The 288358-nt window shown below is 38.9% G+C and overlaps 3 protein-coding genes and 1 long non-coding RNA gene across 6 annotated transcripts in view; 3 read left to right on the top strand and 1 right to left on the bottom strand.

Annotated features, from left to right (window-relative positions):
- The first annotated feature begins 79948 nt into the window (after nt 1–79948).
- Nucleotides 79949–204030, top strand: LOC120725939 (EGF-like repeat and discoidin I-like domain-containing protein 3). Of its 2 annotated transcripts, none has more exons than XM_040019055.1 (10): nt 79949–80349; nt 111712–111738; nt 121920–122048; nt 147770–147883; nt 157927–158108; nt 168008–168163; nt 168974–169118; nt 169338–169522; nt 188839–188994; nt 201072–204030. In XM_040019055.1, the coding sequence occupies exons 1-10, from the start codon at nt 80286–80288 to the stop codon at nt 201219–201221; spliced, it is 1308 nt and encodes a 435-aa protein (XP_039874989.1). In that variant the 5' UTR covers nt 79949–80285; the 3' UTR covers nt 201222–204030. The 2 variants fall into 2 exon arrangements, with proteins under 2 accessions (XP_039874989.1, XP_039874987.1); XM_040019053.1 differs by having other exon boundaries at nt 79950–80349; nt 111709–111738.
- A 14575-nt stretch (nt 204031–218605) lies between these two features.
- LOC120726278 lies at nt 218606–223623 on the top strand. The gene is made up of 2 exons (XR_005694304.1): nt 218606–218744; nt 218824–223623. It is a non-coding gene; the product is annotated as an uncharacterized LOC120726278 (long non-coding RNA).
- Nucleotides 223624–268423: 44800 nt separating this feature from the next.
- LOC120725952 (hyaluronan and proteoglycan link protein 1-like) lies at nt 268424–275780 on the top strand. Its single transcript, XM_040019076.1, has 4 exons — nt 268424–268712; nt 273099–273443; nt 273780–274079; nt 274196–275780. The coding sequence occupies exons 1-4, from the start codon at nt 268634–268636 to the stop codon at nt 274483–274485; spliced, it is 1014 nt and encodes a 337-aa protein (XP_039875010.1). The 5' UTR covers nt 268424–268633; the 3' UTR covers nt 274486–275780.
- A 3923-nt stretch (nt 275781–279703) lies between these two features.
- Nucleotides 279704–288358, bottom strand: part of LOC120725950 (versican core protein-like) — a 26736-nt gene continuing 18081 nt past the window's right edge. Inside the window, exons 1-8 of one of the 2 annotated variants that reach the window (XM_040019074.1) lie at nt 285246–288358; nt 285035–285148; nt 284806–284919; nt 283408–283566; nt 283046–283128; nt 280888–281032; nt 280589–280771; nt 279716–279960 (exon numbers count right to left, since the gene is read on the bottom strand). The exon at nt 285246–288358 is cut by the window's right edge and continues 6073 nt beyond it. In XM_040019074.1, coding sequence (XP_039875008.1) covers nt 279809–279960; nt 280589–280771; nt 280888–281032; nt 283046–283128; nt 283408–283566; nt 284806–284919; nt 285035–285148; nt 285246–288358 — 4063 coding nt within the window. In that variant the 3' untranslated portion in view covers nt 279716–279808. Of the gene's footprint in view, nt 279961–280588; nt 280772–280887; nt 281033–283045; nt 283129–283407; nt 283567–284805; nt 284920–285034; nt 285149–285245 lie in introns of both variants that reach the window. The other variant, XM_040019075.1, reaches the window with a different exon arrangement.

Genomic DNA, 288358 nt, shown 5'->3' with positions numbered 1-288358 from the left:
CAGTAATCCAGGTCATTGTAATCTAAGTTGCTTGGAAAGAAAAATGACTGGTGTTCTTAAAGTTGCTTGAAGACTTTAAGAGACTGCGGAGACTAGTGGGAGAACTTGAAAAGGATAAAGCCATTGACCACCCTGCATACCACTGTCTGTGGCCAGGGGATGCTATACACTGTTTATATGAACTTCCAAAGATCCACAAAGAAGGAGACCTATTGTTAGCAGCCACCTACAACATTTCCAAGAACACAGCCCATCACATCAAAAACTCCACGGACTTCACCAACACGGTCCAGAAACTTTTCTCGGATCCAGATGAAACCATAGTGTCCTTTGATGTTGTCTCACTTTCACTTGCATACCTACAACTGAGACAGTGGAGATGGTCAGAAAACAACTACAGCAAGAAAGCTCCTAAGAAACAGAACCAACTTTGCCCTGATCAGGGACAGCAGCTAGCCACAGGTACAGATACGTGGATGACATGTGTCAAATGTCCAAATTATGACCTAATATATGTGACATGCTCTACAAAATGATACATTTTCTAAATCCTATTGCAATTTTGTGCTATCTTGCTTACAGGGACTATTTTAACAGAACTGTTACACTGTCACCTAATGTACTTTCAATGTCTTTAAGCAAAAAGAAAAGTGCCAGTATCTTAAATAGGTCTCCTGAAACAAGAAAAGAGCCCAAAGTTTTTCCATTACCCTTTGCAAAGAAAAATCACTATTTAGAGGTGATAAGAAAAGGGCAATTGCAGTAATTACAATGAGTGTAGCAGTGATGCACAGTGTTTTTCTTTGTACTTCCCCTTTGGCAGTTTAGGTTGTTAAGAAGAGAGACTTCTTAACAAACTGAATAAACCAGTCCAAAGTCTTTGTATTTTACTCACAGTAAAAAAGCACAAGCTATAGTTTTCAGTTAGCTTTGATAAAGCTGAACTGAATTTCTAAACAGTTGAATGAGTGTAGTTTTCAGCTTTTGTAAAGTCCATAGGTTTTCTAATCACTTTTCTTAGAAAAGGCGCAATGCGGGCAATCACAATCTCAATTTCAGTGCAGTTTTTATTTGTTTTTTTTTTACTGATTAAACAATGCAGTGAGAGTTTTCCACACATACTACAATTAACAAAAAACTAATTTTAACTCTAGACTGGCACAAGGCTTTTTAAAAGCATTATTTGTACACAGGGGAAATAAAAGGAGACACATTGTGTTTCTTGATCACTCTGAGCCCACACAGTCAGGGCATAGTGACAGCATGATGAGTGTTAGTGGTCAGTGTGTAGGATGACGTTCCTGAGCAATGGCTGTTGTCAGGAGTTGTTGGCTGTTGTAGGGAAAAAATAAAAAATGGGTAGTTACTGTAAACAAACAGAAGGTGACTCATGTGGGGGGCTAAATGAGACTGTTTTAAATTGAGGAGGAAATTAACAGTGTGGCACTGTTAAAACAGAAAGTAAATCGTTTTAGGAATGATGTTGCAGTGAATGTTGTCTTTGACTGATTTAAACTTCTTGCCTCCTTGCAAACTGCCTCTCCAAGGAAAATGGGAAGGCAGAGATGAGCCAGAACTTCAAATAAAGGAACATGAGTCAATTATTTACTGTCTTGCAGCACCCTAACAGCATTTGTGATTTTTCCTGTTCCACTGACAAAACCTAGAGCTACAGATGGAGGATATTAATGACTAACTCTCCTGTTTTCCTTGTATAGTCATATTTTTTAAAATGCCACCATAGTTGGTCTGGTCATAGTATGTTTTTTATTGGACCTAGAAAATACAAATATTGTACCTTGTTATATTATGCACGGAGCGTGAAAATGTCCTACAGTAATTGGCTTGTTAATTTTGCTCAACTACAGCTAAACCTGCAAGCCAGCAAAGAGCCCATTTAAATGAGAAAAATGTGTCCACTATTTCCAGGCATCTGACATTGTGGAACGTATGCAATAAATAAAAGGAAGGGTGCTCCCCTTCTTAATGCTTTAGAACTGGAGTGGTGAACCACACGTTAAAGAAAAGTAACAAAACAGAGGTGGCAAAGTTGATTTAAAGCCCTGATACTTAAGCAAGATTGGGGAATCAATACCAACTGTCACGAACTGGCTCAAAGTAGGTGACTAGTTTTCAGACAAGTGGGAGGTGGGTATTTATGCACCAATTCCACTGGGCCAAAAAGCAACCATAAACTGCCTGGAAGTCAGGGGAAATGCTCCCAAGACATTGTCTTCAGCCACACTGACTGCCAAATTAAAAAGACTTTGGCCTATTAAACCACCTAATGTGGCTATACTCACTCAAAAAGACAAGTCAAATCTTGAATACATGGATTTGAGAGCAAAAGAGAGCATGGATTCGAGAGCTGTTGCTGCTGTCTTCCAACGTCAACCACAGAGTTAATTAATGTTACCAATCCAAATTAATGCCATTTTGTGTGGAACTCCATTGAATATTGGTCACAATGTTAGCATTATGTAGCACTATCACAATAGCTCAAACTTTAATCTTACCAATGGATTAAAAGATCCCGGATAAGCCCCCATTTATCATGAACTAGACCAAAACTGGTGACAAGCAGGGAGGCCACAGAAGATGGCTACTTAAATTAAAGATTATTTATTAAACATAAACTAAACAAAAGACAAACCGCTCAGCTGTTTGATGCCAGGTGTAGCGAGAGAGACTGAACAGTTCATCTGGCCAGTTTTTATAGCCTGCAAGACACAGGTGACCTGCATTCACTGATGATCCTCCCATTATCAGTAACAACAGACCAGGGCTTTTTCGACAGTGGGAGTGTGGTCTCATTGCATTGAATCTGTTATTAGTGCTGTACATCAAGGCAAAAATAAGTGTGGAAATATGCCCCATTCAACTGAAATATCGACACCTTAGTGCAGGGGTGTCCAAACTTTTTTCACTGAGGGCCACATACATAAAAATATAGGAGGGGCTGGGCCACTTACTAGAAATTAGGTATATAACCTTAACTTTAGTGTATTAAAGTTAGAAAAATCACTTAAAAGTGGTCGAATATGTTATATTGTTGAATATAATTAAAGACAAAACTGCCTTCATCACAGCTTTCCATAAATGGATCTTTATTGATTTATTCAGAAAAAGCTTTGGTAGCTCATTCTCAGAACAGCAGCCTCAGATTTCTTCTTAGACAGAAGATTTACAGTACAGAGGAAAAAAACAATAAAGGGGAAAATGGGACGAGTACATTTCAAGTTTGTTATTCGAGTTATTAGGCTTAGCAACACAACTATTAACATTCGTTTGAAACCGTTATCAACATTAACAGACTGAACTGGACTTAATAACAGGAGTGCATATAATTTTAGTAAATTATTGTGGTGAGTATCAGCTGCGCTGGGTATGTAAATCGGGCCATCCAGCTGCGGTGCTGATCATATGCGACTCGTGCCAAAAATCCGGACAAACGTCACTTGATCAAGGAGCAAATCTGCATCAGATAAGATCAGCTGACTTTGCGTGTGCAGTGTGTGCGCTGTGCACAGCGGTGTGTACTCTGTGTGTTAACAAGAAAAACGCATATAAGAAAGTGGTGTGCAAAAGCAGGTTAGTGACAGAAATGATGAGAATTATTGATATTTGAAGCATGTGTACCTGCACATTAACACACGGGTACGGTGGAATATATTTTTTACTCACCTAAAGTGCTCATGCTCTCGTCCACTCCCCACAAAAAAATAGCAGCTGCGCGGTGTCTGTGGCATCGGTGCTCTCATCGCATGCGATGGAGTAAAAATCAAAAGCGCAGCTTTATCAGACAGTTGCAGTTTAATGTTGGCTGACAAGTCTTCAATGCGTCGCACAACTGTATTTCTGGACATGCTGACGTTGTTGAAGTCCTGCACTTTTTCCGGGCACATTATTTCGGTGACTTTAACGAGGCCGTGTTTTATGAGGTCTCCATCTGAAAAAGGCTTGCTATGTCTTGCGATGAGTTGGGCGACCTCATAGCTGGCTATTGGAGCCTTTTCCTGGACCTTTTGAGCACGGAAAAAATACTGTTGCTGACCCTGCAGGAGAGTTACCCTTTGCTTTAATTTCTGCTCTCGCTCAGCACCAGTGTAGGATGCATAGGCCTCATGTTTGGTTTCATAATGACGTCGTACATTATACTCTTTCATAACTGCCACAGTTTCAGTGCAGATCAAACAGACACATCTCCCCTTGAATTCTTTGAAGAAATATTCACTCTCCCACCATGTCTGAAATTTTCTGCATTCACTTTCTACCTTTCGCTTCTTTGGTTCTGCCATGTTTAGTAACTTGGGGTAAATTTCTTCTGTGATTGTCCTTTTTGGTGGAGCAACTGCCTTGATCAACAGTAGCTCCCCCTGGTGTTAAAACTAAGAAGTGCAATACACTCAAGCAAAAGTTGAAGTGCAGGCCATATTCTATTCTATTTATAAAATTACTTGCGAGCAGAGATGGGCAGTAACGCGTTACTTGTAACGCGTTACTGTAATCCGATTACTTTTTTCAAGTAACGAGTAAAGTAAGGGATTACTATTGCAAAAACGGTAATTAGATAACCTTTACTTTCCCGTAGTAACACTGCGTTACTGCGTTACTAAAACCGTGATTTTTTTGCGAGAATGTCTCATGACAGTGACGTAAGCGAGTGCGACGTTCGTGACAACAGCTGTGTGCAGATCAACAATGGATCATATATCGAGTGCGGGAGAGAGTATGAGCATGCAGCGTTTAAAGCGTGGAAGTACTGACCTTACTTTGAGTTTGATTCCATAAAAAGTGACAAAAACATTAGTGTCCGCTGTGCGTGGGAAGAAAACTTCTTTTTACAGCGAAAAAAACCCCTAAACTTCCAAGCAAGCACCGAGTGCGCTACGACGTAATGGGAAATTCACAGAGAAACTGCCGTATCCTTCCACTGACCGCTGCCGCACACCTGCACCAGAGTAAACCTCCGCCTACCCAACTCCTGCTTTACAGGTGAAAATAGAGCAACAGGACCGCTAGTCTTTGACTTTATTTATTTTCTGCTGTGTTTTACTTGCATCTATTTGAAAGACTGAGTGTAAACACACACACACAAAAAAAATTATGTGCTGGAATGTGCAGAAAATAGGTTTAAATGTTAAACTAATTTCCAGTCAGAGAATGTTGGATATAATATAATTTTTGCTTGATGCATAAAGTTAAAAGATTAAAATTAATAAAACTATAAAAGTTTTAAAAAGAGACTTTTCCATTTGATTACATTTTGTATGATGGATTATGCAGAAAAAGTAGAATTGGGCTGAAAGATCTATCGCTTTATCACCTATTCAGGTTGTAAATCGTGTTTTTAAAAAGTAACTAAGTAACTAAGTAATTAATTACTTTTGAAAATAAGTAATCAGTAAAGTAAAGGGATTACTTTTTGGGGGAAGTAATCAGTAATTAATTACTGATTACTTTCTTCAAGTAACTTGACCAACACTGCTTGCGAGCCAATTAAAAATGGATCGCGGGCCGCAGTTGGCCCGCGGGCCGGATTTTGGACACCCCTGCCTTAGTGGAAGATGCTGAAGGTTTGCTTGCTAGCTTGTTTTCGAGCCCGCACTTAGTATTAACATTGCATTTGTCAGTGCTTAGAAAGATAAACTAGCTTTTCACACCAAAGTGAAAAATTCTGATAAACCGTGCATATGGTACATGTTTCATTATTCATTTTTAGCTTTCACTGTAATGTGCTGCTTGCATGATAAAGTACCAGGTCCTCTGTTTGTGTTTTGCAGCTAAAAAGCATCCACTATGACCACATCATGTAGCTCTAATTTGACACATCCCTGAAAATGTTTTATGCCATGCTATTTACTATTTGTGAAAGTTTGCATTTTTTCACACTCTTGTTATTTTATTATGTGTAATTCTTACTTTTGGTTTTATCTGCCACTGCGACCCGATGATTTATTTCGTCGCCCCATGCAGCTGCAGCAAAGCTTTATTATTTATCTGAAAGAAATTCTTGTGTGGCTTGTAATACAAAAAAGTCATTTTTATGAGGAAAAATCTATTTTTCTCAAACTGCTGTTGATCTTTTTGTTACCCTGGGGAGAAGTGATGAAAAGTCTCACAGTGATAGCTGTGTGTATTTTTCCATCATTTCTCTAAGTGACTAAGAGTTTAGGAGTTCCCCAGTAACCATTTAGGATGCCAAAACAATACTGAACATCCCCAAAAGCAGATATTGTAGATGCATTTTTCATGAGTCGTTGAACATCAAAGAATGGATCAAGATAAAACATGTATATTTTGCAACAGTGCAGATCACCACTGGTGACAAGTGAACCACTCCCTTTTTCCTCTTCATCACAAATCAGAAATAATGTAACCCTCTCAGAAACTGGACATCTTTCATTAATCTGACATTTCACATCCACCACAAATAAAATGTTATTGATTTTCCATGGGTGTGCTGATGCTGCTTTATACTGTTCTGTGCCAGCCTAATGAGATTGACATGAGCTTTATGTGGCCAAACAGCCAACTAGGGGGCAAAATAAATCTGACAATAGGATATTAGTAATTTTATTGCCCTAAAAAGAGGGCAGAAGTGGAGGAAATTAAAGTATAAGATCTAAGTACAGGATTGTAAACCACAAACCTTGTTACTTTTCTGGCAGCTCACCTGGTGGATGCCAGAGGTCCAAATCCATTCGATGAGATGAACAGGAACACTTTCAGTTGTTTGTCTTTCACAGAGAATCCATTAAAAAGTTCTCACTCCCTTGGTTTACAGTGCGTTTTACTTGTACCCCATAAATCACACCTCTGTCTAGGGCGTCTCCCTACTGTGTTCTTCCATATTGTACCACACTGGTTTAACAATGTGTCAGACACAAACCCATCATGTACTGCACAGGGTGATGACAGTAACAAAAAAGCTATTTAAAAATCAGCAACTAATTAGTGCTTTTAAACATTTTGTGGCAAGTGTGAAGGAAACGTTCAGCATCAATTCATCCAGGGGAAGAAAAATGTAACAAATGGAAAATAAAAGGAAACAGTCAATGGAAAGGAAGATGAAAAGAAATGGCAATAGATCAATATGCTGGATGTCTTTTTAGGGGATATATTCTCTCTCTCAATCTGTCTGTTTATCCATCTGTCAGACAGAAACACATGGAAAAATATAAATTTACTAATACATATTTTGATGTGTTATTGTAGATAAAATCATCTTTTGCTGAAAAATTACAGTGATATAAGCAGTATGGAATCCATAATTACATTCCAGTTTTTTAATGTTTCCAGTATTACGACTTTACCCACATAAAAGGCCTAAATGCTTTTTATTTTTATTTTTCAATAGAGAACAATTTTCAGGGTCTGGTTGTAGTATCACTTTTCACATAACACATCTATATTAGAGCTCCAGGAAGGAACCTGTTGTCACCTTCTAAGAAAAACTACTACCTATGTTAATAATAAAAAACTTCTACTTAATAAATATTTTCACATTTCTATATAACTTCTGCAGAGACCGTATGTACTTTTAAAATGTTAAAAAGACCACTGGAATCGTAATGCTTCTTTCACTGTTCAGTGTCACTAGGTATTCAAGTTCAAAGGGGGGTCCCAAAGCAACATTGCTTTTAATTGGTGCATTCTGGTTAATCATAATGTCACCTATAATTTTGCCCATTCTTTGAGGATACCAATTCATAGTTGAAGGAAAGCAGCAGGGGGTTGTGAATTTTGCTGCATGGATGAGGACGGGCCAACATTATTTGTGATTTGCTCAAATCACCTGTCGTACCAGCCTCACTCTCTCTCACAGACAGATACAAACATTCAGCCAAACTTAAAGCTATTTTTCAAGATACTATCAACACAGAGTTCTCATTATCAAACGCAGAAGAACATTTTGAGGGAACTGTGTCAAATACTGCTGTCCAAGGTGCAAAGTTTCCTCTGCCTTGTTTAACTTTCACAAAACGGTGTGCAGAAAGGAAAACGGCTCCTCAGCCCAACTTTCTCCTGACATTCTAATGAGGACAGTGAATTCGGATGAGTAAGAATCTAATTTCAGAATCACCGGCAATCCACCATCTCACTGACTACAATTTGCTGCCTCGCATACTTTGCACCTGCAGGGTGGAGATTAAATGCGAAATTATTGGACATCTGTCATATTAACGAAAGTTGAAATGTCCCTGGGTCTTTTGAGACTGAGGGAAACGATATTACAATGACATGACAAAATGAAGGCAGGTGAGGCACTCTTTGATTCTGTCAGAGCTCAGATATCAGAAGTATTAAATCTGATATTTTACAGAAAATCCTTGCTTTCTCTCCTTTTGTTTCTGCATTGACATCTTTCAGTCTCGCTCAGTCTCGCTCCAGTACATGATATTCTTCTTCTGTCCGTCCTTTGTTTCTCTTTTTCAGTCTTGTTAATTCTGTCATAAATCATCCTGTGGCAGTGACAGAATTTGATTGTGATCTTGCAGTTTCCTTGTTTGATAGTGTCTCTTGCTTGATTTAGTCCTTTTCACTGAACATACATCAAGCCTTCCTTCTCAGCAAGTGCTGACTGTGAGCTTTTTAATAGACCCTGGTAAAAAGTTCTCTTTGAATGGAGAAGGAGCTGCATGGGTTTTAACAAATATCCACTTCCTTCACAGTCTTTCTTTTGATTTCCTTCCTCATTTACTCAGGGCTGTTGATCATGCTTTACTCTGATGTTCAGGGCCTGCACGGAGGATCTGCAAGCTGATTAATTACATCTCTTACAGGCTCTGCCTCAGGGGGTACTGGAATAGTCAGTTCAGGATGAGCTTGATTTAAGCTCTAACAGCATTTTACCCATGATGCCAGGAGGAAGGTCAGAGCAAGTCCACAGAGGCGGCGAGTAGGAGGACAAGGGACTTAACACCAGATGATGGATGCCAGTGGTAATTCAACATTCCCTCAAGGACAAGAAACCTGGCTGTAAAGTAAAAGAAAATAAGTAAATACACATTACCTAATGAGATAGACACATCAAGTCTTCAACTTTGAACTTTGCTGGCATTAAAGCTCTAAAGGAGTGAAAAGTATTAAGTTTAATTGCAGACAGGTATTGCCCAGAGTGCTGTTCAAAGAACTGGCTGTGCCAAATAAAAGGACTGCGAACAGTCAGGTTAATCTTAGTTTCTTTTAAATTCTTTGTTACCAAAACCCCCCAAAAAAACTTTACATGGGAGTATGAAGGGCAATTGAAAAGAACTGCGGGACCAAAGTGGGGCCCACAGGGCATCAGTCAAATGATCATATATTATACATTCACACTGCAGGTTATATTAAACCCAGGAGATGTTATGACCACTGATCTTATTCTGTGGTAGCCTAAAAATATTATAATTAAATGAATTACTTTATCAACAAGGACATTTTCATTGTGACTCTCATTTTTAATGAAATATTTTCCTGCCATTTATTCTATATATTTTTCATTATCTATTGACAAAAATCTTATCCCGTACAAAGAGTGACACTAAAACACATCTGCAGTGGTTCCACTATGAGATCCTTTGGTCTGAAAGGAGCCTTTGTCTGCATTTGTAAAGGAAGGGAGTCTGCATTTTTAATCTGTTTCTTTTCTTTTACATTCAGCAGGGAGGTGAAACCTCCTTTAAACTAAGTTCGTGAGGGTTCATTGTGTAATTCACCTTGATAAGAAATGATTTATTTGGATGCATACATACTACAAGTTTCAAATAGCTCTTGAAGAAATAAGATAGCTGAGTTTATACCTACTAAAGGGAAGGAGTGCACAGACAATTCATCATTATTGTGACACACAAAGAAGAAAATGTGAAGGGGCGCAGAACCACACTGATGAAACTGATGGAAAAGCCTAAATATAATCAAGAATTGTTTGCCTTTCTACTGGTTGTTGTTTTACATTTTATTAAGAAGCATAAGTCAAATGTGCATTTTATTTTGTATTACATTTTTTTCTGTATTTGATGCTCTGTGAATTAGACCATGGTGTTATATTGCTGCCAGTAAGTTGCGAAATAAACCTGCATTTAGCAACATTATTTTGTTTCTAAATAGCAAAGAGAGCATTTTAATTGCTAGGTTCAGACGTCTTCCTAGGAGCTTAAAAACCAATCAGTATCCTACTTCAGCTGCCCTGGAAAGCTGCTCCATCACCCACCCTCAGTTTTTCCTCTCGCTTCTCAGTATGTTTGACAGCAACCAAACAACATTAGTTCTTGGGAATAATTCTGACTTCATAATGAAAGCACATCCATTGTATCAAAGTGGACCCATTTCCAAGATTTTCAGGGGTTTTGTAATACAGCTACATTACCGATGTTGATCTTACTGCCTCACCTAACAAAAGCTCCAGAAAAAAACTCATATAGAGAAGTGTGCAAAAGTCTTGAGCCAACTCTCTTTTCTTTGCTTTCTACATTTTGCTCTGAGAATGACAGATGGTAGCTACTGAAACATATAAACAGACATTGAAACACAGTGTCAAAGGCAAAAGCAAAGTTTCTACAATTATTACAAGTTTGAAAGTCAATATTGGTGTGACCAGCTTTTTTGTTTACTGTTTTTGTTTGAACTCTCATAGGCAAGCATTTTTGTAATTTCTTTAAGTAGTCTTCGGGAATAGTTCTCATGGACATTTCAAAGCTCTTCTTTGGATGTTGGCTGCCTTTTGGTCTTTCTTCTGCAAAGATGAGCCAACACTGCTTCAAAGTAAGTGAGGTCCGGGCTCTGGAAAGGACAATCAGTGAGTGACGGTGTACCATTGTATGTTTCTTTCTGTCCAGGTATGCTTTTGCTGCTTTGAATCATTGTCATTGTGTACTACTCACGCTTTCCAGATGGTATTGTGTGGTGAATGAAAATTAGACTTGCACTTGTATGTATTCATAATTTAATCAGTTTTTGACTGACTGAAATTTAACCCCAAACCATGACACGGCCTCCACTGTGTTTTATAGACCCCTCTCTTGACCTTTTGCTTACATATTGATGACAAGTTCCTCGCTTTTCTTCATTACAAAAAACAGAATAGAAACAGGTCTCCATTTAGTCCATATCTAATGAAGATTCATTACAGAAGAAGCATCAATTGAAGGGCGCCTGATGCATCTCTCAGGCCTTTGCTAGATTTTTGCCCATTTCTTAAGAACGCGACTTTCAAATACCATTCATCTGCTGTAGATGGCTTTTTAGGCCCGCCACTTATTGTGCTCCCTTTGTCTGTTTTCCAGAGGAAGCACACACAGACACAAACACACACACACACACACACACACACACACACACACACACACACACACACACACACACACACCATGCCGAGGTATGCCAGGTAATAGCTTTTTGGGAATCACATTCTTGGTGCAAAACTTTGCTATCTTAGATATTTTCATAGATTCAGCTAAAGACATGGACAATGTTGTTTTATGACAGGCTAGTAGTAACAAAGGGCCTAAAGATACAATCTACAATTGTTTTTTTTGTTAAGTTGTCTGTTATGTGTGGGCTGAACTCTATTTCATCCCTAGAGTTAGGAGTCTTTTGTCAGTGTGAAGTCACTTAACAGAAAAACTAAAAAAAAAAAAAAAACAGAAACAAACAGAAATGCTGATTCCTCTAAAACTATTCAGGTGGATAGAAAATAAGTGAAAAAGCAGCCAATGTCCGAAGAAAAATATTTGAAAAACCTTCAGAAAATCTCGAGAACTATTACTTAAAAACATTATTAGGAAATCTGGCAACTTGGAAGCAAAATATGTAGAGAAAATTCAACTTTAGCCTTTTGCAGAGGACTGTGCATGCCTAATAATTAGCTAAAACTAAAGCAAAGAAGGTGTTTACCCTTTGATATGTATTTTACATTTCACTGCACATTTAATTGTTAATTTGCAAATCGATAGGGGAAATCAAATGGATAGTTTGAGGGTTTTTCAATTAATAATAATCATCAAGGAAATTTTCGAGTCTGCAGACATGAACAAACGGGTAAATTTCTCAAGCATGGAATCACATCCATCCATTTTCTGATTCAGAGGGGACGCACACTGGGCCAAGTTATTCAGTGTTAGACGTGTGCCAGTGGAAACCCATGAATATTCTCTGCATGTGAGCCTAGCTAATAGGCCCTTCCTGGAATTCAGATGTCTACTGTAAATTACTCTCTGATCAAATTCATCATCGCAACTGTGCCCCAGAATCAACGTAATGGCACATGTGACACTGTATTTAATCACTGCGGTTTATTTTTTGTTTATTTATGAAACAATAAAAGCCATGAGTCGTTAATTCCACAGAATAAAGATCATTTGTTTGATGATTAGTACTTGTGTATACTGGGGTCATGAGAGACAAAGAATCTCGGCAGCACAATGTCATTAAGATTTTATCGAGGATTAAGCCTCCGCCTCCTTTTTACTATCAGTTCATTCTCTCACTCGCTGCTCTCATTGCTTATTTCCTGAAAGACAGAGACAGAGAAAGATAGAGCTTTACAATGCCTTCATTGTCCAATTAAAAAGGTATTTAGGCTTTTTATTTCAGCCCCACTGACACCTTTACCACCACCCACGAAGGGAAGACCCTAAAATAAACATAAATAATTTGCAAATTTAAAACTCCTCAAAGACTTCCACATCCCTCACTGTCAAATCATTTTCAGAGCCAACTGTACTCTAAACAGTCTTTCAAAATGTATTCCACCACAGAGGAATTGTTGGCGGCGGTGGCCACAAACGTGGGCATGTATTTACATTAGAGTGCATATTTCCTCCAGCCTCAGGTCAGACGTCAGGCACTTCAGGCTTACTTCATTTACTAGTGTCTTCCCTATCAGACCTTTAGCTAACACTATGGAAAACAGTCAGGGTGGAGTAGCCAGCCTGCTGCTTCACCAACAAAGGCAGTTAAGCTTCCCTGCTGGCTCTGTGCAACTCCAGCTGTTGGGCGGGGGGAGGGGGGGGGAGTTGAACAAGACAAGGCTCTTTTAAGCCTGCCATCTGGGGTGAGCTGGGTAGAGGTGCAGGGTGAGTCAGGTGTGTGACTGGAATTCTAGGGAGCTGTAGTGTTTGAGTAAAAACTAATAAATAAAAAAGTTATGAATCACAGATTTGCAGAGGGAGGGATGTAAATGGTGGGGAGCCACAAATATACACTGTTCAAAAAACAAAATTAATGTATAACTTGCAGGATATCTATGGTGATGTGAACTGTGTAATGCATTAAGAATGAAAGGATGCCACATCAATTGATGGAAATTAAAATGATCAACCTATAGACGACTAAATTCAAAGACATCCTGAAAATCAAAGTGAAGAAATGATGCGGCAGGCTAGTGCATTTTGCTGAAAATTCATTGCAGAAACTAAACACAGTACTTTGTGGTTTGTATGGCCCCCAAGTGCTTGTTTGTGGGAGATCCCCCTAATGAGATGATAGATAGTGTCCTCTGGGATCTCCTCCCAGATCTAGACCAGGGCATGACTGCGCTCCTCGACAGTCTAAGCTTAAACACAATGTCCCAAAGGTGTTCTTTTGGATTTAGGTCAGGTGAGTATCTGGGCCAGTCAATGGTAACAATTCCTTCATCCTCCAGAAACTGCCTGCACACTGTCGCTACACGAGGCCAGGACGTACTCCACCAGAGTATGGCCTGACGTCTGACAATGGATCCAAGGATTTTATCTCAATCCCTAATGCCAGGCGGGGTGTTATCACCTAGCCTGTAGAGAGCTGTGTTTTCTGCATGGGTATGCCTCTCCAGACCATCCCTGACCTACCAACAAACAGCTGAACAATGTTACAGGCAGCATATGGTTCTCCGTGGCTTCTCCATACCCTTCACATCTGTCACATGTGCTCAGGCTGAACCTGCTCTCAACCAGTGGTGGACCTGCTAATCCTGGTATTCTATGGCAAATGCCAATCAGTCTCCTTGGTGCTTGGCAGTGAGCATAGAGCCCATTAGAGGATGCTGGGCCCTCAGACCTCCCTTACAAAGTCTCTTTCTGATTATTTGGTTAGAGACACTCACATCATTGGCCTGCTGGAGGTCATATTGTAGGGCTCTGACAGTACTCATCCTTGTTCTCCTTGCACAAGAGCAAGTACTGGTTCTGCTGATGGGTTAAAGGCCTTCCACAGCCCTGTCCAGCTCTTCTAGAGTAACTATCTGTTTTTTGAATCTCCTCCATGCTTTTGAGACTGTGCTGAGAGGCAGATAACCTTCAGGCAATGGCAATGGCATATTGATGAGCCGTCTCGAAGAAGTTGGACTACCTGTGTAACCTCTGTAGCGTCCAGGTGTCATCTCATGCTATAAGTACACACTGACCCTTGCCGAATGCAACACTAGTGAAAAAAACAGGCCAAAAAATGAGGAGGGAAGAATGTGTGTGGCCTTCACCTTTAAAAGCATTCCTGTTTTGGGAGTTTTCTCATTGTTGTTAACTCATTCTTGATTTCATTCCTCGGCTACTAAGCTCACAAAGTTAATAGTTTAACTGACTTGCTGCTATAATCAATACAGAGCATACACATATTTATTGCAAGATGCAAACACAATCCATTTGAGGTTTACAGAAAACTGAAATGTAAGCAGGAAAATGTCTTTGGGATGTTTACGAGTCTTGAGTTTTTTAGTTTGTTCCTCAAGTTCAGCTTTCCTCTAGCTTACAGCCAATTAGCCAGCTTCATTCAGACAAGTCATTCTGTTTCAGTCTCCAGTCAGTTTCATTTCCAAAGTGCTCTTGAATTTAAAAAAAAAAAAAAAAAGAAGTTGTCCAGTATGAACAATGTGAACTCAGGTAAAATGAAAGAAAAGGATCTCCTCCTCCAGCAAAAGAAAAAACTCAGAGCAGCTCCCTGGAGTAATGAGGTGTTCAGGGCAGGGTCATCATCTTCTTCATCAAGGAGAGTCCCAGTCGATGGGCATTTCCTTGAAATCACAAAAACTCAGTGTATATAAAACAGGTATATTAATGCATTAAATCAAGAAATATGATTTCTTAATGGCCAGTCATTAAAGATATTATATATGAACTCAACACCAAAGCATTAACAATTACATTTATAAATTACACGCTAATGTGTACTAATTTAGGAGTACATTTTATAAATGATGAATTAAGCATTTACTAACACATTTCTAATGCTTAAATAGTGTGTAGTGTCATACTGCTTTTGACAAATCTAGTTTATTTTGAAAGGTGGGAGTATAGAGCAGTAGTTCTGTGTCAGTTTCTGAAAACGTTATTGCTAAAAAGTCAAAATTAATTAATTAGTGTGGCACTTTATTACAGGGACGGCACAAAGGACAAATGCAGTCCTCTTTAGTTTCTCTTAGTGAGAACACAGCCACAAACACAGAGCACACAGAAAAATGGATGGGAAACGAGAAAAAAACAAAAAACACTTGACCACAAGCCAAAACAATCACACCTGTGCCTCAGAGGCCCCCAGATCCAACAAACATATTCCAACCACATGCAGTGAGAAAATCTAATGTGCTGGGTAAATGAAAAGCCACAAGACAATTATTATGACCCCCTGCTGCACTTTAACAGTTAGGCTGTGAACTAGTGAGCTTCGGTACTTCCACACCTAACCTTTTTGGGTTTGACGAAATGAGCTCTGCTGAGATTAGCCATTAGTTCAGTTCATCACCATCTCGGGAGGTTCCAAGCAAACTCCTGCGGGGTTTGATCTGTGATGTGAAACCACATCGTTTTGTGTAGTGATTTCATACTCATTACAGGTTCTGACCAAGGATTTTTAATATCATAACTACTGTTAAACCTTTCCGTTAAGAAAAATACTCCCTGATCTGTAAGTTTGAAACCGTGCAAGGTCAGTTGGTAACCATGGTAACATGTATTACATACAGGCAAAGACCATACAGTATGGTGTTGCTTAAGATCAGACCTTTCGCTTGGGTTGTTTAGTATTTCAAATATTATATGGTGTCATTAGCACTTACAGCTCTTTATGAGAAAAGAAACAGTGTGGCGGCTAAAAACAAGTCGTGCATCATTACCTCTACCGAGGAATTTATGTTTTTGGTCGCGTCTGCGTGCATGCATGCCATTCTGTCTGTCTGTAAATTTGATAGCTCGAAAAGTTTTGATTGAATTCTGATAAAACTTTGTAGGGGATAGCCTGGGGTCATGGTAACAATCCATTAAAATCTGGCTTATATCCACCAAGGTCTTCAAGGTCATCTCAATGATTTATTGGTTGAAAATGGACAAAAAGTGTGGTGTGCATTGTTAACATAAGGAAAGTACTGTATGGAGATTTAAAATATCATGTCAAATTTGACCTTTGACCTCTCCTTCAAGGTCAATAGACTGATCTGAAGGTCATCATGATAATAATGCTGTATAGAGATATTTAAAACCATGTTTCTTGCTGCCATTGTTGATCTGGCAACATGTAGGCATATGGGGAATGATATATGGGGATTCTGACTATTTCAGATTTGACCTCCAATCTTAATTTTAATTTTACATTTCATGTCTGCCCTTTTTTTTTCAAGTTGACCCAGATGACCAGATGACCATTTAATATTTTTACTTGACTACAAACCTTTTAAACTGCACTGAATGAGAACAAAAAGACCAAAATGTATATATACAAAACACAACACTACAAGTGGATTTAGCATTAGCTATAGCAAAGTGACCAGTTTGACATCTATCAGTTAAGTAGCTCAATGGACTATCAAAGAGGAGGGGATGTAACCTTTGTTTTGTTCATTTTAACAGTTCTGAGAGTTAAAAGCTTACCACTACAAACATATACAGCACATATGTAACACACTGTAAACTGTGAAGCTACATTAACCCAAGTTAGCTTTGACGTTTCTGTCCTCCTTCACTCCTTTAATATCCACTTTAAGTTTGACTTTTTGCTAGGATTTGAAATTTAGCATTGCAGCTGCAAATAAGCACAAAAATAGGAGCAGAAGAAAATAAAGATATGTTAACCTATGCTAAGGTGTTATTTGCCCTTTTGATTTCAGTTGTTTTTAAACCTGATTGTTTTGTATGATATATTTAAAATGAAAAAGAAAAGAAATGGTCAGATTTCGAAGAGTCACTGTAAAGTGTAAGTAAAGTAAGTAAAGTAAAGTGTAGTTGCTTTAGTCTGCAGGTGCTTTTCTTGGATTAGTCTGAATAATTCACAACCTTTGCCAAGTGAATTGTTTTGTAAAGGTTATGCTTGTAGAGAACAGATTGTACACAAATGCCACAGGGGAGCAGAATTTACATGACTGCAAGAGGAATGACATTAACTGGACTTAAACTTGCTCAGTGTGGTCCGCAGAGTCCTCATTTCGTTCAGTGTTACAAAGTCACAGTTTCATTCACATCCGTGAATCTGATTAAGGATTTATCTCTAATACCTAACTGCAGATGCAAATTCCCGAATAATAAACTCAAGATCTATGACAATAACATTATCACTGATGGTAACTTCTTTGCACATTCTCCTAACAATCCTTGAAAAACTTTAATTTAGTGCGTCTCTTCTGTTCTTTCACCTGACCAATCTGCTACAAGTAACAGTGCAATTGAAAAACAACAAGACAAAGGAAGGACAAAAATAGAAGCATCTATCTGTCGCTTCTGCAAGCAGACCCATATTTCCAGAGATCTCCTCACAGTATGTCTCATCCCTCTCACCCCCTCGGGGTGACCCAGGAACAATTTGTCAAGCTATTTTTCCACGTCATAGACTCCAAGAGCTATAATTTGCCCCGACAGCAGAGCAGTGCACTGACAGGCTAGTATATCCATGTGTTGAGATTTGCAGTTGGGCCAGGTCAGAGCTGAAATGCTTGTTCACGCGGTATACAGGGTATTTGGCCTGGAGAAATTGGCTGGTAAATTCAACCCAAAGCTCCAGAAACAGACTAGCGGGGCTCATTCAGTGCAAGAACAGCTGTGACAAAAGCTCACAGCTGCTATGTTCAGGAATCTCACTAAGTACGTGTGAGTCTGTTGTCATAGGCTAATACTACAGAAGACACTAAAGGACAAGCAGTCAGTATTGGACTTTTTTCACTTTACCTCTACTGTCAGATGAATTTCTAAAAATATGTGATTGTAAGTTTGTACAGGTCCCTTTTTCCCTACTTTCTGCTATCATCATAATCACAGAAACACCTGTGTGAATAAGATGATAGGTGGTAGTAAAATCGGCCAGTAATCATCATTCATTTGAATCATTATGATGAATTACTAAATTTTAAGATAAATTATCTCTACAAAAGGCCCCATTAGACCATCATAGGTTATGCAAGATATGCATAGCGGCTTAAAAGATTCAAAGTCAGTATTTCAAGAAATCTTTATTGTATCATTATTATGAATACAGAGGTTTTTCATATATAGAGAAGGTGATCCCCCTAACTCTGAAAATATATCAAAATATTTAACACAGATGGAAGACTGTTTGGGGCCACTGGGGAACATACGAATACATTAGTGTAACAAAGAAAATACAAAATAAACAACAATAATAATAGCAAAGCTTATTTCTTTTTAGAGCATTATTAGTTATGTAGTTAGTGTATCTTACTGTTGTATAGTTATAAAATGAAAACGTTATGCTTTTCTTTAACATAATTTCCAGCTTTTATCCAAAGTTTAATCCACGTACAAGCTTATTTAGGAGGATCCTTTAATTATTGCATCAGGTAATTTTCAGTAATTTCAAGTAAACAATATTTTTTTAGAGGGATTTATCTGATGAAAGCAATCATGGTCATTTTGACCACAATATAGAACAATTGAAATCAAGACACAAAAAACAACTGGGCAGCCCAGAGACAGAATCTCTCCAGCATGTCCTGGGTCTGCCCCGGGTCTTCTTCCCTAAAGGTCATGCACCAAACACCTCACCTAGGAGGCTTGCTGGAAGCATCCTGGGCAGACACCTGTTCCACCTCAGCTGGCTCCTTGTAGTGGGAAGGAGTAGTGGCTGTATTGTGAGCCCCTTTCAAGGGACCACTCTTCTTCTAGGATAGAGCCCAGACATCCTTTGGAGGAAACTCATTTCTGCTGCTTGTGGTTTAACTTTTTTTGGTCATTACCCACAGCTCATAACCTTAGGTTTGGGTAACAACATAGATTCATTTCTATAAATTGACAGCTTTACTTTCATACCCAGCTGTCTATCAGTCTAGCACTCTACTTTCTCCTCACTTGTGAACAAGAACCTGAGATACTGGAAGTGCTTCACTTGGGGAGCACTCATCCCTGACCCGGAGTGGACACTTCACTCTTTTCCAGCCTGAGAACCGTGGCCTCAGAATTGGAAGTGCTAATTCTCATTCCAGCTGCTTCATGCTCAGCTGCAAACCACCCCACTGCAAGCTGGAGGTCATGGCTCATTGAAGTCAAGAGAACCACATCATTTGCAAAAAGCAGGAGACGAGATGCTGAGTCCGACATCCTCCATCCCTTGGCTACAGCTAGAAATTCTGTCCATAAAAGTTGTGAAAAGAATCTTAATATAAGGGATAATGGACAGCCCTGACAGAGACCAGGAGAGGTCAAGGTTTTCACTGAACCAACTAAAATCAGCTAAAGCTGAACACACACAACAATCACTTATAGCATAGGCATTTGCCTTATGCTATGCTTAGGGCATGCTGGCTGTGCTACCTTCTTGTCTGCGTTTTGGGAGGAAGAATAACACCTCTTTTCGAGTAGATTGTCTAGCCGAGTGTTGGACAGTCACATCAGCTGGTGCAGTTTTCTTCACTTTCAGGAGAGTCATTGCTTCTTGGACTGGGCCCCGAAATGTAGCCGTATCAGCTCTCCTTTTCATCTGTGACCTGACCAGATACAGTGATGTCTCCAATTTTCCAGTCTAGGAAGTTTCCCATCCAGATGATGAATGCCATAATTTTGTTCTTTAATGTGACAGAAACTTTAATTTGGGGTCCACTGCAAAAGTCAACTGAATAAAGAGCTTCACTTGTTAAAATTGCATTTCTATTATTTCTATTTTTTTTTAATCACTAATCAAAGCAGAAACAGAAAACCACAATATGACATCATTAGGAATAAACTGACAATTTCATAAAAAAAAAAAAAACACCTGTGCAATCTGACTAAAATATACCTCTGGGATCTCTGCGAACCCTAGGCAGTAGGATGAGGGTTAATTAATTTCGTAGGAGAGCCATTACTTTGTTGTGCAGATTCAGCTATATAAGGAAATGAGCAATGAACATAGCATAACCACAAGTCTCATTCCCAGGGCTTCAAATCCTGTCATTTTGTCAAAGCTGCTAGCATCTAAAAAATATGCATAAGATGTCCTTTGGTGTCTGTGCTGTGATGCACCTGGTTTATGCAATAGTGAGATGGGTGTGCCTCTCAGCTCATCTCTTATGGATGCTTGTAGAGGACCCCTCGAGTAGCATGGTGAAAATTGATTTTCAACTTGCAAGTGTTACAACGGGACAATTTTTATCCAAACCATAATATTTTACCTTATCCAAGTAGTTTTTAGTGCCTAAACCTAACCATTAAAGTAAGAGCAAAACAGGCTAGTAATCATCATTCATGTAAGCAAGAAGCAAGAGAAAATGAAACAAATCAGCCAGTAAAAACCAAGGACACAAAGTTTAAAAAAAACAAATAAACTCCCAAACCACAGTTTGCTGGCTGATAAAGCTCTAACTGTGTTGTTCTTTAAAAGAGATTATCTTTTGGTGTCTAGTAATGCCAAGGCTGGTGCATGAAGACACACTGGTTAATCTCTGAGATGTGGCATTTGACAACAATTGGAGTATTCGATGCCCTGGGATTGGAACATGTTGTGGTAACACGTGAATCCATGTAAATGCCACCCTCACCTTGCCTGGTTCAAAAATAAACCTACAAACAGTCCAGCATGTAATCTGCATATGGTTACTTTTCAGACTTAAAATCAGCTGCTGACATCAAAAATGTGAAACACAATTTTAGTAAAGGCCTGCTATTTTGATATAATTCCTATTTCTGACACTTTCTGACATATATTGTCTTATCCATATACTTAATAATTTAGTTTGATGCCCGTATTCTCTAATAGGAAGAGGAGTGGAGGATGAGATGAAGCTTTACTGAAATATCCCAATTGGTAAATTTGATTTTAAGATTTTCAGAATTAAAGCTGAATCCTTATAATCACACACTTCACAGTCAACTGCAGAGCACTTGAGCAGTCGCAGGAATAATAGCAAAACCGTAGAGAATTGTAAGTGATTTGAAAGACAATCACGAGCATTGGAATTTTGAATAAAATAAGCCTGCAATAGATGGAGAATGCCTAATGACTCTTTAAGTGTCAAGCGCTTGAGAATCGACGGTAATGATGCAAAGCAATTGTCAGCACTCTATTTTTTACCTCCTCAGACTGCAATCCTTTGTTCACTGCACATCACTCTTGTTATTCTGTTTTCTCTCTCTTCTATATAAATAAAGTGCTGCCTTGTTTTTTGTTTCTTTTGTTGTTTTTTTGTGTTAATTTGGTTAGGAAATGTGGTTTTGTTGTCTCCCAGAAACTTAATAAACGGCTCATCAAAAATAGTGCAAACTGAATTTAAACTGGGGTTGAAAAAAATTGGGGAGTTTTTATAATGTCCTGTATTTGCTTTTTGGCTTTTTGAAGGTGTTCTCAGTTTGCATATTTGAAACTGAAATGAGTTTTTCTTTCTTTGCAGATTGCAGTATTTCTGACATCTCATCTCTCCTTTTTGTATTTGGAACAGAACAACAAGCTTCATCTTCTGGCTGTTGTTGGAGCTGTAGTCCCTTGAGGTTCTTCTGTAATTCAGCATCATGCTTCTCCAGCTACTGCTTCAACACAATGATTTCTTTCCTTTGCAGTCTTTACACACAAAAGAAGTTGTGCTGGTGGAGAAAAAGTGAGTGCAGATATGACCGTCTTAGGCATTGTATCAACACAGTTTGTTGTTCCACATGTAACAACCCACCATGGGTGTTGTACATTATACAATTAAATGACCTATATACTTTAAGTAGCGATCATAGGGACAGATACTATTTATAAATCAGGGGACGTTCAATAGTTTTGTTATATAAATACACATGCAGTAAATACTGCATACAGAAAGAAGCGAAAGGTCTAATTTACCAGAGGCTGATGGTAAACAAGACTATAGCCCTCCAAGCTCCTCTATGGATTATGAGCTTTGCTCTGTCAGTAGACCGGAGCACACTGAGTGTCAGAATTATGCAGCTGAGAGTATGTTGGTAGCGAACACATCATGGTTTAAACTAAACAGATCTGTCAGGTTTATCATGAATATATGCATGCACACAGACCACACAATCACACACCTGTGTAAAAGAAAATGCACACAGAAGAATACACATTGATGAGTTTTGATGGAGTTTCTAATTATTGGCTTTTACCTTGGTTGACAAAAATAAATAAATAAATGGCACAGATGTGAAATAAAACAGTGATGCTAAATTTAGGGATATTTTGAGGTTCTTTGATGCTGTTGCAGGTTACAGTTTGGGCAAAAATGATGATTTACTGGCCTTAAATTGTCAAGAGGGTTCTCCAGTCAGACCATTAGATGTCAGATGAGTGGCACAGGTCCATAACACTCAGTGCGTGTGAGGTGCATAAAGGTGAAACCCTGACTCTGCTCTTTCCGAGCTCCTGCTTAATATTTCAAATACTGCAACCAGCACAGGACACTGGGTTGGCCTGACAGCTGAGTGCAGGACCCTGAGCTCTGACTTGAGCAATGACTGACGCCCCTGAGCTGCCTGCTGTAGCATGCCCAAGCAGCCCTGGGCAGATCGATCACTGCTTTAGGTACAGCGCTGCCACGGAACTTTTAACAAATACAGATGGGAGGAGATGGATACTTCCCAATGCTTACTATTTACATGATAAATTGTTTTTCTGGCAGCATTTTTCTTCATTTTCTTTTTTTATATATACATTATTGTGATATTCTGTACTCCTGGACACCAGTGTATTCACCGAGAATGGCAATGGACAGCATTTATAGGTCTTTGTAAAATTTCCTGTGAGAAGTTCCACCACTAAATGTTAAATATTAGGAAGAGGAGCACTATCAGGTTGTGCTCACAAACAGAGTCTTAAAAGATTAGAAGGTTTTATGTTGTAACAAACTAACAAGCCAGAAAAGTATCTACAATAGAGAAGACTAATGTTAGACACAAAAGACTCACTGAGATTGAAGCAACAGCCTTATTTACTGAGTTGTATGTTATGTGACACAATCAAGCAACAATTGTTGCTACATTTAATTTTAATTTTTTTAAAAATCAAACTGTTCAGGTCTTGGCACTGAGTTATCCTCCGGGTGGATATCGAGTATTTCAGTGGGTATTTCAAGCTAATTTTTGTCTTTTGGCACTAAAACAAATGACTTACTAGGTATTGATTGATTGATTGGTTGATTGGTAATTTATTTCAACATGTGAACAATATACAAGTGCATTTAGAAAAGAAAATAAGAGAGAAAAAAAATACTATACAAATTACATACAAAAAAACGTTCTGATTAATTTACACGTTGAAAGGGAGTGGGAAGAAGTATACACTTATTTAATCCCACCCCTTTGCCAGAAATTATCAGTTAATATTTAGTCAGCTTCCTTACTGATATAATTTGTAATAAAAATAGTGAACAGATTTCTGATATACTATATACTATAATGTCACATCATGAGTTTTTTGTTTGTTTGTTTTTAAATAGAGACATTCACTTAATTTAAATATTTTCCTTTTCTTTATAGTTCGAGAAGATCATATTTTTATAACTCTTTTTGAACAGTTTTATGTTTGGACATTGCTTTAATTCCATATTCAGACTGTTCCATAGTTTCACTCCATGAACAGAAACACAAAAGCCTTTTCTTGTAGTACCTACCTTCATTGTTTTGAAGTTACAAAAACCCCTTAAATTATAACTTCCTTCTTTCAAAAAAAAAACATACTCTGAATATTACTTGGCAGTTCTTTATTTTTTGCTTTGAATAGAATTTGTGCTGTTTGGAATTTCACTATATCATCAATTTTCAATATTTCAGACTGCAAAAATAGTGAGTTTGTATGTTCCCTATAACCTGCATTGTGGATGATTCGAATTGCTTTTTTTTGAAGAGTAAAAAGTGAATTTAATGTGGTTTTATAGTTATTGCCCCAGACCTCTGCACAATAGCTTAAGTATGGTGAAACCAGTGAACAGTATAGAATATGAAGTGATGTTCTGTTGAATACCTGTTTTGCCTGGTTTAGTATTGCAACGCTTCGTGATACTTTGGAATGAATATATCTTACGTGAGCTCTCCAGTTAAGTTTTTCATCTATTATTACCCCCAGAAATTTATTTTCACTGACTCTTTCAATATCAACACCATTTATTTGAATCTTTGCATTTGTATTTAAACTACTATTTCCAAATAACATAAGTTTAAATTTATTCAAATTTAATGATAATTTATTTTTATCAAGCCAGAACTTCACTTTACTTATTTCATTAGTCATATCCTCCAATAAATTCTGCAGATCATCACCAGAGCAAAAAATGTTTGTATCATCAGCAAAGAGAACCATTTTTAATACTTTGGACACTTTACAGATGTCATTAATGTACAAGTTGAAGAATTTTGGACCCAAAACTGACCCTTGGGGTACACCACAAGCAATGTCCATACATAAGGAGCAACCACCATTTATTTTCACAAACTGCTTTCTGTCACTTAAATAACTCCGGACCCAATCTAAAACTACCCCTCTGACACCATAACGTTCCAGTTTTCTTATTAATATATCATGATCTATAGTGTCAAATGCCTTTGTCAAGTCTATGAATAACCCAGCCACATATTGCTTTTTGTCTATGGAATTTGTGATGTATTCTATTGAATCTAATAGTGCCGATGATGTTGATCTGCTTGATCTGAATCCGTACTGACTCTCAGTGAGTAGTTTATGTTTATCTATAAATTTTTCCAGTCTGTTTTTAAACAGTTTTTCAAGAACTTTTGAGAATTGAGGTAGTAAAGAGACAGGCCTGTAGTTTGTGAAATGGTGTTTGTTTCCAGATTTGTATAGAGGTATAACTTTTGCTATTTTCATTCTGTCTGGAAATCGACCAGACAGAATGTGTGTTATGTTATAGGAGTGCACACCATGATTTTGTTTTTCAGGATTTGACTGTCAACTGAAATCCTGCTATAATGTCCTGAGACATTAAGATCATTCAGTGGAAGCAACCTCAATTGTAGCATGTGCTGGCTGATTAAATGTGACCTCAAATATCGAAAGGGGGTTTTACTCAAAAAATATTAGCCGTGATAGTAGCCACAGCTCTGCAAATGAAGACGAGATTGAAAAAAATCACATATAGTTTGGGGGGCTTTGTTTTTACCCATATGGAAAAGATATATATAAATCTTATAAAGTTTGTATCTGTCTTGTGTGAAACTTGTATGAAAAGCATATAAGTGTGAAAACAGATATAAGATCCCTTGAAAAATTATATAATGAAACTTGTATGTTTCTGATACTTACTAAAACAATGTATGAAAGCAATGCGAAAGTGGCCACTTTCATGAGTAATCACATATAAGTTTTTACTATTTCTTTTCCATATGGGTATTGTCACGGTCCTTGGTCTTTGAGCCAGGTTTTTGCGTTTGTGTAGACTTGTTGTTTATTTACATGTTCAGTCTCTTAGTCTTTCTTTGTCCAAGTCTCAGTGTGCTTGCCACTTCCTGTTTTATTTTGACAGTCCCTCGTCCCCCTGTTTCATGAGTCAGATTTGTTCCAGCTGTGTTTCCTCCTCTCCTTATGCTGTGTATGTAAGTGCATGGTTTTCCTCTGTTTCTTGTAACGTTGCCGTCATCGTCTCATGGTGTGCTCACGTCTGTTAGTCAGGCTTTGTGGTTTCAGTTGGTTTACTCCAGTTCAGCTCTGCTTGTTATATTGTTCAATCAGCCATTTGCCTGCAAACAGAGCTGTGTCTTAAGTTAAGCCTCCACCAAGTCTTGCATCTTGGATCCTCTCTCTGCCTGCCACACAACCAGCCCATGACACTGATATAATTTTTATCAGTAATGATTTTAAAGTAAGGAAACATGTTTTTAGAGTTTTAAAAAAACTAAAAAGCATTAGCTTTAAAATATGCTTAAATTCACTAAACCTTTCACTAACCCTATTTAACAATCATACACCATACATTTATTAAATTATGGGATCATAATTATTTATTTGCCACCCTGTGCTGTGCTCCAGGTTTCAGTCCAAACATTTCATGTCAGTTGACGAAATTACTCAAAATAGCACTAAGGAGTAAATGAGCTATGTGTATGACACACTATATAACACACTGTATTTTTTTCTGCATTTCACACAGTTCATGCTGATTCATGGTCCATCACCCCTCAAGTCAACAGGAATAAGCAGAGAAGAAAGATGGATGGGTGGTTGGAGAGATGGCTGGAAAGATATAATCTGTTTAAAAAAAAAAATGAAAAGCTAAGCAAGTAAAAACGCTTAGATTAAGTTTTTTTTTTTTTAATTTAAATATATTTTTATGTGCACATTATTGATCCAAACTTTCAATGCCTATTCAGCATGTCTCTTATATTTTAAACTCTATAATTTAATAAGCTGGATCAGTTCACATTGTTGCTGTTTAAATGCACTCCCTTTTCATATTCGCTGTCTATGCAGCTTACATTTGCACGTCTCCATCTTCATAATCATATAGAGGCAAAGACAAATGTGATAACTATATTTATTCAGTGCTACATTAGTACATCTTGTTCTTGAATTGAGCTTCCTCGAGGATTAAAAGTTGTTGAATTTCCTTTAGATTAGACATCAGAGTGCTGATGCATCATTTCACTATTCTCCTTAGGAACAACAAGTTGTGACCGGTTCTTCAGTAAATTGATGTTGATTATGTTTGACTATCTGCTTCATCTATTTTGGCTTAAAGAAATAGGTATATGAAGTCCAGAGTCTCAGGATTCATTTGCTGTGGAATTACATATGTCCTCAACAGAACATAGATATCTCAGTGTGCCATTTCTAATACAAAAAAACTGGTTTATAGTATGCTATCTAAACAAAGGCCAAATGGTTTCAGCAGGGACGAGTGCTGCAGTGCGCTACGCTATGACATAATGACATTTGATGCTAAATTTCAGGGCTGAAGACAACTCCCTGCTGTTCAAGCTCATTCTGGTTTGATTTATTGACAGACCTGTGTTAAATTGTAAGTTAGATCATACACAGCAATGTATCACCCCCTACAACTTTCAAGGTCAAAAGTCAGAAAAGTCCAGTGCTATCAGATCAATACAGTATCTGATTTCCCACGAGGGGATGAGCTTACACTTTCACAATTAATTTAGTTGGCTCAGACCACGTGGAGAGTTATGACCCCACTGTTCAGCATTGGAAAAAAAGGAAGTTAAGTAAATACTCTTAAATGAATCCTGTGAACAAAAACTATAACAATATGACAAACTGAAAAAACAAGTTGTCAGTTAGAGTGAACATTTCTAACCTACTGTATATATGTTACTAATTTTCATATTCAGAGCAGAAGGAAAAGAGACCAAGACTTCCAGAAGAGTAATAATTTATTCTCCAGCTTGCAAGGGCAGATTCCTGACTGGAAGCAGTGGCACTGAGCATTTTACAACAGAAACCTTCAAGCTATGTTTTGTCTCAGTCCTCAAGGGAAAACAATGTAAACCCTAAGGCAACAAGTCATGCATAAACAAGTGATAATAAATGATGTACTATTCATGAATGATTAAACAATAAACAGAACTGAAGGTGAAAGCAAATCGAACAGTATTTTAAAAAAAGGAAAAATAGAGCCAGCTGTGCTGCTGGTCCTGTGCCTGACCTAAATGAACACATTTGTTTTCTAAATATAAGAAAAAAACACTTATGCTGTAAGTATTTTTTTAATGTATAGTTACCTTTGTAGCAGTTAAAAAGGGGGTGGCAAAAAAAAAAACAAGTATTTTTTTTAAATTAAATGTATACATTCATTTGTTTGTAGGTGTAATACTGTCTAAGTGCAGTATGATTTTTATATAGACATTTCTAATTAGAATATGACTTGGGAGTAAAGTGTCAAATTAGCGTATTGACTGCTTACTGTTTAATAAGGAACATACTGCTTCTACTTTTCTCTTGATACAATTTATAGCTTGAAGCATCTTATTAGTGTACTGACCAATAATGTGTGATTGTCAGTTGACCCGTAAATCCACTTCTGACCATTATATTTAAAAACACCTAATTAAGGTTTTACTTTCAGTTAGTCAGTGAATGGAAAATGCATTTAACTGAGGAAATGTAATCGGATAGAAACAGTAGGTTGTGTAAAAACTTCAATGGGTCTTAAATGACAATCACTGGTTGGGGTTGGGAGGGTTACTTGTCTGTATTGAAATGTCTCCCCTCTCTATCTCTCTCCTGCTGATTTGACAGAGTCCATTTGGATTAGATGTAGTGGTGCAGAAAGAATTAATCTTTGGTGAAAATACTTAGATTGATAATTACAGGTTGTCACTGCTCACCCTGTTCATTCAAGTGACTGGTGTAATCGGTTGGAGGGAAACCAACTGTGCGACATCCAGACGTTATAAAATACAAAGGTGTACCATCAGAAGGAGATCTAATCTTTCATTAGAGCTGAAAGACGTCAGTTAAATATCTTTTGACTAAATCCCTCATATTTTCAGCAAAATTGTTCAGGCCTGATGCGTACACATCATTGAAATAATATTGCAACTTTGCTACTGTAGACATAGTAAAACTAGATGTTTTTTCACATCCATACCCAAGCCAAGACAAAGACTAATACTACAACATAAATCTATAGGTACCCATGCCGATACCACATACCTGCTACACCTAAAGTAGCCTAGTGAATGAATTCAAGTATTTTAACAAAAACGTATTGCACTAACTGTATCAAAATTATAGCCATTTCATATATATTGTCTCCTATGTTTAGAAGCTCATATATAGTTGGATAAACTAACATAATTTCACATTTAAGGCTTGTTTTTTTATTACTAGGATGAACTCATTTGTATTCAATCACTGCCTGAAGTCCAAAACCCATGGATCTCACCAAATGCTCTTCCCTCCCTTCAGATGCTCTGCAAGTCGTTTACTGCAGACACCTTTCATTGCTGTTTGTTCGTGGGTGTCTCTGCATTCAGTTTTACCTTCAGTGACTGAAAAGCATGTTTTTTTTTTTTTTTACTGAAATCAGGTCACTCACTTGGCCATTGAATAATACTGCATATTTTTGCCTTGAGGAACTCTTACTTTGCATGGTGTTTTGCATCATTAACCATTTGGATTTTTAGGTTATGTTCAATCAATTTTTATAGCATTAAGCTGAACTGGTACAGAGAATATCACCCTGCACACTTTAGAATTATTTTCTTGCTACTTCTGTCAGCAGGTCATATCACCCAGTTTCACTGGCAGCCATATATGCCCATATGTAACTTGCCTCCACCATGTTTAAAAGATGTTATGATTTAGTGCTTCTTCATAATTTTCTCATTCCATCATTCTGATACGAGTACCAAGTTACTCTTGGTTTCATCTGTCAAAACTTTTCTGTTCTGGTCTTCTTGCTCTTCATTGTGACCAATGGTTTGTAGTATTTACATTTAAGCATATGTATCTTTACTTGCCTCTTGGACACTTGGACATTGATGCCTACCTCCTCATGAGTTTTCTTAACATGGGTAGATGTTCTTAAAGGGTAATTTAATAAAGGAAATAATTCTGTGATTATCCACTTTAGCTGTCTTCTATTTTCTATTTTTCAGGAGTCGCTCAACTGCCCAGTTCATTCTGTGAATAAACCAGACTGTTGATTTGTTAATCCTGAAGTTCCTGCCATCTCTTTGATAGGTTTATTTTTATTTTTTATTTTTTTCTGGTTGATGGTAGCCTACTTTGCTTTACTTCACTGCCTCTTGGGATCTGAGAGTCCCAGTCAAAAGCTTCCAAACACAAGTGTAACATATGGTGCAAACTCTGGAATTTTCATCATGAAATAATGAAGAAAAAAGCCTGACTAGGCCTCTGAGTTGCTTGTTAGTCATTTGTCAGATTAGTTTGTAGACAGTCTGTGACCATGTTCAATCAATTTTCAATTTCAACCAATCGATAAAAAAAAGTTTGTGTAATACTTACCAAATCATGAATAAAAGCTGACAGTGGATATACTTCAGTCACAGCTTTCTTTTTTATTGTTTGATTGGAAATCCACAGAAGTGGTGTCCAACAGCAAAAACATAAAAATTGTTTCATTGTCCAAATAATTTTGATCCAAACTGGAGATAGCTGAAAAGCTGTCATGTTGGGGAGAGACAGGTTATCATTCAGTAGTTCTAAGGTGTTGTACTTGTGTGGGTGTCCTATCCTGTGTTAACCACTCTAGGTAAGTACCCATGATTTGCACTTCACACATTCGTGCTGTTAGCTACTTCCACTACATGGGTGGCATGGATTGTGTCAAGCCTGGTTGATGGACGTTTGCCTTTGTAATATTAACTGGTTTTTGATCTGTTGTATGTTGTGATTTCTCTTTCTCCCAGATTTCAAGTATTGTTTATCGTCAGCACTGGATGGGACTGGTCCATCCAGGGTATATTCCTTTACCGACCCGGATGGGTCTTCGGAGAACAAGACATTTGTTCTCTTGGGTATTGTTTCTCGTAGCCGCTTAGCTGTCAGAGCTGGAAGTCTTTGCTTGCTTAGCTTATTAACCTCCTTCTGGGGTTCTTGGACCTTGACTTTCAACCTTCTCGTTGCACTGGCTACATGTTGCGTTATTAACCTAATACCAAGGGTCTTCAGGATTACTGTTGCAGTGGCTTCTATGATACTGGCAGTGGGAATAGTGAGTAGATCAGTGTTAACATCTGCCACATCTCTCTTAATGAGGGATTCACATTCAGGTGTGTATGGCAGTGGTCAGTGCCATGCCCTTTTCAAACTTAATAGCAGTTTCCATCTATTCATGTTAGAGCCCTGATCTACCATGTCAGTGTGGATGTTGGTCTTCTGCTCATCCTACATCTGTTGTATCTAACCTTTGTATTTGGAAACAGCTTTAAGCTGCTGAGGCGTGAGGGAGTGTGTGTCAGTGCTCATCAACAGAGTAAAAACTTTTCCCATTACAAGTTTAAGGTGTTACAAGACTTGTTAAGGCACCATTTTAACTGAGTGAATGTCATTAAGACTACATTTGTGGAACTAAATAATTTATCTGTACGTGAGTAAGAAACTGTTGCCAAGGTTAACTCCATACATACCTTGACAACAGCATAAGAAAAACAACTTTCAGCGAGGACAATGCTGGGAGCAATTGTATTTAAAAAAAATGTTCAACAGCACTTTTGCTCAATGTCAAGACGTCCTCCTGTCCACCGTGTCTCTGTCTAAATGATCTGGTAAAGTACATGCTTTATTTTATATTAGTTTATGAAAGGGTACTCAGCATTTGTTCTTTGACTGACAGATGTTTTTATTTGTCTGTGTCCTTTGTCGCTCAGGCCAGTAGGTTCCCTTATGAAAATGGACTGTGTCTGTGTGTGTGTGTGTGTGTGTGTCTGTGTGTGTGTGTGTGTGTGTGTGAGAGAGAGAGAGACAAAGAATTTGTAGTCACCGTAGTGACAGATAAGTCGATCTCTCTACTTGTCATAAGCTGCAATATCTTTTGTTGTGAGGTTTCAAAACGCCAGTCTGAGCTGTGAGTTTTAGTTAGTAGAAAGCTTGATTATACTGTGTAATAAAGGTTATCAAGGAATTATAAGTGTTCATAAATAATAGTCTTCCATGTGACCTACACCCATCTGAGAGTTGGGGGGTTGAGAAGGAGCCAATAAAACTATATTTTTTCACATTTACATGTGTCTTATCTTCAAATAACACATATTTCTACTGCATATAATAACAGTAAAAAAGTGTAATTGATATGCTTCAGATATAGACCGTCTATATAGACCTATTGATTCCAGGCTACCACATTCATCATCAATACCATAGGCTTCATGCCCATGGTATTGATGAGGCTTTCCTTCTTCTCTGGAGGTGATTTGCATTTAAAATCTCATTTTTATGAAGGTCAGGATAATTTATTTTTAGAGGGATAGACACTCTTTACATATTTGTTTAATGGAATATGAATCACTTCACACCTGAGAAATGAATAGATGCAGCGGTGACATTTCCAAGATCTGTTTTTGTTTTAGTATCATAATTTGGATTTGATAAATGACCCAGACATTTAATGGAGTAAAAATAAGGTCAAAAACAACTTGAGCATCATTAACTATTTTCGCTGTTTGTCACATATGGTTTTCTTGATGATTAATGCCACTCAGTAATGAAGCTCAGGCTGAGTAATTTACATAGGCACTCTCCACAATGTAGCAACACTAAGTACCAGAACAACAACTTCACTTACTTGCTTTGTATTATACATTATCACGACACATCAGAGTAAATATATTTAACTTGTTATTGTAAGATTTATTTGCTCATGCTGTTAAGAATCATGCATAAGTATCCAGGTTGCTGATGTTTCATGCAAACACAATATGAACATTATACAGCTGATAATATTAGAGACAAGATTATTATAGTTAACTCACAGATGTTTTTGAATTATCTTCATTTTTCTCTCCTTTGTTACATCATTCTCAATTTCTGAGTGTTGCACATTTGCTTTATTGTTTTTCCTCTCTCCCTACCTGGGAAATACAGCAACTTTACCTTTAGCTGGCTAACACATTTTGGGACAAATTGCACAGCTGTGTCTTCAGTGATATTTGTTGAGCTGTTTGAAAAGTTTCTTTTGAAATCACCCGCCTCTTCAGAAAAGTTTCTCCCTTTATTTCACTCGTCTTCTTTGGTGCTACCTAGATACTGACCAGGCTATATCACGAATGCACTTTCAATTTACATTGTTACCATGGAGGCATGGGACAAGGGTGAAAAGTAAAAAGGGATGTATTGAGAGTGTACACAGGCTTTGGGATGTCCTTATTTTTTTATTGAATTACTGTGCAAACGTCTCCTCTGGAAGCAACACCAGGCTGCAGCACATGACAAACTCATTAACTGACCTATAATATTTAATCACTTATAAACTGAACATGCTGGAATCCCATTCCAGAACATTCTGGTTCACTTTAATCCCCGGTGATATTTATTCTGATCTTCTGAAATCCTGCCCCTGACAAATACGCTTCATATTCTAACAATTACAAAAAACTAAAACTAACAATGAAACTAATAAAACCAAACTATCTACTGAATATATTCAAACAGTGAAAAGCAAACAGAAATGATTAAAACTGCTCTGGAAACTAACTGAAACAAAAAATAATACAAAAATAAATAAAAATTAAACTTATGACAAAATGCATTGAAATCAGGATCTCGCAGTGATGCTGCAAGGTAGCACATCCAGACATTTTGATATTGGTGCTCTTTTAGCTATGACTTCAGGTTTTTCCTCTACAGTGAGTAAAGAATACCTATACCTATACCTATATAAACTGGGTTCATCAGGAGGTGGAGAAGAGGAAATAACGCAATAATACTGCCATTTTTGCAGGGCAGTGGGCTGGATACCATCAAAACCCGATGAAGTGATGAGGAAAACAAGTCTTCAGCGTACAGCATCGAGAGTAAATCAAAGCTTTGCAATGGTTAATGATCTCATCTCACTGAATGCCTCATGAAATTAATTTATACGGTTTAATCAGTCCACATTCTGCACTTCTCTCTGATTATAGTAGATTTACAAAGTTATTTCTTTCTTTGCAAAGTAAGACGAATAGCTCTGGGCTCTGCAATATTTTCTTCTTTCACCTTAATATTTATTGAAATTTTTAGCATGCCAACATGCACACACGTAACATTAATGCGAGATGAAATGCAGATGTACAGTCATCTTTCTTTTGCTTTGTTCCTTCATATAATAATACATGTAATGTATTCTCAGCATTAGAGCCAGACAATTACATTTCTAAAGACAGAATAATCTGTAAGCCAATGAAATTAAATGGGATTGTAGTGGATTATGCAGGGAATAAAGAAGAGAGTAAAATGCATTATGTGCAGATTACAGTAAACCCCATAATCTGTTTGTCCTAAATGGGCTTTGTTCATTCGAAGCCACAATCCATCTGTCCCTCTGGGACACTGTTTCACTGATGCCATCTCCAGCTGTAATTATTTAGACAAATCTCACATTATGGTTTTTCTTTGCACCTTCTAAATATGCTATGCAGTAAAAACTCCAGGTGGAGTCATCCACAGGCATCCATTAAAAGCCTCAAAGGCTTGAAATGATTCTCTATGTATATCTGAGAGAAGAAGAAAAAACATTTTCTGCTGTAGATTGAAAATAAAAGTCTGTAACTTTACTGAGGATGTACAAACTTGATGAGGTAAAAAATAAATTTCTTCTGTAAGGTAAACATATATTGGCAGGCAGGGATTGTTCAGGATATACAGTGTGTGTGTGTGTGTGTGTGTGTGTGTGTGTGTGTGTGTTTTTTTTAATATGTGTATGTTGTGTTTTAATATCTCCTGACTAACCACAAATTGGGTGTACAATGTTTACAAGATGATTCTGTCATGACCTATATGGTGCATAAAACATTAATAATGTCTGGATTATGAAAATACAGCTGGAACAAGGTACATTTTTCTCGAGCACACACAGTGCTTGATATCAGAGTTAGGAGACACAGAAATATACTACATACAGTCAATCATGCGTAGTGAAGTGGGAGGACCCAAATGTAGGACACATGGGACAGACTTGAACAAACGGCAAGCCTTTATTTTGTCTGATCAAAGTCCAACAGCGAAAATAAACAGGAATCCAAATCAGGGTGGGCAAACCAGTGGGGTGTATAACGAAGCCAGATTAATGGGTTTGCGATCTTAAAATCAGACTTTCCCGTGTCATGAAAATGTCTCTTTTTATCTGTCACCATGATACTTTATGCTGCACACATAACCAGGTTGGGAGAGGGTGATATTCTGACTTTTTGTTTAAAACTGGCTAGAGGTGCCAGGTTTTCGCTGATTATTGTATTTACAGCATGTTCTAAGTGCATTTTAGATGCTCTACAGGGGGAATGTGTTTTATATGTGAAATTTCCCCTCACTCCCAACCGACTGCACTGGCTGGCTGCCCCTCCCTGAGCTTAGTTCTGCTGAATGTTTCTTCAGGTTAAAAGGGAGTTTTTCCTTAACAGTGTCGCCAAATGCTTGCTCACAGGGGGCTGTGGGTTTGCTTTCCAATATTGCAGGGCCTTTATCTTACAATATAAAGCGTCTTGAGGTAACTGTTCTGAGTTTATGCTATATAATTTGAAATTAAATCGAATTGAAATGTGTTAAGCTATTCCTTACAAAACTACTAAATAAAGTGCTGTGTTGTCTTGAGAATTTGTATGTATTAATTTGGTGAGGGAGAAAATGTATATGTTGTTATACTTGATTGTAATCTGCTGCTAAGTCTCTTTTATACTGCTATATTTACAGCTATTAGAGCATGTAAAACAAAGAATACCTGTAGGCCAGAAAGGCAAGGACATAGCACGACATGACAAAGTAAAGAGGAAAGACTGAAATTATATGTACAGAAAAATGTCTGTGAAGGTTCTCAGTCATCCAGGTCATCGTAGTCAAAGGAGCTTGCAAAGAAAAGCGTCTGGACTTCTTTAAGTTACTTGAAGACGTTTCACCTCTCATCCGAGAAGCTTCTTCAGTTCTAAGGTCAAATGGTGGAGAGTCCCAGATATAAACCTAGTGGGACGTCTTCAAGTATCTTAAAGAAGTCCAGACGCTTTTCTTTGCAAGCTCCTTTGACTATGTACAGAAAAAGCTTGTGCTTTCACTTTAGGGGAAGTGGAAACACAAGCGCAACGAGATACAGGTGAGGATAATCAAGACAACAGCACAAGAGGCAGGAAGTAAAAACAAACAAAAAACATTTAACTAACAAAATAAAACAGGCAGTGAAAAACAGTAACTAAAAAGGCTAAAGCAGAGACATTGATGAATTAACAGGACAAAGAAACAAAGGAAACATGCAGTGAACTGATAAACTCTGATCACTAACGGAAACTGAAAAGAACAAAAACGTGAAATACTAAGACAGATAGAAAACAAAAGCTACACTAAACAATGTAGAAAACAAAGAAACCATAAGAAACAAACCAGTAGCTAAAAAAAAGAAACTAAACTTCAAAACCTCAAAATCACTGGGACACACCCAGAGGTCACAACACAATCACTCTATTTATTGCTGCATTCCAAATCACATTCCTTATAAATGGCATGGATTTAACTTACCATGACATGCATTCCTTCTGTGGTCTCTATTGTTATATCTCTTCTCTTTCTGTCATACATCAGCTGCCTTTATATTTTTGTTGTCATCCTTCACTTACAGAAGACTGCAGTGAGGAAGCTTAATGGCCCATGTGCACCAGCCCACATGGAGTGCATGATGTGAAATGTTTTAATACATAGACTTTATGCACCTGCATTAGCCTTGTGCGACTATACTTTTGTACAAAAGCAAGAAAAAAAGTTGCTTTGTCATTTATACGGGGAAAAAAAAAAGTTTAAATATAAACTTTAACATAGTCATTGTATAGGCTGTATCAACTAAAGAATATACTCTCATCACAACATGAAGTTTTAAATCATAGAATAAATTACATTATGTAGTTTTACTTTGAAATGGCTATGCTCTGATCAGGAAGTTGTTGTTTTTTAAGATAAGGACTGGTACTTACGTAGCATCTTTCTACTTAATTTGACAACTCAAAGTGCTCCAAATGCATCCCATTTTGAATGGTCTCCAACTGAATAGCTATGGTTAGTATACTGTAAATTCTTGCATAATTAATGCCATCAGATAAACTGACCAGAATCAACACACTGTATCCATTTATTCATTTTCTTTACCAGTTATCCAATGAAGGGTGGCAGCAGGGCCCATGTAGCTTTCATAAGGTGTGAGGCAAGTTACATCTCAGACAGGTCACCAGTCTGTCACAGAAACCTTGTACATGTATTGCATGGATTTTTGAGTGGCAGCTTAATATTTAATATTGTGAATTCCAACTGCAGCAAGGATGTTTGTCTGTATAGTATCTGAGTCGTGGCCTTCAAGCAAGGCACTAAACTTGCTCACGGGCATTGTATAGTGACATCACCAAAACTGATTACATCTTCAGCAAAAAAAGATGGGCAAGAAAGAAGTTGGTAAGAATGATGACATGGTCCATATATCACAATAAAGTAAAATGATAAACAAATGTCAGAATGAGGGCTTCAGTAGCCTGGCGTTTTGAGTGATATGATCACGCTGCACTATATCCAGACAACAGCTCTGTGCTGAAAAATGCCATTAGCAGTTGGCTGCTCTTCAGCAGGGTTGTGGGTTCAAGGAGATGCACAGCAGTGCCAACAGGCTGATGGGTAATCTGACATGACAATATTATCGTGTAGGAGGGCACAGTTGGCACTTTCCCCTGTCATCTCTGCTCCACTCCACTTTGCTCCATTACCACACACAGCACAAAGATTGTTCTCTTTGTGAATGTTCCCATCAAGAAGGCGCAGAATAAGAGAAAAAGCATGAAAGTCAGGGGTAGAGAACAGAAAGAAAGACAATAGGCTTCAGAAGATAATAGAGACATAGCGACATTGTGACAATAAACAAGAAGATAACTTCTTCTAATGGACTTTCACTAAGGTATTTGTTTGTATCGCTCTTAAATGAGTTTACCACAGTACGCAGCTAAGCCCATTTCTGCACTCTAACTCATAAATGACTGCTTTGTGTTAGCTTTAATTTAACTTTTTTGTTTTCACCCAACTTCATTATTGCAGAGAATGTATAATGGGACTTTAGCGGTACATTATACCCTAAGCCATAATGTCTACACATTTTAAAAAGTGCACATTTTCTACAGTTTGCTTTCCATGACATGAGCTGGCTGATTCAAAGTACTTCTGATCACAATAGCACAGACTAAAGATATTATATTAATTCAATTTAGTAGAGACATTTGGATTTTACCATTAACAATTTACAGCTCAAGTCAGATTCCTATGGATGATTTTTAAAGAGCATAGCAAAAAAAGAAAAGTGAAACATACTTGTCTTATGCTAAGATTAATGCAATGATATAAGGAGAGTAAAATCACTCATTTAAATAACCCTGCTTAAAATAGTGGAGAGCTTCATTAATCTTTATGTCATTCCCAAGGATAAATGGGAGAAGTAATTAGAGCTAATAGGAATTTCATTTTCCCCTCTATTTTGTGGAGTTATTATTCACTATCTGTCTGTGATGGGGGAAAACGATTGCACAGAAATAGTTTGTGGGCTATGTGATAGAATGAGGTTATATCATTTCTTTTCAGTTTTTGGATAATAACTGGAAACTTTGGCCTCTTTCAGTGTCAAAAATCACAAATAAATTCCACGTACCTCCAGGATTTATGCCATTTAAGTAGACTCAACAAGACAAGCCTAATAAATGGGGGAGAACTTGATAAGACCACCACAGCATTACCACGATCTTGTGAATTTTAATATGCAAAGTTATTTAAAAAGTATATTTAAAAAGGGGGGTTTTCTTCTTTGATTTTGAAAATGGTCTTCATCCAAATGAAAATGAAAAAACAAACAAAGAAAACCAATTATTGTGAGACCCTGTGAAGAAGATTTCTTTGATGTTCCAAGTCGAATTCTTCATTTCCGTTGTCCACATGTAAAGTTTCTGAAAATCTTCAACATGGAAGGAGTTTCTCAAAAGCTCCATTTTCAGTGACCTAAAACATTGTTTACATACAAAAGCACAGAAAAAGTTATGTTTTCCAAAACATTTGTGTATAAGTGGATAAGGCTTTGATGCATTTAAATAACCCAAACAGAGACATTGCAAGAAAACTTTGGCTTTGAAGTCTGAGGTGTTACATGGTTCATGTAATAAAAATTTAAAAAAAAAAAAACATTTTAGATGACATCTAGGTCAAGTAATGTAATGCACTGAAATACAATGAAAAAAATTAAACAAATAAAAATATAGCTAAATACAGCCACTGCATTCAGGTGATAAATTAATAAATATTAACTCGTACTTGCTTCCAGTCACTGTCCAGCCAGTTGGGTTGTGCAGAAACTGAACAAACCAGCATGATATTACAAAAAAATATATATAGCATCATATTAAAAAAGCCATTTCTAAATACCTCAGTGACACTTCAGAATGACATTAATGCTTGCTGCATTTGAGCTTTTCTCTTTTCAAGAGAAACGACTGGATAAAGTCACTGCACGTAGAGGCTGGTTTTATACCGCTTTCATGAAATTGCCACCGTTTCATGTTTAACATTTAAGATGTCAAGTGCTGTTCTGTGAGTGGCTACATTTCAAAATATAGGACAAGAATTTCTATCACCACCGAATGCTGCAGGATTACTTATAGCAACATTAACAATGATACTCTGCCACTGTACATTATGTCAAACAACACTTTTCTTTTTTGTTAACTTAGTAGCGATAAATCCATGTGGCCAAATGGTTGTTTTTCAATTCATGATCAGCTCTGAAAATCTTATCTTAAAAAAAAAAAATAAGTCAAACACTCCCTTGACTTCCCAATTTATCCCAGAGATGCCCTTGAGCAGCACACTTAACCTCATATTCTGAAGTCAAGCTGCTCAGTGGCCAGCTCAAAAAGACCTGCAGTTATATTGGGCTGTTTCCAGGTGCCATTAACATTACTATAGTAATATTAAATTAATTTCTTCAGTGCTCTTACCTGCTTCAGACACTGACAATTGACTGTGTCTGTGAATATGCAGAGTAACTGTGTGTGGTGACTAAAAAATCTGGGCAACAGAGCAACACATGATTGTATAAATGCAATGGTTGATTACTGGTAAACATCCTGAGACATACTGAGGGATTTGCTGAACCTGCTACAACATAATGGGCATCACCATCAAGCTATCATTTAAGCAAAGATTGCATTGTAAATATGCTAAAATAACATGCTTTCCAATAAATTTTTTAAGTTTTGCTCCATTTATTTTCACTCCAAACAGAATGAACAATCTGTGAGCCCCTGCTACTTTTGATCTGTATGAATTTGAGATGATTTAAATCAGATTTTATCCATTGAAAACATATATTGCAAAAGAGTGGAATTCAGCTTTTACATTTTTATATTAAAAGCTAATCCCACCTGTACACAGTGTGACAAATAATGGGTGTCACCATATCGTAACATATCTTAATTAACTGGGAAAGATTTACACATATTTATTATTTGGGAAAGAAGCAGACTTGAGGGCAAACCATAATCATTTTCAAGTAGTCACACTGGTGTTTTACATGATTGTTCATTTTAGCTTGGAAGTATGGAAACAGACAGTAATGCTGAGAACTAATGACAAGATTTATGCCACAGCTGCCTGAAAATTAACAATACTGGTAATTACCAAATGTTTAACCCACCAGTACAAGCTTTTTAATGAAAAATGATATCTTCAATGTTTTCAGATTTTTTTGCTTGCTACAAAAGAAGCAGTAAAGCATATGACATTTTTTAAATAATATGACCAATTGCAGTTATTTACTTCATAAACAGAAAAAATATGTTTTTTGGTTCATTTTTGAAGTCCAGTGTCCAAATTTGGGTGTAGAAATGTGAATTCAGTTTGTTGTTATTTGCCAAATAAATAATGGCATATTTTTTTAGGTAGGTAGGTAGGTAGGTAGGTAGATAGATAGATAGATAGATAGATAGAGTTGTTGTAGCTGCTTTGTCTCCTGTTTATTTGCAATTGTGAAAAATTTGGTCATGTTATGCTTTTTGGAGAGCAGAAGGTTTAGCAGGTCATTTTTCACTTAAATTGGTAAAAATCACATCTTCTGACACACAACGAGTCCCAGAGTACCACATTTTAACTGTGGGGGCCCTAGTGCCAATCCATCACCTGAATGGAAAATATGATTTACAAGGCATCCATACAACCTCCAGGAGTGATAAATTAACTGGAAAAAACATTCTTTGTTGATCCCATAAGAATATGACAGCAATATATACATGTATATACATATATATGTGTGTGTGTGTGTGTGTGTGTCAACAGCACATTCACAAAATGAAAAACTTCTAAAGTAAAATGTTACAGTACAGTACAACAACTGGTTACGTACTGAAGTTCTGAAAATAAGTCATCCAGTCACATTTTTTTCCTTCTTCTTTTTTTGCTGTGGTGAAAGATTATGAGCAACTTTGGGGGGCCAGGAGGCCTGGCACACACGTTATGCCTGAGCGGATTGAGTAATGGTGTAGTAGCACATGTACGTCATCTAAAAGTGTGTATCAAAAGTGAGTGAGAGCTATAGCAGGTGGGGGGAGCTGGACAGCCCTGATAAAACACATAAACAATAACTCATCCGTAACTAATGCAGTGTCATCGGCTTCATTTTTATCATGCAATCTGCAAATGGAACATGCTTCAGGTTTGATAGCCACTGGTGTACCGGTCACGCAGCTTGCATCGTGCCATGTTTATTGCGTATTTTGTTATAGAAAAAAAATGTTTTGCTTATGGATTACCACTGAGGTACTTATGTTGATATCAACAAATGCTCAGCTCACAGGCATTCTGTCCTGCTGTAAAAGTATTTTTCCATCCTTAAATGCGCATAAGCTTCTTTGAGCTGTCCCTGCATCTGCACAGCTGCGCTGAGGAATCGTTCCCTGTCACCACATCTAAGCCACTTTGCTCACCTCAACAGGGAGGGAGAGAGAAAGGGAGAGGAAGAGAGAGAGGCAGAGAAAGAGAGAGAGAGAACCACTCTGGGATGATAACCAATGTTAAGAATTTCAAGCGAGAAGAGATTAGGCCACATTCAGCTACAATGGAGGGAGGACTAAAGGGAAAGGACTTTTCTCAGAATCCAAAGCAATGCTTTGAGGATTGAACCAAAACAGAATATCCTTTTAAAAAGTGTCAGAAGTATTTGTAAGATAAATCTATCTGGTAATACACGAGTTTTAGCTCCGATTTTTAACAATTCAGCAACTTCTTTTCCATCTCCCTACCTGACAGCGCATGTCTCACACTTTGCTGTATAATAATCATCCCTGATATCCATTTTGACTGCCTTGTTATATAACTGTCTCAAGTAAATATGACCACACTAACCAGAGAAAGAATGAACAATGGCATCGTTTAATGTCTGGAGTATATTTGTGTGTGTGACTTTGTGAATAAAAGATTCACCTGACAGCTTCATAGTTGATGGGATTTCTTTTTTAGCACACTCAGCAATATCTTGCTTTTTTTCCTCCCCTTTTTTCTCCCTACCCTGTCTCCTCAAATAAACACTGAGTCTGTATTCTATAGCTGACTTAGGGGTGTTTGAAATGCATGGTGGTGGTGCAGCAGTATGATAAACACCATCCTCGTTAGACCACTGAGGGAATCTACATCAGGGTTCACTTGAGGGCAAACAGCATTCATCATTGAAGTGCTCTGATGTGAGTTATAAGCTGCTGTAGCCATTATTATGGGTCAAAAGCCTCATGACAGCACTGGAGTACAAAGAAGCTTTGACCACAGCAGACATAAAACAATAGCATCAATATGGCAGTTCTTTGTTGTGTGATAGTGAGCCACCATAGCGACCAAAACTATTGAGGAAGTCTATTAAGAAACTTGAAATTGCTTCTCTCTGGCTGCTTGACTGCCTGACTTCTCTTTCCATTTTCAGAATGGCCCAGACAGTAGAGACAGGGAGGATGGCCTTTATTTTTCTAATGTGGTTACTCTGTATGCCCTCACAATCGTCTTCTCACTGTGGGACCTTAGGGACCAATATAAATAAATTTCATAGCAGTTATCAATATTTTTGAACTAAAAACAGTTATTTCAGTTTCTCAGTAGAATATCTAAAATATAAAATATCTAAAACTACCTTACACACATGAGCATTAAAAAACATTACCTGATCAAATTTGTAAGAATAAGAAGCCAGATACTACTGCAACAGTGATGTTCTGATTTGCACTTTTAGCACAGCTTTACACTGTTTTTAAAATGAGAGGCATATATACACTATATGACCAAAAATACTGGCCCGCCTACTTATTACACCTACACGGGCTGCTCACGGTTGGCCAGGGGAGGTTTGGAGCTCTGCAGTTATTGAGTCAGCAGAGCTTTGGAGACTTTTACGCACTGTGCCCCTCAGCTCTCGGCGACCCCGCACTGTAACTTTACGTTATCTGCTCTTCATGGCTGAGCTGCTGTGGTTCCTAAAGACTTCCGCTTTGCAATAGTACCGCTCGCAGCAGATCGTGGACTATCCAGGAGGAATATCCAAGTCACAAACTGACTTGTTGCAACAGTGGTGTCTTTTTACAGTCTCGAGCTCGAATTCAGTGAACTCTTTAGAACAACACGTTCTTTCACAAAGGTTTATAAAGGCAAACTGCATGGCCAACCACTTTATTTTATACACCTGTGGCAACAGGATTGAAACAAACACCTGGATTCAAAGATTAAGAGATAGTCTGCAATACACTAAACTCAATGGTACTCTGCATTTTTATGTAATTGTAAGTGCCTTCAGTGTTAATTAAAGCCATATTCTAATCCACTGCTCTGATTTGAATTTCAGTAACTCTTTAGCTTGTAAGTTAGTATTTAAGATGTGAATTGTAATTTGTGGATTACAAGATTACATTGAATTAATGTTGATTTTTCATCCGAATTATTATTATGGTCAAGATTGAAATCTCGGTGCTAAATAAATGTTGATGAAACCTACTGTGTCATAGCTATGAGATTATAATAACTATATATAATTGATTGATGAGCTATTTATAGTTGACCAGGCAACAACAAAGAGGTTAAAAATTCACAGATTTATAGTTGACCGGGAAATTAAAGCTATTATCAGTTGGACTGTTCCATTGCACCTCTCTCATAGTAGTACAGCACATCTGTTCAACAGTCATTGATTTATAGTTGACCGAGAGATGATATTTGAAAATTATGAATTTATGGTTCACTGGGAGACAATCTTGTATCAGTTGACATTACTGCACCCCTTGCATCTCCCCTGCGAACACATCAGGGAAGCATTCACTTATTTTCTAATATTTGAGTTGTGCCAAATTTACACAGCCCAGTGTTTAATAGTACAGTTAAAATTTTTTAATCAACATTATTATATCACTTATCATAACAATAGATAATCAAATTACATTATTCTGAAGTATTGTAAAAAAAAAAAATTGTTAACATCAGTTGAAATTCCTCTTATTTCCTGTTGATCTTTAGTGTTAGATCCACATTGTTTCAATATTACCTGAGGGTGCAAGATGATGAAGAATCAGTGTTAGAATTCAATGAATTTGAGGTTGACAGTAAAACATGCAGATTATAAATGAAGGTTGGGTAATGATGTTTGGTCAAGCACGGCAGCATATTATAAACCTGATGAGAGAAAACAAGAAAAACTGTGCTCAATTAAGCGATATCTCCTGGCATGAAACAGAAGCTATTAATGAAGAGATATAGTGGCATCTCCAAGACACGGAGAAAAAGAATCAGGAGCTGGAAGTAAAGCTTGATGAAGCGCTGGGGAAAAAAACAAGGTAATTCTTCAAGAAAAGGAACAACATAAAAAAAAGAGAGAGAGACATGCAATGCAAACTCCAAAACATGGGGAAAAAACAGTGCTGCAAGTAACACTTGATGAATAACTGCACAAAAATGCAGAAATGCTTCACAAGAAAGAGTAACAGCAAGAAATACAGAAAGAAGCATAACCTGTTCTCCACAACTTTGAAAGAAAATAATCTAGAATTGCAAGCATGTTATAATAAAACTAAAAGTAAAAACTGGAAAAATATACGCTCAGGCATGCAGTGTGAGTTCAATGAAATGCAGAGGAGAAATTGGGATTTAGAAGACATATACAACAAATGTACAACATTTGAAGAAAAAAAAAAAGCAAAATTAGTAGAACTGGACAAAAGATACAAGAAATTTGAGGAACAAAATGCAGAAATCAATCACATGAAAAACCTCACCGTACTGAACAAAGAGCTACAGGAACAGTGCCTGAAAAAGAAGAAAAACCACTTTGGCTTTTTCCAGAAGAGACACTTGGCTGCTTCCTCACTCAATCTTGAGGAGGAGTAGCCTCATCTTCCTCCATTTTTTTTCTATTTTAATCTTCACCTCGTCTCCCCTCCTTCCCTTTCTGTCCTACCACCTCTCCATCGCTCTCCCTTTTCTGATCCTCTCCTCCCTTCTTCATCCCTTTTCTCTTCTTTCCCCCCCAACCAGTCACGGCAGATGACTGCCCCTCACTGAGCCCAGTTCTGCTGGAGGTTTCTTCCTGTTTAACAATTCCTGTACGTTGAAGCTCTGATTCAACTTCTTTACTCAAGTAAAAGAAAAAAAGAAAACCATCTTGGGGAAAGACCCCCATCCCCTCTGCAGTGCAGGATGACAAGGGCAAGGAGAGGGATCTTTACAACGATAAAATATTACCTGCTCACCAGGTACCCATCAAGCAGCTCATGCCCACTGTCCCGGCGTTTATGAAGGAGATGAGGCGTTACTGGAATAAACCCTTTTGCCACCGAGTACCATCAAGGGTTACACTGACCTGGAGATTGCAGATAGTGAAATTTTGGAGCTAACCAAACCCCTGGTGGTGGAGGAGCAGTTGGTGGCTTTTCAGCCCCCTTGAACTCATGTCAGTGGGCCCAACCCTTCAGGTAAAATGGAGCATTTTACAGCCATCATGTACCAGAAAGTTTATAAATCAGCAGCTCACTCAATAAACTATCTGAATGTGGTCACCCTGATCTCTGTTTCAGGAGATGGGTCACCTGTGGATAAGGTACCCTGAGTCCTACGGTTTGGGATGAGGTATGTATCATCACGGATCTTATTTTCCGGCTCTCTAGGGGTGCAGTGCAGGGTTGTGGCTGCATCATGGGCCTGGTTGTCGCAGGGGAGAGATCGCGGTGGCTCAGTTTCACCAACCTGCCTGACTAGGATGAGCAGGTTATTATGGATTTTACGTACAAACCGTCACAGGCTACGGGATTGTTTGGGAAGGTAGTAACCACTATGAAGGAGGCTGGTTAAGAGGTGCATGACCTGCTTATGCGGCACAAAGACTGTGTCTCGCGACACAGGATGTGATGTGAAAATTGTCACTAGACACCCGTGACACAAGCAACATGGTGAGCATAAAAACGGCCTAACCGTCTACTTTCAATATGGAAAAGTAGCGGCTCTATTCTGTACTGCTCCTGAATGGCTGAACTACTCACCCTATCGCTAAGCTAATTTCTGCCGCTTGTATCTGCAATCTCATTCTAATAGTGTTAACATAAGCATCAGGTGAGATTAACAGATTTGTGGGCTTTCTCAGCAACGATGCACCATCTGGTGGCACAAGGCTGCATAACATTTAGCACAATAATTTACTGGCATTGAGCATCAATTAACATTTTAACAGTTAGATTAAACGACTAGTAAAAGGGGCATAGTTCAAAGGCTAAAAAAAAAATCTAAAATATATATATTTGCAATAACTCCAGAATCCAGAGAAAAATGCAGTCTTCCTTTGTTTGCCGTTTCCTATTATCACCGTAAGCAGAGACAGCTAATTATATACTGCATCTCCATTTTAATTTTTGTGTATTTTTCTGTCCTTTCTTTCCTCCAGTTACAGAAAAATAATAATAATTTGAGCTTGTTGCATTTTCACAGTTTTTTTCTAGCAATGTAAGATGGCTATTTGCCCAGCCTCAGCTACCCAACTAGGTAAGAGCGGTTTCCCGGGAAAGAATAATGCCAAATTTGGTTGTTAAAGCCCTGGGATTGAACGTGTCCCTACACTAAACATTTTTTGTCCTCTTTCTTTTTAACACCACTGGAGCACCTGCTGAAAATGTTCGTTTAAGATGATCAACATAACTGAACGGTATTAGTGTGAGACTGTCATTATTTTTGAACAGAATGACATTTGCAAGGCCTCATGTATAATGTAGTGTTGTCTCACGAGCTAAGACCTCAAGACAAAAACACTTATATAGTAGCTGTGAGAAAGCATTGTTCCTCTGTTCTAATTAACTGTATCACAGCTATGCCAAAAATACACTCAAGGACTGATTTGTTTTAGGCATATGGAGATGGAGAGAAAAAGATCTTCAGATAGAACACCCAAGTCTGTGGGGAGAGAGACCCTGAAAACCTGCATAAATTACTATGTTGCTCACAAAAATCTCTCATTTCTCTGTATAACGTGACCTAATTTCTCGTACCTGGGGGACAGCATCTCTAACTCCCCCTCCATCGCAACACTCGTGCAGAGGCAAAGCATTGCATCAGAGCACTGAACATGAAGAACTGAGGCTTTGATGACGTGAAATAAAATGCAGTTTACCACCGGGTAAAATCTGGTATCTGAAGTGGCAGTGCAAATGTCATTAGTGAGCACTCGAAATTTATGGTTTGCTATTGTTTTAGAAGCAAATATCAGTGCTGATCCAGATCCAGTGTCAATATAGACATTTGCATGAACGTACGTACGTAGTTCATGCGTGCTTTTCACTTAGGCTAAGATACCTGCTAATATTCAGTTAATTTTTAAAGACACAGACTTCGTAAAAGTGCTAGAAAGAACGATTGGGTAGCAGGGAAACATCCGGATCTTGTTCAACCAATTAGGAAATAAGATGGTGGCAAAAAAGTACCAATTTTTGTATAATTTTTTGCTTCCCAAGACAGTACTTGGGAAGCAAAATGGCAGGGGTTTAGAATAACGTATATACTTAGTTAGTAATGTATTAATAGGTCAAAAACTAATGGATACAAAGAATGAAAATATTTTACATTAGACCATAATATAACATCAAATCATATTTTAGTGTGCATAGCCATATACATATATGAGCCAACAACTTCAACACTCTGATTAGTCCAAAGCTTGCACCAGTTGCTAAGTTTCCAGAAACAGTTAATTTAGGTTTAACTGTGAGCAGCTTTCTTTTTGTGCTTCATTTTATTTTGAAGACATACCCTTTTGCAAAGTAATTGAGCAAAGACAATCAGGGGAAACGTGTGAGACGACCAATATTGTACAAAGGGAAGCTGCGTTTCAACAGAACATTTGTCTCTCTGGGTGCTGAGAAAGTTCTACTTAACATGCAGATCCCAAAACAAAACAGTAGGAGGGCGTATAGACTGAGAGCTTGATATGCAGACAGGCATGGCAGGACAACAGCAAATAATAAACATGCTAATTTACGAAAGTGTAGCAGCCACTTATCTAGAGCCAAAAAAGTCACATCAAAATTGGCTTAAGCATTCTCTTCACCTCTGCAACAAACAGGCAGCAGCAGGCATTATGAGATGAGGTTGAGTGCTGCAGCCGCAGTTTGTTTGCTGCTTTCCACCCACAGCTTATAAAATATTAAAGGGCTATTTTGATTAGAATAACATAATCATCACTTCTGGCATTTACATATATAGTGCATGCTTTCAATGGAATAATGGCTAAGCTCAAGGACAGGATAATATTGGTTATGGAAAATGTCTGAAGCCTTTTATTTCTCTGGAGTATGTGTTTTTGTGGCTCATTAGAATGTAGACATTCCCACTTAATGCAAATGGAAATGAAATGTGGGGAAAATACAATTCAGTCCAGTTCAGCATTGTTTTCTTTTGAAGATATTATACAATGTATTAAGAGAGATATATCTGTTTATCTGCCAGACCTAAATTTATAGTATGTATGCTTATATCTTATACATATTTTTTTTTTCAACTTGCTTTTATTTTTTTCATGTTAATTGGTCCCGTGTGTGCAGGGGACGCAGTGTTCACATGAAAGAATTCTGTCATTTTGATGCATGCCAGGATTATGATTGTCTTTTAAGTGATTTGAAAAACACTGCAAAGATGGAACATTATTTCTTTAAGAAGCCACCATAAAGTGGTCTGAAAATACATCTAAGATTATGAAGTGCTGACAGGATTGCTCAACACATTCTCATCTCTAAACCAGTTGAGGTCTTGAGGATGTGCTGAGCACTATTCAGATAATCAACATAACTTGACACTTAGTCATTCATAAACAGGATCTGGGCTGTCTGTAAGCGCTGGCATAATAAAATAAATGTTTAAATGGCTTTGCTTTTCAGTCTTTCAGCAAAAAAACTGGAATGCACAGGGTTTATTAAAGGTTAAAAATGATTACAGTTTTTCAGTTACCTCAACAAGTATTTATTTCTGTAATTACATTATATTAGCAGTCATATACTCTGTGTGGTAACTTTTTCCTCTCACTCTGTCTCTAGATCATTTTAAACAGCTTGATCCTAACCTACTGAGACTTGCCTCTTAACTTGAAGTCACCGCAGCTGACTGGCACTATTTCTTTTTTCCAACCCTGAGCCACGGGAATCTATGAGGTCATCCCATACAGTACGTAACCATTGTAGCAGCTGCCAGGCACAACATCTACTTGATGAGCAGTTCGATTTCCAGCTAAGATGCTTTCATCAAAAATCTCCAGGGGAGAAAACTCAATTTCCATTTTAAACTATTTCAGGTGTTTTGCAATAAACGGTCCCAGGTGCCAATATAATGTTAGGGCCCTCGCTGCATGTGTCACATCTATGTTGATTGTTTGGTTTATGGTCGTGTCATAAAATATAATGACACTCATTGAACTCCTGTGGCAGAGGTGGGAGAATGAGCATAAAGAAAATATATAGTTCTTCTCATGAAATTCAATTATTCAGGATCACTTGCATCGTGTGAGATTTCTGAGTAGTGTGTATAAATTCATTATGTGTGTTTTCATTGCGATGTTTTCACTTTTGTGGATGCTTCCTTATATAATGTAGACTGTAGCCTGTATCTAGTGTGATTGTGATCATTCAAAAAGCTTAAATATTCGTAGCACTGTTTAATATATACTCATTTGCACCAGTAAATACTTTTTCTGAAGGTGTGACAAATTAAAAAAAATTTAAAAATACTATTTTTTTGTGTTTTGTTTTCTGTGTGGCTCTCTTTGTCTCCCCACCTCTCTCCCTCTTTCTCAATCTTTATTTTTGCTTTTTTTTTTTTCAAATTAAATTACCAGCAATAAAATGTTGTGGCTCTGTAGTTCAAAATCTATCTACTCTCCTCCCTCCAAAAAACATCTACAGTTTTTGTCCCCAGTATATGCAAATATTGAGCAAGATCTATTATTCAGTTTTATGATCACTGTGTGTGCAGCGGTGTATCACCTAATTTATACACTTCATTACGGCTGAGTCAGTCTCAGGCTGAGGAGCTGTACTCTATTGTGCTAAAGTCTTCGTCTGTTATGCAATGTAAGTCGCCGTGGTGAAACAAAGAAATGTTGGTTTGGTACACTAATGTTGTATTAGGTAATGAAGAACTGAAAATCTGTTTAGACACGATAAGAGGTTTTCCTCACTCTGTTGCTGCCTGAGCCAATCATCATTCAATCATGTAGTGTCTGGCTACTTCCCTGCCACTGGCAACGAACCAAGCCATTGCTGACTTTATTTCCACATATAGACTACACTATTTTCTGCACTAGAATACTTTCAAGACTCATAGTTGGCAGACAATCAAGCCACAAACAGAGGAGTACATGCATGGTAGGAGTTTGTGTGTCTAATGAGATTTTCCCCACCAAATGGTATTTATTTGAACATGAATACTGGTTGTATTTGTCAAACCTGTTACATGCCTCTTAACACAATTTTGCCCTACACTCTTTAGTATCCAGTCATGCAGGGCTAGTGACCGCCTTGGAACCACAGCTAAATAGAGAAAAATATATCTGAAAAATACAGCTTGTGATTTTCTGTCAGTCGCTATGTGATTTTGGTTGAAAAGAGGTGTATGATGCTGCACTGAAAACCTCCTTGTGAATGCTCTGGTCTCAAACAATTTTATTCCAAGGTTTGCATGGAAGACATCAACTTCTCCACAAACAGTTGCCAACTGCCCAGCAAGTGCAGCAGTAGTGAAACAGGAAAAAGTGTAATGCACTGTTAACCTTCAAAGTAAAAGTTGTGACTTTTTCCTGCAGCTAACATCTTGCAAGATGCGCAACTTTTAATTTGAAGGGTCTTAGACCAGTTGGTCCCTTCCTTGCAAACAATAGATATTTTGTACACCATCTTTATGAACTTTTCAACTAGTGACAGCCAGCAAGAACACAATAGTAGTACAATACTACTACTTAGAGCACTCAAGGAGTACATGTTTCACCAGGAAGTCCCTACCAGTCTGTTGGCCTATGTGACTGCGACTGAGGCCTTTATCGCCCAAAGTTAAGTATGCAATATATGGTCTATATATTTATATGCAGAGGGAGAGAGAGTAGTAGATACTTGGTAAATCATCTGTTTGGTTCTTAAATTTTGCTTCCTGAGTAACACACTTGTCTTGTTCCTGTAGATACTGTCATCAAAGTAAAACATGTATGATATTTTAAGGCATGAAAATTAATAAATCTTAAAGTGGGTCATCTGTTAATCGGAGGGTTAGGAGATGATACCTGCCAAGGTATCCTCGGGCAAGATACTGAACCCCAAGTTGCTCTCCGATGTATCCATCAGAGTGTGAGTGTGTGTGAATGCTTTGGTAGAAAGCACTTAGGTAGAAAAAGCATAGATTGCACGAATGGGTGTGAAGCATGCTGTAGAGCAGAAATGTGCATTTTAAGAACCAGTCCATTAAATAAGTAAACATCTACACTACATATCAGAAATATCTTTGATTTCCAACCAACTGTCAGTCTCTGGTTATATTGCTACAAACTCTACTCGTATTTAAGTGTTGAACACAGAGAACAAATGTAACTTTACATTTATTGGTAGGAGCTTGGATATGACCGCGGCCGTGATAAATCTATTGTGGCTTAACAATATGACAAGAAAACAAGTGCATCACTTCACCAACAAAAGGGGGTGAATTTCAAGGTTTTTGTGATTCATGTTCTCCTCTATTACATGGCTCTTACATAAAAAAAAAAAAAAAGAATTTTTTGAGAAGATGGCCTCCTGGAAATGATGCGTGACTGTGTTCCTAGCAGATAGTACATAGAGAGCTTTCTCTAAAGAAGCCAAAATCACTGTCTGCCAAATTATTATATCAGCACTTTAGAAAACTGCTCTTCACTCTCAGCCATAAGGACTTTTGCTTTTTTCTCTATTCACAAACAGTATTCCTTTCCTCCTTTTTAGAAGTGTAAAGCACATCAGTTGCCACTTCTATGTTCTAAATATTGAAAGGAATACCTGACCTTGCAATGGCTTGAATTTCAATCAAGCAACACAGAGTTTTCGAAACAAAAGCACAAACATTCCCCGCTGCATTTTCATTTGCTCAGATATTCGGTTTTATTTTACATGCATCATGCATAAAATACAGTGCATTAAAAATTTACAAGATTTTTTCACCCAGAGTATCTGTCAGCTTTATGAACTTGGCTTATTTCCTCATTTGGACTCTTTTCATCCTGACTGTATGACACCTTACAGTTGATCAAAGTCGTTATGCAGTTTCAACACTGCCTGCGTCTGATAAATTTACCCTCATAATTTACTCTCATGCCAAGGCATTTGCTTCATCCTTGGTGGGCTGTGAATCCCTGTAAATGTTCTCTTAGAAATCAATAGGGCCATATCTTTTCCCACAGTGCCTGTGGTGACTGTAAACTATCTGTGGGGAGAGAGCTGTGTGATACAGGAAAGATAATTGCTTCCAGGAGTCTGAACACTTTAAGAAGTTACCTCTTTCTTTGATCAGGGTCAGCCCAGTTACGTTATTAATAAAATTTGTGTGCTAGATACTGATACTGGTGGTAACTGAGCAGCTAACGCAGACACATATAGCCTTGCGGGTGTACATTGTATTGACATAGCATGTTCTGGCTATTTTGGTGAAAACGATCATGTGAATGTTCGAACATAATAAAAATTACTTTATCCTTAAGGAGTCTGAAAACTGGGTAAATACAACCCTGGACAAACAACAACATTTGAATTATTACACCATGTGATTATTTATTTACAAAAATACAGAACCATTGAGTGAAAAACCAACCAACCCATGCTGCTTCCATAAGATTTAGGAGGGTATGTAGGAGACAGGTGCTACTAAATGCATTTGATTAACTGATCATTAGCAAGTGTGAGCACCTGTATAAAAGCAAACAAAGTTTGGGCAGTTTGCTGGTCTAAAAGACATCATCACCAGGAGTGGAACCTGAAAAAAGTAATCCAAGAGCTACATCTTAGAGTTTAAATGTTAAAGTTCATGACAGTAAAATTAGAAAAAGCCTGAACAAGTATGGCTTGTTTGGAAGTGTCCCCAGGTGACATTCCATCGTCTCTAAAAGAACATGGAAGAATAGCTTTTTAGCATGACTGTATGTAGTTGTATTTGAGCAGTGCATCCCTTACCAAAGCCGCAGAGAGCGATACTAAGTATATTCTGTGTTCTGTTCTATGTTGTGCTCACAAATTTAAGATATTAATCATACAGTCATATCTGGGTGTCATATATTGCATTTATTTTGCATATCTCCTGATAGAACAGTTGACTACACCATTTGCAGAGCTAAATATGAGTGCACGTTCTCGCATTATGACAAACCTCCAGGTACCTGTTTATGTCAGTGCCCCTTTCTTCTGTATCTAATACACAGAGAATCCTCTCAAGTGATATCTGATTGGAGGCCAAGCACACCAGAGACAAAGTCATTTACATATCCCACATCTTCTGTGTACACGGTTCCCATTTATCATCAAAGTCAAATTTATGGATAGGTATTCCAGCGAGCGATATTAATCAAGCACAAATCCAAAGGGAAACAGAAATCAGGAGCCAGAGGACAGCAACTTCTTGTCTGTGTGCTGAAGGCCCATGTCTTGGGTAAATATTGCATAGCGCTAAAGTGTAGGAGTAAGCAGAAACAGCAAAGAGAGGGAGCACAGTGTGCAGAAAGTGAGTTATTTCAACTCAGCGTTTTGGCTTTGCCTGATGTGCTGGAATATACACACTGATGTTTTTGAGGGACTAAGTGATATGGTCGCAAGAGGCAATGTTATTTCTCATTTCATATTGGGCGTCGATACCAGCTCCACTAAAAAAGACATACTGTATGCATTCAGTAGAAGGACAAGTCTGAACAGTCACTGTTAGAGGGGGAAGATTCACAGTTACAATGCGGTGTTATAGGTGTAGTAGTGGTGATATAATTTAAAACCCTAGCATGGGTCAGTTTCAACAGGAACATTAAGTGGGCTGTCATAAACCCAGCAACAAGGGTCACTTGATGAAAAGATACATCCTTCCTAAGGTCTTAATGTTCATGACAGCAAGTTCACAGAGCACTTAAAGACCAGCTTCTGTAGACAGAAAGCATTTCTGGACTGGGCTGAAAGCTTGGAAGTTACACGCAGCATCACAGTTGGGTGCTATTAACAGTGCTTCATGCTTCAATCCAACATGACTTTTACTGCAAAAAATAGACCTAAGCGCATAAAAAATGACAGTGTGAATATTTGGAAATAGCTGACATTTTGTGCCCATGCTTTATAAGCTATAGAGTATTTTTATCATATCATTTGCTTTGGCACTGATAGAGGTGGGTATTTGGGACGGGGACCCATCGGAATCGATACATAATGATGTTACTTAATTTACTGTGTTTAATGCCCCCATATTTTAAATGTAATGTTTGTTTTTACAGAAATTATCAAACCATCTATCCAGCCATGTTAAATTATTGTGGCTGTGGATATTCTTCACTTGACAACAAACATTACCTTGATTGAAGTCATCATGTTAATATTTTTTAGGGAAATTTATGAAGAAAGAAACTTTCCAGCTAGCATTTTAATCTCTCCACTGTAGACGGACACAGACCGCTAAGAGGCTGCTTCATGACCGAAGTTATTGGAACCATGTGCAATGAATATGCAATGTTGTTAAAGCAGCAATAAGATGGAGAGGGACTGCTATCAGTCTGCGATTGAATGGGATCTAATTGGTAAATTCATGCAATGTGTTTGTTATAATGCGAGCAATTGATAAAAACTGCAATTATGCTTATTGTCTACATCCACAGACATTCACATTAAAGAGAATATCGCATTTACTGCTTACAGAGTCCAGACAGACCAGAACCTCTTAGATCAGAAGCAAATATTCAGAAAGTTCTTCACAAATACGGAAGTGCAGGCAGGCAATTTAACTGCAAAATGACTTATGTGCTCATCAACCTTGCCTTTACACTGTATCTATAGAAATATAACCACAGTAGAACCAGTTCAGTTTAGTCCCCAAGTGCAGAGGGTCATGTTGTGTGGACTACGATTTACTCTGATCTGTTTGCATTTATAGTCATAAAGTCACATGCCCTTCATTTTCATGTAGCACTCAAAGAAAGCCAAAATAACTTACACTCAGAAGAAAAGAAGCACTTGTGTACAGCAGACACAAAGAGAAAGTAACACGTTTTATGTTTTGTCTCACTTTTTTCTCACTCTACATCTGAGTTGAAAACAATAGATGCACGTTCCATCAGTTTGTTGTGTTGTTCACATGCTGTCCCCAGAGTGAGTATACATTGTGAGCAGGGAGTGAGAAAAGAGAACAAAGACAAACTCCTGTGTATGGAAATAGGGAACCTGTCCATGTTTGTGTCTTCAAGGTCATGAAAAGGACAAAAATACAATGGCTTTTTATTTATTTAACGAAACGCATGATTTATCTGTCAACAAGTCATACTGAGGTCAATAAAGGATGACAGAGTTGCAGATGAATTAAGCATGAACTCACTTTGAAGCTGTGAGAAACACCCTATGGACAAAAGTACTGGGACACCCATACATCACAGCTACAGGAGCTGATTAGTCACAATGTAGCTCCTGGTGCTTCAGTTTCTGTGCTGATGTTAATGCCAGAGGAGGTTGGGAACACTGCAGGAACTGAATCAGCAGAGCATTGTTAGTTTTTATACACCATGCCCAGCTCTAAGCTTTACGTGGTCTGACAGTTTATGGCTGAGTTGCTGCGCTACTTTGCAATGATACTACCTGCAGCTGATCACGGCATATCTAGGAAAGAAGACACTTCTCACACTCATGTGTGTTGCAAAACTGGCACCATACTTCTAAACGATTGTTTCACAATGTTCATAAAGGCAGGCTCTGCGGCTGGTTACTTGATTTTATACACATGACAAAAACCTGAAAGATTAACACGTGACACAGAGTTTTGTCCATGAAGTGTATATCAAACTGACCTATGTGTTCATTGTGGCTTTAAGTGCCATTACACTACGACATGCATTGTTACCATGCAACACAGACTCCTAGTTATACGTTTCATGCTATTTTCCTTCACCATGCTGGATTTACTTGTAACACAGTGTGCAGGGTCAGAGTCGTATCTTTCATTAATTTCGTTTAAAGTGACTTTTGCATCTCAAACCACGAAAATGAAGGTGATTAAGATTAACAAAAAATAAGAGTAATCAATGCGCTTCAAAGTTATTTCACTTTAGGAGATACTGAAACAATCCCAGGATGTTGTGCTCTATAGTCTTGTTGAATGTATGAGTTAAATTCCAGAGTAAAAGCTTATTTATTTCTAGTAAGAATGCAATGGCTGTTATCTGTGGTATGAAAGTCTTTTATAATCAAGTATTTTAGAGGAATAGTTTGGCATTTCCCTAAACATCTACGTGCTTTATTTCTTTTTATTTTCTTTTTCACATTAATTAAAAGGTTAGGCCAACTGTTTTTCTCCATTTCCAGCCTTTTTACTGCTCGACAATCTGTTTAGGATATGCATGTAAAGGGTTAAAGTTTCAATAATAATGTTGACGTGGAACAAAGATTGGTCTGCAATAATCTATGGGTGCATTGTAGCAAGGCTCTTTGATATCTCTCTGTCCATAAGTACTCAAAGTGACTCTCCTGTAATCATAGGCAGACTAACCTACACAGAGCATGAGCAAATAATCCCCAAACCCCAAAACAGAGCCAAGTCACATCATGTGTTCAGGCGTCCTGATTGCAGCACAGTCAGGATTACTAATGCTTTCAAAGTAAATTATACTGTGCAGGAATCGTTTAGGATTTCAGCAGAGCAGGAATCAGGTTTCCTTCAGAGTCACGCAGCATTCCTTTTGGTGTCTGTCAACAACTTACAAGAAATGCAAATCAGTATAAATAAATAAATATCAAGGGCCATTGGTGACTTTCAATATCACAAGCTCTAAACAGTTGAGAGTTAACATACTAATAATAAATAAAATTAATGATATATCTGTTTAACATCTTGAGCATGTTTAAATATGTTTTGTTTTTTCAATAACCAGCACTAACATAATTTAATGTAATTTAGTTACATGTTTTTCTGTAAAATGAAACATTATGCTGTTGAACTTATGGCACCTAACTGCAATATTCTACATACAGTTGGTTCAAGTTAGTTTGAATTCATGTATATGGTGTGAATTTATTCTAAGTTGACTTTTTGAGTGCTATGACTATTACATTATTCAGGTGCCAGCTATGGGCTTATCTGGTGTGTACTGCCACGGGGAGTTTAGTGTCCTGAGTTAAGGACTCGTCTGCCACGTGTGAGTTAGGCCTTTAAGGCACAACCTTTCAGGGTTTCTAGCCACTCAAAGAAATCTGCAGTATGAGACCAAGTTTAGTTTTAATTTAGGCCAACAATGTTTCTGTTGTAGCTACAAAGTCCCAAAAGGCATAACTCACACTTGGAGAGATAAAAATGTAATTTAAAAAAAAAAAATAAACAAAAAACTTTTTGCATAGAGTATAAACTATACTGAAGTGAATATTGATAAGAACAAGCTGTATTAAACTAGCCTGGTCCTATCCCCTGAATCACGTGGCCTCTTGAAATTTGTGGGTTTGTTGTAGTCCAAATCAGCAGCATGCTCTCAACCGAACTGTGAGGCACCTATGCAAATGAGACTAGACCTAGTCAATCTGTGACTGAGACAGGAAATGGGGGCTGAATATTCCAGCATGCTTGCTGGTTATGTGATATTATGCATGCAGACCGCTTGGAAATGAGCCACCCATACTGAAGATGGAGTGGGCAGGAAAACACCAGTTTCCAGGTTTTGAAGTGGCACTCTTTCACAAGTACCACTTCATTCCCAAACGAGCCTTCTTGAAGCGGTATTTAGACTTTGCTGCCAGATGGGTTTATGTATCAACCAGATACATGAAGGTATCGCACAATGAATGGGGTGCTCTAACATGACTACTCATTCATTCTAATGAAAAGTGCTCACATAGAGCATATACCAGAAATAAGTAGTACTTTTCCTGGACTAAGTCAGTCTGAGAAAAATATTCTCTAGAAACTTCTTGGAACCGCTGCATCATTTTTAATAGATGTACTGGTCAGAAAAATTTCCATAATATTTGAATTGCTGTTTCTTAAGTAGTAGCTGTATGTTGCAAAACCTATTTCTGGAACTGAAGCCGAATAAACAAACACACAAACCTGATATCCGCTCACTCTGGTACATCTGTTAACCTGCTTGTTAAGGCAAATACCTCATCAGCAAATCACATGACAGGAACTTAACACATTTAGGCATATTACAAAACTTTTAACTTTTGTAATATGATGTTAGTCCATCTGATTGGCATAGAGAGAAGAATGCACACATAAGAGATAAGATAAGATGAGATAACCTTTATTAGTCCCAAACATGGGAAATTAGTTGTACATGTACATATTTATTATTTCATCAAATTATAACACATCTTTCCAGGAATAACAATTTAGCTTCGTACAGTGTATACAAGATCCAGTAATAGTCCACAAATTCTTCTGCTGCATCAAGCCCTGGCTTACCTACCCACACTACACTGTGACTTCTGGCATCTCTGTTCTAGATACGGTGCATTATGCTAGTAGTGACTAATTTACCTTCAAGCCTAGTCAAGCAGAGATTAAAAGCAGGCAAAACATTTCTGCACCTCACCTCTCCATTTTTTTTTAATTTGTGCCATCTCTTGGGGGAGTTTATCAGACTTTATGAAGCACCCCTCGGGACTTGTAAACAGACTTTGATGTGTGAAATCAGTTCCTCTTTAACCTTACTACACTATTTTGGCTGTTGTTCCATTAGCTGTTGTAGTTTTGTTCATTCTGATAAATATTTAACCACAGACATACAGTCAGCTCGCTCTCAAGACAACACTTAACATTCCTTAAGTTATCTTGAAACTGCTTTAAATTATTCTGCCATTTCACACACTTGACCTTTGATGATACAAAGATGTGAGCCTAGATTTATTATTTATGACTGCCTTCATTTTCTTTTTACTGTGAATGACCTGTTTTCACTCGATGCTGTGATTGTGCATTACAATTGAATCTGTTGTCTTCTAAGCTATATGATTACCTTGTAATAGTACCCCAGGACATTTGATAATCCCAGCCTCCCAGTATCTCTGCTTATATTACAAAATGTTAACATTGCAGTGAAGTTCATAATATCTCCTAAAATTAGCAGTAACTGGATTTTTCAACAATACACCCATGAACCACATTACCCAGGTCACAAGTACCTAAAGGTTCATTTTTCAAGTATGGCAGTCCAGGTGGGAATAGCATTAAAAAGGAATACCCGTTCCTTTTAATGCCAAAGGGAAAACATCAAACAGAGAAAAGAGCATGAACTTAAGACATTTTCTTTTAAGGAATATATTCATTTTCACCTCTGATCAACTTTTAACTTTAGCTCCTTAGATCACAGAATACTTGTGTATCCCTGCGGTCTGGTGGAGGGATGATATCTGACACAGTTCAGTCCTTGAGACTAAGGTCTCAAGGACTGAAGCTTCTGTTCAGTCTGACCTGAAACATGTTCAAGATCTCTCCCGGGTCACAAAAACATCTAAAAGGCAGACCATCAAGGGCACAGTGAAAGAAACAAGAGAACAAGAAGGCTCCGTTGTCTTCTGTTTTTGAAGTCCATGTGCATGTGTTTCAGTGTACCGTGTTTGTGGATGAGGCAGAAGAGAGACAAAGAGGTTGAACGAGAACTACAATCAGGAATAGGTTGCACAGAAAAATGGAACTATTTCTTTTGAGTATAACACTAAAGGCTTATTTTTGCCTTGGCTGAGGGACTTAAGAACAATGCATAACTTCACAAGGTTTCACAACCTCACAAAAACAAGGAAAAGTGTTAAGGAATCAATTGTATTTAAATTATTTTACTGTGGTGAAGCGCCATAGTTTTCCCCAACACTTTCTTTTAAACAGACACCTATTATTGCCTTAGCCTTTCTCATCTTACAAAGCTGGCTGATAGACAAGAAAACCAAATTAGTCTGAGAAGGAAAAAGATTTCACTTTTGGAAGAAATAGCAAAAGACAAAAGCAAGAATGTTGCAGAAAATTGTTACCAAAATGAGTTGTAAATGCAATCAGTTACTCATCAGTTTCATGTGACAGCCTATCTCAATTTCGCAGAGCCACCCCTCATTTATTTATTTTGTTATTTTTATATTTTGCTTGCATGCAGCCAGACCTTCTCACAATAGCTCACAGAGCTATTAGCCAAAACTTGGTATATCTCAGCATGGTGTGCTGTGCAGCCCTGCGACAGACTGGCGACCTGTCCAGGGTGTACCCCGCCTCTCACCCTATGACAGCTGGGATTGGCTCCAGCACCCCCCGCGATCCTGAAAAGGATAAGCAGTAGCGAATGGATGGATGGGTGTGCTGTGCGTAACTAAAGAATTTAAAGACACCAAACAAGTATAGAACAACAGAATAGGGAAAAAGCACATGAACAGCAGATGAACTTTATCTGAAAGTCATGCCCTTAAGAGATAGGAAAGACAGGATCTGAATGAAGCATCTGGCCCTTCACTTGATCCATCTACTTTTTTTGAAGTGTCATCAAAAATGGTCTCAGTGGAAGGGTGGCTGCCAAGAAGCCATTCATAAGGAAGAGAAATGGGAGGAAAGGATAAAGGATGCCAAATAAGAAATACACTGAAAATCAGCGTCTGCGGGTCCTATGGAGTTAAATCAAAACTTACAATATTTAGTTGAAATCATTCAAAGACACAACAGTGAGTTTCTATTTCATCTGTAAACCACAATGGAGTTGCAGTCATGCTTTGGGGTTGCATTACTGCATTTCATGCATTGCCATCTGCAAAGTGTCCTGGAATTTTGTAAATAAAGTCTGCAACATGGAAAACTGTGGTCAAACTATTTATTACTGCGCACAGGAGAACACACATACACATCAAAACATAACAGGTTCATAGCAATGAGCGTTCTAACCTCGGGGCGTCGCAGCACCACTTTTATAACATCGCACAAACTCTGTGTATCTTTTAATTACAACAGTCTTTTGTCCAACACGGGCTGTTGCTGAACAAAGAAGACTCCCACTGTCCTTTCCCAGACCAGCACCTGGCGCTGGCCCTGAGCTTCATCCTTCTGAGCAAAACAGCAGATCACATAGTGAAACATTGTTAGGCCCAGCTAAGCAGTTTTCACAAGGTCATGCTGACACATACTTACTTAATCTTAAGCATGCAAAGGTCATATAAAAATCATACAGTGAAATTCTAATCACCTAAATCTAAATGTGAGGGTTAACTAGAATTTTCCACAATTTGCACCACAATGATCCTTGCTATGCTTTTAATGCCAGTGAAGTTAAAACACACACACATGCAATGGAATAATCTCAGTCATGGATTGGCCTCTCCAGAGCTCAGATCTCAACATTTGAGGTTATTGATTGTAGGTTATTGTAGGGTCTTACAATATCCAATATATCTTACAATATAAAGTGCCTTGAGGTGACTGTGATTTGGTGTTTTATGATTTGAACTGAATTGAATGAGGGGTGCATCAAAACCTTTGAACCGTACCGTAAGTTTCCACATGGATTACTACAAATATGAACATACTGTAATTAAGGGAGTCATTATTACCTTATAGTAAGTTTTTCTTCCTCCTTACTTTCTTGTAAAGATTTGCTAAGGTCTTTTGTGATATAGGATTTAGCTACCTTTAATATAAGTGCACACAGGTGAAAACCCTTAAAATGTAAATTAATATAATGAGAACAACTTATAAAGAAACACTAATTCAGACTTTAAGGAATATCTTAAGTTGATGTGTTTTGCTTAACCTATCAGCTCCATAAATATTAAAATAGATTTTATTTTTATTAAAACCCAAAGCATTCAAAGAAGTGGCTCTGAGAAGACAAGGTAAATAGCAGTGACTCAGTAGCTGAGATCACAGCTAAGATGTTACGTGTTGAACAGAATTAATTTTCTCACAAAAAGCTTTGGGGACTGCTGTACGCTCATATCTGAATCTCCAAGTAGTATTGTGCTGTCAGAAAACCGTCAAGACAGGCTTAAATACTCCCATGTCAGCACACGACACCTTGTAAATAGCAGATTGAGTCTTGAATGGGAAACGGCTGATAGTAGGAGAAAAACATGAAGCTCATTAGGGAAGTGGTCTTCCCCAAAGTCTGCCATGGAAGTTCTTTTTTGCAAGTAAAATTTATAAAAGATATCCATGTTGTGATGGTCACTTCTACAAAAAACTTTGTTTTTCTTTTGCTAAATATAATATGTTGTTGACCTTTCACTTTATTTTTGTTGTGCTTCAACAGAATTTATAAGTTTCATCATTTTCAGATGGTTTAGTCCAGTCCTACCTGACCTACTTTACCATTTTCAGAGAATTATTATTATTATTATTTATTTATTTTTTGCATCTTAAGCCACTTAACACTGGCCTTTGAATCATTTCAATGCAATGTCTGCACAAAACAACATCTCTATCCTTAGGCACTTTATTACAGTAGTCTGTTGCAAAAACACATTTTAATCCTGCTGAATCTATGAAAAAGAGTTTGACAGGGATAAAATAGATAAAATATACCAACAAAATGTTCTTCAAAGAGCTATTAGCTAAAAACGTTGTACAGCTCTGCATGCTGTGCAGTGTGTCCTTAACTATTTCTAGGGATGCACCGAGCCACCCGGCATTTCTTCAAGTTTTCTTCAGCAATAGTATTTTTGCAGCAACTATGTAATTTCCATAAAGCTTTTAGCCCAAAACTTGGTATATCTCAGCACAGTATGCAGAAGAAAAAATAAATATGCAGCAGATGAACAGCATCAGAAAGTCATGTCCTTAATAAATGGGAAAGAAATCCCTTACAGAGGTTGGGGAGATGTATTTCAAGACTTCTACATTTTACTGTATATGAAACCATAAAACCAGTTACTTAAAGAATTCAGAAACATAAATCTCTAATAAATATTAATATAAATGAATAATCCAAATAATTATGCCTGATTTTCTTTACACTTCTTCCTAACACGTGCTTTTTCCTAAATCCACTAATCGTATTACATCCATCCATCATCCATCCAGGAGCCCAGGAGGCATCCTTGTCAGATGCCCAAACCACCTCAACTGGCTCCTTTCGATGTGGAGGAGCAGCGGCTCTACTCTGAGCCTCTCTCGAATGGCCAAACTTCTCACCCTATTGCTAAGGGAGAGGCCAGCCACTCTTCGGCGGAAACCCATTTCCGCTGCTTGAATTCACTATCTCGTTCTTTCGGTCACCACAGCTCATGACCACAGGTGAGGGTAGGGGCGTAGATCGACCGGTAAATTGAGAGCTTCACTTTTACACTCAGCTCTCTCTTCACCACAACAGACCGGTACAGCGTCCGCATCGCTGCAGCCCCTGCACCAATCCGTCTGTCAATCTCCCGCTCCCTTCTCCTGTCACTCGTGAACAAGACCCCGAGATACTTAAACTCCTCCACTTGGGGCAGGGTCTCGTCCCTGACCCGGAGTGGGCACTCCACCCTTTTCGTATTACAGTCACTAATAAAATAATTATGCTAAGTATAACTAATTGTTTTATAGTTGCATGCAGAATGAGTGATATAAAAAAACAAAACAAAAAAGAATCATTATGTAAGTACAAAATTTTCCTGAATTCGGTCTACAACTGAAGGGTAAAGCTATGAAAATCATCCATCTATTGATGACAAAGACGTAACCATAAATTTCCAACTGTCCCCAGGTCAGAACAATCCATACACTGCTTCACACATGACATCAAGTCTATTCAAAGAATCTGCAAAGTCAATATGCTAACAAAAAACTATAACTCAAGGATTCCTGGGACAAGAATGGTGCTCGGATGACTGTACGCTAACCTGAACCAGGCAGCCATTAATAAGCAATTAAATCTCCAGCAACAAAGAAGAGATCCACAGGTTTGCTGACTGTCTCGTGAGGTCACAAATTATGGTCTTAATGTACTGTGGACATCCATCCTGAAGCCATGACAGGAAACGGGCTACGTTTGTAACATTGCAGGTATGGACATTCTTGCACTGTTTTGCCTTTGAGAAATTAAGCTTAGAACACTTCTTATTTAAATATATAAAATTCCCTCATTCATAACATTTCTTGGGAACACCAGTTAAATATAAAGAAATCCAATAGAATAAAAAAATAAAATACCCTAGCAAGTTTATTTGTCTACTTTAACGTGCCTTTGCATTGACTATGTAAGTCTCTGAAACTCTGTTAGAGGGATGGAGAACCACTCTCCTGAAAGATTTTCCCTCACTTTTTTGATGTTGGTGGTAGATAAGTATAGACTGGGTCATCATTTATGTACATGTATACTTTTAAAATCATGAGCAGTGTTACAGAGGTTTGCCTCTGGCTAAATCGTAGCTTTAGGCTTTGATGGACAGGAAGACAAAAGAATTCTTAAACCAGCTGAGGCTGCATTGGGGGACTTAGAAGCATCTGCCCGAGGAGAGAACCTGGTATGGAGGTTGAAGAACATGAGTTGGATCAGTGATCATTTTTTGACGCCTGCCTGATTATTGTTTCATCAAAGATACCCTGGACTGTTGACTGTTACCTTGCTTTTATGGCTCTCTATTAATCTAGGCTTTCGTGTATAGTGAGGTTGCCAAGCCAGGCAGGGATACCTCAAGGATGTTTTCACCTGCTGCGTGGTAAAATGAAGAATCACTTTCTGGGAAGGAAGGATAGCCACAGTTATTCCCCAGTAAAGGCATTTTTACCCATGAATACTATGTTAATCTATTTTCAATGGTATCTGTAACTGTCAACCTACACGAAGGCTATATTGTGGTCATGCATAACCACTGGTAAGTGGTTTTCAGGGTGCTTGAACACAAACACTACTTTCTCTGTTGTAGGTATTAACAACGATGGAGTGCTTCTCTGACAAATGGATAAATCAGAGTCTTGTGTTTGTATATGCAGTGGGTCTGACATGAGACCCTTTACCCCTTCAGAAAGAATCTACATAATGCTTCAATGAGTGCGAGTACAGGATGAACAGCACTAGTGTATTAATATTCAGTTTGGGGTGCAGGTTGTCAGTGGTCAAGGTTTCAGACAAGATCCTGTTCAACGCTGACCTTCTGGGAAAACACTTAATAACATGGTAGTTCATTGCATTTGTGGGAGGACATAAGGCAGCAGGGTGTAAAGGCTGATCTGAGATCAACAAATAACATTTAGTATGCACTGATGTTGGAAGTTAGTGACTAAGTACATAACACATCTTTTTCTGTTTTTGTACAAACTGGTAGGCTCACATCTCGACCGCTATCTTCATCAGCAAAACGAGCAATAGATCTAAAATCGTTGTTCTCATGTGGACACGATTCTTAGGGATCAGTGTGATAGTTGCAGTTTTCCATTACACTATTGCCACATGTCTAGAGGAACCTATTAAAAATAGGATACTAAGCTGATGTCAGTTCATCTGCACATGCTTTGAATAGACAACTAGAGATGCTATCTGGGCTTCTGGCCTTGTTAAAATTGATTTGCTTGAACAGCCTATTAACGGGGTCAATCTCTAGTCTGTCAACATCATAAACATCAATACCATCACCACCATCACTGTGTCGTGTTGGCTGAAAAATAATAGGCGCCCAATGCTTGTAGAGAAATACTCACTGAATTTGCTATCGTCAATTTATTTATTTTTTGTGGTTTTCATGCTGGGGACCAGGTCCCATAGTTTTTAAATACGATTTTCTTTCACAGCATGTTTTCCTTCTTTGAATTTCTTGTTTATTTCCTTTTTCCAAGGGGTTTTTTGTTTGTTTGTTGTTGTTTTTTTATTTCAGTGGTCTTAAAAGCCTGTTTCATTTTGTTGATACAATCCTTCATTTTTTTTCCAAATGCATAATTTGTTTCTGGGTGAGACTTTCATTGTCTGTTTTAGGATTAAGTTGTTGACAAAAAAAACTAATTGGAGGTAACCTCTGTGATCTTGTCAGTGATATATTCAGTTCTCAAGGGAAGCTATCCATGTTTGTGCAGAGAAAACAGCTTTTTGGTGGCTTATTTCTGTCATCTGTCTAATCTCTGATGGAATTCAGAATTATGTAAAGTGTCTTTTAAGGCTGTGGTTAATCTATGTCTGCATGTGTGTGCAGACATAGATTTGGGACTTGTCAAAAGTCCTGTTCTTGGTTATATTATATTAAATACACATTGGTCGTGCAACTGATATATCCATAGGCCTATATTATTGGCTGTGTTTTTTAGCTATTTGCTGATATATTGGTATTAGCATTTATCGCAGCTGATTCATAAAAATTAAAACAGGAAAGTAGCGAGAGGAGAAACATCCTTCAGTGTGTTATAAATATTAAGATTGCATAGTGTATCTACTAGCGCTCTGCAACTTCCCCGTTGGCGACACGCGTTTGGAGCAGACACTGCACACGAACAGCAGCGAGTTGAGTAAGAGTGTAAACAAGTAATCCACAAAATTTTGTGACAGTAAAACAAGTTTATTTTTAAACTGCATTGTCAAATTATCTCAGTAAGAACACATAAATTACACATAATAAATGTTAAAGAAATCTGTTTATGTTTGTGTATCTGAAAGAAAAAAATATCGGTTGATATATCTGATTTTTAAATACTGGTTTCTTTATTGGCCTTAAAATCCCAAGATCTTTGGGCTCTACTACAAAATCTCTGAAACAGAACATTGATTTTTATCCTTTTCAATTACTAGACCTCTCCTAGCTGAGTGAATGCTGACTGAATGCTGAGTGAATGCCTATCAGAAGTTCACTGGGGAAGGTTGCTGAGTTTGGCTGGATACTTGGTCCACATTTTTGTCCATGATTTCATGCCGATTTCAGGCCAATAGGGAACCAGTCTAAACTACAATGGTGTCATTACTCTGTATCCATTTAATATTTCATATTTAATATATGCACTGAAAATTGACTTCATAAAGAAAAGCCTCAAGGCAAAAAAACAAAGAAAAAAAAACCTTGCATCCTGCTTTAGTTTGAAAGACACTGTATGTCAGTTAACTAAAATCAAATTGAGATCAAAGCACCATTTCTGTGCTCCTGATCATTTAAAAACAACAACAACCTAGAACTGATATTTGAAATGATTTACTTCTTGGTGCAGTAAATCATTTTTGTGAGTTTTTGCATGAGCAGGTCTCTGTGCTTACGGCTCTCTACCAGACAACGTATTTGAAGATAAAACGAGCAAATATTTACCATAGGGGAAAAACTGCGGAGCTTAACCAACATATTTGCAAACAATCACAGTAAAGATGCAGAACAAAATTATGCCTCTGTTTGTTTATTTCACGCCTCCTAAGGTTCATGGTTTCTATGGAGACCCACAGTATGTGGGTGGTGGCTGTGGGGACTCAGGAGAGACCTTATCCCCTGCTCAAGTTCTGCAACATCGACAGTCCAAACACTTTAGATTCACATTCGTTAATATCCGCAGCTTTTCAAAATGTTTGCTCACATTTACTTTTTAAAGCCTTAAAAGATTTCTTGCACAAAAAGGAAGGGAAGTGCATTTTATATCTGCATCCAGGCTGTGGGTACAGTGTTTCATCATGTGGCCAAAGTGTTGTTTTGTTATTGTTTATTTATTCATTCATTCTTTTACTTTTCTGGTACTCATTTACAAAATATAGAATCATTTGTGGGTTTGGGTTTTTTTTAACAGCTCTATCATATAAGATACTTGTTGCTAGTACATTAAAGCTTAAATAAAATAAATACTATATATTCACTTTTTTGCAGTTTGTTTGTTTACACTACAGTACTGGGCAAAGACACAACATAGCTAAATCAAAATCCATTAGAAACCACAATATTTGAACTGAAAGTTGGCATTTCCAGAAGTCTCATGGAAGGTACTTTTGGCTGCTCCCTTATTTCCCAAGGGGTCACCACAGCAGATGGATCCTCATATTTGACATGACACAGATTTTACACCGGATGCCCTTTTTGAGGCAACCCTCCCATTTATCCGAGCTCGAGACCAGCGCGAGATCGACGCTAGCTCGTGATCCCCCGAGGCTGGGTTGCTTTCCCTCCTAGACTCAAAGCAGGGATCTTTTGTCTGTAAGTTGAGTGTTTTAATGACTATACCGTGAAGACGCTATTTCTGGAAGCCTCATGAAAGAATAAAATCTCCTTATCGATAAGGAGGAGAAAGCCAATTTTGTATTGTCAGCTTTACTTCAGCAGTGTGCCAATTACCCTGCAGCGTCCACAGTTCCCACAGCTGTTTTCCAGATCTGTAAGAGAAAGGGAAACAAATTTAGGAAGGCTTATGCTGCTCAAAGATGGCTCTTGAATTGGAATGGAAAAATGTCAAGTGTACTGCTTTGTAAAGACTGGGATAACAAAATTGAAAATCCTCCATTGCCAAACAGAGAGTTTCTCACAGACACAGGCAATCCTTGCATAACATCTGAATTATTTAAATATGGCAGCGGGGGTGCATAAGCATTACTGATTTAAGTCTAACTGGGTGAGAATGGACACAAACATTCCTTGACAGCTATAAAACCATTTTCAGCTGCAGAATGTGTGACAGAGTCCATAGAGTAAAGGGTGATAGTTTCTGCAAGTAGGATCAATATATTGATCGTAAGTCATGGATCACTGGCGCTGTCATGTCGGTGGTCATCCCAGCTCTGCTTAACTTATTGATCATTTAATAGATTTTGCCAAAGAAGTTAATGGTCATACAGGAATTAATCATTACCGTTTATCAGCCTGGTGTGTCTATGAAGGCATCTGTAAAATACCAGTTATTATTGCAATTTTTTTTTTATCAGTTTCATAAAAAACAAAAAAACAACTTTCAAGGAAAGTATTTGGTACTCATTGGACAGTGCTCTGTTTTCTATTAAATTCATATCAAGACTCTAAAGCTTTGTGATACAAGGGCATTGGATTGTCAGATATTGTCCTTATAAATGTTGCTTTTAGTTTGGGATGAATAACAAAAAAAAGAAATAACATTTTCCCTTTTTTGGATTAAGTCTGTTTTGTTTTACTTCCTATATAAATGAACAAAAATACAGCCACGTAAAAACAATGAAAAAACCTACACATTTGCTTTTTCCATAGGATTTAAGAGGGTAAATAGCAGCCAGGTTTTGCTAATCAGATACTCTTGACTAACTGATCATCTCATGAGGACCTTTATATATTCAGAGGTTTTGGCACTTTCCTGATCTGGAGTATACAGGTGTGTGTTAACACAATGCCACAATCTTCCCAGGAGTGAACATCCCTCAAGGTCAGAAAGTGTAATAGTCAGAACAATTCGAAAACCCAGGAGCTACTCAGACTTTACAGGCCTCAGTTATTATGTCAAATGCTAAAGTTCATGACGGATGTTAACATTTGACAGACAAAAGACTGAACAAGTACAGTTTCTGTGTTTGGAAGGGTTAAGCCAGTCAAGTTTATTAGTTTTTATATATAATACAATGAAAAACAACAGCTGTTAATATAATAAAATCGATTAAAAATATAAAAGAAATCATGTCTAACAAGAACATGGCAGCACAGCTGAGGTTTGAAATATTGTGTCTGGAAAAATACACAAAACATCTGAAACAATGTGCTCTGGACAGATGAGATCAAAGCGGAGATTATTGTCTGTAATGCACAGCACCACATTTGGATAACACCAAAACACAGCAAATCACTACAAACACCTAATACCAACTGTAAAGGACGGTGGCAGATGTGAAGCTATCTGTCCAATAGCTAAAATTTGGCCATTAATGAACAGTGAAGCCAAAGCACAGCAGCAAATTTACACCAGAATGACTGAATAAGAAGGAATCAGTATGCTGCAATGGCCCAGTCAAAGAGCTCAGCCCAACTGAAATACTGTGAAATGTCTGCAAATCTCAATGAACAGAGGCATAAGAGCAACATTCCTGTATGAGTTTACCAGAGACTGATAAACTCATACAGGAAATGGTTACATTAAGTTATTGCTGCTAAAGGTGGTTCTACAAGCTACTGACTCAGGGGTGCATAAGTTTTCACAGGACTGCAAAACATTTTCTGAAAACTATTTTTTCACATGACTAGATTATACCACTTGTATATAATATAACTCAATACTCATTTAACATTATATTTTTACATTAACCTTTATTGCTGAAAGGCTTGAAAAAAACAATAAGATTGTGTTGCTTGATTTCAACTGAACTCCCTGCCACAAGTAATTAAACAGTAAATTACCAGCAGACCTAGCTGCTGGTAATATGTGACTTTCACTGACGTGCAGTTTGTCACTTTCCTTAAGTTATTCAACTCTGAAAAGAAGATTTTCACACATGCAAGTGAGTAAACACTGTGATACTGTTGTTTACTCTCAGTAAGTGGAGGCTTGATGTTAAGTGTCACCTCTTGTTTATCCCTTTCATCTCCTCCGTTTCCACCCACTCAGTTACTGCATCATGGCTGCGATTTTGGAAAACAAGAAACAAAATTGTCAGAGGGCAAAACATTTACTTAATCTTTGAGTCAGGGATTTTAGATATCGCTGGTGGCTCGATGGTGAGGTTACTGTGGTACCATCACAGCAGGACACTTCTGTGTTTAAAGATCAAGGTTAGGTTTAGCCATTGTGGAACTGTCCATCTGTGAACCCAGGTGCTCTGGTTTCATCCAAAAAGCCAAACTTTTTGGGTTAATAGTATAATCTATTGAAATAATGTGTGGAATTCAAACATTGTTAGCATTGGATACAGCTGTTTACCCCTTAATGTTAAGCTAAGTTAACTGTCTGTTTCTGATACCGGTTTCATTTTTATCCAACACAAATGATCATCTAATCTCACTGTTGCAAAGAGAGCACAGAAATATATATATGTATAACAGGCCAAAAAGTCTGTTTTTTAAAATACTTTTAGAGTGAACTGGCCTGTCAGGTTTCATGTATGTTTGTTTGAGCCAATAAGATCATGACATTATGTGTATTATGTAAATGAACTACACAGAGATACAGTAGAGACAGGGTAGCGGCTAATTTTGCTTTAACAGGGTGTTTTGCTGTCTGTGGCTGTTTCATTGCACTTTGAAAACATTGCCAAATATGTAATCCACAAACACTTTTTTCAACAACCAGTAAACACGTTAGCACTGGCTCTTTCAATTTCCAAATGTCTTTTTCCAGCTTCTGGGTGTCTGTAAATACTTTCTATGGTTCCAGTGGAACAGAGGCTGTAAGTAACCTCCGTAAATGGTTTTATAAGCAGTTCACTGAAGCATGATGTCTCCTTACCTGAAAGCCCTTTTCATTATCCCTCACATATTACCACTGATACAATTTATTTTCAGGCATTTGCGGCATAGGCTGCTGATTCTCTCAACTGAGGCTACTTCTCACACTCTTCAGAAAGATCGAGTCATCCATAGGCCTGTGTTCTCAAGATGAACTATAACTTTATATCTATAGGAAATCTCACATTAGCAAACTTTTCTAGACTTTTGGTTTTTCTTTTTTGTTTGGTTTCGTCTGAGAACATTTTGAGTTGCACGTCTAGGTTGAGGCTAGAAGGGCAAACAAAGGCCAGTTTTTACTGCTCGTAAAACAACTTCAAACAGGATTTATGATCAGAGCAGATCCTTTGAAAGGCCGCAGCTTTTAATGAGTTTTGTCAAACAGCAAAGCATACTCATCAAGAATAACTAAATGTATCACCCCGTTTCATAAGGCATTGCAAAAGAGAGAATTCATTTATAATATACACACATTCGTTGATGCTTTTAAAGATTCTTCTCAGCTTTTACCTTTTAGTGTGAGTTCTGCTGTTTCTGGTTGTTACGGGTAAACAGCTAAAGGGCTACAGGAGGGAAGAATGGGTAGGGATTTGGACATGATGGTAGGCAACGTGTGTTTACTTGAGATGATCTGACTGGAGGAGTCGGGTGGGAGGATTTGGTCATAACTCAGACTGTTACATTATAAATCCTGCTGTCTCATGCAGGCAAAGAGGGTATTGATTTTTGCACAAGAAATATAGTCCAGGTTGTTTGCCTTTGTTGATATGCAGCATTGTGGTGTGGAAAATGAGTTGCAGAGGTCTTGTGGGGGGTGTGATCGCACACATTGACGTGAATAACCACCCCTCAGCATAATCATGCATTTGTGTTTTCAATTCTGGTTCTTTGGTACATTTGTTTCAGTTGAGTAAGTCAGGGGTGCACGGTTGGCCCAAAGTGCTCCTATAACTGTGTCTTTGCATATTTCAGCTGCATTTCTCAATTCTTTGCATTATCAGGGGCTTGATCATATTTTTGTGTTCATGAGAAAATCTGAAATTTGTCAATACTGCATTCCTAAACTTTTTGAGACAACCCTCATCTTTTCATATTTTGCTTGGAAAATCAGAGATAGGTGCAGCGGTTTAATGAAATGTGCAAACATACATGGAAAAAGTAAGCGGAGAAAACCAAACCTTTGTAGAATTCTACCAAATCTGAAAGTTTGGCACGACCAACTTTTTTTTTCAACTGAGCCTGAACTCTTAGTCAAGGTTTCTTGTCATTTATTTACGTAGTCTCAAGGAATAGCTCTCCAAGCTTCTTGAAGGACGCTTCAAAAGCTCTTTGAATGTTGTCTCTCTTTTGTTCTTTTCTCTCTCGAGTTGATCCCACACTACTTCAGTAGTGTTGATGTCTGCGCTTTTTTGTAAGCTACTGTGTGATTGTTGTCATACTGAAAAATGAGGGACATTGTCAATCAGATACTTTCCATATAGTATTGTATTGATCAGAATCTGATGCTACTTTTCTGCATTCATAATTCCATCAATTTCTTACAAGATCTCCAACACCAATGGTTGAAATGCAGCCACAAATCGTGACAGAGCCTCCACCGTGTTTCACAGATGACACTCAGTGTCACTTGCGTCAATTTGAACCACAATTTCCAAATAAAACCAGTTGTCACTGATTTTCAGTCCAGTTCTTGTGTGCTTTAGCATACAGCCTTTACTACCTGTTTCCCTAGAGAATGGCTTTTTCACAGCCTCCTTTCTATTGAAATAATTACTCATGAGATTTCAGCAAACAGTAGACTGATCAACTGTTGCACCGATGTAACTTCCTTCTAGGATGCAAAATATGGAGAAATGAAGGGTGGTTCAAGACTTTTGCACAGTACTGTACCTTTAAATAAAACATTTTTGAAACTGAATTCTGAAAATCTGGAAAAAGTCCAACAACTTTTCCCTCCACACTTCGGAAGCCAATTAAGTTTGCTTCTCACACCCTGCAATTTTTATCACCCACTAAAACTTAAAAAACAAAGGATTTTAAGTTTTTCTTAAAGGTCATAATAATAGCACCAGAAAATTCTGTTTTTATAACATCATCAGTGTATTCAATTTAGTTCCCCTCAACTTTTTCACCTTTGTGTGTCCAACATTTTGAGAAAACCACTGTGATAAAGGAACTGTTGTTAACAAGACAAAGAATATTTGATCAGTCGGGGTTTTTAAACCTCTTTTTTTAACATCAAAAAATTGGTGATTATCATCTTGATGATGACAGTGGTTGTGTCTCTGTTTCAGGCAGTGATTGTTGTGAATTAGAGGTTTAAAACTGCTGCTGTTGTGATTTGCCGCTATATAAATAAAATTGATTTGAACAATGACAATAACTTGTGAGAAGGAAAGTCATTAAGTCCCTGGACTCCAGTGTGTTACTACGTCAGCGTAACAAAACCCACCTAAATATTATGATTTTCAGCCATAGTTTAGAAAAGAAATATAGGTTTCTGAATGAGGGGAGTCAGGCCAGTGTTTCAGTCATCCACCAGATTGTTGCCTTGGACATATCCATGGTGGAAATAGATGGGGCAGGGTGCACTGTGGCAAATGTTTGTTTTAGTTGGGGCGAGTAATGGAAAATGTTTCTTGTAAGGCGACGTATTATCGTTCTTTCACTCTGAAACTCAAAAATCACAGGGTAACTGGGCTGCATTGCAAAAGAACAAAATGTATCATATAAATATTGATACGAGTGCAACAACGAGACAAAGGGGTTCTGTTTCCTCATCATTTACAGTTAAAATAGTGGAACTGTCTACTGACATAAAAGTGGCTAATATTGAGCATCACAATCACAGCTTAATTAATCACCTCTCTCACTCATTTGTAGTTTTAGCACTCCATGCATTTGCAGCTGAAAAAGTATAATAATAAGCACAATGACAAAGAGAAGGAAAGTATGCTTGTGCCAGTGGTATCAGGAGCGAGGGACTAGAAGAAGAGAGGAAAGAGAAACAGAGAAGCCTGCTGGGGGAACATAACTCTGCTCTGTCCCAGTGCTGAGAGAGGAAAGAAAAAGAAGACACAATGCAATATTCTCTTTGGAATTAATACACTGTCTCTTCTGCAAGAGCATCTAATTTAGTGTTACTTGCCTTCCTCACAGTCTCAAGCTGCCCCTCGCTCTGTGTCTCTGCCACTTTCTTCATCCATCTCCTTTACTATCTCGCCGTTTCCATACTGCTCCATGCCATAACCATCCTCCCACCCACCCCTCACCCCGCTACATCCACCACCTCTTTCACTTCCCTGCCTCTCATTCTCTTCTTCTCTGCCTTAGGCCTTTGTTAGACTGTCTTTGTGGCGAGTGCAGAAAAAGAGAGAGGGGGGCCTTGAACACAAGTCAAGCAGTTTGAATGGGAAAAGGATGGCAGAAGAAACTGGAGAAATGGGAGATGAGAGAGGGACCGAGTGGATATGAAAAACCGCTCGCCTCCTGTGAGAGACTGAGGGAATGAAAAGGAAAGGGAGCGTGCTAATGGAAAGACGGGCAGGCAAGGACGAAAAAAGTGGTTATCTACAGTTTTAAGAAAGTTAACCTCATTAAAATTGTGCTAAGAGAAATGCTCAGGGCATACCAGATAATAAATTCTCATGCTATTAGTACATGCTTGGTCAAAATTCATAGATTTTTTACCTATTAAGTTCCAATTCAAAAGGATTTCTGCATCCTAAAGGTGCTACAGCTGCCTCTCCAACTGAATAAAAGCAAAAACTCTGTATGCCCCAAATGAAACATTGCTGGAAGAGAAATAGTGAACACCCGTCTTCAGCTCTTAGTTTTTTTTCTAGAAATGAAAACATGGAACTCGTTTTAGTGGCTAAAACAAAAACAGCAGTAAATGAGTCAAATATGAGAAGGTCACTTTGTTTTCCAGCCCGTTGCTCACCCTAAATGGGTCCCCACGGTCTAAATGAGGATGGATGCGAGCTGAAGACGATTCACTGATCTGTGCTCTGTGTTTCGACAAGCCGAGGGAAAGACAAGGGCAAAGGAGGCAAACGGAGTTGAGTTTGAAGAAGGACTGACCATGTCTAGGTTTAGATATGCGAGTGTGAAGGATTTACAGAATACACTTGTGGCTGCTGTGATCTGTTTCTAAGCTGTGAGAGGACACTGGGAGGAGGTCAAGAGGTCGGTACTTAGCGTGGAGATTTAGCAGCGAGCCCTGGTGCCAGTGGACAATCTTCTTTGATCTTCTCTTTGTTACTCAGTTCTTTTACTTTTTCCTACAGGGCATACACAAAATTAATGATGTGTTTAATGATCGCAGATGCATGCTTTTTAGTCAGATGTTAAAGTTTTATATTTTTTAGATGACATATTTTGTTTTTCTGACTACAAATAAAGGCTTTACCTCACACATTTTACCGATACCTTTATTTATAATGATATTATCAGTGCAAAAGCATGAAATCTATAGTCAAAGATTGAGGGGACGGGATGTGATCTTGGAGGGCTGGATGGACAGGTACTATTTTAAAGGGACCAGTGCAATTCTTTGTTGTAGCAATATAAAACAGAAGTGGATCCTGTGTTTTTCATTATTGGAGTTGTGCTTCTCTAGACTTGTGCCATTTCCTAAACCTAATTTATGGTCCTGCAAATATGTCTGTCTGCATACACATTTACGTGTGCACAGTGAGGTGCAGTCCTCCAAAATCCCAAATGCACATTGCTGGACACAGATGACCTATGCCTATTGATTGACCTTAGGCCCACTTGTTAACCAATATATTGGTTAACAAGTGGGCCTGAATAGGAAAGGGCGTAGCAGTGGCGTTTGCCAGGAGTGGGAGAACTTTAAAAAAATCTTCAAAGATCAAATATCACAGCATAACTTTGCTCTTCTCTGCAGCTGGCAGACAGACCACCAACAGCACAGGCAAGAGTAGCCAACAGTCTGGTTGTGCCACATATTTTGTACACTGCTTTCATCGACAACAAACACTGCAGGTACACTGTCAGCCTGCTACTGCCCCCAGACTGCCTTCCTGTTACCTCCGCTTAAGCATAAAATAAGCATTACAACCACATGTTTTACCAGATGTCTGCAATCACAAAATGTTCTTGTCTAGAACAATAAAGACATTGACTTTGGTCATAAAACAACTAAATTTAGTTTGTTTGCCTGCTTGGTTGCAGTCAGAGTTGCTGCTGTGTTGTGTTGTTCTGGAGCCATCTCAGCAGGGTGAAGCAGTTTGCAGGATGTAGGTTGAACTATGGGTCGTTCAGTCTTTACTGTCAACATTGATGGTTGCACAGCAGTATTCTGTAGTGTTGCTCTTGTAAGGCAAACAGAGCTCAAAGGGTAGGCACCTGACTGTGGCCCTTGCTCGCTGTAAGCGAGGTTGAATGGTACCTGGTGATTTTAGTTAATGTTGACTTTCCTGCTTGTTCAGAGTGAAGGAAGAAAACTTAGGCAACATTAGGCAAAAGTGAAGAAAATACAGAAGAAAGTTTGTGAGCTGTTATGGACAAGTCTTGTAGGATTATGTGAAAGAACTCCACACAAAATAATTTAACACAGGGACATGAAAAATAAAGAACAAAGATAACAACCAACGAGGAGAAAAAAGGAACTAGGACTCCAGTATCATACTGAAGTCTGTAACACAGCATGGGGTCTCCTTGTTGCTGGACTTACTGATATATCCTTCTAAAGACAGAGTCAGGTGCTGTTACATGGGCAGGTTTGATATTATCATAGCACAAACCGCACTTTTCCCCTTCAATATAATCAGAACTAAAGAAAAAGGCAAATAGAACAATGAGCAGGACAATTTAACAAATTCACATCTGTTAACCAATGTGCCCTTAACACAATGACTAGACAGCATCAACAGTTGTTCTAATTTAATTTTATGATCACAATTACAGCTAAGGAACATCAGCAGCCACTGGATAATTTTTTTTAGGGATGTGTCGCATCCCTTCTTTGCCTTCTTTGCCCTTGTCAGTGGATTCATGAAAACCGATGCTTTTTTAAATATAATCGTACGCAGATGTTCCAACATGATCATACTTTGAGGGAGAGGGATGTGCTATTCCACCAAGTATCACGTGCAATGGAGACAAGTCTGGAAATCTGACACAGTGGGAGGTGCTCTTTGGAATAGAGGGCAGCTTCTCATTATCATGATAGCAGACTTTACTGTGGCCACTGTGGATGATTTATTAGTCTTGACCAAGTGCATACAGTTATAGGTCTCTATCTACATTAAACCATAAGACACCTGATATCTTTCATGATTCATAATGAGGAGCCTGAAAGCATCTCAAGGTCAGACTGTTGGATAAAGACATCGACTTAAAGTCAGAGTCCTGCTACTTTTCTTTCTTTCGTTCTGGAAACTTCTCTCTCAGATGTGCAGAAATGGCAATGGTCACAAATATGGAATGAAACAGTGCATTTATTCATGGATCAGTTATTCGTGTAAGGAGAACATGTCATTGTAGTGTCTGCAGCCAGTATGCTCTTGCCATTGCAGAAAATGTCTTTAAATACTATTATTATTTTTTAGAAAACAGATCAAAAATGTTATTGAGGAGTAAGATTGCTATGTTGAACAAATATATGGGGGGGGGGGGGGGGGGGGGGGGAGTTGGTCGGGGCCCATAATCACAGTTCTCACCATGAGTTAATCAGTGTCAGTTTATAATTGGCAAAGTGCAATTGTCACATTAATTTAACTCAACCCAGATTCATGAAAATCCAATCAGAGGTGGGCGAAATATCACACGTGGCACAAAGGAACAATCAGTGTGGTGCCACCCTCTTGAGATATAATCTAATTTTGAGAATGTCACACCCCAGTGAGACACCTGTATACGTTCAGTATGCATAAACAGTCTGCACACGCTGTGAAAAAGCATGGATGCGTTATTGTAGGTTACTTATTAAAGTTTATGTTTCAGTAAGATCTTCAGTTGAAGGATGGAAATGGCTTGTAAACTGGAAACTCGCTGTAAGCAGGGAAGTTGTGGTTTGTGTAAATTAATATGCGTTAATTAGATGTTCGTTAAACTCTGTTTCAGAGATGCTGTTCAGTCAGTGCCATCTTTTTCTCTCTCCTAGAAACAACAGGAGAATCTACAAAATGAAAATTGTTCATAGAACATTACGGTCAGTATCTTAATGCGATAAAGAATTTTCCAATTTAATCTTTTTGTTGAGGATACTAAAACTCATCAAGGCTTTCCAGAAAAATACTTTTGAAACTACTAAATTAATTGCTGAGCATCCAACTTCCGGAGGCTTAAAAAACAGAAATCTGAGAGTGACAAAAGGAGTTTGGGAGAGGCTGATTATGCGCAATTTAAATTTCTAGCAAGTTCTGACTTTTGGAAGAATTATTTTAAAGCTCTCTCTCTATTATTTATTTTTTTATCGGGCGGTGGGAGTGGGAGGAGGAAGAGTTTGCTCCACCAATAAAGCCTACCATGAAGCATCCTCCGAGTGACCAAAGGACCAAAGTGACTGTGGTCCAAGCTGCATAACGTTTTGACTGTGTGACTGCACCTTTAAAACAATAAAAAAAAATAGTAAGGAAAACTTATTTATCCTTTAAAAAATAGCTTTATAACTTAATTTTTAATATTTCTAAAAATAACTTTATAAATACAACTAACTGCGTAAACAGGCATTGGCTTACATGACATGATATCAGAAAGAGAGAGAGAATTAAAAATAAGAAATAAAAGTCGGAGAAAAACAAGGTACTATTTGTTTGTTTTTTATTATAATTATTATTTATTTACTTATTTATTTATTTGAATACACGAGACATCAAATGAAGCGCAGTTCAAATTAAAAGACATCACTTCTAGTTTTATTTTGTATGTGTGTAGCGGAAGTGATAATTCTTCTGACTCTGGGAGGTTTGACAGTAGTCGTCCGGCAGCACCGAGTGAGCGCACACGTCGCTCTCTCCACTACATCGCACCACTGCGGTAGGAGCGCGGAGGCAGCAGCAGAGGAGTGCCCGGCAGGCACAGTCCACTTGTTCCTGCAGGACAAAATCCAGGTGGCGAGTCTCTCACTCTGTCTCTCTGTGTCTCCCTCTCTGCCGACTTTATCACAGCGCAAGACTTTACCTGAGAGGACATAGTCATATAGCAACAGCTCTCAGGGTAACCCTCACAGTCCAGCCGGAGCAAAGGAAGGAGAAGTTTGGGCTATTGCCACGCGATTTTACCCACAGCTCCGTAACCTTGGAAGTCGGACCTGATTATTGTGAGAGGATGGGACCGCTACTCCTTTCCGTCGCCCTGTGCTTGAGCGCCGCTGTCCCACAGCGTGTGAAAGGTGAGCGGAACAAGTGACAGGCAAAAATAATCATTGTCACATTTTCTTTTCTTTTCTTTTTCCCCACACAAATAGTTCTTTTGCGTGGGAGCATCACCGAACAGGGGATCGATCAGAATCCTTTGGCATATTTACATATTCTACTGAAAGTGACAAAGTGCTGGTGATTATTCAAAGAGGATAGAGGGGAGTGGGGGTATCCCACATGAACGGTTCAACACTGTATTGTTCGCGGAAAACGGAGCAATCTCGGCACGCTTTTTTTTTGTTTTTTTTTAATCCGTGCACGACTCGTTAGTTAATTGGTTTGTGTTCAAAGGAGACCTGTTTGAGTATACAAGCGGCCGATTGTGTATTTTATCTGTGTGTAATTGCTCTTTGATAAAGGGCCACATGAGACTGCGCACAATTAAGGCAAATGTGCACAGCTCCAGTGTTTCGTGCGCCCTCACAGTGACCATCTTCAGCTGCTTGCTTGGCTTATGTGCGAAGCTTACATGGGGTAAAAGAAGCTGAGGGTCCAGGTTTAGCTCTCGTTAATTAATGCAGGGGGACAAAGGCATCTTTCTCCCCTTATTTTCCCTTTTTTTTACTAACCAATATAAAAAGAAGAAGAAAAAAAACGGAATAGAAAGATTTCTTGCGTGGTGACTAGACAAATCTAGAGGTGATATATATCCTGTAATAGTTGCCTTATCATTATTAACCAGCGCAATATTACAAGTAGGGTAAATGGACATTGAAGTCTAATGTAGAGTCTTACCAAAACATGTCACACTGCTTTATGCAGAGAGAAAACTGCTGAAAGCTTATAGATTAACCTGACTCCCTGAATCACCGTTCCCATCATTTACATCCTCCCCCCTTTTGCCCTTCCTGTTCTCTGGTGATGGGGATGTTTAAGCTTTTGGCCGCTATATATTTTCCACCATCAGTGCAGAGCCGTACCTGTGGGATACAAACATATGTATATATTTTTGATAAAGAAAACAGGGTAGTCCTGATAGAAGTGGGTCATGCCATTGTCCCTGTCTCTGTTCATTTAGCAACACGCTTGCCTCAGGAGTCACACATGTCAGACAGACCTCAGTCTCTACACCGGGAGTGTGCCCCAAGCAGAGTTTCTAAGGCTCCCTAAGCCTCACAGTGTCAACTCACAGTCAGCTGTTACAAGACATAATACTCCCTGGTAGGCTGGCATAATGAATGTACAGGAAGAGCAGAGAGCCGTGGTGCCGCGGGTCGACTTGTTTCAAGGCTCAGTGAGTTAAAAATAAACCCCGGACTAGTCCCTCAATTAATCATATCCCAGTTAAAAATTGTGCTATTGTAAAGGGATTTATTTTTTTTTGTCCATCTGCTTCAAAAATGAGTTAAGCTGTAACCTTAGTCACAAAAGGGAGCTTGTTAGAGGAGGAAATGGAGGTTAATCGACAGTGTTAACGTTTCATCTGTGTTTGAACAACAGCCACAGTCATATTGGTCAGCCTGGCAGCTATATTTGCAACCGAACCCCTTCGTCACCGTTGCTGTCAGTCTGACATGTTTAAAAAAATCCACAGTCAGATTAAAAGGGACACGAAAGCATTCAGCTGTCATGAAGAAAGTGGCAGAAAAAAATGTCTTGTGATTATTAGAAATCTCTTTGTGTTGCCTTGAAGATACGGTTTACTTACCTTATGTCATTGCTCAAAGACAGCAGGTGTCTTCTGAGATAGCGGCTAACAAACACTGCATGGAGGATGTCACAGGGTGCCTCTGTCCACTGAAACAAATTGATGGGGTAGAAAGATTCGCCTTCAGGTAAAACAGACTGCATTGTTCCATGTCAGCGTGCAATACATCACCTCCTCTCTTTGGTTACTGGGGCTGACTCTCACACATTGTTTGGGGTCCTGCCTGTCTGTCTGGACAAAGGACATGACTGCACCCGTGGGTTCTGTGGATGGATATGTAAGACGCTTTTGTGCTTTGTTTGGAGTGTCAGCCTTAATGAGTTTTATGCATCTTAATTTTAGCCCCAGTCTTGTGATAAGGACTTCACAATTAGAGGCTTTTAGTCGAATGGACAGCCATCTGGAGTGGCAGTGTGATTGTTTGCTATTGGTGAGCCATGATTAGTGTTAATATTGTTGACTGCTGTTCATTTTAGCCAAAGATTGCACTTGTGTAACGCAGTTGAAGAAGTCAAACAATACACTAATGTAGAAATATTGCAATTTTGCGAATGTTGGCAGCTTTAAATTGCTCATCATGCTCAATATGATGTAGGTTTGAGAGGTTGGGAGGCTTACTGAAGGGCAGCAGAAGTTTTGTTTAGCTGAGAGAAATTGAGCTTCTGCTTCCAAACAGTTGGATGGATATAAATGAGATATACCGACTTGATAGATAAATCTATCAAGGCTGATTTGATAGATTTATCTGAAAGGTCAACACATTTACTGGCAGCTGAGGTTATGGTTGATGTACCAATGCATTTTAATAAGAATGACATGTGACCTACACTGCTCTGCAAAAGTAAAGAGCCACCCCTCATTTCTGTATATAAAATGGGAAAACGCTACAAATATACATGGAAATACAGTATATAAGGCAAGAGTTTGTGCAATTCTAATGAGGTTAAAAAACCAATATTTGGTACGACCCAATTATTCTTCAACACCGCTGCAACTCTCTTAGGCAAACACCCTGTCATTTCTTTAAGCAGTCTTCAGGAAAAGTTCTCCGGGGTTCTTAAAGAACATTCAGAGCTCTTCTTTGGATGTTGGCTGCTTTTGTTCTTTTCTCTATCAAGATGATCCCACTTGCTTCAATAAGGTCTGGGCTCTGGGGAGGCCGATCCATGACTGATAGTCTTTAACTGTGTTTTTCTATCCAGGTATGCTTTAAATGCATTGACCTCGTACTGGGAACCATTTTCATGCTGGAAAATGAAGTTGTTGCCAATTACATGCTTTCCAGATGGTATTGCATAATGGATCATAATTCCATCAATTTTGAGAAGATGCTCAATAGCACTGACCGCAAAGCATCCCCAAAACTCACCAGAGCCTCCGTTGTGTTTTACAGATGACCGTAGACACTGTTGTACCTCTCTCTTGACCGCTGTGTACATATTTAAACCAAAATTTCATATTTGTTTTCATCACTCCTTTTCAGGAGTGATGAAAATGATGATTTTCAGTACAATTCTTGTGTAATTTGGCATACCTGTAGAAGCCTGGAGAGATCCATCCATCCATCCTCTTCTGCTTATCCTTACCAGGGTCACGGTGGCTAGAGCCTATCCCAGCTACCACAGGGCTAGAGGGCCTGGAGAGCTATTTAGAAAATAAATAAATAAAAAAAGAGTCTAGCTCCTTGGGAGCAAAATATGAAGAAATAAGCCTTTTGCACATTACTGTAGCTCTACAGTGCTGTGCACCAGATGTACAAAGATAGTGTGGTGAAGAAATGAAAGCCTTTTAAAAGAAGATGTATTTGTTTCCTTGCCACAAAAGAGGAAATAAATAACAGCAAAAACAAATTTTTTTACTCTGACTCAGAATTTTGGTTCATCTCTATTATATCTTTAATAAAATGGAGCTTTTGTTTGCAGACATTTAAATGGATATAATGCATATAAATTGTACAGATTTATCCAAACCTCATTACCTTTACTGGCCACTAAAGGTTATGGTTGATGTATGACTGACTTTTAATAACAATAACTGGCGACCTACCTCTACAGTGCTCTTCAATCCGGTTTTAAATGGCACAGTCCTTAATCAGTGGAGAGAGGTCAGACTTCTGTCAAATCAGCAGCCATGATTAGCAACGGATTCCAAGCTACTCATTGGACAACAACCCCTGCACAAGAAAATGCAACATAGAATATCAAAACATAGAACTAAGTGATGTAGTGCCAGCGCTGCTGTTTTTTTGTGGAACTTAATAGGGATATTTGTTGTCAGTGCAGATGTTCACTAATCCTTTTTATATTTGAAGGAGACTTCATTTGTCTGTCATGCTGACAAGGTGATGCATACAATGCTATTTGTCTTTGCCATCTCAGTTCTCCTGCCTACATTTCATGCTTGACTTATATGGAGGGCACTGGAGTGATGGTTATCAAGGTTGCAAGGACACATGAAGAGGAAACGCTTACCAAAGAGCTTTAATGCAGCCTTGAGAATAAAATAGCAGCATGGTGGTAAAAGACGTATTTTAGTCAACGCAAACTTTCAGACAGGAAAAAAATGGATGTTTCATAGTTATTTTATAACATTTTGTGGTTTTGTTTGATTTAGAGTTCTGTGCAAAAGTCTTGAGCTGCCCCTCATTTCTTTATATTTAGCTTCCAGGTTGCCAGACTTTCTTGTCATTAAAGTGGTTTTGAGAAGTCGTCACTCTTGGATGAGTGACGAAACATTTCCCGCGCTGTTCATCTATGTCCAGATGAACAGAATCATCTTTTTGGGAGTTCTTTACCTGGATGATTGAGCATGCATCAAGACATCTCGAGAAATAGTTCTCCAGATTTTTTTGTTTTGTTTTTAAGAGTTTTTCTTTTACACATTGGCTGCCATTTTACCCAGTTCTTGTACTTGACCATTTTCAGAGAAAGGTTTTTTTTTTCCCTTTGATAAGCCACTTAAAACTGAACTATGATTCATTCAAGCATAAAAAGGGCAACACACAAGTTAGTAAAGAACCAATTTTAAATAGTATTTTTAGAGACTTGGGTACTAGCAGTCTGTCGCAGAATCACAGAAATTGTTCTCATTTCTTAAGCTGCGAAAATGCCAAAGATAACACAGCCTTGACAGATATAAAGTTGTATTTTTCCCCCAACAGGGTGATTCGCAAAGAGGGGAGAACTTGCATATATTAGCACTGTGTGCAGTGCATTCTCAAAAGACCTGCTTTTCAGTCAGTGGTGTTGGGGATCTTGTCAAAACTGATGTAATTATGAATGAGGAGAAATACCATCAGGTTTTTATTTGACCATGCAATACTGGAAAACCCCTGATTTTTAATGGTGGGCAATGTCACCTCAAAATTAGATTATGACACTTTGAGAAAATTTATGATATTTCTGACAAAAAAAGACATTTGGAGCATTTTATCGATGCTTCCGGCAGCAGCAAATGAAAGAAGGTAAATGAAAGACATTTTCCATCCTTCTTTTCCAATGAGCTACTGTCATTGAGGACACACTTCCTGATTTGAAGTGTGAATCTATTTTAAAAAATAAGGTGCTACCAGCAGTGTGGTGCCAGAGAGACACAAGATGTGTGGAATATAAGAACAAAAGTAACCCAGGGAGTGTAGTTTAACAATAAATAAAGTACCAAATTATTAATATTATTACATTATAAATATGAGCCATATTTTTTCTGTTGAATCTTGGCTCATGCTTTAAGCCCTGTTTTGCCACCTTGTAAACACATCAATAATTGAATGGGTTGAACATCATTAGCTGCCTGTACTGTATGTCTTCCTTCGTAGCCTGGACAATGTGCGTGTTTTTTTCCTCAAGTCATGAAACACATTTGTTCTTCCCACCTTTGGCAGGAACAATTTTCCTTGCATATTTTGCTGAGTGCTGTGGTTTGTTGGAGGTTGCTGAAGTAGTTTTAGTTTTGGCTGACTTGTGGCTGTTGCTGTCAGTCATGCCTGGGCTTCTCTGCTTGCATGCATTGGGGAACACAAAGGCATGGGGATGCTACAACATCGTCAGTGTAAAAATATCATGTAAAAATTTATACCAAACAGTCAAAGCTAATCCTCACAAATGATATGATATGGCACAGCCCTAGTAATGGTTTCATTTTCCAGCATGACAATGATCCCAGACACACTGCCAATACAGCGAAAGCAAAGCTGGATAGGAAAACAGACAACGGAACACTATCAGTCATAGACTGGCCTCCCCAGAGCACAGACCTCAATATTACTCCAACAATGTGGGATCACCCTGACAGAGAACAGAAGGCAACACCCCAAGAGGATCCAGGCTATGTTGAAAAATAAAGGCGGTCCTACCAAAAATGGACTTTCAGGCTTGTTAGGATTGTCGAAACTCTCTTTCCCCTTATATACTGTGGTTTCCATTTATGTTTGCACATATTTCAGTAAATCATCCAACTATTTCCCATTTCCTTGCACATTAGAAAAAAACTAAAAAACTGAGGTGCCTCAAGACTTTTGCAGTGATGGTACAATAATCATGTGACCGTCACTGAAACACTGAAAATTATCGTGTTTGAAGCCCAGTTCTGTATCCTCAAGGTGACTTTTGCTTAACTCTGCATTTGGCAGTGAGTGAAAAGGAAGAATTCTTCAAGGCATCAAACAGACAAAAGATAAACACAAAGACTGATCACCAGTAAAAATAGCAATTTTCACACAATAGCTTGTCTGTTTTCCCACAGTCCTTAACTCAAAGGTGATGTTTCTCTTCACAAAACTATGGAAATGTTGATTCTGTATTTCCCCAAACAGTGTTAAAGTTCTATCACTGACTAAAGGCAATATATAACATTATGACAGCTGACTTAAGCTGTGGCGTTCTTAGCAAAGTGTTAATGTCAGGAAAAAAAGCAGAAAGAGCCCCGTAGCTTGAGTAAAAAGATTATACAAATTCTTCATTTGTAGTGTGAGTTATCGTTGAGTGTACATTCATTTTTCAGCTAAGAACATGCAGCGGCCCGTCCCTTTCATAGCTTGAGTATTAACAAGACCACATGCTGGGTTTAAGTAATCCCACTGGGTCACAATTAATGTTTCAACTCTTGGAGGCACAAGAAGACTCACTGCATGTGATGCAAAAAAAGTTGCAGGTAATAACTTCAAATATATGCACTTTAACGAGTGGACCTGCATGTTTGAAATCATTAAAGGGTATAGTGGATCACTTCAAAGTGACACATGTGACACAATAACAATTTTAGCTCAATTATGCTGTTTTCATAATGCTTCAAACCAAAATTATAAATGAAAATGACATTTCTTTTTGATTACTTATTTTCCTCCTTACAGCAGACAATTCAGTATCTGCTAGTACTAAACCTTACTGCCAGTGGATGGTTGTTAGTGGTGGAACGGTGGTCGCACAACGTAGTTTGATGATAAAGTATTAAAGCATGCAGAAGTGGAACGCTGAAGGTTCAAAACACTTTTGATCTGTGTAACTCAATGAACAGCATTCTTCCCCCTGCAAATGCGATCTTACTTCACTGTTTTATTCATGTGTGACATTCAGAAGACATCACCTGTATGTAATTTAACACTAAAATTTGTATCCGCAATGCATTTTTGTTTGACTCACCAATAAATACGAAATGATTAATTTGAAAAAGCACCGCAGGCTAGTTTAAGTAAAAAAAGATGGGAAAAAAAATCTTTTTTGTGGCCCTTTTCCTGCAATGCTTCTTTTATTGGCACATAAATTCAGAAAAAAGCACAAATGTCATAATTTTCTGTTCACTAAACTTATATGGAGTAATTTGCAGAAGCGCAGCTCCTCTTATAAATGAGTAAATCTTTGCATTTTGATGGATAAAGGTCTGTCAGCATGAGGCAGAAAGGGGAAATAGGTTTTAAATGCATAAAAGTGCCTTTTAGATTTGTTTATCGACACCACAGATGTGACTATTGTTAATAATATTAAAATATAAATAAAACAAATTTATTTTAGAGATGTATTCTGATACCTCTCAGTCATGGTACAGTATCATAACAAACTTGGATTTTTTTTTAAATTCAAATTCTCAAGGTTCAGCTACCATTTTTTTAGGTTAAAAAATCAGAGGTATACTGCAAAAAGAAAGGCCCTGGGGCCACAAGAAAAATATTTAAACCAAACTTTTCACAGATAAGGAAGCCTAACAAGGTAAACAACAGGTAACAGTCAAGTTGGATGAAAGGATGATAAACCAGGGTATTTTTTGGCTGGAACGTTAAGAGTTTTCTTGTATACTATTAAAATGTTTGTATCTATCTTTCTCTATATTATTTTAAGAATGTTGTTTTTATCAATAACTGCCTGTGCAGATGTGTAGGTGTGCCAAGTGTAGGTGTGTGTGTGTGGGAAGAGGATAGGTATTTAGGAGGTGGGAGAAATGAAAAGCTTACTGACAAGTGTCAATGTGGATTGTAAGTGTATCCTCAGCCAAGCACAATTTCTATGCTCAGTGGGTGTGCCTGCTGAGTGCAAAGGACCCCCTGTATTTGACAGGGAGGTGTCACACCAGTATCAGCATTCATTATTGGTTTTGGCCATGAGTGAAGACTTCACCTTTCCCCAACGGATCAATAGGAAGAATAAAGTATTTTGCATTAAGTGCAGAACTGCAGCAGCCGTTAAGTCTGATGAGATGTAAGCAGTTTCAGCTTGTTTAAGTTTTAGTGGTTGACAAACAAAGAATGTAACTCTTGCTTTTGTATGGGAGTATTTGACTCATTTACATCTCTCAAAAAGAGACAATTTCTGGTTTTATTAATTACAAATATGGTTAAACTGCTTCAGATGGAAGTGAAGCTGCTGTAGTTAAAATGAGATTGAGTACTTTAGTCTTTGGTCTGATAAAGAACCCACCATATTCGGTCAGGCCAGTCTACTTACTTTAGTTCAGATGAGATTAAGTGCTTAAGCCACCTGTCCCAAGGAGATGATGCCTCCTGATTCTGTCCCAAGGACATACTTAAATGAAGAGTCCCAACTCAGTCTATATTAAAAAAAATCCTTGAATTATGTCTCTGTCTTTGATTGACAGTTATGATTCCATAAAACCTACAAGAAATAACAAGTACTCATGCAAATTAATTAAACACTGTAAATGTTTTGCAACATATAATTTCTTTTAAAACTTCTTTGAGGTGTTTTCAGCTTTTTACTCTTAAAGACTTGCCAGCTCTGTATTATACAGTATTTCAACTTACATTTGAGTATATTAGTACATGCACTGAATGTATTGTCTGTTTTTCTTTGTGTGTGTTTGTGTGTGTACAGAAGAGTTGGTTTTTGTGCTTGAAGCTTGGAGAGGTAACCCAGAAATGTCATCACACCAAGTCTAGGCAGCAATTCTGGCTGTTTTTCACAGTGTGGAAGTGCATCCATACTTCACTCATTTGGCAAAACACAAAACAACATGCATTTATTTATCGTGTGAGTCAGCCCGAGTTTACACTAAATTGCGCTGAATAGAAACAGGTGAGTGACTGAGAGGAAGCAGGATACGATCAGTCTGGATATGACAAGTTTCAACTGGAAGCCTTTGCTTTAAACATTTTTTTTTTTCAGAAGAGCAATTTTAGGTAATGACATAATGTATATGTTATCCATTTTGAAGATAAGTGCAGTTTTTTTTTTAAGTGCAACATTTTCCATCCAGATGTTTTAGATTACCCTTGGGGTTTGTAGTACCAGCCACGGGTAGAAAGAGGAAGAAAAAATAGAGCTGAGAGCCAGGATGAAAATTCCCTTTAACATGATGTTCATCGAACAGAAACCACTCCTGCCCGAAAATCAAAGTGAGACATAGTCACAGTCAGTTGCCCTCACAAAAAGGGCAAAGGTTGCAACAATTTACACCAGATTTGTACTTTCAGGTACAAGTTTCTGATAACTTTTTTTGCTAGAGTCTCAATGCTCAACATGTCACACAGCAATAGTTTCAGATGAGCTTCTCTTGTTTTTAGCTCAGTAATAAACCAAGGGCAAGCCAAATGTAGCAGTAACCACTTATTAAGGTCTTAACCCTGTATAGCACATAGTAAGTAGAAAGAAAATTGTGGTTTTATACTAAAATACCAACATTAAAATATTATTTGACACCACTGTGACCAGTTTGCATGCTTTAAATCAAACAGAACTGAATTGAATAAACACTCAATTTGATTTGTGAACAAAAAGTCAGTATTTCTTTCCACTTCCTAACTTTTGCTTAATGTGGAGAATCCAACTGCTCACCTGTTCTCGATCCACTCGTGTTTTTCATTCTCATTGAAGGCTAGAGCCATTCCCAGCATGTACGATATACAGTAGATACATAAATTGTTAAAGATAATCTGAGAATCTGTTTTCAGATATTATTACTAAGATATTATTTTCAAATTTTGTGTCATGCGAGATACTAATAACAGCTCGAGCTGATTCAAGTTTGGTGAAAGGTCAAGGTCAAAATCAGCAAAAACTCCATGAGTATCTAAATTGGCTAAGCATTTGAGCTAAACCTTCATTGTTAGCACCCAAAGTCAAAGTTGACCTTGAAAAAATCTCCAAGTAGTATATCAGACGAAAGGGCACGAAGAGAGCTGTACAACACATTTTTTCTTTTGTTTTTTCAATACAGTGCCCTACAAGGTTACATTAATTTTACAGTTTTTACAGTTTAAAGATTTCAGCCTATTCTGCTTCAATCCAACTATTTTTGTATGTAATACTTAAAGGTCATGGGTCAAAGGTCAGGGTCATGTCAATTGGGAAAAAGGTTTAGTTTCCATATTACCAAAACCAACATCAGCGTAAAACATTAAAGTTTTAGTGCAGCCCTTGCTTTTGAGTTGTGCTCTTTGGGTTTTTGTTAATGGAACAAAGTGTAACAATGTCTGAAACCAAGACCAAATCTGTGGTATAAATGTTGTAACCGAACTGCTGTTGAGATGTCATTTCATTACTAACAGAGACACTGATGGAAACACACCAGAATTTATTTAGTGCTTTTCTGGTCATGGTGGTCACTCAGAGTGCTTTAGGCCAGAAGCTGTGTTTAACCACAGTCTCATACAACAATTTATTCTATAAACTTTAAGCACTTTATCTACTGCTCAGCCAATTCAGCTCTCATAGTCCTGTGGGAGCCCAAGAAGGAATGCTTGCGTTGTGAGGCAACAATGCTAACCATTGCACCACCATGATGCCCAAGTGGGGTAGACACAGAAAAAACAAGGCAATTATGTAACAGACACATCAGGACCATTACTTCACACTTCATAGCAGAGTAACAGTAGTCTGCTTCATTTTCAGATTTAGCTAACTACTGGGACACAATTGGTATGTTGGCAAAGTTGTTACAGTTACATAGTTTAACTGTACCTCTCTGCAGCTGTTTTTCTAAAATTAAAACTGTTTACAGCATGTGTGGAAATACAGGATGATAAGCGGCTGCCAGAATGTGCAGATGTAATGATATGCATTGATATTATCCATATGCTTGTTGCTACACAAGCTGGCCATGTGGTCTTTAAAACGTGCTTGCCTGTTTGAATACAGATGTTTTTTAACCATTTTTCCTTTAACGTTTGTGAATTCAGTCAATTAATCAATCAGTTTTACAGAAACCACAGAATAAATGTTCTCAGTGATAAACAAGACCACTGAGTTATGCAAGAACCATTAAATTGTTTGTTTTCACTTTCTCCATATTTTATAAAGAAGAAAAAGTGTAGCATACAGTGTGTCATTTATAGCATAGTCAAGCGTTACAACACTGGTGTTGTCATGTTTAATTTTATGCCTGTTTTAGGACTTCTCACATTCTAGAGAAAGCAATCAGAGGAAGCAGACAGGAAGAAATGAAACAAATGTCAGCCTATGCTTAATGTATGAACTGTTCAGCTTCCAAGCTGTTACTTCCCTCTTATTTAGTTTAGTTTTCATATTGTATACCCAACCTAATTCTAACTTGCATTATTAACCATGTTTGATATCGTCCTATTTTATCTACTTTGCTTCTGAAACAGACCTTTGTACAACTCACCACTGTTTGAGGCATATGAAATATTTACAACTTTGATCTCTCTAACCTGTTCACTTGTCCTAGGTGGGTGTGCTCTATTGCAGATTCCGCCAGTGTATTGTGACTAAGCTTGAAATCTTGTTCTGCACCGAGTGTTGAACCTGTGAAGAGTGTGACAGATTAAATTAGCAACTGAAAAGTTCAAAGTTTAAATTGCAGTGTGTATTTTTAACTGTGTTCAGTGCACTGAAGGAGAGTCTTTGCGGGATATTGCACTCTCACTCTTGCTGTCTTCCTCTCTTGCATACACAAACTCTAGAAGTTATAATTATACACATAGAAGCATAGTTCTTTAGTTGTTGCTGCATTTCGTTGGAACTGTGGTTGGATAATAGGAATAATGCTATCGACTGGACACTAGCAGCGTCTAGTACATGTGTTTATCTGTCTGTGTCGCATGCTGTTCGGTTACAAAGATGTGTTATCTTTTAAAGATGTGTGCTAAGGCAAAGACAAAATAAAATCACTGAAAAGTGAGTACAGCATTTTACGTCGAAGCTCAGTAATCACCCTTGACTGTACATCATCACTCACACTGAGTCTTTTCTTGCTTGACACTGAATCTCTAAGTAAGTAGTGCCTGCTACATGAAATTCACTGACCAAGGGGTAAGCAGGATGAAAAAAAATTCAATTTGTCAAGGCCTGCCCTTTCCGTTGCACACAATGCACAGCTTAGGCCTTCGGGTGTGAAGTATGAAGGGAACAAGAATCAGAAGATATTTTTCAAGTATTTTTCATGTCCTTCGATGTTTCCTGCGTTGAAGAGGAACATTAAACAGAGCTTACCAGCAATTTTTGACTTTTCAAATAGCCTGTGTAAACTTACCTAACAATAAATTGCGGCAGGTGAAGGACCTGCTATTCAGTGAGACAGAACAAAGTAGCTCATCATTTCATCCATATGTTTTTCATTTAAATAAATGTGCTGTTAATTAATGGGGATGTAATTGTTCTGTTGGCAAGAAAACGAGATCAGTACCATTCTCACATTTATTCATTCAGTATTTAACTGGAGTAAACAGCTTATGTTTAATTTGATTCAACACTGCTTTTAAAGTGCTGGTTAATCTGTAGTAATGTTAATTGTTATATTAGCAGCCTGAATTTTATATAAGTAAATTAAACCCTTCAAATTCTCATTAACTAAAGTGTTAAAATTTACTTCAAACATGGCACTGCATGCAGCAGGTATTGCTGCAAAAAAAGGGAAGCTTTGTTTTGCAAAATATACCAGTGGTGGATAGAAGCAGGTGGAAATCTCACTTTTCTTTGTGTCAAAGGTAAAACAGGTAGTTATACTGGTTAATGTTGTTGTTAACCAGTATAACTATAATGTTTAATATGTGGCATTGACCATAAAATACACCCATTATAACAGTATCATTGTTGTGATCTGTTGCCTCTTTAGCAGTTTTTAACATGGATTTATTTTGGTAGTCGTGTGAAAATACGAACCACAAAAAACCAAACCAAACCAAACTTTATATAAGGATTTCACACACTTAGCATCACAACTAGCTAATCGAATGAAACAACTTCTTCCTATTTCCTGTATTTATGCTAAGCTAACAGGCTTCAGAATCCATTAGACATTTGTGAGCTGCATGGTTTAACCCTCCTGTGTGTTTTTTGACAAGAAAATAAACATGTAGAATTTTACACAAATCTTGATTTCAATTTTTCTTGATAAAATTCTCAAGCAGAAATGTGGAAATATTGAATTAGCCATATTTCCTGCGTTTATCAAAGTTTTGATTGGTTCTCCCTGTCTCACAAAAACACTTGCAAAAGCTGGGAAAACATGACTAAACATTTGCATTTGCCGTACAAGTGCATTCTTTGTGAATTTTCAATCAGCGTTGCTCAGTCAAAAGTGTGGCATAATTTTTCTTTCATCCAAAATGCCAAATGCAAAACATCATGACAACAAGAGGGCTAATGAGGTAACATTTAAGGAACAGGGTCAAAGAAATGCCTAGATGTGTTGTTGAATATGCATTAATCCCGTAAATTTGTGTCACAGTTTCCAGCTAAAATGCATTTTTGCTTCGCCTAGTTTGTCTTTCCTTGCCTGTTAATTTGCAGCGGCACTTTCCGTCACAGACACCTTCCTCTTCAGCGGTTACTGCGAAGATTCAGATGAGATGTGAGCTCTACTCCTTTATACATGTTTGATGAATCTTTTTATGCTACTTCTGGGATACAAGCATGAATGTGGGAGATCTTGTCTGGAAAAAAGGTACAAAAGATGGGAGGTGTCCAAGTTTGTAATGAGGCTAGCGAGGCTCTCCTGGCTCACAAGCAAACTAGGGCATCTGTAATGAGCGTGCAGAGAGAAAAGGGGGAGGTGGGGGCTGAGAGAAAGCAGAGAGGCATGTTGTGAAGTTGCATCAGAGCATCAGCTGTCCAGTGGATGGTGGTGGGAAGCAGATGTCTTTCATAGTTCTCCCTCAACAGGACTTGAAGAACAAATATAGTAAATTACCAGCGTCTTCAAACCTTTAAACATATTCAAAACGAAACTCAATTAGCTTGCTTTTTAAAAGGACATTTTTGTCTTCACAAGAATTTCAGACAGGTAGCAAAGCATGCTAGAGAATGATATAGGTGCCCATTATATGAGTGATAACCATTGAAAATAATATGACTGATGGGATTACAGCAATTAGCAGTATGAAATAGCTGTACCACACTGCTCAATATGTCTGTGCAAATACGTAATCTGATGACTGCAATTATTAAAAAAATTGAAAGGCACCAAGTGGCATTACTCCTTTGTGATATGGCTGTATTGGAAAATGACATATTTACTTAATCCAATTAGCTTTTCTAACTCTTAATGAGCAAGAACCTGAAATAGGATGCTTTTGAATCATAATAATTAGCACAATCCATCAAAAAGCCTTGATGCTATGCATCTCTGCCTGTCTGAGAATTACATCAGAGAAAAGATTTGAGCACTATTTAATTGTTTTGGCTTTTACTTTTGTGACTGAGGGATAGCCATGTTTCTATTTTTTCTGTAATTTGATAGATAGCTAATTGAATAAAAGAAAGTTTTCTATTTTTTATTCTACTTCTCCTTATGGCCTCAGAAAAAAAGTGTAATCCCCTGTAATTAAATGGAATGTCAGTGTACTTTGTTTGAAATTACAGGGTAATTATATTGACATACAAATACTTAGCAAGGTGCACTGAATAAAGGAGGTAGCTAGTGAGGCTTTTAAAGGGAACAGATAAACAGTTGTAATATAGGTAAATGTAAGTAATAACACAAGGAATTTTTGTTGTGAATGACTTAAGGTGTTTTACAGGAAAGGAGACACAAATTTTTGTGTAATTTTAAGTACTGTATAACTAAATTACTGCATAATTGGAATATGTGGAAAAACATATTTGGAAATCTTACATTGTAAGTACATTTTATTTTTCATGGCAAGATTCGCATTATGGAGTGGCGTCAGACAACTTAACACAGTCGAATAATAGAACATCCATCGTGCACATCAACATAATGAGTATTAAATAAAGATGTAAAAATACAGCATTAATTCACTCCATAATACTCGATCATCACCAAAAAATTATGGAGTACTTAAAATCACTTATATTGTACTTAAAATTACTTACAGTATAATTTGTGTTCTATCGTGTAAAAAACCTTTAAATTACTAATGCACAACATAAAATTACTTACACATACACTATTTAAATTTACTTACAGTATAATTATTTCACTTTTTCCTGTAACAACCTGACTATTACCTCTGAAATTGCAGAATATGTACCTCTAAGTATTTGTAAGTAAATATGATAGTCACAGGCCATATTATGAAGTGTTACCTTTTCTGTACTTTTGATTATAGTTTGTTTATTTCTCCTTCATAAACACATGGAAAACTGTCTCACGTGCTTGTTTTGTTAGCCACAAACTCTTCTTAAATTATCAGAAGTTGAGCAACCACACTTGGCATATACATTACATGTTATGACTCTGAAAGTCATTATATGAAATGTTATCATATCAGGTATTATGATGTTATTGTCTTGCCTACCTTGTACCAATTTTTAGCATTTATGCACCTAGAACACCTTACAAAAACATTGTATAATTTTTTATTTCATGACAATAAAATAATATGTATCACTACAAAAGTTTAATTATGCATGGCGTTATGATGCTGGGATGTTGCCTAGCAACCACCTAGCAGATGGCTAAAATGACCCATTTTTCAGCGTTAAAACATCTACCACCCCTATTTTTTTTTTCACATTTCTCAATTTAATTACATACATTAGGTGCCAACAGGAGGCCAAACAATAGCACAGGCATGCACTAGCTTTTATTATTGACCTCATCACCCCAGCTTATTTTCCTTTATAAGAGTCATATTTATGAACTCTGTGTTTCAGATCAAAATTCAGAACTGTGAAAGCATGGTCATCATCTGTAATAGGATATTTAATATCAGCCTAAAGGGATACTAAACCTGAAATAAGTACTGCAGCATTTAACTTTCTCTTGAACACTTTGTATAAGTAACATAAAATAAAACAAAGTATAAAATCAGCTGAGATCGTTCGGAGGTTAGTTAAACAGCAGAATCACTTTGGTGTTGGGAAGTGCTATTTGGGCTGTTTTCCAGCTTTAATGCCTCTGTCTTTAATGGCCTTGTGTAATACATAAACACGTAAGGAACAAGCTTGTGTTCCTCATTACGATGGGTATTTTTGTCAGTGTGTGGAACTGCAGCCTCCGAGTTTTATATTGTTAAATGTTAAGTTTGACAGTGTGTCTCAGGCCATGTTATGGAGTCATTTAAAAGTAATGTAACAATATGTTTGCAAAGAATTGCTTTCTCCAGGGAATAATTAAGTATGCAAGTAGTAATGCAATACTTGTGAAAAAAAAAAGCAGCCACTACTATTTAATAGAATAGATGCTTGAGAAAGGACACTAACATGATAACCCACACTTAAATTTTGATGCTGTGTATTTCAATGCAACTAGTGTGTCAAGGAAAGACTTTATATAAAAGAGGATTGCTTAGGCACAGTGCATTGTTGGGTCTGCTGGTTGAACCACTCAGTCATTATCCCTTGGATAGGGCTGAAAGATGTTAAATCCAAATTGTAAGTACTAAATTAATAAGACATTCATGACAGGTGCATGATATGAGCAGTGAATACTTTTCCCTGTCAGTTAAGGTCGTGCTTCTGCATCTGTGTATCAAAGATTTTTTAAGAACCTCTTAATTGTTTCAAATCTAAAATGTTTTTGTTGTTCTGTAACCGTTGCATACATTTGTTCTGTAGTCATGGTTCATACTGTAGTGGTTCACCTCAGAAAAAGCTAGATCCCAAGTTGCTGGAAAAAAAAAATCCTGTGAACCCTCTAGGCCTTGGGCTGAGTGCATTATCGCTGCCCCTGGCCCATGATGAGGAGAAGTATCGATCTTATCCTCAGACGAAAGCCCTCTGTGCACCTCTGCAGGGCTTAGTGCTGGCTGAGGCAGGATGCACAGTAATGAGAACAGTAGAGGGCAGAATGGGGGACCAGCTTATTCCTAACAAGGATGGAGACCTTTACACAAAAGAAAAGAAATAAGCTAGATGGGCATTTCTTTAAAAACCCCTCCCTCTCTTCAAGCCACTCTACTTTTTCTTTCTCTAAGCACAGTTTAGGTCTTAACCACACCACGGACTCTAGCCTTGATGGTCTTATCTGGAATTTTGAGCTCCTGTGGGAATATATCTCTGTATAGAGTGGCTAAAAAATAAATTTAGCACACTCCCACTATGAAGTCAGAGAAGCAGTAGAGGCAAGAAAAGAGCAAGAAAGTGATTTCAGCATAACCAAACTTATAAAATTCAGAGGATGCTCCTGGCTGGCAAGAGAGATCTCCAATCCTTTGAGCTCCATTTTTGGATGCTTTTGTGGTAACAGAAGTTGCTTTATGACAAGGACTCCAAAGACAGATTTTTGGGTGTGCAGGCCTTTGAGGTGATTATTACATTTGGTGATACCTCAGGCCTCACACTGACTGGAGCTCAACCAAACCATACGAATTATGGGATGTGAATTTTGGATCATAAATGCTTTTAACATATAGTGATCAAAGTTGTAACAGAGTTGAAACAACTGTTTGTTTAATGCCTAACAACAGATTTAAAAGCCCCCCACAAATAAACGAGAAATAATTTGCTTTTCTTATGTATTATGTATGATTCTCTCTGCATTTTAGCCAGTGTTGGAAACACATCTGTGCCTCCTTCCTTACGAGGGTGGGGAATATATTGAACGCATAGTTTGCCACAGCTACACCTCTTGCTGTTGTTTATTGGAACTCTCTTAGAAAATACAGAAAAAGAGAGATTGAGTTGCTTCTAAATTTAGATTTAACAGTTAATAAAGTAAATGTATCCAATTGCCTGGTCCAATTAAATACTGTTCTGTTTTGTTTGGTTTCAATTTCCCCTTTTATTGCATGTTAGTTTAAAATGAGAAACTTATAATGAAACAAAGTAGTGCTTAAATGCAAAGAAATGCTTGCTTTGGTTACTTAGATCAAAACACTGGCGTGACTGTATTCGTCAATGGGTTCACATTTAAGCGTATTAGGAAAAATTATATTTGCAGGCCATATCATAAAGCATGACATCTCCCATGACAGCTCAAAAAATATCAACACACTTTGCAGGTTGTAAATGCCTTAAGAATAAGTAAAAAAGCTGAACTAATATCAAACATCAACAGACTTAAATTTCCTTGTTATAAAGTAAAACCTGACTGAGCCCTTTGTTTGACCCCCTTACTTCCAGTAGATATAGAAATCTGTTTAACTCAGAGGGGGGCGGTGTAAAGGAATGTGCCTACCAACTGTCTGACTTAATAGGAGCACCTAAGGTTTCTTTCATCCTCAAATGTCCCTGCAGCAAAGGCGTAGATATCGTCTCTCTGGACCAGGACCTTCGATAAGCTTTCACAGACTTGGTGGCCAGTGTGAGCTCTGTTATCGTTTACCCATTTCATCTGTGTGATGTGCTGCTTCCTTTAGATCTCTCTCTTCTGTCTCGCTTCTCTGGTGACTTTAATTCCAGTCCACATTCCTGTATGTTAATTTTTTTTCTACTTCTCTTTGTGCCTTTATCTTTATAAGGCAGTTTCTGAACGGTAGTTTGCATACGTGTTCAGCTTACCAGGACCACACTGTCTGTCTTTATAGTTTTCCATGGATGTTTAGCATTTTCAGCCCTCTCAAACATATTCGCTCTCTTCTTACTTTCCCCTCCCTGAGGCCAAACCAAGTTTATTCCCTCTAGCTATTACATCCAATTAAGGAGGAGTGAGAATTTCACCCCTCCTTCCTTTTCTCTACAATAACAATACAGTGGAATGAGTCGGGAGGTTCTCCTCTCTTGTTTGATGTGAACAAATTATTCTTTAGCTACACACTTCAAAAGGAAACCAAGATTTAGTTTATATTTTCCCTGCTTTGTCATTTGGTGAACACAATGAAAAATGAGACCTCTTGACGTGGATTGATTCCTTTTTAATTTCAGATATTCTCCTCCAGCTTGACAAATACTACAGTAGTTTGATACTATAATAGAGTAATTAAATTAAATTAAATGGGTCACAAGTTGTAATCATGTAGCCAAGCTTCCTTGCTTGAAGCAATGAAAATACTGGTTACTCAATGAAATTTGTGATACCAAGGTTTTTTTTCTTTTTAATAAAGAGTAGAGCAAGATGGCACTGGTGTTCAGGTGGTTTAAATAGCATAAAACATACAGTAACAAAAGTGTAGGGCGCTGGTTTATCTCAGTGGGACGAGCAGGCGACCATAGCTGCTGGCCCGGGTTCGAGTCTGGCCCTTTGCTGCACGTCTTCTCCTCTCTCTTTCCTTTCAGTCTTTACTATATCTATTAATGGCAGAAAAAAACAGCGTAAGTGAAAGGTGTATATATTTGACAACACTTTTTATTTTAGATTTTCTGAGGGAGAGTTGGTTTCTGTAGGCTAGTAGATGTTTCTCAGCTTCCCTCTATGACTTTAAGCCAAACACAGCACTTTTTAGACATAAATAATTATGATATTCTGTTAAATGAACACTGTGTATTAACACTGTATTAACTTGTAGCATTGAATTAACATTGCGTTACACATGGGCAGGCCTGCTAACTGTTGTTAATATTAATCATAGCTGCTAGCTATTACCTTAATGATAACTTAACGGATGGCTAATGTGGTAATCATATCACTGCTAATAGTTAGATGGCTAACGTTAATGTGTGCGTTGGCTTCTTTAATATTTATGGTAGCTGTTCAATTGCTTGACATTCCTCTTAAAGTGTTGTTCAGTATTGTGAACGCCAGCTACTTCCGTTACTAGTGAGTGACAGAGCTGCGTGCCTGCCTATCTGCAGTGGAGCTATATGTTGTAACAACAGGAGGAGGCAAACACAGCGCTCATCCTGCTGTGAACGAGTATCTAAGCTGATACTCTAATTGTTAGTATTTGAAAACCCTAATATAAGCTTTGCTCTTATGTATCAGTATCACAATGTGTAACAGTATCAGGTGTGTTGGTAATATACAGGGTGGGCCATTTATATGGATACATGGTAATAAAATGGGAATGGTTGGTGATATTAAAGTCCTGTTTGTGGCACATTAGTATATGTGAGGGGGCAAACTCCTCAAGATGGGTGGTGACCATGGTGGTCATTTAAAAGTCGGCAAACTTGGATACAACTTTTGTTTTTTCAATAGGAAGAGGGCCATGTGACACATCAAACTTATTGGTAATGTCACAAGAAAAACAATGGTGTGCTTGGTTTCAACGTAACTTTATTCCTTCGTGAGTTATTTACAAGTTTCTCTTCGTTCACAGCCATTGACATGTCGAAGAGGTTGACACGTGAGGAGCGGATTGAAATTGTGTTGATATCTAGTGAACGCAGTAACCGGGTCATTGCAGCAGATTTCAATGCAAGACACCCTATGAGACCACCCATCTCCCAAGCTACAGTTAGCAAACTGCTTGCTAAGTTTCGTGAAACTGGTTCAGTGTTGGATTTGCCAAAATGTGAACGCAAGAAAACTGTCACTAATGAAGAAACATCAGTGGCTGTCCTAGCTTCATTCAGCAAGAGCCCACAGCGTAGCACTCGCCGCATGTCACTGGAGAGTGGCATTAGTCGAACATCCCTTCGGCAGATATTAGCTACTCACAAATGGCACCCTTACAAACTCCAGCTACTACAGCATCTCAACGAGGATGACCCAGATCGGCGCACAGAATTTGCAGAATGGAAAGTGGATTGGTCGTCGTGGGCCATTTGAATGGCCCCCAAGGTCTCCTGATCTGACCCCCTTAGACTTTTATCTTTGGGGTCATCTGAAGGCAATTGTCTATGGTGTGAAGATACGAGATGTGCAGCACCTGAAACTACTGATACTGCATCCCTGTGCTGGCATTTCTCCTGCGGTGTTGCTATCAGTGTGTGAAGAGTGGGAGAAGAGGGTTGCATTGACAATCCAACACAATGGGCAGCACATTGAACACATTTTATAAGTAGTCAGAAACTTGTAAATAACTCATGAAAGAATAAAGTTACATTGAAACCAAGCACACCGTTGTTTTTCTTGTGACATTACCAATAAGCGTGATGTGTCACATGGCCCTCTTCCTATTGAAAAAACAAAAGTTGTATCCAAGATGGCCGACTTCTAAATGGCCACCATGGTCACCACCCATCTTGAGGAGTTTGCCCCCTCACATATACTAATGTGCCACAAACAGGACTTTAATATCACCAACCATTCCCATTTTATTACCGTGTATCCATATAAATGGCCCACCCTGTATTTATGAGCCAAATCTCTGGATGAACATTTCTTCTACCTTCAGAGACCCTTCGGTTGAATATAAAGCACCACCGCACACGGGGAAAGCGGTCCTGATGACCTTTAAGCGCCTTTTCCTTCTTCAAAGTCTGTGCCATCAAAACATTCTTTTCCTGCAAAATAAATTTTAGGGACTAAACAACTACTGTGATCCTGGGCGTTGTTTCTCATACTGTCAGTGTCAAGTAGTGAATTTTATATATAACAGATGGTGGCTCTGGTAGGTGTTTGCCTTAAGTACATCCCAAAGCCCATGACAGCAGATTTCTGTGCCACAAATTATACAACTGACACATTTGACAGTTTAGTGTATCATATGAGTGTACAGGCGTTATACAACCTGACTTAAAAAAAGACATAAAAATAAAATAAAACAAATAACCTCACTGTGTCAGTTCAGCTGTTCTAGAGCTTTTATTATTTTTTTGTGAAAGACAATAGCAGTTAACCTTTAGAGTTCCATCTCAGATAATTGAAGTAAACACAGGTTTCTGATACAAAGGGGTGGAAAATTACCATAAAATTTTAGGAAAGAGCTTCTGCTGCATAATGGGGTTGTGCGCTCTACCACTCAGGGACCTCATTTGCTTTTGTTTATTGGTTGTACAACACCCCGGCAGAATATGCCCTGCATACATAAGAGTGAAAACAGCTTTTTTTAAAAAAAACTATTTGACCAATTTATGAGTGGAGATGCAAATCGCATCTACCTGAGAACGATGTATAAAAAATGGCCATAGCTACCACGTTACTCACCAGTTTCTGGGTGACATAATGGTGACAATGTCATAGACTCATTATAAAGCCTTGAGATGAGTTTTTTTTATAGTTTTTCTCAGTCACAATTTCTGAATAATTTCCTCTTCTGACCTGTAAAATTACAAACATTTGCAAAATGGATTTAATATTTTATTCAATATGACCAAAAATGAAATGAATCACTGAACCCAAAAGAATCACTACTCCTCCTGCTGTATTGTTCAAATGACTTTCAACTTTTATAGCTGCCGATCTGTATTAACTACTATCTCACTGATGTTCTGGTTTATGAAAGGTTTACACCAGTTTACAGCAGAAGAAGCAGAATACCCAGAGGTTACCTGGCCATCTGTTCTTTTATCAGTTAGTTTTGTGATATTATATTTACATATTAAAGTCTTTGCCAAGGTATCTCAATAAACAGAGTGTTAGTCAGTTAATGATTGTCTTTTGAAGAGTATCAAAAGTTAAAATGCAAATAAATCGTTTTGTTATGGCACTGAAGGGCACTTGCTTGTTTTAGTTTTCTATCTCTTACCTGTCAATCAATCGCATTTCATTTGTAAAGGGTTTCAGTAACCAGCATGAGAGTTTTCATTTTATTGATAATTGCCCGTTAGGCTGTCAGATTTTTTTCCTGTTACTGTATTCTTGTGGTAGAATTCGATAAATCATACAGACTAAGTTACCTTCAAGAACATGTTATTTTGTTGACACTTTGTTTTGCACACTGACTCTAAGACTAATAAACATATCGATTCCATGTCAAAAAAACAGTATGAATCAAACCTTGGATATGTCTGCGCTCTGTATTGACCACATTACAAAAACACTTCTCTGCAGACAGACTCATCCATGGGGTTTTCATTATCTTATGCTTGGAATAGCAATTTGATGCTCTATTTGACTGAGCACCTCTTCCACATGCATTCACATACAGTTTGTCATATTATTAGTTTCAGGAATTTTACATTTCTTTTTAATTGAATTTTTTGAATCAGTCATACTTAAAAAAATGAGAATCTGTCTTATATTACGGCTCTGTGTTTGCACACATCAATTTCTTAATTCTGAACACAATATGTACCTTGTGCGTTATTGTGAATATGTTGCCATATGGTTTGAATACTTGCTACAGAAAAAGAAAATCCTTATATTTAAGTCTCCTAAACTTGTGTCTTAAGAGAGACACATAATTGCAGCAGATATATGAATAACACAGCTAAATGCCATTATCATACAGACGCACCAGCCACTTTGCAGGTACACCTTAATAGCACCTGGTTGGATCACCTTTTGCTTTCAGGACAAACTTAATTCTTTGTGGCACAGATTTAGAAAAGTGCTGGAAACATTCCTCAAAGATTCTGGACCATATTGATATGATAGCATCATGTAGCTGTTAAAGATTTGTCAGCTGCACATCTGTGATGTGAATCTTCCATCCCAAAGGGGCTCTATTGGATTGAGTTCTGGAGACTTGTGGAGGCCATTTGAGTACAGTGAACTCATTCTCATGTTCCAGAAACCAGTTTGAGATTATTTGAACTCTGTGAATTGGCATGTTATCCTGCTGGAAGCAGCCATTGGAAGATTGGTACACTGTGATAATAAAGGGAAGGACTTTGTCAGCAATTGGCCCAAAGATTGCCAAGAAAATATCCCCCAGGCCATTACACTACCATCACAGGCCTAAACGAGTGATACAAGGCAGGATGAATCCATGCTTTAATGTTATTAATGCCAAATTCTGACCCCCATCATCTGAATGTCGCAGCAGAAATTGAGACTCATCAGAGCAGTCTGTGCAAATTGTAGCCTCGTTTTTTCTTCTTCTTAGCTGGCAGGAGTAGGATCCAGTATGGATTTCTGCTGCTGTAGTACATCTGTTTCAAACTTCAGCATGTAGTGCGTTCATGCTTTTCTCCATACATTGGCTGGGGTTATTCGAGTTACTGTTGTCTTACAATAAGCTCAAAGAAGTCTGGCCATTCTCCTCTGACTTCTGGCATTAACAAAGGCAATTTTGCCTAGAGAACTGCCGCTCATTGGGTATTTTCTCTTTTGGACCATTTTCTGTAAACCCTAGAGAAGGTTCTGTGGGAAATACTCCAACTACCATGCCACATTCAAAGCCACTTAAAAGTGGCTTTCTTTTCCATTCTGCTCAGGTTGAACTTCAGCAGGTCATCCTTTATTTTGATGACTAAAGAAAGCTAAAGTTGCATATTCTTGTCACACTGGCATTAAACATCATTGCATTAATTATGGGTCCACTGTACTGGTCTCAGGCTACAAAGCCACAAAGCCACAGGGCAATTGACAGCGACTTGTCCATTGCCCTTTCCACCGTCACTCCACAATGCACAAGAATTGTTAATCCTCATATAATCTTTATAAAACTTGCACACAAAGATCACCTAACAGATCTTTGCCATTGTCCTGAAGGCCAACTCATACTTATCATTTTATGAGCACTTTTCAGTTTTGACAAGAATCACTACTTCTCCTTGGCTATTGATAACATAGCAAGATTAATTTGTCTTGGATATGACTCTTTGTGAGTTTCTCCGACTTCATTTTTTTGCAACACAGTCAGCAAAACGCAACTTTCTTTGTGCACTTTGCACATAACAGCCACAATTCACATAACCTCTGAATTTTGATGGATTGTTTATTTAAAAAATAATATTAAGCCACATGTCCTGTATATCTGTTTAATAAAACAGTGTAAGTATTTCTGTGCTGTATCAGGAAACACAGCTGAAGTATTTTGCCAGAAACTTTCCAATGAGATTTTTTTTTCATACCTCCTGCCCCATTTTTCACAATATACCTACTCCTGTTTTATTACATAGAGGTTGTAATGGTGCATAAAGCATCCCTAGAAGTCATATGAATTGTTGGGATAAGTGTCTGACATCTTTCTGTAGGGAGGTGCCTTTCTTTTCCTTTCTAAACCACATGTCAAAGAGCCCCACATTAATGGTATACTTTACCCTGCACTCCTGCTCCGCTGACAAAAAAGTAAAATGAGGATGGATGGGTTATTTACTTACAGAGAGATGGTGCTTACCACTCCACTTGATATAAAGGGTTGTGCTACTGCATTCTTCCTTGTCATTAGTTGGAAAACAACTAATGATAAGGAAGTGCCTCAACAATGCCTCCCTAATTATTGTTGGTATTGTGTCTGTGAGTCATTTCACAGTTAGCCACCCACTCCATAGCTGAATGATTTAATGTTAATAAGCACCGTAGTGATGGAACAAACACTTTTAAGGGTGCTCTTATGTGGGAGATAGATGTGCAATGAGCATCTGTTCATGGTTTGTGTGTGTGTGTGTGTTTGCGTGTGTTTGTGGAGCACAGGGAAAGGTGATATCTTTAGTGCAAATGTAGAACATGTATAAAGGCTGCCATATGTGCTGCAGTGCCACTAACTAAATCCTATTTGCAACAAACCACTTTAGACATTTGTTTCTTTTATTCACTGTGAGAAGAAGTAAAATGATATTTTCACACATAAATACTGATGGGCTTCATGGGAAGCTGTGCTGATATCAGTAACTGTCTTATAAGCGAAACAAAGTCTCAAGCGTTTACACTTTCAGAGTCCAGAGGACTTTTCTAAACATCTTAACCATGCAAAGTGTAAATGATTATTGCCTGTATTGTGTCTCATAGAAATGATACCTTTACCCAGAATCACCATTTGAAGCAGTCTGTGATGATTTATGACATTGCTAGTCTGCAGGTGACTAGAAGTGTGACTGCGATAATTACTATTGCTCATTTATGGCTGAAAACACATGGAACCTTTTAAGCTGCAGGTTGAGTCATGCACTAATTAAATGCAGGTCTGTGGCAAATTAAACTGGTTTGTGTGATAATTTTATGGATCTTTTTTTTTTAAAGCTACTGTATGCTAATTAAGGCTGAGCATATCTCCTACTTACCACCAAATGTTGGGAAGAAGCATGGGAACTCTAACAAAACTTTTACTGCTTGAGATAACTACAGTAGAGCTACTTGGCACACAGAAACAGGATTTGTCAGCTCCAGCAAGGAGGTGTCTGGGCTGCCATCATTAGCACTGACAGCCGACTGTCATATTTGATGCTACACTGCTAAATGGGAATACGATCCATTACCCGGATCGTTTTTCGACTTTGCCATGGCTTCACTGGTCATGACAGTGAGAGTGATAAGCTTTACAGAGCCTTTATTTTCGACAGAACTCGGGTTTACCTCTTTCTGGTTAACGTTATTGGGTTTTCAGTTGATCAGCCCTAATTAAGCACTAAAAAAGTTTGCAGTAGGTCACACTAGGTATAGCTGAAAGGCAACCTACTGAATCAGATCAAACTTCTCCATTAGCTTGTTATCTCTTAAAAAAACTGGATAGTAATTTGCCTTACTGATGTAAGGGGCATCCACTCAAACACCCGCTGGATATCCTTGTAAAAAAACTACCATCAAAATGAGGTTCCTACACAACCTTTCCAGGATACAAAGCACCGGCGAGGGTCAGTGTCAACACAACAGCATAAAACAGTTGGTGGCTCCCACGACTGTGTAATGCACTGCTATCATAATAACAGTGCAATCATTGTGTTAACCCCTTACCCTGACAAATGCAGGTACATCAAAACAATAACGCTGTCTTTAGTATTAAAGTGTTGTAGGGTTATAAGGTTAATAGTAATGGTTAGGAAAAAACACTGAAAAATACATTAAATATTTCATGCAACCTAGCCCCACTCAAAGTCCAAATGTATTTATCGATTCACATTAAGCCTAACAGACAAATAATTCTCTGTTTCTTTGCTTTTGTTTTAGACGTTTGCTCAGCAGCAGTTTCTGGAAAATGACTGCTGGTTAACAATGAACCTTAATGGAGAGTGCATCAGTCAGTATGTTACACTTGCTCTGCTGTGTGTTAGAAGACATTCAATTGGGAATTTGGCTGCAGTAAAATTCTCTGTACGCAGAGAATAGAAGAAGAATAGAACAAAAAATAGATGTAAAGGGCTTACTTACTGACAAAAAGAAGAGTGCAAAAATGAAGTCACGAGTTCATGGATTTGCTGCTTTGGACGTGCCAGGACTTTAGAAGGCATTATTTACTTTCCATCTTGTGCAACGTGGTGTTAGAAATGCCTTTCATTTTTGGCACAAGTGTAGAACTTTGGGACATTGCAGATGTGACTTTTACTTACATGTTAACATTAAAAAAAGTAAATAAAAATTCAGAATAACACTTTCACCTTCTGTTATGTGGAACTGGAACAGGGTCAGTTTGTGTTTTAACTTTAAATTTTCTAGTGAACTCAACTAAAGGGGTGAAATTCTTCGTGAATCAGACTGAGTGACTGTGAAGGCCACAGAATATATTTCACATCATTGTTATAATTCTCAGCCTTCAGTGACCCGTGTGCATTATCGCTGAACAGGCAACGTACTGTTGGCATTCTTTTGGTCCACATTGCATAACCCTCAAGGTTTTCATGGATACGTTTATGTGTGTAAAACAAGCTGTAAATACTAAAGGTCACAGCCATTTAACTCTACTAACTAAACTGTACTAACTGATTTCTGTTGGTCAGTCATTGATTTAAATGCTTCTTGCAAACAAAGTTACTAAATCAAAATGGCTTATCATATTAAGGAATGTGAGTGTACTGTGTACATATTTACCCATCGTGGTAAAAAAATTGGTGAACCCTATTGTTTAATATATAAAGGGGTATCTTCACCCTTATATGAATTTGTATGTACAGTATGCATGCTCTGCATAGTTTTTATGCTTGTTCATCTTGTGCACTTGCTCCTCTATCTCCACTGAACACCTTGAGGTCATATCAATTCAGGAAAGCCTGACTGGTTCCTATTTAGATTATGGATGGTTATTACTGCCTCCTGGCTGTCAGTCAGATTAAACCAATATGTCCCGGGATAGAGGCTTATCATCTCATAGAGAGTACCTTCTCCTGGTAAGAAGGAGGGGCCATTTAAATAAGCCATCTCCAGAACCTTCCATGTTCTACAAATTTATTAATGTGGTCTGAAGAAATATCAATGCATCAAGTATTTATTGTACACCAATATGCTTGGTATTGCCCTTGTCTGTCAGTTTACTTTATGGATTTGTCTCAATAATATAGGACTATACCACAAGAATTACACAGTTGTCCATTCCTGTGTTTGCTCCTGCAGTAAACAAATATAATACCAGGTTCAGGGAGGAGAAAGACAAGACAGCGAAAGGAGTGCATGGGAAGGCGAAACACACACTTTCAAAAAGTTAACTGTGTGCATGCAATGTATTTTTGTGTCTTCATATGGGAAGAACTGACAATAAGCCATACTGTAGAATGACCCACGTAGTATTTATAGCTTGCTGGCTAGCAGAACAGCCGTGTTTTTACCACTTTTTGATATAGACGAACCAATAGATTTTTAATAGATCCAGCCAATGGAGGGAGTACTCTGGTAAGGCTCTAATGACAGCTTTTGACAAGATTTGTTGGATTTGCAGGATTTTATGAATAGAAAATATATCAACATTTAGTTTGTCAGTCATTTTTGAATTAGCAGACAGCAATTCTTTGTTTTCTGTTGTAGAGATTTCATCTGATGACTTTGTTTTAACAGTTTAGCATAAAATTAGAGGCACTTTCTCAAGAATGTTAGTAACAGTTTTTAAGTTGTGGAAACAATTGAAACAATGCCTATCTGAGTAGAATTCATGATAAGAACACAACCATTGTGATGCCAATAATTTACTGTTGGCATTAAACACGTCACAATCAGACCTCACATGCATCAAAATGCATACCATCAATTCAGACTCCCTCTCTAAGAGGTTCAGCATTAATGCACATCCTCTCTGCTGCTACTGATTTCAGGAAGTCAGCGAATAATCTGACAACAACAAAAGTGACTCCGCCTCGGTTTCCCAGTCAAAACTTTGCACTTTCACCATTTTAGTCTAGCTGAACGTGAAGGTAATCTTTAATACATATTTTTATTGTTTATTTAAACCGATAGTCTATTTTTTGTCCACAGTTTATCCTGATGCTCACTGCTGTGGGAAATAAGCTATGTGATTCAGCTAACACTGGGTGTTTTGTTATTTTTATGGAGAACACCAACAATTAGAGACATAAATTTTGCTAACCCACTGTACTTTCAATATTTTATGCACTCTTATGATTCACCACTTCAACACTTGGATAAACATAAAACCCATCCTTTTATGCATCTCTGTCTTCTCAGCATGTGTATTTATGTGTGGGTGTGAATAGTTGTCTGCACTCTGAGGCATATGTTGTTTTTTTTGCCTTTATCAAGTGTGCAGTTTTGTGTGTGTGCACATGCGTGTACTTGTGTGTATGTGTCTGAGGGCTTGCAAGTGTGCGTCTTGACCCTTATGGTGAGGCTGAAGAGAAAACGGGAGCAGAAAGAAAACCACACTAAGTGAACCGTGGAATGCGCTCGGTTTGGGGATTACATTGGCCCGTGTGCATGGTAAAACACAAAGGAGAGCTTCTGCTGCCAGGCAGATGAGAGGTTGAGAAAGTGCTTGGCTTTGACTCTGTGTGGCTTCAGTTGAAGCTTTCTCTCACAGTCAAAGCAGCATTAAAGGCTGTGGTTCACTCTTTAATTGTATCTGTTTATCACATTTATGACTAAGTGAATCATTTTCCCCTTCAGTTTACAGATGCTGCTGTCTTGATTCAAATCGTATATTTCTGTCTAAAGAGTACCACATCTAGTGATCCACTAAATAATTTGCTAGACATTTAGGAGATGTGTTGAATAAAATAAATAAAAAGAAAACTTATTTAAAATCCCCCGAGAGCACTTTATTTGATTTCCACATCCAAAAACACCACAGGGAGCAGAACCTGACAGAGCGCTGATGTTTGGTTTATAAAAAGAATAAAATCTGGTCTCCAAATGGTTCTGCGTGTTGTGGATGGAAATGAAACAGATTTCTCAGATGGTTTTGTATATATTTGCACCTGTGTGCAATGCAGGCACTCTATGTCTGCTTTTCTGCTTATGCAGGCTTCACCCTCTCCATATGTTAATGTCTAATTAGTATTCAGTGCTGTGGATGAAAAAAATGCTCATGACATTGAATCATACTTTAATTAAGCAAGAATTGGTAAGCAACATCATTAGCTATTGAGAAATAATAGACACGCATACTTAATATGCTCTGTACAGCAGCAAATCTCAATACATTCAGGCCTCGTTTGTCCATCCATCCATTTCTGGTTACACATTCTGTTCATCCCCAATAATAATGACAATCATATTTATCATCCTTGAATCTGATGCCCTTGGTTGACTGCCTCTGCATCTGTGCCCAACTTTTGGGCACGTCTTTTGGACCAATTTCACAACTAATGATGGAGACAGAGGGTTGTGGTAATGCTAGCAGACAGGCCAAATCTAAGCCACAAAGCTGGACTGGGTCTTGGGAGCCAGGGATGCAGCTAGTAAGTAAGTATGCCACAGGGGCTAATCCTAGATTGGTCCAGAATGATGAACACATATTAGGGAAAGGTAACAGACCAGGACACGTGTATTGATGGGGCATCAGATGTTACACTGTGCCAGGTTACGTTTCATGGCAGCACTGGAGAGCATGTCTGTTGGCAGGATATTGTACCCTACAGGTAGCAGGTGTGTCTGCCTTCACATACTGTGTGCTCAAGGGAATTACACTTAAATGAAACTTTGCATATGATAGCACAAAATGTAATTATCAGTACAGCTGAATCTGTTGCAATACAGCTGCGGCATTAAATACATAGTTGTGATGAAGCTAATAGGAATTTTCTCTCTTCCCTTTCCCCCCCCCCTTTTCTCCTTTGTGTCTCAACAGCAGCAGATGGTGAGGAACCAACTTCAGCAGGTGGGAATTTTTTATGCTTGGTAACGTGATTTCCATTCATTTGTTTTCATGCAAGTGTGTGTGTGTAGAGGGGGAGATAGAGAAATGGAATGAGCCAAGCCTCGTCCTTCCTTCATTACTCCTGAGTCTAATTCCTGCATTGACTCCCTGCTCATGCCGGGCCAGAAACAGTCATGATTACATCATTTAGCATTTCACTTCATAAGGCAGTCCTATTTAAACTTCCTCTAATAGTGTGAATCTGAGAAATGTCTTGTCTTTGTCTAGTACAGAGTTTTGAGATTGAGCTCACAGTCCAATTTGGTCCACTGATTGCTTTTGCATGACTGTTTTTCAGTGGAAAAGAAATATGGTGGATACCTGAGCCTTTATCATATTTCTCAGGGTGTTTTTTTTCCTTGTGTGTGAGTGCTGATTTTACAATCCATTTAGTTAAAAGCAGCATTAATCCATAGCAATTCCAACATGCTTATTCTAGAGTTAATGCAGTGCATCCATAAATACATGCCATTAGCATCAGTCTTGATGTACATTGTATTCACTCCCTATGGAGTGGACTGAGTGTATTCTTTTTTTTGCTGGCTCCAATAGATGCTAAAGTACTTATCTCTGAATTATCATATAGATGTTAAAATCATATTTTTAAGGTAGCATATTTGGTATTCCAAAGTACTGCTTCTGATTATTGAAATAACTAATGTAACAAGAGTTTTATTACAAAAGCAAGACCACAGAGGACAACAGTAAACAAGAACCTGATTTATCTTCATCAGTGATGTAATTAAAATGTCACTTCACATCCTCGGGAAGTACTGCAGCTGAATATATAATTCCTCTTTCGTTGCATCCTCAACATCTACAGTAATTGTCTTTGTCTATGTTTCTTTCATTAATGTTAATCCCTGCTGGTTTGTTGGAGATCAAATAGGTTAAAAAAAGAATGATTTATTTAGATTAGACATAATACCCCGGGAATCAAAGTACTTTGCTGCAGCAATGCAAAGAATGTGACACAACAGACAAACTAGACAGGCGTCTCAAGGGAATATGTAAGTCCAGTGCAGTGACTTCTGTCTACTTTTGCTACTAAAATAGGTTTGCCTGCTGTATAAACTACTTTTTGGCATCAGCATCTTGCTCTTTGCACAAATACCTATCGTAAATCCTTTTTTCCTAAAGCATTTCAAAGCAACTTTTCGTGTATTATACTCACTTCAGATCAGAGCAGCGAGAACACGGCAAGAAAAAATAATTATGGAGTTAGAAAATGAACTGAATTAGGTATGACTTGTGACCACTGACCTGGAACTGGACTGAGACAGAAAATAGGACAGAGTGATGAGGAAGGCCAAATTGCTCATGACAAGTTTGAAGAATTTAGCAAATCAGCTGCTATTTCACAGCATTTCATATCCTTACTCTACACAGCTTTCATACTTTGTCTCCATTCATACAAAGGGGGGTATTGTTTGCTGTGTTTGGTCTGTGTTTATTATGGTTATTTGGCAGTGTATGAATACTGCCAAGTCATCTACACGGCTTCTCTTTAAAGCGGTGAGTTTATTCTATAAAAGTATCGTTTATTAAGCACCTGATGTGTTTTATGAGCAAAACCAGTTTCATCAAAAAAACCACACGGACACGGCTGTTCTTTGATCTGCCTCGGTTGGAGGAATTTAAACTTTTAAGGCCTTTTTACTTCCATTACTAATTGCAGGGGCTGCATAAATTAAACTTTAACAAGAAAACTATATATTTTCTGAATTCTGTTCGCCAAACCTTTATTGCACAATCTCAGCGGTTGCAGTATTTGCAGTCAAAATACCATGGATACTACTGAGACCGAAGAAGCATATTTGAGCATATTTAATTGTAAAACTAACATTTGCCAAGTAGAAAGTTGAATATTAGCTCTCCAGTGAACAAGTTAGAGCCAGCCTTTGTCATATTTTCAGAAATGTTATTGGTAGACTGGGAATTTTATTTAACATATATAATTTAGATTTTGCTAATAAACATCGGAATTTTTTAGAAAGTTTCGTGTTTTTTTTAAGAGACCCCTGCGAGAATAGGTACGGCTCTGACATTTTCATGGCATTTAGTCTCTGACAAGACAGCCTTCATTTCTGCTTTTCTTTGGATCTTTCTAGAAGGATGGTGGTCTTCAATGTGACCTCTTCTTTTGAGTGACATATTCCAAAGTATTTTTGTTGCTGCGCGAGTCTTACTACTTTTACCTTCAAGTGTATTTATCTGACATTGTCAAATCCTGATGGGCGGAAATGGCAGAGTGGGAAGGGCACGGGAGAATAAAAGGCCAAAGACTCACTAAAAGCCCAACCGTCCGGCGGCTCACGCTGAGAGCCTCGATGTAATATTGGTGGTGCAGTGCCAGCTTCCATCAGTTGAAATGCAGGATGGATGCAGTGACCATGAGCCCATGAGCCAGTAAAGTCATCATACAAAAAGGCTAGGTTAAAATAGATTTGACGCAATTAGGGCATATCAGATGTCTCAGCAAAGTAGCAGGGTGCAGCTTCTGAGCTGAAGAGCTTAAATGTAAATTTCATACTCTTGAGGCAGGTAAAATGTGTGCATGTGTGTGTTTTCTTTAAAGGTATTATGAAAGCCTAACTGAAATTCAGAGTTGACAGTCACACAGCCATTTCAGTTTTGTTATTTAAATGTCTACCAAATTTCACTTTTTTAATAGCAGTTGCTGATCTAAGTAGGGTAAGGGCTGCTCGGTGTTGCTGTCAAAAACATCAGGAGTTGCGTACTAATATTTGTGGTGCCAGATTAAAAGCATTTCCTCCCATGTTGCTGCACAGTAACTTTTTCCCTGGGATCAGCAGAAATATGTCACATGGAGACAATACTTTGCCCGACCTGCTCATAACCCTAAACAATGCATGTAACCCAACAAGCAGTAGGAAGATATGGTAAAAGGACTGATTCTTATATATCTACTCTCCTGGAGTACTCAAAGCACTGCATACAACATGCCTCAATCACCCCCCACTCACACAAGCACTTCTAAACTCAAGTGCAACTAATAAACATTCACACACGTTCACACTCCGATGAACGCATCGGAAGGCAATTTGGGGTTAGTATCTTGCCCAAGGATATTTGGCATGCAGACTAGGGGAGCCAGGAATTGAACCACCAACCTTCCAATCAGTAGCTGATCTGCTCTGCCACCTGAGCCACAGTCACCCCTTCCTAGAAGATATCTTTCCTTTATCTTGGATTTAATTTTTCTTTGAAAAAACTTTAATATATTATTCAGATTGTACATGTTGTTCTCTTTGAGTCTAGAAAAAAACATAATGAGCAAGGGGCTGGGTTCATTCATGTCCATATAAATTCAACTGACTATTAATACCTCAAGCTTTGCAGCTCATCTGTGCTTTCTAAAAATTGACTGCTATCGTTATTATTAGCTGTGTCACTTCTTTCAGGCTAAGCAGAGTATGTGCAAAGCATGAAATACTGTCTCCCAAATGCCTGAATTCTTATACATTTGGGGGTGAGCTAATGCTTGTGACAGCAACTGTGACAGAGCACATACGTAGCCTTAAGCCTGAAAATGTCAAATCTCTGTGATTGATCTGCAAGGAAACAAAGGATGCTTTCCTGTGTTTAACCACTGGTCAGGATTTCACAGCTGATTGATTGGCCTCTCTTTGCAGTCAGAAAAGAAATCACAATGCCCATGCTGGACACAACACAGGCTTGCATCAATCACTATGCAAGTCTTGGCTTGTACAGCAGGGCAGCAGCTAACATTTAAATTCCCAAGAAAGCTCCCAGTGTTTCCTCCTTGCATTATCCACAGTGTTAGGATAGTTACTATTAATCTGTAAAGATTTATTATTGTGCTAAAAAATACAGTGAGTAATGCAATTATAACAAATTCATCTTAAGGTGTAATTCCTCCTAAAAAGTATTTGAAAGTCATCACTGCTGCTGAACAAGCTTTACTTTCTACAGCGATGTTATGTCTCAGTCACCCACGCCCAGAGACTGGTTGGTTAAACCTTTGCCAGCCTCTGATTGGCGACTGGAGGTGTCTGCTGCTGTGTGTAGTCAATTGTAGTTTACATGGAAGATGGCACTTTGTCTGAAAACATACCATTTAATCTCTAAGCTGTAGTGAAACTTGAAAAAGTGCCCCACACACTGAAATTTGTGACCGTCATCAATCAGCACATTTCAGACAGCGCAACTTTTACTTTGAAGGTGAGCAATTTTCATTTCCTGTTTTCCGCACTTTTAACAGTTTCACTGCTATTTTACCAAGTAGTTTGTGTTTGCGCACAAGTTGGCAAACAGTAACTCTGATTACAGATACATTCATTTAGTGATTTAACTGAAACTACAGTGGCTTGCAAAAGTATTCGGCCCCCTTGAACTTTCCCACATTTTGTCACATTACAGCCACAAACATGAATCAATTTTATTAGAATTCCACGTGAAAGACCAACACAAAGTGGTGTACACGTGAGAAGTGGAACGAAAATCATACATGATTCCAAACATTTTTTACAAATAAATAACTGAAAAGTGGTGTGTGCGTAATTATTCAGCCCCCTTTGGTCTGAGTGCAGTCAGTTGCCCATAGACATTGCCTGACAAATACAGCTGCTCTGTGACGGCCTCAGAGGTTGTCTAAGAGAATACTGGGAGCAACAACACCATGAAGTCCAAAGAACACACCAGACAGGTCAGGGATAAAGTTATTGAGAAACTGAAAGCAGGCTTAGGCTACAAAAATATTTCCCAAGCCTTGAACATCCCACGGAGCATTGTTCAAGCAATCATTCAGAAATGGAAGGAGTATGGCACAACTGTAAACCTACCAAGACAAGGCCGTCCACCTAAACTCACAGGCCGAACAAGGAGAGCACTGATCAGAAATGCAGCCAAGAGGCCCATGGTGACTCTGGACGAGCTGCAGAGATCTACAGCTCAGGTGGGGGAATCTGTCCATAGGACAACTATTAGTCGTGCACTGCACAAAGATGGCCTTTATGGAAGAGTGGCAAGAAGAAAGCCATTGTTAACAGAAAACCATAAGAAGTCCTGTTTGCAGTTTGCCACAAGCCATGTGGGGGACACAGCAAACATGTGGAAGAAGGTGCTCTGGTCAGATGAGAAAAAATGCAAAACGCTATGTGTGGCAGGAAAACACTGCACATCACTCTGAACACACCATCCCCACTGTCAAATATGGTGGTGGCAGCATCATGCTCTGGGGGTGCTTCTCTTCAGCAGGGACAGGGAAGCTGGTCAGAGTTGATGGGAAAGTGGATGGAGCCAAATACAGGGCAATCTTGGAAGAAAACCTCTTTGAGTCTGCAAAATACTTGAGACTGGGGCGGAGGTTCACCTTCCAGCAGGACAACGACCCTAAACATAAAGTCAGGGCAACAATGGAATGGTTTAAAACAAAACATATCCATGTGTTAGACTGGCCCAGTCAAAGTCCAGATCTAAATCCAATCGAGAATCTGTGGCAAGATCTGAAAACTGCTGTTCACAAACTCTGTTAATGTGACTGAGCTGGAGCTGTTTTCCAAAGAAGAATGGGCAAGGATTTCAGTCCCTAGATGTGCAAAGCTGGTAGAGACATATCCTAAAAGACTGGCAGCTGTAATTGCAGCAAAAGGTGGTTCTACAAAGTATTGACTCAGGGGACTGAATAATTACGCACACCCCACTTTTCAGTTTTTTATTTGTAAAAAATGTTTGGAATCATGTATGATTTTCGTTCCACTTCTCACGTGTACACCACTTTGTATTGGTCTTTCACGTGGAATTCCAATAAAATTGATTCATGTTTGTGGCTGTAATGTGACAAAATGTGGAAAAGTTTAAGGGGGCCGAATACTTTTGCAAGCCACTGTAGTAGAAGCATTAGCATAGCAGCTAATACTTTCCAGCAATCAGCAACACACAACTTACATTGTACATGGTGTGTGTTTGTGTGAAGAAAACACAATTTAATGGAACACCATGTTTACTCCCTCGCCTTTCCTTGGAAAGTTGCTTCTTTTCTCTAAGTAGTGTTTGGTTTTTCCTCTCTGTTGCTTCCATCATGGCTCCCAGTACTTAATCCTTTCTAGAAATGGGCAGCTGTTGGAGTGAATAAGGGATTTCTTTCTTTTTTTTTGTTTATAGCATTAAAAAACACTTCTTTCTTAATGAAAATCATCATCCTCTTAGTTGAAAAGTTTGGAGACTATAAACAAACTTATTTCTTTTTTAAAAAAATGTTTTTGTAACTATTATTTTCCCAAGAAATTAGAAACAGAACGCGGTTTTGTTTTGGTTCATGGTTTTTGTAAGTTTCTGAAAAGTTGTGTCAGTCTCAGCCCACCGAGGGCACGAAAGTAGCTGTTGCAATTTTCATGTGATGTTTTCCACTGGCGAGACAATTTGCTCTCTCTCAGATGAACAGTTTTTGATATTATGTGCTGAGTGGATGTCAGATTTTTGTATGTGTGCTAATGTGATCTGGCATCTGATCCTGACTCATAACAGTTCTGCAGTTCCTCATTTTTTGACTTATTTTGAACTCATACCGTACAAAAGTTTGCTTAATTTCCAGCACACTGGGGCGTTTTTTTTTTCTTCCTGTTTTTCTTTTTTTTCTTTTTGACAGAAATTATGAAATCAAATGTAGATGTCATACTGAACACTCTTTGTCTCTCTCTAACACACTAACTGAGAAACCATTCCCTCCCTCTTTTCTCTCTCACTGCCTCCTTTTGTCCCCACTTTTTCTGTTTTATGCACTTGCCATTAGGGATGCTGTCAGTACAGCATGGTGCGACTACAGATCATTACATCAAAAGAGCCCTGAAACCTGTCAACCCCCTTTCTCACAGTGAGCAGGTCCTCTGTGAAAGCTATTATACAAGCCTCTGTTCAACTGATTATCCACCACTCTGATTATTACTAATACAGGTCCAGGCTTTGAAATAGCATGACTTCGATAGGATTACCTCATTTGAAATTCACACCTAGAGGCCTACTAATTCCAGTGAGAGAACAATAATAGGGTCGGTAGTGATTTTGTATTTATTTGTTTATTTACTTCATTTTTTTCCTATTCTTTTTATGGGTTGGGGCTAGTGTGAAATGGTTGCCCCGTTGATATAGTAAACAATTTAAGGCTGCAGCTTTTTACTTGATGTTGTCAAATGTTGTGCTCATGGCTGCTAATTTGTCAAACTGACTTAAGAGGGCATGAGATTCTCACCCTTGAGACTTCTTCTTGTTTCCCATCGCTTAAAATGAAATAAGAGACCTGTCAAAGCACAGTTTCCCTGTCAACTCTAAGATATGACTGTAAAATGACTGGAATAGAAATTGCATCACAAGATAGGAAACTTACAAGGGCATGCTGATGGAAAGAATTCGGATTTGCTAGTTCTTTTCTCAGCAGGCTTTTTGAAACTTTAGAGTCATGTTAGATATCATTACTAAATGCAGATTGTGCAGTCAGTTCATGCTGTTGGCAATGTGGTAGCTCTTGTTTATAGATTAAAAAGCATGAAAGATAAATAGATTCAAAAAAATAAATACTGTACTAAAATTAGCCCATTTTTGTGGGTCCCTTACAAAGCTCAGTTGCTGCTCCATTATATAAATATCAATTAACTGGTTCACAGGTAACATGGTCGTATTATAATATACTACATTTGAAGTTTTGTGGATATAAATTAAATCAAAATCATGCTTTTATAAGCTGCTTTAGTTGCGTAAATGCTAAACATGGGTCCTTTTAGCCCTTTGGTAGCTGGTTGCTTGGCAACATGACAACGTCATGATATAGAATAAGAACCTTCATTGGCTAAAGATGTCTCCCGTATTTGGTTGCTGTACTTGTGATCCTGTAGGAGGAGTTTGCGGACAGGCAGACGATGGTTTTGTGGTTTATAATAAGATTTAATCTAAACATTACATTTTACAATAAATGATCAATTGACATGTACCTAGCTAGCACCCAGATGCCTGGGTGTAGGCGTGGGTGACGAGGGTTGACATGCAGCAAGGAGTCTGGGGTGGATGCAAGCCTGGGCTACCACAGTAAGAATTCAGCCTAAGTGCACGGTGCGCACACATCACTAGGTGAGCAACGAACACGTCCCATCAATCTGCAAAGTTTTGACAGGCTCAGTGCAGTTGTACAACTCAATGTATAAAAGATTAGACAGATATTGGCAGGTTTTTGAGTTATGAAACCTACAAGCTTGCATCTAGGCGTCATCATTAACATTTTGCCTCATTCTGCAGGCTAGTTCATGAAAGATTTTGAATGTCACAGATTTGTGGGCATTGGCAGTTAATTAATTCATTGCTGTGTCATACACAGCAGGTTTTGTTATAATAATTTTTATTAATAGCCTTAGTTATCATTATGGGTTGCAAAGAGATACCATAACGAGAACAAAAACAAAAAGAAGAAAGAAAAAACAGCAACAAACATGGAAAGAATCATGCTCCAACAGAGTTATTAATCATTACCGGCGTAACTCTGAGGCGTTTTCTTTTTTTTCTTTTTTTTTTGCTTGTTTTATTGAAATTCTTTTTATTGTTTGCTTAAATCCCAAAGCATGAATTCTCTAGTGGCGAAGCTTCCCAGTGTTCTGTGCACCCAAGTATTGATGAGAAAACAATGGTAATGATGAATGGGGTTTTGTTTACACAGCATGAATACATGTGATTTGTGGCTATGAATATGAATTCCCTAGCAAAATAGTGTTTGGCTCATAGGAGCCTTTTGTGTTCTGAGCAGCACTGACCCTCACACAGGGTACAGCATAAGCATTTGATTTTCTGTAGGAATGCTGAATTGTGGTTATCTGTGCACAACATGGGATAACTTCAACCAAATGGACAGATTTTATTGGTGGAGGTCATTTGCACAGCACTGAAAGCAATAAAAACATCCACTGAAGCAAACTATGCAGAAAGCAGTACGTTCCAATACAAATGAAGTGACTAAAAGGATTGCCTCAGTTTATTAGTAGAGTAAATTTGCTACAATTTTCTGAAATTCAAACGATGTTGCTGTCTTTTGGTAATGCTTTTGTGTCACAAAAGCGCTTTGGAACACCAAAGGGCAACAAGTATCTCAATAAAAAAGCCATTGCAGTCATTGGAGTTAACAATTTAATATACATTGGAGCAAAATAAGAACAGCATGTGACCTTTTTAAAATGTTTATTGCACCAATATATTTATAACTATTAAAGACAGTGCGTTTGTGCTGGCCATTCTGCAGCACATTCACAACTTTAGACTACACCTTATATTGTTCAAACCCTCAGAGAATTGCTGGTTGGCTAGCCTGCCCCTAGTATTCAGGACAGCAGCAGTACTTTCACAGTGGCAATCACTTGAGCAATCACTTCTTCAGAGATTATTATTTTGCTCTGTGGAGTACAGAATTCAGAACAGTATTAATAACGATTCTCCATTTTGGGGGACGCATGAACAGAAACTCTTAAAACTGGTGAATTGTTCACAACAATGGCCACTTTTCATTAATTAAAAAAAATAATAATCTTGTTTCAAATTTAAGTAACTGCTTAGTCAAAACTCGACTTATTTGTGTGAGGATCTGTGTGTGTACGTATGTGTGGGTGACGCCGTGGGTACATTTCAGTGCATAGATGGTGGTGCTCCATTTTACCTTGCAGCTAGTCTGTGCTTTTCGCTTAGCACTGTGAGAATGAAGCGTTGCCTTCCTGGAGGGGACACATTCAGTGATTTCTAGACGGTGCCTTGGGCCGCCCTCTAGACAACAGACACCAGCAGCAGTCACTGAAAGACAGACTCTCCCGACACTCCTTTCATCCTCAGTTTCTCCTGTCAAGCAGTTTTACTTAAACACCACCTCACAATGTCTCCCAGAATACCTTATGTATTAAAACTTTGTGTGTTATTGTGTGCTATTAAAAACTGTAGATGTGTTTAATGGGACACCCATTGTTTAGTTTATTAGACTACTGGCTGGATAACGATGTCTAAGTACACTTTTGTATCATATACCAAAATTACTGTGGAATATTATCAGCTGCAATTTGCTCTTGTGTGTACAGTTAAAAATTTTTTTTAAAAAAGCCACCCCCATCATCGGTGTCTGTTTTCTTTTTTCTGTGCAGGTCCTTGCCATCCAAACCCTTGCCACAACAGAGGAACGTGTGAGATCAGTGAGACCTACAGGGGTGATACCTTCATTGGTTATGTGTGCAAGTGTCTACCAGGTTTCAGTGGAGTTCACTGCCAACACAGTAAGGACCAGCCTCTTCCCTGTCCCTTATTTAAAGTGTCTCGAACGATTACGGAACTTAATATAAAGTCAAAAGGTTTGCAAGGCCTCTGTGTCTCTTTTATGGCATTACCAGGAAGAATGATTGGTCTGTTTGATCATAACGATTTTCTAACAGGAGTCAAATAATAACCTTGAGCAGTGAACAGATGTTGAAAAGCTGACAAAAAGTAAATTCCTGGTGAAAGGACGAGTTCAGCAAAATGATAGTGAGTTCAGGAGAGAAAGGAAGCGCTGAGCTTGCTTCCTTTTGTTGAGCATGCTCTTAATAAAGGTTGGTGTCAGAGGGTTTGTGCTGCCTGTGAGATAACTCTCGACAGTATGTTAGACTGGGAACACTGTTCTCATCCCATGCACAATTTATGCTGTCTTAGGAACTGACCTTTTGAACTCTTAAACTAGCACCTGGAATATGGGGACAAGGGTAATGACTGCAATCATGGGGTACAAGCACATTTGGGTGTGACCAACACTATCGATCCTTAAACTATTATTGAGACCGAGCAAGTCAGATATATAATTATTTTTCTTTGAACAGCAACATGCATCAATTCACGTTTCAAAGCTTCATTCAGCTATTGTTTGAATCCAATATCTGTTCTGAAAGAATGAGTCTGTTTCACTTTAAGTATTCTTGGTAGTCTCAGCAGTTTTTGCAGTCAATTTAATAACAAAAATGTTAATAATACTTGTAGCTGCTCTTACAAAAATAGTCTGTTATTAAACAGGACCGCTAAAGCTGAGCAAATTAGACTATTTATTTGAAAATGAAAAGTCATACATAACAGATGTGAGGTAGCATGGTGGTGTGTTGGTTAGCACCGTTGCCTCACAGCAAGAAGGTCCTGAGTTTAAAGCAAATGGCCAGCTAAGGCCCTTCTGTGAAGCGTTAGGACGTTTTGTTTACGTTTATTACTAGTTAACCTTGGAGGACAGAACCCACAAAGAATAAACTAAAAACCTAGAAAAATAAATTTTGTTAAACTAAATAAAAACAGAACTAAAACTAAATACTTTCAAACAATAGAACTAGTGGCCACGGGTGCTACCCCTCAGCCGCCTAGTAGATGTGCCTATTGTATTAGTTAGAAAGGTAATTTTCAGAAACGTTGACCTCCGACCTTGAACTCAGTCACTCTGAGTGAGGATTCACACTTGTCTGAGATTTTTAGGAGCTGCATCAATCGTATCAATTTAAAAAAAATCCCAAGTGACGTCCTTCTTGCGTTATCGCACTCACAAGATTTTCAGAAAACCTTACCTCTTGTCCCTGAGTCTGAGGTCACTGAGATTTTCCCACATTCAAGATGTTTTTGTAGATGCACAGTTGTGTCAATTTGAAACTCTTTCACTCACTTCGTTCTCGAGTTATCCCATTTCAGTGTCCACACTGCGCGCCCACCTGCCCCTCAGGCAGGGTGACAATACCCCATCGGCTTTTTATACCTGAGGGGTACAAACGAATTAGTACAACTAAATGTGCATTAGGCTGATTGATGATTCTAAACTTTCTGTATCTGTGAATGTCTTTCTGTCTCTCTGTTAGCCGTCAGTAGGTTGACAGCCTGTCTACCATGTACCCCAACTATTGTCCTATAGCAGCTGGGATTAGCACCAGCACAATTGTGACCCTAAATTGTATAAGCAAAAGAAAATAAATTGATGGACATAATAATTGTGTCACCAGACAATTAATGCACACCTTTACATTTTCACTTTTCGATTGACTCCCGTGATTTAGACATAGCATATAGCTTTCTCTGTGTGTGCCAAAATCTTGCTAAATCCCGCAGTATGATATATAGGCCAAGTTCTGTGGCTTTCCTGCCTCTGCGTGTGCTTGGCTGAGCATTGTATTAGCCTGCATAACACAGTTGTCCTTCACTGCCGGTGTGCTTGTAAGTAATGGCTTTAATGTATCATGGTGCAAACCGTGTGGCGTGATGGCTCCTTCTTAGTTTGTAAGAGAGAGGATTTGTAGAGAGAGAGAGAGAGCATGGAGAGATGTTAACCAACGCCTAACAAAAAATGTGCGCCAAGGTTAAAAAAGACAGAAATGTGGGGTTTTTTTTAACTCATAAAAGAAATTGTTTTTTATGCTGCACTGGTCAGTGTCAGGCATAAAACAGAAAAGGAAATGGAAGGAGTCAGTAGATCAATGTTATGTCATCGTGTTTGTCTCCAGCCTGAACTGCGAGCAATTGGCTATCATTCATGTCATAATTCAGTTATTGTTTCCTATTATGCCCTGGGGTGGTGGGAAACTGATTCGATACAGTCTGAATACACATTAAAGTCTGCCAATTTTACTCATGGACATCGTCTGAATGGCAGAGAGACAGGAGGGAGACATTAATAAGCAAATCTGTTTCTGGGTAATTCCTGCAATTAAATTATAAAGCGACACGTATAATGACAGTTTAGCTGGCTTAATAATGGTAAGATACTGGCTTTAATGCACGATAAGCTGAAAGGTATATCGTGCACCTTCACAATTTGGAAAATGTATGAAACATTTTCATTACTGGTGGACAGTTTTATCAGAAAGTTTGAGTTATTCACAGTTAATGTAGTGAAGGGGAAAAATGCAGTATTTGATACTGGGTTAGTTCACTGGTTAAAACTGTTGCCTCACAGAAAAAAGGTTATTGGTTCCAAACCTCCTGGTTAACCGGTGACTTATTATGTTGAGTTAGGTTTGCCCTCAGCCAGTTCAAAGACATGCTAGATTAATTGTTAGGTGTGGATATGAGACTAAACGTTTGTCTGTGTCTCTGTGTTGACCCTCTGATCGACCGGTGACCCGTCTAGGTTGTAGCCAGAGTCTTGACTGTAAATTGAACTAGCAGTTAAGGAAAGATGAACAGATGGGAGATCCCCTAGTCACTAGTTTGGTAGATAGCTATAAAGCGATAATAAAATAAATTGATTGTATTACCTTTGCCTAAGCACAGGGGATATTTTAATAGACAGAAGTTTTAATTTAAAGCTACTGTTAAGCTGACATATCGTATTAGTCTGCTGTTCCTGTTGATTACATATTAAAAAAAGAAAATTAATTATGGTAGGCTAAGTCATCCATTATTGTATGAAAATGTAGTTAACCTTTTAGTGCTTTCTTGCCGTTGTAGCTTTTCTCTTTGTGCGGTTATTCTGTTTGTGCCACACGGCTTCATAACGAGGTGATTATGTTACATTATTCAGTGTTATGCCCCCCACGCTTCTTCTCGCAGCCACTGGGCTCAACAGTTTTTGTGGCAGAAACATTGCAGTGCAGGTAGCGTAAAGAGTGGGTGCTCTTTGGAAACTATTTCTACATGCTAAATGTTAGCAGTGACAGCTTTTATCACTTGTGACATTTGGTTTGTCCCATTTTGAAGCCTTGAGAAAAGCATTTTCACAGTCGTTGGCGTTTTGAAACTGGATGCGAGGATGAGGGGTCAATCTGCGCACTCATTGGTTCTAAGTCACAAGTCTGCAGCCAATGAGCATATCCTAGATAAGCCTCCTTTGTGGACTTCTAATGACTAAAATAAAGTAATGTTTTATTTATTATGACCAAAAATGGAAGAGAAATAGTTGCACAGAGGCAACTCCAAGTTTTTCAGACAAATTTGCTTTTTTTTTTTTAATTACATTTCTTATTTTTAGAACTTAGATGTTTTCGACTCTTCCCGAGGTGATGAGATTTTCACATTCAGGTCAGATGTTCAAGTATCACTGCTGAAGGTGATGGCAGCGTGCTGGCACACTAACTGTGCAGTTAACACAACGTTTGACAAGCTTGATTTCACTCAGCCACGTCATATGAAAGTAAAAGATAGAGTATTTTGTCTCTGGCCTGTCAAAGAGGAGGTGAATTTTATTGTGATTGCATTAAGTTGGGTTTTAAAGCAATTCTTAGTCTGTCTCAATCTCGTCTGAAAGCCGTGGCTTTCCTTTGGTTAGTGTCATTGCTTTTATTATTATAGTCATTATCATCACAAAGTCATTCATCTTTCAGATAGTGTGGCGTCATGTCCCTGTGGTGACAGGAGAACAAATGCAGCCTTATTGGGCAAGTAGCCAAGCGCCGTAATGAGCTGTCACAGTGTGAAGATTGGGACTGATTGCCTCAGACGTCATGAGGTTGCAGATCATTTTTAGAGCACACGTTCTCAGTCTGTCAAGGACAAATGTTGTATAAACTGTAGGCATTTTTATTCCTGCTCTAAGAAAGTTGTGAGAAAGTCATGCGTAACATACATGTTTTATCTTTAGTTTACTAAAACAATCATTTGATGTGATGCAGTGATGCCTGCTTTTGAAAAATCCAAAGTTAAAGGCAGTAGATAAAGTGCTTTTCAAGCAGAAATGTACTGAATAAAGACCCTGTTTAAAAAAGAAAGATAAAAGAATTAACAGAGTAATTGGGCTAAACTGTCTCTTAGATGGCAAGTGCTCTCTTTCTCATTCGATCTTCCTCCAATCTTTCATAGCCTGCAGGTCCTTTCAATAGTTGCCACCTCGTGCTCGTGGATCAATATGTTTCTTTGGCTTTCTTTCCTTTCTTTCTATAAGACACCAACAGATCCGGATTGATTGGTGGAAAAAATTGTGAAAAGCTTTAGTTATTTTTATTCAACCCCTTCATTTGTCCATGTATCGTATTCCTATAATCCTAGACCCGCCACCTCGCAAACCTCTTGCCACAAAATAATCAGCCACTGTTTATGGCTGTGGCCTGATGTAAAGCCACAGGGAACCATTACTGTTAGTTAGTTCACCATGGGGCTGAACGAAGACTGACTTTCATCAGCACATGAAGAAAAAAAGAGACTCCATAACTCCCTCTGCATGGTATGTCTTGTAGCCTATTTATTGACCTGATTAGTGTATTTCGGAGCGAATGAGGAGGCATCCGGAGATCATTACTTATTCGTTTGTTGTGTGATTCTTGTGTGTCCGTCCTCAGGCTCTCCACCTTTCCAGTTTGATTTTCCAAAAAGAAAAACGAAGATGTGACTTTTTCACCCTTGTCTGTTTTTTTGTGCTCAATTTACTGCCTAAGATAACAGCACTAAAACCCGAGGCAGCATGAATGAGTAAATGACAGTGGTTATTTGACTACAACAACAGCTTGTGCTTGTCAGCTACAGCACAGCACCCCTTCACCTTAGCAGCACTCCAGTTACCTGCCTTGGCATCGCGGGAGGTGAGCCTGTAAATGCACATCTACAGCATTTTGTGATGGCAGAGAGGGGAAAATAGAAAGCCTCCTGTAGAGAGCACTGAGAGAGTACAGTAAAGTGAGGCAGAGCAGGTCTGGTGGGCTCTCGCCAAGATTGAAGCAGCTGTTATCTCCTTCAAATTGTGAGGCTGCACTATTAAAGTGACTTCAGCAAACATCAGAATGACACACGAAGACTTCCTTAGCCTTTTGTGGCTGTGTTTAAATGATAAACACAACCTGAGCATCACACTCAGGATTAAACAACCAGCATAATGTTTTTTAAGAGATATTGGAATAAAAAGGATCAGCCAGCTGTGGCTCAGGAGGTAGAACAGGCTGTCTAATAATCAGGAGGTTAGCGGTTTGATCCCTGCCTCTTTAACTCTGCATGTCAAAGTTGCTAGATGCTCACACACATGTTTTATTCAAATAAAAGGAAACTTTTATTCAAGTTTCGAGCAAGCATCACATCATTAATAGGCTTTACACCTCATCAATAATGTTAACGCCGTCACTGCTGGGACTCCCGGGAGAGGTACGAGTGTCGAACACGTGGACTGTGCATATGTTTTTTGTCCACAGTGGATTTTATTTTATCAAATAGAAACACTTCTAACCAGCAAATAGGCCCATATTTCCAGCAAATGATGCTCCAAATTGTCTCTGCGTCCACAAAATCAGCTTCACAAAGTACAGTTGCTATTTTGTTTATCGCTCCAGGGGAAAGTCGGTCGCATGCAGAAATCCACTTACTGTCTTAGATCATATAAGCAGTATAGCTGAATTATGTTTAAGGGCAGATTTGCACTTCGAGTCTAAAAAAATAAGTGTTTTCAGGGCAGGCTTAGTTAAATGGATTATGATAGATTTAAGTGCAACTTAAGTCAGTGAAAAAGTTTGTTGAAAAAGTACTTTGTCCATAGAAAGTTCATCTGTTTTCAAAATAAACAGAGGCATGGATTTAGTCACAGTGCCCGAGGTCTGTACTTGTAGCTATAAATTGGTTTCGTCTTAACAGCCTCAGTGTTACAACATGCTTGAAATTTCACTGAAATTATGCTAATCTGCACTGCAGTTATTTTTATATGAATAAATTAGCATGACTAACTTGTAGCACCACTTTGTTTTTCTCACTAAAACTTGTATATGTGTTCAAAGGACGAAGGCAAGACATTTGTGACGCTTTATTCCAGTCTGCTTGTCAATATGCCAATAAAGTTACGTTTTTCTGTCTTCCCAAATTTCATCATTGTATCAAAGATCTCGAAAACAATGTATCCTACTACTATAAAGTGGCTTCAGAACCACTGTGAACACCTCCAGCTTCGAGCTTCTCCCTGTTGTTAGATTGCTGCGATACAGAGCTGTGTGGGAAACGCTGCCATTTCCTGACACCGTCTCAACATTACATTCAGTCTCACAGCCCACCCACTGCTCACAGTCTGTGGCTGGAAAGCTGCGTTTACAGGCCGAGATGAGTGTAGAGGATCCTGGGGGAAGGGTCTGTATGTCCAGCAGACATTCAAAGAAGTGACCACAAGCACAGAGCCAAACCGACAGACGCCGATGATCAGCAAAGAGCGTGCCTGTAGATCAAAATAAAAAGATTGCTCTGCCTGTGGGCCAGCAATCGTTTTGTTTCGGCTTACTGCACATTTGGTCTTTTTTTTTCCTTTAAGCATCAAACAGTAGAATTCCTCTTTACAGACTTCAATAACTGGTGTCAGTAAATCCAACATTGTGATGTCTTCTATGTTCTTTTTCTTCTGTGTGAATAAATACAGATGAACATCTAAAATGGTAGATTGTATGAAATTTGAAAGCAAAAGAGAATGTCTGTATCGTCTTACCTGTGTCCACTATATTGTTCTTGAGGGAGGGAAGCAACCAGTAAAGGAAAAATAAACCAAAGAATAAAATACAGTTTTTATGTTAGCATGCCATACACAAGTAGTGCGTGTGTTTAGCTGTAGGGGCGACCGTGGCTCAGGGGGTTGGGAATCACATCTGTAACCGGAAGGTCGCCGGTTCGATCCCTGGGCTCTCTGTCCTGGTCGTTGTGTCCTTGGGCAAGACACTTTACCCTCCTTGCCTACTGGTGTTGGCCAGAGGGGCCGATGGCGCGATATGGCAGCCTCGCTTCTGTCAGTCTGCCCCAGGGCAGCTGTGGCTACAACTGTAGCTGTCTCCACCAGTGTATGAATGTGAGGGTGAATGAATAGTGGCATTGTAAAGCGCTTTGGGTGCCTTGAAAAGCGCTATATAAATCCAATCCATTATTATTATTTAGCAGTATAAATGTGTTTTACATAATCCCATTGTGGCATCAGCTTTACTTTTAGAGTTTAAAAGGCAAATACCTAGAATCAAACTCATTGCATGGGGTTATTAAGGACTTGGTTTAAGGCTTGGGTAGTTTTATTTTTAGGTTATTGTTAGCATCAGGGAACTGCTTATGGATAGGCTAAGTCTACAGAATATGACTGTAAGTTAGTGTAATGTCCTGAAATGATGGAACCATGAGAGTGTGTGTGTGTGTGTGTGTGTGTGTGTGTGTGTGTGTGTGTGTTGCCTGTAGCAGACTAGCTGTCTTGGACTTGCTGAGTGTGACAGTGGCTTCTTCAGAGTGGCTGATGGGCTCCTGGTGAATAAGCCACTCATGGGGTTTCTGTGTAAATGGCGTACTAGAAGCAGATGTGTGTCATTTTTGTAATATAACCAACAATAGCTTACTTGACAGATGTGTGATTATTTCCACTGTTGAGATAAGGCATTCGTCTCCTGCTTTATAATGAGGTTACACTTGGCATGTGAGGAGGCTTCAGTCAAATCCAGAGTTGGTGGAAACTCTCACCCAGTTTGAGTAGTGTGTGTGTTACTGACAGTTTTTATTTGCTTTCTGGTTCCAAATAACAATTTGGAAAAAAGCTGTAGGAATAATAACTGAGAGGATTCATAGGTTAATAAGAATTTACATGTGTACATTTGTTTCAATGTGTCAGTTTTTCAACCTCTAACTTTACAACAGCATTTGTGAGTTTACATTTTTCTGTCATTTTGCATTGGTGCTATTCCAGCTTTTACAATAAATAAATACACACATTCTCTTCCATTACTGTTTTTGGGCTACAGTGTGAGTATTGTAACTCAACAGTAATATTCCACAATGGTGCACCATGATTGAGCAATTGGTGGTTGTTACGTACGGCAGATTTGCTTCCAAGCCCTACGCACAGGGTTTGGTTGAAAAGATTGAGACATTTAGAAAAGAAAAAGGTCTTTACTCTGTGAAATGAAAATGAAATGAGTAGATGTCTGAGCTAACCGTGGGCTCTCTAAAGGAATCACTCCCTGTATGGGTTTTTGGAGTTAATCTAGTCTATAGATAGTCTGTGGGAGCTGCACAGTTCATTACATGTGTGTGCGCGTGATAAAACCAAAACCCATTTGTGTCTTCATCGCCGTAATAACAGTAACACCAGTGATAGTGACAAAACTACTCCCCTTCATTTGTATTTTGCAGGACATTGAACATGAGTAGGGCATCGTTTTATGTGATGCAACCGTCTTTACATACACATTAATGCTTTTGTAGTAGAAGCTATTTTCACCATTCTTTGGGTAACTCCTGACGTTGCATCTAATTTAAGTCTCAGTTTTATAACGTTACTTTGTTGAAGGTTAATACCATTTGTGTCTCCCTTTGGTTTCCCTCAAGGGTCCTCTGTTTGTAAAGAACATGTAGGTGAGTGGAAAGATAGTTTTGCTACACAAGAGCAGTGATTCTCAGAAACTGGGTGAATTAATTTCTTGTACACCTACCCCCAGAAATCAATATGTATTGACTATGTTTTGACTGCCAAAGCCTTTTGTTTGTATGACTTGATTTTATTTTATTGTCTTTTTCTCTTTATAGTAAAAGTGAGTGATTCTTTGGGGACTTTTCATTGTTAGTGGACTGAATCCTCAATAAGTATTAGACAGACAGGCAGATAGTAGACAAGTCAAGTCATAAAGTGGAACACATATAACACACTTTGCAGTTTTGTAAACTATACTCTAATAAGAGCCAACAAAAAAAGCACAAAAAATGTATATACCTTTCTGGTTGGCTTTTATTGAGTCTATACTCTGTTGTGTGTCTGTGTGTGTTGTGGTTGTGTGTCGGCATGCTTTCACAAAGAGGGAAACCCGGCCAAAGATGAGCCTTGTACTTCAAATGTCTATTTCCTTGGGTATCCTGCTGTCTCCGTCTCTTCATTCCTGGAGGAGCTGACCCTATCTCGCCTCTGTCAGAGGGCAGTTTGGATAACAAGCTGGGGAAACAAGCTAGAATCAAGGTGTTTAGGAGCGCTTTTTCTGTGCCTCTGACACCAGTATTTTACTTAGCCTTTAAGGTGGAGTTGCCTGCGTGGTAGATCAAACTGACAGCTGTTTTTCCTCAGGTTTATTGAATACATAGAATAGCGCTAGACGCCACATATTTTTGGCCCCTGATCCTTGTTATGTTTTATGGACATTTTTATACTATACATATTTAGCACCATGGCCTGAAATCATATAATTGTGATACCTCACCTCGCCCACATGTCTTCAGTGAGCAATCACTTCTGCAGATCCTTTGAAATTAAAATTCCTGTAGAAATATATTTTGAGTAAAATGACCTGTCCTTGTTAGCAAGCTGGTGCTTTGCCAGCAAAATTACAGTACAGCATAACATTGCTGTTAAAACAAAATATAATTGCACAGAATGCCTTGAGGAAGGTGAAGCTTTGTAAAATGGTCAGACTAGTGGCCTGAAGTGCAGTGCTGTAAGAGAAACATAACCTTCTAGTGTTTCCTGTCACTTTGGCAGTTCTTTATGTCACTTTTTACAAGCATTACTCACAAAGTAAAAAAAAAAAAATGGTATTCGAATCAGTACAGACAGTACAAAAACAAACTGTACATTAAATAAAACTGAAGTTACAACTTAACAAAACATAGTAAATACATAAAAAGCTGAAGAATCTACAAAATCTGCCGACCATCAGGGGCATCCACACAAGACGCGATGCACAGTGACATTCTTCAACTTCATGTGACAACAGGGGAAATACCTGCTGGCGATGTGAAGCTGGCAGGTCCCGAGTTAAACGTTTCTCAACGTGCAGATGAATAACTGAAGCGACTACCAATGAGTGGAAAGGATGCTGCTGATTCATATAAGACAAGGTGGTAAATACATCAGAGGGTTACCAGGGTAACTGAAGCCCGGAAGATCTGCTGGTGACCTACAGTTGGTTACATCTCCTTTAACAGTACTGATAGAGCATTTCACTGCTTTGAAAGCTCAGGATGGGTTTGTCAGGGCCTGTATTTTCTTAACTTAGTGGATTGAGATTAAATGAGAAAATGTGAAGAAGGAAACAAAACTACGAAAAAAACCAGCCTTGGAAATGTGATCTGTGGATGTTATGAAAAGAAACAGGTGAAAAATAATGAGATGAGTAAAGCTGCAAAGGTGTTTTGGCATTTCTATTATCTTTGTTTGCAGCGCTGTGCACGCATTCACCTGGTTTATCGTTCCTGTAGAGGAGTTGTTAGTGAACGAGTTGTTACCAGGGCCTAATTGTGTGAGGCCCCCTCAGTCAGTTGAGCTGCGTTGGCGCCTCCTGGCCTCTGCAGTAAAGATGGGCCATGTTGGCGGTTGGCCAAAGCATAAATAGAGATGCAATTCCAAATCCCAGATGGCGAAAATAGTCAGACTCCATTCTACCCAGGGCTTTTGGCTGCCAGTGCCAGCCCAAACAAAACACTGATAAATGTTGTGCTTGACTAGAGCTGCATTATTTCAGGATGGTCAGTGTGGGCCAAATCAGTGTCAGTGTTATTTTCCTGCAGGTGGAGTTCATTCAGTGTGACACATAAAAGATATTACATTCATGGTCATGAGAATGTGGAGCATTTAAACCATAACATGGTGATATCGTGATGTATTTCTTTTTGATGATGTTAAATGAATAAATGACAGTGGTAATGTTTTTTAGTAAAGCAATCATGGTTGTGTTAGAGACATAATTATGTCAGAAAAGGGTCAAAATTCAAATAAGTCAAAAATATTAGTGTCAAATTTCTCTCTGTTGAAAGCTACGGAGGGGACATGGGAGAAAAAGAAATTAAGACGGACTTTTGCGAGATCTCGCAAAACTTTTGCGAGATCCCGAGTTAGTTTTGCGAGATCTCGCAAAACTTTTGCGAGATCCCGAGTTTGTTTTGCGAGATCTCGCAAAACTTTTGCGAGATCCCGAGTTAGTTTTGCGAGATCTCGCAAAAGTCCGTCTTAATTTTTTTTCTCCCATGTCCCCTGCGGGGCTCCGTAGAAAGCACTTATCCACAAAGCTGGAAGTGCCTTTCACTATTTTATAAATGCTTTCATTTCACCCAGGTAGATGTTGGTCATTCACTGGACTTTTTTCTATTTTACAATGTAAAAAACAAACAAAGCATAATTAAGTAAGAAAATAAGTAAGTTAAAAAAAATCACTGTTATAACAGTATTATATCCAAGGTCCAGTGTTCATTAATTCTGCTTCTTCTACCAATTGTTTTCCTTAGAGAGTGGCGCAACATTTAGAACAGGCATGATTCCCAGATGAGTTTGGTAATCATCTAAAATTTTTCTTGGCATGTTTTATTTTTCAAATATCACAATAACTAATAACTGAGACATTTGCCAGAAACAGTCATGTTTCCATTAAAATAATAGTTTGGCATATGATGATGATGATGATGATGATAATAATCCATGATTAATCTTAAAACAAAAAGCAAAGAAAATAAGAAATGTGTATTTGCATTAAAGGAGCCAAGTGGGGTAGTGACAATAGTAATAACACCACCAGCGTATGTTAGGATGCCTGGGTCGTTGACCCATGGTTTTTGAGTTTATTATATTATTTATAATTTCTAGTCTTTGGTTTCTTTGAGTTCTGTCTTATGGTTTATGTCTCTGTCTTTTCTAGTTGCTCTGTCTCCCCTGTCAGCTGTATTCCCTTGTCTAGTTCGCGTCTCTGTGTATCCTTAGTTGCTATATCCCCGTGTCCAGTCAGTGTCTGTGTCTGCCCTAGTCCCACGTCTCTGTTCCCTCTGTTGCAGTGCGTGCGAGTCTGTGTCTTTAGTTCAGTCTGTGTCATGTTTCCTGTTTTATTTTGAAAGTCCATGTCTGATGTTAATGTATCTGGTTTCGCTTCCCCTTGTCTCGTTAGGCCTGATTTGCCCCAGCTGTGTTTCCCTCCTGTTATCCATTACCTGATTGCTCCCTCTGTGTATTTAAGCCCTGTGTTTCTCTGTGTCTGGGTCGTGATCTACCGTTTATTTTGCTGTGTGTTTTGTCAGTCTGCCGGTGGTAGTTTATTTTGATTTTTTCCAGTTATGTTATGTTTGAGTTCAGCATTAAAGCTGTTTCGGTTTAAGTTTGTCTCTGGAGTCTGCACCTTGGGTCCTATTCCTGTCTGCACACAGCCGTCACTTAACAGAAGATCGCGACCAGTACAACACTGAGATGGAGCGGATGGTGAGCCTGCTCGACCGCATCGCCCAGTCCCCGGATTTAAGGACCATGGCAGTTGGGCTGAGTGCGGTGGAGGCTATCATTCGATATAACCCCCGGCTTAGCCAGTTTGCTAAGGACACTGAGTTGGGGAACACCATAACTGCCTGGAGAGAGCAAGTCAGGCCTGGTGAGCTTGCTCTCTCACTCACTACATCTTCCCCACCGCCGCCCCAGGACAACGCACACTCTGCCTCATCGCCACTACAGGCTTCCTCTCCTTCCTCACACCAGCCGGGACCTTGCTCGCCTGTCCATTCGCCTGCCTTTTTCCTGGCGGCTGTGTGGTCGGAGGATGAGGAGGAGGTCTCCATTTCTCCACCGGTTCCTGTTCCCTCGTCTAGAAGGAAGCGACGCCACCGTCACTCCTCTCCTCAGTCATCCGTCCAGCAACCTGCCTCCGCTGGAGGGTCCGAGGGGCCCGTCCAGCAACCTGCCTCCGCTGAAGGGTCCGAGGAACCGCTTCAGCCGGACCCAGCCAGCACATCCCAGTGTCTGCTGATGGTTCTGGCGAGGCCATTCAGCCACCACCGGCTCCACCGCCTGCAACCTCAACATCCACTCCGCCTGCAGCCTCTGCAGCTCCGCCTGGTCCGGCCTCTGAGTGTTCAGCTTCGTCTGTGCCTGAGGTCCCCATGCCGTCTGGTCCTGCTCGTCCTGTCCGGCCTGCTCGTCCTGGACGTTGTTGCCGTCATGGACGGCCCCCTGAACTACGCCGCCGCCGGTGCCTCCCGCCCGGCCGGCCTCCTGACCTGTAAAAAGTAATCCCGTTACTTTACTGATTACTTATTTTCAAAAGTAATTAATTACTTAGTTACTTCATTACTTTTTAAAAACACGATTTGCAACCTGAAGAGGTGATAAAGCGAAAGATCTTTCAGCCCAGTTCTACTTTTTCTACATAATCCATCATACAAAATGTAATCAAATGGAAAAGTCTTTTTTTTTAACTTGTTTTATCAGTTTTAATCTTTTAACTTTATGCATCAAGCAAAAATTTAATTATATGCACCATTCTCTGACTTGAATAAATTAGTTTAACATTTAAACCTATTTTCTGCACATTCCAGCACATAAAATAAAATATTTTTTTGTGTTTACACTCACTCTTTCAAATAGATGCAAGTAAAACACAGGAGAAAATAAAGTCAAAGACTCAGCGGTCCTGTTGCTCTATTTTCACCTGTAAAGCAGGACTGCTGTAGGCGGAGGTTTACCCTGGTGCAGGTGTGCCGCGGTCAGTTGAAGAATCCGCGAGTTTCTCTGTGAATTTCCCATTACGTCGTTGCGCACTCGGTGCTTGCTTGGAAGTTTAGGGGGTTTTTTTTCGCTGTAAAAAGACGTTTTCTTCCCACGCACGATGGACGCTAATGTTTTTGTCACTTTTTATGGAATCAAACTCAAAGTAAGGTCAGTACTTCCACGCTTTAAACGCTACACGCTCATACTCTCTCCCGCACTCGATATGTGATCCATTGTTGATCTGCACACAGCTGTTGTCACTAACGGCGCACTCGCTTACGTCACTGTCGTGAGACATTCTCGCAAAAAATCAGTTTTAGTAACGCAGCGTTCCTACGGGAAAGTAACGGTAATCTAATTACCGTTTTTGCAATAGTAATCCCTTACTTTACTTGTTACTCGAAAAAAGTAATCAGATTACAGTAACGCGTTACAAGTAATGCGTTACTGCTTATCTCTGCATGGGATATAGGATGTTGTGCCACTACCACAAGGAAAATAGGACTTGGACACGCACCAAGAAATTGTTGTCGTGTAGGACAGCAGAATGGACCTGACATTTGAAAAAGAAGGCCGACCAAATTTTAGATAGCGACAGAAATGGTTCAAATATAGTTTTAATGTCTGCAGTGAGATAAAAAGCTGGGTAATACAATGCTGCTGAATTCTTTGAAAGCAGCAAATAAGAGATACATTTTGACCTTGAATCAGCTTATTCAGCAAAGAGGAAGAAATTACTTTTTCATTTCTGAACACTTTTTAGTTAGATATATTTTAAAAATCTGAGATGTGTTAAATGCGACTATGCAAAGCTAAATTTGTCAGTTAATGGGGAATATATATGCTGAAAGCCTCGGGATGTCTAGTATCTCAATGAGCCAAAGAGCCTCAATGCACTAATAATTTTATGGCCATGGCCTTACTCGGTTTGTGCTGTCCATTCTTATATTCTGGGTGAGATGGCTTATACATGTGTGCACTGTAGGAATATGACAATTTGCAATTTTCTATTACAAAAAGAGAAATCCTGTTTTATTGGCTTAACACTTTTTTTTCCCTCACCTTCATAGCAACAGTGCTCACAAGCACTGTCAGGAGAGGGGCAGCCAATTAAAAAAAACAGGGAGCTCAAAGGGAGAGGAGTTGTTTTAGGCAGGATGAACTGAGTGGCAGTTGGTAATCACTCAAAGCTACTCCAGTGGAGCTGGAAATCAGCACAGTAATTTGTCTTTATATCTTAAAGAATTGAGGTTGTCAGTGATGTTAAAAAGAGGGTTTGGCTAACGGACATTGTCATTGACCATCGTTGTTCACTGACTGTCAGATGTGACAGCCATTACTAAAGAAACTGAAAAATTGCTTCACCACAGTCAGCAAGCCTGTGTCAGAATTTGAATTGTTGTTTTCATTCAGTTTAGGTTGTTCGCCCTCACCTTGGTTAGTCTTCCCTCTGTTTTCTTCTGCACCTTTTGTCTATCTGGTTATTACATCCTTGTGTCCAGTCAGTCACTCATTCACCCCAGGGGCCTCAACTTTACTGTGAGGTTGTCCTGTTTGACAAGCTTTTCAATATTGTTATGTCTTTTTTCCCCTAGTGTGATTTTTTTTTTTTTTTTTTTTTTTTTTTTTTGTCTGTGACATTCGGTCAGTTTGTAGACTTCCCCTTCTGCCTGCTCCCCAGCTGGATTGTTTGTCTTGCTGCCTGTGCTCCTCTGGATTGTTACCGCTGGTTATGATTTTTGATTTTTTTTTTTTAAGCACATTCTGTGTTGTTGTACTAGCTTACGTATCACTTTAGGTTTAGAAATACACAAAAGGACTGGGCACCCACCGGAGCTTGGATAACCCATGATTCTAAACTCATAGCCAATAATATAGAGTTGATGTTGGACAAGAGAGCCTAGCTCACAGTCTCATTACTAGTTTATCACATTTTTCTTATGGGGTTGGGGTTAGGGCTCCGTATTGGGCAGCCAAGTTCTACACCAAACTCATCCAACCACACTTTTATGTACTTTGCTTTGCGCACTGGGGCACAGTCATGCTCAAACAGAAAAGGGCTTTCCCCAAATTGTTCCCACAAAGTTGAAAGCATGAGATTGTCCAAAATGCTGTGGTAAGCTGAAGAATTAAGATTTCCTTTCACTGGAACTAAGGGGCTCCAGGCCAATCTTAGAAAAACATCCCAATAGGATTATCTCTAATACACCAAATGTTACAATCTGCACAATGCTGTCAGGCAAATAATGTTTCCCTGGCATTCACCAAACCCAGACTTGTCTTTTAGACTGATGGATAGAGAAACATGAATTGTCACTCCACTGGTCCAGAGTCCACCGGTGGCTTTACACCAGACCATCTTAGATAAGGTGATGTACGGCTCACAAACAGCCATGGAAAACTACACAACAAAGCTCCCAGCTGATGTTAATCCCAAAGGAGGTTTGGAACTCTGCACTTATTGAGTCAGCAGAGCATTAACCACTTTCATCAACATTTCCTCTCACCATTTGGTGAACGTCATCTGTAACTTTATGTGGTCTGACACTGCGTGGTTGAGTTGCAGTCGTTCTTAAATGTTTCCACTTTGCAATAATGCCACACGCTGCCTTTATTTATGTATTAATTTATATTTTTCATGGAGAGAAATTGGCTGTTGTTTTATTGATTTTGAAGAAATCCATAATACATGAAACTGAGTATGAGTAGTCCAGTTAGGTAGATATCACCAGTTCCCACTTCATTTTTATTTGTTCTGTATTAAGAGCTTTTGTAGTATTTTTGTGACCTTGTAAGTAGATATAAGAACAGAAAGTAGCCTTGTAAGAGTAGATGTCTCTTCTGATTTTCCCTCTTTGCCCATCATCTCCTTTTACCTTTTCCGTTCATGTCATTTAAGCATTCTATCAAGTGTACCTGAGTAACATTAAGGAGCTTTTGGATCAGACTCTTTTGTTCCAAATTTCATCAGTATTCCCTTCACACATCTGCTGTGGAGGCTCCATCTGTAAGCTTAAAATGACACTTAAGGCCTTACTCTGAGTGTCATTCTTCCTCCAGGCTGAGGGCTCTTCACATTCTGCACATCCCAGCTTCGGCAGAGCCCCCCCAGTCTGCATATCTTCAAAATGATGAGTGTTTTGCTTCTCAGATACTTAAACCTCTGCAGTGCATCCTAAGACACCTTTTCCAGGGCTTCTGGAGTGCTGCTGTGAATAACTTCTCAGTAGGCTAATCCCACTTCAAAAAGCATGTCCTTGGAATACACTATTCTTAATCCTGCATTCACAGCTTCATGCATCATCATCTCCCCTGACACATACGCCACATGTGCACCACTGTGAAAACAAGCTGGGATGAGATGAGAAGTTTGTTAGTCATCAATAAAACCGGTATGCTGCTGAGAATCGAATAACAGAATCTCAACTATATTACTGCGACTACACGTTTCACAGATGCATCGGATGAAGTTTCTCTTTTAACTGGTTGACTGACTTCATCAGACCCTTAATAGAAATTCTGCCTTTTGTGGTGATAGTCACTTCACATGACTAAGGAAAGGATAGACTGACAGCACAAGACTGACAGTGGAGACAGGCACTTCCTTGTTCTGTCTTCTATCGCTGACTCAACTTGGAGAGACAGGGCTTGTCTTTGCTTCATGTAGCATAGACTAGACACATTTCACCAGACTGGGACTTTGCAAACCCAACATCCAAAGATGACGGTCCATATACAAAGATGCATTTCTGGAGACCTGTTGGCACAAAAGGATTATAGAAGTTTCCACCAAAAAATTCACAAAAAGAAAAAGTTCTACATAACTACTGTATTTACAATATGTGCATAAATGTATAATGTTTCTGAGTATATGCTAAAGCTTATTTAATCAAGACCTCTAGGTTGAAATGCAGGCAGAAAAATATTATCATGCATTTAGATTTTATAATTGGCATAACAACTAAGCCTTAAATCTGCACTTAAAGCTCAATGGGTGGTGTATTTTTTCCTCTGAGATATGAGCAGATGCATAACATTAAAACAACCGTGTGGGAGATGGGATACATGTATTTTCACAAAAGAAGTAAACAAGACCATTGCATGATTGCAAGAGCAGCATGAGATATGTTGTTCTTATCAAAACTGAAGTAGTGCTGTGCTTCTGGCTTGACCTGGGCCGTATATAATATCACATAAACTACCTTTGCCACTGAATGATAACATAATCTACTGTTGCTGCTGTATGTTCTTTAGTTGAAAGAACTGAAAACTATAAATAATCATCATCAGACATGAAATTCTTGTTCTTGTAACTTCCTCACTGGTACATAGCCCATTAACTAAAGACGTTAGTATTTTACTACACTGGTTATATGCTTGTTTTTGGGGGGGTTTCTAATTTTTTTTTCACCCATCGATTGCAATCTATTTTCAGTATCAGATCAAACATTTACAGCACCGCTATGAATCACAAGATATCAGCAGCAGCCTGTCCCAGAGGAACTCTAACCACTATTACGAATAGCATGATTACTTCCAAGAAAGTACGGGTGTCCAAGGTCAGGGGTTAATTATGTGGCAGGCATAAACAACCGGTGATCCACTTAATTGCTGTCGATCACGGACCATAGAGGTCAGACCACTGCTGCATTCTTGCCTAGAGGATCAGCTTGCTTACCAAATACTTTTGCATTTGCTGGCTCAGTAACACAAAACAGATAAGATGAGATGAATCTTCCCCAGGGGAAATTTTTCATGTAAGCTAAATTACCGTATGTCCAGATGCAAAGACGTAACACTGTGAAACAACTCCTTATGAAAACAAAGTCTTGACTAACCTCCAGTTCTGTGGCTTACAGTGCCTTGGCAGGGGCATAAAAGAAGGCTTTACCCAGTCTTGCCCAACATCTGACTGTAATTTAATGAAGGACGTGGGTGTGATGTAGGGGCAATACTACTGGGACATTACCTTTCATTCAGCTAATTAAGTTAGAGGGCTTAACAAGTTAGAGAGGATTAAAGGCTTTTAGCAGGCGTTTATTTCAATCATTTATGTGATTTAAGTTGTTGTTTGGGCTGTTTGGACATACTGATGCCATAGCCTCTAGATACAGTCCAATGGAAACTAGAAGCATATTTAAATATAATTCTGCTGTGCAAATTAAGCTTCCCATAGACCGTATTAAAGAAAACAGCAGACCATGGGTGGTGAATAGTGCTTTAGAAATCCTAATTTTCAAGATGTGACCCATTAAATACACTTGAAAGCAGAGTTGTTGGTCTGTTTAGTCATGGTGAATGGCTGTACTAGGGGTAGATGAAGAGTCCAGTGGAGCCCAGAGTTTGGGTGAACCGTCTTTATACAGGCCTGATCCTGCTCCCTGGACACACCATAGTCAGTTTAATACTTGGAGCCAGTCTTATTTCCTGACACACAGGACTACTCATTGCTCTCCATACTGTCTGGCTTTTTTTTCAAGGAGCAAGATGTTCCAGTGAATTGACAAGAGCATGATGATGGTGTGACCAAAGGCTAAGGAATTTTATTAAATTTTTTTATTTTATCTTTTGGAGATGTGATAATGATGAAATTTTGACAAATCAGAAATATCAAATTTAAAGAGAAACAAATGAATAAATTATGATAAATTACCAGTACCATTCAATAGAGTCTTAGCTGAATCAGTCTTGTGCAGGCTCTATAGAAACATTACACGCTTCATTGGTCTGGCTGGACAGTCAGTATACAGGTTCACATTTAATTGGCTAAAAATAGAAAACAATTAATGACATCGTTAAATGTCAGCTGGGATTGGTTCCAGGCCCCTACAATACAGATCTCAATGAAAAAATGGGATGGATGGATTCTTTTATTTTTTTCAATCCAATTGAAATTTAAGTTAATTCTACTCATGCTAGTTTGCTAAATTGTTCTGATTACAAAATTCAGGCCTTAATGAAACATTTAAAATGTAGAATGGTGGACTTTGACTAACTGTGAGTGACAAACCACCACGTGACTCTGTTCAATTCATGTAAATCAAGTTTATTTATTGGCACCTTATTTATTTATTTATTTTATCGCTTCCTGTTTTTTCTCGCCATCTCGATCCCTACCTTTTCCTCTCTTCTCCAGTTTCTACCAGTTGGATTAACTGCATCCCCCAAAGTAATCCCCTTTCTCCCAACTGATTTACTGGCAAGTCTCACTTTCCCCACGCTAATCTCCTAGGAGCTGATGGCCTTTCATAAAAGGAAAGCAAATTGCGAAGATGGACTAGCTGTGTTTTCCTCTCTCTGTGGATTGTTGTGCTCTAGGCTATTTGAATGGCCTAGCCATTTGGCTTACCTCTATAATTGAACCTACTGGTGGCAACAAGCTATGTACTTGTAGCAACAGCATCACATTTCTAAGTGGTGTGATTGCAGTTGTGAAATAACCGTGGATGTGGATTGTGCCTGTGTGCACACTGAACTTTGCAGAGTATGCTGTTCAAGACCTTGTGGGCTGCAAGGAAGCAACATTTGTGCTATATATTTTGAGTTTTTCATAAAATTTAAATTTTTTTATTAGATCCGGAATCAGTCAATTCAGCATTCAGTTAATGCAGTGATTATACAGTAAAGTAGCTTTTCTGTAACTGGTAATAGAGACTGAACTTTAAAAAGGAAACAGCATTTGGTAGAAAAAAAAAACTGATAAAGAGATGAAAACAGATGAACGTGCAAAATTTAGATATTTTTGGTGGTTATGGTGTGATAAGAAATGACATCAAACAGAATCCCTTATGTAGTGAGCGAAAGGCTGAATGGCGAATGGAGACATGGGAAGAGCGCGCTGAATAACCTGGATGAAGCGGGGATGGGAAGGAGGAGGGATACATGACAGACAGCATGAGAGACAAAGTGACAGTGACAGACAATTCATTTAAAGAACAGAGGCTGGAGACTTGATTGGCTCACAGAACACAGACAGATCGGTCACTGGATGAGACTACCAATGTCAAACTTTCAAAATGAATGGATTTGACAGCAAGTGAAAACCAATGACAAAAAAACAGAGCAGCGAATAGAGCTTATAGCGCCATTAACCCCCCCCCAAAAAAAACAAAAAACAAAGAAACAAAAACAAAAAAAACCCTTTAGTTTAATGTGATATGAAAGGGGTAACTGTTTCCTCAGTGGGTAATAATCATAATCATGATAATCATAAGTTTTGGTGTTTTTGTAATTGTCGAAACTGCCTAAAATTGCTGTTTTTTGATTATCTTCATTTAAACAAATAAAAGCTGACTTGCTTTTGGAGGTTTTGAAGATTGATAATTGTAATGTGATTATACAACCCGAGTTACTACAGTTTAAATAAAACATATTCCATTTTCACTTCATTTGCCTTCTCTAACCAATGTTTCATTCTGACAAGCATGTTTTTGCTCATGTTTTGCTAATAATGTGTTGTCAGGGTGAGAGTAGTTTCATGTAAAGCTTGACGAATCTGTTTTTGACTATCCAGATATTCCTTTGTTGGTTTGGCATGTGTTTTTCACTCGTGAGATGTGGATATTCGTTTTTCCAAAATGTGGAAATAATTACCATCTCAGCTTGGGCGAATGACATCCCTCTCGCTCACAGCAGTGATCTTCACACTTCAGTTCACCTCATTGCTGCCAACTTAGCGACTTTGATGCTAAATTTATCAGCTTTTCATGCCCTTTTACATACTTTTTATTGTTGTTTTGTTTTATGCGCACAAAAAAATAGTCGCCACTACAGCTCTCGGAAACCAATGTGTTGCTCTTCTGCCACAAGCACACCTCATTCTTCTGATCTGATCTGTTGAAGAAATTGCAGAGAAGCAAGTAGCAGGGCCTGTTTGTGTTGCTCCCCTACTGCCATAATCAGACTGTCCTATACTACGCTTATCAAAGCACAGTTAAAAAAAAAAAACAACACAAATCAGCTACTGTGAAGCACAATAACACCTAATTACTGTACTGTTTGTATCTGATTGTAGCAAGCAATTTGGAGGTTAAAACACAGACATTCAAAGGTTTAGGCTATCTAACCTTGAACAACATTTATGCAAGTACTACAAAATAAATCAGATATTTTTTGTTGTTCAAAGTGATTTCTTATTTAAAGTGGACCAACTATGAACATATTTCAGCTGGAACAGGCTCCCAGCTCGCCCCACAACCCTAAGATGGATAAGTTGTTGAGAAAACAGACCTCATTACTCTGCCCCTTCTTCTCTTACTAAGTGTATTTTTTTGTGATTGCAAAAGTGTCATGAAGTTGTTATTGTCTCTTTGGTTGTTTTTGCTTTTTTCCTGTTCAGATTGTAACCCAGGCTCTGACTTAGCATTCAGTACATCTCTTCAGTCGTCTCACAGTTGAAGACTCTAGTGCATTCACCCTAGTGGACAATGAAAAAGATGTAATCATGATGTAATTTTGGAGGAATGGGACCGTGCAGCAACTGAAAACTGAAGTTTTAATGGCTTTGTATTAAAATGGCTCTTTTTTTTTTTTGTGAAGCAGCGAAAAACAGCCAAGCATAGACGTGCACAGACGATCACAAACTGCCTCTATAATGATTAAAAACTAAAAGGATACTTGCCACAAAATTGTCATGTGGCTGCCAGAGATGGAGCTGACAGGCTAGGACTGTAACACATTGAAACATATTCAGTGTATTTTACAATATAATCAAATATAAGTAAGCCATGCTGTTTAGATTTGACTACATATGGTTCAGCAATTCTGTGTGTTGTTGTAGTCTGTTCTTCAAGATGAGGATTTGTGCTCCAACTGTGAAAATGTGCGCTTATTGTTGTCCTCTGTAAAGCACACGCTGGCTAAGTATTTATATAAGACTGATGCATTGAACTCTACAGGTTAGGTTACATTGCATTTGAAATATCTGTATTTTGGTTCACAGCACAGTTGATTTATCATCGACTGCATTACACAGAAATGGCTGTACAGCCAGCCAATTGACAAATAGTAGAGCTTCAGTAACATTATCTCTATCTGAAGTGAGATAACTGTTACATTACAGCTGTCTAAAAATAAATAAAAAAAGGAACACAATGTGAGATTGTGCTAAAGGTTATATCTAATTTTAAATGTCCGATAGAAGACCGACACACAGGCAAACGTCCTGCATACCAGATAAAGGAAAACAGTGTTTGTTACGGTGTGTTTCAAGTTTAATCTGCAAAACTTTATTATGTTTTGGGAAATGCTTTACCGCTCAGTTTCATCAAAATATAATTTTACCCAAATACAGTTGTCTTGCAGTTTGCCTATAAATTACTGAGCAATAACAAAACATTTCTCACATCTTTCTCTCTGTACGTCTGTTATTTCACTCCGTTTATTTATTTGTTCTGCTCGACTGCAGATTAAAGACGTTCCTGCTTCTATTCACACCACCACATTGACCATTATGCATGAAGACCTGACTATATTCCTCCTGAGCGTCCAACATTCCCCCTGAAAAAAAGAAAGATGTATTTTGAGATAATAAAAGTGACTCGCGCTATTGTGTACGCTACAGATAAAATCTTAAAGCGATGAAGCACCATAACAGACTTACTTTAATCATGTTTCACTTTCTTAAGCTTCCCAAATCTCAAGCCTAGTTACACATTCATGAAGCCAAAATGTACTTATAACTCGCAGACAGCCCAGGGTAGGTGTTAGAGGAGTCTTGTAGCAGCCATAGGCAAGTTTGGAAGTCAAATCATTAGAAATTTGTTAAAAATTGTTCAAAAGTTCACCACTTTTCCTCTCGCTGCTTCAAAATCATCCCCGTAATTTCTTGCTGTTAACTCTACCTGTAACAGAACAGAGTGCAAATGGGGTGTAATGGGTGGGGTTGGAGTTGTGTCACCTTCGATAACAAGTTTGATGAATCAGTCAGAGAAAATCTGTTTCGCAGCGCAATTACAGAGCAAAGGTGATAACGCATTCTGCTCTCCTGTATCTGTGATACTTGAATGAAGAGACAGAGGATAACAAGCACGCTGGAAAAAGCTTCTGACAGTGGGGCAAAATTGTGTGTCATCACCGTCTTCCACTTTAGTGTAGGTATTTTATAGCACCATAGATATACAGGAGTTCAGCTGCAGTTATTCTGACTTAGAAAAATAACATTGTTAAATGTGATCAATTTGATGCTTTCTAAGTGGACGTTTGTCTGTAAAGCAGTGGCCCACACAAGTCTCCCCTTTCGCTGAACTTTTGATATTGTAAGACAACAACAACAATTTTTTTTTCCTAAAAGACAAATTTTGCACATATGGAAATATTAGTTATTCGATTAAATTCAGACGACTCCTCGAGTTATTGAGTAATGCATTAAGGATGGTCTGAATCCACCATTGGAATAAAGAAAATAATGTAACCAAGTTAACAAGTTTCTATTGATTTATTATTTTTCTAGTACATTCAGCATTTATATTTAGTTCAAATTCAGCAATTCAAAGTTATTTTATTGGCATGGCAGTTTTTAAATAAACACATATAATTAATATATAATTATATGCATATGTGCATGTGTGGAAGATGTGCCTTGTCCTTCTCCTTTGAAATGTCTATTTATATTTGGAATTGGTTAAAGGAAGTGTTCCTTACCTCACTAAATTTTTTTACACTTCAGGAGGAAAATACATCTCTGTTTCTGTTTCAACCTTACCTATCAAACAGTAATCACATGTCGGGCTTTCTTTACGTTGCCATGCCTTGTTGTGTCTTTCTCGTTTGATTGCCAGTTTGTTTTCACCGAGCTTATACTGGCTTAGGATCTGTCTCTGCTTTCTGTCTCTGATGGTAAGGAGATATTCTTCCAATTCATAGTCTTTGTTTAGCACTAAATAAAAAATGTGAGTCTGCATTGGGTTTTAGTTTCTTCTTTCCAGTGTTTCAGATAGCTATCTTTGCATTGTTTTGATTTGGTTCACTCTGATTGGTGTTTGGAAAGCAGTGTTGTGAGACTGATCAGCGTGTGTTTGAGAGGAGGCAGCGTAGTATCAACACTAGCTGACACATGGGACTCTTTTCTGGGCTCATCTCTTGGGTTTGGAGGGCTTTGCATTGGATGGTGTCTTGGGGCCTGGATTTAAGATGATTAAAAAATGTGAGTGCTCTCGTTTGAATGTTAATTGTCAGTGAATATCTGCCTAATTCTGCTTGACAGACATTTGCTGGTGTGTTGCTGTGTGTGTGTAAAGCGTATATAGAGAATTCTGCATGTAGAGATTTCAAAGAGTGTTTATCTCAGTAGGTATAGCTCTGATGAATAAACCCCATACTTTGCTAACCTAAGTAGGCTTTTTGCAAACTACCCAAATGATGTGGTATGTTCTGAAAAAATACTACAAAGAAAGTAAACTGTCAAGAAGTGGATTATATTCTAGCAAAAATAATCTTCCTCTGAGTTTTTGAGTTATTAGTTCCAAGAAACCTGTGTCTTTGTGTGAGCTTCCATGTGCACACAGAATTGAGAAACACGCAGAGAAAATTCAATATGTGCTCCCTACCAATCCATTTTGATGAAGATGAAGTCTTTGTAATTGCCCACGTCTGCTTCATATAAATGAATGCACTCTCTTTTTTTCTTGCCTCTTCCAGATATTAACGAATGCGAAAGGGACCCGTGTAAGAATGGGGGCATTTGCACAGATCTGGTTGCCAACTATTCCTGTGAATGTCCAGGAGAATACATGGGGAGGAACTGTCAATACAGTAAGTACTCCTGTTTCTTTTTTTGGCAACGTTTACCTTCTAACTCTTACAACATACCATTGATTCGAACAGCACACCTGATGCTGCAGGTAATTGCACTGCTGGCAGTATTACCGACACAAAGTGATCGATCAGAGAAAAGGGGGGCTGGTAATTCTCATAAAGAGCGTCTGTCTTCTGCGTTAGTGCTTGGTGCACCTCCCTTTGATGATAGATTTTCAATGATATGCAAGTTTATCAACCCCTTAAGTCCAGAGCATTTTAGGAAAATCCCCACATGGAAAAAGCAGATTTAGTGAGTCACAGCTGGAAGACCTTGGGCTCTATGAATAAGTACACTTGGGAGAGTTTTGAAGTACAGTTTGAAGTATCATCCTTATCATCAGTTCAGAGTAAGATTTGAAAATTTTCACCTAAATGTAAATAGCAGCTTTATGCAAATGTGACATTGATGTTTTGATACGATTCATCCCACTCCTTTTCGAGCTAAACTTGTTTTTTTTTTTGTTTTTTTTGTGTGTAATTGTACATTACAATAACTTTATTATTTGGTTGCTCGAATAAAGACATTCATTCATTCATTCATGTTGCTGTGCGTTTTAAAAAATGTAACACTTTCTCTGAATAAGACATCAGTAAGACATTATAAGATATTGTAATGCATAACAATTAATTATTATAAGCACTAAAAATAATGTATTTCAAGTCCAGTATTCAAATGCATGCCTTCAAACTAAAATAACTGAACTACATGACACATTATAACTACTATGACTTAACCGTTTATAAAGTCACAAAGAGATCCATCCCTACAAATCAGCATTCTTATAAATACCCGATTCTGGTGTTAATATAAAGTGAGATTCTTATGCAAAGTGACTGGAGGAGGTTATTATTAACAAAGCTATGGCACTATAACACATTCTCAGCTATATTCTTTGCTGCTTAGTGTTGGACACAAAGAATCAGATGACTACCAAAACCTTATCAAGTGTTTATTTTCCAAAACACACAGTTCCAACACAGAAAACGGCACCGTCACAGTAAACACAGCTGCCAGTGGTACAAGTGGGAGGTATTATTGAGTATTCTCCCAGGACAAGTTTGAATGTGAAACAGAAAGTGAGGCTGATGTTGTGAGTGAGTATGTGAGCTCAGCCAGCTTGTATTGGGCAAATAAAAGCTAAAGTGAAAATGATCAGTATTATTAGCATCGCCAGAAGAAAAGAAAATGCATTTCAAGGCTTTAGTGATGAAAGACTGCAAATTTTGTGCGTAGCTATCAAATGTTTACTGATGCCATATAAGTGCCTGAGACTTGATGCCTTTTGGTCTTGTGTTGGGGAGAATATGGTGCTGCCTAATGTAAGGTCAAATTGGCTCATGCTGGCTCATGCTGAGTCATTTGGGATGCTGGCTGCACAGAAAAACATGCATTTCGTATTTGCTGGTTACAAAAACACAGAAACCTAAACCTGAACATAAAGGGTCTTGGAAATGTTTCATGTGTTCTACAAAAGGCCTAACAGAAAATTGCTTCTGGGCTCTTATTGAAAGGAATCAGTTGGGTGTGAGGGTTAGATTTCAGGTGAAGAGGATTAATAACTGTAGGAGCCACCCTGTGAACAGTGTGCTTTCTGAGCACCATTAAATGTAAAGAACCATACAGTTAGACTCATAAGTATTTGGATAATGGCACCATTCTTTTTATTTTGTCTGTGTACATCACCACAGTGCATTTTAATTACACAACCAAGATTTGACTGAAGTGACCACTTAAAGTTTTTTCAGCAAGTATTGCATTGCTTGTTTAGGAAAATATGTATATAGCTGTTTTTATACATATTCCCCATTTTCACAGGCCCCAAACAAACTGAATTTAAGGATTGTTTTGATACTCGGATGAAAATCCTTCATAATCAATAACTGCCTGAAGTCTAGAAGCCATGTATCCACTGTAGCCACCTTCAGCTGCTGCTTGCTTGTATGTCTCTCTGTTTGGTCTGTTGAGTTCAAATCAGCTAACGGTCACGTCACTGGTTCCACTGGCAGGCCTACATGCCCATGTCATAACATTGCCTCCACTATTTTGACAGGTAATGTGGTATGGTTTTCGAATCACAAGCTGTTTCTCTCCTTGTTCACACTTTTCACTTCCTATTATTTTGGTCTAAGTTAATCTGGGTTTCATCTTTTCAAATTTGTTGGGATCTTTGTTGTTGTTTTTCCCTCAAATGTACATCATTCTGGCAAAGTCTAATCTAACCTTCTTGTTGAACACCGGTTTGCACCTCGTTGTAAACAGTCTATATTTCTATTCATGACGGCGTTGACCGTCTTGATTGTCGACCCTGGCAGTAGTACACCTACGGTACCTTCATGAGAGTGTGACTGTCTTTGTTAACCAAGGAAAGTTGTGATCATTAACTTTTGTTCTCTTCTGTGGTCATTCAAGCCTTTTGGTGAAACAGAACTGGCCAGTTCATTCCTTCTTCTCAAGAACATAACATACTCCTAAACCTTTACTATATTTTATCTACTTAGTTTGTCTTGGATTAGTGAGGGACAAGGTCTCACCTACCCATGAAGGTACTTATCAGTCAGTTTTTCCAATTACTTTTCGGATTGGATATAAAATGGTTGTAATTTTCAAAGGTTATGCAGTACTTTTCTCAGACCCCTTGAATTAAAGTTGGAAGTCTAAACTTTAACCACATCTTGACTCTTTGATTTCAAAAGAGTGTTTTAATACTTAGAGACCTAATTGTATGCTTTAGTAAAATGTGCTGCAACTATCATGCAGTTTTTGTAAAGGTTTAGTTATCATATCATCATAGTATAGTGGTCACATTCTTTAGGAACATAATTAAACCTAATATTATAAACATATTATAAACATTTTAATTCTCATAAAATGAAAGATGGATTTGTCTTGCCTTGTGTCAGTATTTTGTGTTTACCAGCCCTCATTTTTTCCCACTGGCTGCATGGAAAAAGTCTTTAAAGGAGTAGGTTTTTGCAAGAAGCCCAAGAGCTCAAAGAGGCTTTATGTGTTTATTATGCTATTGTGAGGATTTCGTCTGAAGTCAAGGAAAATATTAGGATTAATATATCAGTGAACTTGGAGCCCTGAGCAGGCCCCCAACACGGCTACTCACAAATTAATTCATCAGATTTTCTATCTTAGCCCCACAGTTTTTCATTGGCAGAAAGTAGACATCAGGAGGCAGAGCCTGACTAATCAGATTGGATTAGTGAGTGAAAAATACAGATGAAAAAAAAAGCAAAGTCGTGTTGATGGAACACAAGCTAAGCTCCATCTTTTTAATGATGTTTATTCTCATTTTCTGCTATAAATTTTATAAGTGTAAAATTTTATTGTGCAAAGATCAATTTAGGCCATTACTTTAAAAGATTGTGCTTAATTGAATGGTTTGAGCTCTGTACTTAAACACATTACATGTGAAATGAAACAGTGATCACAAAGTTGTCAAGATCTGCAAACTGCAGAGCTGATCGAGAACAGGAACGAGTTAGCATTAAGCGATACGTTTATTTAGGTTGAACATAAAGGTACAAAATAAGAAAAAACAAAATGTATCAAAATAACCTAAAACTGGAAATGCTAAGGAAAAATAATTAAAATAGAGACAAATAAGACGTAATGAGGTAAGGGAAGGAAACTGAATGTAATACACAAGAGACAAGGGTTATTAAAATAAAACCAGGAAGTAGCATGAACACGCAAACTTCACAGCAGGATGCGCTTAAGCAAACATGGAAACACATGACAGACTGGGGAGACACGGCTGAAACACAAAGAGATCAACGTGGGAACAAGTACAGGAGACAAAACACAGACACATGACTAAGATGCAGAGCGAGAGAAACAGACAGAGGGAGAGAGACAGGGAGGTACCTAAACATGGAGACAAGACACGATTGAATGGGAAAAGCTGAAGGAAACTCAACAACATAAAATACACCTGAATCACCAAAGACGAACAATAATCAGAAACACATAAGCAAAAGAAAACTAAACTAGGAAACATAATCCACTCTTCACCACCATAACAATATTAAACAAACAGCATTGACACCAGGTAAAAGAAACTATATCCAGTTTTTATATATATACATATATATATATATATATATATGTGTATTTTTTTTTTTTTTTTTTCACACTTTTCTCTCTTGTTTAAAAACACTCAAAGTTCAAACCTTCGTAGAAAAATAAGTCCGGAATTATAGAATGAAACCAAAGATCAAACCCTGTTTTCAGGTCCAGAACATGGGGATAGAGCAGCTGCGAGATAATTCAACATTATTGAATCAATGGTACGGAAGTAGAGGAAGCAAGGAGAATGAGTTGTGTAAAGTTTGACTTATCTGACTGTTTAGTTTGCTTAATGTGCCTTATAATCGGAAAAATACGGTAACTTCTACCTTCCTTTAGCAAGTCCAGAAGTCCAACTTCTTGTGTGATGGTTCCCTTTTTCCTCTGCCTTTTGGATGCTACCGCAGGTGCCTTTGACGGTGCAAAACATTTCGTTGACATTGTTGTGTTTGTTGGGGAGAAAACTTACAAACATACAGTGCAGCACTTCAGAGTCACACTGCTAGCGATCGCAGATTTACAGTATGTAAATTTGACAAGCTGAACGCATTCTGTACTGGACAGACGCGGCACGGAGGAGACTGATTGACTGATTAATAGTTACGCCTGTTCAATTGTTTGCTAATGCAAATATCTAATCAGCCAGTCTCACGGTAGTAATTCAGTGCATTTAGGCATGTAGACATGGTGAATATGAAGCACCAGAATGGTGAACAAAAGAAACTTAAGAGACTTTGAATGTGGTTGTTGGTGCCAGATGGGCTTGTCTTAGTACTTCAGAAACTGCTGATCTACTGGGATTTTCCTGCACAATCATCTTTATAGCTTTACAGAGAATGGTCTAGAAAGAGAAGATGTCAAATGAGCACTTCTCAAGGTGAAATTTCGCTGTTGTGCCAGAGGGTAGATGAGAATAACTAGACTGCTTCAAGCTGATAGGAAGATAACAGTAACTGAAACGGAGTAGTGTACCCGAGTATTGTTTCCATGAGCAACCCCTTTGTGACCAGCAGGATAATGCATCATTTCAAAAAGCTCAAATCATCTCATACTGGTTTCTTGAATATGACAAGGAGTTCAATGTATTCAACATTTTAATTTTAATGTTTCTCATAACACAAAGTGTAAGTATTTATTTTATTATGGTCATTTTGTATTGACGTTTTTTTTTTTCATATTGATTGCATCAGTGGTTCCCAATATATTTGCTGTTCTGTGAAAATGTAATTGTGGACTACGAGTTTTTCAATATGCTATAGACCATCCAAAGTTCAGAACTGCACAGCACGTGTACAATATGTGCAGTATTTGCACCTGGTATTTCAGCTAATATTAATCAAAGGTTTTATTGGCTGACATACTGAGAGGTAGAGCAGGGAAAGCTTATTTTTAAAATAAACAGTGGAAACCTATTTCAAAAATGTATTTAGATAATATAATGTAAGGAAAGTTAATATGTGCATGTGGATTGTTGTACTAACACAAGCTATGCATTTTTCTCTGTTTGTTCTGCTTTATTCAACAAGAGCGTAGCAGTATTCTTTTAAAACACACATTGCTAGCTTGGTCACTTTTAAAGTTGCAGCTACACAAGAACATGTGTACAGCTGCATTTTATTCACCGCCATTTGTCACCTGTGGAACGTCTGTCGTGCGGCTGACATCTGTTTGGTGTATTTATTGTTCTTTGACTTATCCCCTCTTTTTGCTCCATGGTCATTAGTATTGGTGCGGTGGCATTAATTTCAGTGGGGCGCTAATTTGTTTAGGCTTTAGGTAGGGCTTGTGGGAGATGGATTCAGCTGTCACATCACGGTACTGGCGGTGTTAGTGATGTGTGCTGTCGCAACGCTGATGTATGCTCAGGGGCCAGAAGGGCAAGGCCCCGGGGCTGGCTGCCTCTGCTGCTCTGACTGACGACTGGCAGGCAGCTCGTTAAGAGTGGCCCATCATTGCCACAAGGTCAGAGGGACCGTGGATTTGCAGCAGTGTCTTGTCACAACATCTATATGGAATATCTTACAAGAGAGCTGCCCAAAAGGCACAACATCTAGACAAATATAATATTGTGTTGATGCAACACTGCACCTCGATCCGCAGGCTCTAATGGGGAAAAATAGATTTCCATTTCATTTTTAGGAGGTAAATTTGGGTGATATGACATTTGGTGCCAGTGTCTGAAAAAGCATGTGTAACTGCAGGGTCCCTAACAAATTGAAAGTCAGGATTCATTAAGAAGACTCTCTTATTAAATTAAACTTGCTGCATTCTTTGCATTTGGTCAGGAGGGATCGTTCTCCCCGCAACGCCCCTGTTCTGTTCATATCATTCAAAAAAGTATATTTAAGCATGTTATCAGCACAGCTCTAGGAAAGGCAGTGAAAATAATCTGCAAAGTCTGAAAGAGTGGGTATCATGGCTGGAGACTCTTTTGTTTTTCTTAGAAATAGAGAAACGTATTCTGCATTGCCCGGTTACTGTTATTCCTGACTTTAAGTTCCTAGGGCGACGTAATCAGTTCTGCAAAAAAAGTTCACTTTTTTCTTCAACCTGGCAACCCCAAAGTCTGTAAAATCCAAGAAAATCTGCAGTTTGGGGGTAAACGCTCTAGATTAACGTTACTAATTCAACATCTGAGCAAATGTGAAACAAGGTCACATTTTCCATTCTATCATCACTTTATTCCTTTCCAGTTAGACATTTGTTCAGTATTTTGTTGTAATCAAAACAAGGATTCTTGAGATGAAGCCTACAATGTGTTTTGTAAGGTCAGTGTGAACCCTAAACACCAAATTTTTGTCAGTGCATCCTTGAGTCCAGAAAAAGTTTGTGCCAAACTTGAATCATTTCCATTCTTGCATTCCTGTGATGTTCAAATCATGGAATACCAAAAAAAGAAGAAAAACAACAGCTAATTCTGACACAGAGGCCTAAAAACGTGGCTATTATTACATATGTTACTTATTTGAAGTATATTAAAATGAACAGTATACTGAATCAGTGATTCAAACAAGTAACAAGAAAAACACTTTACAGTTCCATGTATTTAGTTTCATCTGCTAGGCTGCATTTAAAAATAAAACCAGTTTATTCTTAGAGAGCCTTTTTCAGAGGACCAAATTAAGTTTGTCCAACAGGTATTGGAAACTCATGAGATTCTCAGAGTTTTACCAGTGGTGTATCCACCTACACCATCCTCTCATCAGTCTGGAAGCGGTGAGTCACATAGTAGAACTAGTGAAGCGAGAGTGATTTACCATACTCAAATATATAAACATATCTCTGTCAGTACGTGCACACAAAAAGAAATACTTGTGCTTCCTTCCAGCCTCCAGTAGATCCCCCTGGACTGTCCTCAGACATTACTCACTGTCTCCATGGCTCCCTGGTGATTAGGACCCCACTGTTTTTAGCAGCTGGATAAGTCATGCTAGGGTTGTTTTCATTGTTCCACTCTTTTCTGACTCTTGGCTTTCTTGTGTGGTGTAAGCCTTCTCACACATCTCAGTGTTGCCAGTTTGGTTGTCTGTTGGAATGCATGTGTGTCGTTTGGATCTGTGTTTCAGTACTGACTTTGAAATGCCTTTTTTTTTAATTATTTTTTTTTTAGATATTTTGTTTAAATGATGAAGGCAGCTTCATAGTTTTTAGGTGACCATTGCTCCAGGCATCCCCTGAAGGCTGGTTCGCACAGCCACTTGCACTTCAACCAGCATAAGCAAGCTGTGTCTCGAGCTGAAGTCTGTACTTGATGTGTCCTCAGTCTTATGAGACTCTTCCAAGTTCCCTCAGTTTTTTTCTGTGTTGTAGTTTTTAGAGCTCTTGCACTATATCTGCAATCACAAGCATGCTACTTGAATAATCAAATTGTTTGATTGATTTTTAATGACAAACCAGTGGTCCTAGAAAAAGTTTAAAAATGATGGTGTCATTAACGATTAAGGTATTATTTTTTTCACATTCCTTTCAGAGAGTGTATTTACATACCAAAGTAAATGTGAAAGATAAACAAAGGTTGTGGGGAATTCAGCCTCCATAATGCTAGCATTGAAAGAGAATGACATGCATCACACTGCAAACACTGTTGCAATCACAGCAGACCAGTAATAACTGAAAAAAATCATGCAGAGACAAATCTTCTATAACTATAACTGAGAAGATAGAAGACAATGTCATTAAATAATAATTAATTGCTGAAATGTCATCAACTAGCTGACTTTTGCATAAGTAGCAAATAATCCTGCTCGTCTTTATTACTATTAGTGCTATGAGTGGGTTCTCTTAAAAGCTTAGTTTTTTTTCACATTGCATATCACGTGAAACCAATTTCTTGCCATTTTTTATGCAGGTAAACTGCATGTTACAGTTTAAAGTTTGCATGATGAGGAGTTTGGGAAGCTGGCTGTGTCACTGCAACATCACCCCTGTTTAACATACTTTATTGAGTGTGAGAGATTATAAACAGGTGGAGTAACAGCTGAATCACTTTTGGTGTCAATGGGCCACAGCTTATTTTAAGGTGCAACCACAGTTGCGCAGCGTACAGTGTTTTCTTGCCCACATCAGTTCCTTGATTCTGATGCTTTTCCACAGATTCGCAATTCGTACTTTCAAATAATATAGGATCTATAAAACATTTTTACATTATCAGAGCTGTCAAAAACAAAATCTGTTGTGTTTCGACAGAAACAATATTTTTATGTGCAATGTACTGTGGTATGTTGTATAATTTATGTACACCTTCGCCAGCCCATTCCAACTGTGCCAAGTTTTTTTTGTTTAATCTCTCAGTATTTTTCTTTTTTTTAATGGAAACACAAAGAAGTACTTGTTGTGCAGAGCAATAAATTCTTTATTGGATCAGCATTGCCAGAATCCCTTTTGCCACAGGTATGTTTATTAAAATGCATTGGATATGCCTGGACACACTAATTAGGCTTAACTGCAAAAAACAGCAGCTTTAAAAAGGGCTTTTTGACTGAGGATAATGGTGTCAGACTTCCCCATTTTAATGCAGCCTCTAAGATATTTAAAGCTATTGCAAAGCTTGTTGACTTTGGGAATGATGCTGTTCAACTGTGGCTGCAGCTCCTTGGGAGAGAGCCCGGGGGCTCTGTTCCTGATGGAAGAGATGAAGGAACAACCTTTCAGTCCATCAAATGTGTGTAGTAGCACTGAGACGGAGACAAGAGTCCCAATCTGCAGCTGTGACTTAAAAGAACTTGGGAGACATGAGAAAAGCGCCTTGTTGACAATCAAAATTGTAGGCACAGTAGAATAGAAAATAGCTATGGTGAACATAACAGTGAGTTAACAAATAATGCAACAATAGTCAAGAGAAAGTCACAGTTTGAATGACCTTGGCTAATATAATACAAATGAAATTTTGGAGCATCTGGGAACTGAGAAGTGGTTCCACTTGAGAACTGGTGCCAAATTGCTCAGTCTATTGGAACTCCAAGCTGATCAGTTCCCTTTTATTATTGCTGGCTTAGTTTTCTGACAGTTGTCCATTGCAGAAGGCTGACACTGAATTCATGGCACTGGAGCTTTTTTCCCACCTAAGTCACATGCAAGCCTTTTTTGGCTACTCTTGGTCTACACTGTGTTCAGACATAGAGATAATAAAAGCAGCCAGTGATGCTGTGTAGGCCTATATTGTTATTTTCCAATAAGCTCAGTAATCAATTGTGAATCAATGGGGAATCGGACCACTGAGGGGAATCCATAATGATGACTCCAATTCAACATTTAAAGATAAAAAGAGTGAAACAAAACAAAATGGGGAGGATAAAGTCAGTGGTTTTGTGCTTTTTTTGAACATTATACGCGTTCCTGAAACTCACTTTCCCACATTTCTGAGTGTTAGAATGATAGGAGGACTCATCTATCGCTTCCTCTCTCTGTCTCTCTGTTCTCTCAGAATGCTCTGGCCCACTGGGCATGGAGGGCGGTATAATCTCCAACCAACAGATAACGGCCTCTTCTACCCACCGTGCTCTCTTTGGCCTACAGAAGTGGTACCCGTACTTTGCAAGGCTCAACAAGAAGGGGCTGGTCAATGCCTGGACTGCAGCCGAAAATGACAGATGGCCATGGATCCAGGTAAAGCACAGTCACAGGACAGGCGCCACATAAAGTTGGGCCACAGCCAAGTGCAAATGAATTCAGCTCTCAGTTACAGACAGATTCCTGCTTTTGATCTTTAAATGGTTTAGTGTTATATTATTTAGAGGATCCCTGGTGTTTCACGTCACCTGTTTGTAGCTGATGGTAAGTATAAACTGTTTGCGGTTTGGAGTTAATTACAGATTCTGTAAAACTGATGGCTAGCTTGCTGTTAATAAAGACTCACCATAGGTTTAAGCTGTAGGGTAGAACAGATGCTGCTGCAGTTTGGCTTAACATGAGAAACAACATCAAGTGGCAAACCGTTTACTTTTTTAAACCTTTATTCAGCGGCACCATCTATAGTAGCTGTGCTGCCACTGTATCTGTTGTCAGAAATTGACTTTTGCAAAGTCCCCTACCAACAAAACTTTGTTGCATTGTTTTGTAATTATTCAGAGCTATTGTTGGTTTCTGTTTGTTAAGCGTTTTATGTTTTACTGAGCTATCGAGAGAAGTTTGATGTTTAAATTTATACTCAACTGTGTTGTAAACAGTAATTTTCTTGTTATCCGTGGAAAAAAAAAAAGGATTAATTGAATTCTGCTCAACAATTCCCTTTGTCTTTTTGTCCTTTTGTACCCTAGAGTGTTTGTATAACCACCTAGAGGGCTTTCGTCAATAACAAGCATATAATTGTAAAATGAAAATGTGTGTTTATAGCAGCAAAGCACTGAGGCACAAAACCCTCCTCTTACTCCGACTTTGTTATAGTTAACCTTCACACTGTGCCATTAGTCGGTGCTTACTGTCAAAGAGCTGCATAGACAGATCGATATCATGGATTAGTTGGTGATCCTGAATTATGTCTGCACATCATATCAATAGATTCTGTCCTCTCTGGTCCTGCACTGTGGAAATCTTATTAATGTGTAGTCTTACAAAATTGTACTGATAAGAGCCTGGGAGCAGTTTTTTGCACTGAGTGAAGTGATGGTATTTAAATGTTTGCATCATTGTTACCCAAAATGTAAACTGACCTAAGAGGAAATGGATTTATTTCTTTGGATTTATAGCAAAAATTCATTCTAAAACAGCTCTAGCACATGAAAACAGTTCTGATATCTGGATTTGTGCTCAACTCAAGATTTTCTACTCTTCATAAATAGCCTCTGAGTTATATAGGATTTTTAAGACGGATACCAATACCGATATTTGGTGATCTAAACATGCGATATATTGGCCAATAATTTTTATTTCGTATCATACACACAAAACATGTTTAATACCATTTTATATTCAGAACAAGTTGTGGATTATTAATTTTTGCCCGACTCTGCTCGGATCAGCTGGCTGTTGTTGGCAGCTTTGCAAACACTTTTCCATCTGAGAAGTTGCAGAGGCCTCCCTAGTGGACAGACTATTTGATATCAGAATTCACACCTTGGTTAACAGGTCTTTCTCTGGTCTCTTCTTTATTTTTTAAATATTCCTTTAATGGCTATTATAAGTGCAGGTATCTTTAAATAGCTAATAATGGCCGATAACCCCTGCAGATACATCGGTCAGGCTCTAGTAATAGAGACCAAAAGTAATAATGAACTATTTTGGAGATAAGGTGCTTTTTTTTCTCACATTACATTCCTCTCACTCTGTACTGTGATGACAGACAGCAAACTTTGAAGCACGCTGTTGTCAGATATAAGAGAAACAGACAATGAACCGTGAACAAAGTATAATCGAAAAACACCATGACAGTGTGATGGAGAAAGTGAAGCTGTATGTAACAACAAGAGAAAAATAAGACAGGACAAAAATGGATTTGTAAAAAAAAAAGAAAGAAAGAGATGATTGAGAGAAGAGAGCCCTGGCACATGGAGAGGGTGAGGAGAGCGGCACATAAAACATTCAGGCAGCTTGTTTGACTTTAATGATGCCATGTGGGATGCTACGCGGGGTGCTGTAGGCATTGTGTGTTTCTACATAGGGCCTGGATAATTGGGATGTGAGTACAGAGGTATACAGTCATGTCAGTGTTTTGGGATTATGCTAAGGAGTCGGTGGTGTGCTTTTGTAGTGTGGAGTGACTGTTTACATGTCTGTCATGCAAAGCAGGTTACACTGACAGATGACAATCCCGTCAGGAGACACTTCAGGTTTGTATGGCTATTTGTAAGGTTTACTCTGGAGCAGAATGTACTACAGTATGTGTTTGGATGCCAGCCAGTTTCAGCTCTTTCCCCCTAAATCTCAACAAATGAATCAGCCGTACACAAACACAGAGCAACGCATTTTGAATAATACATCATAGATTTTCAGACAAAGCACTTCATATGCCTTTGTTTGCATTTATGTTGGTTTGTGTGTTTTTGATTTGTGCATGAGTGTGAGCTCGCTACTGTTCACACATCTATGTACCGTGAGACAGCCTTGCCACTTCTAGCTCACACATAAAATTGCATTTGAGCACTCAAGGGAAATATGCTGCCGGTCTCACCAATATCAGCAAAATATAGCTTTAGCCGGCTGTGCTGGAAGAATGAAACAATACAAATCACTTGTGAAGGCTAAGAGGGTCTATACATATTTCACCTGCAGTTAAGCAATTAATGACATTACATTAAAATGCAGATCTCCATCAGTATGGACACATTTCTTTGTATATAGAACACGCTTAGATTCTTGGACTTCAATTCTGTTCCTATCTGAGAAGCTATTTCCTCTTCATTCCAGCGTGACCTCAGTTATTAAAACATTCTACCGTCTGCTGTGGTTGAAATGTGACCCTGAGAAAGGTTTTCCTGTCACAGTTTATTTTATAATCACAGCATGACTGCACGGAGGTTAAATTGAATAAAGCCTTTGGACACATAGGCTTGAACGTTACATCTTTGAACTAAAAGGCCTGAGATTTCCTCCCAAAACAAACTCTTAGATAAAACCAGTTAAGATTTTGAGGTCTTAAACTTGCCGCTGCACCTTTAGCACTGAGAGCAACAACATGATTTGTACTCTGAGTTATTTAGCAGTTTCTAACAGCGGTATGGCGGCCATCAATCCCTTAGCAGAGAAGCATCAAATCACTCACAGTGGTTAACTTGCCTATTTCTGCTTCTGCTACAACACCTCGGTGGTGCTTCGATCTTTAGGTGCTTTATAAATGGTGTGAAGATTTGTTTTCCTGCCATTTAAAATCATTTAAACTTCTTCAATGTCCGTCTGTTCACATACAATAACGTGCTTGTATATCACCAGCTACTGCTGGCTTTTGTTGGCCTATAAGTTGGCACTTTATTATAGTTATGATTGTGTTAAAGAATATAAAGTTTGATTACTGTACACACTAAACATTACTGAAATAATAAACAAGAAAGAAAGAAAAAAGAGATGCTGATGTTCAGCACTCTTGAGCCAACCTGTATTTATTTATATTTTCTGGCAGTATAGTATTTATTTACTAGGGATAGAATATGTGCAGCCATTTACTGAAACACACATGAAAATACAGCAACAATGGCAACAACAGAGTTTGTACAGTTCTAACAAACTTGAAAGTCAATGTTCAGCATCTATTTATTCATTACATTAATTTAGTATAATACTGCCTGAACTCTTCTAGGCAAAGTGTATAGTCATTTCTTTAAGTAGTCCTCAGGATTAGTTCTCCAGGCTTCTTGAAGGACATTCAAAGATCTTCTTTTGGTGTTAGCTGCCTTTTTTGTGTTCTCTGTCAAGATGATCCCACACTGCTTTAGTAATATTGAGATCTGGACACTGAGGAGGCCAGTCTGTGGCTGATTGTGTTTTATTGTGTGTTTGTTCTGTCCAGCTATGCTTTTACTACATTGGCAGTGTGTTTGGTATCACTGTCATGCTGAAAAAATGAAGCTTTTGCCATTCAGATCCCTGTTAGCTGTGTTTAATGGATCAAAATGTGATTACACTTTTGTGTGTTCATTTATGACATTTTGAACCAAAAATTTTAATTTTGGATTCATTGCTCCATAGCACCTGATGCCACTGATTTTCAGTCCAGTTACTGGGCCTTCCATAACCTTTCTTCCTCTGGTCTCTTCTTAAGGATGGCTTGTTTTACATCATCCCTTCCACTAAAACCATTTCTCATGAGATTTCTGAGCTCGGGTACAAGGACTAGATTGAAAATCACTAAAAAATCAGCCAATGTCCGAAGAAAACCTCTGAAAGACCTTCAGAAAGCCCAAAGACCTTATTTAAAAAAAGAAAGTCTGGTTCCTTCAAAGCAAAACATAAAGAAATGAGGAGTGGCTCAAGACTGCACTGTTGTTAAAATTTGTTCCTGATGCCAAGGATAAAGAAGAAGCTTTTTAAATATGTGTAGCCAAGTGTGCTTGACTGCGTGTGCGTTTGCTCACATGCATTTTTAAGCAGTGGTGCCACAGGGCTGTTAGGTAGCTTCAAGGACAGTCTAATTGTTACAATATTGTTGCAATTCCCTCCGCAGTTCTGATCTCAGCATGTAATCAACAAGGGGTATATTTTGTCTGACCTTTGTATGCCTGTGTGTACGCATGTGTGTGATGTTTTGCTTGTCGGTATGAATATTCTGTGTGTTGTATAATTAGTGGTCTTAACAACATAAATGACTCAAAGCTAGCTGTTCTGCAGTCAGCTGCGTTTTTACCTGGAGGTTGTTGTTGTCGTAAATAAATGCAGTTCTGCCTGTTTTTACTTAGAGCAACATTTTGAGCTCTGGAAAGATTCTAATGGAAAATGTTTTAAAAATGTCTTGTTTTTCTTTTTTATTTATCAGAATCCAGTCAATTAAAACCAATATGACATAAGTGAATGTGTCACGTGCAGAAAGAAACTAAATGTTCAAAGTTTCCATCGTGATTTGAGCTCCAGCTAACAAGTATGTCATTACTGCTTGTGCTCTTAATGATTTTCTCAATTATCCATTCTGCTTGCAAAATGTGAAGAAACAATGAAAAATGGCTATAATAATTTCTCAGAGCCAAGCTGCCATTCGCTGACAAATTGTTTTAGTCCTAGTCATTATGCATAACTCAATTAGCTTCTGACATGTATTTTTATGGCAGGGGACTACAAGTGTAGATAAAAACAAGCAGTAATGGCTGAATTATCTACATGTATTAGCACAGGTTGCATTTTTGTTTTAATTATGAATTTGGCTCTCTAAATTCTCAAAAATAGTTTTTTTAGGCAATCTCAAATGATGAGTGGAAAATTAATGCTCTCGTGTTAATGACCTTAAGTATGTATGTATATTTTCTTTATGCCTCTCGAACAGTTATGCTGAACATTTTCTGGCGGTACTGAAAACATTACAGGGAAAAACAGGTTGAATCATGCTGTGCAAACAAAGGATATGTTCTTTGTTTTGCAAATAGAGTCTGAGAACAGAAAATATTTGATGTAGATTTTCTTTTTACTTTAGAGGCTCATTTTACTGAGTGCTTCGTACACAGGTTGCTGTCTGAGTCTGGAACAAGCGAGAGTGAAATGGTGAAAGGGTAAAAGTTCATTCTATACTTCTTTTTTTAATATGCTGCAGTGTTACTATTTTATATCTAAACCAAATTTACAGAGTACACAGTGTATGCTAAGTGTATGCTCTTTGTTAGATTATAATGAAAAAAAAAAAACCTCCAATAACAAACTATATCTAAAATGCCAGCTCATCCTACTTCGCAAGACATCAACCTCTGAATGCGGATCTGAATTGTTCTTTTAGACGAGAGCTGCAGCTGCAGTAATAGAAAAGGAAAAAAGATCAAACTGTGCTAAATACTGAGTCACTCAGTCTCATTAGCAATGACCCTAAACTGCACAGATACATAATATATAACCCATATCAGAGAAATGTCAACAAAATTTTGCTAGCAGTTTATAAAGTTATAGTTTATATAGTTATAAAGTTAAGATTTTGTAAAATTAGACAAACATAGATAGCTATAGTCTTACAAATTTGCTAGGTACCTGATTTCTTTCTTTTGTTTTCTCATTGTAAATATTTATTTTGCATTTCTTTTTTTAACAAAGACATGCATCATTATTAGCACTCAAGCGACAGAGGTCCTTTTCTGAGTGGTGAATTAAAATGTGAAGAATCACCCCAATTACCCCAGCGGTGGCCTTTTAGTGACAGGGCTTCTAATTAGTGCAAGAAGTATCTATCTCTGTGGAGAATAATGAGAAGAGCAAAGAAATGCTGTGAATGGGAAAGTGTGGGTCACTGCGGCTCCGAGGCTCTAAGAGGTTTCCTCATGTATAATTACCATGATACGTTGGTTTAAGCGTGTAGAAAAAATTGGTGTAATTGAGTCGTAGCCCTAAAAGTGGAAATTAAGATACAAATCACTGCTGTAAAATATTTATTTCTTTTTTTGACAGTTCAAGCATAGATGATAACCATCATAAACAGCGCTGGATCTGTTAGAGCCGATGCTCTAATCTCGAATGTCGTCAGGAGACAATGCTTAGAGCATTTTTGCTTTTTCAATAACAGAAAAAGGAGAGTATAACTTGAGCTCGTGCTCTCAAATATTTTACTTGTAAATTGCCTTATTTCATAGTAATGCTACCACTCGTTTACCAGAAAATGTGCTCAAGCCCGCAGAATACCACAGCAAATGTAGTCGCACTGCCAGTTCCATTTTTGGCACAGGCTTTTAAAGGGTTTGTGCTCTTAAACAGACTTTAGCTAACAAACATAAAGCGAAATGCAGGCTTCTTTCTTTTCACTAAGTTGCTGTGTGAAATGCACAGACACAATAACAGCAGCACTGACTCACACAGAACCAGCCTAATTCATAGGAGTAATTAAAATTCTGTTTTAGTCTGCATTTCTTTTATTGGTTTGGCTGTCCCAGGTTAATGGTCCTTTGCCTAATACTTCCTCAGAAGTGTGCTACTGCTACCCATCTGTTCTGCACAGAAATGGAAAGTTAGGCAGCTGTGTTTTTATATTTTGACAGGGAATGAGATAGATGAGCCTTTTTTTGGTGAAAATGACGCTGTTTCATTTCAATGTAGTTCCAACAAAGAATAACTGTCATCAGCTCTTATTTTCTTTATCTTATTTGTCACAGTCTGAGAGGCTATGCTGGTCTGAGACTGAAATTGCCCAGTGCCCTCTGGCTCTACTCCCCCCCGACACACACACATTTTTTTTAATCAGTGTTAAAATTGACTGTAATAAATGGCAAATAGTATGTGTCTGTGAGTACAATGAACACAGCATCACTCCTTAGTCACCACAGGCTTCTGCGTTTTGCCACAGTGAAGTTAGCTGTCATCAACTGTCATCAGCTGTCTCATTTTTTTTATACAAGCTCACCAGAAATTACAGGCGAGTGGCATTTTTTTTAACCAGTGCTGACAGATTGAAGACAAAGACTGTAGGGAAGCATAGATGTGGCGGGTGTAATATTACTCACAGGTCTTTCAAACTTGCTGCAGTTGTGAATTGAGAAGAAGAACCAGCCGGTGTGATAGGCTGAGGTTTCTTCCAGTCAATCAGTATTCCTCAGAAATGTAAAACTCTGTCAGCGACTATCACCGAGACAAGCTGGTGTTGACACCATCAAGTCTTCTGCACTGATATTGAAGAGACAGGATCCTTAAAGAGACACTGTGGTTATTTTGAGTTCACCGTTAATAACATCGGTTTTTGTAAAACACTCTATATATATAGACTTTGTATCCAAGAAAGTCCAATGATTAGAAAATCGACACGCTGTCAAACATGCTGCTGCTTTGCCAAAAGAAAATGTTCAGGAAAATATTGAAAATGCATCTTCTGGCCATTTCATTAGTTACACTGGTGTAATTGGTTATTATTAACCCAAATATTTTATGTGGAAATCAGATGGAAGTAGGGCTGTGCGATATGACCAAAATCTCATATCCCGATATTAAGACATCTATCGTCCGATAACGATATAAATCACAAAAATGTAACATTTTCTGTAAATTCTGTGAATCTCGGGCAGCTCGACTTGCGTGAAGTGTTTCCAGCTGGGCGTCGCGTACCTGGAGTCGAGTGTTTTAACTGATGCATGAAGCTATACATTTTTAGACATAAGTTGTAACAGCCGCCGTTTTCTTTGCGAGTATCTATTACATGGCGTGCTGCGGGGAAAAGCCTGTTCTAACGTTTGAGTCTAAGGTTTATTTTTAGCACCTGGCGGCTCTTTTTTGCTTCTCATCCGTAAACACTCTGCATCTTTCACGTGATTCAGTTTATTTTGAAAAGTCTTAAGAGGATCTTGAGCTTTATTGTGAAAGGTTTATGTGGAACAAGCGGACATGCGGTTGTTTTACCGTCGTTGTTGCTAACGACAACGCATAAAAACAAACACTTGTCTGTCTGTAGTGTGGTTATATTAAATGTAAGAGAAAGAGAGAACTTTAAGAAATTAATATAGCCACTACAGTGACCATCAAAATAGTGAAAAAATATTGCCGTAAACAGTTTATTTTGCGACACCACGAAACAAACGATAGCGTAAAATGAAACGATAGACGTTTTTATATCGTCATACGATATATATCGTTATATCGAACAGCCCTAGATGGAAGTAACTCAGAGCATTTAGCCATTTAGACATGGTCAGGAGGAGTTCCTGCAGTTTAAACAGAGAATCAGAAAGGGTAAGACAGGTGATTGGTGCCAGACAGGTATTTCAGAAACTGCTGATTTACTAGGTTTACAATGGTCCACATAAAGAGAAAATATCCAGTGAGCAGCATTTCTCTGGTTGAAAATGCTATGTTGATGGCAGAAGTCAGGAGAATGGCCAGACTGCTTCAACCTGACAGGAAGGCAACAGTAACTCAGATAACCATTCATTACATCCAAAATATGCAGGAAAACATCTTGAAGCAGACGGGCAACAGCAGAAGAAGACCACGCCGGGTGTCAGCTATGAACAGGAAACTGTGACAACCATTCACATGAACTCACCTGCATTGAACAAGAGAAGATTGCAGAAACACTGTGTGGTCTGATGAGTCTCAATTTCTCCTATGATGGGGTCAGAATGTGGTGCAAACACGAAAGCATGGACCCATCTTGTCTTCTATAAACAGTGCAATGATGGCGGGGATATTTTCTTGGCACATTTTGGCACTGATACTACCAGTTGAGCTTTGTTTAAATGCTACAGCCTATCTGAGTAGTGTTGCTGACCATGTTGATCTCTTTATGACCGCAGTTTACGTGTCTTCTGATGGCTGCTTCTAGCAGGTTAACTCACCATTTCACAAAGCTCACGTCATATCAGATTGGTTTCTTGAAAAGAACAAGGAGTTCACTGTACAGATGCCAGACCAAATAAGGATGTTAATATGGACCACAACCTTAGAGGAATGCTTCCAACACCTTGCTGAATCATTGCCACAAATAATTAAGACAGTTCTGAACGCAAAACGGGGTTCAACGTTATGCTAGCAAGGTGTACCTAATGAAATGGCCGGTGAGCATATACTTTATCAAAATGAGCTGTCAGGGAAAGCTACTGAAGATATTGGTCTGTATGTAATGAATCTGGTTTGTGGGTGCTGAGTAGGATCTATAGAAGCCATTCGTCATTTTCCTCTTTCTTAGTGCCTCTTTTTCCTCTTGGCTCACCAAGCTGCTTTACACTGGCACCATATTGACAGTTTGCACAGTGTGGGCAGACTGGATATGGGGTGTACAATTGATTAAATGTTCTATTTGGACACAGACTTTTAGAATAAGATGGATGGCCCTGACAGAAAAGATACAAGGGGGTGAACTGAACTCGATGACATGCATGCTCACAGACACTTACACCTCTATATACAGTGTCTGAAAATAAAGCTAGAATTTCATCTTCAGCCTATCTGTGTTTTTTTCTACTCCACAGATAAACCTGCAGAGGAGAATGAGGGTCACGGGCCTAATTACCCAGGGTGCAAAGCGTATCGGCAGCCCAGAGTACGTCAAGTCTTACAAAGTAGCCTACAGTGATGACGGGAAGACCTGGAGAACATACAAAGTCAAGGGCAAAGATGAGGATATGGTGAGACACTTGTACGGGCACACAGACATAGGTGTACGCATCCATCGTCACCCATTGCTTCTTGTTCTGTGGTAGACAGACGAAATACACACTCATACATGCGCACACATCGACTAGAGACTGTGCACTCAGTCAAGGACAGGGTGGAGGACATGATGAGATGGCTTTTTAATTAGCTAGCGCACACCGGGCCCATCCTGCTGCCCCTTACCCCCCTCCACTTTTATGACTTCTAGATTGAATTTTTATACTATTTGGGGATGAACAGCCACCAAATAGGCCACAGAGCATTCTATCATTCCTGACAGCAAGCCACGACTGTCCTCTCTTTGGCCGAGCTCCGAAACAACCAGACCTCCAAACTTATTATCAGATATGTTGTCAGATTTGTATGCTCTACGTCTGGACTTTGATATTTTTTATTTAGAGCTCTTTTTTTTTTTGCTCAGCCAAAGCTGGACACGGCTATGACATGTCTGTGTTTGTTTGTACATCTTTCGCTCCAATCATATAGTTTCTGTCAGGCTATCTTCAGCGATTTGGATGAAACACTCCAGAAGGTAACGTGATATAATTGGAGCACTAATTTAAAACACACCACTGTTCTTATGAATTACTGGCTCAAATGGTGCGACAAATTGTCTATTTTCCCCTGTAATTCTAGCTCATTGACCTTGAATGACAGCAATTTGTTGAGCGTGGAGTAGACACTAGAGACAGCGGCGGATAGACTGCCACATTATTGAAAACTGATCTGCTTCACCATCCTCCCCCGCCCCCCATCTGCTGTTATTTCATCCCTTGCAACAGATTTTCAGAGGAAATGTCGATAACAACGCTCCATCAGCCAACTCCTTCACCCCTCCCATTGAGGCCCAATACGTGCGCATTTACCCCCAAGTCTGCAGGAGGCACTGTACTTTACGCATGGAGCTGCTCGGTTGTGAGCTAACAGGTGAGTGAGCTTTCTTTATCCAACTGAATACACTAATCACCATCATTATCATAAATACATCATACTGGAATTTGGAAATCCACTCCAGTATGCCTCTTGCACAGTTGTTCCTCTTGTTTTTAAGTAGTGTCAGCACTGAATCCCTTTTCAGGAGGCCTGGGGTTAGATGTAAAAAAAAAACAAAACAGTTTAGAGCCAATCTGTTTTTGTTGTTGCCAGGCTGTTCTGAACCACTGGGTATGAAGTCAGGCCATATCCAGGACTATCAGGTCACAGCCTCCAGCATCTTCAGGACGCTCAACATGGACATGTTCACTTGGGAGCCTGGGAAAGCCCGTTTAGACAAGCAGGGCAAGGTCAACGCTTGGACAGCTGGTCATAGCGACCAGTCGCAGTGGCTACAGGTGAGATATAATCTGAGCCAAGTCTGTTATCTGTTGCAGCTACTGTAGAGATAAATCAATGTATTAGCAGCAAAATGAACAACAGACACCCCTGTTCTTGCAGATAGCTGGCTTTCACTCTGATGAAGGATTAGCTCTTACCTCCCTGGCATAATAATTGATGGTTGTGCATGGTAATGCATGCCAATGGATTCAATTATATTTCATAGGGAAGGACTTCACTGTTCATGCCAGTTGAGAATTAAATTATCTCTTAAAAAACCACCTTTGTTAGCTGCTTCGCAGTATCCTTCTTGGAAACAGTCAGTAATAGGTTGTAAATTCTGTTTATTTCCATGTCAGTCTTTCTGAATCCAACACCCACACTGCCTCAGTTGGAAGAGTTGCGCCCTGTTATCTCTGGCTGCAGTCCAAGGCTTTCTATCTCTATGAAACCAGCCCATCTATTTGTTTTCATTACAGAAGTGAAGGCTAAACATGTCTCCTGAAAGGGACAAGACACGTCTCTAAGTGAACGTTTACCTCCCAGTCTTTCTGTTTAACAATATGTGAGATTGATGGTGGCTGAGGGAGTTTCAGATAGATATCAATAAGGCTCAGTCAGGCTTAGAATTCCCTTACGTATGGCCTCATATATTGGATTTTTTCTTTTTTTTTGTTTTTCATACAAAAAAGAAAAGTCATAAATGCTTTTTGCTTTTAAAGTGCGAAACCAGATCTTACTTCATGCTGTGAAAGTGATAGCATAGAAGAAAATGTGATGTGGATTATCTCATCGGGGAATTGAAGATCAGTGATTTCTTTGATTTCTTGGCCTTTCTCGCGGACTCGCTCGCACATACCCCCTCCCTATCAGTGACACAGTTAACGCTCTGTAGCCATACCGACTGGTCTGGCTGTTATTAGATTGGTTGGGTTCTGATTCAGACATGTTTTTTATTATGCTGAAAGCTTTTTTTAGATGGTGACGGCACACAGGGCTGTGTGTCGGTGGAGACAGGTACTTAGGCGGGCTCCATCCATGCTAGGGAGTTTGGCTAAGCAAAATTGATTGCTTTGGGTAAAAGAAAACTTGCAGTCTCATATTACATGCTGTGCTGGCAGGAAAGAGGAGATGCCATACAGATGAAGTGAGAAAATCAATGGCTTCCATTGCCAAGAACCATTTCTGTGCACACGAGCAGATACAATATCCAGCTTTTAAAAGTCGACATTTAAGAGTTCTGTACTGTAAAGTATGTTGATGAGGCTGTTGGTAATGACTGTTTTGAATATTTAGCGATCATCTTATATGCATTTATTAAGCTCCTGCTATAATCACTGTCTTCTTTCTACTCGTTGCCATGGCAAATAATTGATTCAGAGTGGCGTTACTGAATGACTTAAAACCTCACAGACTAATGGAATTAATCAACCTTAATGATAAAATAAGTATTCCTATTAATCAAGAAAACTGTTCTTTTGCAGATTGGACACAGTGAAAAACCCTCTTTATGCATCAGGGTACATAATTTAATATAATATGGATTGCTTAATGCAGTGGTTCCCAAACTTTTTTTGCTGGGCCCCCCTTGTTTTACAAGAAAAATGTTTGCGCCCCCCATTCTCGCGCGTGCACGCGCACACGCACAAACACAAACACATCCTCCAACCACACACGTCCATATTTTGCTCCATTGCGGTTTATTTCACACCTCAAACATTTAGTAAACAATTAATCAAATACAAGTAATCTGCAATAAATTACAGGTAGTAATACAATAAACTACTAACTCTTTTACGCTACGTCCACACCTACACGGGTATTTTTGAAAACGCATCTATTTCATCCACACGTAAACGGCGTTTTGAATCACCGAAAACTGAGATTTTTTTTTAAACTCCTTTTTTGCGTTTACATGTCAACGAGGAATACAGAGTTCATCACGCAACGTCAAAGGTATGTGCCTTTTTTCACGTCACGCTGTGCACACGTTTTTGTTTACATGAGATGAATTGCAGAATGGCAGATAGAGACAAAATACTGTTAATCTGACTATCTTCAGGTTTTACAACGCTTACATACACACGCAGTTACTGTCCCTCCATTTAGAAAGACAGAGGCGTCACGGTGTGATTATTTTACATGTAGTTGTTTTTTTTTTCTTGTGTAATAATATTCAACATTGCTATCAATACATTTTTCAAAAAAATGCCTCTCTGTGCAAAATGGGTTTAAAAACATAAAAAACTGTGGGATCCTGTTTGTCCGTGATCTGAACAGCCCGGCGCTGCTCCCGACACAGGGAAAACCTGCAGGGGAGACCTACCTTGGCACTTGTGCAGGTGAAACCAAAGGGAAGATATGCTTCACCATATTTTCTAGTCTTTGGCTTAGAATGAAATTGGTTTGGAAACATATTCAGTGATGCTTCATCTCCTGCTTTGCATTTCTGTGGGCGCCCCGTGCTAGCAGTGTCCAAGCGTTTTGTTCCCCCCCCCCCACACACACACACACACTTATGGAAGGTCTGGCTTAATGTATACAACAAAAAAGACATGATGATGCACAGATTTTGTCAGAAGGCCTTTTTTTCTTATCAGAATACCCACACATTTCTAATAGATATTGGCATGCCAGGTCAATCAGCTGTGACAATGGGTAGGAGGGAGGTAACAATAAATGCACATTTGTCAAGCCTGATGTCACCTTGCACTCAGTGCAGGAACAGTTTACTATGTTCAGACTGATAAATAATCACCACTCAGTACCCAAAGCTGAGATATCTGTAGCAGCACCTAAGCCGTGGCTAAGTAAAACAGTTTTTAGACCAAATATGCCCAAATATGCCCAAATATGCCAAACCTAACACATTTACACTCAAAGAAACAGCGAGTCCTAGAGAAAGTTGCTGGAAAATCGCAGCACAAATTACCGTGCTGTTAAACTGCTGTTTGCAATAGAAATGCAGCCATTTAGTTTGAGGACAGCTCAAAGTAAATGTTCAGCAGCTGTAAATGTTTGTAAAGTTAGACCTAATCTATCACTCTACATTAGGGTAGGTGAATCTGAAATTGAATAGATATATTTTACACAAAAATAACTGATGAAACCTGGAGGGCCACTGATCTAGCGCCTTCCTCCTTATCAAAGTAACACAGGCAATTGTCAAGCCTGTAAGACTTTGTTCTGGAGAGAGCATATCAACCAACCAATGTGGAGCCCTAAATAGTAAGACATTTCCCCACCTAGTAATCACGTCTATTATCATCATTTGATCTAACTGCACAATTAACATTCTGAAGTTAGCAACAGCCTTAATATAAAAAATATTAAGGCTGTTATATTCCTTTTCATTTTGCGACAGAAAGCTTTTAAGTAAAGGAAAAAAAATCACCAAGAGCTGGACCTTTTAGTCACCTTCCAAGTTGAAGCTATTCTGTTCTGACAGGGGATAAAATTACACACGGGGAGACTAAACCAGAAAATTTCAAGATGTTTTCAAGAGAGGAGCTGAAGCTGTCAGACGAGGCTGCCAAATGTTTCGAGCTGGCATAAGCTGATTAGTTAATTATGCACATTAACATGTCCACGTTGCAGAGAGAACGTGATAGAGAGACAGTTGCTACTTTTCAGTTTCATAACTGTTCTGTTAAAGCAACAAGTGTACTGCAAATTTTCTGACAAGCACTGCTCGGGACTGTGGAGAGTTTTTATGGTGGATTATGATAAAGAAGCCCCAGACAAACAAGTACACAAGGCTGGAATGAAGTGGGATTGTCTCTTCCCTCATATTTAATTTGGTTGCGGTTAACAAATGACTTGGCAAGAGTTTTGAATTCTCCATTTGTATCTCTGTCATAGGCGGCACTGAGGAGGTTTTACATTTTCTTGCTATTTGTATGTTGATTATTTGTTGACACTCAGCTGCAGTATTGGTATTGACATGCCTTTGCACTAAGAAGAAGTCACAGAACCTTCAGGAATTTAAACAGGAATGTAAAACTCTTCTACAAAGGAATTGCAACTTTTTCTTAGATTATTTCTAATATTGGGTAACTACATTGCAATGGGCTCAAGTAAATAATCATTAAATGTAACCATACAGTACATTAGTGAAACAAGTGTAAGCATGGCCATAGATAGCACAAAATACATCACTTAATTTGCAACTTGTTCGATTTATTTGTATCTAGCAAAGGTTACAAAACCAGTTATGAACGCAATTCCGGTCTGTGGTTCATTTGTTATCCCCCGTCTCCATGGTTTTCACACCCAATTATCTCCTTAAAAATGATGAATATGTGTGGTGTGCGGCTGTGGCACCCTGATAATCACCTCTGCCTCTGATGATGCAGAGTGAGCGAGGTTTGTGTGAAAACTTTGAAAGAAGTACAGTAACTCTCTTTTTAATAATGGTGCTAATGATTTAGTCGGCAAACAGTGGTTGTTGCTAATACAGTATATGCACTGTTTCTTTAATGCAGTGGTGTTGTAGCAGCTGTAACATCATATCCTTTTTACACTGATGAGTCACCATGTGCTTGACCAACTACTCCCAAAGCATGGGTCACAGCTCACTGGTGGGCTGTGAAAAAACTGCAGGTGGACCACAAGTAGTTATTTACAATAAATGGAAATCCTTTTCATTTTCCTATTGCTGTAAATTTTAAGAATAAAAATGAAAATAAGATGCAGGCATCAGATACATGAAGTAATGCTATTAATGGAGATTCAACCTCAACAAAGCTAATCATTGCAAGGTTTTTGTTTTAGTGGAAACAAAAACAAGAAGAAAAACTTTTTTCCTTAGTCTGTGAGCAATCATCAAAAATAAGAAAACCAAAGAAAACCATAGGCCTGTGTCTGATATTATTATTTACATCTAAACCTAGAGTCTAGCATTAGCATTTATGGATTCAAACACAGCATCAGTGCTTCAGAGTTTCTGTGGTTTCTGTAAGTAAATCACACCAATCCATCTGTTTACTCTGTATTAGACAGATTTGCCCAGATATTATCACTGTTTAGTTTGTAACACGGGCTTATTGAATGAAGAGCATTGATGTTGCAGGATCGTAAAAAAAAAGAAAGAAAAATGAGCAACCATAAACTAACATGCAGAGCAGAGCACACATAATTAGTGTGAACTATGATAGTGCGGGTTTACTTAGGCAGATGCTGATGAGGTAAATATTGAAAGTGCAGCAGGTGAAGTACTGCGTACTCATGGGGGGGAGAAGTGCCTCTCTGTTGGAGTACATGGGACCGAGGAGAAAACACATTGGGTGATTACAAACAAAGATGGGGTAACAAGTTAAAGAACTGCCAAAGAGAGCTGAGATCAAGGTAGCACTAGTTTACAAGCACACATTACTTCAATGCCAATATTATGTGCAGAAATCAAGTATCAGTTAAAAAAAAAAAAAAAGCTATTGCACTCTCATCTTCTCTGTTGATCCTAAGAATTTGGATTGATACTACCAGTACAGGAGGTTTGGGAAGTTGGAAATTATCATAAAGCACTACAGGTATATGACAGAATTGGGTTGCAGCCATTTATTTCTTGACATTGGCTAAATGAGTCTGTGTAGTCAATGCTCACTAAAAATGATGAAGGCCAGCCAGGAGATAGTTTTCCCTCTCCAGCTTTTTGGCTTTGACAAAGTTCCAGTCTGCCACCTTGAAAATAGCGAGACAGTAGGACAGCAGATTGCATCATCAAGTTCTGGTTTATATTTTTTATCTATTACCTTCATTCATGAATCAGTATGAAATAAATACCAGGCTATGTGAACAGTTTGACTCCCTGCAGACACTCAGTACTTTGTATATGGTTGTTGATAGCAGTAATTGGTGGTTTTGACCATTTCCTTGTTTAAATCACAAGAAATGATCCATGTTGAAAGAGCAGTCCTGACCTAGGAAGAAGAAGACATTACCGGCATGAAAAGAAACAGGTTAGTTGAGCTTTTTGTCTGAAGTCTTCTCAATTTAAATGAGCATTGCTTTAATTCGTGGACCTTAAAAAGTCATATTGTAGCAGGGGTTAGTGATCCGGTTATACTGCTATGTTTTTTAATGGAAAAAAAATACTTTTCACTCTATTGAGTACCTCTTTGTGATTTGCATACTTAAGAAACACTTCAAAAGTTTAAAGGATCCCTCAATGTCATGGAGACAATGGCAATACTACCTTAGCATACTTAAGGCATTTCGTACAGTATTAATGCCTTTTAAGCAAGTAAGATTTCCAGAGAGAGAAGCGTAAAAGCCACTAAGCACTGTTCATCTGAGGCAAGTGGATATATTTAATTCATGGTCCAATGCTCTTAATATGAAGCACGTCTGGAATCCAAAGTCTATCAGCACCAAAAAGGAATGGCAGTGGTTATACAGTACCGGAGGAGACTCCCAGCAGGATGAATGTGAGAGATTAGTCTTGTCGTGTTAGGGCTAGGCACAGTACAAGCAGCACTTCAGATAGATACAAGCCAACGTTTAAATGGGATGAACAGTCTGTTGCTCAGCTGTTACTCAGATGTTCTTCTTCTCGCCTTATCCTCATCTTGAGATTCATGAAGCACTCTCGGTTTCGTTAATGTTCTCAGTGTTCAGTCATAGTAACCCTGCTTGCTGTGGGTGGTTGATTATTACAGGGGCAGTGGTGTGACAGACAGCATCATTGCTTCACAGCAACGAGGCCCCGGGTTTGCTTATTCTATCCAGGTACTGCAGCTTCTCCCACAGTCCATAGACATGCATGTTGGGTTAACCGGTGACTCTCAATTGGCCATAGATGTGAATGTGAGCATGAGTGGTTGCCTTTCTGTGTACGCCCTGAGACAGAATGGTGACTTGTTCAAATGGATAGACGATTAAAGGCACTCAGGACACTCAGTAAGCAAATATTTAGATTAAAAAAAACATTTTGCTAAAAGCAGTATTCATGATTTTTACCAGAAAGTGTAACTTTTTAATGGGTTGCATTTCCTAACAAACAGTGGTAAGTAAGATCAAATAAATGTTGTTATGTTGTCATTTAGCTTGTCTTTATCTCACCCACTCTCACAGACAAGTTAACCTCAGTAAAGGTCAATGTCGCAGTTGGTAACTTTGTATTTATAAACTAAGGAATTAAAATGATATCTCAAAAAAGGCACGTGATAACCCACCAAAAGAAGGCACTGCACTTACCTGGTTTGACAGCATCAGTGCATCTCAAAAGTCTAAATAAACACACAAACACATCTGCGGATATCCGTTGTTTCATTAGAGAGAATTTTGTAATAGGAGCAGAAAAATTACATTAAAGTCAGTAAATTAATTTCAGATATAGTAGTTAATGATTATAATCCTGCAATTTTTTATTTACTCTTTAAAAGCATTCATCAATTTTTAAACCTCTGAGAGTGAAATTTATAGTGCAATTCAAAATGCACTTGTAATAAAGTGCATTAATTAATATACTGTTGAAGAAAATCACCCACAGTGTTCGTTCATAAAGCATTTTACACGTTGACACTTCACACTTTTTCTCATGTGGGTCAAAGACAAGAGCGCACAATAAGTAAATGTGATGCAAGATTGAGTCCTGCACAGTGCCTGTGAGCCTGCATTTTATATAATCAAACCGGGTATTATCATTTCACCAACTTTGCCGAGCGCAGCTTCCTAATCAAATTGCTGCTTCAAATACAGCGCTGCTGACTGCAAACTCTATTTCTTTTAATCAATAGAATTAGTTGGGTGTTTGTCTCATCCATCCACAGAGGAGAATGGCTTTAATTTGTCCCATTGAAACTCTCATCTCTTCTTGAGTGTTTATGCAGCAAAGATGAAGTGTGTCCTTTCTAAAAAAAATAAAAAAAGGAAAGAAAAAAAAACAAAACAGAAAAGCTGCCACTGAGAGAGCAAAGGCATTGTGGCATGAAAGGATTTAAGAGGGATTCTTATTGTCTAGCATGGCAATGATCATGTCTTTATTTCAAGAACAAAAGACCAGCACTTTGTTGCAAATACTTGCATGAGACAGTAAGAATTCACTGGGAACTTTAAAGGGTGAGTCGCTGTCTTCTCTGTCCTTCAAGTATGATCCCCTCTGCAGTGGAAGATTTTTTTTGCAACAAATATTAGGCAGCACAAACGTGGTATCCTCTTAATCCAGCATTTTTTTTATTACTGTCATATTGATCTGGTTGAAACTAGATAAAGGCACTTGTCCCTGCAGATTGGACTATTCAGCATTCTAATCACATTCTTTATTTTTCCCGGCTGTGCAGCTTTTTATCGTTATTTGTCCTACTGCACTAAATACAAAACCGGATCGATAGGAGCGGCGCCTGTAGCTAAGTTTTCTTTCTGAACTAATTGAAGAAAGCGACTGCTACAGGGAAAACATCTCCGATCGGTTTCTGTTTCAGATGCCGCTGAGAAGCACATAACCATGGACTCTATGAACAGTGATCTGCCAGGCTGCAGCCACGCTTGTCGATGGGGATTTTATCCAACATAATATTAGCCAATCCTTTTTCTGCGTAAATATTTATTTTGCTTAGTTTTATTTGTTAGTCGTGCTTGCCTAAGCTTGGGCTGCGGCACTGCCTGCTGGTTCTGACTTTTAAAGCCATGTTAACAGATGACCACTGCTCCAAATCCCACTGCCAGCGCTGACGTGCCATCTCAGTTGCAGAAAGGCAAATTGAAATTTGCACCGTGTAGCTACGGGCGGTGCGTGAATGATTTTACAAGTGGGGAAGTTTTTTTGTTTGTTTTTTTTGTTGAATATTAAATGGAATCGCTCTGGGCACTTATCAGACTTCAGTAGAAAAAGCATGTCAGATGGGACACATCTGCTACTGCATATGTAACTGCTGGCTACCCAACTATAATATAATCTGAATAGACATAAAAAGTAACTGTTGATTCAAAAATAAAACGTTTTTCTCACATATGTTGCGAATTCTATTATTTTGACACCATTATCCATGAACTCAAAAACAATTTGCACACTAGCCGAAAACATGCCCGATGTAAATTCAGTGGAAGCGTTATCGTCCGAGCCTCACTTCCACCCTGTCCAATACAACTCTTTCTTGGCTCTATTTTATTCAGATTCCCTGCAGCTAGTGTGCTGATTCAATTAGCTTCCAAATAAAGTTATAGAAGGAATGGTAAATCCATCTGCTTCTCTGATTCATTTGGTTGTGTTCTTTTTAGCGTTTCCTCCCTCCCACCACATCCTTAAATGTCCAGGTCTAAAATCTGTGTAAAATAACTCATTTGTTCTTATTATCAAAGGAAGCCATCTTATCCTTCAGCACCACATCCTCTCTCTCTTTCTTCCTCGGTTTCTCTCATTCCTTCTGACCTAACGCAGGATGCATTTGTCTGTTTTATCCCGGGATGATTGATTCATGAGTCGGCAGCAGAGCATGCCGTGGTTCTGCAGGAATTGTCAGAAGTGAAGGTGCCAGATCTTAAATCGGTGCAGCAGAGATTCGCTGTGTTTTGCATGTGTATCTTGTGGTTTCATCGTGTTTGGAAGCCATCTCTTGGCACACAGGGGCATCCGCTACTCACATCTGTACACTTAAATCAGACATGATATCCACTCAGGAGAGTATGGACTGGATTTAAGGAGGACTGCTACATGCTAGAGTATCATGATAAATTTAGAATAGTCTGAAGCCAAGCTGTGGCTGTGTAGATATGATACTGCAGTATGCACTTATGTCCATAAATGTGTTTTTTAATTTCATCACTTCCTCTTTTTATTGCTTACGATGTCCTCCACTTCCTTCTCTTCCATTTTGTGCACTGTGTGTTTATATATGTCCATATGTGTGAGAATTTGATATGAATATTTCATATACCGTGTGAGAAGGAGGAGAAGGAAGCGGGGAAAGTGGTATGATGAGATATAAGTGCAGCACTCGGAGTAAACATTTATTTTTTTAAACTGCAACCTCATTTGCACTACCTCCAGAAAGAGTAATCAGCGATAAAACGGAAAACCTTTCTTTAGGTTATTAAATCATTTTACATTTTTTACGCCTGCTTAATATTTCAACAGTAAGGAGTTCTCTTCCCGCCAGAGTGAGTTACAGATTTGAGTTCAGTCAAGATCACACAAGGAGACCGAATGCTTTAGATTTTTCGCTGTGAATAAGTGTCCATCAGATGTCTAGCCACAGTGAGCATTAAACAGAGTGTGAAATTCCCCAAGTCCCTTACTAGTGCACCATCAAGACCATTTTTTACGCGTGTGGATCTGACTCCCACACTTCACTCATTCTGACATGGGAAGCATCTGGCTACAGATGATGTTCTCCGTGCCGTAATAGCTCTAAATGATCCAGATGACCATGGTTGATTTCTTTCCTGTTCCTTTTGCCATGACCAATTCCCTGCATCGGTGCAACCATTTAGACTTAACTTGACATGCTGAAGTGAGGCGCCATCTGTTTTATGGCTACAGTATGTGCTCCAAGTTTTCTGAAAGAGGCCTTTTCAGATAGCAGTGCTTGTGCTCTAAGCCGGTTGCTTTGATTAAAGTCTGACTTTGCTTTAGAGCAAAGAATGGAAATTAAATAATCATTTAATAATCTGAATATGCACTTTCTCCTTTAAAGCATGGAGCTGTGCTTTTAAGTTGTGGATTGGATGAATGAGGTCTAAAAAAAAGCTGACCTTGCAGGGGTTTTTTGTTTCAAGCTGTGACTGTAAGGCAGATGGTCATATTTCACTACTAATTTATCAAATAGTTTTTACTCCGTAAAACGATGCGATATTGCCATCACCCTGCCAGGCAGGCGGGCAACATGAACACCCAAGTTTGTGAATGCAATAACTCAAGAACGAGTAAGACTTTTAAGTTGATACCATAGGTGTAGCTACTAAAAATCTCGGAAGAGTTAGAATCTCAGTGACCTTAACCTCAAGGTTGAGGTCAAAGGTCAGATTTTCTCAAATCTTGTAGATGCGGTTACTTGAGAAGAAAGTCACTTAGCATTTTGAAATTAGTAATGTAAGTGTATCTACCAGGAAGCTGAGGGGTACTGCTGACCACCACCAGTATTTTAATAAATTATGGCTATAGGATACGGTACTGTGAAAAAGTCTTTAGCCACCCTTCATTTCTGTGTATTATTCTAGGAAAATGGGGGGGGAAATGCAGTGCAATGTTCTAAAACCTTAAAAAATATTTTTTAATAAGGAAATAAAGTGGAAAATAAAATGATATGAAGAATATGAAGGACCATTCCTTAGACATCTGGAGTATCTTCCTAACCTGAGGCGCATAATACAAAGCAAATTTGGTATAGCCTGGATATTTGTACCATCAGAGTTTGCACAATTCTAACGAGATTAAAAGTCAATATTTGGTATGAGCACCTTTATTCTTCAACACAGCCTGAACTCTCTTGGGCAGTTTTCTAGTAATTTCTTTAAGTAGTCTTCAGGAATAGTTCTGCAGGCTTCTTGTCCATAATCCAAAGCTCTTCTTTGGATGTTGGCTTTCTTATGCTCCATTTTCTGTCCCACACTGCTTTTCTCTGTTTTCTTTGTATTGTTGTTGGTTTTTCTCCCTTACACTCTTTTCTTTTTTCTTTACCTTACACAGCTGCCTCTTTAAGACAATTGTTTTTATGATTTGGCGCTATATAAATAAAACTGAATTGATCAAATTATCCATTTTTGTGAAAGGCTCCTAGTAACAAAGTGCCTAAAGATCCATCCATTCTCTTCCACTTACCCTTATCAGGGTAATGGGGAGGCTGTAGCCTACCCCAGCTGTCATAGGGCGAGAGGCGAGGTAGACCCTGGACCCGTCTGTCACAGAGCTAACACACAGAGACAGGCAACCATTCGCACCTATGGGCAATTTAGAATCACCAATAAACTTAACCCCACTAAAGTACATTCCTCATAAAATGGCCAGGCACAATTAAAGAAAGAACATCAGAAAGTCTGGAAAACATTTGTTCAACATCACTTTAAAGATGACAAGTAATATGAAGAAATGAGAAGTGTCTCTTCTTTACTTTTGAACTGTTCATTTATCTCCTGTTAGAAATTCTGATGCTGAAATATCAGCAAACAGCTTATTTTAGCCAATACACCCACCCTACCGATATACTGGTCTTGCGCGCTGATTTATTATGTATCTAATATGGATACATTTATGGATAAAACTTCTCATGCTGCCATTCTGTCAGGTTTGGCTGATAGAGTCCAAGTCCATATTTGGAGGTTCAATTGAGGGTAAAGGTTGAGGTTTGACAGCCAGAACTTGTCATGTCTGGGAGATTTCTAATTCGCCTTTTGTTTTCATCTATTTTTTTCTTTTGCTACCAAAAATTGCTTATTGAAGTTTGGGAAAATACCAGGGAAAAAACACAAGGACCCCTACTCCCTGAATGTGAAATGCCAGCGATGTTTGGCACCGTAGCAATTAAAATTGACTTAAATTAACACGATCGAGGCTTACCAGACATGCTGAAATGCTAACTTTAGCAACATTAGCATTCACCGGATAAATGGAAATGATACTGCTGGTCTCACTAGATAAGATGTACAAACAAAATTATTTATTTTTAGCAACAAAGAATTTAAATTCAGTTACATGCAGCATTGCTTCATTCGAGTGCGCTGCCAGAAAGATGAGAGAGAAAGGAGTGAGAAGAGTGCAGGGGAGGATGTTTAATGCATGCAATGTTCATGGCATGTATAACTGTTTGCCTTTCAAATTTGTGTGTTTGCAATTCACTATGAGTTACTGCTTCCCTCTCATTTTGGCTGTAAGATGTGCTTTGACCAGCCAACCAGCTGACTCGCTGCGACAAAGACACACGGCACATGAAGATTTTTCTTTCAGGCGACTGCATTTGATTCTTATTTTGACATTTAGGACTTTTGAAATCAGTATAGTCCAGTCAAATTTAAAAAAAAAAAATGTTTACGCCCAAGTGTGAACGGTCACAGCCACACTGACCAGCCTGTTATGCTTTCCCTCTGTGACATTGACTTTTGTATGCTAAATGCTCCAGGGCAGCTTCAAACTGCCTGCAAACCTTCCTTTCAGTGTGTGAGAACTCAGCAGCCATTTATACCTTCTGACATCCCACCACCCCGGTCACAAAAGGTGTAAGAAAGGAGGATCCACTATCTGTGAGTGTGTGTATGCACGAGCCATACTGAAATTTGTAGGAGTACGCACATCTCGGTCTGCGTGCTAATGCAGGGAGCTTGTTAGCTTGTGGACTTGAAACTCTATATAACATGGCTGCGTAAGACAGATGGTAACCGAAACACAAAGAGTGATCATTTGTACTGCACTGTGGAGTAGAAAACAACATCACAAGGAAAAAGTGAAGTTGATTGAGCGCTGGTGCGTGGGTTTGTGCACATCCACGAGGAGGAACGAGAAGAGAATGAGTCATAATTCACTCGTGGAGCAGGAGACCTCCTTAGGTAACATAAACAGAGGTGTAACATTAGGTGAGTTATTGTTCCCTTAAATTATATAATACAACAATATAATCTGAGCTGATTAAAGTTAGTGACAACAGTATTTTATCAAACAAATCACCTAACAATGAAGTGTACATTTATGGACAAGCTAACACTTCCCCAGATATATACTGTGTATTTGTCACCCAAGGCAGTCACTAATCCTGCGTGAGGGTGTGTCATGCATTTCTGTTTTATTTACAATAAAACTTTTTCTCATGTTGGTTTTATATGCTGACATTTTTACAATAATAAACAAATATATCTGATATATGATATTCACATTTCAGAAATTTAAAGGTGATTTGTAAAGCCGTAAATATGTTGCAATTTATTTTTTTTTATGCTATCATTTTCACTTTCATGGTACTGGGACAATGTGCTGTCATACAGAGAAAAAAAAAACACTTCGTAAGCTCAGCGAGACTCAGACCAGTGGTTCATTTTATGAAATAGGCTTAGCCAGCTCACCTCTGTGTGCAGTGGCACATCTTTAAGCTTAGAAAGGTATCATAACACAAACAGGCTCATTTTTGCACTCAGTAAAGAGGTGCTGTACTCACTGAACCATCTGTCTGGAAATTGTCTGCCTGCAGTCTCATCCCTCATTTTTTTTTTTTTTTTTGTAATTTCATGTGTGCTTTTTGGATTAAAGATCTTTTTTTGGAGACAGGTGGTTTGAACCAGTATATAAAAGTGTTTGCCATTTGGCATGTTATGCTGTTTTCAGACGGTATTACATGTCACCAGCTGCCTCTCTGATAACTCATACATAACTCAATGCAAATGGGCCATTTCTCTGTGTAATGGCTCCCTTATTTGACTTTGCATCAGCAAACAGCAGGAACAGTCTCCAAACATCCACAGTGGTTCAACTGTCTGCTGTGATTACTCAGTCCAATGTATATCAGTCCACAAAAAGGTACACTGTGACATTAGGTGGCTTTGTTTGGATTGAATTCTTACAAAAATACATCAAACATCCAGTGATAAAAACTGTACAATTGCAGATGACTGACGAGTGTAATTGTCAGATTTGTAAGGCGTCTTTTATGTTTTTTACAGTATTGTGTTTATAATCATATTCTTTCGACTGCCTCTTTCTCTAGCATCCTCCTCTGTCACACCAACCCTCTGCATGTCCTCCTTCTCTACATCCATGAACCACCTCTGAGGTCTTCCTCTTTTCCTCCTTTTCCACAGTTAAGCAGCATTATTGAAGAATGTGACAAATAGTTTAAAATACCTTTGTTATTAGTTTTTGACATTTTCCATTAAACGGTTCTCAAATTTAACTTAATATCTCAGTGTTTCGTGGTTTTAAACTACTCAGTCAGTTTTTTCCCCTTGTGAAATTAGTCACCAGGAACATCCCTACTCCCAACTAAAATCTTAACACCACCAGCTCTGTCTCCTGTATTTTAATAATTAGATTTTAGCATTAAAAATCTCTTTTCGATTTCAGCGCTTGCACATACTGGTGGATTAACCATTACAAAAACATGAAAAAAGGGTTTTGGTAATTGCCAATACTCGTAATTCAGGGTAGCTGTGACATAAATCGTACATTGGATGGTGGTCTTTCTTTCTTAAAGGTGAGATTAAAATCAGACAACACACGCCTAAAACAGTGATAACAAATTCAATTTAATGCTAAGTTTCATTAGCAATGAGAGCCATTAACATTACCAATTAACATATGCAGGACTGACTGCCCCAGTGCAATTTTGACTGTTATTATGCCTGTAATAGGTGAAACCGATTTTAATTTGTTCTTAATTGCATCACACATGCATTTTTCTCTGACTGCTGAACTTGACACAATTCAACTTGATTTTTTCTCAACACTGCCCTGGTCTCCTTACCAGGCCATGTGCTATTTTATCATGCTACCAACTGAGTTGTAGTAATATGACAAGATGTTCACGTTCAGCGTGATCACATGAAGCATACAGTGCATTGTTTAAGTTTTCATGAGTAAGTAAACAAACCTCCTACAGGTATGTGGAAACTTCCTGTAGACAGAAAAGCACTTTTTAATGTTCTTGTTGCATCTTTAAGCTTTAATGATAGCTGCCCTGTTGTGGGGTTCATGGGCCGTAGCACTATCCGCCTCATGACTGTGAGTTGAATTCTGAATTCTGCCCTGTAAATATACAGTATACACAAAGACACAACACCTCCCTTAGGCTGCAAAGATTAAACGAGTCTTCGCTGCATACAGTTAAATCAGCACAGCTGGACGAAGACTGTTAGCAGGTTGCTGTATATGTGCACGTACTGTATTCATAATATAGAAAAGCGGGACGTATTCGGCTCCTTATTAAGCTTTCTTCTCGCTGCATTAATCTTCTTTATCCTGCAGTGGCAAAACCATTTCAATACAAACAGGACATTTAAATACCAACTCATAATGAGCGGGAGAGATAAGTGTTTCTCTGACAGAAGTGTACAAACATTTCCACTTTGCACAAAGCCATCAAAGACAAAGTACAAATAAGTAATTGACCCTGTCTCCCTTTTGCCTCTGCGGCTCATGGTTCTGGTAATACTGAGAGCTTAGATATGAGATGAATCTAATTTTGTAATCTCAGACTCAGAAAGCCAAATCCTAAAATAGATTCTCGTGTTTCACTTCTCTGTAAATTGTACGCCACAAGCATTCAGAGATTGCTACAAAGACTTCACACGCTCCTAGTTTGTCTGGGTTAAAAGCTTGTGGAGGAGAGAACGGGGTTGAGAGCGTGATGGAGGAAAGAACAGAAGGTGGGGGCTGGAGGAGAGGCCGTGCTTTAACAAGCTTATCTCGCTCCCTAATGCAGTTTGGGCCATCAAAGCGTTGAGAGGCGGCGACGCTAGAGGCGGCTGTATTTTTTGACCGCTACCTGTGACAGCAATTACTGGTTCCCCTTTAAGCATGCCTTTGTTTGGTGGCAGACTTGAATGCTCGGGTAGAACAAGATTACCTCAATGTTTTGCAACTGCAGCATAATCAAAGCCTCACAATGCCATGCCCCTCTGAATCAACCGAGCTAGGTCTGCCACCATTTCTTTCTGGACCCTTTATTCAGGAGGTGGCGTGACATTATTTTCATTATAACAGTGTTGGGTGTTTTTTTAAAGGTATACATCACAGGCAAATATTCCACAACACTTCCACAGCTTCTCTTAGAAACAGCAATGAGAACTGTGGTGCATAAAAAAACGGAGGTGTTGACAAAATTCATTTAGAAGTGGAATTTAATGAATAGAGCTTTCACAACAATTAGATAATGCATCCATAGCACGCTACTGTATTCGCTAGTTGCATACCTGTGCTTCAGGTATTCAGTGAAATAAATGTCCCACTCCCAAACCTTTGTTCTGCTTTCAGTAGCTTATCATCTCACATATGTTGGCCGAGTTAATCCCTTTAGAGATAGTGTGGCCTTACCTTGGACCTTCGGTGCTATAAAAAACTATTTGCCCCCTTCCTGATTTTTTTGTTTTTTTACATATTTGTTACACTTAAATGTTTCATATCGTCAAACAAATGTGAATATTGGACAAAGATAACCAGAGTAAATACAAGGTTCAGGTTTTAAGTGATGATTTCATTTGCAAAGGGAAAACATTATTGTTATGGCCCATCTAGGGTTAGCCAGACCACAACATCCTCGTCAGATCTCAAGCAGCCACAACTATTAATTTAACTTTAGTAATTAAAATTTGTTTGGAGATTAAAACAAATGAAACAAAAAACTGAGAAACAGGGAAGGAGACAAAAACTTCTTCACTGTAATCCAAACCTGTGTCTGCTTATGTAGCATAGCACACAGCACAGTGTCATCATTTAAAGCCTCTGTAATACCCAGTACTAAGATTTGCTGTCATCTCATTTGCATTAACGCTAAGACAAAACTGTCAGGGTTTGGGGTTTAATTGTAATTTTGATTTTGTAAGATCACTTTCCTGCTCTTTCTTTAGAGCTAATTTCCCCGCTCTGCGTATTCATGTCATTTCTTTCAGTTTTATTTTACCAAACTTTCTTTTTGTCTGTTGTTTGGGGGTTTTTTTCCCCTTCATTTGCATCTTGCTTACCTGATAGTTTTCTGTGCATTTACAGTCCAGTCCCTTGTTGGTTGTGTCAGCCTTTGTGTGTAATCCTAAGCTGCATTCCTCTATTTTGACACTAGTGGTTTTTTATTGTGTTCCTTGCAAATTTAGCTTTCGGTTTACTTGTTTTCTTTGAACTTTGTTGAACAACCTTTCGGAATTTTTATATTCCTTTGGCTTGTCATTAAGGCTTAGGTTTTGCAAACTACCTGTCAGCCTCCGGTGTCCTGCATTTGTGTGTGTGTTTGCATGTGTGTGTGTGTGTGTGTGTGTGTGAGAGAGAGAGAGGGTTTTTTTTTCCTAACTCGTCACAACAGATAATGCAGTCAACTGGAAAGTGTTTTGTGATGTGCCAAGCTGCACTGCAGGGTTCTGCAACGTGTCAAAACCAGGAGACGGAGTGAAACTAAACCATACCTCATGCGCTAGTTTGTTTGCTTATTTGTTTAATCTATGAGGGGGCCATTGTTTTTTTTTTTTTTATCAGAACAGTGTGACACAGTATAAGTTGGCCTGTGACCAGGCCAATTAGTGTGATGCATGGTTGTCTTGGTGTTGTGTACAGCATATTCAGCAAAAGAAACAACTCTGCATACTTACATTTCTCTCATGCGCTCGCTGCGCCTCTAAATTTTGCAACTATCTATGGCACAGCAAAATGTCAAGTTGAACCCGGTATTTCATCCTCTATTCATAGCAAATTGGTGCCACGTTGATGTATGTGCTAAGTAGAACAGCTTTACTGTTAAATTTGAGCTATTTTGTGTAAAGGGGGGATCAGCCTAAAGCAGCTTCTTTGATATCACCTACGCAGTGTTGTTATTATGTTAGTTTGCTGTTTATCTAATATAAAATGTCCTCGTTTAAAAATGGAAGATGGAAAAACAAAATTTCCTTTTTATAAAAAAAAAAAAAAAATGTGTGAATTGCATGTTAAATAACAAGAACAATAAACTTTTTTCTGTTGTGCTACAGAGTTTTCAGGGTTTTCATTGTGTTAAAGGGGTCTCACATTACACACCCACTGATTCCTGAGAAAAAAACAAACTATTTATTTAGTAATACTGCACTTAAACCTAATAAAGGTATGCATGGCTTTGCTGAGGACTAGATTAAAAATTACTTTCAATCCCTTTCACTTAATGGATGCAATATTTATTTAACATAATTATCATGCTGGTAAAATCTCGCCCCAAAAAGCTTGATTATCATCTCCTTGGTTCAAAGTGTAGCCTGTATCCTGAGATTCTTCTTAACTTCATTTTTTGTTTCAGACCAACAGTGTTATGTACTTTTCAATATAATAAAGCATAATTGAACATTAAAAAGCCTATAAATGTAACAGTTTGTGTATTTACTGCCTGGAACCCTTGCGCAGTAAATTGTTTGCAACAAATGAGAACCTATTAAAAATTAACCCAAATGGAGCAGTGTGGGTCTCAGAAGCTGCTGCAGCATGCAATTTCTGTTTTGCTGAGGCGAGATTGTGGACTTAGCCTTGTTGTTCAATATTCTGTGAATAATTGAAACTGACTTGACTGGCGCCCGGTGTCTGTATTCAGTAAATCCTCAGATAAAATCGAAAGGAAAAATGCTGACTTAATCCTGAAAACTTAGCATATCTGACACTTTGCTACCTGAGTTTGTTGAGCAATCGAATTTATCATTCTGGTTTTGTCTCTCCTTCTCTTTGCTCCCATCCCTCCTTGGGCTTTGCTCCTCTCAGGTGGACTTGCTTGTGCCAACCAAGGTGACAGGTATCATCACCCAGGGAGCGAAAGACTTCGGCCATGTCCAGTTTGTTGGCTCATATAAAGTCGCTTTCAGTAATGATGGAGAGCAGTGGAATGTATATCAAGATGAGAAGCAGGGCAAGGACAAGGTAAGTTGCTTTTACACTACATATTGATTTGATTGGTTTTTATTTTATTTTATTTTATTTGAACGAAGGGTCACACTCAGCCAAATAACCCTGAAGCAGACAAAAACATAGCAAATATCAAAAAGATGTGTAAATGTGTTATAAGGTGTTAAATTGTGAAAATGTTCATCTTGGAAGCTGTCTGTTTCTCCTTTCATTTCCTCTTAGCATCTTCTTATCAGTGTCTCAAACTGAGCTGTCCTGGTCTGTCCTATTGCCTTTCTCTGGTTTGAGATCAGATAAGACCACCCTGTCAACCTGGCCAGGCCGGTGCTATGCTGAAAATCTTGTTTACGGTCCTTCAGCAGAGTGCAAATGTCCATTCCAATCGCCCACAACAACAGAGACAGTGCAGAGCTGCAGCGGGCTCTTTGTTGATATCAGGGAACCTGCAGACACAGGCTAACAGCTAAAGCTGGAGCGTCTTGTCTTTCAGATACTGATTGCAAGAGAATCTGTGTTTACTTTTCGATCTTGCTGTGCTATTGAAAGATAAGGCCTACCTCTTCATTCTGATTCATCCAATGCTGATGTGTCGAATTCAAGAAGCCAAATACGCTTGGCATGAAACAGCTTTGGGATAATATACTGTATACTTTGTTTATTCTCCAGTCTAACTTAAATCCATTTAGGCTTTGTAGATAATTTCAAAATATTTAACATTTTAAAATAGTTACAATAGTTAAAATAGTTTTCAACTGGAGATGACATTTGTATTAATAAATAACTGACTCATAACTATTAATGAAACAAAGTCCAGCTGTTAAAATTTGTGAATTTGGTTTTGTCAGGACAGCCCTACCTTAGTTCTTATTTTTATGCATATTTATCACACATTTCACATCATCAAACTAATTTTGATATTAGACAAAGATAACTGGAGTAAATGCAAAATGCAGATTTTAAATGATGCTTTCATTTATAAAGGAGAAACCACTCTGCCTCTATGCAAGCAAGTAATTGTCTCTCTTTGATAAATCATGAATTAACTGTGATTAACCATGTTTTTGCTTAGCTAAGTTCCATGTCATTAACCACACCCAGGCCTGAAAAAGAAACATATCATGCTATGATCTAAAGAAACAGCTGAGAAATAAATTCACTGACATCTATCAGTCTGCAAATGGTTACAAAGCAATTTCGGCGACTTTGGGACTCCAGCGAACCACAGTGAGAGTCATTATCCAAAAATGGAGAAAAGTTAAAACAGTGGTGAACCTTCCGAGGAGTGGCCGGCCTACCAAAATTACTCCAAGAGCGCATCGATGACTCATCCAGGAGGTCACAAAAGAACCCAAAACAACATCTAAAGAACTGCAAGCTTCACTTGTCTCAGTTAAGGTCAACGTTCATGATTCAACAGTGAGAAAAAGACTGGGCAAAAATGGCATCCATGGGAGAGTTTAAAGAGAAAACCACTGCTGACTTAAAATAACACAAATGCTCATCTCACATTTACCAAAAACATCTTTGATCTAAAAACATATGGGAAATGATTCTGTGGACTGATGAGACAAAAGCTAAACTTTTTGGAAGCTTTGAGTCTTGTTGCATCTGGTGTAAAACTAACGCAGCATTTTATAAAAAGAACATCATAGTCTGATGGTCTGGGGCTGCTTTGTCGCTTCAGGAAATGGAAGACTTGTCGCGATTGATAGAGCCATGAATTCTGCCCTCTACCAGAAAATCCTGAAAGAAATTAGGTATCAGTTCATTCCCTGCATAACTTGGGTTATGCAGCAGGATAGTGATCCAAAGCACACCAGCAAGTCCACCTCTGAACCCCTCCACCACTGCCACCACAAAATTAGGTTTAGCAGTGATCTAATCAAAGTTCAGACATTAATCCAATTGAGATGTTTCTGTATGACGTTAAACAGGCCATTCATGCAGGAAAGCCCTCCAGTGTGGTTGAATTAAAACAATTCTGCAAAGAAGAGTGGGCCATAATTCCTCCACAGTGATGGGAAAGACTCATTGCCAGTTATCACAAATGCTTGATTGTAGCTCTTGCTTCCAAGGGTTGACACAGCCAGTTGTTAGGTTCAGGGGCCAATAGCTTTTTTTTTTTACAACGGGCTAGGTAAGTTTAAATAATTTTTTTCCTGTAAATTAATGAACTAATCTTTAAACTGCATTTTGTATTTAGCCACATTGTCTTTGTCTAGTATCTAAATTAGTTTGACGATGCACAACATCATCACTCATCATCATCACATCTGTTTGAATCATTCTGTTTTAGCTCATTTATTGGTCACCTCCCAAAAAGTCCATCCTCCTCTGATTGGTCAGTGGGCATGAAGAAAGTCAGACACATAGACAGTATAAAAGATGGAGCTAGTTTCCAGATCTGAACAAATGAAGCTAATGAATAACTGCCTTAAACCTGCATTTTTTGTAACGGCCACCAGGAGGCGAGAGCTGTCCTATAGAAGGCCCTCTGCAGGAGCTGTTGACATTTTGCTAATGGGTTTATAGTCAAAGTCATTTCAGGTTATACTGTATAAATATAAAGCATTAAGTCTATTTATTACATTTTGGTGTCAAAAAGGAAGATTTTTCGAGATGTGATCACTGGATACTGAAATGTGCTTTAGCAAGTCAGTTTGAAAATACCAAGACGGCTTGAAACAGCTTAACTTTTGTGCTGTCTATGGTCAGGCAGCTTTGGTGAAGTGCTTCACCACCTTAACTCAGGTTAGTTTCTGCTAACAGAAAACAAGTCATTTTAAGTGTAAATCACGGCACATTATGTTAATGGTTGTTTTGTCAGCACAGAGCAGAGGTTGAAAAATATGCCAAGCGGCAGGTTTACAGTAGTCTTAATGTGTTACGTTGTATGTCTCTATTTTATGCTCTGTTTACTGTCTGACAACAGAAACAGAAAATTGGGAATATTTTCAATGGAAATTCATCTCTATTAGAGTGGCTAGTACATAGCTTTGTGCCATTCTACCATTAAACACATGGTGATTGCCTTATTATTGCTGCAACATTGCCATCAGAAGTAAAACAGCTCAGAAGCTGTGAGAGCATGAAGACTCTTGTGTTCACCGTTGCAACCAGCAGCAGAACATTTGATGTGCTTTGTTCATAGCTGAGATATTTTCGAGTAAGAATTAGCAGAAGGTACTCTAGCGAGGAATTGATAGTGGACTGCATGGCATCTGGCTGCATGTGGATTTAGTTGAAGCACTTGTTTGAGAGTGTACCAAAGGAACTAGGTAAGTAGCCATTATGCCATTGTGTTACTTAATGATGAAGAGAAGTACCGTGTTTCCTGGGAGAGAACAGCATGGAACTCTTTACATGAATAAAGAAAGTATAACAGACAAATAAAACCTCACAAGGCATAATTTGAGCACTTTAATATCTGAAGGCAGACTGGAATTTTTGGATTCAGAATCTGTATTCCAGTATATACATCTATAAGTGATTTTTTAAACCAATAGTACAATAAGACGACACTGAGCTTAACATCCTTTAGTTACTAGTTTTCTGTCATGCTTTGTATCATAGCCCAGCTGTGGGTCATACTCTGTAGTTTGTGCACAGATATTTTCAGGCTTTCTTGGATAAACTGTTTCTGAGCAGTTTGAAGAGGTTACCGGTGCCCGTAGCAGGCATTAAGTTGAGGTAGTGTCCTGTCTTTTTTCTTTTTCTTTTTTGTCAACATATTTTTGAAACACCTTGAGAATTTTATTTTGAATTTGGCACTACTGCTCACTTGCAGCATCAGCAGGTCAAAGATCCCCTCTGTGTAACATTCAATAAAAAAAAATTGTGTAACTGTGCTACTGGGTTGAAGATGTTTGTGAAGCATTGAAGAATTATAACTTCCTGCTTCTTTTCAGCAAGATCCATATTTGAAACATTAGCATCTATCAACACGTTGTCTTTCCAAATCAAAATAATTGGCCAAACCGAGAAGATGAAGAATTTAACTTGTTTTTCCTCTCTGAAACTACACACTATTACAGTACATACACAGCAAAACATAACCTCAAATGAGGAATCACTCCCATCACTGAGCAAAATGGAAACACTGATTTAAACTGCAGTGTGACCCACTGATGGAGGCATGCAACCACGAGGGGAGTTGCAGTCTTAGAAAAGAGCTTCCATTTTTGTTTGTCTCTGATACACGATAGATCAAAAGCAGCGCTTTGTTGACACCAACAGCTGCTCTCAGTTTATCCCCTTCACTTTGCTGGGGATCCAGTGAAGTAGCAGATCCCTGGAAATAATTTTCCATTTCTACAGGTCATATTCTTTGCTTGAGGAGTTTGTAACACCCGTGGTGATCTTTGGCTGAGGGCCAGGCATGCTCACCATGATTTATCCTCAGACAATTTCAATACCTTGGAATGAATGTTTTCTAAGCGTCATCTGAGTTAGAACATGAAAGAAGGAAAAATACTGGTTGTATCTCAAGAGAATGATACATTTATTTTTAAGTCTAGTTTCACCTCCACGTTTTTTTGTTCTCTCCTGTGTTGTTATTGCTGTATAATTCAGAGAAGAGCTAAGACTATACAGTCACTCCGAGCATGTGTGCTCTGTATTAGAGGGCGGGCGTGTTTTGCAAGACTTCAGCAAATGTCAATCAGTTTGTCCCTTGCTGGAGCCAAGTGGCTGTTCAGATGTATGATTCTTCAAGGTGTTTTCCCCCTTCAGTCAGCCGAAGCAGCCATTAATGCTAGAGGACACATTTGGCTGTTAGACTCCCGAGGCTCCTCCTGCCACACCACAATGCTTGACTTGGCAGGGATATACTGTGAAAGTTTGTGTGTGTGTATGTCCGTGTGTGTGTTTGCCTATTTCCAACACAGTGGTAGAGGCTTGTAAGTATTCTTCTCAGCTCCCCCCTCCAGCTCCTGTGTGGCAGAGGCTGCAGGCAGTTAGATCTAGATTGAGAGAGGAGACTCTGTCAGAATACAGATGTTGTCAAAGCAGGGCCCAGCGGTGCACGCACAACAGTATCCCTCTACAAAATCTATAGAGTGCCCTGTTTGCCTTTTCTTTGTACACCAATCCCACATACTGCTGTACTGCACTTGTAACTGAGACAAGTAAGAGCAAAGTCCATTGTTTAAACACAATTACACTGAGACACATCCCATAATCCTACATATCGGCTAAGTTGGATTCCCTTTCCGCACCTGGGTCACTATGTTACCTTGTCCTGCACCACCGCTCTTGCATTGGTGTCAGTATTGAAACAGTCTGTCGATGGGTTCAATCAAGCACAAAAGTAATTGATTTATGTTTAATAGTGTTTTACTCAGGTGACCTGGGTTAATTAGTCATCAGAGCCTTCAATTCCATTCAGGTCAGAGGGTAACTGAATACTAGATGGGTTTGAATACCGACATCCTAAAATGAACCCATGGTAGTAGTATTTAGTAGCTGCGGTCCACTGTGCACCTCAGGATTACAAAAACACATAACTAGGTAACGTATTGCTGACCCCCTCAAAGACTGGTCTCGGTGTGCGTTTCAGTTTGATGCAGCGTGACTGCCTCTTTCTCAGCTCGCATGATGCTTTTGACCTTTCACTGAAGACGTATGTGAGTTTTCCTGGTATTACCGCAGGCGGCTCTGGGCAACAAGGGGTTAGAGAGCAAAGAGATCTGAGCGACCTGATTCCTTGACCTGTGCAGCAGGTTTAAATAATGTAGTATGGGCTGAGTTGCAGCTCTAGAGTCGCATAGGGCCTCACCTCATAATGCTCCTGACTGTCAGGAAAATCAATAGTTAGGAGCAGTTGTGGCTGCTGTGTCACTCCGAATGCACACATAGTGACATGTGCTCTTTGTCATTATGCCTTCACCGCTGCATAATCTCTTTGTTTAGTGTGAAGGTAGAGGCAACTAGCTTGAGCATATTTGACTAAGTTTACTATTCCAAGAAAAGTAATACATGCAAAAACACCACCTGATTCAGTGTCTCCTTTTCTTCAGAATTATCAACACAGCTTTGTGAATTTTGCAGCAGTTCAAGTAAACTTACAGTTTAGAATAAAACACTGCCACATTGTTAAGTGTTTCAGTTATCCGTGGCACAATTATTAACACTTGGCTTCACCTGTCAGTTGCCAACTCCTTTATTGTCACTGTCACTTCTGCAAGTCACGCATGGCAGGTTGGGCTTGTTTATACTCAGCTACGCATAGTTTGTTTTCTTCTTCTTCCCTTAGAAAACAAATAAAAACTGTCATTTGTCTTCTGCATAATAGGTTCTAATTCCAGTTACAGTAATAACAGGTTCTGCCACTGTTCTACTCAAGTACAAAGCATATCGATCAATCTGTCCATCCATCCATCCAGCCATCCAGCCATCCAAATATCCATTTTCTTAACCATTTATTAAATTCAGGGTCATTGCACGCCTGCAGTCCATCTTAGCTGTCACTAGACAAAAGCAAGAACAAAGGCAGTAATAATAAGTAATTCCAGATTGTATATTTAGTAATCTTTTATTAACAACAAAACTCCAAAGATGCTTGAAACTGCCTTAATTTTTTTTAAACAATGCCTTTCCCTGTTTTGCTGTGGAATCATATCCATCTATCCATCCATTTTCTTCTGTTTATCCGGGTCAGGTCGTAGAAGCAGGAGCCCAAGCAGAAAAGTCCAGACCTCCCTCTCGCTGGCCAACTCCTCCAGCTTGGCCCAGGGAACACCAAGGTGTCCCCTTGGAGAAATATAATATAACATATATATGTATAATATAATATAATCTCTCCAGCGAGTCCTGGGTCTGCCCCGGGGGCATGTCCAGAACACCTTACCTTACCTCACCTCATCTCACCTCACCCAGGAGGTGCCCACGGGGCCCTAACCACTTCAACTGGCCCTTTTCAATGTGGAGGAGTAGAAGCTCTGCTCCGAACTCCTCACCTTATCTCTAAGGGAGAGGCCAGCCACCGTTCGGAAAAAGCTCTTTTCTGCCATTAGCATCTGCGATGTCGTTCCTTCGGTCAGTACCCAAAGCTCGTGACCATAGGCGAGGGTAGGGATGTAGATTGACCAGTAAATCAAGAGCTTCGCTTTTACGATCAGCTTTCTCCTCACCATGACGCACTGTTGGCTGTGCGGACCAAGCGCTTGCAACAGTTGTGTAAGGATCAAATATCTAGTCGGTACCTCTCAGCCTCACGCACTAGCTCAGGCTGTTTCCCCACCAGAGAGGTGAGGTTCAGTGCACCAGTCGCTAGTCTCGGGACCCGGGGAGTTGTCCTCCAGGGTGTCCATCCCCAGGCGCTGCCTAGCACACACTGCACCGGACCCCTACAGCGCCTTCTGTGGGTGGTGGACCTACAGGAGGGTGGGCCTGTCTCCCTTCCTCGGGCTGTGCCCGGCCAGGCCCCGTGAACTAAGGTCTGGCCACCAAGAGCTCACCTCCGGGCACCCTCCCCGGGCCTGGAAGTAAAATTGCAAGTTTTGTACATTTTTATGCAAAATTTTCTATGTTAGACAAACTGATCAGCATAGGAAAAAAATTCATAAAACCTGTTAAATAACTGGAATTTGGAAATCTGAATCTTTATGTGTGTTTACAATATGCAAACCTAATGATAACATGCTGTTTATACATTTTTCAGAGACTTCCTTTTCTTGCTCTTGAGAAATGATCCAGCTTTCCTTTAGTTTGCATCAGTCTTTTACATCAGTTTTAGATGTGTTTAACTATGCCAAGTGATTCAAAATTGCATCTTTATGTCTTTCCTGTCTCTGAATGACTTGAAACACTGGAGGGTGTTTGCCATTATCCTGTTGATGTGGAGGAAATCTTCAACACCCATCCCACATCTTTTTTTTTGTTTTCCTCCACACATTATTTGTCCTTTTATTGTGATTCTTCACATACCCTGTTCCAAAGAGTAGATTTATATACATTGTGTGCGACCTGGCATGTCCCTGGATAGTCTGGCAGACATCACTGTCATATTTCGATCAGCTGCTGGCTTTATGGCCTCCCTCTTCTGCCTTTTATAACGTGCTACCTAAAGTCACAGTGAGACTCCTTCATGTGACACATTTCTCAGGTTGAAATAATGTTGTCAAATACTAAAAAAGTTTAAAGAAATGCTCACAGAATGGTTTAGAAATGTTATTCTTGAAGAATCAGCACTGTTGATCAATTAATACTCGTTTTGTGAAACACATTTATTTTACAGTATGAACAATAATTGCCAAATACCACAGAAAATGTAACATTAAACCTCCTGAAATAAATGGGACACTTCTATGCAAGAGCATGTACCAAATTACGCCAGTCAAGTTCATTCCTAAGTAATAAGGTTGCTCCGTCTGATGTCTTGATGCTTGTGTTGACTATGGACTGTACAGTCACTAACAAAGACCAGAATGTGAAGTATTTCTTCATAAATGTATCTGGTACCAAAATACAACCCTAAGCTGTTGCGTACTCTCTTTTCTGACAGTATATTTTTGTTTCTCCTAACTGAAAGGCAACAACCGAGAGGCAAGATGGGAACAGAGTTCAGGAAAAGTTCATTCCAAATGCTCTATAAAATTCGCATATGTTTAATCTTGTTTAGTCTTCTTGTTGAAAACCAGAGGAATCATAAAAAATGTGTTATTGTACAACTCTTGGATCGTTATCATCCTGAAAAAGCAAAATAAGTGATTAAATTCGGATGCAGATGGAAAATGACTTGTGTGATTGACTCATTAGACAGAAACTGTGTAAATCTGTTACACATTGAAGCACGGAACAATAGACAAAAGGAAACCTAAAATATAATGCTTTTGTTTTTTGTAAGCACTCAAAAACAGCAGAACAAAGAGAGGGAAAAGACTAGGAAACTGACAGAGAGCAGGATTCCATGTGATGTTGTTTGCACCAGATACAAACCTTGTCTGACTACAGTCTAAGCTCTGTGCTACAATATAGATGAGAAAGAGAGGGGAAGAGAATGGGTTTCACTGAAGGAGGAAAATGATAAAAAAGAATGTAGAATGAAAAGGTGACCCAAAAATAAGGAAAGTAATGAAAGAGTACACCTGTCACCTTCAGCTTATGTTCCCATTAAGAGTAACTCACACAGGAGCCAGAACATGAAAACCATAGGGGCAGACATGCTAAATAAAGAATTAGTCAGAGACGAGTTAATCGAAACGCACCTGGTTGGAAGAGAAATAAGAGGTTTGATTGTCACGCCATTGTGCATTGATTGCAGACCATAATGTCTTATATGTCCATCTGTAAATGGATACCAAGTGAGTCATGAGAGTATCTGATATTTTTAAGCCATGATTTATACAATAGCTTTCTTTGTAATTTGAGCAGTATAGTATCTTTCATGCAATATTGCATGAATATCGTTCATGCAATATTGTATTGCATGAACTTTGAATGCAAAGCTCCTCTAGCAGCGTCTGAGAAATAAACTGAGGTGATGAAAATAAGGATAGCATAGCTCGTTAAACATTGTTAGTGCAGATGCTATATAATTATGTATAATTAATAGTAGCCTAAACCTTTTGTTGCATTTTCTTTGACAGTAACTGCTTCTAAAAAAAAAATTCTTTAGATGTTTAAACTGAGTATTTATTGAAATGTAAGAAAAGAACAATAAATAAATTTCAGCTTTTCAACTTTTCACATTTAGTTCTGTAGGATGTCCTCTTTTTCTTGCATTTGTTTGTCATGATTATCAAATTTTTGAGTTGTGCTATTTGGAAAAAAAAAGATTCAGAGTTTTTACATTGTACAGTTACCATTGCAATTTTCTTTGATCTGACAATACTTACCTCATTTTCTTTATTTCATTTTCACTCTCACGTATTTCCTGCCCATTTGATCAGATCCCCCTGCCCTCGTTAGTATCAACCGTATCCAGTAACCCTCTTCTCCTGTGTTCCTTTTCCCCTGTGGCAGCTAAACTCAGTGTTTTTGTGTCTCACATTCCAGCTGTTTCTCCTCACATTCTCCTTGTAGTCATTAGATTGTACTGTTGTGTTATTGATACTGCTGTTGTGTAGCACTTTTTTGGGGTGGGATACAGCCAGATTTATTTGGACTGTGTAGCAAACTTTGTTGCAAGTAAAGACCTTCTTATTCAAGCTGTCTGAGAGTGAGTCATGCATTTGAGTCGCATCTGTTGGGATCCTCGTTACGGTTCCCAGTTGACTTGACAATCTTAGACTTTATACATAATGGTTTCGAAGCGACAGTTCCCCCATGTCTAATATGACAATGATTCGCATCCGTTCTCTGTGTTGAATGCGTAATTTATATTGTGTACCTTGATTGCACAATTATTTTCTCATGTTGCCACTATACCGGTGAACAAGAAAGCACTTTGCCTCGTGTTTTTCTATGCATAATTTGTCCTATTCAAAGTTATACTGGCTTGCCTAAAACAATCGGCTTTTCATCCTTGTCATATAAGATTATTTTACCCGATTGACTAGAAAACAATTCTGCGCTTATGTTTGATGAGGACATTTGGATGTGCAGAGGACATTTATACAAAGCCGAAGCTGGTGCTTAATACTTAAATCTTCAAATCTCCTCTCTGGCCTGGTGTTTTAGAAAACACTGTACAGTCTGTGAATATTTGGTTGAATCACACAGTCTGAACTGTTTTTTTTTTTCCAAAATTCTTAATGCCACTATGAATATTTGAAAGGGGATTAGATGAGTATTTACTCAAAAGATGTGAAGCCCCATTTCTAGCACCTGCTTGGATTTAGCCCACTGATTTTTTCATTCCACACAACACCGAATCCCATTTCATCCCAATTACGCAGGCATAATCATATCTGTTTAATTGAAATGATCATATTCTTCAATGAAGCACTCCCTGTAGATGCATTTCTCCTTAATATACTTCATTGTACAGTCTATTAAACACACACCAAAGCTTGTAATAATTAACAACAGAGCATGCATACCAGTGTGACAATTATAGTTGTTTGTAATAGCTGGTCAGTCACTGACCTGTTTATTTATGGTTCACCTTAAAGTTCTTAATTTTCATTGAATCTCTATGAAATTATATTTTCCCAAAACTAGGGTGATATGGTCTGCAAAAAAAATCATCTCTCAACAAAAAATGTGAATTAGACAAAAAGAGACATGCAGATCTACTGATGTATCAACAACTGTAACCAAAACTTTGCGTTTCTATCAATGTTAACAAAATCCCCAGCACCACTGGCTGCAGAAACGATGTTCTCTTTGGAATTTTAGATTCAATGAAATGTGTATTTTTTTAAAGACCACTTTAAAAAAATTACAAGAAGAAACGAGTGGTAGTTTGAGACTTTTGCACACTGCCGTGACGGTGATGGTGACTATATGAGGAGTAGGCGTGTTCATTAATATCTATCAGAATGCATGTTATTCTCTAGCACAACATGTAATGACTTTTATGGAGCCAATATTGAAGAAAACTGCAGGGCTTTTTTTTAATAACATTATGCCAAAGCCAAAGTGAAGAATTCAAGACTGTGTGGCAAAACTGAAGGAAAACAGCACCAACAAGCCTGAGGTGCAGGTTACTTAACAAAATTCAGTAAGGAGGAGAAACAGCAGCTGATGTTTTTGACTAATTATGAAGGTGGCACTTCCAGCTGTGCCACTCTAACAATGCGCAATCTTCCCCAGGGGGGAAACTGTTGATGTGTTCGCATAGTGCATAAAAGAAACCACGAATAGGACCGAGTTGTGGGAATGTTCTCTTTCTGGTCATGTTTAGATTGAAATTCTTATTGGCTGCACTTCATTCATTACCAGTTCAAGCATGAGGTCTTCAAGGTAACAGTCTGTAGAAATCAAATGAGAAATGCACCAAGAACGTTTTGCCACCGCTACTGAAAATACTTTTGGTTGTATGTGTGCGTGATTTCTCTGTTTTTCTTCACACATGACGCACGTTGAAGCATGTGGCTAGAATATTGGACATGAATATTGCATTTCAATTCTCTCCATGGGGATTTGTTTTTGCGGAAACAATCGAGTCAACTAACCATTAACAGCCATTCATGTTGTCATTTTTCCAGGTATTCCAAGGGAACTTTGACAACGACACACACAGAAAGAACGTGATAGACCCGCCTATCTACGCTCGGTTCATTCGGATCCTTCCCTGGTCGTGGTACGGCAGGATCACTTTGCGTGTAGAAATACTCGGATGCACAGAGGAAGAGTAAACCCTTTCCTTCATCTTTCTGCCCATCGCCCCTTGTCCCTTGGCATACTGGAGTGTCTCACAAAGTACTTCAGAAATAAACTGTGCAACCTGTAAAAAGAAATTGATTTCCAATGGATTTTTCAAGAGTATGCGTTGGTTGTGATGGGTTGCTGTTTGTTCTTTTGTACAATGATTTAAAACCTGCCCCTGCCCCTGTTTGTCCTTTTGTTTTTCCTATTTAAAGCGTGATCTTTGTCTTTTTATTCCTCTCAAGATTTGCCATCCTGTTTGGAATGAACTTCTATAATATATATATGGGAGGGGTGGGTTTGGGGGTGGTGTCAGAAAGGGAGTCTCCCTGTGGTTTTAACTTGTTGCCATAGAAGCTATTGTACAGTGTCACTTTTTAACAAATGTGTGAAATCTGTCTGTTGTGCTTCATTGGACATGATTAACCAGCTTCATGCCATGACTAAACTGTCTAAATGATCATGTAGATGACATGTTATCTCATCATCAAATGTGTTTTTACTTTGAATACAGCATCTCCTCAAGCCATGCCTTTTCCCTAATGGACACTGGCATTACAGCATCAATCAAAACACTGCTAAAGCTCTTGTATTATATGTAAAAGACTAAGAAATTGCATGGTGCGTGAACTATAAATATATATTATGAGAAATCATTTAAAACCTCCAGCCCTGAAAGCAAATGGATTTGATTTAGAGACCTATTTTTATGTGCATTTTTAAATAGTTCTGAAACATTACAACACACTGCAAAAGCTTAATAAAGATGACTGATATGTGAGACAAAAAGCAAGCGCTGCAGTTTAAAGTGGTTCTGCAGCACTGACACTGAGGCTTATAAGGTTGTATGTAGTTGAAATGTTAGCTCACATTTTTTTTACCATTCGATTATTGCTAGATGTAAGATTATTTGCTATTATTGTTTGTTTGCCATTTTGCATTTATTTTATTTTGTTTGGTTTTTCAATCTCAGCTGTTAGATTCACAACATGTTTTTAATGTCCTCGTGTTGTCTTGGAGATCTAAGTCAAATCAATTAAAAAAGCTCAGGATAGATGTTATCCATATTAACCCACAGCGCATATTTTTGGCCTCCTAGTTGAAGATTTCTGTGTTATTATTTAAAGAAAATACCACATGAGTGAAAGCAATTATTGAAAACATCCATATATGAATAACTCAAACGCTGAAAGCAGTTTCTTAATATCCTTAATTTCTTTGACTTGATAAGTGAAAACCTTTAATTAATTTCCTCATTTTCAAAAGACAGGAAAATTGCTCATATTACTATCGTCATCTCAGACCTACAATGACCAGAGTGACAGAACAGAGCTGTAAATTAATTATGGAAATGGAATAATAAGCTTTTGTTAAAATACTGGATTAAAGTATAGGAATAAAATATTAAAATGCTTATATGTGTTTAAATTGTTGCTCTCTGCATTTTCAAATGGTTGCAGGTTGCTAAACATATTTAAAGACTTGCAGTTTTTACTGTATGGCTTCTCTTGTTGGCTACATCTGCAGTAAATGAACAGCAATGTTTAGCCAGTTAAATAAATGGAAGCAAACAAACCCTGAGGTATTGTAGTAGTGTCAGAGCTTGTGGGCCTGTATCGGACCTGGATTGCTCAAGGGTTTTCCACTCTTGGCTAGTTTTTCCAAAGCTCTCTAGTGCAACAATAAAATCCAAAAGGAGCCACTTCCGCTTTTATACTTCGTGTTTCACTTCAGCCTTGTCAGCTTTCAGGCCCATAACAAACCCTTCATTTTATATTTTCAGAATCTAGTTCTGAAAAAGAAAGTGAGAAATTTACAGGAATTCTGTACTGAAATAACTGCATCAGCCTTTAACAGATATTTTGATGGCATGAATGAATAAAAATAAAAATCCTCTAACATTATTTTTTAACTTAATTCTGCAATGTGAAATGATGAAAAGTACAGAAAGACATCATGAATGCTTCTAGACAAAAGGTAAAAAGTCTGAAATTAAAAAAACAAAACCTAACAATGAAGTTACCTAACAACCAAGCATAGGCAGTAGTGTAGGTTTGGTAAATGGCAGTGTGATATGATACAGTATGCTATAATGGACCGAATGTGTGTTAAGATGTTATTTAAGTGTTACGTATTTGTGTAAGTAACATCGAAAGACCGCTGTAGATTACCTATGTGTTTCTTTTTCTTTGTCTTTGGAGTGAACTGGTGACTCCATTGACACTTCATAGGTTCATGATCACAGGACACACATAAGTATACGAGTATCTCTTGTATATTTTACATATTCGCTGTGATTCTTTATCGACAAGTATCAAGTATTTCCAAGATCTGCTCCAGTTTGTCTTTGTAGTTAATTTGTCGTGAACATTTATGACAAAGCAGGTGTGCTGCAAAGCTTTGTGGAATTTTGCATGATGATTTGAAGCGTACAGTACAACAAGGATGTCCACAGGCACATTGTGTTCTTGCATATCATAAAGATCTAATAGCCTTTAGTTTGTATTCACCATCAGTTGTCTTGTGCATTGTAAAACTGAAGCATCTCACGGGTCCAAACGGGGAAAAAAATAGAAACTCATCATGTCTTTGTATTTCAGTGTCAACTGTTCACATATTATTTCTTACTTCCTCAATCTCACTGTCACCCACTATCTAGAAAATGTACCCATCATAATAATAGTTAGGTTCAAGCCTGCAGAGGAGAATCTAAAACTCTGTACAGTGAAAAAAAAAGACATTGCTTCAAAACAAAAAGTTCTTTCAGTTTGACAAATAAAAACATATCTGTGAAAATGATACGTTTGCTTTGTGTTTTTTGAAATCTTTGATGCCATTGATATTACTTTAGTAGGAAACATAATAGCTTCAAAAAAAGAGTTTCCCACCTTTCTAAAGGCTGGGAACGCAGCATCCACACAGTGGAGCACACAAGTATTTCAGAGAGAGAAAGTTATCTTTGCTTTTTATGTGTTTTCTTTTTCATTTTAGCATCATAAGTCTTTTGCTGTTTCACTGTTGTTACAAAATTAGTTCAATTTCAAACTTCTTTCAATAGCCACAGCGCAACAGCCTTTTTTCCCAGTATGTGTGCTATTTCACAAAGACACGCACATACAAAGAGTTATACAGTGAGTACCCCTTATGTCAAGGATAAGACTAAATGCCTATGTGGAAAATAAAGATTTGTTAGTGTAATTGTCAGCTGTGAATGGACTGGTTTATGATTTGTGACAAACAATTGAGTCTCAAGGTTCAACAAACTGCATACATACAATCCCATTAAATAAAAACCCAATCACTAACTGAGTGTACAATATATATCCAGGCTTTTTGATGCAAGTTTAGCTAAAAACAATGAAATATTATTATTATATTATAATATTATCATTATTTATAATTTAATGTTTTTGGAAATGTTTTTTTGCTTTCAGTAATACATTCATGTTTGGTCACTGTAGCCAGTATTACTGTATTAGTATTAATAGCAACCTCTTGCATAGTCTGCAAATAGGGAAACAATTCAAATGCTTACCAGCACAAACATTACGAATTCTTAGGATATTTAAACAAGGCATATTCCAGGCAACTACTTTTCCATTTCACTGAAATCCAAGAAAAAAAGTTAGACCAGTCGATTTGTCAGAAAACTCTCAGAAAACACTGACATTGAGCAAAAGATGGGCAAAGTTAAATACTGGCCAAATAAATATTGTGTATTTTAAGAGCTGTATGATATTATTACTTGCTTTCCTCGTTAGGCTTTTAATGTTTTAAATGTTGATCAAATATACATGTTGCAATTGCCAGCCAGGGCAGCAAAATGTTGACTATTCACACGTCCCCAATTCAAACATTTTGATAGCTGTTTCCAGTATATAATTATATATTTAGACTTGATACCAACTACTAATAAATAACTAATCTGAGTAACTCTACATGGATACCAATTAACTGGTAGTATCTAATATTATGGTACAAAACAATTATTAGTAACAAAAAAAATAAATTGCAGTAACAAGTTACAATGGGTATGACATGAAGCTGCTGAGCTAGCTGTTTCCATCCTCAGGGTTCAGTTTACAGTGCAATCATTGCACCTATTAGTCCAATTTTTGGCATTACTGCCTTTGCTGTTTTCCTTGTACCAGCAGCTACAGTTTTGGAGGAATGTTTCAGAGTTGACACCAGCTGACAGTAGCAGTACAAACTTTGATCACTCCCACTCAGCATGCAGCAGCAACAAATGCAGCACCACAATCACAGAGCTACCCGAGCGGCATAAGACCAGCACATCCATGAGTAACATGGTAATCATTAGTGAAGACCTTGTGCTGCTATATGGCCATAAAAATCATCGACAGACATCAGTATTAAAAGCATCATCCTTTTTTCTTTACCAAGGTTGATGACTTTGACTGGATTTTTCATACCTTATAGAATTTTACAGTTTAAAAATACTTAATATTTTTAAACTGTAAATGTCTGAGGCATCACAAATTAATACTGTAATTTGTGATGCCTCCATTTAAACCAAAGAATAATTATGTTTCTGCTCCCATTTCTTGTCCTCTGTTGCCTTGCTGTTTCCTGAAAGAAACATGTGCATTGGACCTACTCATGCTATTTGTTATATTACGACTAAGCAGCAAGTTGCACCTGTGACGTTAGTAGAATAGTGGCACCCTCATCAGTTCTGCTCGTTTCCAACCCCCCGCTAATTTGCACTGCTCTTTGCAGACTGCATTGTTCATTGCTGATATGAGCTGCTGCCTTAGTGTTCCTAAATCCGTGCATTGTCCGTAGATCTCACACAGAATTTCTTTGGTGTTTTTTTTTTCCGATTACAACCTCGCAGTAATTTACCATGCATGCCAGATCTGACCCTATGTTTCACTGATTTACTGTGACATGCGATGGCCATTCTGTGTCTCCCTGAGGTTAGTGCCACAGTTGTGGCAGCTTATCAAAATGAGAGTTACAGGGCTAACACAGTGCAGGCAAAAGTCCACTAATGCTTCTGCTATGGAAGTGTCAGTCCAGTTTAATGTAATTGGCTTGTAAACCTAGGTGACTGAAGCTATAGGGCAATTAAAAAGTGATACGAAAAGGGAAAAAAATCAGTTTAGTCGAGTTAGCCATGCCTTTTAATACCCTTAAAGATTTTACATTTAAATTAGGAAGGGTCACGTTAAGGAAGATTGTGCATGCAACATTCTATCTAATCTACCTTAGATGTAATGTGAATACATATTATGGTGATCATTTATTGCATAAAAAGTTCAAGAAGTCAAACATTTTGTTTGATATATGGAATTTCCCATGTTGGGTCTGTCAGTAAATGCAACGTGAGGTGAGCACTGTGACTCTGGACCACAAGAAGTTGTTGTTCCACTTGCGATAAAGAAATGTTCTGCAAGAGCCCTGGATCGATCCTGGTTTTGGATGTTGGAAGACATTTACATTATGAATCAAAGTTGCTGTTCACTTGACTGGCAAAGCAATTTCCCTGTGCAGTCGTGTTTTTATCCATCTGTTGGTTTAATTTTCACATCATGTGTTTTTAATTTCTTGTTCTCTTACTTCCCACCTTAGTAATCAAAGCAATTCTTGTTTTTCTCTCCATTTTATGTCAAACAGCTGTTGTTTTTAAAGGCTCTGTAATAAAGCAGAAAATTGTTTGCCATTTTAGTTTCAGCATTTGTGTTCGTGTTTGGACTCGTCTTTGTTGTCTTGACCTTTTATTCTATTTGCAGTTTCACGTCTCTTATCTTCTCCCAAGCAAGGAGCCTTAATCTATTACTGTGATCAAAAAGCAAGTCATATTTACTCTGGTGGCCCCATGATTGAATTTAGCTTTACAAACTGAAATAGCTTAACAGATTAAAGGATCACGAAACCTTATAAACCTGAGGTAGAAGGAGGCATCCTAATTAACAAGAGGCCTTGTGTAAAAAATAATTAAATTTCACTAAGTTAAACATATATAAACAGGTAATCCTATAGTATGTTTTAAAAGTACCTACAGGTAAAACATTATCCAGTGCAGTGCATAACAGAAAGCACATGTAGATACTGTATGTGATAAGACTAAATAGAGATCAGAGGAATAAATTGTTAATAAAACAGTATTTCTCCACTTCAAGTACTTTACGAACACCGAACTCTGGAGAGGAAATTGAGTTAAATATCTTACTCCACCATCACAGGACTCAATATCAAATATGTACAAGCTCTTGTCACGATTCATTTCAAGCACTTTATTCAAGTATGGTGTTGCATAGCCTTAGAAATATCAAGAGTCCTATATAACGATTCAACATGTCTATTTTTAAAAAGCCATGCTGAAAGAATGAGGAATAAAATGTTTAGCGTGAGTGAAGTGTAATGTGTAGTCGCTCTTACTGCCTGTCTATAGAATTTGCAAAAAGCTATTTGTAGGAAAGTGGAGATTAGGACTTGTTCCAATCAGGAGTGTGTCCACCCCTGTGTTGCAGAATGCTACATTATAATGTGAGCAAAAATGACAGGTTTTGGATCACATTAAATACTCTGCTGCTGTTCTCGTGTAAAACAGACAAACAGAGCTGCAACAGTAAAATGTTTAACAAGAACTACTTCAGACAGCATAGAAAAACCTCAGAAATACAAAAAGATTTTTATTTTTTAGGGATAAAAATGTTTCAGTCTTCAATTATTTTAATTAAGCCAGATAGCAAACAAATGATTCTGATTCTTTTGACAGAATTATCTTAACTTCTACTTTTACTTACTCTCGTACTGCATCTACTTTCTCCTTTGACAGCATCACACATCAAGGTACCGTGCAAAAGTCTTGAGCTGTCCCGCATTTCTTTATATTTTACTTACAAGAATCAGTTCTCACGAGCAATACCTCTCTCAAGCAGTCAGTATTTTGTCTACACATAATAGACAATGTAGCAAATAACCGATTTAAAAAGTACCTTTAGGCACTTTGTTCCCATTTCTTTAGTTGAATCTATAAAAAAAAGGCATAAAATAATATTTTTGCATCAACAAGGTGATTCCTGAAGAGGTATTAGCCAAAAAACGGCATATCTTGACATGGTGTGCAGAATGTTTTTAAAAAATTTGAGGAAACTGAAAAAAAGCAGGACAAAGGGTGTGAGAGAAGTGTGAGGTCGAAAAAATCTGCAGGAAATGGACAATATCTGAAGGCCATGTGCTTAAAGAAATTACTAGAAAGCTTAATAAGAAAGCCTGTTGACTTTATAAGCTTGTTAGAATTACACGCTCTCTGCATTTATCTTGTATGCTAAATTTAATTTATCTTTGCACACATTTTAATAAATAGTTACATATATTTCCCACTTTTCAGCAAAATAAAAAGAAAATAGAGTTGTAAAGTACATTTCCCCAACCCTAAACAATTACATCATTAAATGTTCGGATGGATTTTAATTATGTATAAGCTTTTTTTTTTTTTTTCAGCAAAAGATTCGGATTTGGGTTCAAGTCCGAACCTTGTTAATGTTATTCGATCTTTGTTTTCATGGTTCGAATAACACGTGAAGTTATGGAGCAGACATGGTTAAAACAAGCAGTGACTATCGGTTAGAAACAAGAAATAAGCAGTGATAAGTAATTCAGTGATCTTACATATTTTTCTTACCTCACTTGTGAAAGCTTTTGTGATTAATCTCATCATCCCTTATCCAGAGCATTTTGTATCTGGAGCACTACAGTACATAGAGTGTTTGAGCTATATATAGTGTCACTTATCATATGGAATAAATTTATCTGCATGCCGTGTTGTTTTTCGCAATGAATATTGAGGGCATATGAGTTTCAAGTGCACTGTGATATCTCTCTTGTTATCTTGTTTGTGCAGTCTTTGGGGAGTTTTTGGCAGAACTGGGCCACACTTGTGTGGACTGTTCACTTCTCTAATGACACTGAAGCAAATGTTATTTTTGGTTCAGTTTTAAAAACCTGTAGTGCATTCAAGAGGGACAGAAATTGTGACTAATAAGCTCCTAAAAGCATTAAACTATCTTTTTCCCCCTGTTTTTGAGGTCATCTTGAATGCCTCCTTACACAGCGAGTGTAGCGAGTCGCATTGAGGTTAATAAAACAGCTCCTGTTTCTGTGAGAAGTCACATGACTGAAAACAGTGAAAGTAGGCAACACATAGGCAGATTAGAGGTTCTCGGACAGGACCAGTGATCCAAAGCACCAGAGTTTATTACTTTGTATGTATAACCTTCTCACAAAGGTAGAGCGAATCCCTGGGAATTTTTACAACTGCTGGCATTGGTTGTTATTAGATTTGATTACTTTAACAAGCCAGGCGCAATGAATTTACATTTCAAAACAGTATGTCTGTGAGTACACACTGAAAATGAATCAAATGAATATTGACTTCATATTGCTCCTCCAATTTCTGGTTTTAAGCTGGTTCAAAGCAACAATAGGTGGATTGGTTTTATTATGTTGTAAATAAGGTGACAGATTGCAGGGCCAATACTAAAAAATATAGGATTGTAACTGTGTCTTAGTGATAAAAGAACTTTATTATAATGCCTATTATATGCCCCATTGTTATTCACAGTGTTTTGGGAACAGGTGTATTAATGTGGAATGTTATGACATAAGATAACATTATACCATCCATATTTATCACCTATAACCCCACCCCACTGCCACAGTGTCATCATAAACTTTCTTTGGTTACTCCCTAGTGGTTAAAAAATATTCTCTCTCTAGAGTCAAGTTTAAAGTTTTAAATGAAACTTAATTACAGGCAAAGTTGGGCCTGATGACAGATCAGAGAATAGAAGCACTGTCTACTTGCTGACATACACAGACTTTCCAGCAGTCTGGGATGATATTAGTCCAACAGTGCATTTTTTTTTTTACTTACACAGCTTTACCTTTATTTAAAATTAAGATGGAAATGCCTAAAGGGTATTCATTGCATTCTGAAGCAGTAAAGGATCTAAAGGACTAGAAAGTGGAAGAAAAGAATACAAATGGAATAGTTACTGTTAAAAATAGATTAGGACTGTTTTCTTCTTCACTATCCACATTTTCTTCTAGAATGAGATAAAGATGAAGGGAGAAACTGTATTACTCTGGCTTTACATCAGTAGAAATAGCCTGGAATAATCTAAATCCTCTTCCTAAGGTGATTTTTTGTTGTTGTTGTTGTCTGTTCTTTAAGATTATGGCATTCTTGTAGTGTCTTGTATCACTAGCTAGTCAGATATTCTGATCTTAGAAGCTTAAGAAAAATCAAAGCTTGAATGGGAGATGAGGAAGAATAGCACTGGGTGAGTAAGTGATAATGTGACCAGTTGAAGGAGGTGACAAAAACTTTGCAGCAGTCTATGAAAGATACATGAGCCAAGCTCCCATGAGCCTCCAGTCCACATCAAGAGTCCAGTGCCTTTGAGAGTCACCTTTCTCAAAACTTGCACAAAGCTATATATACAAAACTTAAAACTTGAGCAGAGATGTGCTCTTACTGTAGGCAGTGTTTAAAGTTCGGAGAGTAAACTGAGTAAACTGGACCTGAATAGACCCGAACTATCAGTTCTCTCTACTTATATAATGCTTATTTTAAGCATTGTCCTAACCAAAATATCTATTCTGATGTGGCTCTACTTTTTTTTTAATTTTAATTTGTTTTTAGCTCACTGCTGTATTCTCAAATAAGGAAGTAATTCAAGCATAGTGTTTATGCTCATATTTCCTCCACATAAAGGTTGTACACTCCACCTCTAGTCATTTAGTCTCTCTCCTCATAGCGCCAGCTATCCCTACGCAGCTATCCAAAGCTTCAGCTCCCTCCACAGAATTTGTATATGATTGATATCTGGAGATTGGCTACGCCACTCCATAATGTGCATCTTCTTTAGCTGCTCTTTTGTTGCTTTGGCAGTATGTTTTGGGTCTGTCTTGCTGTACGACCCATCCATGACACATTTTCAGTGTTCTGGCCGAAGGAACAAGGCCCCTGTCCAAGTTTTTATGGTATGTGGCCGCACCCTTTGGCCCTTTGATGTGCTGTGCTTCTACCTCCATGGTTGACTGTGGCAATGGTGTTCTGATATATCACCTTTCTCATGGTTGTGCTCACACCATGAGGCAGCTCCAGCCCGAGGGCATTTCATATTTTATCCATTTCCAGATAACCACACTTAAAAGTGACCTTTTCAAAGCTTCTTCTGATGGTCATGTAGCCCATTTAGTTTGTGTGCAGGTATACTTAGAGACTTAGAGACTTAGAGAGACTTAGAGCTTTTTAGTGTCATTGTGCAGTTTCTTGCACAGCGGAACTGGGTAGCTGAACCACAAAGGTGCTAAAGTAAGAAGAAGAGAAACCAATATACAACGAAGGCGGAAAATAAATAAATAATTAAATAAATAGAATAAAATAAAAAACAGTGTATATGTATACATATGTGAGTGGAACTATATACATGGTGTATGTGTAGGAAACATTGAAACAGACTGGGATCAAAATAATTGCACATGAGCCAAAAATATTGCACAGAGCATGGAAAGACTGACATATTGCACATAGATGATCAACAGCAGTGTCAGGGTGGATGTGTTGGGGAAGTCTTTACACACTCTTAGTTTGCATTAAGAGTTCTGACAGCCCACGGGAAGAAGCTGTTCTTTAGTCTGTTGGTTTTGCACCTCATGGATCTGAGCCTTTTTCCAGAGGGCAGGATGTTGAAGAGGTGGTGGTTAGGATGGAGGTGGTCCTTTATAATTACCCTGGCTCTGGAGAGACAACTTGAGCTGGCAATTAAGTCCAGGGAGGGGAGTGGACAGCCGATCACCTTCTCTGCAGTTCTGATGACCCTCTGTAGTCTCTTCTTGTCAGCTGTTGTGCAACCAGCGTACCACACAGGGATGGCGTGCACCAGCACACTCTCGATAGTGGCACGGTAGAAGGACACTAGGAGTTCAGTCTGCAGCCTGTTCCATCTCAGAACCCTCAAGAAATGGAGGCGCTGCTGGGCTTTCTTTACTAGGGCTGATGTGTTTGTGGACCAGGATAGGTCCTCGGAAATGTGGGTGCCGAGGAACTTAAAGGAGGACACCCTCTCCACATAGTCACCTTTTATGGATAGGGGAGGGGGATCAGTTCTTGTTTTGCGGAAGTCCATGACCACTTCCTTGGTTTTCTTGGTGTTTAGGGTGAGGTTATTGTAGTTACACCATTCTGACAGTCACTGGACCTTATCCCTGTAGGCGGTGTCGTCTGCAAATTTGATGATGATGTTGCAGGGGTGCGTAGGGGTGCAGTCACTGGTGTAGATGGTGTATAATAGTGGACTCAGCACACATCCCTGTGGTGAGCCAGTGCTGAGTGACAGGGTGGATGATCGCTGGTTGCCAACCTTGACTGATTGTGAACGGTCTGTGAGGAAGTTTTTGATCCATGCACATGTGGAGAGGGGAAAGTCCAAGTTTACCAGCTTGTCTATAAGAATGTCTGGGATGATAGTATTGAAGGCCAAGCTGAAATCAACGAAGAGCATCCTTACTGATGTCGCAGGATTCTCCAGGTGATGCAGAGCGGAGTGGAGAGCAGTGGAAATTGCATCCTCTGTGGACCTATTTGCCTTGTAGGCAAACTGGTGGGAGGCAGTCCTTTATGTGTTTTAGGACCAGCTTCTCAAAGCACTTTGCAACCACTGGAGTCAGTGCGATGGGTCTGTAGTCACTGAGGCTACTGATGGTGGTGGACTTGGGGACTGGGACTATTGTTGAGGATTTCAGGCAGTGAGGGACAGAGGCATGTGTCAGGGAGAGGTTGAATAGTCTGGTGAACACAGGAGCCAGCTGGTCGGCACAGGCTTTGAGGACTCTACCAGGTATTCCGTCGGGGCCAGCAGCTTTCCTCTGATTTACTGCTCTGAACACATTCGTGTCACTAATGTCTCTCGATAACTCTTTAATCTTACCCATGTGGGTGAAGAGGTTGAAATAGAAGAAACTGATTCTGTGAACAGGTGGGCTCTGGATACATAATGAGTTATGATCATGACTATCTGTAACTGATTGATTGTCTGTTATCTGTTTGTGTGCCATGTGGGCACACAGCCAATCTGTGGAAGCCATGATTCTTGTTGGGTTGTTGGGAATCAAATACTTAATTCACTTTATCTTATGCAAATTAATTTAGAACATTTATGTAATGTGTTTTTTTAGACTTTTGGTTGAAATTCTGTCGCTTTCCATTGAAATGAAACTTTCATAAAATTAGAGACTGTTCATTTCTTTATAAGTGAGTAAGTCTACAAATTCAGCAGAGGATCAATTAATTATTTCCCCCCTGTAAGTGAAGTATGAAGTTATATTAACTGGTGCGATGTATAAAAAGTCCAAAAAGACACATTAACTTGCATCCTGTACTGCTCTTCTCTACTGCTCTTCTCAAGCTATTGCTCATTTTTTAACTCTGCAGTACAGCGAGTGTCATGACCCTGTGCCTTCTCGGCTGACTCTGTATGGCTACAAGTGTTTTTGTTGTGCTGCATCTCTCTCTCCCCTGCACTGCGCTCTACCGGGGCGGAGTCATGACGGCTCCAGCCCCTGGCTCGGACACCTGCAAGCAATCATCTCACTCACTTCTTAAGGCGGCTGCTGAGAGTGCTTCCTCGCTGGATTATTGTGTAACACTCGTCAGTGTCATCACCTATCTGAGCCTTTTTCTGAGTTTCTGTCGTGCCACTACTTACCTGCCTTTCCTCTCTGTGCCAGGATTCTCGCCAGCCTGAGGACCGCCGTTGGTGAGCTAAAGCCGGAGTCCGAGCTACCTGAGCTTCAGTGGATTTTGTACATAGCCCTCTTCTTCCCGTGCCTGTGCTTCCCGGAGACCCTCTTCCTGTGCCCCCTCACCTGTATATATTCGCACCTGGTGTCTGTGTGTGTAAATAAAACGTGAACTTTAGTGACGGTCTGACTCTGAGTCCCTCCTGAGCCTGACAGAATAATCCAGCCATCGCTATGGACTCAGCAGACCCAGCCGCGGCAGCGACAGCCCCCATGTCTCTGGAGGAGCTTCTGCACCGACACGAACAAATGCTAGTACGGCTCAGCGGAGACGTGGCGTCTCTAACTCAGGCCTTCGCCCAACGGATTCCACTGGCCGACGATCAGCCTCCTGCGGCTCCTCCCCAGGTAACACACGCTCCTGCCGTCACTGCAGCAGCCACAGCTACTCAGGCGGCTAGCGCGGTAGCTTCAGTTGCCTCCGCGGTTTCGCTGGATAGGCTTTTAATCTCACCTGAGGCTTTTTCTGGGGAGATGGGAAAATGTGCGGGATTTTTGTTGCAGTGTTCCATGCAGTTTCAAGTACTGCCTCATGTTTTTGTTTCTGACGGGGTTAAGATCGCTTACGTCACCCAGCTCCTACGTGATCGAGCCCTGGCCTGGGCGCAGGCCCAGCTACAGGCTTGCCCCGGAATGTCTTATGATGACTTCCTGTCTCGCTTCAAGTCGGTGTTTGATAAAGGCTCTAGTACGGAGGCTGCTGGCTATAGGCGAAGCATGGCTGACTTTTCTGTTGATTTCTGGACTCTAGCTGCACAGACCAAATGGGGACCTGAGGCCCTGAAGACCACTCTGTTAAATAACATCCGCGAAGAGCTCAAGGATGAGATAATGATGCGGGAGCTTCCTGCTTCTCTAAATGCTTTGATGTCCCTGTGTATTCAGGTGGATGATCGCCTGCGGGCGCGCCAGAGCTCACAAAGACAGCAGTTTCGCGAGCCCCTGGCTTCTCGGCAGCCCCAACCCGACGCACGGGAGGCTAGAGCTTTTGGAACTGAGGAGGAGGTACCCATGCAGCTGGGACGTTCTCGACTCACCCCTGCGGAGCGACAACGCCGGTTTTCCGCGGGTGAGTGTTTGTATTGCGGTCGCAAGGGGCATTACATCTCTGCCTGCCCGGCGCTGGCAAAAGGAGGCGCCCGCCAGTAATTGAGAGGGTACTGGTGGGCGACCTGTCCAGCAACAAGCCTCTTCCCCGTCTCTTGCTGCCTGCTAAACTCACCCTCCGGTCGTTGTCCCATTCCCTCTCTGTGTTAATTGACTCTGGTGCAGAACAGAATTTCATTGATGCGTCGCTAGTCTCCAAGCTCAGCATTGGCACACGACCACTGCCTCATCCTCTCCGCGTGTCCGCCCTGTCTGGTCACCGGTTGCCTGACATAACGCACGTCACCCTACCTGTCACACTCACTCTCTCCGGTAACCACGTTGAGAACGTTTGTTTCTGTGTGTTTAAGGCTCCAGTAACCCCGCTTGTACTAGGTTATCCATGGCTTTCACAACACAACCCACACATCGACTGGAGGAAGGAGCAAGTTATGGGGTGGGGTGTGGGCTGCCACATGACCTGCCTTCGGGCCGCCACGCCATCTGCTCCCTCTCCCCCCCCCGGGAAGCCTTCAAAGTCACCAGAGCTGTCTTCGGTTCCTTCCGTCTATCATGACCTCGCAGCAGTTTTTAGTAAGGATGAGGCGGGCTCGCTTCCACCACACCGGCCCTATGACTGTGCCATTGATCTTCTCCCTGGGGCGCCTCTCCCCTCTGGCCGCCTCTACAGCATCACACAGCCCGAAAGGGAAACCATGGAGAGATACGTCAACGACTCTCTGGCTGCTGGGTTAATTCGCCCGTCATCCTCCCCCGTGGGGGCAGGTTTCTTCTTTGTTGCAAAGAAAGACAAGACGCTCCGGCCATGTATTGATTACCGTGGCCTCAACAAGATCACAGTAAAGAACAAGTACCCTCTTCCCCTCCTTAATTCTGCTTTCGAACTACTCCAGGGGGCCACGGTGTTCAGCAAACTGGACCTGCGAAACGCTTACCACCTGGTGAGGATCCGGGAGGGAGATGAGTGGAAGACCGCTTTCAACACTCATATCGGACACTATGAGTATCTCGTCATGCCCTTTGGCTTAACCAATGCGCCCGCGGTCTTCCAGGCCCTTGTTAACGATGTTCTGAGGGATTTTATTAATCGATGTGCCTTTGTGTACCTTGATGATATTCTCATTTTCTCTAAGTCCCAGGCGGAGCACGAGAGTCACGTGAGGCAGGTCCTGCAGCGCCTCCTGGAGAACCGGTTGTTCGTGAAAGCGGAGAAATGTGAATTTCATGTTGACACGGTGGCCTTCCTTGGCTATATCATCTCTCAGGGGGATCTCAAACCTGACCCCGAGAAGGTCCGGGCCGTGGTGGACTGGCCTCAACCGCCGAACCGCCAGCAACTCCGACGGTTCCTAGGATTCGCCAACTTCCACCGACGCTTCATAAAGGACTACAGTAAGATCGCCTCACCTCTCACTGCGCTTACCTCTCCCAAAGTTCCTTTTCAGTGGGACCTCTCTGCTCAGGAGGCCTTTTCCCTACTAAAGGAGAAGTTCACTACCGCCCCCATCCTCCGTCAGCCCGACCTCAGGCAACCGTTCGTGGTGGAGGTGGATGCTTCGGACTCTGGAGTGGGAGCAGTTCTGTCTCAACGATTTGAAGGTACGCTCCATCCCTGTGCATTCTTTTCTCGTCGTCTCTCACCCGCAGAACAGAACTACGGCATCGGTGATCGGGAGCTGCTAGTGGTCAAACTGGCCCTGGAGGAGTGGAGGCACTGGCTTGAGGGCGTGGAACACCCGTTCATCGTGTGGACCGACCATAAGAACCTTGAGTACATCCGGTCCGCCAAATGCCTAAATTCACGACAAGCCAGGTGGGCCCTCTTCTTCACAAGATTCAATTTCACCATCACTTACAGACCAGGGTCGCACAACGTGAAGCCCGATGCACTCTCCCGTCAGTTTTCCAGTACGGAAGGAGACTCCGATCCAGAACCGATTCTTCCAGCTACCTGTGTTATTGGAGCTGTCACATGGGAGATCGAAGCTCTCGTGCGCGAGGCCCAGGATACTGACCCCGACCCAGGGACGGGCCCCCCTGGTCGGTTGTTTGTCCCTGCTGCTGTCCGACCTCAGGTACTCCACTGGGGCCACACCGCCCGGTTCACCTGTCATCCAGGAGCCCGCCGCACCATCACCTTCCTCCAGCGGTTTTTCTGGTGGCCCACCTTGGACAAGGACGCCAGGGAGTACGTTATGGCGTGCGCCACGTGTGCCCGGAACAAACGTCCCAACCGACCACCCGCCGGGCTTCTTCAACCACTCCCCACGCCAGGACGGCCATGGTCTCACATTGCGCTGGACTTCGTTACGGGGCTCCCACCGTCATCCGGTAACACCACCATCCTCACTATTGTTGACCGTTTTTCTAAGTCGGCTCATTTCATCGCCCTCCCCAAGCTCCCTACAGCCCTGGAGACCGCCCAGCTGCTCACCACCCACGTCTTCCGGCTTCATGGCATTCCGATGGACATCGTTTCCGACCGGGGACCCCAATTTACCTCTCGGGTTTGGAAGGAGTTCTGCATGCAGATCGGCGCCGCGGTCAGTCTCTCTTCGGGCTTCCACCCTCAGAGCAATGGACAGGCCGAGCGTACCAACCAAGAGCTCGAAGCGGCACTCCGCTGTGTCGTCTCTCTCAACCAGGCCACTTGGAGCGAGCAGCTCCCCTGGATTGAGTACGCCCACAACTGCCTGACCTCTTCAGCCACTGGGCTGTCGCTGTTCGAAGCCTCCTTGGGCTACCAACCACCCCTGTTCCCGGCCGTGGAGGGTGAGCATGCCGTCCCATCAGTACAACATCATTTCCGCAGGTGCCGCCGGGCCTGGCGGTCCACCCGAGCCGCTCTGCTGCGGACCGCCGAGCGCAATAAAGAGATCGCTGACCGCCACCGGATCCCTGCGCCTGCCTATACAGTTGGGCAACAGGTATGGCTCTCCTCACGCTTTGTTCCCCTTCGTGCAGAGTCGAAGAAACTTTCCCCGGCTTTCATCGGTCCGTTCGAGATTGAGGCCCTGGTCAATCCAGTATCCGTCCGTCTGAAGCTGCCTCGCAATATGCGTATCCATAATGTTTTCCATGTCTCCCAGGTCAAGCCCGTGCTCTCCAGCCCGTTGTGCCCTCCTCCGCCCGCCCGGCTCGTGGATGGGCAGGAAGTGTTTAACATCACCCGCATTATGGACTCTCGGCGGCGGCGGCGGGGCGTCCAGTACCTGGTGGACTGGGAGGGCTACGGGCCAGAGGAACGTTCCTGGGTGCCCCGGTCGGCGGTTCTGGCTCCTGGTCTGCTCCGCGAGTTTCACCGGCGGCATCCGGGTAAGCCGGGTGGGTCGCCGAGGGGCTCCCGTTGAGGGGGGGGTACTGTCATGACCCTGTGCCTTCTCGGCTGACTCTGTATGGCTACAAGTGTTTTTGTTGTGCTGCATCTCTCTCTCCCCTGCACTGCGCTCTACCGGGGCGGAGTCATGACGGCTCCAGCCCCTGGCTCGGACACCTGCAAGCAATCATCTCACTCACTTCTTAAGGCGGCTGCTGAGAGTGCTTCCTCGCTGGATTATTGTGTAACACTCGTCAGTGTCATCACCTATCTGAGCCTTTTTCTGAGTTTCTGTCGTGCCACTACTTACCTGCCTTTCCTCTCTGTGCCAGGATTCTCGCCAGCCTGAGGACCGCCGTTGGTGAGCTAAAGCCGGAGTCCGAGCTACCTGAGCTTCAGTGGATTTTGTACATAGCCCTCTTCTTCCCGTGCCTGTGCTTCCCGGAGACCCTCTTCCTGTGCCCCCTCACCTGTATATATTCGCACCTGGTGTCTGTGTGTGTAAATAAAACGTGAACTTTAGTGACGGTCTGACTCTGAGTCCCTCCTGAGCCTGACAGCGAGCTGAACAGCAAGGACAATAACTGGTGCGTAGAACTAATCAGTCACAATGTTACAGATGTTTTTAACTTCATCTTTACCTCTAACTACCAGCTGTCTCTGTTACTGCCTGCACCGTAGGACTGTCTGAAAGGACCTTATAATGTTGCACCACTGTTTTTTATGCATATATTCTTCCTATGTAAGGAGGATGGTACTGAGACAGTACACCTGCCTAAAGTTTTCTATACGTGTTTTCTATAAGTGGTAAGAAAGGTATCAGTTGTGCTGCTTTGCAAAATTTAGCATTTATTTACCTAAGTATTTGCAGTTTTTGAGACTTTATACATCTGCTAATGTATTATTTAGAGGAACATGTTGTTGTGTTGTGTTTTTAGTCCATTAGGGTATAAGGTAAGATATAAGGACAACTTATAGAATCTAGACTTTAGATTATATGGACATAGCACATATGAAGCTATTATGATTTTTTTTTAATGAAAATATACCAATTTTAATTGTTCCCCCTTTTTAGAATAGCTTTTTAACATTTGTGATATTTTGAAGATTTAAATTGGTTGTTGGTTGGCTTGGAAACGCCTTAATATCTCCTCTGGAAGAGTTAGAGAAGGTGTCTGGGGAGACAGGGATCTGGGCATCTCTGCTTAGACTGCTGCCTCCGCAACCCAGACCCAGATAGGCATCAGAAAATGAAAGCATAGATAGCCGGGCAAAGCATTATTGTGATGGTGTAAGTCTAAGGTCTAAAACAAAATTACAGAAGTTACAAAAACAAAATGCTGTTTTTATATGAGTATAAAAACAGCATCATATAATATATGAGTAATAACAGTTTGACTCCTAGGAGCCAGCTCCTCACAGTAAGAACTTTTACTTTCAGTACTTCAGATTCATAGAGCTGGTAAATATACTTGCATTTTTTGCATGTCTTGCATTGAAGGATTTATAGTTTTCCTTTAATAGTTATGTTCATGTAAAATATTCATGCCCCTCAGTACTTCTGTTATTATTTTACAATAAACTGTATCAAAAGGGCCTCAAGACAAAGTTACACCTCTGTGCTGACAGTCTCACTCTGCATACAGCAATCCTGTTTAAGCAGCCAAAAAACCAACCACACTCTGCTTTTTCAAAAAGTAAACTTCATTAGAAGGAATGTTGAGAGGATGATATTAACAAAAAGGTTTGTGTAATGTAGTGTTACAACACACACACACACACACACACACACACACACACACACACACACACACACACACACACACACACAAATATATATATTTTTAAATTTTGTTTCTTTTCTTTTGTCGCCCTTCAGTTTGTCGCCTGTAGACTTGTGAAACATGTTTTCATCTTTGTCTGCTGGTTCAAATGTGCTTGCTGCTCTAGATACTCTGTGGACCCAATTAGAATCAAACAATAGAAACAAAATCCCTCAAGGTAGTGATTGTGTGGTTTGGACATTTGTATCTGCAGTGGTATGTGGAGTGCTGAATCTGACACAATTTGAAAGCATTTGTTTTATATCAATACTCTGATACTGTACACTCTTAATTTATGAGCCACTGTAAAGGAAGGATAGAGAGGCCCTACTATGATGGCAAACCAGGGACTCAGCTTTTGATGACTGGTCAAAAGAAACAAAAAGATGGATGAAGTTTGGTCCAACCATGCAGTAGGCCAAGCGACCTATCTCTTTAAATTTTAGAGAAACGTCTGTACTGTACAATTAAAGGAAATCATTATTATTTAATCATCCATAATGACCTAATTACTAATAAAATTGCAAGCTTTTTTTAGTGAGTTTAAAATGTTCATTAATATGTGCCACCAGCTTTTGAATGATGCAGTTTTTCAGATTAAATTCCATTGTGGTGCACCAGTTTCAATGACAACACAGTGCACAGTACTAATAATAAAACTAATAAGTATCAAAATAACAAAACCACAGCTGGGGAGAACATCCCGAGGCAACTGTGTTAACTAAGTGCTATCACATTGCAAAAATAGCGCAAGTACAAAAAAAATCACAATAGGCACACAACAATTGACAGTAATACGAAAACGTTGTTGCAAAATCATAATTGCTCACACAAATTTAGGCGTGAGATGATATCAAGTGCCTGTACTGTGCAATCATGGTCTAAAAATTTAATGCATAAACAAAACTACCAAAAGCAATGCAAAAAAACAGACCGGTGGTTCTCCAACCTTTGAACAAAAATAAAAAAATAAATTTAAAAAAAGCCTGGGAGCTGCTTGGCCTGGAACAAAGAGACATCATTCTTCTCCAACCTCCCTTAAACAGGGGCAGGACAGTCCAATTACTTTGTCGGGTAGCACCTGAGAGCAAGGAGAGGAGAACAAACTCAGCAGCTTAACAGACATTAGAGCACAACATATTTTTATGGATATTGATTGATTTATTGATCAATTTGATCATTATTCTCATGGTGTCAGCTATCAAACTTTTCCCTTCAGAACAGAAGGAATTCACCAAGATGATTTGGTCCTTACTTATATCCTGCAGCTGCACATTCATGACGCAAATCTCCTGTTGCACCACATCCCAAAGGCCCTCTTTTGGATTGAGATCATGTGGTGGAGGCCAATGAGTGAACTCATTTTTGTGATCAAGAAACCACTTTGAGAGTTGACCTTTGTGACACTGTGGTTATAAAGGGATAGATATGGCCAGCAACAATCATCATGTAGGCAAACTGAGACTCATCAGACCAGGCAATGTACTTTTTGTACTTTTAGTTTCCTGTTCTTCAGTTACAAAAGGGGAACCTGGAAGCAGGAGGTAACTTCAGAGATGCTCTTCTGCATACTTCAGTTGTTACAAGTAGTTACTGTTCCCTTCCTATCATCTCAAAGCAGCCTGCCCGTTCTCCTCTGATCTCTGGCATCAACAAGGCATTTTCACCCAGGGAACTGCTGCTCACTAGATATGTTCTCTTTTTCGGACCATTCTTTGCAAACTCTAGAGATGCAGGATGTGCAGGAAATTTATGGTTAAAGAAAACAGAAGTAGAAAATCATCAGTCTCTGAAATACTCAGATCAGCCTATCCAGCATCAACAACCCATTCAAAGTAATTAAAATCACCTTTGTTCCCTATTCCGATGCTCAGTTTGAACTTCAGCAGGTCTACAAGCTTAAAATGTGCTCAGTTGATGCCATGTGATTGGCTGATTGGATATTTGTGCTAACAAGCAGTTGAACAGGTGTAACTGTATTGTACATAGCAATTTTTTATTATTATTATTATTATTATTGTTGTTGTTGTTGTCGCTGTTGTTTCTCATTGTCATGTCAGTCTTTATAATGCGTCACTCTTCTACAATTGAGCAGTCTACAGAAGTAATTTTGTTTTAATGAGTGAAAAGGGGAAAGTGTTTTAATGACATGAATCCCTCAGATAATATTTTGTATAGACTAATGAGCCTCACGACAGATCACTCACACAACCCAAATTCTAGATGTGTGTACATTCACGTGTGAATGAGTGCGGATGCAATGCTCACAAACAGAGCTGCAAGAGTTAGGAACACTGTCAAATTAGACAGCGAGAGGTCTTTTTTTTGGCCTATCCTCTAACGTCAGAACAAAGCAGAGGATATTTGAAGGCTAATATTGTTATCTAGAGGGTAAACATACTATCTCATTTATGATCTGAACTTCAGGGACATCTCACTGTGATGGATGCAGTGCCTTCTTTATTGATAACACGGAGTTCATATAGCAGAACAAATGAACTACACACCCTTATTTAATGAGAAATTTTATTATTAGGTAATTCTCAATTTTGTGTTAGTATATTTGTGTCTTTAAAATATATATCAAAAGCAGTTAAGATAAATTCTATATGTTATGAATTTTGATTTAAATTATAATTAAATTAGTTCAGAGATATTTAACTTACAAAATTGTTTTTGAAAAGAGCGCTTTCTGGTTTTTTCTCTCAACATCAAATCGATCAAGTTATTGTTATTATGTTCCTATTTGCATCTGTTTGTAGTTTGTAGTTTGCTCACAGTTACTATTTCAGCTTCTTTTCAAAAGACAAACATGTTTGTATCTGTTGCTTCCTCTTGTCTAATTATATTTGAAAGTTTTCCTCTAAAACGTGTATTAAATGATAATAATTAACTGTCATCATGTGCACAAATAAGATATGCTTATTTGCATGTTTATATGTTATTCCAGCAGCATATATAAGCCACTCACATCCTCAGAGGGAGTCATACGAGTAAACAAACCTTTAAATCTGTGCAGAGATATAAAATCTTCCTGATTTGCATAAGCATTTTTTTACACTTTGAGATGGCAGAGATCAACCCAAATTGGCATGAAAGCCCAATGAGCTATTTGGGTGCAGCGTTACACTTCAGAGAGCCTTTCAAATCAACCGCCCTCTCATCTCTGCCAATGAATGCTGCATGTGATTAAAACTTAACACCAAAACACAGGAAGCGACTCAGTGGTTTTATCGAGAATGAAAACTTGTGCCTTGAAATCCACATAAGGAAAAAGAAAAAAAAAGACATGAAGAGAGGAAATGAAAAGGAATAACCGCCGATCTCATCTCTGCAGTTATACACTTTTATTGCATGAAATATATTCAGAAACAGAGTTCAGAGAAGAAAGGAAATTTAATATTCTAGGAAACATTCTTCTCATTTCAAGAGGAAAAACTGCCAGTTAATGGTGGTAAACAGTAGGTAGATTGTAATGTTCAAAAGTAGTAAATATGACAAGCGTGATGCTGACATTAGAGGAGTTTATATTGTTTGTTTGTTATTTAATGTTGAAGAAAATGAAATTTTGTGACTACATGCAGACTGCGTAGCGATTGTGAGTCCCTACGTTAACATTTCATGTGATCGTAAGAAGGAGTTTTGCTTTTTGGCTATTTTCGAGATGAATTTTATCTGTAACTGCTTAAAGTTCACAAAAAGAACACATTTTCAAGTCTGAGCTTGAGAAAGCATATAATCAGGTCCGACCTTAAGCAAACTCTAAGAGACCCTTAATGTTGGAGAGAGAGAGGGGAGAATGAAAAGGGGAATATGAGGTAGGATGTGACTGGGAAGAGGAAATAGCTTTGATGCCTGCAATCGCAATCTGGTCAATCAGCAATCAGAGTGCGCTGAAACACTAATGAGGGGTTCTGCTGATGCAGATGTGATATGACAGTTAAATCAACTACGGGAGTTGGCCTGTGGTGTTCTTATGGAGTGAGCTGTAGACTCACTGTGATTTGAAGGGTTATTTGAGAACAAGAAAATGTTTTATTCCTACAGGTTTGACACCAGATTCTAAGGGAACCCGCAGTCAAACAGCCCAGGAGAAATGATAATAATATACATCACGGACATTTCACACACTCTGATGTTAGACCCATTTTCATAATAGTCTCAGTCAGTCTGCTGATAGGTGATATTGTATTATATCTTAACAATTACAGAATGATATTAAAAGTTCTGTCTGTTATTTTGTTCTCATGCAAGCATGAAATTGTGAAAAGATTCTGCCATAATCTAAAATGTGTGGACAGCTTAATTAAATCCATATGTATGTGTTGAATGATAACAAGGCATCTGTTTAGATATAGGTCTGAGTATATCTCCATCCACACAAACACCAAGAGCTATTGTTTTAAATACATGTGCTTGTTTGGGATGAGTCTGCATTGTCTGAGCTTGAAAACAGTGCACGGTGGCTGCGTGAGCAGTGACTCCATTCGACACTCCAGCCTAATAACACGGACGGTTAAAGCGCGCTATTGCTCTCCAAATGACGGCATCTGTCCAGAGCAGCTGTCCTCGTTTGTGTTCTCATCTGCTCTGGTCAGGCCACCTACGCTGACCTCCTCTGACTTGCTTTGGGCTCAGACATCACCAAGAATGATGATACCAGTTGTTCAGCTACCAGGACAGGTGAACTGCCTTGGCTGCATTCAGTCATTGCTCAGCCGCGTTTGATCTACATTGTAAGCCCCATGTCTAACACAGCACACTGAGCCTGCTGTGCTCAGTAGTAGGCTCTGCTGTAAACCACGAGCAGCTTTTCAGGGGTCAAACAGATGGCATCAGTGGATACAGGAGATTCATCAGATTAGGTTGATTTGTCAAACAAGACTGATTATGTAATAGCTTTCATCAGCCTGAAGTTCACTCTGGCTTTCTGTCCTCTTCTTCTGCTGTGATCAAAAAGTTCTGAAAACAAGTGCTTAAAATTCAAAGTCTCATTTTACCAACTGCCAGTGTCTTACCTAATTTAAACTGGACCAATGTTCAAGGTCATGCAGCTGTTGTTTGTTTAGATCTTTCAGTAGAAATCCCATCACGTTCCCTTGTACTTGTGCTTCTGGGATGTGCGCTGGACATCCTCCACTCTGTCAAAATGGCAATCCTTCAACTTGATTTGCATTTTGAAGAAGCAGATGAATTTGCTGGGAGGCAAATCTGGCCAGTGATCCATATGTTTAGGCCGGATTGTGCACATAATGCCAAAAAACTCATGGGTTTTTTAATGCTCTCTGAGCCAGCACACTGCCATACTCTGCAGTTCCAAACATTTCCTCTGAATGTTCCTCAGACGCTTCAGGATTTCACAGAAGTAATTTTCCCCTGGTGGATGAATTCATGATTTGCGATGTGCATATGGATGCTCATGAGTTTCGAACTTTATGTTTGCTCTCTGCACAAGTTTGAGATGAAGCAGAGAACTCACAGACTTCCTGTAGTGCAAGCGGTCAGAATGGATTTTCAGGGATTAAACTAGAAACAGTGACTGGGGTGAATAACACCACGAGAAGACACATAATATGACAGCACAAGATTGCTATTGCTAATAAACTTTTGTGTGTGTGTGTCTGTGTGGATGTGAGTTTTCTTTGTTTGTTTTGTTTTGGGTTTTTTTGTGGTATTTTTGCACAAGGCAGAAAGCATCTGCAATTTTCAGGGGATTTAAAATATTTTTTATAGGATGGGAAAAACAGCAAACAAGTGCATTGTTGAAAAATTACTGCCATGTGTTTTATCATGTTCGGTCCAAAAATGTCTATTTTTTTGTTTCTCTGACCTCTGACTGCAAATTTCAGCGCAATATTTATTTCCTGCATACAGTGGAATGTGAAACTGAGCATAAAGAAAGAAATAGTAGTGCATCTTAATTAATTTTTAAATCACACAATTATAATTATCACAATAAAGTGTCTGATTGCTCCCTTGTTCCATGATTGTGATAGCAGATCCAGTCTTTGTATGTGTACACATATTTTCTTACATGCTCCGTTGCACGCCCATGTTCACGCGTCAGACTCTGAGATGTGAAGCAAAAAGGCTATGACTCACCAAAGCTAGTGAACATTAAACCTCATTTACTTCTTTAATGAGATATCTGTATGAGGTGACTAGTTCTGCCAACTAATCCCGGTATTGCACACAAGAAATGTAATTGGCTAATTGTCAAAATGCAATGCAGTCTATTGCAGGCCCATATATCCCATTATTGAGATAGCTGATGAGTGAATGGTAGCAGCATGTGGTGCTGTCTGGGAACAAGCAAGCGCTATCTTCCTTCCAGGCCTGCAATAAGAGCTGTCTGTGAGGTCTGATAAGAGACCCCAAATTAATGACATTTTAATTACTGAGCCATTTGGATTCTCTGCCTTTGTTTTATAACAAGGGCAGTAGAATAATCTTTAGGATGCTTACTTTGCAGCCACTCTGTTATATAAAAGAAAACAATGTAGGGTGTCCAGTTAACATAACATGTTAATATCAATCAAAAGGAAAGCATTTGTTTAAAAAATGGCAAACAAGTATGGCAACGAGATACATGTCACCCAGTCAATGTGCCAGCCAGTTTCCAGACCCTCTAAACTAGAGGTGTCAAAGTCATTTTACATCTTGGGCTGCAAACAGCCAACTTTTTATCTGAAGTGGGTTTCTGTCAATGTCAAGTAGTTTAACTGCACATCTAATCCCTCAGATATGTTAATAGAAGAAAAAGAGGTGCAATTTCAACAGTGCATTTCAGTTTTGTCTACATGAGAAATGCTGCTGTAGTTAATGAAAGAAATTTGTCAGGACAACTCTTTGGGGTTAAATTGTAAGATATTAATGCGTAAATTCATGGAAAAGTTCTGGTATTAGCTTATTGCTATTCATGTCATTAATTATGAAGCTGAAAGTTTTTGTTAATTTGCAGAAAATTGCCTATTTTATTCATTTATTTCACTTTGGACCCTTTATACACTTAAAAGTCCAAACACATATTCGAAAGATGCCCAGTGGGCTGAATTGGAGTCTTCGCCGGGTCGATTCTGGCCACCGGGCCTTATGTTTGACACTGCTGTTATAAACGACATTTTCTACTTTTTCTGATCTGTTAAGAATTTCAAAATAATTTCCCTGGATTTCACATCTCATGTAACTTCACACCATCACACTGTTTGTCTTCTCTGGAAAATGTTCATGTGACAGGTTCACAGTTCAGACTTAGACTTGTAATTAGTTTTATTTAACACTCACTCATCACATACTGGGAACAGCAGTACATTAAATGACATATCTGTTGACCTGTATTATCTGTCCTGAATAAATTTGCTTGTAATGATTTGCATGTAAATGTTTTACAGATATGTGATGATGATTTTCCCCCCCAGTAGGTATCTTTATTATGCACCTTTTAAATCCAACCTCTCTTTTTTCATTTACAATAACTGTGCCAGCACAAAATGGACTCGTTGGCTGGTGTATCAGCACTAACGTGGGTTCTTGTTGTTTTTCATTTTCCCATTATGGTTTTTAGAGCTAACCTTCAAAGAGCGGAGATTCTTTTGTTACTTTGAAAAAAGCAAGATTGTGTAACTTGCAATATTCCAGTGAACTCTGATACACATTATGAACAAGATAAAATTTCTATTTTTTTTCCTATTTTTCTGTGGACTCTGCTGCTGCTGGGTATATAACTAATGAATTTAACACTTAGCAAGTTAACAATATAAGACTGCATACTGTATGTCTAATGGATTTTTTAATGAATGTGTTTAGCACTAATGCATCACTTAAAACATGAAAACACTCTCCAATTACAGTGTTGATAAGGCTGAACATGACAAATTGCTCTCTGACTTTTCACATATCTACTGTCATGCTTGCAGATTTTGTGAGGCTGTAGAAAGAGTAAAAACAATGTCAGCTTGACAGAATGCTCACACAAACAATGGTGACACGTTGATGTTGTACAAGTATAATATTCCTCATAATCACCATCTTTTCAACTCCCATTAAACACAAAGCACAATCGAAGCTGATGGGAATTTCATTTGTTTTGCGGGCATGTGGTTATATGCCAAATACTTTGACAAACTGACGTTTTCTCTAATATTTAGACCACATGGTGGAGCCAGGTAAAAACTCAGAGGACCACCATTAATAACTGAATTAATTTGAACAGAGACTGTATGAATTAAACTGATTAGGCAGAAATAGCAGCCTTATGCTGGGAAAACAAGGAAACTGAGCTCACTATTGTCAGGAGGCTGCGTCCTTTGGGAACCATTGTGATTATGAAGCTATGTATATAAAACACATGGATACATTTGAAGGTAAACAATAAAACACACACTGGCTGTCTGATGATTGCAGTGATTTTTTGTTTTTCAGGAACTTATTTCACGCAGGATTAATCTCTGGCTCTTACTGTGTCTTTTGTCCTGTCTTCCTCCCCTCACCCCCAACTGGTAGTGGCAGATGGCTGCCCCTCCCTGAGCCTGATCCTACTGGAGGTTTCCTCTGCCAAGGGAGTTTTTTCTCCCCACTGTCACCAAGTGGTAGCCCACAGGGCCATCTGATTGTTGGGGTTTTCTCTCTATTATTGTAGAGTCTTTAACTTACAATATAAAGTACCTCAAGGGGACTGCTGTTGTGATTTGGTGTGATCTAAATAAATAGTCAGTTTGCACTGATGAGTCTGCAACACATCTCTTTGCAATAAGAACCTCGACTCAGCTGTTTGCCGACTGGTTATATGTGACTTTGCAGTTAAATTGCTCTTCTGCAGCAACTAGAAATTTGTGGAGGAATTTCTTATTTTTTAGAGCAAATCTAAGAAGTTCTGGGTACAGAACTAAATAAGACAATAAATCTGAATGTAGATTTATTGTCATTCAGCAAAGGGATCAGTTAGTGCACGTCATACTGAAATTTCAACACAATGAAATAAATAAATATAAATATAAATGCATAAAGTATTTAAAAGAACCTAAGCTATATACATATAAAAATATAAGAAAAGAAAAGAAAAAGTCTATATACATATATTAGTAAAAGAAAAACTTGACAGGTTTTAAATAAATATATTGCACAACAAAAGAGCAGACCTGGTCTCTGTCTTCAAAGCAACCATTTCAAAGGCTGCAACTTCACTGGTCGTGCCCTGGTGTCCAATCACTGTTTTCACTAATGTGACTGTAGTGTAAGGAACAAATAAACCCTGGATGTCATTAGCCTGAGTGAACACACTGAAAAAAAAATGCAGTTCTAAGTTTAAATGCAGTAAATCCTTTATCAAAAAAGTAAATTAGAAGAAAAATCTTTTTGTAAGCATCTTGTGATGGTCAAACTTTAAATATTTATAAGCCACCTTGAAGAAAAAGCAGCACCTCTAGTAATCTCATCAAGGTCTGAAGTATCTTCTCAAAAGTGTTGCAGTGCATATCTGGTGATTTTCCTGTATGCCACCAGAGAGGGCAACGCTGCCATCAGAGCAGCCGTTTCATTAGGGCAAGAAAAAGTGGACAAAAGGAAAATGCATTTGCATAAAAATAACAATAGTGAAATACGAATAGGATGGTTCATGACCACGGTGAAAGTGGCATCCCTCCGAGACAAAACCAGGGCCGTGTCTTTAATTTGAAGGAGAAAGGACGATAAAACCTTTCACCGATAAGACGCACACGCGCTCATCTCTTCCTCACCCAATGTTCTCATATTGTCTCTGATTTTTGCTGTTGTTTTTCTTTCCACTCACAATTCCATTACTTATTTATCTCTTGTTTTTGCCATAGTCTGTTCTGGGATTGCTGCGCTGTGTATGGAATGACTATGAGCCCCTATGTATCTTTCTGATGGTGAGATTTTACTAAAATGCTAAAGGCTAGCTTCTATGCAGGAATTATGACTGACAGGAATTTGTTGTCAGTGGAAGATGAATATATCAGTCTGCATGTGTCTGAGTAGTACACAGTGTAGTAATTCCCTTGTATGCAAAAAGGTTACAACAGAATCCAGATGCAAATTATAAGTGAGACATTTCTTCTTACTATGCCAAGGTGCACCTAGATTATGCTGGGGGCAAACACAACCAAGGGGAATATTAAAGTGTGTTAAAGAATGAGAGAGAGCACATCCCTTCTTTTGTGTGTGTCTATGCATTCATTACCCCCCCCTCTGTATGTCAGAATCTATGCATGCATGTGTACACTCAAAGAACACAATGAACAGTCTGTTGATACGCTCACAAGAACAGAGAGCACCTTTGAATTGTAACATCAATGTTGCTAAGTCACCAGTGCCACAGAAGACATTTCATGAATCAGGCAAAAGGATAAAAAAAGGACAGGGATAACGAGCCGGCCATGGTCTGCAGCGGTATCACATTGGGCCACATGGTCCCATAAAGCTATAATAAGGAAAAATGGTCAAGGCGTGAAGAGGAGCCAAGTGGCGGGGTGAAGGCCACTAATTTCTCTCGTCTGTCACGAGAGATAAGGGAAAGATTAAGATTAAGAATGTCCATCCTGTTGAAGGCTAATTACGAGGCACTGTGCGCAATTGTGTAAGAAGCATTTAACTAGGAAAGACCGGAGTATGTCCACTTGTTGTTTGTGTGCAGTAGTGGGTAGTAACAAAGTACAAATACTTTGCGACTGTACTCGAGTAGAATTTTCAGGTATCTCTACTTTCCTTGAATATTTATTTTTCGACAGTGTTTTACTTTTGCTCCCTACATTTTTAAACTTTCTGCTCCTTACGTTTTTTAAAACAGGCTCATTACTTTGGGTTTAACAGTATCATTTACAGCGTTTATGCTCTGGAGGTAGGGGGCCGAGGAGGGCAGGTGTCTGTAACTTGTGATGCAGCTAGCTCTCCAGAAGAGAATGAAGGGAGACACATTTTTTTTAAGTAGCAGCTAATTTCAAATTCAACATTTCTATCATCTCGACAAACATCAGCAAACACGCAAACTGTTTGTGTGCAGGTTGTCACCCAGTGTGTCGCCAAAGGTCCAGCTGCTGTTTTTCACAGCTAACTTCACTCAGAGATGGAGAAAGATAAGAAAGACAGAAGAGGAAGAAGAGAGGATAGATTTAAAGGCAAAGACTGCTCAGTGGCACGTGATAAATTTAAATTTAAAGCTTGCATGTGATGTCATCATTTTAATCACATATTGGATTTGTAGATGTGTTTTGATAAATTTCTGAAGTTCTGCAAAACAAACAAAGCTCTACTAACTTTGGATTACTCAAATGTTGCATGAAAATACTGGGTAGTTTTGTGTCAGATAAACAGGTTAGCTTCCATTATGTGGTGAATTCACAGTAGTGACGTGTATTCGACTGGTTGATGTGGTGCTCATGGTCAGATTTAGGTTACATCAAGTGTAGCAGAGATTAATTTGCATTTCAGCTGATGATGCTTAGATTAATTAGCTTTATACTGTCTAATGTAAATATAGTATAAACATTATGGCCTGTGAAACTGTTAACATCTTGTTGAATATAAATCCACAAAGAGCAGCAGGTCAGGCAATCACATCCTTTACACTAACAAAAACCTACATTTTACTGTTTAGTTGAGGAGGCAAAGTCACCCTCTATGATTTCACTGATTGTGAAAAGTAAGCAGATTAATCAGAGTTAGAATTAACAGTGTAACATTTTTATTATATGTGCAATATTGTTTTATTATTATATTAATATAACACAACATTCAGTTACCTTTGAAAAAAATATTTAGTAGAATTGTCCTTTAAGGAGATTTTTAATGTCTTACTTTGACTACATTTCAGAGCCTGTGCAATTTCACTTTTATTTGAGTATAAAAGTTGCTTAAGTAATTTTACTGAAGTACTTTTACCCCAGGTATCTGTACTTCTGCACTTTTGCCTCCTCTGTTTGTGTGTGTAAGTGTGCACACATTGCATCCTCTCCTGCTTATGTTTGCGTCCTCTGTTGAGTTTTAACAAAGCTTCATAGGTTTTGCATTTCAGATCTTTCCTCCCCATCATGGCATCGCACCATTATCCTCTATTAAAGGCAAGATACTGCATTCTAGCTCATCATCAATGTAATTTCTTACTCATTAGCATCCTGTACATTAAAATGTAGCACGTTAATGACCTTGTTGTTGGTGTCTTAATAATTCTGAAAAGAAAAAAAATCAGGTAGCTGAAAAACGCTTCCTGAGAAACAGCTTTCATTTTCTTTTTATCTTAACAACCTTTAAACATGGAATTGTTTTAAAGGTTAATATAATTCAGAATTGTGCATCAGGAAACGCTGTGTCTTTCCGCTGTTCTCTGATGAACAATTAAGTTATCAAACTGCTGAAGACAGGAGTTTTTGCTTTGCTTTGTTTTGTTTTTTACTGAAAACATCTGTATGATGGTATTATAGAATCAAAACAATTAGGTAAGGATGCTAAAGTTAACCTCAGAGGAACTGTGTTGATTATTGTGTTGGTTATAGAGATGTTAACTTGTGGTTCATTGCAAAAAACTTTGAAAAATCAACAATTTTTACTTTAATAATTAGTCACGAAAATATGCAAACATTAGATTGTTTTAAAGAATAGGTTCTCCTCAGTGAGTTCTTCACTGATAGCCGTGCAGACGTGGAACTTTTCAGGATCAGTAGGAGAGCGACTGATCAAATGGCCCTCATTTACATAAAAGTAGTTTGAGACTAAGATTAAGTACACATAAATTTCTACCACCATTAAATCTGCATAATTAATCTACAGCCGTTGATTACAAACATCATCACCTGTATCGAGTGAGGGTTGCTAACGTTTTCGACCTACAGTGTCAGTTGCAATCGCAAAGGAGGACAGCATAAACCTCCAAGAAGTTGGGGTTGCTGCTGACATCTGGTTTGTAATTTTTGATCACTGACGCGATTTTACTTGTTGTCTGTCCCAGAACAGAAAAACAGATGGAGAGACCTGACACTTACCTTTTAAAGTTGTTCTCTGCCGCCGGGCACTAAAGTGCAGCCCCAGACTACCTCCTCAGCCTGAGGGAATGGGAGCACAGTTAGCTGTGGTGGGAGTATTTTCTGAACTGTTTACACATGCAAAAAGGCTCATCTGAATATGTGCGACCTATGTGCTGAAGCTGTGTACATGCCTGCGTATTCTTTTGTGTTAATGTGTTTGAAAAAGCACAGGCTGTGCAGCACGGTTGTCTAGTTGTGTTTTAATAAAGTTGCCTTCAGCAACAATACAGTATGGCTCTGCTCAACTGTATGTGTAACTGTGAATATCTTAGTGTTCTTTTTATATCCAGCCTTTCCTTCCGCTCTCATGCATAATGCATATCTGTCACCTGTGCTCTGTCTGAGTGACTAACTCTTTGTATCAAAGAATTTTCTGACCTACAGAAGACTTCTCTTCAAAACTGGTGGTGCAGGCACACAAGTACACACACACACACACACACACAAACAAATGAATGCCTGCAAAGTAATAGTTTGATAGCTTCAGCCCAAATGATCCTGTTTTTTTCTAACAATTTCTATTTTCATTATAACTTCCGTTCATTTTCACAATGTTTCCAGCCTGGCTGTGCTCGCTGCCGTTGTTATTTCTTACAGGCTGCACATTTTTAGCTCAGTTTATATGTTTCTAGTTACTATACAGTAGATCCCATGCTGTGAGCATTCAAAAGTGTGTACCGGCTACAATATTACTCCACCAGAGTGCACAATGCATGCACATTTTGGGTAATTTCTGGAGTTAGAACAAAGATAAAGTAGCTTTAGGCAAAATGAATATATTACCAGTTTTTCTCTTCTAAACTTCTTTCATTTCATTTCATTTTTCTCATTTCTTATAAACAACACAGAAATACCATCAAACATGGATGCTGTAAAAACAAATGTTCAGGGCCATAAAATTACTTCTTGTAGGGTATGAAGTAAGAAAATGATGTGAGAAGAGGAAATATTAGCTCTAAGTAGCCTCTGTTTTAAATCTCAGGAATTGTGCGAGCAAGTCTTCCATTTTGAGCCGAAATGTGATACAGTTTTGCTCTTGAGACCATCTGTTCATACACGCTATAGAACATCATCTCTTTTGCAAAGACTCATTCGCACAAGAAGATATTGTTTCATGATTGCAAACATTTTGTCATCATGGCATAAAGACATACTGTAGATTCTACTCACTCACACACATTGGTTGTGTCAGCTCCACCTGAACTTCTTCTTCTCTTTCTACAAGCTTTAAGCAACTATTTGTTCCGTTTTAATTTTTAATTCCAGTGGAGCATTGCATAACTCAGAGTCCAAAATTAACATTCTCCCACAAATTTCTTCTGATTGGCTCCCCCGTGCACACAATATGGTCTAAGGTGGGTGAATATATTGTAAGGAAATTGGCCTTTCTGGACATTGTATAAAGCAGGGATGTCGAACTCATTTAACATCAAGGGCCATATACAGCCATCTTTGATTTTAAGTGGGTCGGACGAGTGAAACTCCCCTTTCTGTCAGTTTAAAGATATTCAACCACACATTTAATCACTGCGATATTTTAATATAAGATAAAGAAGTTCAATTTCAACAACACATTCCAGGTTTTTTTTTATATAAATGTGTAAAATTGACCAAAAAATGTTCAGCTAGCTCTCTGCCCCGACTGTATTTATAAAGCATTTTTGTTGCTCTATAAACAAGTTCTGTTTTTAACCTAAAATTTCAGTAGTAAAGTAAAAAACAGGAACTTTTCTCTTAATAAATTTTTCATCCATTACTTTGTGACTTTGGTGTAGTATGAATGGGCGTGGGAGAGGTGTTTACAAGCAGAAAAAAGCTGTAATACTTACAGAAAAGCTTTTAAATCCAAAAATATATGCCCTCCTTATATTTTCCAAAGCACTTCACTGGGCCACATTAGAGTATTTGCTGGTGCAATTCTGGCCCACAGGCCTTGTGTTTGACACCCTTGGTATAAAAGCAAGATTAGAAAAAGAAGTGAAAAAGTCTGTTCTGGACTTTTGGCTTATAGTGACATTAATATGAGAACATGGAGTTATTGTGAGGCATAGCAACAACCTTCATGCTCCTGCTTTTTAAGTCTATACAGAAATAATAAATAGCTGCCCATGCTTGCCTTCACCAGCTTCTACTGCACGGCTCTGTAGCATAATTATCATTATAACTATGCTCCCTAGCTTACATGGGCAGCTCTGCTACTGCATGGTATGCATACTGTCTTTAAATGGTTGGTGCCCTGCTAGCTGTAGGGCGGACTGCACAGACTGAGGTCCTTTTCAGTTCTTGTGTTGGATCCAAACGTATGTGTTGCATCCAAGTCAAACAGCGTTGCTTTATTGCACACACAGATAATTGGTAAATTCTCACAGCCTCCAGCCATGAATTGTGTAAACGAGACTCTGAAGACACTGCATTATCAGGGCCCTCTTTATCTAGCAGTGTAAAAACATCAGCCCAGTTAGCACACATTTAACCATCCTATTTTATTCATACTGTGATTCTTCTCCGATACCCTTGGAAAAACTCTCAAAAAGACAAATTACTGTTTTTTTTTTTTGTCAAAACGTCCTTAAACTGTGATGAAATGTCTTTGAATTATGGTCAAATAGATGATCCAGCCTCTTACTCAGTATGTGTCTGAGTCAGAAGGACAAAATGTGTGGAGGTAAGAGTTATTCTTTATCATTCATTTGGAGACAGCAAATGTAAACCAGACAGCAAAGCAATATGACTGTCAAAAACGGAGTCAACGTGTGCACGCGGTGCTGGTGAAACACCTGCAGGAGGGAAAAAGAGCTGGGAAATCAAACACTCCATCTTAACTCTGACTCCATCTGGTCTTCCAGTCATACTGAACAGTCGCTGCTGCTGGTATCATCGCACGCAGAAACACACCCGCTCACTTATCTCACTCACTTTCCAGCTCACTGTCTCCCTGTGCACCACGCTAAACCCTTCATCATCTAGTGCACTGGTGTGTGGCAGTGATTGAATAATGACTCATATGTAAATACTTGAATATTTAGGCTGAAGTTTTTCTTCTCTGTAGTAGGTACTGCACATGTTAGCACACTGTGTTCTCAGAGCTACAGTTCTGAGGCTGATGGAATACAATGCGACCCATTTTTGTGTCTGTTCTTGAAGAGAGGCCAATGGTCTCAGCTCTGCAGATGGCACATTTATATTCATTTCACAAATGCTACACAACTCTAAATTATTTGGTCTGTTACAGGAAATTTGCATTTGCATTTATTTTGAATCCTAAATTAAATTAAACCCTCCATAATTTGTTAGTTGCACAAAATATGCCATACTAGCAGAAAATTGCATCGTGGCAGTAAGTGAAAGACAAAAAACATGTAAAGTATTTTCTGGGTCAGCATCTTCTTTTTTTTTAAACTTTGAAGTAAGAATATTTTGTTCATGTCAGTCTCCATGTGACCCAGTCAAGGTCATGAGTTTAATTGCCTTGGCAAGCTTGGTGAGCCTGCATCCACCTCAAAGATCTTTAAGTATGGGCATCATACACCTGACTAGAGAATCATAGTCTGGAAAGATTGAAAACCCTGAATAAAACACCCAGATGGATGAAAAGAACTGAGAGAAATCAGACACCTGCTAAGCTACAGTACGACAGTAACTGACCTGCATGGTGCAGATGCCATACTTCAGAATTCTGCACCATTCGGGTTATTGGATGGTTTGCCTACTCATGTGTGAAAGCAAAGCAGAGCTCCGGGTGCTTCAGGAGGAAATGCTTGATGATCCACATCTTGTAGGGCTATAGTTTAGCCTGGCAGTAACACTGATAAAACATAGCAAATCCTCATCTGGCCAATGTTTGTGTGTCAAATGCAGACAAGAATCAATAAACTTGTATTTTTACTGAAAATATCAAGAAAAACCTTCAGTTTTGTATAATTGGTGACCTTTTTAATTTCAGAGAGAAAAATCTGAGTTTCATTTGCTTTTTAATGTGTTTTTTTCATTAACTCTTGTTAATAGAATTCATGACCACTGAATGATCAACCGTGCTAAAAAGCTAACAGGGTCATTGAAAGACTATTAACAAATGGTATTGTGCCTCATGTTTATCTCAGAGCAGCCTTGACCACAACTTGTCCACTGCAACTGAACTAAGTCTGTAAATCTGACACGGTGCCCATGCTGCAATGTGTTCAATAATGCAAAGCACTGGCAGTGGTGTTGGTAGCGGAGGAGCAGGGGTGAATTATACTCGTTCCTCAATATAATTTCAGCAAACAGAACAAAATTAATAGAATGTGGGAGAAAAAAGAGGAACTTTTGGCAGGAGAAGGCATGATCATAGAGGAAGCCTTGCTATAGGGTATAGAGGGGGGAAAAATGTTGACTTAAGTCACAAAAATAAATTGTTTCCCATGTATCCTCCCAGTTCATTCAAGAGAGTCTGAAAGGATGTCTTTAAAATCAAACCAACCGTGTACATTTAATATCATGGCCACAAAAAGGAAAAAAAAAAAGTAATTTCCTCTTTCCAGTCCATCAAAGACTTTGGAGCTCACTGACCTCACAGCTGGATCGAGCAGCAGAGAGAGTTAAGGGGAAAGAGTACTAACACTGAACATAGCCTTACACTTTCCAAACCAACCAAAGACCCACTGGGCCTAATCATGACCATCATGGAGGGTTCTGACTGCAGATAATCCCCTGACGAGATTTATGAGCACATACTTTTAAAGTTATAGCAGAAAAGTGCAGTTTGGATATATGCTAATCAGACTTGATCAAAAAAGACACCAAACTTTTTTTTGATACTGTTGTGCTTAAATGTTCAGTTTCTCTTTCCTTATGGAAGCCATTACATAAAGTGTTTAAATGATGTGCATTCAATTTACGGCTTCATTTACCTTCAAACAGCAACAACATCAATTCAAAGTTTCTATTCTTGCTCCTTTGCTATTCATCCATGTGCTTCTATAAAGTCCACTTCCATTCAACATATTTTTTCCCTTCCTTTTCAAATAAACTCATTAACTGCATCTTTTGTCGTGTGGTCTCTTGAGAGAGGAACAAAAGCAGGGATAGAGTTACCGACAGCCCTGTAGCACTTTCAGGACTGAAGCCTTAACAGCACAATGGCAAGTGTGTCACCAACAGTCCCTGAGGACTATACAAAATTAGCCAAAGGAAGATTAAAGAGACAACTTTAGTTACAGTCTTAACTATCACAATTTAGCAACATCTCCAAAAAGATTCACACGTTTTGTGGAGAGCTGAGGTCACCTACTCTGTTCATGAAGCAAATTCAAGTACGAGCCATTATCTCTTAATGACTTTACTCGTTAAGTGTCTGGCAAGTAAAAAAATTGAAAGGTGATCATCAAAAAGATTTCAGTTCATTTTTTTGTTGAACTTGTTGATCTGCATAACCTGAACACAGTGTATTTCTTACTGTTATGTTACCGCCGTGGAAGCAGTCAGTCGTTGCATCATGAGAGATGGTCACACTTACTAGCAGCCTGCAGCAGCATGTAACACACTGGCAGTGATTTTGCAGTGCAATGCTAATGTAATTTCCTCTTAAATCATAATTATAACAACACATGCCTTGTAAATTTGTTCATATTGTCTCTTCTTCTACTGTGAAGAAGTCTGCTCACAGAAGCTGTCAATCAAATGCAAGAATCCCCATGCAGCCTGCAGTCAGCTGAGTGCATTTATGCACACAAGCTGAACTCATTCCTTCAGTTGTTTCCATGTAAATGCTCAGACATTTTTGCAACAAAGGGTACTTAAAATGATTTAGAATGCAGAATAGCCTGCTACAAAAGCATTAATCTTAAAAATTTACTTAAGTGCAGCACAAGTAGCATGCATGCATTCATTGCATATTTACTGTATAGTTTTTGCTGGAAATAAGAAATAAAAAAAACAAAAGAAAAAAATCTCAGCATTTCTGACTTGCAGCATTCAAAAGACTAAGCCTCTGTTGAACCAAAGCAATGAAAAAAACATCTGAGGATCTGCTGGTTCACATCTTCAGCGCATGCCATCACACTATGACTTTCTTGCAGCATTGTTGCAACACACACATGCATCTATGTAATGACTCACTCCATTGTTACATTATGCATCGCTCCACATTGTGGTTGTTTTTCAGCACACTGGGTAAGATAAATATACATCCCCCTCCCCATCAGCCCCTCTTTTTCTTTTCTTTTCATGCTTCTCTGATGTACTGTAAATAGCATTTTCATGAGACAGGCGTGAGCTGCAGGTTTCAAAGGTACAGAGCACAATATACATATTCTACTCACTATTTTTCAAAGTGGGAATTTGAAACAAAAATGTGATGTTTGGGCATAAAAGGTCAGAACACAGGCACTAGAACATCTACATTATGAACATTCAGAGAGCATTGATTGCATCCTCCTACCCCTTTCAACCCACATCTGCACTCAAGACCATTTGTGCAGGAGAGGGAGTATCTGTGGAGCATGATGTGTCCAATAGTGCCATCTGTTGTTCGCTGGATCACACTGCGATTAACTGAGCTCTCTACTTTGGATAGTAAAATGAATGTTAGGAGGAAAGAGAGAGAAAAACGTCCACACTGTACAGATGTAGTCAGATTTTATACATGGATTTTGAGTCTTGCTTTCAAGCTAATATTTAGTCTGACTGTGTAAAAAATTCAGCAGTTAAACTTTATATAAGAGTCTTTTGGATCAAAAATCAACCAAGATGTGTTCATTATTCCACGCAGAGATCACAGCACTGTTATTATATCTATTCAAATGCAAGCAAATGCCATGCTTACACTCACTCAGACAACAAAAATATAAGTACGTCAGACAAAGACAATGTACTTAAGCACTCCCCTCTGGAAAAAAAAGTGTAGTTGTGGGCCCATTAACTGTACAGACAGCACCACCTGCTGTTTAGACTTTATTTATACTGTATGTTGCATGTTGAACACCAAATGAGGCAGAATAGATATCTTGTCTTGGATGAATGCACTGCATCTATCTTCCCTTCAGAGTCTTTAAACGCAATATCCTGTTTAAAGAAGCTGGATGCAGCGATGCTCAGCACAGAGTAGCATATTCCTCAGTGAGTGGGCTGACAAACGTCTTAGTCAGTGAAGGGCATCAGCCCCTAATGCATAATAACACCTACAGCCTCCAAATGGTTGATTGTTTAACCCCTCTGCCTCCCCTTGCTGTTATCTGAGTGATTTTATGCTCTTTTCTGTCTCAGAATGTGAATGTGGGGGTGGTCTCACCCCATTAGAAGCCACAGAAGAGACATTCTCCCTGTGGTGATATCCATCACAGCACCGGCCCTGTAAAGACTAATAATGGGAGAGAAAAAACTGAAGCACTTGGGGGCGGCAGTGATTGATGATGCGCTAAGGTCATTGTGACCAGCCAATCATAGCTCAATAAGGTCGAAACTAAGCAGGAACATTTTGGGCCTGTTGCGCTGCTTTAAAAAAGGCTTTTTCGTATCAACAGTTTAGTTTGTGTGTGTGTTTGGACCTGCAGCAGGCGAAAAAAGTGTCTACATCGTAACTCATGACTCAAATCTGCAGGAATCTAATACCCATAGTGGATCAATGGAGGAAAGGATGAAACAGCCGTCTGCTTCTTGCTGTTATGTGGCATGTAACCCACAAGATGCCAGTGATTTCCTTGTGCTGTCATTTGGCTGTTCAAACACACCTATCAAAGCCAGCTAGAAGGCGACCTCACATTTTCTATGAGAAACAAATGTGCGTCTACACTGTGATAACATTGTGCTCAAAGTACTTTCCCAGCAAGTGACAACGTTTCTTTTTCATAAACAAAAATCCTGTCTGGTAGAAAAGCTGATTTACTCAATTTTCCTTTTCTGAAACCTTTTATAAAGTTTGACAGAAGTTTTCTTCATTTCACAAGTCATCTGAGTCTTTCTTCCTTTCATTGCTACTCTTGGTCGTGTAAAGGGAGATGAAAGGTCCAGAGCAGTCTGCTGTCCTTGTATTGTCTGCCTCAGTCTCCCAGTAGGAGGAATGTAGGTACACAGAAGAAGTCAATATTGACTCGAGTCTGCTGCTTTGTCACCTTCACTGAATGGTGCTGATTGCCTTTGACCTTTGACCTATCTTATGCTTTGTCTGAATGATCACAAACTCCAATAACTGTGGAATTTAAATTTCTCAGGTGCTGTGTCTGCCCATGTGTGAGGGTGTTGTGGAGTGACAGAATTATGCTTGAATGTGATAATAAAGCCAAATGAAATTTTTCAGAAAGTAACCCGTCACAGAGAGACAGTACAGTAAGAGCTCTGCAAGTGACTGTGACTGTATTTGCAGTGCAGTTCCACTCTATGGCTTTATCACTACTAATTGCGTTTATCTTACATATCAGTAAATATGAGGAGTAACACGGTGGCTGGCAGTAATTTAAGCTCAGCGAGTTTTAGTAATCGAGAGGATGTCAAAACAAGGTTTTTCAAGAGTAGTTTTGGGCTTCTCGTTTTTTATCGGTCCTAAATTGTATGCTTTAAAGAGAGTTGTGCCAGAGTGCCTGTTGTTAACTCACACTGACATTACTTCCCATTACTTCACTCTCACAGCACTTCCCTATTAATATTAAAATGATGGCTTATTAGGAATAACAGAGTTCAATTAAATTAAATTATCAATTCAATTATATTTATGTAGTGCCAAACAGCAGTTGCCTCAAGGTGCTTTACATTGTGTGTTAAAGACTCAATTATAGAGCGAAAACCTCAACAATCAAATGATCCCCTGGGAGCAAGCACTTGGCAACAGTGGGAAGGAAAAAGTCATTTTTAACAGGAAGAAACCTTCAGCAGAACCAGGTTGTGGGAGGGGGACAGAACAGGAGACACACAGTGGAAGAAAGCCAAAGACCAAACAAGCAAACAACAACAACAACAACAACAAATCACCCCACCCCACCCCCACACCAACTCAATCAATCAAGGCTTTATTCGCCACGTGCAGGTTGCCCTGCAGTGTGTGCATATCAGTGTATATGTATGTGTGTGCGTGTCCAGAGACAGTGTCCTTCGCCCTGCTAGGCTAAGTAAACAGTCTTCCAGCCAACCCAGGTGGCCTTGCATGGAATGGGAAGGAACAGACTAAACACAGTCGTTATCAGGGTGTTTTTGTTCGGCTCCAGCCTTGCGACCGCAGCTGGCGCCGAGAGGGTATCCGCATGAAGTGATGGTGCTTTTTACTTTAGTGCGAACAGCTCATATGAATTTCAAAGCAGTTCTACAGTCCAACACTGGTCTCTCAATCTCCCTTTGGAGAGCCGCGAGCTTCGCCATACTTGCGCTCTGTGATGTTGTCATTCTTGTGCTCAAAGAGCCGATTCTGAGAACTCACGACAGTGTGCCTCCCCGAGATGTCATCCAATTTGCGCTCAGAGACGTTATTCCGAGTGAGTCCTTCCGAGATGTAATCCAGTCTGCACTCAGTGATCTTATTCTGAGTATTCACGGCAGCCGTAAGCCTTTCCAAGATCTTATCCGTGCTGCACTCAATGAGCCCATTTTGAGAAACTCACGCCTCTTCCCATCGTTCCAATCCCAGTGGGCAGCCTTGTGGGGGTTTGAACAGCCGGTTCCGCTTTCTTAATTCTTTGATAAGTCAGGGCCAAGCCAGCTCCGATCAGCAAGAACCCTGTTATCATGGTTCCGAATAGGTAGATATCTTCAGCACTCAGGCTCACCCAAGCCCAAACTTCTCGTTGAGAAAGGGGTGTCAATTGCATTCAGAGACCAGTTGATCAAATCCATAATTCCTCTTTTAGGTTTTAGAGAACAGACTGTGAGAGAGTGTTCCAGGGAAAAGTAATACAAAAAAACACGAGACTAGACAAGGACATAAGAGGCTAAGTAGGGAAGCTAAGGGAGAGGAGGAGAGGAGAAAAGTGTGACAACAGCAAGAGCAGAGAGACTATTTTAATGATTTCAAATGATTTCAAATTCCTGCACATCGCTTTACTTGTCTGCAGCGAGCAAGTTCAAAATGTTTGCATTTGACTTTTGTCCCTGAGCAAATAGGAATACAATGGGCCCTTTCTTCAAACCTGCCCTACACTGTACCCTTGTTATTTCTCCTCTGCTTTATTACTTTGCACGCTAACACATACAAATTCTTGTGGGAGCAAATATTAGTGTGGGAGCCAAAACCGCAGTGTAAGTTAAAGGGTATGTTTAAAGTGTTCTAACAGCCCAGTAGCTCCTCTGTCTGGAGCATTTCTCGACCTTATGTCCCGAGAAGCTCAGAAGTGACAATTTAAAGTTAATCCTGGTCAGCTTAAATGATTTTGGTGCAAAACTGCTGAGCTTTGATTATATTGTAAAGCTATCGTTTAATAGGACATGTAGATGTGGTAAAAATATATGAGAGTACTCAGAAATTCCCCTTTTGTTGTATTTGCTGTAAAGGATTATTTTCTGCTGGGTTTTACTCTTGTATTTCTCTTGGGTCCATTGGCCTTTTCTTTGCTTTCTCATGTCTAGAGTTCTATATATTTCAGTGTAGGGGATTATTGTGGCCTTTGATGATAGCAGACAAAGTATTTTCCATTGCTCTGGGTCCTATCTTTGGAGAGAAAACAAGCTAGCGCTGTTCAATCGACCTGTCAAAAGCTAGGAGCATAACCATAGATAATTCTTATGAGAATTCACCCAGAAAAAGAAAAAGAAAAAAGATAGGGCTGGTTGTCCCTGTATCAGAGTGGATTCTGTCGTCTCCCCATGCTTTTCTCACACCATCTGAGGATAGAAAAAGGAAAGGGCAAAAACAAAAGACAAGTGCTTTTATGATTCACTAACATACCAGAGGTCGTTTCTGTCTGCGCTTTGCTGTGAGACTTCGTTTCACCTTGTCGAGCTGTTTTAGAGAACTCCAGAGCTCCATAATCCATGAAGGTTCTCAAAATCGGACTCGTCTTCAGGTGCACACGCGGGAAATCAAACGCTACCATTCATTCTGCTGCTTCCTTCTTCTGTATGAAAAATGTGTGCAGTAGCCTCTCAACAGTGTGAAATTACTCCCCTGGGTGGGCAGAGAAAAGGCAGTCAGCCAAAGAATGTCACCTGGATTCCACTCAATGTCCCCTCATTTGTCATGACTTTACTGCACAGCACAGGCACAACGTACAGAACCCTGATTTTTTTTGTGGTGCACTATAAACTGTTGTTGCTGATAGTGTTTTCTGTTGTCACGTTGAGAAACAATCTTGTTGTCTCTAGGGTTGGTTTGCCAACAATTCTTCACCATTGCTCTTAGTACCACTAGCACCTTAGCAGCATCTTAGACAGCCTCCTTGTTCTACTTTGCACATTTACAAACACCTAACTCTTCTACTCTTTTGACAACAATGTCATTATTGCTCCTTTCTCATTTTGTGCAGCTAGAAAATGTTATTACAATAAGTCTGCCTGAACCCCCAAATAAAGCAGTGCCTGGTGATTTAAAAAGGAGAAAGAAAGTGAGACTTTTTTGAGGGAGGCTGAGTCTGATTGGTATGAATGCCACATTGTGCTCAAGGAGTGTGAGGGAGAGTCATTACACCCACAGAGGAATCATGGGAGGGTCTCTTTTTGAACTGTCAGCATTTGTTTTGAAGTTTGATGTTTGAAGCTTCCAGTTATCATGACTAAGTCACTTCCTCGGGCCAACATTTGGCATTTAATGTGAACATGTCACACAGACTCTCAAAGCTGGTGTTCATTTGTTCTAATTTGCATGTTTTCAGGTTTTTAGTGTGTCTAAGTGTGTGTTTAGCATGTGTGCATCAGAAATAAACTGTGACCAGATTAGAACACATTTGCATGAAATTGTAGCTGCATAGTTGATACGTTAAACTTCTTTAACCATCAGAACTGAACATCAGGCATTTCTCATGCTGCTATTTGTGGAAAACAGTTTGAAGACAAATGTCTCTAAATCTAGTTACTGATTGTTCTCATCATTTGCTGCCACTGTATCAAATTACAGACATTGGAGCTGGATCATTTCAGTTCTGTGAGTTGTGGTGTGGGGCCCAAGTGGACTGGACTTGTTCTGTCATATCTTTAATTCTCAAGTGGATTGTGGTTTGGAGGTGTGTATAGCTTGTCCTTCTATTGTGTTCCCTGACCTTTTCCTGAGCAGTTTTTTGTGGTATGGTGAGGTGCATTGGTCTCCTATAGCTCCTGCTTGTGTACTTGGTCTGCATTAATGTTCAGAAAAAGTGCTTGTTAACATGTCTTCAACAACAAATCTGATTGAACTAGAATTACAGTATTGTGCAAAAGTCTTTGCCCACCCCTCACTGTATATTTTGCTAGGAAAATTTGAAATAGGTGCAGTGATGTATTCAAATGTTTAAACATGCACGAATTGCAGTATATAAGGAAAAGCAGAGTTTGTATAATTCTAACAAACTTGAAAGTCAATATTTTGTATAATTACCTTCATGATCACCAACAGCACTGCCTGAACTTTCTTAGGTGAGTTTTCTTCTAATAAAATGATCCCACACTGCTTAAATAATGTTGAGGTCTGGATTCTTGGGAGGTATTCTGTGTTCTGTAATAAAGTTGTGCGTTTACTCCTTTGGCAGTTTGTTTTGGCATCATTGTCATGCTGAAAAATGCATTTCATGGTGGATCAAAATTTAATAGTTTTTGTTATGGTTTTTGCATAACTCCGTTAATTTTGCAAGATCTCACGCGTTCAAATGAAGCCCTATCCATGATAGCGCCTCCAACATGTTTTACACATGGCTGTAGACACCCACTTTTGTACCTTTCCTGGCCACAACCATACATACTGACAACAGTTTGAGCAAAAAATGTTTAAATTCGATTTATTACTCTATAAGACTTGGGGCCAGAGTTTTTTTTTTTTGTGTAATTTGGCATATCTTAGCTCACCTTTTCTCTGTGTTTCCCTTCTTTAAGAATGGCCCCTTAACAGCTACTCTTCCACTGAGACGACTTCTAATAAGTGAACAGTAGATGGATCAACCAAAATGCCAGATGGATCTTCCAGGTCCTCGGATTGGTCTTTGCTGAATTTTGTCATACTTCCAAAAGACATGACTCTCAGATGTTGTTCATCTGCTGTAGATTTTTTTAAAGCCTGCCACTTCTGCTTTAGTCCTTTACACGTCCAGTTTCCACATTGCCCACCAGTGGAAGAATAGCCAAGTTTTTGACCAATAGGAAATTGGTGGTGCAAAAATTTTTTGTTAACTTTGACATTTTTAAATGAAGAAATGTGAATATATTATGTGTTTTTTATAGGTTATGTGCAGTTACAACTCGGATTCATCCCTTGAGTTAGATGCCTTTTTTATATTTGGATGATTCGTAGGTCAGTGTCAAGAGGCTTAAAAAAGTACAACGACTGGACTGAAAATGTGTGAAAAAGTAGCCAATACCCAAAGAACAACTGTGAAAGACCTTTCAGAAGCCTTCAGAAAAATACAAAGTACAAGCAACTCTTGCTCCTTGGAAGTAAAATATAAAGAAATACGGGGTAATTCAAGACTTTTGCAAAGTACTATAAAATTAGGGTCATTAAAGTAATTCACAAAGTGTAAGTTATTGTCATTATGCATCATTTGTGCTTGTGTTTGTGTGTGTTTCTTTGACTTGGGTGGAAAGGGGTTGTATCTGTGCATTAGGGGCACATAAATCTTAAGTCCATGCATGAATCTGTCACTGGTTTTGTATTTCAGCGTGCATGTCTGTTTTTTGTGTGCAGCTTGTCTGTGCAGTCATGGATCCTTGCTGAATTTTCTGTGGGTGTTTTGCTGGCTGTCACTCCAGTGATCCATCTTGTCTCCTCTCCCAGCTGCTGATTTGCCACAAGCTACAAGGGGGAATTTGCTGAAGGAATTACACCGAACTTTAAGCCATGAATCTGACATTAGCATGCCATACTTCATCTGACATAAACACAAACGGCCATCCAGTTGTTTTCAAGAATTGCATCACTCTACTGGGAAAGAATCCTCAACATGAATTAAATATATACAGTGCTGTATGTAAGAGCCTTACGCTATAGTTTGCTGGCATGTATCAAAATTTTTTTCTGTTTTGATGATAAAAGCTTTTCAGAACAGCTTTTCTCATCTGATTTGAAGAGAAAAGCTGTCATCACATTCCTTTATACCCAAAAGGAATGTGATGACCCAGGAATATAATTTAAAATACAGAAAATACAGCATGGGGCCTCTTTGTCTCTAATTTGAGATGGGCATAATTCCAATGGTCTCTTGCTGTTTAATAAAAGAATTGTGTGGTACTTCATGGTATAGTTAAAAAGGGTTAGTGCAGTTTAGTGTCACATATGTTTTACATGCCTCTCTGCTCCAAAGCTTACGATGATTCTCGAGGACATTTCTGCTCCTCAGAACTACTAAAAATGTCATTAGTGCAGTTTTATCACCGTGCAAAGGTAATAAATGTTCTTTATACCTCATGATTTCATTTTATCTCTCTTACTTATTCGTGAGCTTGTATTAGTCGACATTCTGTTTCGTTATTCATTCACAATAAACTTCTGTAGAGGAATTCATCTCATTCTCAGCACAGCTGCTATGTGAGTTACAGTTTTGATACAATAACTGGTAATGTGAAACACAAAAAGATATGACACTCATGCTGTAAGAACTGCATCTTAAATGACACCATTATGTTTGTATTTAATTTGTTTCACTTGCTTCACTTTTCATTACTTACACAGGGTCAGTAAATGGACCAATGATGTTCTTTATTTACGTTACACTCATGAACAGTATAAAAGATGGACATGGGTACTGTGCTGTCACCCATTAGTTTCTAAAGCCCTGTTTTGAAGCTTTGAGATTAGCATTCCAACCACTACGGTCTTGATTGCAAAATACTGGATGCGCTGGATCTTGCTGATAAACTGCACTGTCATTGGCTAATAACCTGTGACTGACAACTCATTAGCCTATGTCCATACACAGATAATCCTCCATAGGCAAAATATGCTTCATTTTTTTAATTAAATAAGACTCCAAATAAGTTATTGAGCTCATAAATTCACCAGGAAAGTGTTTAAGGAGGTCAAGGCAGAGAGCCTTTTTCTCATTTTATGCCTCTACAGGCATCAAAGTGTTTTTGCAGCTACAGCTATCGCCAGCCAGAATGCAGAATGCAAGTTCTCCTATACTGACTTCATTTTTTTGACCCGGAAGCTTCATCTGTGTTTTAAACTGTCTGTGATTACACTGATTATTAGATGTTGCAGAATCCTTCAACTAATAGTATACTGTGAGGGTGTGTGGCATCAGTGTGTGGGTATTTACACAGTAGGATGATGCACAATGGCAGTTTAATGGCATCTGTCATCATTCAATTAGTTTGAGAATCACTTGAACAAAACACTGCAAAGCTGTGTTACAGATGATTAATCATTATAAATAATACTCTTGTAAATCTTTAGTCATGCGTTAGTTAACAGTGCACAAATTGTTTCAGTTGTGTGATGATCAACTTAAGTCAGTCTAACTGTTTTATTTGTACTGATACGATTATTCAAAGGGAATAAGCACATTTTTATTAGGCCTGATTGAATGATTTTACTTCCTTTGGTTATAGGTTTAGATTCAACTACTGATGGCATATTTACCTTGTTTTATGTTAGATATTACAATATCACAGTGATGTTTTTACATCAGCAAAGATCTGATATTTTTTAGCGGCCCAAACCTGAAACACTCACTCTGACTCCTAAATGTAGAAATCTATCAAAACTTCTTTAAAAGTAAAAATAAAATTCTTATTTATGATGTAAATGAACTGAATTCATGTTTTATACACACACTAGACCTATCTGACAAGTCCGAAATCAATTAAATGTAACATTTAACCACTGAAACATTTTTCCTGCTCAGTATTGCAAGTAAATAACTGTAATTGGGCATCAAAAAAGATAATAATGAAAGGTGCTTTACTATTTTTCAGCTTTTTGTAAAACAATAAATTTATAAATTCATCTAGAACTACAATAATTATATTTTAGCAAAAGAAGAAATCATTTTGATTACAGAACTTACACATGCTGGTACATTAACTATCAAAAAATCTTTTCTTTATGATTGTCAGTGCTATTAATTTGGGGCAGCTGTGGCAAACCTTATATTCGGTCTTAAGCGCTGCAGTTTATAAACAAGCAAAAAAAAAAAAGGACCAACAGGTGTTGTGTAACTTGTGTTGTGTGATTGAGCTGCACCAGTGAAGCATCACTGTGACAGTGAGTGGTGTTGGGGTGAGGAACCAAAGTGGAGGCATCAGGAGGCACATAATTTCAAAACAAACAGAGCATTTATTTCATTATAATCAAGTCAGAAATAACAAAATCCAAAGTGAAAGTCCAAAAATCACAAGGAACTAAACACAGGATAACGCAGAGAATAGGACTAGGTAAGGAGAGTCATTACACCCACAGAGGAATCATGGGAGGGTCTCTTTTTGAACTGTGAGCATTTGTTTTGAAGTTTGATGTTTGAAGCTTCCAATTATCATGACTAAGTCACTTCCTCGGGCCAACATTTGGCATTTAATGTGAACATGTCACACAGACTCTCAGAGCTGGTGTTCATTTGTTCTAATTTGCATGTTTTCAGGTTTTTAGTGTGTCTAAGTGTGTGTTTAGCATGTGTGCATCAGAAATAAACTGTGACCAGATTAGAACACATTTGCATGAAATTGTAGCTGCATAGTTGATACGTTAAACTTCTTTAACCATCAGAACTGAACATCAGGCATTTCTCATGCTGCTATTTGTGGAAAACAGTTTGAAGACAAATGTCTCTAAATCTAGTTACTGATTGTTCTCATCATTTGCTGCCACTGTATCAAATTACAGACATTGGAGCTGGATCATTTCAGTTCTGTGAGTTGTGGTGTGGGGCCCAAGTGGACTGGACTTGTTCTGTCATATCTTTAATTATCAAGTGGATTGTGGTTTGGAGGTGTGTATAGCTTGTCCTTCTATTGTGTTCCCTGACCTTTTCCTGAGCAGTTTTTTGTGGTATGGTGAGGTGCATTGGTCTCCTATAGCTCCTGCTAAAGGAAAGTGTACTTGGTCTGCATTAATGTTCAGAAAAAGTGCTTGTTAACATGTCTTCAACAACAAATCTGATTGAACTAGAATTACAGTATTGTGCAAAAGTCTTTGCCCACCCCTCACTGTATATTTTGCTGGGAAAATTTGAAATAGGTGCCGTGATGTATTCAAATGTTTAAACGTGCACGAATTGCAGTATAAAAGGAAAAGCAGAGTTTGTATAATCCTAACAAACTTGAAAGTCAATATTTTGTATAATTACCTTCATGATCACCAACAGCACTGCCTGAACTTTCTTAGGTGTGATTGAGCTGCACCAGTGAAGCATCACTGTGACAGTGAGTGGTGTTGGGGTGGCACATAATTTCAAAACAAACAGAGCATTTATTTCATTATAATCATTATAATCAAGTCAGAAATAACAAAATCCAAAGTGAAAGTCCAAAAATCACAAGGAACTAAACACAGGATAAGGCAGAGAATAGGACTAGGTAATTGGAGACAGATGGGAAATAGAACAAAGCTAAGCTTAACACAAGAATTAGTAGTCTTAATTAGTTAATTAGTTAGTTAAGAATAATCAGGGAAGACATGGGTGATTATATTTAGCACAGAATGAGGGGGAAACACTGATGGAACTAAGAAATAACATGAACGCAGTGCAAAAACTCATGAAAGCTAAAAAGGAAACATAAATCAAATAATGCAATAAAATCCAGGCTGGGTATTACTAGAATGATGGAACATCAAAAAGGGAATTCAACACTCAACCAGCAAAGCACAGAAACCAAAACTACAAACAAGAGAATAACAGAAAAGCCAAACATACCAATTAAAAACAACTTAAACCCAGGGCCATGACAATCCCTCACCGTTAGCGTAATGATTACACTTGATAGACTCGACTGTAATTTTACAGTCTGTAATTTTACCGGCACTTTTAATTAAATGTTGTGCATCAGTTAGACCAGTACAGTCCAGGGTGCATTAATGGTTTTTGCCCATGCTGAGAAAAAGTATTCTGGGAGATTCAATTAAATTCCCGATGACTCTTATTTATTAACCTGTCAGTAAATAGTTGTTGTCCTGTGAGATGGTTTGTTTTATTTTTAGCATACCTGCCTGTTTTTTTTTTCACTTCATTTCACTTCAAAATCATTCTGTGTTTAAAATTTTCAGTGAAGCGATGCATACATTAGCAATGTCACATTTTTTTTAAATTTAAAGTTGTGTGTTTTTTCTGTTACTTTTGATGAGTTTGCACCTTCTTGTCTTATCTACATTTGGGTATGGCATCTTTTCCCTCATAGTCCAAAGACATGCAAGTTATGCAAAAGTAAGACCATAAATTAAAGGTTATGCATTAAAAATTCAGCGGTTCTCTGTCTATACTCTATGTTGTACCCAAACTCCTGCCCCCCGTGACTCTGCACAGGATTAGTGGGCTCAGATGATGGATGTTATATTTATTATTTTACCTGTGCTTTATCAAGATGTAATAATTTAATATTTTGTACCGTGAGTGAAGGCTAAATGAGAAATATCTGGCAACTGCACCAACATCAGTTATTCAGGCAAGTGCACAGCAGTGTGCCTCTACCAAATCCTGTAGCACACTACCTGCAGGCTGTCATTAAGTGAGCATTACATGTACCAGTTTCCTGTAGATAAATGAACACAAGCTCTCATCAGCATAAGTTCTCAGTGCCCCTGCTATGCAGAGTTCAGTCTGAATTTTATTTTTGCCACATGCGCCTGCTTCATGCTGTCAGCCTATTGCTGAAGTGGGTGTGGGAGCCCCTGAATTTTTCATGTTCGTAAAACACAAAGTGACCAACCACAGCAATTAAAGTAAGCAGGATATTCACTCAGACTCTGATTAATCTGTCATTATTTTGCTCTGCAGACTGGCTGTGTGTAATTAGTGGGCACCAAGAGGCTGCTGCTGATTTGTGAGGTTTGGTTTGTTAGTAAAAGTGAAGATTGGTTGTGTTTCAAGTGCAAGAATTAATTAGTATGAAAGATTTATTTGTACTTGGCTGTTACGAAGACATGTCAGATAATCTTTTCCCCAGAATTTGATCAGAATACAAACCCACATGTCCATTTTAGCAGCTTCACACGCCTAAGGAGGCATATGGGACCCCTCAAGAATAAACAGAGCCAAATGTTTTTTAAATGCTTTTGTAAGAGTGCATCAGTGCTGAACGGAGCCATTTCCAGCAGTGCAGCAAAGTGGCTTTTCTTTTTTTCTTCTTTTTTTTCAAAAGCTGCAATCAAAGCCAGCAAATCCTAAAACTTAAAAAGCTTCCCCGTCTTCAATTAGTTGCTTTCAGTGACCTTTGAAAGCATGCACAGATACATGGATATCATACAGAAAATCCAAGTTTAATTTCATTATAATATTGAATTACATTTTTTTTTTAATGTAAGAATCCCTTGTAGTCATATTTTCACTTTCAGAATATCATTCTTTAAAGTACTCTTAAGTATTCTTATCCATGTGTCCCACTTCTTTATACTGGGGATGGAGAAGAAAGCAGGTTGGTTATGTAATCCCTCTGAGGCCTGCTGAGGTCTACTTGTTACTGAGGCTCCATCGCAGTGAATCAGCTCATATTGAGAATGACTCAGTAGAGACTCACAGCTATGGCCTCAGTATCTGTTGAATCAGCGTTATGTTAGATAGAACAGTGTGATCCAGGTCCCAGCCTCACCTGCTGTGAAAACAGGTTGCTTTATTCCTCAGTGTAAAAGCCAGTCAGATCATCCAAGTGGTCAATGTGTCGATGTGTTTTTTAACAAACTTGATTTGTACTTTACATTTATCTGAGAGGGGGCTGATGAAAAAAATAGTCAACATTGTGAATACTGGCTTGCTAATAAGTGTTTGCATTGAATAACAGTGATTTTCTATGCTGAGCTGTTATTGTTGTTGTGGTAAAATTACACGTGACAAGTACTGTGATTTTGTGGAAGTCTAAGGAGTTAAAAATTGGACCACAAAGTGAAAAATTATGGTTGTTAAAATCTAATATTAGCAGCAATTAAGCAGCAATACTTCAAGCTAGAATGTGTGGCTTCGTAGTTTTGTGGTGCTTAAGAAGCAGAAGGTGCCCAATTAGGCCCTGGGAACAGATACAAAAACCCTTTTGGGGTTGAAGAATGGGCATCAAACAAGTGATCCAATGTGAATAAAAGTAGCTTACTTTTACTTAAGCTCAAGTGGGTACTTGAGTTTGCACCTGAGTTTTTAGTGTTGGTGGGTGTAACGGCTGCTGTGGATTTGTGCTGACTGTCGTGCGCTTGGCTTCTGACATAATTTTAAACCACCCTTACATAATACACATGCGTGGAGGTGATAAAGAGTTTATTAAGGAACATTTAATGCATAAATCAAAACCTAAACTAGCAAATAGCAAATCAAAGTGTGCACGGCGCTTTGTTAACAGAAGGCACATTCAGTGTTTCCACATTGCGTCAGGCTCTGAAAGAAAAATCCTCTCTGTGCATCTACACTGTTACCATAAACCAGGCAGATGACGATAACAGACTCTGATATTTTCCTGTTTCAACATTTTGCACCCATGCAGTATCACCAGTGATGCTTTTAACATTGAATGTGCAAAGATTTTCCAGGCCTATGTGCTTGTTGTCACATTAGTGCTGGTGGAAAAGCAAAGGAACGGCTTGGAAGCAGCCTAATGTTCAGTAGCCAGTGATTTTTATATCCCGGCAGGGAATACAGCATGTACATGATCCAATCCAAGGGAATTATGTTTCATAAAGACTCGATGCGTTGGAAGAGAATAATCATGCGAACATGAAGGGTTTCGCTTCTTTGTGCATTGTACACGAGGTCCCATGTGAGAACGTTAGCCAGCTGTGTTGTCTGCTTGATGTTCATTGATCTCTAGTAGCATGCCATTTTTTATAAGACAGTTAAAAAGATTGCTAATAGGAGCTCCCTGATCCCAAAACCAACCTCAGCTCATTTTTCCACTCACTAACCATTAAGATTTCACAGCGGTGTATTAAAGTGAACTGCAGAGCTCTTTGCACACTGTATACCAGAAGCACAACTGAAAGAATTTCATCGCTCCTGGTAGGGTTCTTTAATTGTTTAACTGGTCGAAATTTTGACTTGAAACTTCACTCTCTGCTGCACATGATGCAGGCAGACACTGTGAACGGAGTTTCCCAGAATTCATGTTTCCACCGATTTGTCAATGTCTTGCAAAACAGTAGAATGCAATGATGGTGGTCCACTGTCATTTTCTTTAATAAGCACTGCAATGGAAACGTTTTCTTTTACATGATTCTGACAGATGGGGTGTTGACTGTATTTGCGTAAGTCTGCTACATTTAGCCAGCAAAAGCAGATGATTTTCACGTGGAGTTTGCCTGCATTTTGGAAGAAATACAGGTGGTCAGAACTTAGTAAGCAAACAGATGGACAGAAAAGAAGTGGATTATGCTGTAGGAGAAGATTTGGAGGAGGTGTCAGTGAATTATTTCTTGTTGCTATTGGTAACTGTTACAAGAAACATGAATTCAAGCTGATTGCAAGATCTCATCTCTTTTTAGTTTTTGTGTTCATTTTTTGTTTTTAATGACAATTTAAAGCCAACAGGACACACAAAGAACGTCACAGAAATATATGTAACCTACTTTGTTCCCTAATATTAAAATTGTCAGTAGAACTAAAGTTTTTGCTGTTACCACAGCAATACAATTGAATACAATTCCAAGATATTAACATGTTTTCATTTTCAAATTTGGAAAGTTCTGGTTCATTTAAGATACATAATCTTTTCTCGGTGCCAAAGATATTAATTTGAAAGTTTTTTTCAACCTTTTGTATTATTTTAAGATTATACCACCAAAGAAATCACACCAAGAATCCAAATTCTAGGCCGTCTTACTGTTTCAAACCTCTTTCTCCCTCTTCATCTGGCAAGTTTTTCTCATTTCCCTCCTGTGTATAAAAGACATGTGGAAGCTATTTTCATGTTGCATTGTGGACCCCAAAACAAGGAAGCAGCTAGAGTCTGCTGCACATTATCTTGTGCAGTCAACCAAGCTGATTTAGGACAGAGATGCCCAAGTTTGGGGCTTTAGTTTGGTTTTAAGGGAAGGACAAGAGTCAATGAAAAGATCAACTCCCATTTGTGTTTGCATACTTGTATTTAGGTCAAGTTGTTGTGTATAATCCTTTTAGTATTGCTGATTGACAGTGTGTTTTTCTTTCTATAATATTGTTCATGGAATGAGCAAATGAGGAGAGAATTGTGAGAAAGCTTTGATTGAGAAGAATGGAGATATACACGGCAACAGTGGAAAGGAAACAAACTGAGCAGAATGAAAGGGAATGGGCTTGAATAGAGAATTACACAGTGCTGAAATAAAAGAGACCTGTTATTGTGCTCAGAGAACATCAGTGTTGGACAGCTACGGCTGAAATCGGAACTTTCTTGGATATAACTGTGGGATAAACTCTGATTCAGTGTTGCATTTCATAAAACATCAAACTTATTGAAAGTGAGAACCGGTCTTGATTTTGGACGCGTGCAAAGTCTTTCAGCTTTAGGATGCTGACACACAGTGAATGCCAGTGGAAGGACATACTTTGTGTTAACGAAGTACCTTCATGCAGTAAGCTATACCACTGAGAGCAGATAAATGTGACCTATTTATTTTAGATCTTGATCAAACCCATGTGTTACTTAGAAACAAAAGTAGGGGAGGAGACTCTAGTGGGAAATACAAGCAGCTGGAACATGTCCTACACAGTCCCTAAACCCATTTGAGGTTTAGGGCTAGCCTTCCGGTCTGAACTGATGCTTTCAAATGTAGGGTGGTCCTGAAAACTCATTTCCCCCGAGGACACCCCAGGACTGGGACTAATTAAATGCACATTTCACATGGAGAGTGTTTACATTCTCCATGTGAAAAAAAGGAGTTTTACACTTGCAGCCAAAAAACCAAGGTAGAAACCTGTTTGGTCAGTCATATGAATGGATGCTGTGTGGTGGGATGCACTTGTAAAAAGAAAAATTATTCTTTTATTGAACACTTACCACAGGACTGTTTAATAATACTTTATAGTCTGTCGGACGTCGTATGTGACATGCAGCAAAGTTTCTATGAGTCAATGACCTTAAACTATCACACTTAACATTGGCGTGTGTAACAAAGTGGGTGAGCACTTATAACAATTTTATACTCACCACGTTTCTACATGTGCTTGTTTGTACCTTACAGAGAGTTAGACAGATAGACTATGTGCACGTTAGCATATGCTACTTCCGGTGCGGAAACTCCAGTGGGGAGCTTTGTTTCCGGTGTCCTATTCGCGCCTTGTTTACGGTCCAAAACAAGTTAAGCAAATGAATGAATCAAGCGGCGATTTACATTTCTATAGATGTCTTGGGCATTTACCCAATATATCTGTAAATGATGTTCATCGACTTGTCGATATTTTTCCCCGTGCCTCAGAGCAAAAAGAGAAAAGGGATTCAAATGTTATATTTCTCAGCTGTCCCTCATTTATCGCGGGTGTTATGTTCTAAAAATAACCAGCAATAGGTGAAATCAAGTAGCCAATTTTATTTTTTGATGGTGCAAAACGTTTCGTGGACATCGTGGACATACAGTACTGCACTTCAGAGTCACACTGCTAGCGATCGATGCAGCGATTCTGTACTGTACAGGAGAGACGTCACGGAGGAGATCGTCTGCAGCAATCAGGACGCAGGACACAATGTGATGTAAAAAGAATAAGCATGCAAACTTGCACTAAAAAATGTGAAACAGCGAGGTGAAAGGTGAACCGCGTTATAGCGAGGGACCACTGTCATTTTTAAGGTAATTCACCACATACCCTTCGTACATACTAATGTATAGAAACCCTCACCAGCAATCATTCATTTTTTGTGTGGCTTTTTTTCACGGTTTGTTAACATGCTGTGTAGGTGTGTACTTGACTAGCTGATATCGACATAATGGGGGAAACATCTGGTTTGACTATTCTTCACCTGTAGTTTGAATGCTGAACATTTGCCTGTTTAAATCATAAGACCAGTCATTATACAGAGATACTTCTGAATGTGGACGATGTGTCTTCTGCATGCAGTAATGCAGTTCTGCTTGTGTTGAGTGATGTAAACAACTGGTCGATCTAAACTCTTTAAACGTCAAAATTGATCATTAGATTTTTTTATGACACAACAGTGGTGAGTGTTCCCACCTTCTCCTCTTTGTAACTTAACGCGATCTTTCCGTTTTTGAGTTTTGGACATGATTTTGGAGGATATCTTCGCAGTACCAACTGACCGCAAAGTAAAGCTACCGCAAATGTACAACCCCACATCCGGTCTCAAACCAGGAAGTTAGCATTTTCTCGTGCACAGGGTCTATTGTGCAACAAATGCAAGCATGTCATATGCATATAAATTACTACAAAATCAGCCAGGAGAGAAGTATGTTTTCTTAGAGAAAATCATTGATTTTGAAACTTTTTTTCATTACAGTCATTACTTTTCTGTCATTCATTCTTTTTTTTGTTGTTGTTGCAGTTTCAGTTTTATATTTCTGTCTTGGCTGTCTTGTTTGGGTAAGCACAAAGACATTAAATGCTTTTTGTGAGGGGCATGTGTTGCTTTGCATGGGAATATAAAGTAGCATGTGGCTGAGGGTGAGAAATGTGCTGACGATGACACCAGCAATGCCGAGAGTAAAATGGGCTTTAGTATCGTTCAATCCGAGGATTATTTCCTGTCAAACAGGAGCCTGTTCTGCAGGACTGAGAAGAGAAGAGGAACAAATTTGTTCCTCTCCCTTTTCTTCGCTTTTTCACACTGCTTCCCCTCACACAAAGGATCCTCTGTGTGAGGAGATTGTGTGCAGCAGCGAGTGAGGGTGGTGTGCAGAAAGTTGGATCTGGATGAATGGGAGGGTCTGCTTTTTATGACATTGCACTGTTGGCTGAAGATGTAATTATCAATAACTAGATGGGCACTTGAAGAGCGCAGTCATCAAGAAATGCAAAAAAAGAGTAATATAGTGAATTTGATTTGCACTAAAATGTAATAAAGATTTCTTTTTGCTCATGCTCTTTCTCCCCACCAAATTTAATGGAATTCAAAAAAAGGAGTCTTAATGACAGACAGGCAAACAGTTTGCAGTAAAGGCATCTGAACAAGCAGAATTAAACCACCTACTCAGCTTTTACCTTGGATAGAGGAATAACTCAAAAGCACAAGCAAAGACATCTTGTTTCAATAGTGAATCAAAGAAACAGTCGGGGACTGTGTGCATATTGATTGCCTGTAATACAGCCCAAAAATCAGCTTGGAGAAACTGCAGTTCATGATGAGTTTAAAGGCAGACATCCTCCCACATATTACATCCCACTTGCACTGTATGTGGCATTAATTTACGCATAAATGATGGATGCAACACTTTTAATTATATAAGATAAGAAACTTACAACTAAACAGCTGGAATCAGTTATGTGTGTTGCAAAGCTAAAATGGTGACCAGTCGAAATATTTAGATTTAGGGCTTTCAAGAGGAAATTGTTATAATGTATTCAGCATATGTACACTGATTTAAATAAATGAATCCATACAGATTTTTAGAGTGTTTGCAACACTGACAGAGTTTTCTAAACAGCTGCAGAGTTAGTGTTCATCAGAGAAACAGAGATGTGCACTCATCGGGTTTTCCTCCGTGTTAGGCTCCCTTAATAGGTTTTATGTCTAATCGATTTTAAATGAAGGAACTGCTCTGGAATAATTCCAGGTCTTTGTTACACGCAAGCCAAAAACCAATCATACAGTTTAACTTGTGGGTATTTTTTATTTTGTTCCTTCAGCTTTTCACTTGGGGAAATTTGTGAACAGTGCCATTTGCTTTCCACACATTCTCACCCATAGGGTATCTACAACATTACTGCACCGCAGGCTTAATTTACATTACTTCACTACAAGTCTCACTTGCTTCTCCGTCTTAGCTGTAAAGATTCTATTGGTAAATACGTAAAATAATTAAGTTAATAAATAAGCAATTTTTGGCCTTATTAATATTCATTTTTCTGTAAGTTTTCTGAGCTGCACGTTGAGTGACACTGTGTGTTTCCAATCTGCAAATGGACGATAAAAAAAACCCTTTTCCCCCCAAACTGGAAACAGATTTTGCTGAACAAAGCTAAATCCTGTCCTAGTTTATTCACCTTCACAAAGACACACAATGAGCCTGTTTTTTAAGGCACTAAAAAAAAGCCGAAATTTGTTTTTTGTCTTTTATTCACAAGGCTTATTTCACACAGGTGCCTCCCCACCCTTTTTCTTGGCTACAGTTTGGGTTGAGTCCTTGAAGTCTAGGTGGATTGTGTGACTTTTTATTGCACCTTAAATCAGTTGTGAATAAAAAACATATGGGGCTCAAGTGCTGGCTTCTTTGCTATTCAGTAAATCACTGTGGGCGCAGTAATTTGCCCTGAATCCACCCAAACTGTTTCCCGATACTCCAAACTTTAATAACGTTTTATGCTGATTTTCCTCTCTGTTAAAGACTTTTTGACCATATTCTGGCATCCCATCTCCTTATGGCTCAACAAGGTTTTTCAAAATGTATTTTCTCTTTTGTTTCAACTCCAAATAAAAATCCATATAAATCCAATAAACGGTGTAAAAACATTTTCATCTAAGTGCAAACTAAAATATTTTTAAAGAAGGTTTTTTAAATTCTTTTCAGCTTTTAATTGCATGTGAGTTTTGTACTTTTTTAAAACACATTTCAAGTGGAATAGCACATAGTTCAAGAAGTTTCAAAAATAAAGATGAGTAATAATAAAAAAAATTAACCACCAGCAGCAATTAAAGAAGGGTGAAGTGGCAGTAGCTACTTTAATGATGACACATCACAGTTCATGTGACTTGTGGTTTTGCTATTTGCCCAAAAGAATCATTTGAATTTACTCATTTCCCAGTCCAACTGTAAAGTCTTTCACTGTTCCAGTGTGGTCTGTAGACGCATCCCAGAAAACATAAAGAGGAATGTGTGGGCTGTGGCAACATACAGCAATTGCATGTGGGTTTCAATGGCTCCCTCTTCTTTATCTTTAGGTAGCTCTTGTGTGGAATTTACAGCTTTCCATTTAAAATGCTTAAATGAGTATTGTGCCTTATACTGCATTTTAACACCGATCATGCAACTGGTGGCGTTTTATCAGAAACACTGTGTTCTCTGACGTCCCTTGAATAAATAAATTTGATTACAACACAGTGTTTGACTATTATAGTTCAAACAAACTATTAGAGTTGGGTACACATATCTAAATACTAATTCTAGCCTCAGACGTTTGCTGAAAAACTAGCTAAATGTTTTAAGTGACATGAAGCTGAGGGTTGTGTAAATATGAACAGATTGTGAAACCCTTTGAGGTAGTTCATGTTGAGTTTGCTGTATACAAGTAAATAAAATTGACTTCATTAGTGTCCATTTATCATAACAAAATAAAAGAAATTGCAATCTTCAGTAAAGTAGGTATACATTTTAAATAACACACAGATCTAACACAGACAGACCAGATTATGTCATCCTCTCAATAACAGTTTCCTCAAAGCTTTCCCTATTCCCTCTCTGTGAGACTGTAATGCAGAAATCTTCATGTGTTACATAATGCATCCGTGCTCTCAAGCCCACTTCTTATGGAGGGGTGTAGAATCCTCAAAGGCAAAAATAAACAATGCAAATTAAAACAACACGCCAATTACACTGTTCACTCATGCATTACACAGACGTTTGGAGATGAAACTTTTATTCACCTTGCAAACTGGCAACAGGTGAGGTGCCTGACATAATCAAACACAACAGGAGCAGGAGAACTCAGTAGTGTGAAAAAGTGTTTGCCCCCTTCCTAATTTTTCTTATTTTTTTGTACATTTGTCACACTTAAATATTTCAGGTAATCCAAAAAATGTAACTATTCGACAAAGACAGCACAAGTAAACACAAATGTAGTTTCTAAATGAAGGTGTTTATTATTAAGAGGGAAAACAATCCAACCTACATGGCCTTGTGTGAAAAATCATGAATTTTTTTACAAGGTTGAGGTCACACCAAAGCCTGAAAACTGCCAGACCTGCTGAATGAAGAAATCAATTAAATAGAAACTGTCTGAAAATCTGAAGCAGACTAAGAGACCTCAAAAAGCAACACAACATGAAACGGTGATGAACTTTCCCAGGAGTGGCCAGCCTATCAAAATTACTCTAAGAGCGCATCAACGACTCATCAAGAAGGTCACAGAAGAAGCCAGAACAACATCTAAAGAACTGCAGGCCTCACTTGTCTCAGGTAAGGTCAGAGTTCATGACTCCACCATAAGAAAGAGACTGGGCAAAAATGGCATCCTTGAAGTGCCAAGTTCCAAGACTAAAACCAGTGCTTGGCAAAAGGAACATAAAAGCTCGTCTCAGTCTTGCCAGAAAACATCTTGATGGTCTTCAAGACTTTTGGCAAAAAGTAACACAGCATTTCAGAAAAGGATCATACCAACAGTAAATTATGGTGGTGTAGTGTGATGGTCTGGGGCTGTTTTGCTGGCTTAGGATCAGGATGGCTTGCTGTGATAAATGGAACCATGAATTCTGCCGTCTACCAAAACATCCTGAAGGAGAATGTCCGGCCATCTGTTTTTAACCTCAAGCTGAAGCGCTCTTCAGTTCTGCAGCAGGACAATGATCCAAAATACACCAGCAAGTCCACCTCTGAATAGCATAAGAAAAAAAATGCAGAGTTTGGAGTGGCATAGTCAAAGTCCTGACCTCAGCCCAACTGAGATGCTGTGGCATGAACTTAAAAAGGTGGTTAATGCTCAAAAACTTTCTAATGTGGTCGAATTTCAACAATTCGGCAAAGATAAGTGGATCAGAATTCTTCTACAGCGCTGTAAAAGACTCATTGCCAGTTATTGCAAGCATTTCATTGCAATTATTGCTGCTAAGGGTGTTTAAGAGGCCAATTTTGTGTTTACTTGTGTTATCTTTGTCCAGCATATAAATTTGTTTGATGTTCTGAAATATTTAAGTGTGACAAACATACAAAGAAATAGGAATCAGGAAGGGGGCAAACATCGCTGTTTAATATACTGTTGTCAGTTTGAGTTACTGGGGAAGGGCAGAAACAGCATGAGATAACGATTTAAATGACACGCTGTTCAATTGAAATATTCTAAGTCTCAGTGTGTGTTGCTCACTGTGTTATGGTTACCCACATTCATTAGCTTTTCTCAAATGCAGATCAAATGAATCCTGTAAAAGTTTCCAATTATGCCTCTGTGTGCATTCAGACGACGCAATTTCTTTTGCGAGGAATGACTCGCGCTTGTTGTTCTGAGTCATGTCCTGCTAACATACCTTTGGTGTTTATTCTGCATAAGTTGCAGTGTGTGTCAAAACCTTGTGCTACAAACGCCCTTTCACACATTTTTCTTGTGAATTTTTACAACTGATGATGTCTTTAGGAAAAGACTATTTGTTTCCATTACAAATCTTGAACAGGCTGGCATTTTAATTGATACTTTTTCAGGGTTGCTGACAAAGTGCTCTCAGAATACAGGCAACATACATAAACAGGCTCATACTCAAAGTTATATATGATTGGAAATTTAGGGTTCGCTATCTTACTCAGGGACAAAAGAACCAGGAATTTAACCACCAACCTTTTGAGCCCCAACCACACTAAACCAACGATCCAGCTTCACCATCTCATTGAAAAAAAACCCTAGGATTTGACAAATGTTTGTAATAGAGCTCCAAATTTCCAGTAAATCTTTTATTAATGGAAGTCATCACATGTGCTTTCCATAGCTATCCATATTGACCCAATGATTTAATTCCATCAGCTCAATTAAAAGTTTTAAATGTTGTTGCCGACAGCCAAAATTCAGGCGCCCAGCGGTGACCAACCACGCTCGACTTTATGATTTACACTTGTGAGCTGACATAAGTGCTGCGTTTCCACAAGTGTTGTTACTGCTGTGACTCTCCCACAGGCCTTTGCCCTCCAACCACATGCCCCCCCCCCCCCCCTCCCCCCCCCCACACACACACACACACACATAGCCCCAAATGCTAACAGTGAGATCTTGGCAGCCAAGTACAAGGACAAGGCCAGCCTCCAGATGGAGACATGAGAAAAAAGAGAACACAAAGCAAAACAGAAACAAATGTTGGTTTGTGATAGTGCTAACAAACTATATCCTCATTAGACAGAGAAATCTTAGGTGTGTGATTCTGTACATAATGATGGAGATTTATGTTATGTAGCGGTGAATATGAAAATTTGGTGGGATCTCAAGACAGATGGATCTCAAAGAGAACAGATTCATTGAATTAGGACTGCTTCAAAGACAATTTGAAGGGCTCATTTCAGTGTTTCTTTTGATAAAGTATAATACATTTTAGGTAACAAAAAAAGAAGAAATTTACAATATGACATTACAGCATCCACACAGACACCAGTATCAGACATCAATAACAAGCTAGGTGATATAAATGTCAAGTTATGTTTCAGTGGCTTTTGATTTCTTGATCTTCACTGAGATTTGAAGAATCATTCAAACCTTATGAGTTTCTTAACTGCTGCATTGTGGTTTGTGTGTGTCAGGTCCAAAACAGCAAATGACATGTCCCAACACACAGCCAGAGTTCTGTTATGCTTCTGCCTAAGTCACCCTGGCTGTCTTTCAGTCATAGTGCACAGATGGCGCACAGAAGAGCCAGAAGAGCCAAGCGAAGGTGTGGATCCATCCCATCTCAAGATTTGTTGAGTGAGAATATCCATGACAAAACATGAAGAGAAAAAGGCTCTTTTTGTTTCTTGCTGATCTGATATGGAGAGGATGACTGTGAAACACCAGATGTGTGGCGTCAAAGCTCCTCTGCTCACGTCTGTATCTACATATTAGCTTTCCCGTCCCACCCAAACCTTTTAAAGTCCAAGTTTTTGGCTTCTTTGTTCCATTACCAAGACTGAGCAGCCTGTTATTCTCGTGTAAACTTCTTCTATTGTCTAATCATGTGTAGATAATGAGGAACATGTGTTTGGCGGTGGCTAATGTGAAAATGTCAAACCCATGCTTGTTCAGCTTTGACCTTTTCCTGTCTAGTGTCATGAGGAGGATTACATAAGAAAGTCCCAGGGGTCCTGAGAGTCACTCTTCCGATGCCTTATCCTATCCTGCCTGTCGATGCCTTATTTTGGCCAGGACCCAAAAAACTGCTATTTGTTGCCATGACTTCTTGTTAATAAATAGCAGACTATGAATCTGGATTAGGAAAGGAAGGAAGGAAGGAAGGAAGGAAGGAAGGAAGGAAGGAAGGAAGGAGATTTTCCCACCTGGCTAAAGGCTGGGAGTCCACAAATGGCCAGCTGTGAATGTGCTCATGGCCCAGAGACCTGGCTCTGACACAACAGACCCAGAGAAACAGACAATCTGCACAGGACACCTAAGCCTGTAAATTATATGGGTGCATTTGTATTTGCGTAATCTTAAGCAAAAAATGTTTTATGCTTTTCTCTATGATCTATTGCTACTGTGAGATCACATCAACCTTTATGTGTTGATAAACTGTTGATAAAAATACATTTTTTTGGCACTGAATATAAGTTTGGAATTCTGATCTGCTTTCTGCATCTTCTTTGGGACAAGCAAGGGAAAACATGCATCTTGAAAACAAATTTACCATCTTTACAAGATTGAAGAAGGACCCTGTAGATGAGCAGAGCTTCCACATGTTGACTGCTGTGCTTCAGCATCTGGCAAAAAATGTAGAAAGCAAACAAACAAAAAGGATTTATGAAAGATCAATATATCTCACATTTAGCAGGCATGTGCATGTCTGATAATTACAAAAACAGAAAAGGTTTATACTGAAAGCCTACAATCCTTGCAAGCATATTCAAATAAAATTACGTTGGGTTTCCAGATGCTTGAAGCTTTTTAATCCATGCACATTTTAAATATATTTGAATACATCTGGAAGCTAAACTATGTAACACATTTTGCTGACTGTATTGGTTTTGTGCACAATGCCAAAGCTGACACCAATTCCTCTTTTATTTTTCTGTCAACATGACTCAATGGGAACGTTGTAACAAAAAGTCATTTCTTTCAAACATGTGTACCAGATTATCATGCTGTCACAAATAGTCAGTTGATGGGAGGTTAGGGCTTTTGTACTTATACAGTTTAGTCAATAACAGTAAGTCGTTAAAAAATTGCACTGCCTTTGATGTCCTTTCCAGTGTCCAATCTATATGATACCGCTGATTGTATCACTGTTTTAAGCGCAAAATGTGCCTCACACTGTGATGGTGTATGAACCAAAGTTCACTTTTTCACTGTCCCCGTGGCAGTCTTATGTAACCTCTTTTTGGAGGGTCCAGTCTAAGCTTGGAGATTTTGATTACTGCCATATACACCAGAAGCACAGTGTACCCTACTGTCATCTCTACTGAATGTGAAGGACTGACAGATGGGCCAGAATCAGAAAGAAAGCAATAAACAATTCGGGATGTCCCATCTGTTATAATTCTGGTACTAGAGCAGTCCAGAGAAGCATCAGCACCATATTCCTCCATTCCTGAGGCTTGACCATGTTTCAAAGACATTCAGAACGCCTGAAAAACATCTAAGAGGGACCACACTGGTCATCTCTGCCACATTTTACCTCCCTAGAGCTGTTCCGAATGCTCTGCAGTATTGCTGTCTCAGCCTTGGCCAGAACATCAGAAGAGACTGAGAGAAACAAGCTCAAACAATTTCCAGTAAGGGTTGGAAGAGTGGGTATTAGCCGACTTTGTCTTACCTTCTTAGTAACAGATGTTTAGTGCCAAAGGGGAAAGAGAGGCAGGGAGGATGTCTTTATAGATAAAAGAAACTAAGATGTTTAAAATAAAAGGATCCCTCACAGGGACATTTTCTGTGTGCATCACTTTTTTCTGGCCATTCAAGTGCTTTTCACATCCCTGCATGTGCATGTATGGGCAGACAGATGCCTTCTGTCCTTTCATAAAGTTCATAGTTGTGCATGACTTCATCTCTTAGCTTATATTTAATTGAAGCGTAATAGATAGACAATTATCCCTTGGATGCACAACATACCAATATCTACACTCTTCCACGAGTGGGGTCAAAATTGACCCCAAATAAAATCAATGCATTTTGCAATAAACTCGGTTGTTATTCTTTAAAATCTTTAAAACGAAGAGCTGTAATATTTTCATATTCCAGGTATTCCTCATAAAACATGTTTGTGACATGAGGCCACTTGCATTTTCATTTATTTTTTCATTAATTTTAAGAAATTGCAGTTTTTGTAGCACTTGTATCACTTTTGTATGCTTGCTCAACATATACTGCAGAAGCTGTGTCTTCCCTCTGAAAGGCACGAGTTGTTCATCCACTGTAACACAATCAGTGAGGATGAATTTCTGCCTGCCGTTGACCAGGAACAGGCACCATATGTAGCGGAAAGCTGCCATGTTGTTTGTTTTCAGTTGGCAGGCTCTGGTCCTCTTGTCATCAAAGTGCAAGAAATGGCGAATATCTTCAAATCTACAAAATGACATAGTGGCCTTGTACAATGGGTTATGCAGAGGACTCCCAAAAAACACACAGACTCATACATCCCAGTTCTTCTCACTTCCTGCAAGAATGGTCAATCAAATGAAGGCCATGAGCTTGTGTTTGATTACATTTTTCCACTCTTTTCCCCTGTCTGTGGCTACTCTTTGTGCCTCCATGTTTGTGCATGTCAGCATCTCTTCTATTATATTATCAGACATGAACATCTTCCATGCATCTCTTGGGGAGACAGTACTAAACCCAGGTGCAAGCCCTGGCCAACTATTCAGAATATTGTGGCTTGGTGTTTTAGCCTGGCTGGGAGGTAACTCTGCCCAGTAAGAGCAGTAAGAGGGGCTCATTCTGTTAGACACAATATCCATTTCCTCTTCAGAGGACTCATCAGAGGACTCCTCTGTACCAGACCGGCATTGTTCAGTGGCAGGACAATAGTCATCTCTATATCTGAGATGTCAGATTCTGAGTCAGTTCCTTCAATGGGCTCTTCATCCCATCCATCCTGGATATTTGTAGGGCAAGGTCCACAAGGATCCTGGCTGGCCTCATAGCAGCTATGTTAGATATTAAAAAAAAAAAAACATCAGAAAGGACAATGTTTGAAATGCACAGGAAACTATAAATCATGTAGGTTGCTGTGTAAAAATTAATTCCTGATTCATCAGATTTGTAAGTGGGACAGTCAGAGCTGCTAAGAATTAAAGGTTCATAGCAGATTCCATAGGAACTGTTTGTGGAAGAGCGGGGTAGTGATACAAAAACTGAAATTTTTTTTAATTAATGAAAAAATAATTAGAAATGCAAATGGCCTCATGTTACAAACATATATTATGAGGAATACTTTTCATTTTAAAGATTTTTAAAGAAAAACAACCTGTGGGGTCAAAACCCACGGGTGCATCTAAAGGTTAAGAGCACCGGATAATAAAAACGGGAAGAAGCCACAAAAATTCAGAGTTAATGAACCAAAAGCAAATCCTCAGACAAAGCATGTGATGCAAAAGAGTTTTTACATTTTACAGTTATGTTTTTACTAACTGGTGTGACTGTTACTGTGATCCATACTACACCACAAAGATCATTAAAATTTCCCTTCTATCGAATACACAGAACCTTCTGGATAATTACAAGCAGGTTAATTGTCTAAAGTTTTGCTCTGTCCTTTTTTCTCCTGAGAGAAAAGAGTTTTTTGTTGCTTTTTTTTTTTTTTATAAAAAGTGGCAAAGGGGGGCTGATTTACAGCTTCTACATGGTGATGGGCTGAGGGGAGAAGGAGTGGTCTCAAACATGCTGGGCTACAATAAAAGGCACTTGTTTGAACCTCCGAGGAGCCCAAACTTTCCAGTAGCACCACAGGCGGCTGCTGAACAAACGGAAAAAAAGGAGGGGATAGCTGATTAGTAAAAATTGAATGAGAAGAAAAAGCGCTCAGCTTTCTTTAAATATTTACATTATAGATAAATTACATTTTAGCGTCTAACTTTTTGCAAAAGAAACACTTTTTGCAAAAACTAAAAAGTGAGAGAGAAAATGATGAGGCTGCTGTGCATCACTATAGTCTGCTTGATCCTGGCTGGCAGTGCGTACAGTGAAGAGAAGATCTTAACAGGTAAGATTTAAAATGATGTGAAATAGTTTAACATGCCCAAGTGTCTGTATGTATGTGATCTTTTATAAATGCATGATGTTGCATCAATCATGTGCGTGCGGGGGGATGAGCTGTGCAAGAAGCCTGAGCAAAGTGGTACCCCATCAAAAGCTTGTCTTATAACGGTGTCGTTGCAGCAGCAGGTAACAAACACATCTCTGGGGTAACGCTCACACAGACACAGTGTAACTCAGCATTACACTCACTGATGTGCTGCACACAGACCACCCCAGCACGGACAGGCTGGTGAATAAATTACCCTTGCCATTCATAGGGGCTTCCTACCCACTCTGCTGAATGAGTAATACCACTGGTTGTCCTCCTAAAATAGGTCACAAGTGCTGCAGTGGATTAAATTGGGCTGGTAGTGCTTGTCCCCCTTTTTGTGGATGTAAATGCGGACTTTAATGTGATTTATGGTGTTGATTTTTTTTTTTTAACTTTCTGACACTATTTGTTCCAGACACAAAATGAAAACTTAGAGAAATCTTTCCAAGGAGCCCCTGCACTCCATCATAACGCTGTTGTAATTTCAAATTCACAGCTGCCTACAGAATGACACCATGAGATGAAGCTGCTCCCAATAAAACACAGCTAGATCTAGTGCTGCAGAGAAAGAAAAAAGGGAATTGCTGGAGATGCCCTCATGTTATATGTATTGACTGATATTTAATGTGCTTTCAGCAGCTCTGAAAGCTGACTCAGTATGTCAAATTAGGAACGTCTCAGCTGTCTCTCTTCCAGGAGCAGAGGAAATGGCTTATTTGTTGGGACAAGAATTTCATTCTATGAGGAGAGCTTGTATTTTTTTGTCATTCAAACATTTAAACATTTGCGGGTGATGTCACAAGTGTGTGTTTATGTGTTCATTTATATGATGTCATTGCCTGAATTATGTAAAAGCATTTGCTCAGCCCAGGCCAGCTGCATTGTTCCGTACAGTATATTTTTTTTGGCCACATGAGCTGTGCATTCTCCCTCAGTTCGAGGGGCGTTGCCTGTCCTTATACCTACTGACTCACTCTGCCACTGGGAGCTTTTGGAAATCAGCCCATGGTAGCAGGCAGCCTGACAGGAGCGGAGTTAAGATTAATGACCCACAGCCAAATGTATAGAGCCCCATGCTGAACAGCGGCCAAATGACTCTGTCTTTTCCTGTGAAGTAATAGTCTGTTAAGTCTAATGCTTACTGTGGTTGTTGGTTACTGAAGCCTGGCCTGGTTGCTACTGTGGTAGAGTGGGAAAAGGGGCTTGGCTGCAAATGAGGCCTGGGGTGAGGAGAAGATGTGTTTAGGGTAGGAGATGAGATGTTCACAGAGGCACGTTTTTGGTGGTATTGATCTTGTATTATTAAGCTCAACAGAAATTTAACAAATCACTCTGATGGAAATCTATGGTGCGCTTGTACCGAGGATGTGCACACACACGTTTTTTGTGTTTGCACTTGTTTTGCATGACAGAATACAGGAAAGAGCTTATTGGCATACGTGTGTAGGAGTTGGCCTGCTGTGTTTATCCCAGCTGCACTTGTTAATTCTTTCTCCATATTGACACAAGTGGGCCAGCAACAGAAGAGAGCGACACTTTGGGATGTTGTAAAGCATTGCTCGCTCTGCTAGAGGGTGTGGCATTTTGTGCACAAGGAGATATAAACATGCAGACTGTTGCTCTGCAGAGTTTCATCCTTTCAAAGAGAGATTTTTAATGTTGATTGTTTAGTAACTTCATGCAGGAAAGGCTCAGGGGTTACACAGTATACAGTATAGTAAGAGCATAAAATGATGCATGGGGCACAGAGTGGACCTGGATCACTGTAAAGATCATTTCCACTTCAGTGTTGCAAAGAAGCAGATGGTTCCAATCACTTGCTAAAACCACCTTTTACACAGTGAGACTGAACTGTGCTTGGTAATAAAATGGCAGTAGGTCTTGGCTGCAGCTGCTAAGCTTCTTTTTATTGCCCTACACATGTGTTCATTTATGTTTTGGGGTATTTTTTTTTTTTTTTTGGTTTTTTTTTTTTGTCAACTGCTGCACAGTTGACAAAAGTGTCAGTCATAATGGTTCCCTATTATTTGACCACCAATAATTATGACAATTTGGAACCACCTTGGGTCTCAGAGGGTTGCAGACGGTTGGAGAATGGCAAAGAAAAGAAAGGCTTCCCTCTCTTCCCAGAAGGATTACTACCCGCAGTAGGCTGTTGCTTTATATGTGCAGCATGTCTCGCATGGCCAGGGCCACAGTCTCCTTTGGGATGTCTGTCTAGTGGTAACTGCAGGAGCAGGAGAAATTCAGGAGTTGCTTTAACATGCATCTGTCTCTCTGGGATTGTAACTGTCAAGGGTGTAGAACAAATAAAAAGACAAATTTATTTACTGTGCCTTCGTTTAACATCATCCCAAGCAGTTCATACTTCAGCATTCACTGAATTGGCTCCGTCCTCCTCAGGGTTACAGCTCACACAGAGGCTCTTGATTTAACATTCGAACAGTGTTCTCACGAGACACTACAATGAAGCCCTTTACTCTGTTTTCTAATAATTTCAGACATCACTGTTGGCTGTAATTACATCTGGTGAGTCTGTGTTGATGTCAGCACTGCCCTTACCTCTGCCAGTTCAGTCATCCTGGATGCCTCAGGTTTCAATTCTGCTTCATGCACAGCGTTACCCATGCAGAGTGTTTATGAGGCACGGCGAAGCTGTGAGTCATTTCTCTCTGACAAAACAGGCAACTCTTGTCCAGACACTGGCAATTAGCAGCGGCAGAAGTGTTTTTCCGAGCTCATAAAATACCTGGCGTCTCGGTGACCACTCAAGAGGCAAGTGAGGCAATGGGTGTGGTGATTTGGTAATAGAGGTAGTCACTGGCATGTGCAGCCTCATGAAAGAAATGAGAACATAGAGTTTAGAGTGGCATAAGGTGAGACTGAAGGGTAGATTAGGTCTGTCAGCACTGCCTTTGCTAATTAATTCCTCGCGCGGGAGTTCTCAATTCTAATGATCTGAGAACCACTGAACGAACTCAAGACACACTTCTACTGTGTGAACCGGGACAGTTTCGGCAGGCGTTTGACGAGAGGTTCATTCAGTGTCACTCCACTGTGAGTGTGTGTGTTCTGAGGGAAGGTTGTGGTTTGAGCAGAGTCAAAGCCACTGTCTACTTTTATTTCCTGTAATAGCCATGTGGGAAATGTTTCCCGCTGAAGAGCCAGCAACACAGTATTCCAGTCATGCTCAGGTGTGGCTGCTCAAAGTGAAAGGCCTTCAACATGAAAGCTGCATCCTCAGTCAGAAATCAGAAGCTGACTGCAGACTTACATGCAGATCGTCCATACTGAGTGAGTGAGAAAAGACACAGAGTAGCGCCTATACTTTTTAATGAGTACCCGAAACTTAAAGAACAAGACGGGTTATTTATGAATATAATAAAAAAGTCTTCTGCGGTGCTTCTTACCTTACCTCACTTATGTTTACACATTAGATTGTTAAAAGGTTAAACTGCGGTGTGTTTATAGGTTAAGGATAGGGGCAGGGGGTGTCAGCGGTCCTGTCTACATGCATTTATCTAGTGCTTGTTATTGTCTGGCACAGACAGCCCCCACTCTCTTTCCTGGCTGGGGTCTTAACTAAGCAAGCCCTGTGAGGTCTAAAGATAGAGGATGGGAACCGGTGGTGAGACACAGATGACCTGTCATTTTGAGTTAAAGGCTGGCCTAGCTTGGACAGGAAAGATAGAGAGGGAGTGCACAGAGGAAATAAGTAAAAGAAATAATGATGACAGCTAGATTCTGTATTTTGTCAACAATATTATCTGCTCTCTTTTCCCATTATTTATGTGCCTGACACACTTAACACAAATCAGATGTAGTGGATGAAAGAAAAGCACTTCATTTTGTGGGTTAATGCTGAGGAACCAACGGCTTATAAGTGCAAGTACTGACAACAGCAGGAAGGAGACTGAAAAAGGATTATTGGCTTTCAGGGCTGAGGACTGGCCGGTGCCCAATATTACATTTAATAAACCAAACAGACTCCAGACTCTTCACTGGCTTTGTGTGATGCAATGCTTCAGATGTCACACTGTGTATTGTATATTACAATAATACAAACATTATAGACATGCCAAACTACGTAGTGTAGCTGTTTCATTAACAAGGCAAACAAAAAAAAGGCAACAAGGAGAAGTTTAAAAAAGTGTTTCTACAATTTTTTCCCCCTTTTTTGCATTGAAAATCATTACATAAAAATGTTATACAAAGGGTTTTTTTGTTTTGGTTTTTTTATCCAAGTATCATAATTCTAAACAAGAGCAGAAAGGTTATATCATATTTCTTCTTTTCTAGTCAAGGTTTCTGCTGAACTAGGTGGCAACATCACCCTGCCTTGCAGGATCTTGTCCTCAGACACGGTGTCCTTTGGCGACAACGGACACCGGATAAAATGGACAAAGGTGGAAGATGATGAAGCTCTGAACGAGGATGTGCTGGTTAAAATGGGACTACACATAAGGGCCTATGGGAGCTTTGAGGGCCGTGTCTTCTTGCAGAACCTCGACAGTGAAGATGTCTCTTTAATAATGACTGAAGTCTCCATGGACGACAGGGGAAAATATCACTGTGACATCGACAACGGGATTGAAGATTCACTGCAAGAGGTTATCTTGGAGGTGCATGCTGGTCTGATGACTGGTAAATCCTGTTTTATTTTGTTTTGTTATTTTGTTTTGTTACTATTTCCATACTTACACTTTTTTGAAATTCATTTAATAATATATTCAATTTCATTAAAAAAAAAAAAAACTGGTACATGCTTGTTTCCATGCAGCATCACAAACGTATCCCCCCCTGAACGGGATTATACTATATATATATATATATATATATATATATATATATATATATATATATATATATATATATATATATATATATACATATATATATATATAATATTCAAGAGAGAAAAAACAAGAGAGACAACACTTGCTTTCTTCCTCATATTTTCATCTGATCTACTTCGTTCAGGTGTCGTGTTCCCATACTACCCTCCTTTGGGCCGATACAACCTGAACTTCAACAATGCCGTGCAAGCCTGTGAGGACCAGGAAGCTGTGATTGCCTCACATGAACAGTTGCTTGCTGCGTGGAAAGGCGGGTTGGATTGGTGCAACGCTGGATGGTTAAGTGACGGCACAGTGCAGTATCCTATCACCAAACCCAGACATCCTTGTGGTGGCTCCAACAATGAGCCTGGCCTCAGAACCTATGGACGCCAAGAGAAGATTAGGCAATTTGATGTGTTCTGCTATACTACTGCACTCAAAGGTCAGTTAATAAAAATGTCTTTGTACATGAAACGCAGTGACCACAAAGACTAGTACATTTATATAGTAGCACATCTGCTTGAATTATTCTGTCTTGTTTGCCTTATCTGCTGTCAGGTCATTTCTATTGGCTGGTCCAGCCTGAAAGGCTGACCTTCGATGAGGCTGTGGAGGCATGCAGAGATGACGGTGCAGAGATTGCCAAGGTGGGCCACATGTTTGCTGCCTGGAAGCTTGAAGGCTATGATCGCTGTGATGCCGGCTGGCTGGCTGATGGAAGTGTCCGGTACCCCATCTCCAGGCCGCGGAAGAACTGCAGCCCCACAGAAGAAGCAGTGCGCTTTGTTGGGTTTCCCGACAAGACAGTGAAGTCTTATGGCGTGTATTGCTACAAGCCTGATCAGTGATGGGTTAGGGTTAGGGTTAGGTCTAAATAAGCCATGACCACCAAAGAGCAGCAAAAGCCACAACCAGTAAAATCAACAATGAAGCAGATAAGCTTTTGATCTAATCTAGCATGAACCCAGTACCTTTCTAAAGCTGTGATAACCTTAAAATACATATATATACATACATGCATACATCTTATACCCTCCTAAGAATTAAAAAAATGACCTGTAGCTATTATGTTTTGCATTTTCCTATAGGTGGCTTTCATTGGTTTTACACAGAGTATTAAGTAAAGGTCTATTTTGTCAAGGTGTGACGGATGAAACAGAGACAGAGAAGTAAATGGTTAGCATAATCTGACTACAGTTTGTGTCCTGCAAAACATGATTGGATTTGTGAAGTTCCAAATGTAGTGCAAATATGCGCACGTGCAGTTGACATGTGCTGCTTTAAAGTCCGCAAGAACAGAAAAGCGTGACATTTTATTTTTATCGAGTTCGGCATTTGGGAATTACGTTAAATTTATTACAAACTGCTATGGGTACTTGTTACCCTGCACAAAGTGATCGTTTGCATGTTGTTTGCTTTTAGCTTCTGAAACTGAAAAATTAAAAAAAAAGCTTTTCAGACAGAATAGTTGTGATCAAAATATTTGCAAAGAAAATGAAGGTAAACGTTTTGGTCTACAACTCTTTTTGCTGTGAAAGCTTCAATTACCACAATTTCCAGTTACAGTCGGAAAGACCACTATAATCTAATGCAATGTATTCTTTTGTCCTAACAAAAGGTTTTTACTTTTTATTGATGGGTTACTGATAGTTTTTTGTTGTTTGTTTTTTTGTTTTTTTAAATGTGCATAGTGTGCTTTTCAAGAAAAACTACAGATTAAGTTTCTAACATTAGTAGGATTTTAGCGGAGAAGTTAAACTGAAGATGTGATTTGTCCCAACACACGAGTGGCATTTCCTAGAAGAAATCTAATGTTACAGCAGTTAATATATGACTATTAAATGTTTGGTTGCACATGACCACTGATGGAGTTGCACATCTTCATATTGTGGCTATGAGCTGCAAAATTTCAATTCGTATTTTGATGATCAATCACACTCACAGATGGTAATTAGAGGTGCAACAAAACTTTTCTAGAGATACAGAGATATGGCACTCACTGTAGAACACATGCAATAATGTGGTGATGCATTGTTTGTAATAATAAAACTCAAGTTGTCAAGGAAAAAACATTTTGTATCTTAGCACCTTGTACCTTTTCAAATGAAGCTGTTTGAAATAAAGAACACAACTCTTAAATCCATTTTGAATCATATATTCCTTTTTTAAAAATTGCATTCCTTCTTATTTTACTGGAGCAAAATCATGCAGCATGTGGAGATGTTGAAGTTTAAGCAGGGACCTAAATGGGATTGTTTAAGTTGCCAAATTGGAGGCCATGAATTTGGCGTGAAGCCATGTCAACTGAAAGGACTTAAGATTAGACTCTCCCCACATTCATTTATTCTTTGCCATTTTTATCTTCAGTGCCAGGCTGCCAACCCACCACTAAGTCAGACAAAGGGAACAGTAGCACAGTCTTTAAGAGGCTTGTGGGAATCTCTGGGAACGGGGTCAGATTTAGGTGGATACAGCAGGGAAATGCTAGACAAATGTAAATGTGTGCGATCCATCTTAGGTAACTTTTTTTGGATAATGCAGCTAAAAGCAACAGCAGATATTTTTGAGGAATAAACTGTGTACATAAACTATAGATTTTTGCACTTGTATTATACAAAAGACTATATACATGTATTTAAACAGCTGGCATCAAGTGAGCTGTTCTTTGGGCCTCTGTGTGTTTAGGCAGACAGCCAAATCAATGAGCAGTCTGTTGACTTCAACCAGTCCAGTGCAGTGCACTGCATGATCTGATATCCTCGTGTTGGTGTTGTTCCCAGATCATCATACTAAATGTTGTTCCAGGATCAAAATTGCAAGTGACCAATCAGAATGTTGTGACGTCATACTTTTGCAACTTTGGGAAAAACCGGCGTAAAACAAAAAACTGTACTTAAGCTGCGTGAAACCGCCTCTGTCCGCCGATCAACGGACCCTGACCCTAACCCTAACCGTAACCCTTTAATAAACAGTAAGCAGAATTGATATTGTCCTTGCAACATTGGAATTTCATAAATGCACGAATGGCTTGGCGTGCAAAAGAATAACGTCACAAGAATGTGATTGGTCATTTGCAATGTTGAACCTGGAACAACATTTTCATGATGGTCTGAGAACAACACCAACACGAGGATATCAGATCATCCGCAGTGCACTAGTCTTAGCTACATCCCAGATGCTTGACAGAATTCCAGATATGCATGTATGGAAAATAAAAAAACCCAAACATTATGGCATTAAGTGAATGGTACACTTTATTCTAAGGTGCCTGCTAAGCTGAAGAAGTCAGTAAGAGCTTGGGAGCATTTCATTTCCAAAATAAATCTAGAACTTCTGTTAAATCCCAGTGAAACTCAGGCCTAGGGGTTTTTGAGACATCTGCACTTCGTGAGGCAGGATTTCAGGTCTGACTCGATGCGGAGCATCCAGGAGCAGCCATTAATCACAAGTCACGTCTCCTCTAATGACAGAGTTGGCACTCACAGAGAAAAACGCAGCTTAGCTTGCACACAGATTACAATGACCAACCTGATGTTGTTACTCAGGTAATCGTGCTTTGTGTTATTAGTAAGCAACAATGTGAACTCCAAGTGACTGCTGCATAAACAGGCACTGTGGGAGTAGTAGTGAAAGGTAATGTAGTCAAAAAGCTTCTGATTTTCCACCCAGGGAATTCATGTGGATCCTTTATGCACCAGCATGTAGACTCAAGATGTTTTTCAAGAAGACCACTTTTACTCATGCTATTCACTAAAAAGAAAAGAGAAAAGCAGTGGGGTATCCTTATGCAGGTTCACAGTACTGAAGCATCAGCCTTTTCTGCATGGCATCACTTTTCCCTAATCCAGTTTTAGTTTGCTACAATTCACATTCACATTGCCACTTCCTATCTTCTCCCAACTGTCCAACTGTCTACCAACGGGCTTGCAGAGCATGTCTGATAGGTTTTTCTACAAGTGTGTGATGTATGTGTAAGACACCGCAATACTTTGAAAAATTGGATACTGGTATGATTTTCCACACAGTGCGATTCACATGAAGTTTAAATTCATCATTATATGCTTAGTGTCCATGAGTTGTGTGGGTGCTAAAAAAAAAAATGAAACGTGATAGCAGAAAAAATCTCCGGTTCATGAGTAAGGCTGATAGCACTACCTGCTGGGGAAATCACTGTAGTGCACACTGCATCCTAAATTAGCTTTAGTGCAAGAAGACCCATGTTTTAAAATTTGTTCAACTTCATTACCTGGCTTCTGCAATTTTGCAGCACATTTCCTATATAATAAAAACTCTAATCATAATAAAGAAAAGTGTAATAAGACTGCTACACTATCAAAACATTACAAGAAGGACAAACTCTGGACTAATTAGATCTGAATAAGATCTGCAAAAAATCTGGTCAACAAATTTAATTTTGTAAGTAAATAATATTTGTATCTTTATTTTTATTTCATTGGTGATTTAAAGCAGGAAAAACAACAGTTAAAAAACAGTTTTTTTTTTTAAATTCACAAACGTACCAACCATTCACATTGTAAAGTAATCTTTAAAAAAAGAAACACTTATAAATATAAAATTATATTATGTGCACATCAAGGCTAAAACACACAGACAAATACTCAGACAACAAAACAACATTTCTCCTTAAAAAAAAATTCACGTCTGTTAATGTTACAGAACAAAATCGATGCAGATTATTGCTGATGTGTGTCTCTGAGTTCTTTGGTCCACTGTTGCCATTAAAGTTGAAAAAAAAAAAAAACAAAGAAGAAGAAAGAAAAAGAAGAAGGCATGTAAATGGATCATATTGCTGAGTAATTACTTTTAGACTGTTAGCATGCAAATGTTGCCGGCGTCCTGGTGAACAAACAAAAACATTTAAAAAGAATCCCCGTGAGGCCCAAGTGACAGAATCATATTTTATCAGTAAAACAAGTAAAGCAATCAAGAGCAGCTTGAAAATAAATTATACGCATCTCTGCCTAAACAGCTGTTACGTTCAAGTCTTTCTGAGTGATTCACAAAATACATTCTCTCAATGACTGATCTTAATTGACCACAATAACAGAAACAAATTTTTTAGAAATCATACCAAAAGAGAAAAAAAAAAGACTTACATATAAGCTACCCCACAACAGATGACAGCAAGAGTCTTTGGTGTGTGATTATGCACAGCATTAGTTATATAAGTTATTGTAAACATGCTGTTGTGACTAATTAAAGGCTATGCAATGAACATATTTGAGCAGAAAATAGAGGCTTCTTGAGCTACACTTTCCTTTTGAAGTAGACGATAGTCATCAATTTCCATCTGTTGATAAAGGCTTTGTCGATAGGCACTTAGAGAGCAATCTTTCATATTGAACTGTCTCCTACAAAAGAAAATGTCAGTTACATTTTTTAAAATCTATCTATAGAAATCTCTTTATAAACATTTAGTCTGACATATATCTGATGACAGCAGAAAAGAATGAAAGGTGATAATTTGATACTAAAAAGCTGCCATCACAAAGAAGCTGATAACCAAGCAATCAGTGAAAAACTTTCCCCAGACTTGTGATATTTTAATATAGAATGTGAATAACTACTATACAGGAAACCTGTCAAACCATGTCAGGGTATAATTTGCCCCTTTATAGAATGAGCTATAAATTCTGGGAAAAGATCTGTATGTAAGAAAGTTTCTAGCTCTTTGTATGCAACATAATGTTTAACTCATGCGATATGAGTTCTTTGCAAGCGCAATAAAAAGGAAGCCCAAATTAAAACAGCACAATATTAATATTTACATGAGCAGTATAATCTCTTTCTTTCTATTAGAAAATGAACACTTGCATAGATTTAAAATAGCCCAGTTGATTTTAAAATTGACTAGACAACCATCAGGAAAAAGGGTGATTTTAGTGTTTTTTAAGTATGATAAGAGTAGTTTTTGCTTTTCCAGTAGCCAGCTGAAACTTTTTTAATCCACATTGGCATTATTATAAAATAGTGCCCCTTGATAAGAAAAAGTCTTGTATCTACATGTCTATAAAAGGCACTTTGTAAGATTCCATTGGCAAAAACTGCAGGTTGTTGTTTTTTTCTTTGATAAGTTTTCTCATGTGCTTTTTTTTTTTTGTTCTTTTCAAACAAGCATCTGGCACGTGCTCTCGTCTCAGGTGTGCTGTGTTATTTCCACTTATGTTCTATTTTGTGTCTCCTTCCTGGTCGGAGCTGATGACGAAAGTGGAAGGACTCATCTTGCCAGTTATTGAAGTTGTGGATGCTGTAGAGACTATTGTGCTGATGCCTTCTGATAAAGGTCCTCTGATAGCTTGAGGCTGTTGGGGGGAAAAAAAATCACATTTTAGCTCTCAAACTATAATTATTTGTCAAAATCTTACACATTGGATAAATGCTGAGTACCAAACTCAGTAAATAGGTTTATATCTTATTAAATGCACAAAAATATATGTTGTTCTCTGTGCTTCAATATTACAATGAAGGTCAAATTTTGTTGTTGGCTGATCAGGAAAATATATTTTAGCCAATGAAAACTCGAAACGAAAAGTATTTATTTAGAACATAACCACAGCTGTTTTAAAGCAAATTACGAATTAATTAAGCATTAACTCTTTCACCCATAAAGATAACGTTGGACAACAAGAAAACATTTAATGACAAATTTTGAAAATTCAAAAACCATGCACTTCAGAAATAAGGGTTGCTCATAATAGGCATCTGAGGGCAGTTAAATGCCAATGTATTAAGAAAATATGATAAATATTCAGGGCTGGGACAAATTGCAAACAAGTAACAACATATAAATAAATGCAAGCATGAAAATATTAAATGAATAAATAACATACTAAATGTTATATATATATATTTTTCAGTCTTGGCACTTTTGGCACTCCATACATATCTGTGTACTGTCTCTCTATTGAGAGCAACAGTTTGTGTACTTACGGTTCATGCAGCTGATTTTCGGGATATCCCATCGTCCATTCCCACGACAACGGATAGTTGGGACATGTCTCTGAATAAAGCCTATACGGCACTGGTACCTCACCAGCGAGTTGATCTCATACCGTTCACGAGTCTTCCCAAAGGAACGTGCATTCTCTACCACAGGAGGCTGACTACAGGCCACTGTAAACCAGACGAGACAAAGGCATTTGATAAGGAATTTTACAGGAACTATGGGTTTGCATTTTTACCTTAAGAAAATTTTAAAAAGTGGATTTTTTTGTTTGTTTGTTTTTTACCTGTGCCCTTCTTGCAGGTGAAAGTGAGGTGGTAGTTGCAAGGAACATCATTCCACTGACCATCCTCATGCCATATCATCACCACACAGTCCTCGCCAGCAGAGAAGAAGCTGTCAGGCTGGTTGGGCCTCCAGTTTTCATATTGCTAAAATAAGAGCAGACAACAGAGTAAAACATTACTGTTATTAAACTACATTCTAAGCCTAACAGCTTTGCTTTTTTATTAGTAAAATAGACACTATTTACAGACATTATCTATAGACACTCCTGTTGAAGGGTCACTGCAGCAGTAGCTCTTCATATTTGATTTGGCAGATTTTTATACCAAATTTCCTTCCTGACACAAGCCAAAAGGGAATAGCGTCTCCTCCCAAGATCGAACTGAGCATTTTTTGCTTGTTAGGGCAATGTGTATACCAATAGGCACTTGTACGGTAAAGGTTACCAAATCACTACAAATACTGTGCCTGCTACATATCTCGCTAGAAAAAAGTGAGGCCAAAATCCTTTTCCTTTTCCTTTTCCTTTTCATCATTGCAATTCTAATTACTGTCCACAAGAGGGAGAAAGTGTATCTTTATGTAGGCCAATTCTGAGCAAACAAGACTCAAAAGGCAAAAACAAAAGGTTTATAAAATGGGCTCATAAACTTTGTCCAGAGAAGAGCCATCTGCATTATCCTGCTGTAAATGTCACAGTAACCTACTATTTACACAAAAATAAGAGTAGCTTGGATTTTATAGTCAGTGCAGTCTACACCCCTGATTCAGTATCGCATACTTGGCATGACTGGTATCCCGTGTAACAACTAATGTGTCTTTCACACTACAGAATTTTGGGATAACGGACAACCATTAGTATGTGATGTCTTTTCATCATTAGCTGACATGTCAAGCGTTACGATTGTACATCTCCAGGAACAAAATTCCACAACAGCACAGCACGTTCATACATTAATACAGCATACACACAGCTGCAATGCTGCGAGGCATTCGAGCTGGCATCGGTGCTACCTGCAGTCTTTCAGCACATTCTAGGTTCAAAAGCTTTCTTCAAAGCTGTGACAGACCCCCACCCCCCTCACCCCACCAATCATGCCTTGAGGCTCCGCTGCTCTCTCATTATGGTTAACAAACATGCTCTGACTTCCTGCTCAGCTTGCTTCAGGTTAACAAATGGCTGACCCATCAACTCCTCAGCAGGTCTGCATCCTCCTCAGAACATTCAAACAAACTTTGATCACCCACACCTAAACACACATCCGAAGATTTTCCAGCCTGTGTGTTTCAATTCTCTATAGTAATTATTTAATCACTGGTCTTTTCTTTTGCCGTTGTAAATAGTTCACAGTTATTTAAAATCAGTCTTATTTATTACATTTAAGTCCACTGGAGGTGACCACCCACACAGACCCCCTGGGCACCCTCAATCCAGTGTATTTTTTTTTTTTTTACTCATTCTACAGCTGAGCACAGGTGCTGTCCATCTGTGTGTCTGCCTGCTTTGGTGGCCTTTTTCCCTGGGTGGTTGCCTGTTGGTTGGGCCTGCTCATGAGTGTGGGGGATAAAGAGGAAACATACCTGTCTACGCCTGACAAAGTCCCCTCTCCGCTGTGTCACTCACACCTTCATCACCCCTCATTCTTTCAGCAGTGAAACAGGCTCCAGGCCTGTGCTTATCTTTTAACCCCCCAGACTGGCTCAATGCTTCCTGCCTTTCTCTGGGTCTGGAAGGGCATCTTTGAAGCAAGAATGTCAGTGTGTGCAAATCTTAAGCACACTATATATTTTATTTAGTTTCTTTTCTGTTTAGTGGTCAGCAGCTAGAAGGACTATAGCAAATATTAACTCTAACTTTTAATTAATTGATTTATTTTTGCTTTGTGGAAGCTATTTGTTTTTCTACACAGAGCTCATACTCATTAAAAGGAGTTAAAATGAAATACACCATGTTCTCCATCAGATTTATTACCACAGCGGTCACCGGGGTGTAGCGACATGAGGCGGTGGAGAATGCGTCATGAGAACGCCAATGCGACTCCCAGAAAGGAAAGACCCTCCCTAAATGACTAAATCTGTCAACAGCATTGCGCATATTTACACTGCTCCGGTGCCATGTTTGTTGAGTCGATAATATGTAAGAAAGCATCCTGTCTTACCATAGGGCAACCATCGGTCCAGCGGAAGTCGTTGTCATACATCTTATCATTCAGGCCGATCCACTGGTAGTCCTGTCCAAGACCTGCCAAGTAAAACACAACCAGTTACATTCCTCAGTTAGCCTATTTCCATTTTAGGACTGGTAAGTCAGAGAAAGTGCAGGCGAAAGCCGAAGATAACGTGGACGTTTTCATTGCTCGAACCCTTATCTTGCATAGTCTCTACCCAAACACGTATTTGTTCTTGAGTTGGCTTTATGAGAGAAAATTTCCCATTAATTAGGTTTTTTTTTTTATTAAGTATCATCTTTATCACATTTATCAAAAGTATTGTTAATTATTTACACCTGTCGTGAACTTACGGTTGACATATTGTTGCTCCTCATGGGACAGGATGCTTGTGAGATGAGCCCCGTTGATGCGGCACTCTCTCTCTGCTGTGTCCCAGTTTTTCCTCTGAGGGAAGTACTTGTAGCAGTGGCCTTGAAACTTATGCCAGCCGTAGTCACATGTTTCTGTATCTGATAGAAGACAGAGTGACAGAGAATGAGGTATACAGAAAACAGAAAGAGATGTGCAACAGATCAACAGACATGAAATAAACTGAGGAATAGACTTTAGCTCTTAATTCAATCCATGTATCAGTCTCACAAACTGACATTTATGGCATTATCTAATCTAGGCCTCACACAGGAGCAAACTGATCCATCAGACCTTCTGTTGGTGTATGTGATTCTGCATAAATCAGAAATGTGATAAACTAATGTATTAGTTCAGCCATAAACAGATCAGATTTATTTCAAACTCTGAAGCTTTACTCTGTTAATGGCATGTATTTCTAAACTTATACACTTTAGTATAGAGTCCGTTTATCCATCCCCTCAACTTAATTCAGCCTTGGAAGTCTAATACACAAAAACATAGGTATAATCTTTCTTTAAGTTCCACATCAAGTTTTTTTTTTTTTTTTTGGCAAAACTTAGTCAGACAGCAGCTGTGTCTGAGTAAAATATCTGGGTGGGATTCACTGTTGAGTGACTAACAAAATTTAGGGTGTAGACACTGGTCAAGAGACATCACCCAAGGCACATATTGCCCTGGTTTCAGCACACTTGGTGTAAATATATGGTTCAACTGGTAACAGTAAAATAATTTTTTCTTAAATATTCCAAAACTCCCTTGTCCAGATAAACTTTTTTAAGCAAGAACTCAGAGACTTCATTGTATTTTCTAGTCCAGTAAAGTTGTCTTAGATGGAAATATAGTGATTTGAGATCTAGCATGCATTTACTCTGACTGGATTCAACTTGATGACAACAGGCCATATCTTTAAATACTAAGAAACTGAAATCTTTGGGAATTCAAGGGGTTTTGAAGTATGTTAGCTACAACGAGACACCAAAAAGAGACAGTAAAAAAAAGCTGTGGTGATGAAATAAAGATGTTGTTGATTAGTCAGCTGACGCCTGAGGACGAGACGTCGATCAGCTGTATGCAAACAGTATGATTATATTTAATGTGGCGTGTCTAAACATTTTTGTGGTTCACTCAACTGAGTAATATGTTAAATGTCTAAATACATAGTCAAATATAAGAGGCTATAATGTTAACATTTTGTTTCTCTCTTATATGTGCTTAGCACTAGCTCAATTTGGATAATTGAGACCAGCCCCGAAATAACCGATGAGTTTTATTAATGGGAAAAATGATAATAAGAAAGAATCTAGAGAGAAAAATTGTTAAATTAATTCCAAACTTACCCTCTTCACAAAACAGCCCAGCATAGCTTGGGAGACACACACATGTGAAAGAAGCAAAGCCATCGACACAAGTGCCTCCATTGCGGCAAGGGTTTGATTCACACTCATCAATATCTTCATAAGAAACAGACATAATCAATAGGAGCAGATGAGCAAAACAACTTGTAGTCCCAGAAATATTACGTTCTTTTAGCAATGCTTCATGTGAGCTTTGCAAGAATTGTCCTACCTATTTCACATTGATGACCACTGAAACCAGGAGCACAGTGACAGGTATAGGTGCTGCCAATCCTCAAGCAAGAGCCTCCATTTAGACAAACATCCTCTGTGCATGAGTCAATTCCTGATGGCAAAGTAAAATAAAAGTCGAATTAAACAGAAGTTTATTGGAGTATTCATTTTTTTGCTCTATTTCAGTGCCAACTTAGAAGGAAACTTACCAGAAATCTCCATAGTCTCGCCAACAACAGTGTGTCCCAGATCAAATCCTCTATTAGGCGGTGTGGTTGTTTCCTCCTCTTTTATTGGTGGTTTTCCTTCAATAACTGATGGTGGTGCAGTCATGTCACTGTCCTGTTTCTGGTCTTGCTCAGAAAAGGTTGATGGTGTGGTTGATGCAATTGTACCTAGCTGATTTTGCACCTGGGCTGGTGATACTGTCTTGAATTGAGTGCTGGTTGGTATTTCAGTGTAAGGAGAGACACCTATGTCACCTTTCCCAAACGTGACATCAACACCTTCCTTCTTTGAAGCTTCTGTAGCATTTACCTTAAATACTTTCTTGATTTCATCTGGAGATAGAGCCTGTTCTATACTGATGATCTTTGGTGCCTTTGTAGTCATCAGTTCATCAGATACATCATCAAAGCTGGGGGATGAAATCCCAGAACTTACAGAGCCACTTTCAGCCTTATCATTAGGGACAGAAGGTGACTTAGATGTTGGTGATAAGAGCTCAGAGGTGACACTCTGAACCTCATCATCACCCAACTTAACAACACTTGCTGTAGTCATGCTGTTTTCTTGGAAGGTAGAGACTGATTTTCCACTGATCGTGGTTGATGCCGTAACCATGATAGCTTCTGCTATTACCTTTGAGTCAGGTGTTTGAGCAACAGATGGTGGTGTAGAAATTAACACTGTATCATTTTCTAGTGTTTGGTTGTACAGGGGATCTGCTGCCACCACATAAGGATTTAGTGCTTCATAATCTGCTTGTGGATCAGTTAGACTGAGGTGAGTCGTTGCACCACTTGAGACTTGATCAACAGCTGGTTCAACTGTCCCATCTGCTATCGAAACACGGCCGTCTTCAGAAACAAAAGCAGGTGCAACTGTTGATACTGCAGTCTGGCTTGTGACATGATTAGCAAATACAGGGCGAGTTGTGGTCAGTGATATATCATGAGAAAGACCAGGGTTGGGGCGGTGTGTAAGTGTAATTTCTGACTTGGCTTGTTCAAATAATTCCATGGGAGTTGTCAGTGGTTGTAGAGGAGAAAGAGTTGAGTCCAACTGAATGACAACATCTGGCTGTGATGGTGTTGAGGGGACATTTGAAGTGGGTATTGTGGTGATCATTACTGTTGTCTCTGAGATAGCTGTGCTTGTTATAGCTGCATTTTGTGACTCCTTTGGTTCTGACTCAAAGGAAGTTGATGTATTCAATGACTCAATAGATCTGGTCACAGCAGGGGGCTGTGTTGCATGGGCTGCAGTGCTGAAGACCTCATGGGATGTCTGACCTGAGGTTTGTTCAAATGATTCTGACTCATCTGTTTGGGAGCTTGCCGGCTGAGTGGATAAAGTGCTAGAAATCATAGTCTTCTTAACGATCGACAAACTAGGAGTGACAGAGTCAGACCCAAAGGTGTTCAATCCCATTTCACTTGAACCTGCTGTAGAAATAATAATACTTGTTCCTGTTGATATAAACCTCTCTTCACTCTTCACTGGTGTCTTGGCATAACGTGAACTGTCTTCATCAGTTGAGGTGTCTCTCTCAGTCGATACTACAGCTGGCTTCTCAGTGGTAGAAGCAAGAATGGTAAGGGCAGGTTCTGTTATCATTTTGGGTGACTGGTCAGTAATTTCTGAAGTGAAAACCAACCCTTCAGTCTCAGTGGTAGAAACTGAGGACACACCTGAGGATGGAGTCCTTTTTGTTTCAAATGAAAATGAATAAGTTGCTTCACCTGAGATCTCTAGTGATGCATCTACAGCGCTTGACACTGCAGGAGATCTTGTGTCAGTAGCTATAGTTTCTTCTTCTTCTTCACTTGGAGGTTTTGGAGTTGTAGATTCTACTCCAACAGGCTCCGCTCCTGTCCCCATATGAGATGAAGTTATAATAGCATGAGGAGATGTTTTCTGGATGTCACTGTCTGAACTACTTGAAATTTCCCCTTTCAATGTTGTGACTGTTACTGCAGTCTGGGCAGTTACAACCATAGCAGTGCTTAACTTCTCACTAGACAACACTGGGCTCACTGTGGCTGGCACATTTTTCTCAGAAGAGATGCCAGTGTGGGGAGTAGGCATGATCTCAGACCTGGCTTGCTCAGTACTAAACAGTGAAGAGGGTGTAGATGTTTTTTCAGTCATCCAACTTTCCAAAGATGATGCTGAAGGTTTCTCTGAGCTTTCTCGTGCAAAGTCATCAGAGTCACCTGAAGAGTCGTCATCAGATGTTTTACTGGTGGATTTCATTGTTCCAGGTTTAGTGGAGACTGGTGTGACAGTGACTGAAGGTTTAGTGGTTTGTGTGAAAACGGATGAACTTAAGGTTTTATCAGTTATGCTGTGACTTGTAGCTGTTAGAATTACAGGTGATGCTGTCATATATTTTTCTTTTTTAACTGTGGTGACCACATAATCTTCACTAGTCACTAAAGTGACAGAGGTAGAGTCTGCTGTTTCCATTAACATTTGAGAAGAAAAAGATGAGGAAGTGGAAATCTCAGTAGTGTCTCCTTGGAATTGATCAGAAATTGGTTTGGTAGTCTCAAATGAGAAAACTTTGTGTGTTGTTGTAACATCATAGATTTCTCCAGAGCTTGACTGAGTGGACACGGAAGTATCTTGTGTGGCCTGCGCCAACCTTGTGACATTTACTTCACTTGATGTTTCTTCCGAAGAAACATCTTTCACAGGTGACGATTCTGAAGTGGACAAGTATTCAGAAGATGTTGAGGCTGATGATGTATCACTGGCTGAGGTTGGTGTAGGACTCAAAAATGTGTCACCAACAGTCCCTGAACCCTCTGGTTCTTCTATAACTTCCAGCTTTTGAGTTATTGTAATTGCTGTGACACCCCCAGCTTCCTCTGTCAGAATAGTTGGATAAAATGAAGAAGAGGGAACCACAGACATCGTATCTGCATCAGTGATTGTATCATCTTTGGTAATAAGCTCTGTACTGTAGCTGTCTTCTCTCATACTATCTGTAACTCCAGAGAACAGTTTATCTTCCTGTTGTGTATCCTCGATGAATATGATAGATGTGCTGGTTGATGGTTTGGATGCATGCAGAACTATGGTCGGTGTTTGTTCA

Source organism: Simochromis diagramma, unplaced genomic scaffold (assembly GCF_900408965.1).
Source record: "Simochromis diagramma unplaced genomic scaffold, fSimDia1.1 OVJJ01000822.1, whole genome shotgun sequence".
In the NCBI taxonomy this organism is placed as follows: Eukaryota; Metazoa; Chordata; class Actinopteri; order Cichliformes; family Cichlidae; genus Simochromis; species Simochromis diagramma.
The sequence above is the reverse complement of the archived record's forward strand: the minus strand, read 5'-3'. Positions and strand labels throughout refer to the sequence as shown.

Bases quoted from the DNA above. Each gene is read 5' to 3' on its own strand.
- LOC120725939 (XM_040019053.1), top strand. From the start codon at position 80,286: ATGGGACCGCTACTCCTTTCCGTCGCCCTGTGCTTGAGCGCCGCTGTC. The intron at 168,164-168,973 runs GTGAGACACTTG...CCCTTGCAACAG, and splicing joins AGGGCAAAGATGAGGATATG to ATTTTCAGAGGAAATGTCGA. The intron at 169,523-188,838 runs GTGAGATATAAT...TGCTCCTCTCAG, and splicing joins ACCAGTCGCAGTGGCTACAG to GTGGACTTGCTTGTGCCAAC.
- LOC120725952 (XM_040019076.1), top strand. From the start codon at position 268,634: ATGATGAGGCTGCTGTGCATCACTATAGTCTGCTTGATCCTGGCTGGC. The intron at 273,444-273,779 runs GTAAATCCTGTT...TACTTCGTTCAG, and splicing joins GCATGCTGGTCTGATGACTG to GTGTCGTGTTCCCATACTAC. The intron at 274,080-274,195 runs GTCAGTTAATAA...ATCTGCTGTCAG, and splicing joins CTATACTACTGCACTCAAAG to GTCATTTCTATTGGCTGGTC.